We start from the raw sequence: 272,945 nt of genomic DNA on the forward strand, positions 1-272,945 counted from the left end.
CATCAGTTCCACCGAGGATAGACAACGGAAGAAATATCCGTGGAGTCAAGGAGCCGATGATAGTAGTTAAGACCAACCGATGTGACACAGACTCCAACAATGAGAGAAAATGCATTGCAGAAACCTGTAAAGAGCACCATAAAGGACTGACTTGCAGAGGTCTCAGGTTCGAATTTCCAGAGATGCATTTTGAACAAATTCTTTGAGATCAACTGGGGGCAATACTAGGGCTTTGAGAAGTTGTTAGGTAGAAATCAAGTCATCTAAGAACAAATTGTACCTGTTATTACTTGTAGACATTTGACTTCACATTCATAAATTGGAGGGAATGGGTTCTCAAAAATTTGTTTTAATTCCACATATGTGAATAGAAATCCTCTCTTTACAATTCTCATTTGGATGTGACATGAAAGCTAAGCAAGCTAACAAAAATTACAGTGATCAAAGTGAGATGTTAACATATTTAGTCAAACATAATCAAGCTTAATTAAATTTCTTCACGGATTCTTTGCAGTGCAGGGCACCATGAACTCTGGCTCTTGTGCTTGGCCACCAAACTGGCTCTCAGAAGATGCTTCTTTCTCAAAACACTTAGCCCCTGCTCCACACACAAAGATGATGGCCTAACAACTGATGCTTGGTTGTTAATTCCGCAATTCATGAGCTCAAGAACTTGCTTTAAATCTTGCCTTCTTACCAAATCTTCATTCTCACAACCCCATTTACTTTTGCAACGGCCTCCGTTAATGCATTGCTTGTGATCAGATTGCTCTTTTGATTCATCCGAGTTCTGCCATGCTGAAATAGTACTGTCTTGATCAGACCCATTTTTCTCAATTCTGCTTGCTCTGTTCCAGATTGTATAATCAGTGATGAAAGCGACAGTAACGAAATTGGTATGTCATGGTATCTTGTAGATGTGCACCGCAACATATCATGTAGTCTTGTCCTCAACTTCTTGGCTACTGATGATATTCTTCTCAAAGATTATGAAAAATAAAAAATAAAAGATAATTATCTATGATTAAAATAGAAAATGTATGTAATGAATATTATGGAAGTGCTACTGGACAAATATTAATGGTTAAGTACTACTTCCAAAAATGATACCATCCTTGGAAGCATTTTGATGAGCCATATATAAAGAAGCCATAACTTCAGTATTTTTTAAATAAATCCAATTTTTTTATTTTTTATGAAATAATTCATGAGAGTTTAGATTTAAGCGTTTATTATGATTAGAGATGATTTTATATTATAGTCCATGAGGGGAGTATCGTAAAGTTGACTGTCATAGGAATGAGCCCAAAAGCTACTTTCTGACCTCCTAATTCCTAAGCATATAAGTAAATTAGTGTAATGTTTAGTGAGTTACATTTGTGTTGTTAGAGTAGTATAATGTTTAAGGACATAGAACTTAGGATTTTATTTTTTATTTTTTTAAAGAAGAAGTTTATAAAAAAAAAATTAAAAAAAGTTAATAATTTGTACTCAATAAGAACCATCAAGACCACAGGGGAATAAAATGGCTTAAAATTGTGGGGAAAACACTCAAAGCAAGCTTGCGGGGTGAGTTGATCAGATTTCAAATTCAAAGGGGCATGTAAAAGTAGGGTTTGGGAAATAAAAAAGATGAGAAGAAGGAAGAGCCAATGTGTTGGTGGTTGTGTTTTGGAGGTGCCGTTTGGTAACATTGGGAAAGTGTCTGGTAAGGGCATCTCACAGTTTTCTCCATTGAAATATACCCTTCTTGGAAAAGCCCATCCATTTTTGAATGTGAATGATTCTGAGTCCTTTTCCAAAAGTATCTCTGTTGACACTGAACCCACTCCATCCTTATCAGTAGCAATCAGCTCTTCATTAACAAAGGCTATACCCCAGAAGAGGGCAACTGCATCTGCAACAGTTTCCAATGTTTGAGAAACTAGAACTTATTTAATCACAGTGGTAATAGAATAAAGGGTATTGTTCCATTTCAGACTTGTACTGTTGCTAGACTACCCGGACACATGTGTTTATGTTGTAAGACTGTGAATCACGATCACATATACAATTAACCTAATGGAACATACAAATTCACGAGCTTATGTGGCCAGACAGTCTAGTTTCGAACCCAACTCTTTTCCCAACTTTCTCACACGAGATTTTTAGGTTCGGATAGGCCCTTCACCATTTGAGAGAGTTGAAAAGAGTTGTAAGGGTTTATTGGGTCACTTCATTGGATTGTAACAGTTAAAGTTACATTATCCTTTCTACTAAAGATTAATCTACACAAGCAAGTGATTATGTTCAACATTTCTTCTATGTACTTCCCACGTTATTGAACAACAGATATGAAATAGAGTAAGTACCTCTAAAGCCAGGCTGAAGCAATGTGCTGTTGAAACTATATGTTATTGGATTCATGGAGAGACCAGGGTGCTGGACCAGTACATTCCAGTTTGAGAAGTTCCTCTGATAGTTGTAGTTAGTAATTGTAAGTTTAATTCTCCAGTGATCCACATAGCTGGTCTTGACATGCCAATGAACTCGAATAGGGCACATATGATCTGTGCATTTCACCCGGTCTTGAGCACCCATAAAATTAGCTCCTGAATTATCCCCTGTTGGTGACTTTGCCGTGAAGGGGTAAGCTGGCCTGTTATCACAAAGAGGAAGAGACAGAGAAAGAAAGAGAGGATCAGCTGAGTTCAAATTAACTTGCATAAGTAGCAGCTCTCACTGTTATGGATGCACCAAAAAAAAAAAAAAAAAAAAAAGTAAAGCAGCCCAACCTTAGACATGTACCGAAGTTTTTGTCTGTTACTTCTCTGCATCCACAGCTACACTTGGGGCATGATGTGATCTCAGGATTGTAAAATGAAGAGAGTGAAACGCAACAGACTGGAGTCTCACTAGCTAAAAAACTGGAATAAGTGCATATTGCTTTCCATGTTCCTGCAAACAAGTAATTGATGAAATGTTAACATCAAAGGTTTTCCAAAGTAAGAAAAAGAATCCTGAAGTAGCATACGTTTAACTGTATGTCAGAACTGTGAATCTGAACCACTTTCATACATAACTGTATATAATCAACGGTTATGATTCACATACTGTCAGGAGAAAATCTCAATTTTATACGTAGGGTAATGTTTTGTTAACAGACTTTTGTTGCTTGTGGTCTAAAAGAATGGTTTTACGTTTCCAAACGGTATAACAAGAGAACATTTCCATATATATGTATTGGTTAAAGTGCTTACTGAAAACTTCAAAATACTAAAATTTATGTATTTACCTTCAATATACTAAAATTTATGTATAGACTTTTGTTGCTTTTGAGATTTATGAATTTTTCTTTATATTTGTCCATATCCAGTAAACTATTTTTTCAATTTCCAATAGGAACAAAACACAGAGAGACCCACCCATACTTTACACACTCCCGCACACACCCATAGAAGCAAACAACAAACTCTTTCCTTGGCCTCTAATGGTTGCTGGAACGTTGGTTTGTAAATTTGTAATTTCCTTCATGATATTAAACATCTAATCCGATTTATTTTTTTATTTTTTATTTTTTATGTCCTCCCATATGCATATTACCTTGTTTATTCACGCGCGCTACGAGCGATGTAAAATCATTTTATTTGTTTTTTTTCTTTTTGCAATTGTATATTAAGAGAATGGACCTCATTTAGTCTATCACCTAGAGTCACCTAAAAGTCGGAATCCGCCCTGTATGTATTCGACCCAAATATGCAACTCTCACTTAATCCCATATTTTTTTTTAATTATATAAAAAATCTTTAGAAGTGCACCCGTCAATTATAAAGATGGGTATCAAATTGTTGCGGATAGCATGATTTTTCACAGTATGTTCCTTGCATACCTTTCATATGTCTGGATGTTTACAGAGATGCATTTTGAACAAATTCTTTGAGATCAACTAGGGGCAATACTAGGGCTTCGAGAAGTTGTTATGTAGAAATCAAGTCAACATTTACTAAAAACAAAATTGTACGTGTTATTACTTGTAGACATTTGACTTCACATTCATAAATTGGAGGGAATGTGCAGATTGGGCCCTTTTGCACTTCTTGGTAAATTGGATGGATCTTTTGTTTATGAGTGCGTGCTATTCTTCCTATTTTCAAGTTGTGGAAGTATTCTCACTAGAAATGTTTAAGAATCTTTTGATCTAGTGAAGATGTCAAGTATTCAACTAATCAAATGGATCTTAAAAGAATTAAGGTGTAGGAAGTTGCATGGATCTAGGAGGGAGGAGGGGGTGGGGTGTTGGGGGGAGGGACTGATGAGTAGGGGTTAGGCATTGAGAGCGGAAAATCAGAACACCAAATTGCATCGGACGGAAAAAATCGTACTGATTGAAAAGGCCAACAAACCTACACCAAATTGGATCGGACTGGTTCAAATTGATTTCGGTGTCAATTTCACACCTTACAAAATCAAACTAGACTAGACTATATCGGATTTTTTCTTAAATCTTTAAAAAATAAATTATTTATGTCTAATGGTAAATTTCTAATCCTATAATTAATATTTCCTTAAGCCCAACTTCAAAGCACCTATCTTTTCTAGGCTCAATCATCTATCTTTACATGAAATTGGGTCATTTGGGATTTTTTTAAGCACAAGAAATTAAATTTAGGTTGGAATTTGTAAAAAAAAAAATTGAAATATATATAATATAAAAAATCCGATCCAAAACCCGAACTCTAGTTTCATAAGTTTTATAACCAAAACTTTACCGAATTGCACCGGTTGAACAATATCGATTTCGATTCCAGTGTGAGGTGAAAACCGGACCAAATGGATCGTGCCTACCCCTATTGATGAGTAACAGATGGTTCGCAAGATAGCAGAAAATCAAACAAAGGAGAGGGAGAAGATATGTGATAATTAAGACAACTGAGGCCATCTCCAACAATGGACTATACCCTCACATTTAGCCATTTCACACTCAAAACTCATCTCCAGCAAATGGGCTATATGTGTCGTGTAAGTGGGCCAAATCCAGTCAGCAAGTTGAAAGGGCCAAATGTGTAATTCAATCTCAACTTCTAAACTCTCGAATGCGGCAAGACTAGGCACAACAATTACATAAAGGGAATGAGTGGGGAAATGATCATCTGCACCCCATAAATAAAGAAATTCCATTTCCGTTTGGATGAAGGAATTGCCAATTACATAGAATTCTAAAATGACGGAATTTAGATTTTCTTCATTTGAATTTATGGCAATGGAAGATTTCTGTGTTTGGATTTATGTATGTCGGATTTTGTAAATGACAGAAATTGAAAATTTCAATGTTTGGATAGCTCATGTAAATTATAAATGACAGAAATTAAATATTTCGAAAGAACAAAAAAATTGATAACCGACATAAAAGGTATTCCTCAAAGTATAAAATAGCATATCGTTTGGTGAACTAAATAACTCAACTTAAACAAACAGAGCATATTAGCAAACCAAATCACTCCCCACGTGCAATAAACATCAGCAACATACTCTCTTTTTTTCTCAATTGGGAGTGCCTTCAGCATATGAAATTATTTGTGACCTAAGCCGCGCTCCTCCCGAAGTATATAAGCTAATTCACGTTCCATAGCTATATTCCACCGAAAATAGTTTTTGTCTTCTCCTTCAGGCTCAACTCCTTGTTGGTCTTTCCTTTTCCTTGACTTTCCCTTGCAAGCCTCTTTTCTTCCAAATCCATTCATGATTTTAGCCCCTGTTCACTTTTGCACGTTTAAAATACAATTAGAAAGGAAATTAGGTAGAGAATTCCAACATTGGACATCAGTAAGCATGACAACATGTGATAGAATAGTCAAGTGCTCATAGAAACAAATAACATAAGAAGTAATGATCATTATGTGCACCAATGCTTGGCATCAGTTGTATAAATAGTCATGTGATCGAAATTGACGTTGTTAGTCTTTTAGGCATCAGTTGTATAAATAATAGGAGAGATCAGATGCGGACCTACAGAGGCGCAAGGAGGTGCAGTTGCACCTCCCCTTGCCGGAAATCCTGTGAAGAGGCTGGATTATGCACCTCTGCTGGTCCCAAGGTTCTGCATCTGAGGTGTGTTGCAAGGGGTTTCAAAACGAGGAAGATGACTTGGGTTTTCTGGTTTTCAATTTGTTGCAGCACAAACGACGTCGTCTTTGTTATCCTCCAGCTCAAAAGGCATTTAATGAAACGGGGAGTATTGATTGATGCAATTCTGACTTTCAGCAAATTACCACTTTAACCATCTTATTATCCTCTAGCTCAAAAAAACCTTTTAATTATCCCATAATCAATTAACCATGTGAGAATATTAGGATTCCCTTCCATCTAGAAAACCCACAACCCAAAATTACTTCCCATCTCGAAGATTTCTTCAGTGCAAATTTAAGTGCTGATGGGTTAGTCTTGAAGATATATTTTATGAGGTAATATTTCTTGTGGTTTTTACAAGTTATTATTTCTCACTTTTATTTCTCATTATTATTTCTCACTTTTATATTTTAGGATTCCTTTTTCTGCTTAGATGAATAAGTATGTAAATTTAATTACATTACACAATTGATGTCTCAAAAATCATACTCCTCACTGTTTAAAATTTTGGCTAGTATTTGACTAAATGTCTCAAAGAGGTTTCCATGTTTTTTTTGTACTGTTATTTTTTTCATCAATTATGAATGACACTAGTATTGTTTAAATTATAAGGATATTTAGTTTTTTTTAAGTTTTTTTTTTGTTTTTTTTATAGCTTTTAGCTTTTAAGAATTGCACCTCCACTGAAACATTCCTAGGTCCGCCACTGGGAGAGATCCGATATCCATATCCATATTTGAACGTTAATATTGTCCCTAGTCCCATAGATTTTGTTCGGTCAATTAAATCTTGTGCGGAAAATGGGTCCAATTAGTCATCCATCTCCAGGCATGAAAAGGACGATCAGTTTTAAACAAGGGAATGGGGGTTGGTCGGGGGAAGAAGAAATTTCCTCTGGGAAGAATGGGGAAAGAAGAAATTGGAGAGAGAGAAAGAGAGAGGAGATTTATTTTTTAAATTTTTTGCCCATGCCAAGTCATCATTTTTAATGGAAAAGTTGACTGAAATAACGGAAATGACGATTTCTGAAAGTGGAGGCATAATTAAAGTACCCTCGTAACAATTTAGCAATATGAGGGGCGAAAAGTAAAGTTTGGTCTTAGTCCAGGGACCATTGCTACAATTTTGCCTTTTTTTTTTCTTTTCCGTCTTCTTCCTCTCTCCCTGTCTTCTCTCTCTCTCTCTCTCTCTCTCTCTCTCTCACTCATTTTTCCTTCTTATTCTTCTCTCCCTCTCACTTTCTTTCAAGAATCCAATTCAAAGTAGGTGTTGTCTTCTTCCCCAAGTGCACAACACCTTCTTTGCAACACAGATGCACAAATATGAAAATCCATTCTAACACCGCCTCCCTCCCCTTCCTCATCCGCAGGTAACAAAATTCAGCAAAATAAATTGATGGCAAAACCAAATCAATGGACACTTAGCCAACAGCCACGGTCAAATAAAACAAGACCCACAGTGGCTGAGACAAATCAAACACCAAATGAAGTTCATTGCAATAGAAGAAATATATAGAGCACTTCGTCATCTCTAAATTTGCAAGTGATTTCATCAATTCTATGAACAATATGAAGACAGCAAAAAGTTATTATAGAAGGACATTCGAAATAGTCAAGTGTGTGAAAACACTTCAAGCCAAAATAGTTATTAGCGTTAATTGCAGTTTAGTACCCTGTAGTGACATCTTTAAGACATATTAGTCCTTATCTTTTCAACTTTTACAATCACATATTCTGATCTTTTAAATTTATTACAATGTGGTTCTGCCTTTAGGGTTTCAGTCAGATCTCTCTGTTAGTTGCCTATGTGGCATTTATGGGTCCCACATTTTTTTATTTTATATTTAGGTGTAATAAAATATTCATATAATTTTTAAAAATCAATTAAAAAAATTAGGGCAAAAAACCCACACTACCCATTTTCTTCATCGTCCAATGGAAAAAGAAAGAAACATGTGTTTATCTTCATCGCCAACACCACACCACCCATTTTCTCCTCAGATCTGAACCCTATTCTTCTTCTCTGCCAGTTGCAACCTTTTTATCAAGACCTGATTTTCTAGAGACCCTTTTTTATTTCCCCTATTTTCAAGCAATGGAGAAGCAAAAACTAAACCTAGAAATTAGAGAATTTTGGGAAGGGAACCAGAAACTTGTGACATAAAGCTCTTCATTTGTGACACAAAATCAAAACTTGAAAATTTTCAGAACTTGGAAGTTGATTGCAAAAAATTTCAAAAAGGTAGGTCAAACTCTTCATCCTCCCTTGCGAACTTAAACTCCAGATCCCATGGTCGTTGACTCGTTGGGTTTGTGGTTGAGGGTTGCGAAGAAGAAATTCGGAGGTTGGGGGGTGGAGAAGGGCGGAGGGATGGGTCTGGGTTTGTGATGGGGGAGAAAAAATCACAAGAAAGTTGGGAGGGGGGGGGGGGGGGGGAGAGATGGGGAAGGTCTTCATGGTTGGTATAGTGATGGATGGAGGCTGGTCGGGATAGGAAGGGAGAAGGAAGGGGGGAGGAGGGTGTGGTGGTCATGGGGAAAGGAGGAGAATAACTAAGATAATATTTTTAAAATTTTGGTCTTCTGTATAAACTAAGATTTTTTTTTTCTCTTTTTCCTCCATTTTTCCAAAAAAATAATATTTTATTCATACATTAATCAATTTAAAATTAAAAAAAGAAAAATATGGGACCCATAAATGCCTTGTAAGCAACTAACAGAGAGATATGACGGAAGCCCTAATGGCGGAATCACATTGTAACAAATTAAAAAGATCGGGGTATGTGATTGTAAAAATTAAAAAGATATGGACTAACATGTCTTAAGGGTGTAATTACAGGGTATTAAACTGTAATTAACCCTAGTTATTATGTATAACACCAACTAGACAATACCACTTACAAGAGGCCCTCACGTGGCCTCCCAACCAAAAAGTAACAAAAAAAAACAACTTATATTAAGGGAGCTGATTATCCCACTCATTTTTTGTCTACTTACAATTAGGGGTGGGCACTTAAACCGGCGAACCGGAAATTCGAGCCGAATCGCACCTAACCAAATTGAAAAAAAATCAAGTAGACCAAATAGTCAACAACCGGTCAAAAATCGAACCGGATCGATTTTGGATTCGGTTCCATGTCTTCAAACATCGAACTGGGTTGAACCGAACCGATCAAATTGAAAAATATATAATTTCAATATATATTTATATTTAATGCTATATTTTTAATTTCACAACAACAAAAAAACTAATATTTTTCCAAGTTCAATTTCAAAATATCTCTTTTTTCTAACTATAATATTTATTTTTATATGAAATTGAATAATTTGTTAATTTTCAAGTAATAATAATAATATTTCAATTGAGAATTCTATTAAAAATTAATTTTTATAATCCGGTTCCAAATCAAATTGAACCGGATAGTTTTTGAATTTTTTTTATTAAAATCAAACCGAACCAAACCGAATGAATAGTAATAGATTGATTTTAATTTGGGGCAAAAACCTGTCCAAATTGGACCCATTTTCCTCACAAGATTTAATTGACCGAACAAAATCTATGGGACTAGGGACAATATTAATGTTCAAATATGGATATCGGATCTCTCCTCCCCCACACCCAGAATTGTTCTTCCCCCTCCAGCTTGATAACACACATCAGACCCCACACCCAGATTTGTTCCCTTCCCAACCCGATTTCTCTCCCCCACACACACATCAGACCCCAAATCCTCCAACAAAACCAAATAACAAAATAACAAAATAAAAGCCTCAGAAAGAAAGAAAGAAAAAATGGAAAGAGAAAAAAAAAATTGCCAGTGGCGTCTCTATTCAATCCAGCACAAGAAAAGACAAATATGCCCTCATTTTTAACGGAAAAGTTGACTAAGATGACGGAAATGATGATTTCTGAAAGTGAAGGCATAATTAAAGTACAGCCATAACAATTTAGCAATATAAGGGACGAAAAGTAAAGTTTGGTCTTAGTCTAGAGACTATTGCTACAATTGACCCAAAAAAAAAAAAAAAACAAAGAAGGAGAAAGAGAGAATAAATCATGATTTTACATTTTCTTTATTATTTTTTGGTATTGTCCTTGTAAAATGACATATTTACCCTTATAAATAACAAAAAATTGGATGGAAGTCTAAAATCTTGACGACAGGTTCTAAATTGACCATTTAAAATAGTCTGAGGGTTAAATTGGCTGAAAAAATAATTTAAGGTGGAGGTTTCGACAAGCGTAATAGTTCAGGAGGGTATTTGACAGTTTACCCGTGTTATAAAAAACAACTCTCAGTCACTTCTCTCAATTTTGTATTGTTCGTTGTTTTTTTATTACTTTTTCCTTCACTTTTTCTTTAAGTGGTTCGCATCCAGATCTGCAAGTGCAACAAAGCTTTAGTTTTTATGCCTCTGTTTAAATTTTTTATAATATGCTACTGCTACGAATTGAACTTTTGTTTGTGTTTTTTCTTCCCACAGTTTCAGTTTCTAATTCCCACTTGGTTCTCACTGTATCAATTAGCATACCAAAAAAAAAGGTTCTCATTGTTTATCTCCCATACTATAAAAAAAAAACCAAAAACAAAATTTAGCACACCTTCAGAAAAATTCATGGTTCCGCCATTGATTCTGCCCTTTCTTTCGTCTTTTCAATCTATATTTTCTTCTCCTCGATCTCTTATGTTCTTCTCTATTCTATTGTTTTAAGTGTTTAATCTAATACCTGCTGACTGTACTACTACAGTTATTTTAATAAAAATAGTGTTTTCATCTTGTTTCCCTTTGTAGCAGCTCAAGTATGTTATATGAAAAACAAATAAGACATTTTTTAATAGCGGTTTTGCTAAATCCAGAACAGTTAAGTTGATGAATAATAGGCAATTTGAAATCGACCAACAGAGATCACGATTCAAATCAAATGCACATAATTTTTAGATCAACACAATTCCATGCAGTGCAAAATAATCGAAATACAACATTCTAATTATAGTATGAACAGTAAAAAAAAACTTCGGGGAACAAAAAAACGACTATGGTTTAAGCCTTGCACAATCTCGATATAATTTATAGATATTTATAAAAATACCCAATCCTAGACATGTATTTATAAAAATACCCAAGCACTATTTAAACATAGAAACATACCCAAAATGGGTTTTGGATATGTGTGTAATGATGAGTTTTGGGTATGTTTATAAAAGGGTTTTGAGTGTGTGTAATGATAAGTTGTGGGTATGTTTATAAAGTGTTTTGGGTGTTGGGTATTTTTATAATTTCAGCCCCCATTTTGGGTATTTTAGTGAAACTCCCTATAATTTAAGCCTTGCACGATCTCGATATAATTTAAGCACTGTACTAACTACAGGCATACAAATTCAACAGTTGAAGGCAGTTTTGTTTTAATGAGTTGCACAGCGTGCTCTCTTGCCTCTGCCACATCAGAGAGTTCTTCACTACCCGGTTCATAGGGATACGCCCAACGTCGGAGAGGATCAATAACAATTTTCTCTAATGCAGTAGCACTCTTTATTAAGAACAAGATATGATCAACAGCAGATGCACGCGCACGATACCCGACTATTTCTACTACCTTGAGGTAATGATGGGGGCATTTCGCAGCTTTCTTTATTTTTTCTATGTCCTCCAGGGATACAATGAAATCCAACTGCGCCAAGAAAAGAAAAAAAGTGTTAAGACAAAACAAGAACCAGAAGGAATGAAGTCTATTAGCATGTTTCATCACACAGCATAATTTAACCTTTTTTGTTTTTGTTGTACTTTTCATTCTTCAGAATTGTTAATGGAACCAAAAGAAGATGAACAAAATCAACAAAAGTGCCCATACAAAGACTTACATATAGTTTTACTACGAGTAATCTGCATGAACTATTAATTCCAAATGCTTGAGATTTGCCAGCATAGGAAACACATGTTTCGGATTATAATCCTGAAAACCAAACAAGGAACAATGAGCTACATAATCCATAAAAGAAGAAAAGAAAACCAACACATCATAATTACATATACTAACCGCTCTAGTGATTTTCAGCATGAGAATCTCCAGTTGCGAAAGGCAGCATGAAAGTTTGCTAGAGAAAAGCTCTATGAATGCACGGGGGTTGGAAATATAGGAAATGGACACCTCTACAAGCAATGGTACATTAGTGAGAAGCAGGTTTATCACACTTCCGTCATATTTAAATGAAACAAGGTTTGCCTCACAAATCTCTATGCCTTGAAGGCCAAGACAAGCTCCTATAGCTAAATGCTTCAATGCAGCCGATGGACGAACAACTCTTAAATTAACCAAACTTTTTGTTCCGTACACAGTTACCCGTTCAAGAACTGCACAGTTGGACAAGAAGTATTCAAGAACTTCATCAGTAACATCAACCCATTGGAAATGAAGAACTTTGAGGGACTGAAATCCAACTTTGTATCCACAGGGGCGTAGACTTGGAATGTAAGAATACAAGCACTTCTTTTCGAGACCTAATAGTTTGTGGGGAAACGCATAGAAATTTAATGAAGCACTGTCCAATTGTGAAAAAAACTTCAACACGAGTGTTGTAACTCCCTTTTCAATTGCAAACTGAATCCATTTGTCAATGGAACTTGTAAACCGATCATTTAGTTGAAAGCAAACACTGAATTCCTCAATGTTTGGGCCTCTATGTTGTTCCACCACACGATTCACCCAATTGACATATCTACCACTTTCCAGGTCTCTTAATTTTCGTTTGAGGGCTCCGAAGCGGCAGATATTGCTACCAACATCAAAGTTAGCATCAAAGTTGAGAACCATAGTGGACATCCACACATACTGCCAACGTCTAGAAAGGATACTAGTAGCTGCGGCTTCCTTTAGTGGCAAGAGAGACAATATACTGACAAGAATTTCATCTGGCATCGCACTAATTCTGTCCAACGAGTTGTACACACCTTTTTTTCCCTCATTCTTTCCTTCACAACATCTGCGTCGCTTTCCCAAGTTGCACTCAAACTTCTAATTTCATGATTCAATCACATTGTTATATTCAATTTACATAAAGAATAATAAACAAAACAATAATAATAACAATAATACCGACCAAAACACACCTATATACAAGAGAAAGAACAACGCATTAAAATTTTCTACAAGTTAGATATGGAAAAATAAAAAAGGACGCTACTTCTAAACCATTTAGATACCAGCGTAACTGAAAAAAAAAATACAAGGGTTCCAATTTATACAAGTTTAATATCTGGGAAATGAAAAGGATCCAACTTTCAAACCAATTAGATATTCCAGATGTAGAGAATGTGCAAGGATTGGATTAGTTCAGACAACAGCTCAACCGATTACATTACAACGGATTGGTTTGGTTCGGTTTTGACTAACATCTCAGGGGTAACCAAACCAAACAAAACCATTGGTGGTCGGTTTGATTTTGCAGGTTCGGGCCTAACCCAAATCCATTTTTACAGACCTGCTACTGACTTTCAAAACATAAAATGTCCAGTCAAACCCAACCTGCTTACAAGTACTAAGCATTCTATCAATTTAAAATTTTCAAAACATCAACATTTCATCAAACAATCCTAATTTCCAGCATATCAAACCTTCAATAACTCATCTAAGTTCACTAATTTCATGGTTTCATCACATTATTAAATTTAACTTACATATAGAATAATCAAAATAAAACAATCATAACTACAATAAAACCGACCAGAACGCACCTATATACAAGAGAAAGAACAAAGGATGAAAATTTTCTACAAGTTAGATATGGAGAAATAAAAAGGATGTAAATTTTAAACCATTTAGAAATCTGGGTAATTAAAAAAAAAAGGTGCCAACTTAATACCGGTTTAATATCTGGGAAATCAAAAGGATTTCAAACCAATTAGCAATTTTAAGAGACTAAATGCTAACAAATACCCAAGTTATCAGAACTCACCACCATTGGGACTGAGTCAGATTGATCCATAATCACCACGAAAGCAGCAAGCACACCACCCGTTAGCAATTCGAGGCCTCGTTATATCCATATATAAATTTTAAAACAAATTATGTGAAGAAAGATAAAAATTAATTTAAAAATTGTTGAACAGGCTTACCAAATCTCTGAGACTGAGACACTGATCAATTAGAGTGTGAGGGAGGGGATTGAGAAGATCGGCTGACTTGGTTCGGAAGGGTTAGGCGAGGGACTGAAAGTGAGGCATCGCGGCGGAGAGAGAGAGAGAGAGAGAGAGAGAGCCTGAGATGCTTGACTGAGGAAGAGGATTCTGTTGAGTTATGTTAGACCGAAAAACAAAAACAAAAACAAAAAGATTCGAACGTGAGAGAGACATGAGTTGAGTCCGAGTCCGACTCGGACTTGTTTTGGGTTTACAATCAAAAGCGGAAAGTACGGTAGAATTATGGCTTAAAATAGGGAACCTACGGGATAACTGAGGTGTGCTTCCCTCCTAAAATAATTTTTTTTTTTTTTTTTTTTCAGGTGTTGACATATTAGGACAAATATGAGCCCTTCGCTGCTAGAGACAATTAAAATGTAGCATGATATTATATTTTATAAAATTATTTATTAGATGGCTAAATATAGACCTCACCACCTGCAAATAACCTAAACATAATCCACCTATAAAATTTAGCCCACCATTTATAGTTTTTTAAGGAATAGTGTTGGGTTATATTTCTACCGTCGCCGAGTAGTGGAGGGCTAAATCATAACCCCCTTAATATTTTATTAATCTTTAGAATATTCTTTAAATATATTGAATAATTTAATTAAAATACTATCTTAGACCTTATTTACAAATTATTTTAGAAGAGAAAAATATTTTTGGATAGAATTTTAAAAAAGGAAAATATTTTCAAATATGATATCATTAATTTAAAAGCAACAACAGCCCACCCAAAAAATCAAAACATTAATTTTAAAACAACAACACAATAATTTTAAAAATAATAAAATAACCCACCCAGGAACCGGGCCATCGCCCAACCTTGAAATCAAGACGACGTTGGCGGATCCCTGAACTAGCTATGCTATAGTAGAGGAATATGAAGTGACGTCCCTGTGCCATATGTACTCGATTGTTGGAGAGGGAGGCATGGGTCAACTTTGTTACCAACTAAGATTTTGCCTCTTTCGGGCTTCCCTCTTTCTTCATGATGTTTTTTTTGGTTTCAACACCTGTTTAAAAACATGGAAAAAACATAACTTTTTTCCTCTTCCTTTCTAGATGGCAGAGGGAGCTACTTTAATGGAATTTCTTTATTTATGGGGTGCAGATGATCATTTCCCCACTCATTCCCTTTGTGTGATTGTTGTGCCTAGTCTTGCCGCATTCGAGAGTTTAGAAGTTGAGATTGAATTACACATTTGGCCCTTTAGGCTTGCTGACTGGATTTGGCCCACTTATACGACACATATAGCCCATTTGCTGGAGATGAGTTTTGAGTGTGAAATGGCTAAATGTGAGGGTATAGCCCATTGTTGGAGATGGCCTCAGTCGTCTTATCACATATCTTCTCCCTCTCCGTTGTTTGATTTTCTGCTACCTTGCGAACCATCTGTTACTCATCAATAGGGGTAGGCGCGATCCATTTGGTCCGGTTTTCACCTCACATTGGAACCGAAATCGATATTGTTCAACCGGTGCAATTCGGTAAAGTTTTGGTGAAAAAAATTATGAAACTGGAGTTCCGATTTGGATAGGATTTTTTATATTATATATATTTCAATTTTTTTTACAAATTCCAACTTAAATTTAATTTCTTGTGCTTAAAAAAATCCCAAATGACCCAATTTCATGTAACGATAGATGATTGGGCCTAGAAAAGATAGGTGCTTTGAAGTTGGGCTTAAGGAAATATTAATTATAGGATTAGAAATTTACCATTAGACATAAATAATTTATTTTTTAAAGATTTTAAAAAAATCCGATATAGTCTAGTCTAGTATGATTTTGTAAGGTGTGAAATTGACACCGAAATCAGTTTGAACCGGTCCGATCCAATTTGGTGTAGGTTTGTTGGCCTTTTCAATCAATACGATTTTTTCCATCCGATGCAATTTGGTGTTCTGATTTTCCGCTCTCAATGCCTAACCCCTACTCATCAGTCCCTCCCCCCAACACCCCACCCCCCTCCTCCCTCCTAGATCCATGCAACTTCCTACACCTTAATTCTTTTAAGATCCATTTGATTAGTTGAATACTTGACATCTTCACTAGATCAAAAGATTCTTAAACATTTCTAGTGAGAATACTTCCACAACTTGAAAATAGGAAGAATCGCACGCACTCATAGACAAAAGATCCATCCAATTTACCAAGAAGTGCAAAAAGGTCCAATCTGCACATTCCCTCTAATTTATGAATGTGAAGTCAAATGTCTACAAGTAATAACACGTACAATTTTGTTTTTAGTAAATGTTGACTTGATTTCTACATAACAACTTCTCGAAGCCCTAGTATTGCCCCTAGTTGATCTCAAAGAATTTGTTCAAAATGCATCTCTGTAAACATCCAGACATATGAAAGGTATGCAAGGAACATCCTGAGAAAAATCATGCTATCCCCAACAATTTGATACCCATCTTTATAATTGACGGTTGCACTTCTAAAGAATTTCTCTTTTTATACTATAAAACCAATTTTTTTTTAAGGGGAAAAAAAATCGATGATGGTTCCTCTCCCTATCAATCCGATTAGGTCTTCTTTGCGTAAATCATCAGCACAAGTGCAACCTAATTACAAGAATAGGTTTTTTAACTTTTGTTATCCAGTAAAATTGATCACCTGCCTTGGAGATAATATTAAGCTAAGGACAATTCCATCTCTCAAGATCATAAGAAATTCTCACAGTCGATTTGGGGAAGTAATTCAAAGCTTAATCAAACACTTGGAGAGCTGGTGACAAAATGGAGGGAAGGATCGGGGGTTAATTGGCTAATTTAGTGGTCATGTGCAAGGCATGTGATCACTTTTAATTATGATTATAACATATGTGGATATGTCCTTACTAAAACACACCACTTGTAACAATGGTCAAAGTTCATGGACCATCGGCATAAATTTTTTCAAAATTAAAAGACTATTTTTCTGAAGGAAGCTAAGATTGAGGCTTTTTTTTAATTTTATCCCATGTAGGCTGAAGCATAAGTTCGAGCTGTCCCTTGAATAACGATATTAAATGGGAATTTGAATGTGACAATGTGTTCTGTAGCATAGGATAAATGTGTCAGCATTGGATCTTCTGTTTTCATCTCCGAAGAACCAGGTAAAATGGATTTGTCTGCTCATATCCAGTTGATATTTCCAATGTTTCTTGTTTGATTCGAGCAACCAAAAGATTGAATGAGCAGAAATTTGGGTTTTTTGCCTTTTTTTTCTAGATTGATTCAGAGCATTTCTTTCTTGTTTATAAAGTCAAGTTTGGGGAACAGGTTTGTCTCATTGCACTATAACAAGCTCTATCCATCTATGCCTTGCTTCTCATTCCCAAACCCTAAAACGACATGCATCCATTCTTGTTTGTGGCCTTTTGTACTGGTGTCCATGTTGTTAGTTGCTATGTGCAGTTTCTCAGGCATGAACATGAGCCATCATCATATTGATAGTCATATGTTGCTTCTTGTTTCAGGTTTTGGGAGAGTGTTTCTTGCTAAATTGGATGCTGCTTTCTTTGCTTTGCAGATTGCTATGATCCTTTGGACCCAAATGGAAACTTTACGATTACTTTCGACACTTATGATTGGACAGATGATGGCTATTTGGTTAGCATGCTGTGATTCTGCTCAAACCTTGATGTTGTTTGGTTCAATTATATCATCAGGAACAGATTTTTAAAAACTACTAGAAAATTTGTTGAAGCTGCACTTTAACATCCACAACTTTATGACTGCCAAGTATTCTGAGGCAATTGGAATCCTGTTAAGCTCATACTTTCGTCATATCAGTGTACATTTGTGTAAACTGTGTCTCCAAAACACCAATTTTCTTAGTACAAAGCCTTTATAAACTCTGTTTTTTTTATTACAGAACACAATTTTTTTGGGACTTCTAAAAAACTTGCACCTTCAACATCCCATTGAAGATTTCATCATTTTAATCTTCTTAGTTAGACTTTGTTTGCACACTCCTGCCTGTCCAACGACATTTATAGTTGTTCTGCACAAGGCTGAATATGTGAACAAACTTTGGAGTGTCACTTGTATGTTTTTTATTATGAAGTCTTGAAATATTTGTGAGCAAGCCTATACACAATATACAACTACTAACAGAAACTTTTGCAGGCAAAAGCAACCATCCAAAATTTCTTTCAGTATCGTCACGTGGACAAGCCTGGTTGGCAGATTGGGTGGATATGGCAGCAGAATGAAGTCATTTGGTCAATGAATGGTGCCTTTGCCACAGAACAAGGAAACTGCTCAAACTACAAGACTGATATACCACACTCCTGCAAGAATGATCCTGAAATACTTGATCTCATGCCTGATGCTTCCTCAGATAACAAATCCGAAGACTGCTGCCGCGGCGGTGTTCTTGATGCCCTGGCTATCAACCCCTCCAAGTCTTTCTCTTCCTTTGGAATTAAAGTTGGCAATTTGGGAGGAGCTCCTTTTTCAGGAGATCCACCTCTGAATCTTACTCTGAAGGCACCAGGTCCTGGTTACACTTGTGGGCCACTTAAGAGTGTTGATCCCACAGTTTCTTTGGATTTTGGAGGTAGAAGACAGCGCCAAGTTTTCAGTAAGCACTTTAACCAATACATATATATGGAAATGTTCTCTTGTTATACCGTTTGGAAACGTAAAACCATTCTTTCAGACCACAAGTAACAAAAGTCTGTTAACAAAACATTACCCTACGTATAAAATTGAGATTTTCTCCTGACAGTATGTGAATCATAACCGTTGATTATATACAGTTATGTATGAAAGTGGTTCAGATTCACAGTTCTGACATACAGTTAAACGTATGCTACTTCAGGATTCTTTTTCTTACTTTGGAAAACCTTTGATGTTAACATTTCATCAATTACTTGTTTGCAGGAACATGGAAAGCAATATGCACTTATTCCAGTTTTTTAGCTAGTGAGACTCCAGTCTGTTGCGTTTCACTCTCTTCATTTTACAATCCTGAGATCACATCATGCCCCAAGTGTAGCTGTGGATGCAGAGAAGTAACAGACAAAAACTTCGGTACATGTCTAAGGTTGGGCTGCTTTGTTTTTTTTTTTTTTTTTTTTTTTGCTGCATCCATAACAGTGAGAACTGCTACTTATGCAAGTTAATTTGAACTCAGCTGATCCTCTCTTTCTTTCTCTGTCTCTTCCTCTTTGTGATAACAGGCCAGCTTACCCCTTCACAGCAATGTCATCAACAGGGGATAATTCAGGAGCTAATTTTATGGGTGCTCTAGACCGGGTGAAATGCACAGATCATATGTGCCCTATTCGAGTTCATTGGCATGTCAAGACCAGCTATGTAGATCACTGGAGAATTAAACTTACAATTACTAACTACAACTATCAGAGGAACTTCTCAAACTGGAATGCACTGGTCCAGCACCCTGGTCTCTCCATGAATCCAATAACATATAGTTTCAACAGCACATTGCTTCAGCCTGGCTTTAGAGGTACTTGCTCTATTTCATATATGTTGTTCAATAACGTGGGAAGTACATAGAAGAAATGTTGAACATAATCAACTTGGTTGTGTAGATTAATCTTTAGTAGAAAGGATAATGTAACTTTAACTGTTACAATCCAATGAAGTGACCCAATAAACCCTTACAACTCTTTTCAACTCTCTCAAATGGTGCAAGGCCTATCCGAACCTTAAAATCTCATGTGAGAAAGTTGGGAAAAGAGTTGGGTCCGAAACTAGACTGTCTGGCGACATAAGCTCGTGAATTTGTACGTACCATTAGGTTAATTGTATATGTGATCGTGATTCACAGTCTTACAACACAAACACATGTGTCCAGGTAGTCTAGCAACACAAGTCTGAAATGGAACAATACCCTCTATTCTATTACGACTGTGATTAAATAAGTTCTAGTTTCTCAAACATTGGAAACTGTTGCAGATGCAGTTGCCCTCTTCTGGGGTATAGCCTTTGTTAATGAAGAGCTGATTGCTACTGATGAGGATGGAGTGGGTTCAGTGTCAACAGAGATACTTTTGGAAAAAGACTCAGAATCGTTCACATTCAAAAATGGATGGGCTTTCCCTAGAAGGGTATATTTCAATGGAGAAAACTGTGAGATGCCCTTACCAGACACTTTCCCAATGTTACCAAATGGCACCTCCAAAACACAACCACCAACACATTGGCTCTTCCTTCTTCTCATCTTTTTTATTTCCCAAACCCTACTTTTACATGCCCCTTTGAATTTGAAATCTGATCAACTCACCCCACAAGCTTGCTTTGAGTGTTTTCCCCACAATTTTTAAGCCATTTTATTCCCCTGTGGTCTTGATGGTTCTTATTGAGTACTAATTATTAACTTTCTAAATACAATGTTTGCACAGGATATACATGAATTGCCAAAAAAAAAAAAATCTTTTTTTTTGGGCAGATGTACAATAATTATGTAACTGTTTGATGCGAATTGATGTTGATAATTACAATGTTGATCATACTTATTTGTCATCATCTGTTGAAAACTTGGTCTTTATTTTACTCCATATGATCTAATTAGTGTCTACCTCAGCTAGTCTTTTTCCCTTCATTATCAAAGACCTGTACCATATCAAATTTGCTTATGTGTGTAAATTATCATAATATCACTTTGGGAACTTCTCATACAAAAATTTCGTCACACCGACACTCTCGTTAAAGATCATTTGCCACTCAAATTATAAGCTCCCGCAATTTAGATTGCCACTCAAACTATATATGATATTATGGTTGACTTGTAAATCGAATGTTCTACATTTGTAAAGCAGTATTTGATCCCATCATGAAACATGGCTTGTTGTCTTAATTTGTTTGATCAACAAACCAAGCAGCCCACAAAGAAACATCCCTGAAAAGTTGAAACCGTGCGGATTAGAACACGTGGACCAATGCCCTCTAATCATAGATCAGCGTCAGCAATCCACGGTCAGCGATCCAATTCGATGCATCGGCATCTACCTCATTAATTACGGAATTGTCCTCACCCTCTACCTCGTCTTCTCGAGTCTCTCAGCCGTAAAACAAAGTCACACTCTTTGATTCGGAACTTAAATTCTGTTTGGTTGGCAAGAAAAAGAATCGGAGAGAAAACTAAGGAAAATAATCCAGAAAGAAAAAATTATGTCTCCTCACGGCGACAAATCGGACGCTGCAGAGGAAGCTTTGGTTGCTGAAACTGAGAAGCGCCCCATTTCCACCATCCTCATCGTGATCGGTACTTTTTCTCTTTTTATTTTCCAATTTTGATATTTCCACTCTCTCTTTTTCAGATATTATTACGATGTTTTTGAATAAAAATAGTGATATTTCCAAGTAACTTCACAGCTATGCAGACTGAAGCTCTTCCTGTGGTGAACAAGTTCAACCTCACAGAGGACCCTGACTCCGTGTGAGTTCATCTTCTTCTTTCATCCTCAAGCTTGAATCTTTTTATGTGCTACTTTCAATTTTTGGAAAATGGTTCTCTTTTTTTTTTTTTTTTTTGTTTGTGAAATTGCCCCCATTACCAAACACGACCTTGGTTCAAAGTTCTTGCTTTGCAAACTATATTCTACGTCTTAGCTGTGGCTGGACATGGCCTTGTTGTGCCCAATACACATGTTTTGTTGTGGCATGCTCTTCGTGATTGTTACATTTTTTTTTTGTTTCCTTCCATAGGCTATCATCCTGTGTGCAAATATGGTTTATTTCTTTGAAATGTGGAGATCATCGTTTAGAATTTTGAGCATTATATATCGGTTCAAAGATTTTAATTACTCAGTTGGTTTCAATTTTTTGATCTGTCAATGTATGAATGATGCAGGTTCCCAAAAGGGGTCCCTTGGGTCCGGTATCATGGGTTTTACAAAGATCTTCATATTAATTTAGTTTGGCCTGGAAAAGATTCATCTTTAGGTGAGTCTTTGACTTTCATGGGTTTTGATTTCTCTTGTCAGGAGATACAGAAATAATTGTTATTATACTTCCCTTCATCGTCTATGACCTTGTCATATCTCACCAGGACATTATTGAAAGGGTTTACATGGTTATCAGACTTAAATGTGATATAGGATCTTTAAGATTCTAGAACTAGGCTGCATGAACTTAAGTATATTTGTGGCTGGTTTAGTGTAAAAGGTTTGAACTTTTCTGTTTCAATGGGTATAAAAAAGAATAGGCTTTCAGTATGCTAGGGATGGAAAACCTTGTGTTTGAATTGCCACTCCTCCTTCAAAAGTCTCATATGTTATGGTTGTTTCTTCCATTTGGTCACTATTGTTTAATTAGAGCACAAAAAAAGTGGTTTTTGTTCCATTGTCGTGTACCTCATCCTCAAATTTTCTTTCAGGAGTTGATTGTGTAGGCACAGTTTCTGCGTCTCTTGTGACCTATGCTGCCATTCAAGCGTTACAGCCAGACCTAATTATCAATGCAGGCACTGCCGGTGGCTTTAAGGTATTACCAACTTTTCTCTTGTTCTTGTACAAGAAGAGTTCAGCTCCGTTTTCATTATTCTCTCTCATTTGAATATTAATTGGAGAAGTTGTTAGTATAAGGAAAATGTGGAATCCTCTTCTTACAAAGGACATTGAAAAGTTTGAGGATTGAACTATTGCGTTGCAGGGACCATGATATTAATAAGGAACTATTTATGTACACATATGAACTACTATTTATGTATGCGTTCTTGTGCACGCACACACACACATGAACTAATTGAGTATGAAGTATATGGACGTGCAGATGTGTGAAGCATCTTGACATATTGCGTATAACTAATAAATGTATATTTTCAGGCCAAAGGAGCGGGCATCGGTGATGTGTATCTCGCATGTGATGTTGCTTACCATGATAGAAGGATACCTATTCCTGTGAGTGTTCCTTTGTCTTTCCATTGAAGTACGTTTCATGCTTGGTCTACAATTTATTGGAAGATCTTAACAGTTTAGCCATACCCCTTCTGATACTACAAACATAGAATTGAAAGTTGACGCCACTAGAAGCCCTAATCAAACTTTATATCCTAAACCAATAATAATATCTCTCAACACTGTTACGACTCAGTTGAAGATACAATATATTTTGCTAGCTGATGGAAATAATGTTTCTTTAAGAACCACTTTCCTGCTCCCTGCTTCCTGCTTCTGCTTAGAAAATTTCTAATCAATTATTCTCTATCTTGTATGTCTTCTACAGGTGTTTGATCTATATGGAGTTGGTTTACGACAAGCCTGTGTATCACCCAATCTTCAAAAGGAACTTAACCTAAAGGTAATTATCATGCAGCAAAATGCTTGGACTTATTTAAACACTGAAACCCTTCTTAAATTGAATAGCGTCCGAACCATTTGATATATTGTTGGTCACTTTTAAATTTTAAAATTGGAGTTCTCCATTATCTAGACCAATGCACTTAGGCATGAGTGTGTAACCTATGATACGGATGTGCATTACTATGAGACTTGGGTTTCCTTTTCTTTGTATTTGATAGCTTCGCAAGTATTGGCAATGTCAGTCATTTATGGTTTCCCTCATGCTTCAGATTGGTAAACTGTCTACCGGCAACTCTCTAGATATGTCCCCGCAGGATGAAGCATCGATCGTTGCAAATGATGCTACAATTAAAGACATGGAGGTAACCTTAGCATTTTGATCAGAGTATCCCTGCTTTTTCCTGCAAAGAGTATTGAACCTATTTGCATCTCTTAGACCTAATATTGGATAGCTGCAAATTTGGTCCTCTTTATACACTGCCCAACAGTCATTTTTACTTTTTACTTTTGCTGAATTTTTTTGGCTTTCAGGGTGCTGCTGTTGCCTATGTGGCAGATCTGTTGAAAGTCCCAATCATATTTGTTAAAGCTGTGACTGATGTAGTAGATGGTGAAAAACCAACTGCAGAAGAATTCTTGCAAAATTTGTCAGCAGTAACTGCTGCTCTTGAAGAGAAGGTCACCCAAGTTATCGAGTTTATTAACGGAAAGTGCCTCTCTGACCTTTGAAGCATTGCATCCAAACTTAATGAAACATTTATGTGATATTAGCATGTACCTGGACCGCGGTTGATTAGATATCTACAGATTTTGGTAATACCTTATTTGAAAGGTCCAACAGCAACAGTTCATGGTTTGTGTAACTATATTTAAACAGTATCTGGTGGTTTAATCACATGCTCTCTTTTGTAATTTAAAATGTTTTGTGATAATGTGTCGATAACATTCTCGTCAATCAAATATACCTACATGTTATCAATACATTTTCGACGATGCGCATTCACTCTTTAAAGAACACACGTCTCGCACAGAGAATTTCTAGTTTGTTCCCTTTCAAAAACTCAATGCAAGGAAAAACGGAATAATTCTCATATGCTTTTTCAGTATCCTAGCGGCTTGCTATTATACAGTTATATTTAGAGAGTATAAGTAGAATATTCCTATGGATCGTATTGAAAGACATCATGTCAACCTTGGAGCATACTCCATACTCCGTAGTCGTACTCAATGACCCTACTGAGCATGTGAGTGTGACCCCAAGGAGAGCAAAGAGAATAGACCAAAAATAAAGATTAAAATTAATTTTAAATATTATAGTTTTTAGTTTTCAAAGAAAAGTTTTAAAAGTGAGTGAGGACAGTATGAATTGATATATGAAATTTTCAGCAGAAATAACTTGTTAAACATACAAAAATAAAAACTATAACTGTTCAATTTTTATTTATTTTTTAAATAAATATATATACTAGACTCTCCGCACGGGCTTCCACACCTGTGAGAGATTTTTTAAAAAAAAATTTAAATTTATTTTAGAATTAAAAAAGATAGGGTAATGCTATGCTTACTACACAAATCTACCACGTTTTAATACCATCTTACATGGCAGCTGATGTGGACAACCACCTCATTAAAATTATATTAGTGGTTTTTTAAGGAGATAATATTTTCTATATTTTTCTTTATTAGTTAAATTTTAAAAAAAGAAAACTAAACCCTACTGAATTAGAGACCAGTTTTCACTGCCTCCCTCAATTCCATCTCTCCCTCCTTCCTCTCCTCCCCATCGCAGGTGCTTCATCGGACTTCTGCCACAGCTCCGCCAGAATTAGAGACCAGTTGTTACATAAAGAAGCCACACGCCCCAATTGATGACAAAAAAACAAATTGCCGCCCCAATTGATGACCAAAAAAAAATTACCCCCAAGAACCAATTTGCTGACGAGATGACTGTTCTTTATCAAATAAACCATAATAATGTTGTGAGATTCGTAGGTTGTTGTTTAACGACCAAAACACCAATATTGATTTATGAGTTCATCAACAATGGCAGTCTTGATTAGCATATTCATGTAAAAGAAGGCGAAAAACCACTACTTTCATTGGAAAAGCGGTTGAAGATAGCAACCAATACGGCAAAAGTGTCTGACATTGGAGCATCAAGTCTGGCGGACCGATGGCAGAAGTCCGGCGAAGCACCTGCGATTGGGAGGAGAGGAAGGAGGGAGAAAGGGAATTGGGGGAGGCAGAGAGACGTACGTGAAAAGTGGTCTCTAATTCAGTAGGGTTTAGTTTTCTTTTTTAAAATTTAACTAAAGAAAAATATAGAAAATATTATCTCCTTAAGAAAGAACTAATGTAATTTTAATGAGGTGGTTGTCCACATCAGCTGCCATGTAAGATGGTATTAAAATATGGTAGATTTATGTGGTAAGCATAGCATTATCCAAAAAGATATGAGTAGTTATGTTCCATAAAAATAGGATGATTTTTGTTTATTTTTTTAATATAAAAAAGTTTGAATTTACTATATTATCCTCATTTAATTAATAATTTCAATTTTTAATATTTGTATTAACTAAGAGTATTTTTTGGTATTTTGAATGTTTCACCATTCTCTTCTCTGCCTTTTGCTATATATATATATATACACATGAATCAAACTCTTATTTATTTACAAGGAGCTTAATATAAACAAAAATGATTGGCACCAAACAATATGATGTGGCATTTGGCTGGTGTGTTGTACTACGGACTTGCCATGTGGCACTGAAGAGTTCAATGAAGGACACGTGGAAAGGGTAGAGTAAGAATAGATTGACACATAAGCTCCAAGTACACTTGGCTGCTTGGCACCAAATTAAAGGCCTCTTCTTCTCTCTCTAGCCTCTCAGCAGTAAAACCAAGTCACAGACTCCCACGCTTCTCTCTTGGTTTGATTGCGAGGGAGAGCATAACATTTTGTGTTTGGTTGGAAAGAAAACAGAAAACCCAGAGAGAAATCAAAAGGAAAACAATAAAATAAAATGGCTCCTCATGGCGACAAATCGGACGCTGCAGAGGAAACCATGGTTGCTGAAGCTGAGAAGCGCCCCATTTCCACCATCCTCATCGTAATGGGTACGTTTTTTTTTCTTCCCATTTTGATATTTCCACTCTCACTAGTTTATAAATTCCATTCTTCTTCAGCTACTATGACTAGTTTTCTTGTATAAAGTAGTGATCTTTGCAAGTGACTTAACAGCTATGCAGAGTGAAGCTCTTCCTGTGGTGAACAAGCTTAACCTCTCAGAGGATCTTGAGTCTGTGTGAGTTCATCTTTATTCATTTTCAGTTTATAATCACTTTATCTGACTTTGATTAGCAAAGTAACACATCAAATAGGAAATGCCCTCATTAATTACCAAACACAGTCTTTATCTGAAAGTACTTGCATTGCAAACTATACACCACATGTTTAATTTAATTTTTAGAATTATAAGAGCATTGTAGGATCTGCTTAAAAAGTTTAATTACTTGGGTGGTTTTACTTTGTTTGATATGTCAATGTGTTAACAATGCAGATTCCCAAAAGGGGTGCCTTGGGTCCGGTATCGCGGTTTTTACAAGGATCTTAACATTAATCTAGTTTGGCCTGGAAAAGATTCATCTTTAGGTGAGTTTTTGAGTCTTCTGAGTTTGGATATTTCTTATCAGTTCAGTATATTTTGAAATAATTGATTATTTGTTTCGGCTATTGCAAAATCACTCCCTCAAAAGCATAAATATGTTATGGCTGTTTTTTTCCCTTTTGATCTATTTTAATCAGACATAAAAAAAAATGCAGTTGCTTTGTTTTAATGTTACCAATTTTTCTTTCAGGGGTTGATTGTGTAGGCACGGTTCCTGCATCTCTTGTGACCTATGCTTCCATTCAAGCATTGCAGCCAGACCTAATTATCAATGCAGGCACTGCTGGTGGCTTAAAGGTATTTTGTATTTCTACCAACTTTGCTCTTCTTCTTATAATAGAATTTCATTTCTGTCCCTCTGTGAGATGTTAATTGGAGAATCTGCATTACTGAAAAATTAGGATCCTCTTCTTGGAATGGATATTGAAAAGATTGAAGATTCAAATAGTGAATTGTATATAAATTAAACAAATGCACATGTGGACTTGCACACAAAACATTTATGTGTAAAGTATGTTGAGATGTAAAGATATTGTGTGAAGCATCTGGCATTAATTATTATGTATGACTGATTAATCGATGTTTTCAGGCCAAAGGAGCATGCATTGGTGATGCGTATGTCGCATCTGATGTTGCTTTCTGTGATAGAAGGATACCTATTCCTGTGAGTGCTCCGTAGGTTCTTCATTCAAGCACTTGTCAATGTTTTCATGCTTGATTGATTGGATATATAGCCTACGGAACTTGTTTTCTTAATTGGATAATAGGAATTCCTGTTCGCAATATTTGCTGATAATGACCAATCCTTTATCAAATATGCTGCGGCAGAGGTTCCAAAACAATTGCATCTTTCTCCAGTGTCTTTAGTCATTGTTGAATGTAAATACCATGAACTTTGCTAGATCTGGTAGGGAGAATTGAACGTTTGTTGCTATTACGTGGCCTAGAATGGTTAAGAACATCAGACGTTGGAATGGAATGGATTAAAATACTCATTATTCATTAGAAGATAAACACTTGCCAATACCCCTTCATTCTTTTGATATCTACATTTCTGATACTCCAAACATATGTGATTACTTGGAAATTTTTTACTCAATATTTATCTGTGGCGTGTCTGTCTTCTACAGGTTTTTGATCTATATGGACTTGGCTTGCGACAAGCCTTCTCGACACCCAATCTTCAAAAGGAACTTAACCTAAAGGTAATTACCGTGCAGCAAAATTCTTGGACTCGGAAGCTTCCAAATCATTTGATAAATTCTGATCAGTAAAATTTTTTAATTTGGAGTTGTCCGTTATCTAGAGCAAATGCAGTTAGGCATCTGTCTGTAATTTATGGTTGAGATTTGCATTATCATGATTCATGATACTTGGCTTTCATTTTCTTTCTATTTGATAGCGTCACAGTTATCCACAACGGTATTTATAGTTTCCCGCATGCTACAGGTTGGCAAACTGTCTACTGGTGACTCTCTACATATGTCCACACAGGATGAAGCATCAATGGTTGCGAATGACGCTGTAGTTAAAGACATGGAGGTAACCTTGTAACTAAATCATAGCTTTCTTCGTAGCATATAAGATAAGGGTATCCCTACTTAGTGCTGTTGTATTCTACAGTCATTTTTAAATTGCATTAAAGCTTTTTTTTTTTCCTTCTTAAAAACAAAAATTGGATTTCAGGCTGCAGCTGTTGCCTACGTGGCAGATCTGTTGAAAGTACCCTCAGTATTTCTTAAAGTTGTAATTGATATAAAAGATGGTGAGGAAACAACTGCAGAAGAATCTTTGCAAAGCTTCGCAGCTCTTGAACGTGCGGTCACCCAAGTTATTGATTTTATTAATGGAAAGTGCCTTTCAGATCTTTGATGCATTTCATTGAAACCTATTATAGTGATGAAATTTGACATGAAAAAAATGTCCCCTGGACTGCAATTATTAGATATCTGCAGATTTTGGTAAGTTGTTATTCAACAGAAACAGTTCGTAGTTGTGTCACTATATATTATAAACTCTATTCTGCTGACTTAATAACAAGTTCTCTTCTGCTCTTTTATAAGTTAGGCGTATTCTTGGTGAACCGTCTGTTACCTGCTCGGAAGCAGTTTGAAGGTTTAATCCTTGTTTAGATAGTCATTTTCTGAGTTCTGGTTGTCTGAGGCTGTTCTTCCACAGTACAATGTGACTTGAATAAGCTCTGTTGTCTTAACAATTCCTGGCTTCTGAAAATTAAAAATCAAAACTAACTTCAAATGGATTTTTAGTTTTAAGAACAAAAGTATCAAAATTTAACAGCAAATATTGACCTGAAATATTCTGCTTAACCAAATTGGTCATTGGTCCTTGAGGCTAGTCGATGTTTTTCAGCTTCACACTATGCTACATGTGTGGTGACCAAAAACAAAATGTTACATGTGTAGCTTTTGTATTTGTAACATGTATTGCAGACATTCAGACATGGAGGGGTCATGCAGATTCAATTTTAATTACTTCTCTCAGCCAAAAGGAGATGCCAAACCAGTGGGTTTTAGTTTTATGATTCTGTGAACAGAATATAAGTGATCTCGGGACCAAAAGTATAGATAGAGAAAATAAATATTTGATTTCAAATGAAAAACACCACCAGTGCAACAAATCTACATGAACAGCTTGGTTCTCAACCCCAGACCAACCCTTTATCTGCATCCTTAAACGTAGTCTACATGAACGCCTTACTTCTCAACTAAACCACTAACCTATGCATAAGAATTGCACACCGCATGATGTTTCTCCCTATATGAATATGTTTAACACCATATGTCCCTTGAGTTTAATATAATGTCATAAGTATGCCGTGGAACTGTATATATATTAGCAGCCCAATAGTTGTTTTACTGCAAGGTTCAGAAGTTACAAGACCTCTTATGCTAGAGACATATCACCAAGTGTTTTGAAAGAGAGACCAGAGAACTACTAGACATGGGGAGTGAGCATGTTGGGCGGGGAGGTTCCATAATGAAGGCCAACGGTGGCAAAGCGACGATTTTGGCTCTTGGCAAGGCCTTCCCTCATCAGCTTGTCATGCAGGATTTTCTGGTTGATGGGTATTTCAGAGATACCAACTGTGATGATCCTGAACTTAAGCAGAAGCTGGCTCGACTCTGTAAGTCCATCAACTAAAGTTCTTTTTTATTTTTCTATTTACAACATTGACACACCAATAATTGCGCAAAGCCATTAACCAAAATATGATCATGCATTGTAAAATCAAGCTACTACACATATAGCCTGCGCATGTGGATCTTGTGAAGGGAAATATTCTCTTGCCAAACCTTTTATCTGTATCATTAATCAGGTGAATTTTTTTTGGAACGTATGATCTATAGTAACAGTCTAACAACATAACATACTAGATATCTTGATAGAGCATAGTGTCCTATGTAATTTAAAGGCAACATTATATGGTTTTAGAAATTCTTATATGGCAATTCACAGGCAAGACAACAACAGTCAAAACTAGGTATGTTGTCATGTCAGATGAGATTCTAGAGAAGTACCCAGAGCTTACAACTGAAGGCACACCCACTATAAAGCAAAGACTGCATATTTGTAACGAAGCTGTAACACAGATGGCAATTGAAGCTTCACGAGCTTGCATCAAGAACTGGGGGAGACCTACTTCAGATATAACCCACTTAGTCTATGTCTCATCCAGTGAAGCTCGATTACCCGGTGGTGACGTTTACCTAGCAAAAGGACTTGGCCTCCGTCCCGAGACTCAAAGGGTCTTGCTTTACTTCTCAGGCTGCTCTGGTGGTGTGGCTGGCCTTCGTGTTGCCAAGGACATTGCTGAGAACAATCCAGGAAGCAGAGTTCTACTTGCTACTTCTGAAACCACTATTATTGGCTACAAACCACCAAGTGCAAATAGACCGTATGATCTCGTTGGTGTTGCACTATTTGGGGATGGTGCTGGAGCCATGTTGATTGGCTCAGACCCTGACTTAATCTCTGAAAAGCCTCTGTTTGAGCTTCACACTGCCATACAAGAGTTCCTGCCAGACACCGAGAAGACCATTGATGGAAGGGTCACAGAAGAGGGGATTAGTTTCAAGCTAGCAAGAGAGCTTCCTCAGATAATTGAAGATCACATTGAAGGGTTCTGTGGGAGGTTGATGGGAGTTCTTGGATATGATAACAAGGAGTACAATAAGATGTTTTGGGCTGTTCATCCAGGAGGTCCTGCAATCTTGAACCGGTTGGAGAAGCGTCTTGATTTGTTCCCAGAGAAGTTAAATGCCAGCCGACGAGCTCTGACGGATTATGGCAATGCTAGCAGTAATACCATAGTGTATGTGCTGGAGTACATGATAGAAGAGAGCAAGAAGATCAAGAAGGAACAGCAAGGAGATGGTGAATGGGGATTGATACTGGCTTTTGGACCTGGAATTACTTTTGAGGGAATTCTAGCAAGGAACCTTGCTGTCTAAGTATAAAGCCAAATCTTAGATAGCTCACTAGAACTTTTACATCTGCTGTCATTAGGCCACATTAGGTGCGCTTATGTTTATGTAATTGTCTTTCCATTGATTTCAATTGAATATATAAGACTGAAGTTCTTAAAGTCTAACAATCCTTAAAATCAGTCCAAGTTTATTATTTTGTTTTCGTTCCAACCAAATACCCAAAATCAATTTGTGATGATTGTTGTTAACCCTCTAATCTAGAAATTCTTGCTTACAGCAGGGTTGTACACATGTGAGGTTAGATGCGAGTGTGTTGTATTCAAACCGTCCTATGCAGGAATTTTTCCCTACAATCCTTTATAGATACGAATTTTCTTGGGATTATTAGCTAAAGTGTCACAGGACAAGTGGGATTAGTAACCTTAATTTAAGGTAGGACCAAGAAAAAAGACCCAAAAGTCGGACACAAAAAATGAAACAAAGACCTAAAAATTGTGGTGGGGCCGGTGATGTAGGCACTTGGTAGAAACAGGAAAGCAGTTTGTTGTTTGATAGTGCTGTAGGAAATTGAATATTGAACCAAAGAAAAGAAGCAATGTGAATCCACTCAAGTTGGTGGGCAGATGGCAGACAAGTGCTTTACACAGTCCTGCATCCATTGTTAAATATATGCTTGAGCAAATTAACTGGATGTATAAATAAACGATTCTGTGGTAGTAAACTTTAGCAAATGTTAGCATCTAGTAAGAAAAGATGAAGCAATTCAGAAAAGTCATGTCTAAATTATAAATATAAATTAAATTCACTCCATCTCCAACTTTACAAACAACCCACTTCATTCCCAGTCATGATTTTTTTTTTTCATTAAAAGAGAGAACTAGAACCTTGTGGAGAGCAAAAAGGGGAACTTAAACAACAGTGACCAGCCACATGCCTAGCTAAGTCTTGTCTTGATGGCAGTGCGCTTGCAGATCACAGCAGAACTGGAGTGAACTCATACAACTCCAGAAGGGAGACGGAGGACTAGCTGCCCTCCAAAAACACTGCCAAACAAAAACATCCATAATAGGTAAAGGTTGAATGAAATAAAATATACATTTGGGGGAAAATAATTGTGATTCAAGTAAACTTGGCAAAAAATATAATGGATTGAGGCCCAACCTTTTGACAAAGTAGTAACAGAAGTCTGCTAATATGAAAGTCTGAACAATTTCTGAAATAAGAACCATAGAAGGCCATAACCCATAGCCCAAGGCTACAAGCAAGTGTCCGCGAGTATCTAATACCTGTTGGAGCAATAGATAAAAAATTTATTAGCGGCAGAATGCAAAGAACTCATACCCTTTAACAAAACTAAAATAATCGCAGCAACATAACTTGTCTAAGACTTTGATCATTTAAGCGCCCATGTAAAGTACGACATAATTAGTACAAGTGCCAAAGCATGGACAGATGGACTACAAAAATCAAAATATGAAAAATTGTTCTATACTGTTCATCTCATCATCAAGATGCCACTTCCAAATATGACACTAAAGCAACTCATCTTGAAACATGCAGAATGACCATTTTTTAAAATGCCACAAATAAATCAATCTAAAACAAAAGCAAACATTTACAAAAATCAAACCTGGAGAACCCAATGGGCACAGCTGAGGAACCTTGCGACACCCAGTGCAAACACATAATGAGCTGTGAATGGCTCAACAATCTGAAAAGTACAAAAAGAAGATGAATCATAGGGGAAACTAGTAGTATGCAGTCAAATTCGTCAAACCCATAAAAATATAAGTTTTTCATTCTATGAAATTAGACCTTTGTGTTCTGCATGACGCGCAACTGGGGCAGTACGGAAACAGCTTCCAGATACACACAAAATGCCCAGGAAATCCTGTTCAATAAATGATGAGACGTTGATGGATGAATGAACAAAGCTAATAGAGCACATGGTACCACCTGCATCAAAAAAAAAAAGTAAGGATATTACTACTAGAAAGAAAGCAACTTCATTAATAGCAATAGCAAGCAACAATATAACTTCGGTCCAGAATAAACTTCACAATGCATCATGACTGAAAGAGGAAGTCAATCAATTTGCCCCCAATAATTGTCCAGGATGTAATAATGCAAACTGACAAGATCGCACACCCCAATAAGCATTATTTTTCTTTATCACTTTGATCAGAGACTCGAGCAACGAAAAAAGATCATCCTTTTATAATCTGTGAGAATTCTCCTTCACATACACACTCTTATTTGAAAAGAAAACAGTGATGAAGAGAGAAACTCACGACATAGTATATTGCAAAATTGTCTTTGTCCTCCATGTAACTAGACTTTAAGTTGAAGCGGATCATATAAATAACCCAGAGGGTCGTCACCAGCGTAGCTAAATCAAGCAGGGTGTGTATATCATATTCCATCACAAAACTGCAATACAATCTCACAGCTAAAAACATAGCTGTTAACTCCTGGGACTTGAGTGATAACCCTGCAAACAATTCCAATATTTCCCAATCAAAACATGAGTTTCATAGCATAAAACATATTCAACAGGTTGGTGATAAAAAATAAAAAAAAATAAAAAAAAAAGGAGGACAATTTAAAACAGAAAAGAAAAACATACCGGAGGTAAAACTTGTAAAAAATAAAAATAAAACTATAACTTTAGCCTTATTAATCTTCTTCTTTTGAAGGATAAGCTTATGAATTTCTGTTCTAACAATTATATCATCAAGCCAATAAATCCCATATTTTTCCACCGTTCATAACGATTTATCATCAACCAAACAAAACCCAATAAAGGATTTGCATGTGAAATTCCAGTCATCCTAACATTGAAGAACCCCCATTCGCCACAATAGAAAAGTTTGTACCAAAATCGAATCAACGCTTTCCAGCATTCCTAAAAATTGCTCGGAAAGCCAAACAAAACCAACAAAGGGAAAACAAACTAAAAAACCCTAAAAAGTTCAATACTTTACCAGCACAAGTCTTCTCCTTCGTGAGCTTGTAGATTAGGACCATGATTCCAATTGAGTGCACAGCCTCAGCTGCAACAAAGAGGTTATCGTGATCGTGAACGATAAATCGGAGCACGACCAGAGCCGCCATGCCCGTTACGACGGCCAGAAATGCCTTCACTTTCGGCGGCTGGCGTCGAACCCATGTCGATACGGTGTGGATCGGCCTCTTCGGAGCCCTCATGAGGTTTTCCGTCGTTTTTCTTTCCCTTTTTTTCCTTCTCTGATTTTCTCGGGCTCTTGATTTTCCCGGAAAGTGTGATGAGGGGTAGAGAAAGTAAGGTAACTTATTAATGCGAGTAGGTAAGGAACAGCCTCTGTTAAGAGAGAGAGAGAGAGATTAGGACTGTTTTTGCAAGGAAAAACACTATTTTTACAAAGGCAAACATTTTCTTCTGTGATTTCGGGTGGGTTATCCAGGCACCCGAATTAGATATCCGGACCTGATTTTAATAAAAGAAGACGTACTACACCCTTTGCATGTCGTTTTTAGCACGCTTTTGAACTCTGATGTGTCGTTTTCACTGAACGTGAGAATGCGGCGTGTGGATTGGATGACAAGGCACCGTTCTTTTTCTTTTTCTTTTTCTTTTTTCATTTTTTTAATTTTTTTTAGAAACAACTTTTACGTTTCGTTGCTTACCACAGACCATTGCATACGTATATACGTAATATAGTAAATAATTATAAAACTATAAGTCAAAAAAATTTCGGTATCCAACACAAGTTGGAATTTGGAAATTCTATTTCTTGTTTTGTTTTGTCCAGAATCATGTTTCAAAAAGAATTCCGCATGTCCAATAATAAATAAATAAAAACATGCATGTACAACATTTTATCACAGACGTAATTGGTTTAACCCAATAATGATTGGGAAAGTATCAACATTCTCGCCCACTCATATTATAATACGTTTATAATATATCTGATAAATACATGTATTATAAATATATTATTAATGAATAAATAAATGTATCATAAGGGGACTGTAACACCACCTAGAGGAGTATTTTTAGTTTTTTTTTTATAATTATAATGAGGATTTCTAGATTGACAACCAGAATTACCAAATAGGCAACAACCGATGATATATCACACACCAGTCAGAATACGACACCTTGACCTTGTGGAAGGTTATCTTCCCAAAATTTGGTGAACAAAATTCCTACTTTCCCAGCAGTTCTGAATGAAGGCTTTTTGGGGCTGACTTGTGCTCAAAAGACTTCCAATGAACAATAACAACTCCAACACAAAAGCAGGCAGCAAACAAATTGCTCTTTTTCATTTGTGTTTTAACCAAAATATGACTTTGGGCTTAAGTCTTTGTTAAGGGAAGGTCCCTGCATCAATCTCATCTCTTCAAGGTGGCATGACATAATATGGTTTTCATCACAAACACGCATAGATGGGGAGAGAGAGAGAGAGAGAGCTAAAAAAAAGGGTTGTGTACTAGGAAAAGACATATTACAAGCATACTACATACAAGTAGCTTATTTAAAATGAAGAAGCAAGAAGCTAATACTTCATTGTAGTTGGTCCCCTTCAACCCCACCTAACCCCTAAACCGACAACCCTTGTGCTGAGTAGGTCATAGGTTGACCAATTGAATTAGCAAGTCCACGAATTTGATCTCTTCATTGCCGGCTTCATCTGTTTGTCTTCCTCGAGCGCTATCATACCCAAATGAGACGGGTCTTCCAACAACATCTTTGCTACCAAGTACCCCGCTACTGACCAGGTCTGGAATTTACGGGCCTGCTTCCCAATGTAACGGCCAAGTTTCCCATCATAGTATTCAGGCCAATTGTCTTTCAGCAATCTGCTCTCAGCAAGTTCAATGGCACGTCGGGCAATCTGGGGCCGCCCAGTCTTGATGCATGCAGCAGTGAGAAGCCATAACAGCACTGTATCAACCACAATGACAACATGTAATTGGCAGGAAAATGAAGGAACACACTAAAAATAATTTATCATAACCGCATAATTTAATTATCATGGCGCGAAGTATAGGCAGGTAAATATGTAGAGTAATCAAGCTTTAGGCAGAGTAAAAAGACTACACTTTTTATCTCAATCCATCGCTAATAACTCATGATCAAAACCTTTCTAGTGAGAAAAATGATAACTTCTCAAAAAATTTATGGAGTAAAATAGTTATGAAACTTCCTACTGTACTTGCATCTGTTGCTCTGTCCTATAAAACCCCCATATTCTCTCATCTCGTCTGCAATTAATTTGCAGACATTCAGTCCATGCCAAGATAGCGTTGATGCTGTCTTGAAAATTTTCAAGCACTGAATTATAGGGAAAAAGAAATTTGCACCATGGATAGAGAAATGTGGACAAAGGAGAGTGAAAGGGAAATCTACAAAGTAGTGTATAATAAGGGTAGGTTGAGTAAGGCTTCAATATGCTTTTATGGACTTGCAGAATGGCCATGGCACTGGCCTAGGCCAAAGGAGGGGTGGAGGAGGCGGCATGGGAGGAGAATGGGGAGGGGGGAGGCATTCTCCTTTTCCAATCTTTTTCTACTGATCTATTGTGCAGTTTCCATAACGCCATCAGTAGTTACGGTATAATTTTGTGCAGAGAAGGCTATAGTGAGCAAGCATACCTGGCCAAGACCCTCCGTTGTGGTAGCTCCATCTCGTATTTTTCGGGTCGCAGCCTGTTACAATCCTCCATTCATGACTTTCTATAGCTGGATAACAAACCTTTAGTGGCATTTCTCCTGCCAATTCCTCCCATCGTGATTCTATGAGATCCATTATTGCCATGGATTGTTCGGGGGTTGCCAAGGATGAAAGAATGGCTATACAATTACCCAAGCAAAACCAACGGAAATCCATTCTGGCAGGACTGATATTCCCAATAAAGTAACCACCACGAGTTGGCATAAAATCAAAGACCCATTCTGGAAGAGAATCTGGTATCACATTGAACTTGTTGACTGCTGTATGTGAATACTCTTCAGTTTTATATCGATATATGTCATTTAACTGCTTAAAGTCTAGCCAAAAGTAACTTCTCATGTGATAGCTCAAGGCATGAAGGCGTTTTACTATGCGCTCTACAAACTCCTTCCCCTCATCATCATGCTTAAGCAAAAGCAAAGCACATCTTAAAGCCATGAAGAAAAGAGCCTGAATTTCGATGGGGTACCCATAGACACCCTAAAAACACAAAACCAATACAAAAGTGAGCTTAAGGTACTGAAAAGATAGGCAACACATAACCAAAATATAAAAAAGCAGGGAGATTCTTGGGGTTAACATGGCAAGTAAGTGACTTAGCTCATAAGCCTTTACAACAAACCAGAGTTACAATATAATTTCGAATGCTGCACTCAGATCATGAGGAAGAAGGCACTAACTGGGAGATTCTTTTGTTTTGGCAGGCAAGGCAAGAAAATATCGACTCAAATTAGAATATGTTAGATCCAAGTTCCATCCTCTTTGATAATTAAACAAATGAGAAGGCTGACCAGGTTGACAAGAAATTCAATATTAGAGTTACTCACAGAAGGATGATTTGATTTTTCTGAATGTCGTAGACTTAAATTACTAGCTTCAAAACTAACAACTTATGCATATGCTAGTATTTCAAGGGCTTTGACCGTGGATTCGTGATATCAGGCATATATGGCCTGCTTCATACCAGGTGATAAAAAAAAAAACAGAAGTCAACATAATTATGAAAAGCTTACCATTCTACGATCAATCATGCAGCATCCATCAGCACAAAGAAGGGTTGGAAATGTGTCGAACCCCTCCGATAGGCATAAACTTAGAATAAGCCGCATACCCTTCTGGCATTCAGGAAGTTCCGCCAATGAAGAGTCTCCAGTGGATTTTGTGTATGCCCGAAGCAATATGATCCACCAAAATCCAGAATCAACAGGAGCAACTCTTCCTATTGCACTCTCGCCAAAATCTGCTATTAAAGTCTCACTGTTCCTGACTGGATCATGGAGTACCTTGAAACTAGCTGGCATTACTCCTTCTCCAAGCTGGAACCTATCAATCTTTTTCTCCCATGACTGAAGACGAAGAGTCTTCAAGATAAAATTTTTAACTATTTCAGGTTCACCATTCATCAGAAAAGCCAATCCACTGGGCACAAAGTCTCTGACAAACACCTTCACAGATTCATAAGAAGAAAAAATAAGAATAAAATTTGTGATTGCCAACTTCATGGAACAGAAACTCTGTATAGTTTGTTCAACATATAAAAAAATATGTCCTGCATAAAGAATATTCAAGGCAGAGCAGCACTTTAGACAGCACATATCCCACAGATTGAAACATAGTAATGGAACATTAAATTAGCAACTTAATTATAAGGCTTGGAAACTCGGGTACCCAGCCTCCCCCTGCCCCCGGGCAGACAATGTGCCAAAGCCTGTTTGTATGCATGTATCAAAAGTCCTAAGACATGTATGCATATAAACATGGTGGTCATCAGAAACGGAACATGTGGCTCCCCAATACGACTAAGGGATTGATAAGAAGGATAACACAATGCCTTTCAAATTTGTTTACTATATGGATGTGTCACAGTACATCTTGCCTTCGTCGCAAAAGCATCATAAATGTTCCTCATGTGTGTGAGTATTTGTAGGGTGATACTATAACCAAAAGATTGAAAACATAAACAAAATGGAGATGCACAAACAATGAAGTCTTAGGTTCTCTCTATTATTACAGATGCAAAATTCCAAGAATATGTACATCTAATAGGGCGAACAAGTACAGAAGGTCTCTACCTGATCATAGTTAAGTTTTTCTTCAGAGGTATCTGTTGCAGCAATTGTCCCAACTGGCTGACCACGGAAAAACACCAATGATCGCCTCAAAGTTTCCCAAGCTTCAGCAACCATTGGATGTGGCTCAAAGCCAGTCAGTGACCTAGGGGTGCCAATGAGTGACCTTCTACTGGGCGAAAATACATATTCAGGATGGTCAAAAAATCTGGAAGAGATATCAGCATTTCTTGATGAGTGACGTGGGGACAATGCAACAGATAGTTCACTGAGTGACCTCTCATCAAATGATCGTTTTCTCTCCATATTCAGAAGGCTTGGTCTGTCTAATAACTTTGAAAAATCAATTTCTTCAATTTCTGCCACACTACATAAGGAATCAATATGCCTTATATTTCCATTCTGAGACATGTCTGAATTGGGTATTGACATTTCCACAGATTTCAGCACTTGACACTGACCCAGTGGTTAGTATAGTGCTCAACACCCTGCAATTCAACCACCAGATTTGAACCATTCATCATCTGCAAAAAGGCAGTAATCATCTATTTCCACCTCTCCCAGGTGACCAATAACAGATAAGAAGAACCCATTTACTTTACTACTCTATCCAATGAAACCAAATAGAAATATTCCAACCACCCAAATAAAGAACTGTAAATGAGGTCAATTTACAGAATGATAATTGACAATTAAGAAGTGGTTTAAAAATCAAGTTTGTTGTATACAGTTTCCCAATTACAATTAATAATACATATCATTATAACAATGCTCCAAAAGAATATAGGAAACCAAATATATTACTGTGTTTCCAATCCTTCAAAATTCAGCAGTTGGTTATCTCAATAATTTACCAAACAAAATGAAAGGTGGGTTTTCGATTTCTGAAAAGACAAATAAAAAGTGATATTCAATGGATTCAATTTGATTCTCATTTCCACTTGTTTCTTCAGCAACCAAACAGATATGAGACTAGCATGTAAGAAAATACTAGAATCTGTTCGCCGCAAGAAGAGCAATTCCCGGAAAACAAATCCAAGAACTGACGGAGAATGCTTCAAGATCCAATCAAGTTGAATTATTTGATAATCCAAACCCATCAAAACATGCATGCATTATGGAATGGACATTAATTAATTGGTTTTCAAGAACAGAGAACTAACCTCAAAGGAGTCTCCAAAGGCCAAGCTTGAGATATAAAATCAATTGAAAGAAAGAAAGAAAGAAAGAAAGAACCAAGCTCACTACTGAGAGTGTATTATTATAAAATCTTTGTTGGGTACCATGAGGCGGTGGTGGGCCATGCAGTACTCAACCGGGCAAGCCGGTGAAGGCTTCCTGTGAAACGGTAGAGATGACTGGCAGATGGGTTTGGGGTTGGAATGCCTGAAACATCACTGCTACATCATATACATGAGATGAGACCTCTTCAGCTTAGAGGCTCTGTGATGTACGGAAAGATGTTGACACCTTGGTGCAACGTGGATGATTTTGATTGGCTGTGATGGACAACTTGGTTGCGTTACATGCCGAAATGGTGTTACCAATGCGTATTAATATTATACCATAAACGTATAAATCAGTTGCATATCAAGATGATTTTTAATCAAATGCGTCTCATTTACCAAAGTTCGAATTTTTTCCCTATTAATAAAAATTTATTATATTTAAACATGTCACGATATGTTTCTATAAGAAGCATGATATGGTTTCTTTGTGGAGTGAATGTTTGAGAACATGATTGCATGGCATGAAATGTGAATGTGTTGATATTATGATGTGGGGGGGCCTTGGGACTTGGACCCTATAAAACAACAAGAACATGCCAACTGGGTCTTGGCCTGTGCAGCAATTGAAAATAATGCAGTGGCAAATGCAGAGAAGATGTCTTTCAGTCTTTGTCTTCGAGCAGTAGATCCAAAGTGGCTGGTGAATGCTTAAACGGTGATCCTTTATTGATCCTGTTCCTCCTTTTGGCATCAAGTCAAAAAGTGGGAACTTTACCAACGACAAAGAGAAGAACACACTTTCGACCAAAAAAGAGAGAGAGAGAGAGAGAAAAGCATACTCACAAAGTCACATGAGGAACCCTGGACATCTCGTGATTGTGTACAATCAAAACAAAATTGCAAAAACTCAGCCGAACTTTTGACATTTCTAAGATTAATCAGAAAATTGGCGTCGTAAAACCTTGTGTGACGTTGACCTAATTGTTGTACGTGTGTGGATTGATCATCACGTGCAAGCTACTTGGCATGGTTAAGTAGTGCATGCCTACCTCATGCACAAATGCTTTATGTGTAACTTCAAAAAAGATGAAAGCATGGATACCTAAGGCTAGTGTGTGTGTCGGCCGAAGATCTTCCGATATATGTATTGTTATCGGTTTGGTGGGATATTTATAGTAGTATGTCCTTTGTTTTTCTGCTCGCATTTGGTGAGGTCATGTGATGTGAGTTTGGACTAGAAAGGTGGTCTCCAGTGCAACTACCCACAATTCTATATTTGAGTCAAAGTAAAAAGTATAGGCCTTGCAAAGGAAAATTTAAATCCAAAACTACACCTATAAATTATAATTGAGTTTGGTGTAACTCAAAACTCAAATTGTGGGCCTCGAAGGGAAGAGAAGAAAGACAGAATGTGAGTTGCTATATGAAAATAGTGTTAAACCCATATTTGAGTTTGGGTCCAACCATATTTGATTAGGGATCTAGACTCAAAACTAAAACTAAATTACTTATATTTGGGGTAAGAATTCGGGTTTAGGGTTGGAGAATAAAAAACGATTATAAGAATTCGAATCTCACATTTGGACTCAAATATAAGAAATTGAATATATAATTAGGATCTTTCCGTTTAAAGATGTATGAGAAATATATATATATACATACAGTGTCCTTCTAATGAGTGATTCATCAAATAATTTTATTTGAGGGACACCCTTTAGGGTACTCTACAATTTTTTTTTTAACGATCGAAACCATCTATTTTTTAGGTCTTCATTCATAGATCATCTTTGCAAAAAATTAGACAAATCGGAAACCCTTTAGACATCTAATTGTGTCTTACAAAATCAATGAACACGGTGGTTCAAGAAATTACTAAAATTTTAATAATTTAATTGAGTGGTCAAATGATATCGGATTCAAGTGTATTTTATAGAGATGATCTTTAAATGAATATATATAAAATAGACAGTTTGGATTTGTGAGATATAATGTGAAGTAGGCCTTACAAGGATGTCCCTCAATGGAAGCTGTGTGTGTGTATATTTATATAAAATATAAGTGATGGTCTTAATTACAATGGGAATGAGGGTTTCTCACACACATATACTAATAAGGTGTCATAGAGTTTCGAACATGAAACCATTAACTTGCAAGTCAAAGGGCTCTAAATTACAATGAAAATGAGAAGGAGGATTTCTCATACACACACATTAATAAGGTACCCTGGAGTTTCGAAATAAATGTTAATAAATTAAAATAATAATAATAATAATAATAATAATAATAATAATAATATGTAGAGGCATCGGGTAGTTGAGGTAGGCAGAAGTGCTATTCTGATGCACTAGCCTCTCTGCATGCGCTTCCGCGCCTGTGAGAGGCTTTTTAAAAGAAAAAATTAAATTTATTTTAAAATTAAAAAAGATAATGGTTAGTTGTGTTCCATAAAAAGAGGATCCATTATCTAATTTTTCTTTTAATTTTAACTTTTTTTAATATGAAAAAGTGTAAATTTACCATATTATCCTCACTTAATCAATAATTTCAATTCTTAATGTTTGCATTAACCAAGGACATTTTCTAGTATTTTGAATGTTTCACCATTCTCTGCCTTTTGCTTTATATATATAGATTAAGGAGGGTTCATCGTATTGATTTATTGCACTGAGCTTTGCCCAACGCTTTTGGAGGTAGGGCCCAGCAGTGCCTTTAGGGCTTCGCCCCATGAATGAAACACAAAGTCAAAATTATTTGGCCTACGTCATTTTTGTGAGCCCTAAAATAAAACGTTAATACGATGACGTTCCACCCTTTCTTCATCCCTCCGTCCAGCATTGCATTGCATCTACTAAACCATACAATTTACAATAAAATATTTAAGAGGGGCGGATCCGTTTTCCCCAAATTGTGTGTCCCTCATGTACCCCAATAGTTTTTTTTAATTGCTAAATAAAATGTTAACAGTGTTAACCCTTTGTTAAGTTAGTTGACATGTATTAATAAAACTAAGTATAGACTATAGTCGATCTGTTATATATATATATATTGGGATCCTTTTTATCTTTTATTTTTTATTTTTCAATTTGTATTTATCAATAAGAGTAGTTTAGAGCATTACCCATTACTATTAGGCCATTACCCGAGTCTCTATTGTCCCATTTTCATTTTTTACTTCTCTAGAGTTATTACCTGTATAAAGAATTTATCACTTTCATATTTAATACACGTATTTTATATATAAAATTTTCAATAATACACACAAAATTCATGTATTATACACAAAATTTTCACATATTATTCAACAAAAATAATATATATTAAAATATTATATAATGGCCGAACTTTTCAGTTGTAACTTGCCAAAATTGATAATGATTACTAAACAATTTATTATGCAACTAAGTTTTACTAGTTTGTAGAGTTGAAATAGCAAATTAATATCCATAAAGTATAAACTAATGCAACTAGGAGGTCTTTTTTTCTTAATCTTTTTTTATTAAATAGTCTTGCTGTGTGGCGATACTTATTTTGACACGTGGGCGCCTAATCGATGGGGTCCTCTCTTTTTTTGTTCATAAATAGTATCGCCGTACGGCTATACTTGGTTTTTAATTTATTGATTTGGACACGTGGATGTCTAACTGAAAGGTGGTCCTCTTTTTTTAAAAATATAAACATTATATCCGGGCGATTATACTTTAATTTTTATTTTTATTTTAAAAAAAAAACCGTACAACTGGTCAGCTACACTGATTTTGACACGTCAACGCCAAATCATTGGGGTCCTCCCTTTTTTTTATAAATAGTATAGCCGTGCGGCTATACTCGGGTTTTTTTATTGTATAAATAGTATAACCGCGCGGCTATACTTTGTTATTCTCTATTTTTCCTTTTTTAATTTTTAAAAAAATAGTATAGCCGGTCGGCTATACCTATATGGACACATAGGCCCCTAATCGAAAGGCGGGTCCTCTTTTTTTAATATAAATAGCATTGCCGGCGGTTATACTCGGTTTTTAATTTTTTTTTTATAAACAGTATAGCCGAACGGCTATACTGATTTTGACACATGGGCACCAAGTCGTTGGGGGACTATCCTTTTTTATAAATAGTATAGCCGTGGGGCTATACTCGGTTTTTAATGTCTTTTAAAAATAGTGTAGCCGCGCGGCGATACTATTTTTTAATTTAAAAGAAATAGATTATCCGCGCGGCTATACGTATTTTGACACGTCGTCGCCTGCGTACGCAAGAGAAGAGAGCGTAGCTGCGCCTTCTCCCTTTCTCCACCCTTCCTCAAACTCAAAAACCCTTGCAAAACCCAGAAATACAACTACAAGAACTCCAAATCCCAGAAACCATTTTTCCCAAACAAAAACGAGACAGGGACTGAAGGAGTTCAACAATGGCCGGCTCCGAAGCTACGCCTCAAGAGAAGTGGACGAAGAAGAACAAAAAGAGAAAGCAAAGGAGCCTTGGAGAATCTGAAAGGCCTTCCAAAACGCACCGGATTAGGGTCTCGGAGAAAGAGAGTGAACCACAAGAAGTGGAAGTAAAACGAGCTGAAAAGGCCCAGCTCAGAGAACCCAATCAGGAGCTCGAACAAGGTGGTCCATGGAGGAACCTGGAGTTAGTTTTGTCCATTCAGAACAAAGAACTTGATCTTCAGAAGTGAGTGCCTTCCTCTTCTTTCTCCCTGTTTTCTACTTTTTCGTTGTTTTCATTTGCTTAAGTTTGTTTGGCTTCCGAGAAAGTTATTCAATCAATTGATTATTCCGAAGGAAGATTAGAGAGCTCAAAAGGCTTGAAAGCGCAAAAACTTTATTACATTGAGCTTGATAAATTTGGTATTTTTTTTTCCATTCATGTTTCTCAGAAGCCAAAATGGAGCATTTAGTTTTAAAATTTTATAAATGAAGTGAGTTTAATTCAAAGTGTTGTGATCAAAGGCTGGTTCCCGGCTAAAATATTTCGATTTTTACAAGTTGATAACAAAAATAATGAAATGGAAAGGTGACAAAGATAGAGTCTTTGTCTTACAAAGGAAACCAAGGGACTATAACCCCATTTAAGCCAAATTGGTTGAGTTAGACTCAATGTATTAGATTTTCTTTTGTACTTGAGTTCTTGTGTGTCTGTATGTGTAAAAACAAAGATTCAAAGTTTCATCTTGTCTTCATTTCCTCATTAAGTGATCAAAAAGAGGGTTAAGCTTTAATTCTGATGAATGTAATTTCTAATCTAAAAGAAGATTTAATTCTGATGAACGAGGGAATGCAAATGCAGGAAGGTGGAACTAGCTTATGGCTTTGTCATATCGAGAGTGAAAGAAGAAGGCAGCAAGAGTGATCAGGATAATCAAGCAGTGAATATGTCACGTTTAATAATTTTTGTTAATGATTGGATCCAGTCATTGTTGATTTCTTCGGGAAAGAAAATTCAGAGTGGCGGAGAGATGCATCAAGCTGAAGTGATTGAGACATATTTGGATTTTAGATGCTGGGAGATTTTCAAATTCTGTTTGGAGGAGTCGTTGAAATTGAATGTTTCTCTAAGTTTCTCCCGGAACCTTTTACGCTCTATTTGTTTGATTGCAAGAAATGCACTGTCCTTATTGAACAAAACACCTTCACATCAAACAGATTTATTTTCCATTGGCGAAGGGTTACAATTGTACAATACTGTGCTTGATTGCATTTCTTTGGTATTTTCATCCCATGGAGGCTTGTCGAATGAAAATTTAGACCTGTGGGTTTCAACTGTAGGTGCAGTGCTTGATCTTGTACACACATTTTACATGGAAAATCTTGTTAGTGGCAATGAGGGTGACTTTGTTTTCCGGTTTTTGTGCTTGGTTCTTGAGCCATTTGCCAAGTTTTTCAGGGCCCACCCAGCTCGGAAGAATGGATTTCGTGATTTCATCGATAAACTCCTTGAGCCTCTGTTGCATCTCTTAGGTCTCTTGCATCTTCAGATTGGTGTAAGTAATCCTGGTAGGGCAAGAAACTTACTGAAGCTAGTTGAAGAAGTACTATCTCATGGGCTGTATCACCCAGTCCACATTGATGGATTTTTGAACTTATGCAGCAGTGAAAGATATTCCACCTCCAATTATGGGAAGTCAAAAGACTCAAAAACAATGCTGAAGAGTTATCACAGACATTTATTTGATAAGCTGGAAAAAATTTTGGCTGCAAAGAATGCTTTGGCAGTGGAAAGCATGGGAGAACTTTTTCGCTTGCTTATTGATCAAGTTCAAAAGCTAAAAAGGGCTTCAGTGCCGGCTGAAAATACAAAAATGATGGGGAAGACTGAAGCTTCAAAGCAAATAGAACATAATTTAATGGGTCATACTTCTAAGATGTCTTCTGGGAGTAGTACTGCACTAGTTGAAAAGAATTACTGCTCAACTAGTTTCAATGCAGACACACGAAAGTCACTTCTTGATTTTTTTGTACTGATTATGGAGCCTCTTCTGCTTGAGATTAATGGCTATCTTGAAACTAAGCCAGAAGTGGGACCCATATTGTCGGATGTTCATTGCACACTTAAATCTATTAATAATTTACTTTCTGGCTTTATGCATGAAAAGGTTTATGTGAGAACAGAGGACACGTCAGAGGGCGCTTGCCTTAATTTCTTGAAGAAGGTCTATAATATGATTATATCATTGTCCTCCAATTTAATTCAGTCGTCAAAATATGGTGTAGTTAACGGGACACACATGGATACGTTAACTTTAATAGCCAATGAGGTACTTTCTGCTGTAGGGTATCTTTTGGAAATTGAATATGAGGTTATAGAGAATGATTTGGTAACCTTGTGGCTTCTGATGCTTTCTTACTTAGCCATTGGTCTTTCTCTGATGGAAGTTCCGGATCGGTGCTCATTATCTTTCAAGATAACAGATATTGGATGCCAATTAGTTATTCTCTATAGTCAACTTCGCCAGGTTAGCATAATGCTCTTTGATCAAGCATTTGGCTGCGTTTTAACTTCTGCATGCATATAAATGTGCATGATTATATATGTGTAAGCTGTTTCCAAAATCAACTCTTTTCTAATTCCACTCATGAGTTTTAGGGTGCAGTTAGTGAAAAGCATCATTCTAGAAATGATATTCTGCTTTGTTCTTTACTTGTGGTTTTAATCCCATCGTTTTTACTATTGCACAAATGCAGGTGAATAATACTATTTTTGCATTGTGTAAAGCAATAAGGCTTCTAAATTCATGTAATGGTGATGGTGAACTGAAATATACTAGATTTGTGATTTCTTTACATGGTGAAGCTTATGCAAAATCAGTGGAAATGCTATTATGTGCACAAGAGTTTAAGATTGCAATACAACAAGCTATTAAGTCCATACCAGAAGGACAAGCAAGTGGGTGTATTGGGCAGTTAACATTGGATGTATCAGAATCTCTAGATTGGATGAAAATTAGTTGTTTGAAAGCTGATGAAAAAGAATTTGGCAAACGGGATGGACAAAGTAGCTTGCTGAACTTTAATCTAGAAGCTGAACTTTTGGGGAGAGGGTTGTCTGAAGTGTATGCACTAGTGCTAGACTCGTTGTTTGTTACACCTGGAAACTGTAACCTCCTTGGAGTTTCTGTAAAGGATCTTATAGCAGTTATTTGTCCTTGCATGAGTAGTCTGGTAGGACTACAGCCAGATGCTTTAAATGAGTTCCTCTTTACTGTCACAGGAAAAGGTTTTGACAATGAGACAGCCGAAAACAAAAATAATCTTCAGATATTTGGATTGTCCACTCATTGGGTGTTTGTGTTCTTCTTTCGATTGTATATGTCCTGCCGAAGCTTATCTAGGTCAGCAATGAGCCTTATGCCTCCAGATTTATCAAGAAAGATGTCAGCAGCAATGGGAGATTCATTCACATCATACTCTGGTAGCGATTGGATTGATATGACTGACTGGATCAATGGGGAATATTTTTCTTGGATCATTCAACCTTCAGCTTCTCTTCCTGTTGTTATTCAATCCATTTCAAACATCTATTGTAAGGACAGTGCAGCCGATTCTTCTCCTTTGACTTATGTGATGCATGCTATGGCTGTTAGACGGCTTGTCGATTTGAATAGGCATATAAAGTCTTTTGAATATTTGATGCAAAATAATGAAAATCTGGTGCAAGTCAGGTTGCTTGATGATGCTGGCTTGTCAATGTGTCGTAAAAGAAGCAAAAAGTTGGAAAGGCACATCTCTGTTTTGAGGGAAGAGGCTTCAGGTCTTGCTGGTTTTATGATGGAGCACCTATCATTAGTGCCCGAAGATCAACAGCCAATGTCCACTTCTGATGATACAACTTGTAATAAGATGATTTCCCATGAAAGTGATGAATGGGATTTCAGTGTTTCTGATTTGAACAAGAAGTCATTGCCAACTGCAATATGGTGGATTCTTTGCCAGAATATTGATACTTGGTGCACTCATGCCTCTAAAAAGAATTTGAAGAAATTCCTTTCTCTTTTAATCCATACTTCCCTTTCCTGTGTAAGAAGCAGCTTTGGGGTGGTTAGAGAGTACAATAACCATGCAGCTGACAGGCTGAAGAAAGTAACCTTGCATCAAATCTCATCACAATGCTTCATTGACTCCATTCTGTATGAGCAAAGAGTAAGCTGCTATCAAACATAAAATGGTGCTCCCCCCATCCTCACATGCACGCACAACACACAGACACAACTCATACCCCTGCTCACTATTTGACTTTGTCTGAGTGGTTGTGTTAGTTCTTGTTCGTTTACAATTTTTCTGCTCTTATTGATGTCAATAAACTGTTGTTTGAGCCTTTATAAAGACTGTTTCAACCCAGGTATTTATTCTATCTCTTCTATTAGTTTTTCTGCAGGTATTTTGCATCAACGTTTTGCCGTGCATTGGAGAAATCTACATTACCATTGATCAGTGACTTTTCATCTGGCAATTTTGATTTCCAATCATCACCTGATTGGCCGAAGGTTTTAAATTCCCTGGAGAGCTCATCAGTGGTTGTTTCATGTAAGAATCACTACATATTTGATTGTTCCTCAGCAGCAAGCCCGGTCACTCATTCTTCTGATGAGCTGTGTAAAGGAAGTTTCAAGGAACAAAAAGATCTACAATTGACCATCATGAAATTTATAGCTTGCCAGAGTTTACTTAATCTTTTGTGTTGTATGCCAAAAAGTCATTTCAACTCAAGAGCATTTTCACTTTATGTCACTTCTATTCTCAACCTTGAAAGGTACGAGCTTTGTTCTATCAACATTTGATTTTATGGTGTTATGCGGTACCATGGTTCCATACGCAAAATAGTTCTTGTTGCTTTCTATTTTTTCAATAAAAAAAAAAATAGAACATACAAATTCTTCGGGTGAGCAATTAGGTTCACAAATTTGAATATTCAATAAGACGAGATTAATTGAGTTGAGCTCTAAGGTGAAAAGCTATCTCAGATATTATATTATGGTTGTTGTCCTGTTATTTCTTGTACATAATTCCATTGAATACATGTAATTTAGAGTAAAGTGTCTGAAGTCTTGTTTGTTGTAGAATTGTTTCAGAAAGTGTTGTGCGCAGAACTACTTATCATTGACAAACTAGTTTTGCTTCAGAACTTTCTTTCTGTAATTACCTGGCTGACAATAATAGTATCTCATTACTTCTGTGTGCACTTGGCTGACAAAAATTATTTTGTGCATAATAATTGAAGTTCTCTGATTATGCGTAATCTTTGAAGCCATTCAATCAAGTTTATTAATATTACCCGTTCTGCGTTTTTCAGGCTTGTTGTTGGCGGCTTATTAGATTATCAGAATGCATTATACTCGCATCACTATCATGAGCTCTTCAGATTATTTGTGTCTTGTCGGAAGGCCTTGAAATATATAATTCTGGCTTGTGAGGAGAAGACAGCAGATAGTCAAACCTCACATACTTTAGTGTTCTTTGAGGATTCGTTTCCTATTTTATGGCTTTACAAGTCGGTGTATGCGGTTGTTGGGCTTGAAGAGTCATTGCCAAAAGATAATTTCCGTCCAGTTAGTGATATGATCTTGTCCTTGATGGATCACACATTTTATGTGTTTCTCACATTAAGTAAATATCAGTCTAATCATGCTGTTCATTTCTCTAAAGTTGCTGAACTGAATGCTGGACTTGTCCATGAACATAGTAGTTTAAGTGAATCTGATACGTGCTTGGATTCTTCTGACTATATTGAAGCTTGGAAAAGTGTAACCATTATTGCTAAGAGTTTGAAGGAACAGATGCAAAGCTTACTGGTAAATTTGAAGGATGCCCTTGGAAATGGAAAAGTGGGGATTGGTGTTGATGGTTTAAATTTGAACAAGTTCTCATCCTTAATTTCTTGCATTAGTGGGTTTTTATGGGGCCTAGCATGTTTTGTGAACCATACAGATTCGAGAAGTAGTGATCATAAAGTAAACTCATCAAGGCAGAAACTTGAACCCATCTCTGAACTTCACCTCTGTATAGATGTTTTTGCAGAATTCTGTAGTCTGCTCTTACCAATGTTAGTTTGTGACAGTAGTCAACAGTCCAGAACTTTATGTGACGCTCAAAATCTTCAAAAGTCAGACTTAAATGTAGATTTGTTGGGTGTGCCTGAAGGCACTGATGTTGAGACTGATATTGCACGTGTTGAACTGCATGATGAATCTGGTGCTGCAATGACAGCATCATCTGACATCCATGATTACTCTGGGTCTGGTAGTGTTCATAGAAGAAGGTTGCACGTGGAAGGTGCAAATTGTGTTGCCAGTGCACTGAATGATGTTGATTCATTTATATTGCAGTCTTTGAATAGGCCTTTGTTGAGACGCCTGCTAAATGGTGATTACCCTGACGCAGCATTTTTGCTCAGGCAGTTGTTAATTGCATCTTCAGCTATTTTGAGGCTAAGTTTGCATATGAATAGTCCTCCCCTGTCTTCAAGCTTGGCGCATACTCTTACTGGCATTACACAAGTCTTGTTATTGGAATCAACGTACATGAATCATGTGCCATGCTTTTCTTATTTTGTGTGTTTAGATGGTGTTCTGAAGTATTTGGAAGAAATAGCGAATCGTTTTCCTCTGACTAATCCTACCTTATCCAGAAGTTTGTATGACAAGATGGTTCAGCTACAGTTAAGGGCTTTAGGAAAATGCATAACTTTACAGGGGAAACGAGCCACCCTAGTATCTCATGAGACAGAGTCAAGCAGCAAAATGCTCCATTCTCCTATGGAATTTTCTGAAGCATCTCTGTCTGGCCGGCCATACTTATTGGATGAACTTAAAGCTAGGTTGAGGTCATCGTTCACGGTGTTTATAAAGAAACCATCAGAGTTGCATCTTTTATCTGCTGTACAAGCTATAGAGAGAGCACTGGTTGGTGTGCGGGATGGGTGCACCATGAGTTATGACATACATACTGGAAGCGTAGATGGGGGAAAAGTTTCTTCAGTTGTTGCAGCTGGCATTGATTGCTTGGATTTGATTCTAGAACATGTTTCAGGTAATATTTTGATAATTTTGGATGAAATGGTTCTACTGCATTCTTGATGGTGTCTATAGTGATTGAAAACTTCACCAGCATTTAGAAACTTTTTTCTTTTGAGCAATAGGAAGATTCTTCTCTCAAAAGGTTCAGCTACTGCATGCATACTGTATGTTTTTAGGAATTTTTTCACATATTTATCGATGTTATCCTACTTGTCTTATAAAGTATTATTATCCACTTCAGCTATTACATGGATTCAAGTGCATATGATTGAAGTTTGTTAGAACTTGCTTTTCTGACCATTTATTTGCCTTTCAGGACGCAAACGTTTGAATGTGGTTAAAAGACACATTCAGAGCTTCATTTCTAGCTTGTTCAATGTTATTCTAAACTTGCAGAGTCCAGTAATATTTTATGAGAGATCGATCCAGAATAAAGGGGATACTGATCCAGATCCAGGAACAATCATTCTTATGTGTGTTGACGTACTGGCAAGAATTTCTGGCAAGCATGCTCTGTACCAAATGGAGGCCTGGCATGTGGCACAATCTTTACGTATACCGTCAGCACTTTTTCAAGACTTCCATCTTTTAAAACTTTCTGAAGCTCCTGTTCCCAATGATTCTTCAACAGTTCCAAATAACCAAATCTCTAATTCAGTAGCAAGTAAACATTTCTCTGGCGTAGATAGGAAATACTCAATCGACCTATTTGCTGCTTGCTGCCGGTTATTGCATAATGTTCTGAAGCATCACAAAACGTAAGTGTATTCTTTTTGTATGAAAATCCTCATAATAAGTATTTGTAAGGTGTTTCAACGGAAAAAAAGAAGAAAAGATTTGTAGTGTGCACTTAACCTTGGGCCAAAGTTGAAAACATAACAGTAAAAAGGTATAGATATGGTATGAAGAGGAGGTTTAATCTTTTTATATTCAGTTTTTACGAAATTGATTGAAAAGGCTTCAGATGCTTACATTCCTCTGAAGTTATTTTTCATTTTTCAGCTTTCCTTCCTCATTAATTAGACTCCACATATGATTGCAACTTCTTTTTTTCATAATTCTAGTGAATGTGAACGGTGCATTGCCATACTTCAAGCTTCTGTTGGTGTTCTTCTTCATTGTTTGGAGACAGTGGATGCTAATGCAGCCGTCAGGAAAGGTTTCTTTTCATGGGAAGTGGAAGAGGGAGTCAAGTGTGCAGGTTGTCTCCGAAGAATTTATGAAGAGGTAGGTGACTTTTCGTAAATATGCCTCGTTAAAATATCATTATTATCTTAGATTTTGGGTATCTTCCATTATATCCAAAGTCTTATATTTTAATTTTCTGTAGCATAAGTCAATACTGCCTTTTTTTTTACTGGTAGGACCAAAGGCCCCCAACTATTTCTCCTCCTTAAACAATCAAGTTTCAGCATGATATGTATGATATATAAATGTATTCCTATGACAATGATAGAGCTCACCCGAACCCAGTTACCATAGAGAACATATTGTGTGTATATATATATATATATATATATATATATATATATATGTACTTCATGTTTATTTTTTTCTCTTGGCCAAGGAACTGGTTTTAAATATCTTCTTGGGAGGGGGAGTTATTTAAGGCTTCTTTTCAAATTTCATGAGGGGTTGGTGCTTAGTGCATGGGCACCTTTTGGCTCACCAGATCAGCTTTCATGTTAAAGAAAATCATTGCATTTAGAAAACGTATTTGTAGGATAATTGATACATTATTTGCATACAATCTTTGGCTTGTCCATTGCTGAAAACCAAAAGGAGAAAAAAAAGAGATCTTTCTCACCTGGTTTTATCATATCTATTTTGCAGATAAGACATCAAAAAGATGTCTTTGGTCCGCACTGTTCCCAATTTTTATCCAATTACATATGGGTTTATTCAGGACATGGGCCCCGTAAAACAGGCATCAAAAGGTAATTTCTGGTACCTTGGACTATTTGTTGTTATGGTGTTCATGAGTTTCCTAGTGAACTCGAATAGGCATAACAGATTAATTATATTATGACAACAGTGGTGTATCAATTGTATTTGTTAGAAATAATACAATCCAAATTACTTTTTTACATCAATTCCCGCTGGCCTTTAGTTAAGATGGAAAAAGGGCGAGGTTGGTGTAGATCCTATGTTCATAAGTCACTTTCTCCTTCCCATTTTCTCCCCTTAAAAAGTTTTCTGGAAACCTTGAATTTGTAATTATGCTATCACCTTCCAATTTTTATACAATAAGAGGGTAATAATACATTAAAAAAAAGTACCTATTACAATCTCCAAAAGCGTTACCTCTTGGCGTGGACAATCTTGGGGTGAGAGAAATGCATTGGTTAGCTGAACTATTGTATGTTTAATTTTCAGGGAAATAGACGAAGCTCTAAGACCAGGTGTATATGCTTTAATAGATACTTGCTCAGCAGATGATCTTCAACGCCTTCATACCTTATTTGGAGGTAAATAATATTTGACTTTTGTCAGGGCTACAAGGTGTGGCTGGAAGGAATTTCGACTCGGTCTCACATTTTCTTCTTGTTTGTGCAGAGGGTCCTTGCAGAAACACTCTGGCCACCTTGAAACATGATTACGAACTCAATTTCCAATACCAGGGAAAAGTCTAAGGGAAGCTTATTCCTATGTGGGCTATACTGGCATCGTCATTTTGATGCGACTTATACAACTCTTCTAACATGTAAGTTGTAACAAATATTACATGCAATGTATGTGATAATAAATTTTGTAGTCATATCTTTCTCATTTTCGAAGCTACAATGGGTAGCATCCTCATGGAAATGGAAGTAACAAAGCTGTCTGTTAGTAATAGGGACTCGGGTCTAACAGAACAGATGGGAAGGCGGGTACTTTTTGTGTAGCTCTATTTTGAGGGACTTGAGCCTAACATATGTACCTTCCTTGGTTTTGCATTGTTCCGTGTTAATTTATACATTCAAGTGTAAATGGATTTACCTTACTTATAAAGTGCAAGTTCTAATGTTTCTTATCAAACAGGTTAATTCTGTTTTTTTCTTTTTAATGTGCATTATATCTAATTGTGGGTTATTAAATAAGGTCTCCATAGATGACCATGATGGATTTTCAAGTTAAATGCCCTATACACCCACCACCCCATTCGGCTGGTCCCATGCCATTTGGACCATTTTCTGGTGTTATATTTCCTAAATGGAATAATTAGGCTGGTATGACAACGATTGATAGAACAACTACCAAAAGCCGAGTCCAAAAGCAAACACCAATACTTGTGTGGTTGAGATTAGACTAGGATATATAGAAGTCTTTGTTTATACGTCAACTGGGTTTTCAGTTTCCATCTACATTTTTTCCCTGTAAAACAACAACTCCCATTGACAAAGCCCCTTGAATCGTGATGGGCTGTCACTGTTGTAGAAGAGAAGCCCCCTCATCATACCCAGTTCTGCTTTTCTTGGCAGTGGTCGCAATACTTCTTCTTCTGTCATCTTTGATCTCTTTCGAGGTCGAAGCCCCCAGTTTGCAGATAAATTGGGGGCTTATTGCAGCGCCGTTGCTTTTGCTAGCGGTTGTGCATTGGTTGTCATCAATGGAACCTCCCAAGAAGCCCTGTATGATGCCTCGGCGGTGTTGCAAGTGTCCGTATGCTTGCAAGTGTGCCTACTTCTGAACTGATTGTGCTGGTGTTATTCACCATGGTTGGTGCTGTTATATTATCAGATTGAAAAGCTGGTTTGTCTGTCTAACACCTATTTCAGATACCAGGATCAGTGTGTTTCTTGGTTTATTTGTTGTATGTAATGTGTTGAAGTTGTTCTTACAACATCAAATATGGGCAATCAAATAAATAATATGATTGTTGTAACATGATCGAAAATATCATTGTAAATATTGTGTGTTTTTGTTTCTTGTATTCTTCTCTATCCTTAGTAGCACAACCCAATCAAAACACCAAATTTTTCTGTCTTTATGCGAGCCGAGGAGAGTTCAGAACCTCATAAAAACTAGCCTGTGATTTTCTAATGAACACACATTATTTTTAGTTAGGGATTTAGGTGGGATGACTCTGATTAAATATCAAATTGATAAGAAGGAAAGAAAGATTGCTCAAAGTTGCAGAGCTTCAATGCAGAAAAGTATTATCGGCTGCAAACTTTCCATTCGATTTCTAAAAAGGATTACTAATCCTTAACTTTTTGAGGAATCTTTCATCTCCACTAAAGATTTATTTAAATTTTTTTTTTTCTTGTACAGAGCGATATAAGGGAGGGAAAATTTGAACACAAGACCTCGGTGCATCGATAACTGCTCTTAAACTAGCTCCTCACTTCTGCACTGAAGTTTAATAAAACATTGTTAAACTTTTATATTAGAGACAAATAGTTGAAGCCAAATTATTTCCAATTGGGAATTTTTTATCTTCTATTACCGACAAATCACACAGGCTCAGTTAATGTCGACACCACACCACATTGTTTTTCAATATTAAAATTTCATGTCGGGTGGAGGGTTGGGATTGCAATTATCATCTGGGCTGAGTGGATGATGCTTTAAAGTTGCACTAGCGACTGTTGTTAAGGCTATAAAGTGTACGGACCGCCCACCTCTGATGTGGATTGCATGCCCCAATAGAAAAGTGACCATTCGCGCTTTGGTCGACATACAAAACTAAAGGGATGTCGATACAAATATCTTTAACATAAAACGAATGTTTTTCTACTTAGCCTTAATTACACTAGTGCATCCGAAAATTCTGGTCAAATATCAAATGATATATCACCCTTAAACACGGCATAGATTGAGTGGATTAGGTGGATTGCTTTGAATCTTCAACATCCCTACGTGGCATACATTTCAACAAACTAGTTTATACCGTTCGGGCCACATCAACGATTTTAACAAAACAACAAACTTGATGAGGGACGAAAAAAAGTCAATTAAAGGGGCAATATAATTTAGGTGACACTAAATAATAGTTAAATTATTTAAAAAGGATTTTTACCAAATCTATTCTTATTGATTCACTATTGTTTTAAAATATGCAAAGTTTTATAGATGTATTTGTTTCTTTTCTTATTTTTGATTGTCATAGAAAATTCGTAGTCTAGATAATATATACCAAAGTATATGGATCTCTTTTGAAGTGAGTGAAACTACAAATCCTCTTTTCTATAACAATTAAAAACTATACTAACATTAGTGTTGAACATGAGGTTTCGATTCTATTTTAAAACTTTAAATAAAATCTTCAGTATTGAAAATACCACGTAGTTTTCATAGATGGATCCATTAAACAAAGTTATTTAAAGGGACGGTTCACTCTACATTATAGTTCAATGATTCCAACACTATAATTTTGTTTAAAAAAAGCTATTAAGAAATAACAATTCAAATGGTCAAAGGTTATTTTTCCCCTCTTTTGCAGAAAAGATGGTAAAAGCTTAAAGTACGTAAATACATGGTATATTTCTTATCAATCATTGAGTTTTTATATTAGAATATTACAAGTATTTTTTTTATTTTTAAATATAAGCGATAATCTAAACTACAAGGAGAATGAGATTTCTCACACATACATTACCAAGATGTCATAGAAAACCTGAGACCACTTAGTGGACTAGACGCATAAATATCCTTGTTTTTGGATAATTACAAGTACAATTCTTTTTGGCCGGTTTAGATATCTCATTAAAGTACCTGAACACAAACAGTACATGCATAAGTTAAGAGCTCTTCTTCTTATCTTATGTGCCTTGTTTTTTTCTTGTGGCCGCATGCATCACCCTTCATTGCATAAATGAAACTCCACAAAGCAGACACTTACCTGTTTCTTGGCTATAAAACACAAGCCCTTCAATTCCGAACAACCTCTTGAACTTGTCCATTTGAACACTAAAACTTCTCTTCATAATCAAGAAAAACCATCCAACCAATATCCATGGCCTATGGACGAAGTCCAACCAGCTCTTTCATAGAAGGGTTCTCTCTAAGTCCTCTGCCATATCCAGTTCTGCTCATTCTTGCTGTAATCTCAATCTTTTTTGGCATATCCTGGTACTCATCCTATGACTCAGCTGTGGAAGAAGCTGAAACGCATTTCAGTTGGCTGCTTTTGTTTACAGCAATAGCACTTCTGCTTCTTGTTAAGCTGCTGTCTTTTCTGGATCCTGATTGGTTCTTCTCCTTGTGTCCATGGGGAAGCAACAGGATAACCTATCATGAACCTTCAGAGGGAAGCTCACCATGGGGTGTTGTTGCTGTCATTGTGCTCATGCTAGTTTTGCTGCAATACCAGTCTATTTTCCGGGACAGCTGGCACGTTAAAAAATAAAAAATAAAAAAAAAGTTGTGTGTATATGTAGTAGTTGTTGTATATAATGGAATATGATCTTCTACTTATAATTTCTGTACTGATATTGTGAAATATATTTTACTCATGTTTATTTTCACATCAAGAGCCATATGTTGAGTTGAAATTGAATCTTCAATGATTTTCCATGTGGGTTTTGAATCCTCTATGTGATGTTTCTTTTTTCCTAGTGGTTTCATTAGGCTAATTTGATTGCTTGGAAGTAATAATTCAATGTCCAAAGCTACAAGTTACACAAACTTGAGATTCAAGCTAAGTGGTCATTGACTTCTAGATATATAAATTCTTTAAAAATGCTTTTATTACCAAAGCTATTCTTATTGATTCACTATTGTTTTAACATTTGCAAAGTCTTAAAGATATATTTGTTTCTTTTCTTACTTCTGATTGCCAAAGAAAATTTGTAGTCTCCGATCGAAAGTAATATATGCCGAAGTATATCGATCTCTCTTTTTTTATTTTTTATTTATTTATAATTTGGCTAGATAAATCGATCTCTTTTGAAGTGAGTGTAACTGCAAAATGCTAAAATTATGAGAGATTTCTTGTTGAATTTTATGTGTATTCTTCTTCCGCTAGGAGGCCATATTTATAAATAAAGCTTTGGAGCCCAAGTAAAGCAATAACTCCTAATTCTATTTTATATAACACTTAAAAACTATAACTTTAGAGGTCTAAGAAGAAAAAGATAACTCTTCATAAATCCTAGCATCTCTCTTCTCTCTCAACCCTTTTTGTGATGTGTGTTCCTGGAGGGAGAAAGGAGGACACTCCTCCTCCTCACTCCCTCTCTCTTCCTTATAGAGCATTTCCACTCATTTGCCATGTCAAAGGGCAAGGGGAGGCAAGGGCTATTACTATTCATGTGAATAGTGGCAGCCCTTGCAAAAGGCTATGGCAACCACCATTCACATGAGATATGAAGAGAGGAATTTGTATAGAGTTTTGGTGTGGGAAGTGAAAAATATGACTAAGTATTTATTTTTCAAAAAAAATTCTGAAATTTTTATTTTTATTTTTATAGATTTTCTTTGGTTGCTAACGTCAGCAAACCCAGGCTAGAGCAAGAGCTGATTTGCCTGAGGGCCAACTCAGTCACGTGAAATCCGCACCTTACTCTGGCTGTCTTGGCTTGCTGGAAGGACTCGCCTGGGCTTGGGCTCTGTCCTGCCCAGGCTGGAGTTTATTGGTGGAGTTGCTCTTAGAGCATCACTAAGAGCATCACTAAGAGCATCCACAGTGGGGTGGTGTATTTTCGGGGGTGTAAAGCCACTTTTACATCCTCTTTACACCTCCGGGGGGTGTAAATACGCTTTGTGCTCCAATGAGAGGGTGTATTTTCGGGGGTGTAAAGTCACTTTTCTCCATTTTCCCTCACCTTTTTGCAGTTGGGTCCCACCTGCAAGAGATGTAAAAAAAGATGTACAATTGCATCTAAATATACATCTCCAAGGTGGTGATGTAATTATACATTCATATACACCCCCCCATTGCGGGTGATTCCGATCACAATGGGTGTATATTTAACATACACCCCCTTATACACCCCCACTGTGGATGCTCTAATGATTGGGTGTATAACGGATTTTAAAGCTCATTTACACCTCATTTGTCCGGAGTCGACTGCAATGCAAGGGTGTATCATGCTGCAAATATGGCAAGCCACCGTGAGATGGGAAAATAGATGGAAATGTCCATCTTTTTTAAACATCCAGCTAAGTGGGCCCCGTTGTTGAAAAATCATGAGAGAGAATCAGCTTTCAGCGTGGAAAAATGGGAGAAGCAGAAGAAAATGTGATGTGACGTCAAAGCACTAATGGGGTTGTATGATCCAACGGTGCTAATGCTTCCATATTTGATTCCAATGGTGCTAATGCTTTCGTACAAGAAAATAAAAAATTACATCTTCTAATTTACATCTTCACCCATTTGAGCAAAAAACGTATTTACACCTTAGATAACTTCCACCCATTTGCCATGGCAAAGGGTAAGGGCTGTTACTATTTATGTGAATAGTGACAGCCCTTGCAAAAGGCTTGTGGTGTTTCCACCCATTGCCATGACAACCACTATTCACATGAGATATGAATGAGAGGAATTTGTATAGAGTTTTGGTGTGGGAAGTGAAAAATATGACCAAGTATTTATTAAAAAAAATTCTGAAATTTTTAGTTTTTTATTATAAAAAAAATTTCGTTGCTGACGTCAGCAAACCCAGACAACAGCCTAGGCTATTCTTGCCTTTGGGCCAGCCCTGGCTTGTGGAGCCCACCAACTGCCCTGGCTACATTTGCCCGCTGGAAACACTTTTTGGGCCTAGGCCCTCCTTGCCCGAGCAAGGGGTTGCCCACTGAAAGAGCTCTTATGGAGGTGTAAATGGGATGTAAAGGTGGCTTTACACCCCCTGAAAATACACCATCTCATTGGTGATGCTCTTATCTCCCTATTATTTTTCCCCTTCCCCATATAATGGATTTGGGGTTTTAATTGTGGGGAGATTATTTATGCCTAGATCTGTTTTGGATCTTGGTTTTTTACCTAGATCTACTTGGATTTGTAGTTTTGTTGGTTGATTTTTTATTGTACGGTGAGTGACTGCAATCTAGGTGGTGTTCTCTGTCTCAAAGGAGGCAATGGCAGCTATGGTGACGGAGGTAGCAACTGTGGTGGTGGCTCAATTGGTTTTTGGTTATTGTTTGTTTGTACTTTTCTTATTTTGTAATAATTGCATAAACTCTTTGTGAGTTGGGTGTTTGATTGTTTTCTAGTCTCTACTTGTGTTTTGTACTTGTGAGAATTTAAAGTTGTATTAAAAGATTTGGGCGATGTAATTCATGTCTGGTTTGTTTAGGCATGCGGCTTTTAAATGCCGAAATTTCTTTGTCATTTTGTGGTATGTATCCGGATTAACCATGTGTTATTTATATCATCCCTTTATGCGTATTTGCCCTTATAGTTGATGATATTTGTGCTTAATTTATTAATATAATTATCATTTTTCTCTATAAAAAAAAACTATAACCTTAGCTCCCATAGATGGATCCATTAAACAAAGTTATTTAAAGGGACGTTTCACTCTATATTATAGAGTCCAATGATTCAAACACTTTTGTTAAATAAAAAGCTACTAAGAAATTCCTAGTTATGAAAAAAAAAACAAAAAACAATTTTAAATGGTCAAAAGTTTTTGTTTTTCCTCTTTTACAGAAAAAAAATGGTAAAACTTAAAATATTTTTTGTCAATCACTGGATTTTTATCTTAGAATCTTAGAAGTATCCTTCTTCTTTTGTGTTTTTTTTTTTTTTTTGAGAACTACAGGTCCTATCCTTCTTTTTTGGTAAGTTACATTTCTTTTCGGCCGGTGTAGATATCTTAGAGCTCTTCTTCTTATCTTCTGTGCCTTCTTTTTCTTGTGGCCCCACCCACGCATCACACCTTCTCCATTCCATTGCATAAATGAAACCCCACAAAGACTTTATTAAGCAATAAAAACCCAAGCAAATAAGATTAATTTATTAGTTGGCTGTAAAAATTAAAGCAGTCACTTCCCTGTTTTTTGGCTATAAAAACACAGGCCCTTCAATTCCTAACAACCTCTTGAGCTTGTCCATTTGAACACTAAAACCTCTCTTCATGGCCTATGGAAGAAGCCAAACCAGCTCTTTCCTAGAAGGGTTCTCTCTAAGTCCCCTGCCATATCCAGTTCTGCTAATTCTTGCAGTAATCTCAATCTTTCTTGGCATATCCTGGTACTCATCCCTTGAGTCAGCTGCGGAAGAAGCTGAAACGCAATTCAATTGGTTGCTTTTTGTTACACCAATAGCACTTCTGCTTCTTGTTAAGTTGCTGTCTTCCATGGATCCTGATTGGCTCTTCTCCATGTCTCCACTGGGAAACCGCACGAGAACCTACCATCAACCTTCAGAGGGAAGCTCACCATGGGGTGTTGCTGCTTTCATTGTGCTCCTGCTAGTTTTGCTGCAATTCCAGTCTAGTTTCCGGGACAGCTGGCTCATATAGTATGTTCAGTATTCTGTTTAAAAATTTAAAAAAATTATATAAAAAAAAAAGTTGTGTGTATATGCAGTAGTTGTTGTATGCCATGGAATATGATCTTCTACTCATATTGTGAAAATAGATTATGCTCTGTTTATGTTGAGTTGAAACTGAATCTTCAATGGTTTTCCATATGATTTTTGTTTTTGTTTTTATGTCTAATGGTTTCATTAGGCTAATTTGATTGCTGTTGTAACTTGTAAGTGAACATATTTAGCGAAATTAATATGAAGTAGGTAAGCATGAATTGCTCTGATCAGAAGTAACTCCTTCCTTGAAGGTTTACTTTTAGAGTTTCAAATATATAAAAGTTATTTTATATGAGAGTTATATTATATATGAAAAGGTGGAGCCGCCCAGTCAAAGCAATATATTTGTACTTCATACATATAGACAGCAACATCCCGGTAATCAGGGGATTTACAATCTCCAAATTGTCTATTTTAGCTGATTGTCCGTGTCTGGTTTCTTGCGCAACTTGTAATCAAAATTTGACAATAGCCCTCACCATATCCAAACCTACCACCGGCCCTTGTGGCCCAGTGCTAACCAAGCATGTCAAGCAAGTTCGATAGGGCTCGTTTGGTGCGTATGATATCTTACCATTTTGTGGGGATTAGATGGGATAAGTTTTTTTCATGAGTAATCCATCTTCTACCTTCAACGTAGTCAATAAAATTTCATTTCTTCATTTAACGTGCTAATATAGGGAGTTATCGTATTCAATCCAATCCTAGACACCAAACGAGCTCATAATTTGTTTTAGATTGAGATTACAAGAATTCAAGTTGCATTATTTTCATGGTAGGCCCTACCAATGGAAACTTCATGGTGTGAAGTCAATGACAATTTTCATGCGTTTCTTGTTGAGGAGTACGGTTAGGTTATATGACATCCAATGTCTACCATTGAATTGTTCAAATGGCTCAATTCTCAGCCATACAACTTTCATTTCTCCCAACTTTTGAAAGCACTTAATGGAACAATAGAGAAACTACTAGGTCTTTTGTGGGGCAGGAAAAGTTCAACATGTCATCACTAGTTTTGGTAGCATCTGCAGTGACAGTAAAACTGCAAATGAGCATCTCTGGTGGTAGGTAGTCTTTATTGATCAGATGAGGAAAAAAATAATTTAAAAATCACTGTTTCCCTGAAATCAGGGTAAAAATTCTACTGTCAATTTCATTCATGTTTAAATCCATAATTTCTGTCATTTCCGTAAACCATGTAAATTTAGCATGAATTTTGGAAACATTATGAAGAAAAAGAGATTGAAAAAAAATAAAAGATATCAAAACCAACAAGTCATATAAGTCTGGAGAGCCACACAAGTGGACCAATCAGAAGAATGAATACAAGTGGATCAACTACAGAGAAGCATCGATTATAGCTCTCCACCAATTATTTAATCAAATGACGACCTACCAAGATGAAAAACACACTTGAAGATAATTATAACTTATTGACAGTAAGTCTTGCCACAATAAAACCTATTGTCTAAAACGTCACAATGCTTCCTTTTATTTTGTATCTAATAAACATAATATTTCTCTGCACAGCCTACTCCATTTGCATCCAGACAAGGAAGAAGAGGAAGAGGAAAGAACCAACTCCTCTTCTTCTTCCTTCTTATTAACAATGGGTTCCTGTTTCCCTAAACAGATAGAACGCCGTAAGGCGATCTCAACGGAGAGGAAATCGATGCGTGATCTTCATCAAAGCTGTGGTGAGGACTTTCCAGCTTGTGCCCTTAGGCCTACAGATAGAAAAAATTGGATGGCAGGCCTCAACCCTGAGAAGCTTCACATACACAATATTTTATGGCCAGGAACACATGACTCTGCAACCAACAAGATTGGATTTCCATGCATAACTAGGCCTTTTGCACAATGCCAAACTCTGTCCATCTACCAACAGCTTGTCATAGGCACCAGAGTGTTTGACATTCGGGTTCAAAAGGATCGTCGCGTCTGCCATGGAATTCTTGTCACATACAGCATTGATATTGTGATCAGAGACATCAAGAAGTTTCTATCTGAAACAAAGTCAGAGATCATACTCCTTGAAATCAGGACGGAACATGGTCATGATGACCCTCCTGATTTTGAGCAGTATTTGGTGCATCAATTTGGGGAGGTTCTCATCCACCAGGATGACAATGTGTTCAACAAGACCATTGCAGAATTGTTTCCGAAGCGAATAATATGCGTGTGGAAGCCAAGGAATTCACCTCAGCCTAAGGCAGGGGGCCTTCTATGGAGTTCTGAGCACTTGAAGGATGACTGGATCAACACGGATTTGCCATCGACAAAATTCGAAAGCAACTTGAAGTATTTGAGTGAGCAGCCTCCAATTTCAACAAGGACATTCTTTTACAGGGTGGAGAACACAGTGACACCTCAGCCTGATTACCCTATTGTGTGTGTGAAACCGGTGACCGGTCGGATTCATGAGTATGCAAGGCTGTTTATAACTCAGTGCTTCTCTAGAGGTATTGAAGATAGGTTGCAAATCTTCTCTACTGATTTTATAGATGAGGATTTTGTTGATGCATGTGTAGCTGTTACATATTCAAGAATTGAACGGAAAGCCTGAATTTCCATTTTTGAGTAATGTCTTGTTCGTCTTCTTGGTTCTCTTGTGGATTTGCTAAAGAAACATAATGCAACAGAAACAAAATATTGGGATGAATTTGAATTAAAAACTTACAAAAAATGGTTTTCATACTAAATATGTGATAAAAAAAAATTATAATTAATAGCAACGAAACCCTGCACACTTCGTTAAACACTATTAGTATGATGTTCCATATCACAAAAACAAATTCAAGACATTTGCATGATTTCAGAATTTAAATGCGCCTCACTTTTCTTATTTTCATGATTATTCATTGAAACTTAAGCTTCTCTGAGTTTTTTTAAGCTTTTTTTCTCTCTTTTTGTTTGATAAAAACACACAAATAATTAGTGGTTACAACTTTAATAAAATGATTGAACTTTCAGATGTGATTCTCATGAAAAGAAAAAAAAAACTTTCACATTTTATAGACAAAATAACGAGATATTGGAGGAAACTTGTGTATGTCCTATTAGAAAAGTTCAAGGATTTGTGTTTGGATCTTCTGGAGGAATCCGATTATGTTTTGGATGTGAAATTTGGAAAAATTTCGCCAATGATGTGAGAGTAATCATTGAGATTGGGTTTATCTGCGGACCAAAAAAATTCAAAAGTTGGGAAAGTTTGAATAGAATTAGAATTATTGGATTTGATGGGAAAGTGACGGGGGGACGAGTCAATTCCGAAGAAGGCGCAATCGGATGCGTCAACAATGGCTGCAACCATGTCGAATTCTTCATTATGGCTCATTGATTGTCTTCAAATATGTGTAGGGAGTATTAGCAATCACACAGTACTTGCAGCCTATGATTTCTCTAACTCAAATGGGGATAATTTTAATGTAAGCATATGGTACAATTCAACCTTTTAAGAATGACACGGGCAGTGGTCCTATTGCTTTGCTGCGGCTTCCGAGTTTAGTGAATCTGGCATCCAATGTCTACCTTGAGTTTTTACAAGGATCTGTCAGGATGATTTCCTATACTTATTTTCTTACAGTATCTTCAATCTACATCCTATGTTTTGTTATATTTGGCTCACTTATAGGTTAAAATTCTTCACAAAGAGGGATCTAAAGTTTCTATTGAGATGGAGAAACCTGATGTTGGTCAAGAGAGGGAGAAGGTTGAAAAATTGCTACTGGATTCAGATACAACTCATGCAGTCATCTGTGACAACCTCAAAAAGGTGTATTCTGGAAGAGATGGAAACCCTGAGAAATTTGCAGTGAGAGGGTTGTCTCTTGCTTTGTCTCGGGGAGAGTGTTTTGGCATGCTTGGCCCTAATGGTGCTGGGAAGACCTCTTTTATCAATATGATGATTGGTCTCACAAAGTCAACCTCTGGGCACTGCTTATGTTCAAGGTCTGCACATTCAGACTCAGATGGATGAAATATATATCAGCATGGGTGTTTGTCCACAGCATGACCTGCTATGGGAAACCCTCATTGGAAGGGTGCGTTTACTATTTTATGGAAGACTTAAAAACCTCAAGGGTTCTGCATTAATACAAGCAGTGGAAGAATCTCTGAAAAGTGTCAATCTATTTTATGGTGGGGTTGCAGACGAACAAGCCGGAAAGTATAGTGGAGGTATGAAGAGAGGGCTTAGCGTTGCCATTTCACTTATGGGGATCCCAAAGTTGTTTACATGGATGAACCCAGTATTATCCAGCTTCAAGAAACAACTTATGGAATGTTGTGAGTGTATGTACCATGTGATTGCCAATACTCCCTAAACATATTTGAAATGGAAGCTGGACTTTATATTTATCTTCATCTTTTTTTGAAATAGAATATATATGTGCAGGGTGTGATAAAACAAATATGCATGTGAATTAATAACCAAAACACACAAGAATCATGAGTTTATTTACAAATAATTAAGCCGGTCGGAACTTAGATCTAAAATAATTAACCCAGCTCGAGCTTGATACTAAGCACAATCATCAGAGTTGGCTCAATCTTGTAGTAGCAAGTCTACGGTGATTGATGACATTGCATGGTTAAAGCCAAATGGAGAGATTCGTTTATCCAACCCAATACATCTTCACAAAGCACAATTCTCTCAACAACAAAAAAAAACCAAAGCACAATTAATCTGACATCCCAAGAGGTCCAAGCCACTTGGAATGAAAGGATGATTGGTAAGATAGCAAGACCAAAATCAGCACCAACAAGATGGCAACACCCCACGGTGAGCCTGAGCCACCACTGCCCCCGGCCCGGTGAGCTGGCTCACGCTGTGGATGTTGGGACCGAAAGCTGAACCATCCACTAGAAGGGACTGAAGAACATGAAGCTACCACAAATATCAACAAAACAGGCAACACCATTAGGAAGAGCTGGAAATTAAAGGCTGTGTGTTGCATTTGGGCCTTGTACTCTGTGTATTGAGAAAGCCACAGCAAGCCAATGACAATGGCAAAGATGGTGAGCAAATGCAGAGGTGGTGCAGAGATGGAGGACAAGGTCTGGCAAGTCCACCCTTGTTTCCACTCTGGACCCCTCCTCCTCTTAGGGTAGAACCACTCCATCTTTGTCCTCTTTTCACTCTTAAGTCTCCTTACAACAAGGTTTATATAAATAAGAATGAAAGGTGATTAGGGTTTGGCTTGCTCTTCACAGTAGGTTGGCTTTGGCATATATGCTTTGAGTGTAGACTTTGCCTGCCTCACAAACTTTTTACTTTGTACTAATATGCTCCGATTCACGTGAATGATACCGAATTACCTTCTTAATTAAGGATGAGTCCATGGAATTCTCTTTTCTCTTCCTTTATTCTTCAATTTTAGTTTTTAGCTTTCCATTTGCCAAAAATATTATTCATTTATTCATTTATTTTCGAGTATTACGGCGAAGGCAGTTATTTTCAATTACCAAATTCACCATGGGATATGAGAATTGAGAAAATGAGAGGACCCCTTGATGTTGATTGCATTATGAGAGAGGACCCTTTGGTTCAAAATGTTTTAAGCTTAAAATGACTTGTATTGCTCTAGTGTCCACCAGACAATAAGTGGCCCATGGAAAATGGATAGAAGATATTTCCTATCTTTATGGAGGAAAACTTAAAAAATGACCACACAAAAAGAAGGAAAAATAAAGAAGAAGAAAAAATCCGTATGATAGACTGGCTCATACATTTGTTACAACAAAGCTTCAAACTCAAAGTGTACCTTCGCATGGCCCTTTATTTGATCCTGGTGCCAAAACAACCATAATCAAGCTGCAACTTTCTTGGCTGTTACGGAATTGATTATGGTAGCGAATTCAGGACCCTAGATGATGAAAACTCAACTTGTTAGTGTCATTTGCAAAAAAATTACAAACCGAAAACAAAAAGGTTCTAAACTATATAGTACTCTCAAGGCAAATAATTGCGGTAGTATACCTTTAAGGAAGCACCACCAACGAGAAAACCATCAATATCTTCCTTCTTTGCAAGCTCAGCAGAATTGCCTCCATTTACAGACCCTAAAATTGGATCCCAATTTAGTTACAATACTACCGGAAGTCGGATATTCACTCAGAGCTAAGACTAGAATATCCCAACTAGCTGAGCACTGAGCAGAATCATTATGTTCAAATGATTCTACGACAAGGGTCCAGGTTGGATGTTTCTAAAGTTATTTACATCTTACAGTTAAAATTCATAGATGATGCCATTATTGCCAATATATTAACATGAATTGGCCTCCCTTGACCTATTTTAAGAACATGCATAAGTGCTTTCTGTTGCTTAATCACAGAGGTGAAATTTGTAAGAAACTGACGACCAACCAAAAAAAGTTGCAGGAAACAAGCTACCTCCATAAATAATTCTTGTTTTGGATGCAACTTCTGGTGACACGTTCTTCTTGAGCCAATCACGGACAGCTACATGTACTTCCTGAGCTTGTTCTGGACTGGCCACCTTACCAGTTCCAATGGCCCAAACAGGCTCATAAGCAATAACTATATTATCCCAGCTGGGTACCGCATCTGCACATAATAGACAAATTAGTGTTATACACAAGGGACAAGCTATTCATCTTGAAATGGGACTCCAAAATTGGCTGCACAATCGTGAAAAAGAAAAAGCATTTAGAAGTTACCTGCAAAAGCCTTCAGTTGCTGAAAGCAGATGTCAAAAGTTTTCCCTGCTTCCCTTTCTTCTAGCTTCTCACCAATGCAAGCAATAACTCCAAGACCCTCGTTCAAGGCATAGGCAGCTTTCTTTCCTATAAACTGCAATTAATAAATTTCAGTTACATTTTGAATACTTATCATAGATCAGAATATACACTAATCATTTTCTCTAGAGACCTTCATAAAAATTTAAAGAAATATTTGGAACATTCACCTGATCATCTTCCCCAATTACATGCCTCCGTTCTGAGTGTCCAAGAATAACCCATGTGGCCCCAATATCCTTCAATTGTTCAACGCTGCAAAATGGACATGGTAATTATAGTAATTATATGAGTTCATTAAACTGAAAATGCAACCATAACAGAACTATGAGAGGCATATGTCAACTCAGAGCTTATATATACTACTATTACAAGATCTGTTTCGGATTTTTAAGCCAGAATCTTGAAAGGACCGCTCATTGTCCTTGCAATACAATGAACAAATAACCTTTTTGAAATTGATGTCAAATTCAAACAGGATTCTTACAATGTTTGAGAAACAGTTTTCGAGATATAATTCTAGAGGAGCTTCGAAAGGGAGGGGGGAGCGCAGAAATATAAACTATGAACCTACCACCCAGCAAGTTTAAGATAAGTCGTAAAGAGAATAGTCTCTAATCAAGACAACCAAAGATAAATTTGTAATAGCAAGATGAAAATGTATGTATCTGTGAAGGACAAACTACTAAGAAATTTAACAAGGCAGAGTAACCTAACCTGATTTCTCCCGTGAAAGCGCCACCTTTTCCAACCCACGAATTTTGACCAGATATTTCAATACGATCTGTTAACGAGTTCTTCACCTGATCGATGTAAAGAAATGGTGGTGCAACAACAACATCTGTACATATCATAAGAAAATCAAAATTTAAAAACACTATAAATTCATATTCTTAAATGATATATAAATGAGATCAATAGAAACTGACTTTTACACAAATGACTCCATTCTGTACCTACAAAGTAACATAGTGGACTTGCCACCCTTAACCACCTATGCCCAACACCTATTCGCACGTTGCATACACTTCCAAGTTTCTTCCCTAGCTACAATTATATTACTGCCTACTTTTCTAAATAAGTCATATACACTCAAACTTATTGATCAATTCCAGTCACGCAGAGTTTCCTTCCCACCAGATTTTGGTCATTCATCATGTATAATGTATTGGCAAGACTAAAGCAATCTAGTAAACCTACTGCAAATTGAAACAGGTATATACTGAAGATCAAACATAACAATATCTCACCAACATCTGCTTCCAATTTGGCACTGTTCAAGTCAGAGACTAGCTTGCTGATAGAGTCTTTTGTGCCATTCTGAATGAAACAGCAAAGATGAAAAGGTCACAAGAAGAACTGAGCCATCTTAAGAGTTTGAATGTGTATATGTCTTCAATATCCAACAAAAGCAGGCTAAGAAAATACATTAGAGAAAACAGATTCTACAGAGTTTAAAATACTTACTTGTAAAATATATACCATTGGAAGTAACACTAGATTAACAACAAATTTAAAATTTAAAATAGAATTGAAATTTCAAGCGCTGGATTTATGTTTGAAAAAAAACATGGTTGAAAGGTGGTAGCTTTCGAAAGATGATATAATGAAACTTCAAAATTGAGAATGTGTTTGAGTGGAAATGTTCTGAGCATTTCAGCCCCTTTGCTCTATGAAGGAAGCATAAAAATTCTTTTAACACAAAGAGAACAATTCACTAGAGGTAGTGCAAACAGACATTGCAGTCAAAAGAGTACTTACACACTTCCAGTTTCCACCAACAAAGAACTGCAAACACAACAAAAGATACAATTAATTACAAAAAATATATATATCCAAAGAGGAGAGAATCCAAAAATATCCAGGCATTTGTAGTGAAGGACAATCGCATTCTGAAACTAAGGATAATTTCACCATTTTCTTAATACCTTTAATCAATTGAGATCCAAGATTTTTCCTTTCATTTCCACATTTTCTAGGAAACCAAACAAAACACAAAGAGAGATAAAAACAAGGAAGTTCAAATAAATAACAGACCTTTCCAGTGCCGGCCATGGCGACGACGCCTCTGGAGGCTTTGCGGGAGGAGGAAGAGAGGCGGAGCTGGGAGTGAAGGTGTTGGAAGAGGGAGAGAGACTGGGTGTGGTCCAACTTGGAGCACGATCGTCGCAGACCGGAGTACGAGGAGACGGATTTAGGGCCAGAGAGTTGAGAAGCGAGAGATGTGGAGGCCACCGCCATGACTGACTCAGTGATTTGGAGCTTCCGAGTTTGGGTTTGCTTGCTCTGTGTTTTTACTTGTATTTCACGAGTGCGAGAGTGAGTCACTGAGAGAAAGAGGGTGGTTGGGTTTTATGGTAACCAGAAGGATTGTTAGGATAGGTAGGAGGGATGGATGGTTCACGCTGTTATTTAGAACGTCAAATGCACGCGATTTTTTTCCCTTTTTTTTACTTTTTTTTTAAAAAAATTTTTACCAACCAACAATCTAGGGTTTGGTTTTTTTAATGGTTGTTTGTTTGTCAGGTACCAACCAAACCATCACCTACCCTATTCCTACCAAAAATTTGCCAACGGCTAGGATTCCCTCATTGTTGGTTGCCCTCGTGGCTTTTCCTTGTAATTTTTGCTTCAATACAAAAAATATATATATAATTCTATTTAAATTTACTTGATACATGAGGTTTATAAACCGAAAAGTACTTAGGGTTCGTTTGGGAGTGTGCTTCTAGAAGGGTTAAAAGCGCTTTCTGACAACTAGGGTTTAGGGTTTTAACAACGTTTAATAGAAAATTTTAAAAGTGCTTTCTGGAAAAACACATGCCATGTGCTTCTTTAAGAAGCACTCCCAAGTGCTTTTCCATGAAGCACTTCAATTTTTTACAAAATTTTCAGCAACTTTATAATAAAAGTGTTTTTGTTAAAAGTGCTTATAAGCAGAAGTGTTTCCTAAATAAGCAGGCCCAAACGAGCGCTAAAACTAATCTCAAAACATTCTACTCAAAAAAATTTCCTCAACAAGTGAGTGAGACATGATATTTTCCTTCGTTGCCAATAAATAAATAATTTTATTCTTGTGTAAAAACCAAGAATTAACATAGGTTTCATCTGAAAAGAACATAGGTCTCATCTTTGGCTATTCAAACCTATATAGGAACACTCCACCATTAGTGAATTATTATAATAATAAGTAGAACAACTGTTGCCCATTCATTTTCTATGTTTTTACTTCAGAAATGATGAGACAAAATAATAAGATAATATTATATTAAGGGTCGATGAAAATTGATTTCTGACTTTATGCACCACCACCAAGTATGTAGAATTGGGGTGAATCTTTGGCTCACTAGAACACAAGGACAAACGTTTATTTTGATTTGAAAGTGGTTTAAAACCTAGAAAGAAAGGGCTGGGAGAGTCTTGAGGTTTCAGTACAAACTAAGAAACAGTTAAGAAAACAGTTGAGATAATGAGGTCAAGTTAGCCGCTTTTTTTTGTCTTTCATTAAGCATTTGTTGGTCAAGCATGCCAAAGAGACAAAAAGGCATATTCATTTTGGATAAATTTCGGTATGGTTGCATCATATTATGCACCCTATACACATATACATGCACTCAAAATACACATACATGTATATATACGAGCTTCGGTTCAATAGCAAACAACATACGGTCTCCACTCTTTCGAAGTCCATCTTGAGTTCAAATCTCATAGACGAGAACGATGGTAGTTGAATCAGTAAGGATTCCGCTTAATGAAGCAACTGCAATTATATTGAGAAATCTACGGCATAGAAGGCTCTCTGGCCAATTTTCACCATTCACTCCTAGTCTTGGGTTGGATGCTAATCATTTTATCCGTTTATCTAATTTGTGGCTTTCATTGGACATTTCCTTTCTATTCATGCCCATGAAATGAAAGCACCCCACTCAACATCCCTTTCAGCAATTGAGTCCTTCAAATGTTTTCACCAATCACAGCCCGTGCCATCACGTATTGGCCTTTTTGGACCTCAACCTCAAAGATTCAGGATTATGACATAGTTCGTTTTTATACAAAAAGATCTTCAGATTCGTCTGGAGAAAATGCAACACTTTTAACTACAGCCGCTCATCTGGCTTCTATGCCAAGAGATCTCACAGGCTCTCACTTTACTAAGACGTGATAAGTCTTAATCTCTTACACTATACAGTCTACAATTTCATGCTTAAAAATTACGTCCGAAATCATATCCATGTACAGTCGGACGTATTTTTATACTCAGATCAGATGCACTTTCAGTGAAAAATTGATTGGTGAGAAGGAACAGAAATGAACATTGTATATTTCATCTCAGTCATCTCCATGACTCATGAGTAGCCCAACATTTCCCCTAATTCACCTTCACCCTCAATACAAAAGAATCCCTAAAAATCCCTGCAGCAGCTTCTATCCACTACAGCTAGATGCAAAAGCCACAAGAAACCACATACACTGTTGTTTTCACATTTTCACTGAATAAAATAATCTCTTTCTTGAATATCAAGACTGCTATTTACAACAACAAATACATATTCCTGTGGAATAGATAACCCTATCTTGTACATTTCCCAGCTGCAATATCAGTGTCTAAACATGCTACAAAGAGAATATGGAAATCCACTTAACGCCCCATACCTTGCTAATGAAAACCAACCAACATCCTTTGCCACCTTCGTGCAAGAAGACACCTGCAGAAAACAAAATCTTTATATTTAGTACCAACACCATAAGCATTCTGCCACAATTATACAGTAGTTTAGTTCAGACCTATGTCGCATGTTCAAGCAACCTTAAAAAACAGTTCACTAAAATCAAACAAATGGAGCACTTTGTTGACGTTATTAAAGAACAAAATGACCCTGCCTTGTTCTGTTCTTTGTTACCTTTTCTCTTTTTCAGTCATCAGCCTTTGTGCCACCAACTACGCTATTAGATGAGCTATCCTGTACACTACGAGAAGAAGAACATCTGCTTGAAGAACTCCCTTCTGTAACCTTGATTTCCTTCCTCGCTGACTTCTGAGATTTTCTTCGTACTGATGATAAATCCTACAAAACAATCAAATTACGTCAATGAGGACTCAAAAGGTAAGATAAAGCCAATAAGCTCCATTATAATTTACTTAAACATGGTTGAAAAGCTTTATATCATTCTTTAAACAACTTAGAAGGCTACAACTGACCTGATCAGTCATAGATCCAGGAGTTTTCAATTCTAGTTCTGTCGTAACATCATTTGAATCTTCACTTCTGTCAATTTTACTCTCTCCGGATAATTTGTTTCGTGAATCTTGTTTGCCTGAAACATGAGACCGACTTCCTGGATGCACTACTGGCGATACATATTGGGTGGACTGCTGTTCAACCAGAGTATTAGGGGTAACATATGGAACAAAAGTTGAACAGGGGTTAGGAATGATCCCAGGATTCTGATTTGGGAAATAATGGTATGGCTGCATATGTGGATGCATGGGAATTGGACCTGGAGGCATTGGCATTGGCATTGGATATGGATATGAAGGTGGGGCCATTACAACTGAGTGATCCATAGCACCCCAAGGGAACATAGCCCTGAGTCTCTGCTGATACTGAGCATTAAGGTTCTCAATGTCAGATTTAAGAGATGCCTTCTCTTCTCTGAGATCATTTTTCTCATGCGTCAACTGTTTATAAACAAAATAGTGATTAGATGCCCTATAAAAGAATCCAGCATTGGGCATTGTTCACCAGGATATAAAAATAAATAAAACACTAAATCACCTCACGAGACTCTTCGGTTAGTGAAGCACAATCAGCTTTAAGTTTGTCTACTTCCGATGTCAAATCCTTCAGCACTTGAATTGTATCAGCTAAAATGGTTGCTTTGTCATTTTTGGGTCTGTCTGGATCTGCGTTTTACAGTAACAAATGTAAATCAATACAAAAGTGTGGGATATTCATGTATCCAGCAGGTATACAGGAAAATCCATAAACGTGCACCATAATGAAAGTTGCAAGCAGTTATACAGGAAGAATACTACACATTAGTAAGTTGAAGGTAAGTCCCATAAACCAAAAGAAGGAACTTGTGCAAATATGCAGTGGCACAAAGAATTTTCAAATGCAACTCTATATAACGTAGTGGCAGATAAATCGTGTCATATGGCACTCAGCTCCATAAGGACATTCAAACATAAACAATCTACTCATGCACAGTACTATAATGAAATGATACAAACATAAGACAATAAGATTTGACAATAGAAATAGTTGTAGATGCCAAAATCTCTATCTATGATATCTATGCCAAAGAGGTAGCTAAAGCCCGTATGATAAATGGAGTACCTAAAAGATATAAAATCCAAAAACAATAGAGTATGAACAATTCAATTGTACCTAAAACATTCCCCAACTCAAGAAACTGATCATTCAGTCGATCCCTCCTCAACTTCTCCCGGTCAGCCTTCTGAATCTTTCTAGCAGTTAGACAATCCTTAGTTTCCCCTTCAGGCCTTTGGCTGCAAACAGTAATCCATCACAGATTGACTAGAGGGTAACCCACCAATTCTAGTGTGCAAGAAAGTCAACTATTGAAAAGGCATTGTGCACACATTGATTTGATAACTGGGTTCACAAACTTCACATCATAGAATTTGCACACAACAAAACATACAATGTCTCATTAAACCATTCTCTAAATTAAACTTTAAATGTGTTTAGCCACAGTTCTCAATTTGATTGTAAGCCTATTTACACTGAAAAATGCATATGAACCTTGAGACAAAACAAAAATGATTCATAATTAGCTCAATCAGAAACAAACGTTTACACTTAAAAATGCATACGAACCTTGAGACAACACAAAAATTATTCATAATTAGCTCGATCAGAAAAAAACCCAGAAAAGATAACACCATAAATCCAAGACTCAATCGTTTTAATTGGACCCCCTGGTGATAAAATGCCAAAATATACAAAATTTAACAACAACAAAAAACCAGAGATAGAAAGAGCACGACGAACCTTGAATTGGGTTGGGAGCGGCCGGAGGGAACGCGGGAATCGGGAGGGGGCTGAGGAAATTCTATGGCGGAAGGAAATGGAGGTGGCGCGGATTGGATGAAGCCTTCGTGTTTGAGCTGCTGATCCATGAGAGCCTATACGAATTATCTGGTGGAAGAAGATGAACATGTAGCCATCTACGACTTGCGAATTGCACCAGCGAATGGGTTTCTCTAAAGTGTCGTAGAAGTGGTTACGAAGCGCGAATCTTATCTGCGCTTACAACCAGAGGGAGTCGTTTTGTGCTTCCTTGGTGACGGACTCGCTGTCGTTCGGAGTTAGAGTTACCGGTATTTTATTTTGACTGATGTATAGGATGATGGTAGGTATTTTATTTTGACTGATTTATAGGTATTTTTATATACAATCATCCTTCTTTTTTTTTTCTTTTTTTTTCCAAAAAACAACTTTATTTCAGTGATTTTTTACTTTTTGTTTCTTTTTAGGGTTAATCGTTTTATTAGTCCCCCAATTTGGACCGAATTTGCATTTGAGTACCTCAATTTCCAAAATGATACTCAGGGTCCTTTAACTTTAGTTTCGTTTGGACAACTAGTCCCACCATGACTTCTGTCAATTTTTTCGTTAAAATTAGGAATAGATGGGTCTTTTCCGGTTGGTTTTGAGGGACAAAAACGACTTTCACTCTTTTAGATGCTCTGATACGAGTTATAGTACATCAGAACATTGACCAAATGTACGAACCAAAGAAGAAACGAAAAGGCTGAAGAGTCAACAAGAAGAGCTTTCAGACAAAAGGGTTTCTGTTGAAGCTTTCCAACTCTGTTTTTCTGCTTCATTATTATCAAGTTCTTCATTAGTACAAAATCTGAACATAATACCAATTTTGTGCATAAATCCAAAAATCAAAAATTGTTTACTGATCGGTTCATAATTGTATATCATTTTGTACCCTTCTAGCTTATGATTTGGTTATGTTTTTGAGTTAAACTTGTGCTTTTAATCCTTTTTGTGTTTATCTTTCAGTTCATTGAGCTTTAGGTAATAATGATGGCTTTGGATAGTAAATGATGCAATCCATGCATGTTAGGGCCTAATTTGGATGAATGGATGAAGAGCTTAAAGACAAACTCAATTTTGGCTACAGCCCCCTGCCAGTCCAGTTCCGTAGGTCATATTGCAAGCATTGTTTCAACAACCTACATAGCTCGAATGAGGCCACATTCTTCATGAAAGTTGTTCCAATTGGTGTGTACTATAACATATCCAAAATTCAGCCCCATTGGATAAATCTGGAGTCCGTTACCTAGCAAACACAGAACCATGCTCAGGATGGATCTTATCAGCGCGGAAAATGAGTTAGCAATTTGTTTCGGCCTTAACTTCTTCCTCCGACCTTGGATTGGCCCAAATAACATATGGCTGGAAAGAAGACATTCTGAACTTCAATTTCGAGTGCTTAAAGTCCTAATTTGATTAAGAGAAGCCCAAGTTGTAAGCCCTTGAAGTTGTTGGTCATGCTGATCTCAGCATGTGCTGGTTGGATGCTTGGTCATGGTGAGCTAGGTATGAGCTATCATTTCTGGTTGGAAGCTTGGTCATGGTGACATGAAGATGAGCTAGGGCTGCTGGTGGGATTTATTAGTGAAGTGCATCAACCATTTCAGATTTTATAATGGAAGTGTTGTATGCATTAGTGAAGTGCATCAACCATTTCAGATTTTATAAAACAAGTGTTGTATGCATTAGCCATACTTAAATCAGATTTTCAGCTTCCTTAGGCCTATATATAGTGAGGTTTCCTAAGCTTGTAAACACACCCCAAGGGGGGGAGCTCTCAAACACTTCTCTAGAGCTCCCTTCCCTTCTCTCCCTCAAATTCTCTTAATTTTGCTTTCTAGTTCTCAATTCTAGCTTTCCTTTTGCTTCTTAGTTGTAGTTTATTTTTCTTTGTAATGTAAATTCTTTTCTTAAGTTTTCAAGTTGAATTAGTTTCCAAGTTTCAATTATGGTTTTTGTTCTTATTCATTATGCTTATAAGTTAATATGCTAGTTTGAATGATTGATCACCATTTAGGCTTGCATGTTAGCTATCTTGGTTTGAATTAAGAGTATACACCATGCTTTAATTCGAATTGAACTATGAATAGGAAGAGTATGTATGGACATTCGACAACAGGGATTAGATACATGCTTGGTTGTTTAAATTGTTCTTCTATGCTTAATGGGTTCCTAATGCTTAATTTTAGGTTAGACAACAAATGATCAAATTAGGGAATTAGGAACACAAGGTTATGACCACACACCATGGCTTAATCATACTTTAGCTAGAATCAATCCGTTAATCTAATTGAACTTGGGAACTTATTTGCTTGAGGTATTTCCTTTTTCTTGTTTTATTTATTTCTTTTTTTTCATTTCTATTTTGTGTAGGAGAAATGAATGGGATCATTCAATCACCAATCCTCGTGGGATCGACCTCGCACTTACATACGCTATACTACCGAACGGCTCGTGCACTTGCGAGTATCACAAGTTGAGGATGCAACTGAATCCATTTTGGTGCAGCTGTATCTACGCAACAAGTTTTTGGCGCCGTTGCCGGGGATTGGCAACATAGTTTGGTTCTATTTCTTTTCCCTACTTGTTTTATTTTTATTTTTCATTTTCATGTTTTTCTAGACAATTTCAAGTTTTAAAGTTAATGACGTTAATGGACAAGTTGTGTTTGTAGTCCAACAGAAAAGGACAATTGCCCAACAAGCAAGAGAACTGGGTTTAAGTCCCAGCTTACACAACCCATTGGTGCTTGTTGCTTTGAAGCATGGAATTGGATGTGTGTTGATTTTCCTTTTCATTTTAGTTTTTATTTCCTAATCCTTTTAATTCCATTTCAAGTTTGTGTGTTTGTTTTAGCAATTTATGATAGCTTAATAAAAATGGAGAGAGATGGCAACCTCAATCATAAGAATGGGAAGTGTGGAGCAATGAGAGAAGTCGCGACCTCCAAGTGCATCACATTCGACCTAATCGCTTCAAGGGGGAGCATTTCAATCCTTTCTCTTCTTTGAATTATGTTTATTTCCGTCATTGTTTTTACCTTTTGGTCCGCGTTGAGTTCTTTGTTTTTCTGTGCTGAATCCAACCATATAAAGAACGTGAAATTTGGACTTACGGTTGGAAAGTTATAGCCTAAAAACTGAACACAGGTCGAAGCTGAAAAACAGAGAAACGAATCTGTCCAAATGGTGATAAACGGGTGATAGAAAGTGCTGTTTGTTTTTTTTTTCTTTGGTTTCTTGGTTTGTTTCTTTTAGTACAACAATTTATGTTGTTTGTTTGAATTTGTTTACAGTACTTAGTTCATTTTTCTTTATGGTTTGTTGTTTCATTTTATCTTAATTTGTTTTTATTTCTTATCTTAAAAATCTTAAAATAAAAAAAAAAAAAAATTTCATATGAGCCGACTTATGGTAACCCCAGTGAGCACTTCCGTTAATACAGTGTCTAGGAGTTCTTTAGGCGACACCTTCGGTGTCTAAGAAGTTTGGGTTTTAAGCGGGACCATTGTGACCCCTCCAACCTTCCCGGATCCCCTGGCTGTGTTTTCTGAGGCCCTTAACTGGTCATCCGTGAGTTGCTTGTATATTGTGTGTTTTTAAATTAAGTTTTTTTTATTTTCTTTGTTTTCTTTTCTGTTGAGTCTTTGTTTTTGTTTTGTTTCTGTTTTTGTGTTGTTATGTTAGTTTATTTATTTATTTACGTGGTATGGTTAGTTAGTTTATTTCTGAGTGTTAAAACACTTTTTTATTTCAAACATTGCATAAAAAAAAAACAAAACAAAACAAAACAAAACAAAAAAAACAAAATAAAAAACAAAATTAAAAAAACAAAAAAAAAAACAATTATAAAAAAAAAAAAAAAACATCATCATCATCATCTTCATCATCATCTTCTTCATCTTCTTCATCTCCATCATCATCATGGCTTGCCTCTATTTTCTCGCACTTGTAGAATCTGCAGCAGCTCCACATGGTCCTCATTTTTTCTCTGCAGTGCTTCCACGTGCTGATTGGCACAGTAGAGCCGCTTCTGCAAGTCCGCCACCATAGCCTTCAAGGAAGCTATTTCCTCGCTCATCGCGGCACACTCCCTTGTCCTCGCCAGTAATCGCATGCCCAAATTGGTAGCCGAGACCGCGTGGAGCACAGTTAAATTGTGGGACTCCTCCACCGCTGCCTTGTCAGACCTCTGTGCCACATGCAGATGATCTGTCGGTGTGAGCTTGCTGCCAATCATGCCTCCCAGCAGCGCTGCTCTGTTCGGCATTGCCTCAGAAAAGTTTGGTATTATCTCAGCAAAGTTTGAGGCCGTGCCGTGATGATATGTGGAGTTTGGGAAGACAGGAGTTGGAGGAGCCCTTGTCTGGGCATTCGGTGGTGCAAGTGAGAGCTCAAGGTTGAGATCATCATGGTGAGTGCATGAGGATGCCATTTGTTTTGCTTCTGAATTTTTTTATGTTTTTCCTTGAGTTGCAGGAAGAAATGCTGGGTATCATCCGCTTGCAGAGGTGTGGTTTAAATAGACATATGCTGATGAGAGAGAGCCAACACCATTTCGGATTTCCCGGGCATGCTCGACCTAATCGCTTCAAGGGGGAGCACCTTTACTTTACTTTTCTTTTTTTTTTTTCTCCGTGTTTTCTGGTGTTTAATGTTTTTGCCCGTTACTTTTATTTTCTAGAGCTTTGTGTTTTTGCTTTTCCCTTTCGGCTATCATCTTTAGTTTATTTTAGTTAGGGAAATGTGTTTTCTTTTCCGTTTGTCGTCTTTGTTTTATTTTAGTTGGGAAGTGTGTTTTCTTTTTCTTTTCTTTTTTTTCTTTCTGCAACCTTACTCTTTTATTTCCGAAACAAAATAACGAAAATACAAAAACAACAAAATAAAATAAAAACAACAATAATGCAGTAGGAAATCATTTCTTCTCGGTGCTTGGTGTCTCGACCATTGGAGCTTTGAGTTTGGCCCTCTGGCTGTCCTCTTCCGGGGCTTCACGCACAGCTTCTTGGGGCTCATCACTTGAGCTCCCAAAGATCGCAATCTTAGCTTGAGCGTAACTACTCTCGCGATCTGCTTGTTTGCGTTTACCCGATCTGTCTAGGTCTTCCAGCTGTTTTCGCATGTCGCGAGAGTACAACTCTACCATCTTTGATAGGTTTTTATTCTCGTCCCGCAATACTTCTAGCTGGTGTCGATTCACCTCCACTATCCTTGACCTCTCCCTTTTCAAGCTTTTTATAGCACTCTGACACTCCTCAACCATACTTCGCTCCGCCGCCAACTGACCTTTCAGTACCTCTACCTCATGGGACTTCGCAAGTAGGCGATGACCCAAACTTGCGACTGTTGCCGTACTCTGCACGCTCAGTGCCAGGGCATCACTCACGACCCGGTTGTCATCCCTTGTCCCCAGCACACGTATATCTTTAGGAGTCACTAAATTTCTAGCCACTCCAATGGCAACATCGTTGTCCAGGAGTATTGAGTCAGTTACTGTCACAGGCCCCCGTGCAGAAGCAAAGTAGGGCATCCATACTGGTGCCGCTGCTTGGCCTCGTGTCTGAGTCGGTGGAGCTAGGTTGAGATCCAACGAAAATGGGTAGTTAGAGGCCATTTGATTTCTCACTCTCTTTTCTTCTTTCTTTCTTTTCTCTTTTGTGTGTTTCTGAGTTTGCGTTTTTTTCACCCTTTCTTATAGACTTAGTCTTTGACAAACCCTAGCCATTACAGCATCTGAGCATTTTCTGAATCTCCAGCATTCCTTGAGTCCCACAACCTTCTCGCCTTCCAACCATACCCAACTCATTTATCACGACGTGTCTTTTCTGAACGAACGCGTTCAGTAAAGTCTTCGCGCCTTTCCATGAGCCCGTAATTTTTGCTTGTGGAGTCTGCGGCGCCTCTATGCGTCGACACGTGTCTCGCCCTGTCTGTTGGTCCCTTACACTGAACCGAGACATCATGACCCATGTTAAAATCCCGCTCTTTGTGTTGCTAATCACGGTTCGATAGTTTGTTTTTACAAAACTAAATAATAATAAAAAGCCGGAAATGAAAACAAATTGTGGGTCGGGTTTCACTTTAGTTTGGGTTTCAAAGTGGGTTAAATTCACCGTGGTTTGTGTTTCGAAATTGTGGGCTTTGGGCTTCAAAATTTTTTTGGGTTTCAGAATTGTGTGATTAGGGTTTACTGTTTTTTTTTTTTTTTTTTTTTTTTGTTTGTTTGTGTTGTAATTTTTATTTTATAATTATTTTGTTTTTGTTTTCTTTTGTGATTTTGTGATTTTTTTTTTATTTGCTTTAATACCTTTCATTTGTTGTTATGACATTGTTTGTGGCTAATTTTTAAACATTGAGGACAATGCTCATTTCTAGGTTTGGGGGTATTGGAGTTTAGCAAGTAAACTTGGTTTTTCTTAAAAAATTTTTAAATAAAAAATAAAAAATTTAAATTTCTTTCTTGTTTTGAATCTTGTTTAGTCACTTTCCGAACACATTTGATGAGATTGTGATAAATGTTGCATGACTTAAATGAAAATTGAATTTTATTTATTTATTTATTTATTATTATTATTATTTTTTTGTTCCTTGTAAATTCTTCTTGTAAAATAAATAAAATAAAATAATTCATTAATTAATTAATTTGGCATCGTTCTAGCATGATATGTTCGAAACCTTCTTTGCACTTGCCATTTGTTTCATAATTTTCCAATTAAAGGATTTGCATGACCCAAAGAATTGTATCAAGCATAAATTAGACTTATATAACCATATAATGTGAGCTTTTGAGCCTTGTGCTTCATTTCATGAGTGTTATACACATACTCTTATTTTCTTGTCATCAAAGTTGTTGTTTGATCTCATTATTCATTGATTTGGTTGAACACTTAAAAGTCATTCATTCTTATGCAATTTGATTTCATGACATTTAAAGAAATGATATTAAGGCCTTCTTTGGATCGTTTGTGCCTTTCAAGCTAACCTTATGCATGCTTAAGCATGATTTTCCATTGTTAACCATTTTGAGCCTACATGTAAACCTTTTCTTTCATTTTACCAATTATATTTGCTCGCCTTAGCCCGAAAAACAAATATTTACCTTTCTAAGGAACTCATGAGCTCTAATTCGGATGTGTTTTTCATGCTAAGTTTGGGAAGGGATATTACATAGAAGAAAAAAAGAAAAAAAAAGAAAATCACACAATTGGTGAAAGAAAAGAAAAGAAAAAAGTTATGATTAAATGGTAGTTGAATGAAATTTTGTTTTTGGGTTTCATTGGTGTTTGGAAAGGAGTTTAAATCATTGTAAATGAAGGTATAAGGAGTTTTGATCATGTAAAAGAAAAAAAATCTAATCGTGATGATCCCAAGTCTTGTAAACAATTTTTTTTATGCTCTTACATTGTGAGTTCCTTGGACTTTGTATTATCCATACCTTTCATTTCTCACTCACCTTACACCCTTGACCCCATTACAACCTATAATAAAGACCTAAATTGATCTTAAATGTCATGTGCTTGAATTGCATTCATTTTTCTACTTTTAAGTGTTTGGCCTCCTTCTTGAGATCATATTAATGCAAGTTCTTCATCTTCCTATTTTTGAGTTAAGTACCTTATGATTTAACTCTAATCCCATGTCTATAACTGAGTGTTGCATTGTAGCCCTCTTCTGAGTGATTCATTTGTGAGAGGACAACTTTGGTGAGATTTGAAGTTGCATTTGTGCTTGGTATGATTTTTGAAATTGTGTGGAAACTAAGATTGGGGAATTTGTTGCATTTGGCTATCACACTACTACACTTTGAGCATATTATGTTTTGAACTTTGCCGCTTTGTGAATAATGTCTAAAATTGAGCTTTTATTGTCAAAACGTTTAAGTCATGTGCATGAGTCATTTCTCTTCACAAAATGTTCGGAAAGATTGTTTTGAGTTTTTATTTTGATTTTGTTTTTTTTGTGTTTTGTGTTTTGTTTTTATTTTTATGTTTGTTTTTGGTTTTGGTTTTGCTTAAGAACTAACAAATCTAATAAGTTTTCTAACCATTTTGTTTTGTAGAGTTAGAAAAACGTTTGTGGGTATCGTAACTGTTAAACCCTCAGGAGACACAACTCCTCCTACTAGGGATGCCTAGAGGTTTAAAGGCTTGTTGCATTCGCTCAATGCAATCGAGTTACCTACGAAAGTGGTCTAGTTAACTTCTTGTTTTGTTTTTAACTTTGTTTTGTGTTGTTTTGCTCGAGGACTAGCAAAATCTAGGTTTGGGGGTATTTGATCGGTTCATAATTGTATATCATTTTGTACCCTTCTAGCTTATGATTTGGTTATGTTTTTGAGTTAAACTTGTGCTTTTAATCCTTTTTGTGTTTATCTTTCAGTTCATTGAGCTTTAGGTAATAATGATGGCTTTGGATAGTAAATGATGCAATCCATGCATGTTAGGGCCTAATTTGGATGAATGGATGAAGAGCTTAAAGACAAACTCAATTTTGGCTACAGCCCCCTGCCAGTCCAGTTCCGTAGGTCATATTGCAAGCATTGTTTCAACAACCTACATAGCTCGAATGAGGCCACATTCTTCATGAAAGTTGTTCCAATTGGTGTGTACTATAACATATCCAAAATTCAGCCCCATTGGATAAATCTGGAGTCCGTTACCTAGCAAACACAGAACCATGCTCAGGATGGATCTTATCAGCGCGGAAAATGAGTTAGCAATTTGTTTCGGCCTTAACTTCTTCCTCCGACCTTGGATTGGCCCAAATAACATATGGCTGGAAAGAAGACATTCTGAACTTCAATTTCGAGTGCTTAAAGTCCTAATTTGATTAAGAGAAGCCCAAGTTGTAAGCCCTTGAAGTTGTTGGTCATGCTGATCTCAGCATGTGCTGGTTGGATGCTTGGTCATGGTGAGCTAGGTATGAGCTATCATTTCTGGTTGGAAGCTTGGTCATGGTGACATGAAGATGAGCTAGGGCTGCTGGTGGGATTTATTAGTGAAGTGCATCAACCATTTCAGATTTTATAATGGAAGTGTTGTATGCATTAGTGAAGTGCATCAACCATTTCAGATTTTATAAAACAAGTGTTGTATGCATTAGCCATACTTAAATCAGATTTTCAGCTTCCTTAGGCCTATATATAGTGAGGTTTCCTAAGCTTGTAAACACACCCCAAGGGGGGGAGCTCTCAAACACTTCTCTAGAGCTCCCTTCCCTTCTCTCCCTCAAATTCTCTTAATTTTGCTTTCTAGTTCTCAATTCTAGCTTTCCTTTTGCTTCTTAGTTGTAGTTTATTTTTCTTTGTAATGTAAATTCTTTTCTTAAGTTTTCAAGTTGAATTAGTTTCCAAGTTTCAATTATGGTTTTTGTTCTTATTCATTATGCTTATAAGTTAATATGCTAGTTTGAATGATTGATCACCATTTAGGCTTGCATGTTAGCTATCTTGGTTTGAATTAAGAGTATACACCATGCTTTAATTCGAATTGAACTATGAATAGGAAGAGTATGTATGGACATTCGACAACAGGGATTAGATACATGCTTGGTTGTTTAAATTGTTCTTCTATGCTTAATGGGTTCCTAATGCTTAATTTTAGGTTAGACAACAAATGATCAAATTAGGGAATTAGGAACACAAGGTTATGACCACACACCATGGCTTAATCATACTTTAGCTAGAATCAATCCGTTAATCTAATTGAACTTGGGAACTTATTTGCTTGAGGTATTTCCTTTTTCTTGTTTTATTTATTTCTTTTTTTTCATTTCTATTTTGTGTAGGAGAAATGAATGGGATCATTCAATCACCAATCCTCGTGGGATCGACCTCGCACTTACATACGCTATACTACCGAACGGCTCGTGCACTTGCGAGTATCACAAGTTGAGGATGCAACTGAATCCATTTTGGTGCAGCTGTATCTACGCAACATTTACCTGGTTGTTGTCACAAGCCTCAAAGCGTCTTCCTGGATTCATGTCTGTCCATGAAGTCCTCGATTTGATCAAACTCCCACAATGACAATACTTCACCAATTTAGGGCTTTGGTTAGATTCCATTGATGATGTTTGAGACATATCACTTGCCATCCTTCAAACTAATTTGCTCTCCAAGCTTCCAAACTTGACGATTCCAACTTTTACTCAACCAATATAAGAGGGAAGGCGAGTTGCAGAAGCGGATTGGAATTTTTGGTTCTTTAGGTTTTTGGCGGCTCTGCGAGGTCCATTTAAGAGAGAAGGTGAGTTACAGAAGGGGGATAATAAAACCAACCTGAAAAGACCCATCTACCCTTAATTTTAAAGAAAAAATTGACAAAAGTCACGGTAGGACTAGCTGTCCAAACGAAACTAAAGTTAAAGGACCCCGGGTAATGCAAATTTGGTCCAAGTTGGGGGACTAATAAAACGATTAACCCTTCTTTTTATAAGCACCTTTCATTTTATGAATTGTAATGCAGACAGTATAATGTCAAATATAGGGTTATTCGTAGCAATGGTACCTCAACTATACTCGAAGTTACATTTTGGTCACTCAACTCAAATATTAGTTGCAGAGGTCACTCAATTGGGTGTTGTGTCGCACTATTAGTCCCTACCGTCAAGTCTGTGACTTTTTCTGTTTAAAATGATGACGTGACAAGTATCTATTAGATTATTGATGGGCAAATGTGACTTTTTAGTTAGGATTATTTGTAGCAATGATCCCTCAACTATACTTGGAGTTACATTTTGGTCACTCAACTCCAAAAATAGTTATAGAGGTCACTCAATTAGGTGTTGTGTTGCACCATTAGTCCCTACCGTTAGAGAGACTTGACGGTAGGGACTAATAGTACAACACAAGACCCAATTAAGTGACCTCTGCAACTAATATTTGAGTTGAGTGACCAAAATGTACCTCCGAGTATAGTTGAGGGACCATTGCTACAAATAACCAAATTTGATACCATAAACGTATTTAATTAGTATTTAACATGAGTCATTTTTTCTGTAGCTAATATGGATGGAAGTACGCTCAAAAGTAGGGATTCTTGATTTGTCGATTGCTTAATATAAAAACACTTAAAATAATTATAAAAAATGTTTATTTCTGGAAATAACTAGGTATGTTTGGGATTGCTTCCAAAATGTTAAATTTCACTTTCTAACAACCAAAAGTGTTTTTAAAAAGTATAGTCGCGCAGCTATACTCTTTAAATAAATTTTCATGTATTATACACTTAATTTTTTTAATAAATAGTAAATATAATATACTTAAAGAGTATACCCGCATGACTATACTATAGTGGTTTTTTAATTAATAATATAGCCGCGCAGATATACTCTTAAAAAAAAAAAATCAACCACGTAGTGCTAGTCGGGTCTTTTTAAAATTAAAAAAAAAATAGTATAGCCGCACAGCTATTTTGGGGTCCTCTTTTCTTTTTTATTTTTTTAAATAAATAGTATAGCCTTGCATGCGCCTATAATCTTTAGAAAAAATTAAATAAAAAAAATAATATGTCATCTATACGCTATTAGGCTGGTCCCTTTTTTTAATAAATAGAACAGTTGGACGGCTATCGGGGTTTTTTTTTCTTAATTTTTTTCATAAAATATAATATATTTAATTAATATACTCTTCATGTAAAGTGTTGTTTGAAAAGTGAAGCAGTTACCAAAATCACTCCAAAATATGCAATTATGTACGACAAATAATGTGTGCACCAATAACATCTATAATAATGTTGTTTGGCTATTCAAACCTATATAGGTCTCATAGACTTTCTAACAACCAAAAGTGTTTTCATGAAGCACCTGGTACCTTAATAAAAATTTGAATACATTTGATACTTGTTTTGTTCATGAATTGACTTTCTCGTATAGTTAGATAAATAGTTTGTTTAAGTATTTAATTTATTAATATATTTTTATTATATTAGCTTTCTTTTTCATATTTGTTAATATTTTAAAAGTTTCAATAAGTCTTTTTTATTCGAGCGATAATTTATAATATATTAAACTAATCCAATTTACAAATGATTGGAATTCAAACTTGAGTGCAAGAAGTTTACTCAGGGCTCTAATCAATTGGCTTAATCCACTTATGCTATCTCTAATATTCTATTTTGGGATAGGTAGATAGATTAAAAGGGTTAATTACTGTAGACGTCCGTGAACTATGGCCCCATTTGCAATTGGGTCCGCAAACTAATTTCTGTGGCAAAGACATCCTTTAATTAGAAATCCGTTGCAATTAGGTCCTGCCGTAACAGAATCCGTCGAGTTTGACCATGTGAATGGCACGTGCTCTTGTTGTGAGGGGTATATTGGAGTTTTCACATGCTCTGTGTCTTTCGTTCATATGCAAAGCTGAATTCCTTCTCCTCCGTGAGAGTTCCCTCACCGGATCTGGTGATCTCCCTAAGCTCTGTCTTAGCAGGTTTGTCTAATCTTTGTTTTCGTAACTTATTTTAGCCGTTTCAACCTTTGTACATTTGAAAGATCCCAATTTTAGGAATCCTGAAATTAGATCTAACCACCCAATATCACCTTCTTTCCCTTCTATCGCCTCCACCCTCAGCAGCCCACCCTCCCACAACCACATCTCTCTCTCTCTCTCTCTCTCTCTCTCTCCCCCCTAACCACATGCCCAGATCTGATTCCCACCCCTCCGAGCTCTGCTAAAATTGAGAATACCTCTCTTCCATCCTTCTGGTTTCAAAGACTCCTTCCTCTGACGTTAAGAGTGATGTTTATTGGATGTTGGAATGTTCGAGGGGCAGGTAGCAGGAAATCACTGCTGGATATGCAAGATTTTAAAAAAGGCAATAAGCTGGATATTATGGTTATTTGTGAACCACGAATTAGTTCTGATAGAGCTCGAAAGGTAATCTCTCAACTGGGGTTCTCCAATGCTGTAGGATTTTCTGGTGGAATTTGGGTTTTATGGGATGAGCATAAATGCAATATCAAGGTGATAAAGTGTCTAGACCAATCTGTGACTATATTTATTGAAAATAGAGAGGGGTTCGCCTGGCTATTCACTGCAGTATATGGAAATCCTTGTCCATCTAGAAGGGAGAATCTATGGAAATCCTTGTCCAAACCCCCGACAGAGTGACAAAGATAAGCAGTCCCAGCCCCAGGCGCAAATGGAAGCTTTTCCACAAGTCCTCATCGGCCATTCCATCAAAAATTGCAAAGGCCCAAGCTCCAAAAGACCCAGTTATCGTCTCCTTAGGCCACACCTTAGAGCGTGCCTGCGTCCAAGTCTGCAAAGCCCTCAACTTCACACCCACTCTCGTGGACTCTCCCCCACCCGATTTCTCCTCTGTAATCTCCAACCTCGCTCTCAAATCCGCCATTCTCAACTGGTGCCACAAGTCCTCCATAGACCCTTCCAAGCCCCTCGATTTCAGCTCTGCGTTCAGCTTGTCCGTGCATTCATGGCGTCCCAGAACCAAACCCAGCTCCAGAAGCTCGTAATTTTGGAGAACGAGTTGTTGATCCAAGGCGTCAACGAAACCCCTAAAGTGAATTTCAATCACGCCGCTACCGAGGTGACTCCGCCTTTGCCCTTCTCGACGCAGCCGAGTTGCTACTCTTCCCCTTCGTCTTCCTCCTCCGAAATTGAAACCCTAAACCCGGGCAACCGCAATTCATCCTTCCGCTCTGTAGAAGACGACGAAATCTTGATCAAGCTCAGAAGCCCACACTTGAGAGGGGTGGGATAAGGAGGGGGGAATGGGTTGTGAGAAAGAGGGAGAGATAGAGCGAAAGATAGAGGGACCTTTTTTTCTTTTTTTTTTCTCTCTCTTTTTTTTTTCAGGTTTTTTCTTCATACTTGAAATGACATTTTTACCCCTCATTTTGACGGACAAATTGACAGAGTTGGACAGCATGACCTAATTGCAACGGATTTTTAATTAAAGGATGTCTTTGCCACAAAAATTAGTTCGCGGACCCAATTGCAACTGGGGCCATAGTTCACGGACGTCTACAGTAATTAACCCTAGATTAAAATGTTATGTCTCAAACCTAAATAATTCAGATCTAGTTACCTCACACAATTAATTAAGATATTTATATAAAATAATAAAAAAACAATTGAGCATATCAAATTTAATTTAATTATTTTTTTGTCAAATAATTTAATTAGTATTCAATAAATAAATAAAACCAATTAACACGATCCGAAACTCTGAATACATGTCGCAGACAATTCCATACTTTGGGTTATTCGCAGCAATGGTCCCTCAACTATACCCGTAGTTACACTTTGGTCCATCAATTCAATTATTAGTTGTCGGAGTCACTCAACTAGGTGCTTTGTTGCACCAATAGTCTTTCCGTCAAGTCTGTTAAATTTTCTGTAAAAAATGAGGGTAAATTCGGAAATTCATGATAAGAAAATATTTTAAAACCTAAAAAAGACATGGCCCTGGAACTCCTCAACGTCGTCGTTTCGGGGAATGGGTCTGTGGCGTATTCGTCTTCATCATCTTCGCACTATGCATCAGGGTACATCGTGCACCCCGGCACAACACAAAAAGGGCTTTGCCGCATACCCACTTCCTTCCTCTCTCTCGCTCTCTATACTCGCGCTTAGGCTTGGCTACTCTCTCTCTCTCTCTCTCTCTCTCTCTCTCTCTCTTCGAACCTCCGTTTCTCTTTGTATTTGTTTGATCTTGTGCTCTCTTCTGATTCAATCTCTCTGTAATTGCGCGTGCGTGTTTGTAAATGGCTGCCGCGAGGATCGAGCATGGTGATCTGTGGAAGAACAAGGCCCTGTCCATACAGCTCCGGCTCAGGGAGCGGTTTAGAGTGGAGGTGGACCGCCGGCTCAAGCTCCACCCTATTTTTACAGACAACGGTTACTTCTCAAATCAAAGCTTTGGTCATCAAGGCTTTGAAGGACCCCGAGCGCGACCTCAAGAAGACTAAGAACATCAAGCACAGTGGAAACATCTCTCTAGAAGATCATGAAGCACATATCCATGGCCAAGGAGCTTGCCGGCACGGTGAAGGAGATTCTCGGCACCTGCGTATCCGTCGGGTGCACGGTCGACGGCAAAGACCCTAAGGATTTGCAACAGGAGATTGCCGATGGTGATGTTGAGATCCCTCTCGACTGGGCTGTTGCTGTGAGGCTCTTTCTTTTTCTTTTGTTGAATTAAATTTTTGTTTAAGGGTATGTCGTTTTGGATAATTTGTGGATTAATTTGGAGTACGTTATTAAGATCATTAATCACTCTTTTTATGGCAATTTAGATGAGTTGGAGGGTTTTTGTAACCCAGTTTCTTAGTTGTGTTCATTTGATTGTTGCTATTGTTTGCTTTGTGTGTCGATTTTAGTATGAATGGTCATCTGTTGAATGCAAAATGCGGTAGCTTTGGTAAAGGGTTTTGATTTGAGCTTCCAATAATGGAAAACCAAAGCTTTCTTGAGTTTTAATAACAATTTCAAGCTTGAAATTTGAGGATACCCAACCAGGCAACTCCTACAGCCTGTTGCTCCCCATTTGAGTTCAAGGAGCTGAAGAAGGCTAACTGAAAAGTCAGATTTGCCCCTCACGAATCTATGAGATTCTCAAAGATGCTTGCCACGTCATCATTTTAAACGGAAAAAACTAACGAACTTGACGGAAGGACTACTGATGCAACAAAGCACCTAGTTGAGTGACTCTGGCAACTAATAATTGAATTGATGGATCAAAATGTAACTACGGGTATAGTTGAGGGACCATTACTGCGAATAACCCTCATACTTTTTGTACGAGACTTGTTGTCCTAAGATTAACGGGAAAGAAAACCAAAACGATGACGTCACGTCAATTTGTGTCCTAAACACAATTTCCAGTATTTTTATTTATTTATTATTCCTATTAATTAATTTAGAACCGCGATAAATTCTGAATATCGTCGTCATTTTTGACCCATAAACGGAAGCTTAATAAGTCCCTGCTTTGGCACTGTGTCGAAACCCACGCGTTCCTCACTACAAACAATCCACACCAACTCCACCTAAAATAACCAAAGCTCGCACCTATGGAGACCAAGGCGATTAGGGTTTTTCTCTTCGCTCTCCTCCTCATCGCAGCCCCTTTCCTCCAAGGTCTCTTTCTCAATTCCCAGATCTAGATCTATTTTCTTTTTGTATTGTCTCATTCATTTCGTCTGCTGAAATATGATTTTATGCATCGAAACAATTTACTGGCTAGTCTATGGTGGTTGCATGCTGGGTTTGACTTTGTTGATCCTTGCAAATGAGATCTGATTCGATTGCCTTTCGTTTTGACCGATCATGCGCTTTCAATTCGATGTTACATTGTTTTATTGGTTTGTGCTCGAATTTAAAATTTATTATTGATATGTAGCTTTGGGATGGCTTAGTTGAGTTTGTTGTTGACAATTTAATTAGTTGAAAGCGAAAATGCACCTTAAAAGTCGCCTTTTCAGCTAACATGCAATCGCTTTCGTGAGTTTTCTGAAAGCAACTTTATATTTGTTAATGAACTTTTTTTTCCCATGCCTTTTCTGCCAAAACATATGTAATGCTTGCATGCTGGGTTAGATAAGCATAAGTTGGGTCTTGAGTTCAATTGGTAGTTTTGAAGTGTGATCTACGTGTTTGATGAGGCTTTGCTGATTTAGATTAAGGATATTGGTAATGGTGGAATGCATGATGGTATTTACATGGATTTGATGTGAATTCGAAGCCGGTTGTACTGAATTTATGGTTTTTCCTCTTTATAGTCGCCAGGGGTGAGTCTGATTCGGAAGTGGATACTTCTGAAACCGTAGAAGAAAGCAGTGATCTCGGGATTGTTGGCGAGGATGTACAAGATTTTGGAGATGGAAATTTTAGCCCAGCTCCCGGTGTTGATACGATCTGTGTCTTCCCCAAAAACAGCGCTAAATGTGAGAATCTCATCAATATTGTACATAGAAAATTTGTCCCTTTTGTTTGGTTTTGAGAAGTGTGTTTTTACTGTGATCTTGTTTTTGCAGCGGTGACAGCAGGGGAAGAGACTGAACTATTGGTTGGACTGAAAAATGATGGTAATAAACATAAATTTTCTTATGTGATCGGACTCCCTCTTTCTCTGAGTGCAATGCAATGCTATGTTCAAAATGTTTTTGTCACCTTTATGGTGGTTCTGTGTTGCTGCATCCCTTTGAAAGAGCCAATTCTTGTTATGTGGTTGTGTTAGTGTACTTTTTTACTTAATTTTTCACAAATGTTTAGAGCATAGCTTAGTTGCTGTTTTGATGAAAAACCAGGGGAGTCAAGCTTGAATGTGATTGCAATCAAAGCCAGTGTCCATCTCCCTTTTGATCACAATCTATTGGTTCAGAATCTTACTGCACAGGTAATTTTTATTTTTTAAACATGTTTTTAGAATGTAACAACATTTCATGACGATTTGTCTTTTCTATTAACGATTGAAGATATTTGATTTCCATATTGCAGTATCTTTTTATTGGCGTGCTTCTTGAAATATTGCTCTGTAGTTACATGTAATTTATTTTACAAGCGAAGGATATGTATGTTTAGCAAATAATAGTTTGTTAGTATCACTATTTTCAACATTGGCTAGATATCCATGTGCAGCATAAGTTTGTTATATGAATATCTTATCGATAAGTTTGTTATATGAATATCTTATCGATAAGTTTGTTATATGAATATCTTATCGATCTTAATGAGAGATCTTTTCATAACTGACCTGATAAAGATCATACCCTTCAATGCCTATTTTTTAGCACCTGACATGGGGCCTGAGAAATGGCGTCCATTCATCTAATTTTGTAAAAATTCCTATCCTCCATTTGAATCTTAAGCGGATGAGGGCTGATGATCACATTGAATAGATGTTCAATGTTGCAAATATATTTCGAAGTTCAATCAAGAACATTGTGAGTGATGAGAGGGCAGTTTTGGTCTTCAAGTAGAAGATTCACGTTTTGCCCTATAGGTGGCGTTGAACTGATTCATTTGAAAGTATGGGTGCTTCATTACTTTGTGTGGTTTTGACATGTTTCATAACCAAAAGCTTATTCCTTCATTTGTTTGTAAAGGGCATTACCATTGGGTTGGTTTTATATTTTTCCTGCACCATTCGATGCTTTCTAGGTTGTAAACCCTGTCTCTTTGGTTTCATCTTGTGAATTTTGTGTTATGCTTTGCATTAAAATTGCTTCAGGCTATTTTTTTGTTGTTGTTATTTTGCCAGTTGTATTTAACAGTGTTGGTTTAATTGTAGGCTTTTAACAATGGGTCAGTTCCAGCTTCGGCTCAGGCTACTTTCCCATACATATTTGCTGTCAGCAAGTTCTTGCAGGTACTTGCGTTCCTATGGAAGTTCTATGCATTGCTATTAATTAACATCTGAAATTGCTCGCATTTGCAGTCATCTTTACTTTCAAACGCATTTACATATATGGAGAGGTTAAAAAGTTATGGTTGGCCTGAAGCGATTTATTTGTATTGTGCAGCCTGGAACTTTTGATCTTGTGGGTACCGTATATTATGAGATAGACCAGCAACCATACCAGAGCACCTTCTACAATGGTACCATTGAAGTTGTTGAGGCTGGTGCTTTCCTGAGCATTGAGTCTGTTTTTCTTGTCACACTTGGATGTGCCCTTCTTGTCCTCCTAGGTCTATGGATTCATGGCCAAATACAACACCTGTCCAAGGTATTGAAACTTATTTGTAAGATTGTTTTATTGCTAACACACTCTTGAGATAACTATAAGAATATACGTATAATATCCCATGGTTATATATGCAATGATGAGAAAAGACAGGAAAGCTCGTCAAATTTTATCCTTTCATCTCCTCAAGGCTCTTAGTTCTCATAGTTATGTGTTTATTATCAACTTTGTTCGTTTTTCTCATAGTTCTGTTTTTTGTGGTTTTATGGTTAGAAAACCAAGAGGGCTCCCAAGGTGGAAGTTGGAACCAGGGCTACAGATGCCTCAATGGATGAATGGCTTCAGGTATGCAGTTGATGCTGAATCATTGTACTAAAAGTTTCCCACAATTTCTTATCTGTTCACTTGTTTCATTAATTTTCGGATTTTGTTTTTCCAACTGTTCAAATGTGGGCTCTTACAATTCAAAACATTTTTTTTTATAGATTTAGATCTATCGTTGACCAAGTAGTGCCCTCATATAAATTTTAAAACTTGCTGTTCAAAACCACATTATGTGTGTTTTAAATGAGTTGCTTCTTGTATAGCTTCAAACATGTGTTTATAACCTTAGTCTATATTTTGTGAATAGGGGGATTCGGCTAAATTTTTTCATGTTGAGCTACAATCATCTGTTCTTGTAATTTAGGATATGTCTAGAATCAATCCTGATATGTTTCTCTTTGCCGCTTTTGATGGTCAGGGAACTGCATATACTCAGTCACTCAACAAATCATCAAAGAAGAAGAAATAGATTACAGAATTTGGCGCAGTTCATCTGCACAGGACATTACAGTGAAGTGCAGACTCTTGTAACTCACGCTAGGGATGTGGAGATATTTAAGAGAGGGGGAAAACTCCAGCTAGTTATGGAAATTAGACCAGAAAAAACGGAGAAAAAAAACCTTGCCTTGGTGTTGTAGACTTGAAAGAATTTTTTACATTTCATTTTTAGAGATGAAGTTGAGAAGTAAAACTAACGCAGATTTTATGTTAGGAATCATACAATTTTGTTGAAGCTATACAATTTTCCTTGAGATCTCTCATTTTGTTCCAAAATTTGCATGGATTTGGCTTACTTGTGGGTGAAATTAAAATTGGTTTTTTGCTTCATGTATCTTTGATGATATGTAAAGACCGAATGAGGTTTTCTGGTGAGACTGCTGCAGCATGGAAGCTGAAATACTTGCAGCTACTTTCTGTTTTTCAACCATGGAATTTATGCAATAGTGGCAATACTTTGTTGTGAGAAATTTTATTTAATTTTTCTTTTTACAAAGCTGTATTCTAAACATGATCGAGATTTTATAGATGATTTTTATAAAATTAGCGTCAGATTATGTCTACTTTGGTTTAAGACAATATCCGATACATTGTCTCAAGTGGTGGTAAATTAGATCAATTAACGTTAGTTGGCCTGCCAAATATTAGGAACAATTGAGTTGAGTTGTCCTCACTGATGTATCAGTATCATGATTTTAATGTTGCTCACCAATCTTGTCCTGACTGAACTGAATGAACATTTTATTGCAATAGTACTGAGGACTGTAAAAAAATTTCACGTTCAAACTTCGGGGGCATAAAATGATGTAGGTTTACTTGATACGTGTGGTTTATGAATGATCATGGGCGAATAGGGTTCAACAGTCTTGTCACCTATTAAATTGTTGGGAGATTCACTATTATACCCAATATAAGAGCCCAAATTATAAAAAAATCATATATAAACGGACTTTACAAACATACTCAAAGCCCATTTACAACATAACAAAAAGGCTTTTAACTTCTTTTAAATTACAAAACTGCCATTGCTTTCTTAAAACAAACCCAACCTCAAAATCTCATTAAAAAAAAAAGCCCAAAACACTTAATAGGGCATCAAAGTAATTTAATAATCAAAATTCAATTCAATGGGGCCAGCTGTCATTTTTTGGATTTTTTTATAGTTTGTTTATAGAAATTAAATGGTATATGGTTTATCTATATTATTAGTGCTAAGAATGGGTATATGACTAAATATCTCTAAATTGTTCTAGCAACCAATTTGTTGTTTTTTTTGGGCCTTTAAAAAATTAGGCTTTTGTTCACACATGATCCTATAGGTTTACAAAATTGTCACGAATGGTCCTTGAGGTTTTTTGTGTGACAAATAGTCCTTAATGTTAGGGCTTTTCATCATAAATGGTCCATGCCGTTAGAAATTATGTTAAAAGTGATGTGGAAGATAAGTAGAGCCCATATATCTAATCACATTGTAACATGAGGATGAAAAAAATAAATAAATAAATTTTAAACTGAAAATTCCTTCTTTTTTTTTGCAACTTTTCATCCCCCTCCCTCTACTCCGTCTCGCTCCCCCTTTGCCCTTGCTCTCCACCCTCTCCCCCTCTACTCTCCATCTCTCCTCCCTGTCCTCTTGTTCTCCCTATGTTTTTTTCTTGCATGCTGCCACCCGCAAGAAAAAATATAAGATAACAGTGGTATAGAGAACGTATAGTTATAAAACTATATCTTTGTGGTAGAGAAAGGAATGTATAGTTGTATATCATATAAAATAATATAATCCATTTTCAATTAAAAAAAATATAACCCATATATCTCTGTACATCTTTGCATAGTTGTATATCATAACCCACAACCTGGGAATCTCCCTCTGTTTTTTTCTTGCCCACTGCCACCCGCAAGAAAAAATAGTCTCTATTTTTTTAAAAGTGCCATCGGCAACCCACGCCCAACTCCCCTACCATCTCCCTCTGTATTTTCTCTCATCCTCTACTCTCCCCCTCTCTTTTTAATTATTTTAAGTTGTTTGAATAAATGTTTTTGTGAAAGGAAATGTGAAACTGCCTTGTGCAAGTGATTATTTTGCAAAATATACGGAGGGAAAGGGGTAGGGTTGGGCGTGGGTTGCGGGTAGGGATGGGGTGATCTAGTTGTAGAGGCAAGAAAAAAACAGTGGGGAGAGGGAGAGCATAGGGAGGAGAGAGGGCAGAGGGAAAGAGAGAAAGGCTAAATGGTATTCTTTAAAAAAAATATTTATTTAATTCACTTGTCACGATGTGATTGGACATGTGGACTCCACTTATCTTCCACGTCAAACATTTAATATAATTTCTAATTGCTGGGACCATTTGTGATAAAAAAGCCTTTACGTTAAGGGCTATTAATGTCACAAAAAAACCCTTAAGGACTATTCGTGACAATTTCATAAACCTCAAGGATCATTTGTGATAAAAAGCCAAAAAATTAAGGTGGGGACGTTCCTTTGAGAACTTCTTACATCTTGTTTTCACAAAGCAAAATTTATGAATCTGCCACTGCCCGATAATTGTAGGAATTCAAATTTGATCTTCAAAGCTGTGTTTGTGTAAAACATTGTTATATCAGTTATAATATAACTTTTTTTTGGCAAGTTTTCTGGTGGTGGTCCTTTACCTTCTGTAACCTCATAATTGGCAAGTTTTCTGTTTTTGGCCTTCGAAGTTAATAACTTAATATTGTAAGATACCCATCAACTTACCTTTCCCACTGGTCTGATTGCTCTACTTTGAGCAGCCCCCTACTTTTTTACCCATCTGCCCTATGCTTCCACAGTTTTGGAACCCCACCATCATGCACCGTGCACGTATGCAGTAAGTAACCAAATTATAAAAAAAAAACAAAATACAAGCGACATTGGGGATGGGAAATCGACTCTACGACCTCGGGTGCAAGGGTAAATGCTCTTAACACTTGAGCTACAAATCCCTCTATAATAACCAATTTTAAATTCGACATAGAGAAAAATGGGGTAGGCTGCAGGCTTCAATTCTAATTTCCAACTGCACCAGTCTCCCATTTTAATTCTTTTTAATAGGGATATGATGAACGTGTACACATTTAATAAACATGGACTTGGACCTGTGATATGATGAACTTGGCTGGTTTTTGTAGTGTGAAATGATCACGTGAAGTAGATATGTGCCTCAGATCAATTATGCAAATGCTACAATTTTTTTCTCCTTTTAGGCTTCCCAACTGTGAGAAATTAAAGCAACCCAATGAAACAAAATATGGGAGCAACAATCATATACAGAAAATACTTGTCTTTCTTCTTTCGAAAATAGAAACTCATACTTTCTTATCAATTATAGTTAGACGCGTGTGCCAAAATTTTTTTGATGTATTTTTTATGAACTGCTTTTGCATATATGTGACTTGTATTACTGTAGCCAAATTATCAGAGGCAAGTAAAGGGTATGGATTATTTTGGTAATTTAAACATGGGTTTGTGTAAAAAGGAAGGTATTAATGTGCGCTGAATGAGTAGGTTTAGACAGATAAGAACACAAAACTCATTAAGCTTTGCAGTTGGGCGGTCATTGAATGAAAGATAATGGCATATGGGGGGGTGAAGCCGCTCTGCACGTTACTGTCATTTTCTTCTCCCCTAAACGTAAGGTCATCTCTAAAAGGGAGGGTCCCTAACCTCATGTGAAGCCCTTAACTTCAGTGTCGGTGTGCCTTTAAATCAAAACCTTAAGGACACTATATATAATAATGCTTGTAAGCTCTGTAATACCATAAGCTTATAGAATTAAGCTGTTTTCTTTTCCTTCCTATTCTTTGTTGGGGTGTGGTTCCCAATGAAGATTTTTCCTCTCTGTCAAGAAGCACTTTTGCAGAAGTGCTTCTTGTTGTCTTTGCTTTTTGTGAGCTTTTGTTATGCTGAACATAAGACAGTTGAGGTAGTTGGGGTTGGAGAGTGTACTGACTGTGCTAAGAATAGCATTAAGACTAGCCAGGCCTTTTCAGGTAGTATAATTTCTGGTTGCATTTCGCTGTCTAAGTTGCTTAATACTCTGATGAATTCTTCATTTGCCATGCATTTCTAAATTTGATAGTGTTAAAAATTACCATGTATTAAATTGCTGTGTCTGTGTGAAACTTGAAAAAGGGTCAAACAAAGTGACTGGTCCAGCTGGTTTGATACTGGGGAACAATTTTCCTTTTTATTTGGGATTTCTTGGGGTTACTTATTTGGCTCAGATGGTCCCTGATCATCAAGAGTTTGATCCCAAGTAACCCAATTCTTGTAGCATCAAGGTTTTATTTCTGCGGGACATGTCATGTGGTAGAACACTTACACTAAACTCTCGCCCTCTCTCTTGAATAAAGAAAACAATACAGGCTTAATCAAAATTAGCATTGTTATTAACTTATTTATAATCAAAAGCACCTCTTTCAAAAGTCTTCTGATGAAGAAATACAATAAGTGACCTTTGTTAATTTCTTTTGCAGGTCTTCATGTGACAATTGACTGCAAGCCAGCAAATGGGCACTTCAAAACAAGAGGGTTTGGGGAGCTCAATGAAGAGGGAAAGTTCAAAGTGTCCCTTCCCGAGGAGATTGTGAAAGAAGGAGATGATGAACTAAAAGAGGAATGTTATGCCCAACTTCACAGTGCATTGGCTGCACCTTGTGCTGCCCATGATGGCCTAGAATCTTCCAAGATAGTCTTCAAGTCCAAGACCAGTGAAGGAAAACAAACCTTTGGAGTGGCTGGTGGCAAACTTAAATTCTCACCAGTAACATGCACTTCTGCCTTCCTTTGGCCTCACCCACACCCACTCTTTGGACACCCATTACCTCCATTCCCACCCAAGGTCTTCCCTCCTTTCCCACCTAAAGTCTTCCCTCCAAAAGTACCAATCTTTAAGAAGCCTCTTCCCCCACCAGTCCCAATTTACAAGCCTCTTCCTCCACCAGTTCCAATTTACAAGAAGCCTCTTCCTCCACCAGTTCCAGTCTACAAGAAGCCTCTTCCTCCACCAGTTCCAGTTTACAAGAAGCCTTTGCCTCCTCCAGTGCCAATCTACAAGAAACCACTTCCACCAAAAGCACCAAAACCACCAAAGAAAGTTTGTCCACCAGTTCCTGTGTTCAAAAAGCCACTTCCACCACCAGTCCCAGTATACAAGAAGCCACTTCCACCACCAGTCCCCATATACAAAAAGCCACTTCCACCACCAGTCCCCGTATACAAAAAGCCACTTCCACCACCAGTCCCCATATACAAGAAGCCACTTCCACCACCAGTCCCCACATACAAAAAGCCACTTCCACCACCAGTCCCCATATACAAAAAGCCACTTCCACCACCAGTCCCCATATACAAGCCACTTCCCCCACCAGTCCCAACTTTCCAAAAGCCACTTCCACCTCCCATCCCATTTTACAAGCCAAAGCCACATCCATTCTTTAAGCCTCACCCTCCATTGCCAAAGATTCCTCCATTCTTCAAGAAACCACCACTCCCACCACTCATTCCTAAACACCCTCTTCTTCCCAAGCTTCCTCCTATCCCCAAAATCCACCCAAAATATTACTTCCCCCACCCAAAGATTGGCAAGTTGCCACCCCAGCCACCTTTGGCTCCTCAATATCCTTAGGCTGTTGCAGACTTGCAGTACTATTTTTTCCAGTTGTAAGTAGGATCATGGATGTTGTGTGGTGAAACAAAGTGGAAGTTCAAGTATGGAATTTAATTATCAAAATAAGTTAAACCTTCAAGCCTTATAGAGAAGTCAAGATCAGAGAGAGAACTCAGAGAGTGGAACTGAAACGTTGTTTCCCTTACTCTATTTATTTATGAAATCAACTTGTGTGGTAATCCCAGTGTTTATAAATTTTCAGATGCTAATTAATCGTGTCATTTCGGGTTCATATTGAATGCTAGTTAATCATGAGGCGACATGATTAATCACTCATAATTAACAATAAATCGAAGTTTGTTTACTAATCGGGGTCCCATAAATTAGAAACTTCATACTCAAATTGTGTCAAGTAAGATGAATTCTAGTCTCATGTTATTGCACGTGCCTTCTAACTAATCACCATGCACCTACATAAACAAACACATAATTATATAAGTGATTTTGCATCTCAATTATAGCTTGTGCTAGTAACTGGTAACCAAGAACCCTCATGTGCATGTATAGTTAAGAAACCAACAACCTCAAAAGGATCTCTCTCTCTCTGACAAAATAAAGCTCAGTTCTCATTTATTGAACTCCCTTTCCTACGAAGGAAGTACATTTATTTTCAAAGAAACCCTTCAAAACCAAAAACCCCTCAAAGCAATTGTGAAATTTTTTATGATATGTCGGCATATGCGATATGTCGGCATGGTATTACAAATTCACTCAAATTACAATACGGATATAACTGTTACAACCCCGAAACTATAAATTCTATAATAAAAACATCCTGTATATGCAAATTAATCTACCTTTCATTTTCATTTGAGTTTCTTCTCCATTGACGAACAAAGCACAAGATCCAAATATCGGATATTGTTGTCGTTTTCAAAGGGGCTCATTTCGCCGAGCTATATTTGTAGTCGACATGTTGCGTGTCTCAACTCAAACCAATTATTTATGGGTCGTTTTCCGTACTCCATAAAGAAGTAGCTAGATGGGATGGTGACCATGCAACATAATTTATATTCGTAGACTTATCAATTATGGAACCATCGAATGACATAAGTTAACCGTCTCTTGCCATAGCACATGGGTGGCGCCACAGTGGAAAAATGGGCAAAACTCTCTTCCTACCCCTAAAATGCATCCGGTTCGATTCACGTAAGAGACAATCTTAAGGCAACCCCATATAATACTCCCTCCCTCCCCCTTCCTAATGAATGACACAAAAAAAAAAAAAAACATCTTTTGCCATATTTTTTTCCCTCAATGAGAATACATATATAGACAATTAATCAGCGTTGTTATTGGCAATTCAAAAATGTTTACTCCTCTCACGAAAAAAAATTAGTTAACATTGATTACAACGAAATTTTTTATTTTAAAGAGTTATTTACACAAACACCCCCTCAAGTTTTCGGCTTTTTCACAAAACCCTAGAGATTTTGAAAATTACACGAACACCCCCGAGGTTTTAAATTGTTTCCACAAAACCCCTTTTCATTGATTTTTCGTCCAAAGATGGATGATTTTATATATAAAAAAATTATCCAAAAGACAGAATTAACCTTTGAGATTAGATTGCACATACATTCACTAAGGTTGCTTTTGTCATTTGCACACATTTAAAAAAATATATATAAAATCATCAAGTTTTGGAGGAACAATCAACGAAAAGGGGTTTTGTGAAAACAATTTGAAACCTTAGGAATTTGACCCTTTTACTTGCTAATTTACAGATACAGCAGGCTTTGTGCTTATGCACAATCCAAACTTGCTAACATCCTACATGCTAACGAGCTTTCGCGGTGTCTGAAGGTATTGAACATTTTAATGACATCCCATCATTTATGCCTAATTTCTATGGAAATATATTGCATGTATCTATATCTTCTTGGTTGACTTGGTAACTTATTTTTGAAACATCAACTATACAGGAAGAAGAGGTGTTCATGTAATTTATGAAACCTTAAAAGGATTTTGTAAAAAATAAAAAACTTGAAGGGGTGTTAGTGCAAATAACTCTCTTTTAAAATGTTTTGGAATAAATTTTGTGCATCGTGTATGACTGTCCTTTTACACATGATAATAAAAGGATTTTATAGTAAAACTACAAATGATAACATTTTTACACACCCACACAAAGAAACACGAATATAAAAAATTTATTTCTATAATACTTCAATCAAAAAAAATTTATTATTAAAGATCATTCTCCTAAAAATTGACATGGTTGTCAAGAAAAAAAAAGACATATATATTTCTTGATATGTTAAAAAAAATACAGTTATTGAACATTATCAATTAGCTATTAGTCTGTATTTCTCTTCCAAATATTATAAAATGTCTCAAATTCGAATTATCTTCTCACTTTGATTTGAAAAAAAAAAACTCAACACTTTCCAAATTATATTAAAAAGTTCAAAAAGCAACGAAAATCATTAGAAAATTATAATTTAACTCGGGCTAGTTAGACTAACCCAAACTCAACCCAACAGAGCCCAACAGACTTGGACTGAACCGAAGGCTACCATAGTCAAGTTCGAGCCCAATTGAAAATCTGCGTTCTTCTTCTTCTGACCCCAAAAAAATAAAGTCCAAATTATTGCCAAATTCAGGTGTATTTTTATTTTTATTTCTTCAATCGCAGGAAGCGCGAAAAGAATCAAAATTCGTAAAGTAAAAGCCCCATAATTTCTGTGTTTCTGCTTCTGAAACTAAAAAACTGAAAAACCCTCTTCTAGGGTTTAAGTTCAACGGTCAGAGCTTTCAGGCTCTTCAATGGCCAGCCCTAAGTCCGTCGACGCCTCTCTGTGGTGGGACCCTTTCTCTGTTTTACTCACTGAGCTCGAAAATGCGTCTCTCTCGTCCGACCTCCCTCCCAATTTGGTAATCTCTCCTTTTCTCTCTCTCTCTCTCTCTCTCTCTCTCTCTCTCTCTCTCTCTCTCTCTCTCTATATATATATATATATATATATATATATATGTACAGTTATCTCTATCCCTCTATTCATGCATGCATTTGTGCGAAAGTAAGTAAGTGTTTTGAATTTGGTTGGTGTTTTGTTTAGGTAAAGAAATTGAAGGACAATCATGCTTGGTTTGTGGACACATTGTCTCACTTCAAGCCGCCCAATGAGAATTCAAGAGAGGCTTTGAATTCACAGCAAGTGAAAATCGGGTCTCACCAGTTGGATATAAAACCTGAATTGAAAGATAATGCTTTGAAAATCAGCTCATATTTGGTGAGTTTGTACTACTGCTTTCATGCCATTTTCACAATTGAAATATGTATGCGTGTAGTGTTTATATATGTACGGATGTTGGATTTTTTATATTATAAATATTATTTTCAGAAATTGCGTTAATCTATAAATTTGTGGCAATTTTTGTTTCTTGCTTTTGGGTTCTCTGTTAACTTTCATTTGGTTTTGGATTCTCAATTAGTGACTCGTAAAACTAATCATATGAATTATAAAGTTGATTCAGAAGAAACTTATTATGGGTTTGGCAAGTTCCACGTGCAAATTTTCAACCAAAGTTACTGCTTGGTTGATTTAATAGTATGTTATTTTCTTCATGTTATGGGAAACAGATAGATAATGATGTTCTCCATAACATAAAGCAGATGCTACTGATGGTCTTATTGATTGCCCTAGATAATGATGTTCTCTATAACATAAAGCAGATGCTACGATGGTCTTATTGATTGCTCATTTACTACAAAACTTACTTTTTTGTTTGTTTTAGTGTCTAGATGAGGTGCAATCGTACATTCTTGTTGAGAGGTCTTTCAAGAACAACAACGTAGCTCTTGACTCTATAGTTCACGAGTATTTTCATGCGGTTAGTATCTCACTCATATTGTCTGACTGATACATATGTTGAATGCTATAGTTCTTATGTTCAATGTACCTGGTGTAAGGGGTGGATGAGTTGAGTGTAAATGTCAAATTTTTGCTGCTTGCAGAAAGTGGATATTTTTTGATCAAACAGAAAAAGAAATTGGACATTTACTTTGTTGCATTTAGTGTTAGTGTATCATTCTCAGTTTTTTCTTCTGTTTTTCCCACTTCCCTTCTCTCTTATGCAGGTATGTATTGACTATTACATTGAGCGACAGTACCTGCTGAAATGTACCAGGAGAATTCTCGCACATGCTTGTAAGTCAATCATTAGTCCCTCCCTCCTTCTGTTGGCATCATGTTTTTTTCGCTAAGGCTGAACTTCAACAACGTTTGAGAATTGATCATTAATGCAGTGTCTTTAGGAAGTGTCTCTGGAGAAGGTAATGCTATGAAGGAGGAGGCGCTAAAGTTGATTTCTGATGGATTGGAGAGGAAGCTGTTATCCGTGCTGCAAGACCTTTTATCCTCTAATCACCCTGAACAAATGGTATGTTCAAATGCCAATTAGGTGTAATAATTACCCCTTTAAGTTTATAGATCTTTGCTCCGTAGTAGACCAATTAGGTTGTTTTTGTCCTCTTCAGGCGTGCTTTTTCATTCTTATGGGTTGTGCTGTGCTAAATTATGAAGTTAATTGAAGTTGAAATTACATCTCACTGCATGCTTGACCATCTTCGGCTACAATGTGGATACTGGGGTATTGGAAGCTGACGAAAAACTCTTTAGTATATTATCATTTACCAGGTTGCGTATTTATATTTGATAGCATGTTGAAGGAGGTTATGTTAAGCAAAATTGAGGTAGTAGTGGCCTAGTGAGAGTGGTTGCTATAACAACTGCTGGAGGAAGTTTTAAACCAGTTATTGACAAATAACAAGTCCCTGTGGCTGTGCGATGTGAAATAGCCTAAGAAACATGTATTTGGGTGTGGAATATCTATTTGGTCGTCCCTGTATTACATTCATATGATGCTTTAGGACAGAATAGGTGAAATTATCCTCGTTTATTCTGCTGAATTGCAATCTTATGTTTCCTTAATTACGTTTGAGATTGTATGTCGATGCCCATGTAAAGGGATGTTATTGACATAGGTGTATGCATCTCCATGCATGCTTTTATTTGAAGAATATAGAATTGAATCATTTTGTATTTGTTTACAAAGCCCTAATGTTAACTTGTCTGGGTGCTTTATTAGGATATTGACCTTTTCACTTTGTGGGCTGAGGAGACACTAGTTGAAGACAATTTAGTTTTGGACATTCTTTTCCTTGTTTATAATGAGTCAGTATGTACTTGTAATGGTGAAAGGTGGAAAACATTGTGCTGGCTATATAAGGTATTTTGTTATCTTTCTTGCTGAATTCGTTTGTAAAGTACTATCTTATCCTAGTCCAAGCTCAAAAGCTTTCTCCTGCAGGGAATTCTATCTGGGTCTTATAACTTTGGAAAGCTGGCAGTATCAACTGAAGCACTATGTTCTGCTTATCAAGCCAAAGTTCAGCTGCTTCTAATCCTTATAGAAACCTTGGACCTGGAAAATATTCTCCAAATGGTTCATGATGAAATCCCTTTCAGGTTTTTATCTAGTTAGGATGCATCTACATATTTATTCTGCAATTCATAAACTATCAAGAGCAAAACATCTTAGGCCATATCAATGATTTATACATTTAAATATCCAGATCATGAAGATCACATTTGTTGCGCAATACAGTGCAGCATTTCTTATGTCATTACTCAATGAAGATGCCTTTTGGTGTATGCTAAGGGGCGAACTGCCTTTAGGTGGAATCCACTTGTGAGGCTGATATGGCGTGCCTTTAGTTAGCACATGTGTTGTAAATTAGACAAGACAAAACTAAAATAACAAAATTGAACTTAAGTATTGGTTTCTATTGGATCAGAAAATTCTACTAACTATAAAAAGCAAGAGAAACTGTGATTGCTTTTTTTCTTTCTTCTTATTTATTATTATTTAATTAATGTGAATGCAATACGATCAATACTCTTATATAAATGCAAACCACTCAGACTCATAACAAGCAGGCCTAGAGATCTTTGAAACAATATGGGCGTTTAGGTCTAACATTTTCACACCCAAAAAACTGCAGATTCCCAATTCGCTTGAAGCTTGAGTACTATCTCTATGCATGCTGTTAGCCAAGCTATTTATCTGCGAATTTAGGACCTTAAGATAATTTGATTTGCAATTTTAAAATGCTGTGATTGCAACTATGGATATAATATGCTTGTTAATGCTATGGTAACTTCCCTTATATATATTTGAATGAAAAGTGTTAAGCTTCATCAGTATAATTCTAATCAATGATTGATTCCTTAAGGTTAATATGGTATTGTTGGTTCTGTTATTTGTGTCCATTGTTAAAAAATTTCATGGTTATATATCCTTACCTCCATCATCTTTATTTGCCTTTTTCTGCTATTCCTTAGGGAAGGCAAATCCGTTTTTACTTTGGCTGATGTCCAAGAGATGGAAGCAATAATTTCAACTTTCAATGTTTTTGAAACAAAAGAAGCAGGGCCATTAATTCTAGCATGGGCTGTGTTTCTTTGTCTGATTTCATCACTTCCAGGCAAAGAAGAAAACAATGTAGTAATGGTAGGTGGTTCCGTGCAGATGTTGTCTCCCATCCAGGCTGTATGAATGATACGAATGATTATTGTGCTTAGTTTTTCTCTTATTTTCCAGGAAATTGATCATGATGGTTATGTTCGTCAAGCCTTTGAGGCTGCATCTTTGACTTATCTTGTAGAATTCCTTCAAAGTGATGTATTGAAGGAATCTGATGTAAGTTATTCACAGTTTATAAGTGTGTGTTTAGAGAAATTAGTTTCTCGTGTTGCTCAATATGCTCAAATTTGCCGATTGGTTTTCCCCCTTTACCCATTAGAAGGCTTGGGGTCCATCCCGAGGTTTTAACAAGTGTTTATTTACATTGCTTTGGCCATTTAAAGTCTTTTTTTGGGTCTTTTTTCCCCAAATTATTTTCATTTTCAAACGAGTGACCTTTTTTTCTTTCTTTTTCTTTAGGGGCCTGTTGCTGGTTATCGAAGTGTGTTGAGAACCTTTATTTCTACATTTATTGCATCCTATGAGATTGGTCCTCAGGTAAATGCATAATGGATCTCCGCAAATTCCTTATTGGCATTTGTTGGATGCATTTCTCATTTCTTCTGCTCCTTATACTGTGCAGCTGGAAGATAGTGCTCTTAAGTTAATACTGGATATTCTTTGCAAAATTTATCAGGGAGAGGTTTGGACACTGTTATTATCTTTCAGCATCCGTTGCTATGAGAAAAATATTTTGTAATTTTGCTATTATCATTTTTATTATTGTATTTGTAACTCATTTTTAAAGGGAAGGTCCGCTGAATTTTGCAGGAGTCACTTTGTATCCAGTTTTGGGATCGTGAAAGTTTTATTGATGAGCCTATCCGGTGTCTTCTTCGCAGCTTAGAGGGTGAATTTCCTTTCAGGACTGTGGAATTAGTTCGCCTTTTATCATCTCTTTGTGAAGGAACTTGGCCTGCAGAATGTGTGTGAGTATACTTATTTGGCAAGGCTGTTTCTTATTCTGGTTTTTGATAAGCCGAATGAGTTGTAGACCTGATCAGTATATGGGCGTTGGGTTAAACTTTAATTTGGTTATGGAAATTCTCAGGCCAGACTTGTTTGCTGTATTAGTTGATAATAAGAAGAGTCTTTGTAAAATTGTATTTATAAGCGGGTAGAAAGCCTAACAACAATTAATCATAAAAGCTTATCTAAACTTTGTCTCAGTTATCCTTTTCAATTTGTGCAACATAACTGTCCTCAAAATCCTATATTAAAAGGGCTACAGTACTTTTACAGTTTTTATACAGTAAGCCAAAACTTTGTATTTTTATTTTCGCCTGGTCCTCTGCATCAAATACTTACAGTATTGGTGCTGTGATTAAAGCTAATGTATATATTTGTGGTAAATAAGTAAAGCAAAGTTTGTTCTAAGTAAATGTGTGTGAAAAGATATGATCAACTCCATCTAATTGATTAAACATGTTTATATCTAGTTGTAAACGTGTGTGAATTTTCTTATATATATGTATATAGTTAGTGTAGCTATTGGTTGTAATTTTTGTATATTTTATGGTGTTTCTCAAGCTTCTTTTTGTAAGATGATATTGATTCATTATCTTTTCTATATTCCCACTGCCCAAGGGAATGCTCAAAATAAGTTATATTATCTTTTAATTGGTTCCCATGCAAAACATGCTGCTTATTCAATTATTATGCTGTTCTCTCATTTCTCGTGCGTTCATCCTGTCAACAGGTTTAACTTTCTAGATAAGTCTGTTAAGATATCATCCTTCGTTGAGATTAATAATAGTTCCTCTATGGATGACATCTCTACAATTGTTGAGACGCACCTCCCATTGCATGTTCCCGGATTTGAAGGTTTAGTCATTCCCAGTAGAACTTGTGGACATGTTTTAAGATCAGTTGGTGGAAATGCTGCTCTTGTCCAATGGGAGGTAAGTGCATTACTTTTAACTATGTTGGTAATTGGTTTGTATTGATGACTTTTATATATTCCTGACAAAGATCACTAGAGTTTCAACTGCTTATAAGGGCACAGGTATTTGGTGATACTTTAAAGAGCATGTTCCAATGTTACTGCATTTGTCTGTCTGTGCTGTTTGTGAATACTCTATCTTTCTCGTGTATTTTGAAATTTGAATACGCATTTTTAGGGATTACCATGTGACAAATTATTACCTCTCGTCAAAGGCTTATCTTTTGTCGAAATTTTTTAATATCTCAATTATACGTGCTACTTATGAGGCATTAAAATGCAAAAACATGTATTATTTAATATTATCTTGTCTTACTTTCCTTTTTGATGCCATCTTCCTTTACGCTCTACATTATTAACAAAGCCTTGATTTTTTCTGCTATAATTCAAGTGACATGTCTAGTTTTATTTAGTGCATTGTGAACAATATATTCGAGGAGAGTAATATAAGATATCCAATTTAATATTCAATTAAAATTTTTATTGGTTGCTGTTTTGTGCTAATTCATGCTTCTTTTGTACAGTATACACAATCTGAGGTGCTAGTATTGCTCATGCGCCTGGCTGAGGAGCTGTATTTTGAGAGAAATGATGAAGTTCTTCTTATCCTTGATCTGATTAGCCGGATGGTTACCTTTAACACGGTATTTTTTTTCATCATTCATTGCTGGAGTCTTTATGGATTTGGAAAAGTATTGGCTACATCAATTAGTGTCTTTTACAATCTATTGTAGTCGTTGGGTTGTTGCTAAGAAACTTGGTGGCAGGCCTTCATGCTCTATTTTGAATAATCTCGATTAAGCTGTTAAATGCTTGTGGGTGCAATTCATGATTTCTTACCATTTCTGTAACTATCTCTTTTTTACCAACCTTTTCGTACTGGTGTTTTATGTTTAGGCTGTATGTTTTGCTTTGATGGACATTGGAAGCTCATTGCATTTCCAATCAACTGGCATGAGTTGGCAGATTGGAAGTAATATGTGGTATATAGCAACCCTTTGTTCGTGCTTATGTGATTTGTTTCCTCTTTCTCGCCTGTCTTAGTATGTCTTGTAATTTGCACTTTTGTTATTCGTTCAGGTTGGTTGAGATCATTTGCAATTTAATCAGGAAATCATCTCCTACTTCCAATGGTGCCGCTCTGATGTCATTGGGTATAAATATTTTGGCAAAAATGTTAATATGGTAACTTCATCCTTTATCCTCTTGAGTTCTCTATGTCTTGCGTACATATCTTTGTCTTTTCAATTGTGGGTGTTCTAATATTCTTATTATTTGGTACATTCCCTTCCCCATCTTATGCTGTGGTTTTGTGCTACACCGAAATTGAATCAAATTAAGTATTCTGAAAGTTTGCATTAAGTCTTTGTGCTATTGATTTAAGAAATTACGCCATCATTTTTTTTACAACCCTTGTAATAAGTGAAACTGAAAGATTTTTTTTTTTTTTTGGGGGGTGGGGTTGTAGCTCCAGAGGTAGAGAGCCATTAACCCCACACCCAAGGAACAAAAAACACAAAGATAAATAATTAATTATATGGTATAAATATAGCTACGCGCATAGTAACAAGTTATTAATCAACAGCATGTGAAAATACTAAAAGTTAACTATGTAAGTTAGTTTCCATTTAAATTTGTAGCCTTGTCGCATGCAATTGATTACATGTAAAGATGATGTCAATTGGAAAGCTGTTCTTTGCCAGGGATTCGGTCTGAGTTTCGTTCGCTTTATTGTGGAATTGTTATTACGATCTGATGTTTGGTGGCGCATTGTTGTAGGTTTGTTTTGCTTTGGCAGATACTTGTCTGCTGTGTTTGTAGTTTGCCTTTATATCAATATAGTTCTGTTTCCCCATTAAAAAATATGGCGTCAATGAGAATGACTTCTCTCACAATGACAGCAGTCGTAGTTGTACATGATATAATTCTTTAAATTAATAGTGCAGTCCTGAATGTGATGTATCTTGAACTTCAGAGTGTTATATTAGCCTATAATTTTTACTTTAAATTGATTTCGGCATATGCCAGACCTGAGCAAAACCTCTGTGTTTAACATGCATTTATTGTGGCAGTTACCCTTCTCATGTTGCTGAGGTGGCTTTAAAGGCAAATATATTTGATTTCAGCAATGGTCACGATGATTCATCAAGGTGAATCCTTTGAGAAAAGACTTATTTTCTTCTTCGTTCTGCTGTTATTGTGCATGCATATAAATGTGCGGTTTATATTCTTACCTGAAGTTAATTGAACTATATCTGAAGTGGAGCTGTATTTCACTTCCTCTTTTTTGTTTTTCTTTCTCGGGCTTATGTCTGGATCCTTTCTTTATAAGTCCCATTTTTCCCCACTGTATATTGTTGGCCACATTAATTTCCTGTTATTCTTGTTCATCTCATACATATTTCCTCCTGAGGGTGCTCTACTTGTTACACAGTTGTCTTGTAGAAGATTATTTTCTCTTTATGGCTTTTGTTCTCCTCTTTCTTCGGTTTTGCAATTTCCTTAACTTCTTGTTAAAATGAATTAGTTACTGATTAAGTGAAGCATTGGTTGGGTGGAAGAGTGCATTATGAGTATGTGGGAGGTTGTGGGTTCAACCCCCCACAACAACATTTCATTTCCCTTTTTTTTCGTTGGAAAAAAGAAATGAAATTGTTACTGACCCCAGAAAGGCCTTGTGTTGAAATTGATGAGGGTAGAAATAAAACATGTTCATCAACATGCCTCAATGCTACATTTCTAGACAGAAAAGAAGTTCTACATACCGCGATGCTCCACTGAAGTCCTTTCTTGTATTGTGCTGCACGTGAGGCAAGCCTTATACTATCTTTTTTTTTTGGGGGGGGCACAGTGGAAGTTGGTTATAAATAATAATCTAACATTTATCTTGGCTTTGTTGTTTGTGTTGGCAATGTTGATGCCTCAAGTGAGGCTGGGGAAGTTTTTGTTCTAGTCCTTGATATTACTTTTTGGCTTTTTTTTTTCTTTTTCTAGTGGATCATGGTTGCTTTCTGGAAAATTGGCAAAGATGCTATTAATTGACTGTGAGCAGAATGATGGTGACTGCTCATTGACCATATCAGGTATATTTTGTTGTATGATTCTTTTTGCTTTCTTATGTTCTCTTTGTAATTTTTTTTTTTTAAAGTCTTACAATTTGTTAATGTGCTTTTGCTGGTATAACATCATCTAGTTTGTCGTGCTTTGTTTACTTTGTACTAAATTATGTCTATATACACAATAACATAGGAAACACTGATGTTTCGTTGTTTTTCATTTATTTATTTTTTATCTTAGTTTTCTGCCTAGTTGTGTTTCAAAATTTCAAAATTTCTGTGATCTATTCCATGACATGGATGGTTTTAAAACCTTGCAGTGCTGGACTTCACTGTACATCTCTTGGACACAGGACTGAAAAATGATGCTGTCTTGGCTTTAATTGTTTTCTCTATTCAGTATGTTCTTGTTAACCATGAATACTGGAAATACAAGGTGAAACATACTCGTTGGAGAGTAACATTGAAGGTACATCCTTTGGTTTCTCTTGTGCTGCTATTGTGACAAAAGTGGGTTCTATTTTTGTTTTACTTTAAGTTTACAACAAACTTGATTCCTGTTGGGGGGGTGAGCTTTTTGTTTTTTGTATAACTAGCTTAAATTCTGAGCTGGTCCTAATTAATAGGATTGCCCTATAAACCATCAGAAACAGAGAAAAGTTGATAGTTCCATACAAGGTACATACAGGAGAGTAACTTTATATTTTCTTAGCGATTATTATACTACCATATGAGGTCAAGTCCTTTTGCTCTGCATGCAGTTGCTGTCTTATGTGCTGTGTCCTATTGGGATGACGAGTCTGGATATGAGTCATCAGTCTTTTAAATATCTTTCTAAAAATTATGAATGAGAGCACAGTTAAATAGGAACTCGATTTTGTTAGGGAAGTTGTTGTGTAGCTTTCCTTTGGAAAGAGAATCTCTATGGCATGTTGTCATTCAAGTTATATTTGGCATTGATGCCAATGTGTGAGGCTTTAATGTGGTGGCTGGAGGTTCCAATCGAAGTCCTTGGAATGACATTTCATTGGGAATTAGGTATTTTCTTCATAATCTTCAGTTATTTGTGGGAAAGGGAGAAAATTAGTTCTTAGGGAGATAATTAGGTTGGGGTTCTTCCTTTGTTCTTTTTATATCTGTCTCTAATACATGATGTGCAAATTGCCAATCTTCGGCCTCCTATATTCCAATGAGCTGGAATTTCAATTTCTGGAGAAATTTGAATGATTTTCAAATGGGTAAGCTTCCTTCATTAGTATCTGCTGTAGAGAATATCTCCTTGTGTCCATTCTGATAAAAGGTCTAGGCCAATTGAATCTTCCAGAACTGTTGAGTAGATAGCAGACTGATATAGAATTTTTGTACCTTCAGTGAATTACTTGTTTGCTGTAACTGTAGTACTAGTTTCACGTCATTTTAATAGTGTTATTCTGTTTCTTATCAAAGAAAGGAAAAGAAAAGAAGTTTAGTTGAAAGCATCATTTTCAAGACAATTTCTAGGATGATACAACAAATGAGCCCAAATAGGCAAGCTTGTAAAGAATTCATATCCAAAATTTTGTCTGCATCAATGCTTGGTAGGGAATCACAATGTGTGCATGTTTGGCTTCTTGTGGCTAGTTAATCTTCTCTATTAATTGGTTGTCTAATTTATTATATACTTGGCCCAACTGGTATTGTAAATGTAGATTATGCTGGGAAGGTGAATTTTAATATCCTTTACTGTGTCAGGTGCTTGAAGTGATGAAAAAATGTATTACATCAATATCATGCTCTGAAAAGTTGGATGAAGTCATCTTGGATAAGTTACTGTCTGATTCTTCCATCCATAGTACTCTCTTTCGGATTGTTTGTACAACTACAGAAGCATTAGAGGTGGGCTATGCTGTGTATCTTATGATCGTGTTTAGTCACAACCTGTTGTGATTTTGTTCTAATCACTAATTTGGGGACATTTTTCTGCAGAGACTTTATATCAGCCAGCATCCGACAGAGATTGAAGGTTTTGAGATGGCTATATGTTCTGTTTTAGATATTCTTTTCATAATCCTCTCCAAATTTTCTAAGGTATGCTTGGAAGTATGCATGTGGAATTTGCATTTTGATTGGCATGGTATATGTTACAATTTTTTTGTATAATGCTAAATGTAGTGATCTACTTCTGTTCAAAAGTGAGTTTTCTGGAGTGTCTGTGTAGAGACCAACTATATGTATCTGTGATTGATATTTTCCTTTATTTATAATATGGTGGTTGGGTTTAAGCATTGTATTTTTATTTAATACAAAAGTTGATGTTCAGCTTCGTGTATTTCCAGGATATATCTTCCAGCCCTCCATTTTTTCACCAAGCAGTCTTCTCATCTGCAACAAAACCAATTCCTGTAGTTGCAGCGCTTGTCTCCTTGATATCTTACTTTCGCAATCCTGTATGGCCTTTCTCCATTCTCAATTGTTATTGACTCTATTCTTTGCTTTACATTTGTAAACAGTACAGTTACAGGGTTCTCCCTTTTTGGTTATTGTGTATCTACATGTATATCATCAAAGTATTATCGGGATAGTTCCTCATTGCTTGCCTCTATTGTCTATATAATTATTGTTTTTTGGTGAATTGCAATGTCAATTTGTTTCTTTTTTTACACTTATTACAACACTTTGATTCATAAGAAACATATAGTTGCATTCAATGGTTTTTAAGCCTTACTCTAAGCTTTGGGCATGATAGGCGTAATGTTATTTTGTTTAACCGTCGAACTAGCATGCCCTACAGGATAGAATATGGCATTGTGCACAACTTATATACATTTAATTACACAGAATTGTATAGACCCTAAATAAGTCGGGAATGTTAATCCTTTGTCACTACCAAACAATTCTAAGTGGTATTCTTTTTGTCTTGGTTTTATTGACGGTATGTCGGATAATATTTCCATATTTGTTGAGTATCTTTATTAAGGTTCTTGAGTTTTCTGTGCAGGGAATACAAGTTGGTGCTGCTAGGGTTTTATCAGCGTTCTTGATGATGGCAGATTTAATGCAACCATATTTGTTTGGTAGCAGCTTCGGTCTGGATGATAAGCAGGTTTGGTGTGTTTACATTTATTTTTTAGTTCCGTGTTAATTTCTTGTAATTTCAGTTGAATAAATCAACTGCTTCTAAATCTGTTTGTTGCTGCTACACTGTTGTAGATTGGAGATCTGAGGCAGTGTGTTAGTTACATATTACTTGAGCAGTCGGAATGGAATGAAGATCTCTTTGTTGCTGTATTCAATCTCCTCACTTCTGCTGCTCGTTATCAGGTTTGTTATTGTATGGTATCAAGTTCTGTATTTTATTGTTTGAGTTTCACTCACAAAGTTAGGAAGTAAGGTTTGAATGATAGTGGTGTTTAGGTCCAAAAAAATAATAGAAAAGAAAGAATGCTAATGGTCCATTTCTTCCGATTTTAATTTAAGCTATCTTGACAATTGTTTGATTAACGGCTCCAAATTTTGCTCCTTTTTCATTTTTTTGGAAAAAAAACACTTTTAAATTCTGTGATTAGGTGCTTATATTTCACAGATATTTGGTTAGATTGGCGAGCACAAAGTATTTGTTGTGTTTTCTGTTGGGTCTGTTTTAGCACGAGATTGTCCACATATTTTTGTTCTGTTTCTTTGAAGTGAATGTCTTGTCCATTATACTTGTACTTTTGTCGTTTAATCCTTAAAAAATCTCTCTTTGAAAAGAAGAAAACATTGTATGTGTGTGTGTGTACATATGGTGGCAATTTTAGTGCCTTTCATCCTCAAGGCAAACTTTGTGTGGTTATATTGCTAGCCTTTCATTGGAGTTTTGTGATCTATACAGATAACATTTTCCTCCACTTACTAAAGCGTTTGACTTCAAAGTAGTAGAACTAGTAGCGTTATTAGCTGTTGAAAAAGCCAAGTTTAGCTGGGTACTTCCACAGACCTGTTACTCATTGTTAAGCGAAGGGTTAGGTTTTGGTCTTCTACGTAGGCATCTGTGTCATCTGAGTTCAGGGGTATTTCTCTGTCTGATATTCTTCTAGATAGAAGGGCAGTTGTTAATAACTCAGCAGTTAGAGTTGTCTGGATCAGTGGTACTGTAGTTTCTTATGTTGTTTGAGGTGGACACCTTCTTCACAGTAATGTGTTGTTGATTCTGATGAGTCGAAGTATCTTCTTAAAAATTAGCAGTTTGGGCATCTAGTACAAATATACTTTTTGATGCAGTCAAGGCAACTGAGCCTAAGCTACTCCTTAATGAAAACAGGAACAAAGGTCTGGCATTCAAGCCAAAGTTGTCTGGTTTACTAGATCTTAGGTCATAAGTGACCTGGTTATTGCCTTTTTGAAAATGATTTGGTTTAACTTTTTTTGATTGATTGTTTATTCATGTACAGCCTGCTTTTCTTGTTGCTGTATTATCCACCGAAGTGAAAAAGGATGTTCAACAGAGTAATGCTGGTCATGTGAAGCTACCAACAAATGATGTTACCTTCAGGTCATCTGAGTCTGAAAAAACAAGTATTGTGGATGCAGTTCTGTATCAAATTGAAAGATCTAATGATCTTATCAACAGGTATTTCGTGCTCAATGGATCCTTAATTTGGTTTCTTTGTTAGTTCTTTCATCATTATCCTGCAGTCTTGAAATTTATGCCTTTTTCTCTCATTTTCTTACTTCCTTTTGTTAAATCTGCAGCAATCCCCGAATACTGCTGAATGTTCTTAACTTTCTAAGGGCACTGTGGCAAGGTGCTGCTCAGTACACTAATATTTTGGAATGCCTGAAAAGCTCCGAAAATTTCTGGAAAAAATTGTCCAGTTTTATTTCAGTAATTTCTAGTGTAGAAGCTCCTTCACCTGAAAATATAACTGAGACAGAAGCTCAAGATTTGGCTTTCAGATATCAGTGTCAATCTGCCATATTGGAAATAATGGCACATGACATGTTTCTGCACAAAAAGCTATTACATTTGGAGTCACTTGCAAAACAAGTGCCTGAATCACAAGACAGGATACAAAATACAGTAAGATTAGAAAAATCAAAAGCTTCAGATCTGGTGGATATTTTATCAGCCTGGTGTGGGAGCTCTGTTTTGGATAATCTTACCAAGTCACTTTCTTATTGTGAATATGACCTCAAGTTGTATTTACGGGCAAAGGTGACTTCTATTCTGGAATTTTTTACTTCCTCTTACGTGTGAATTATGTCTGTTGTTTTGGTCCCTGGTTTTGTCTTCAATTTGGTTGGTTAGTTATCACATATCATCTCATCTTCACTCATTCTCGGATTTTTGTTGGTTGTTTAATGTTATGTAAGTTCACTGTTCAATTTGGTTGGTTAGTTATCACTTATCATCTCATTTAGTTTCTGCTTAAGTTCACTGTTCAAAGAAACAATCATCCTCTGTATAAGAACGTTTCTCACCTATACATTACTCTGTTCAATCTGTGCTTTATGACATACATTAGTATCAAACTATTAATAAAGCGGTTCCTTGATAGGATGTGTACTGTAGACCTTTCCCAATAGTTTTCTTAATTTTTAGAATGCAATAATGGTAGCTGTAACTTCACAGGTTGCTGCGAGTGTAATCACTGCCCATGTGATGGTGAACTTAGCAAATGGTGATGCAGGAAGTTTGTCTGTGTCATTACTTGAGAAGTCCAGCATCCTGTCAAATAAGGTTTGATCCTTTCTTGATTGTATTACTTAATTCGTAACTAAATATGATTGTATGCTGATAAACCCATTAAGAGCTCAGTTTAATTTCTAGTTTCATCAATTCTCAAATTTAATACTTCCCTTATAGTATTGAGACTGTAAAGTTTGCATCATATCTGATTGTTATCTTTTTTCTTTCCCTTCATTGGCAGTTCAGAAGTCATCCTGCTTTTTCTGAGTTGTTAGGTCAATACTCACAGCATGGTTACAGGTAATATGTGTGTTATTGTTAATTTCTGTTGGAATTTCTATGTTTAACTGTGCACTTCTTGTGTGAAGCATTTGTATGTCTGGAAACTGATATTATACCCTCCCCTGAAGATTCTGGATTTTTATGAGTGCTCCTTCCAGTAAATGTATTCTTACAGTGAGAAAACAGTTCTTCCTGTGATATGATTGATATGTGAAACATAAGTTTCGAGTCCTGGAAGTTACCAGAGTATAAAGTAAGGATTTAAATACAGAACCTTGGAAGAGTTATCTGATGCTTTGGTCAAGCAGTACTCTATTATCTCTTGCCTGTGTTCGTATTCCCTGTATGTCGGTTGACTACTGATTACCAGTCCATTTTCTGGTTTCAAGAGTCATGTTTGGCTCTTTTTGTGTGTGTGTGGTCACCTCCGTCCATGTGCATGTAAGTTGTAACAGTGATTCTTCATGTTGTAATCACCTTATATGATGGGCTTCCCCCATGACGTGATGTTGCTTGCCTTATTACCATTGACCTTGAAGTCGATCTGATTTCTAGCCTTTGACAGACCATCTAAGTGGTGACATGTAACCATAAGTTTGGGTGGATTCAATTTGCATAGGGTTCAACAGATAATTTGATCTGTCGTATATTCTGTTTCACATATTGATCTTTTAATTACATATGTTATCTCTCATAAGAATTTGTTGAGAGTATTATCCCACATCCGGAACACATGTTGTGCATTTGGCTGCATATGAAGAATTTATTATCTTTTTCCAGTGCAGGGAAGGAGCCAAACTATTTGATTCTCAGTGATCTTTATTATCATCTACAAGGAGAGCTTGAAGGCCGTGAAGTCAGTGCTGGACCTTTCAAAGAACTTTCTCGGTTCCTTATAGAATCAAATGTTTTTCAGATTTACCAACATAAATATGATGCTGATCTTTTTGTAACCGGAAAAGATGCATACTTGTTTGATCTTAAACGTGTACGAGCTGATTTGGGGTTAGATCTTTGGGATTATTCAAAGTGGAAGGCATCAAAGGCAACTGCAGAAACAATGTTGAATCACATGAAGGCTGCAAACTCAATGGCGTTGCTTACAAGTTCGAAGCTTTCTGCACTAAGGGCATTAAGAAGTGTCTTAACTGTGTACACGGATGATGTGAGTTCTCTCTTAGACTTTGTAATTGCTTACAGTTGCGTTCTCATAGTTAGAAATTCGATATCTGTAGCTACTTTTTATGGTTCAAGATATTTTAAGGATCATGTAGATGTCTGTAGCTGCTTTTTATGGTTCAAGATATTTTAAGGATCATGTAGATGTATATAATGGTTTAAAATACTTTAAATCTAATGTTAGTTATAAATAAAAAAAGTTGATGTCTAATATTTCAAATATCTGATTTCTCATTTCAAAGTTTTTGAAAGTTAAGCAGTGTTAGTGATAGCTCAGTTGATGAACACTGTGCTGCACCTATGCCATGTCTAATTAGGGTGCCGAAGAATGAAGTGAAAACACTAGGACCTAGAGCTAGAGGTTCAACCCTCATGATATATCAAGTTTCCTATCGTCAAAACTGGGTATGAATGGTAAAAGAATTTAATTGTACCTGATGAATACTGATTTTATTTTGAAATACTCCGGTAACTTCTATCCATTTTCTAATGAGAGCGACAAAGTCATTGCATTCCATCTAATCATGAATACGATACGAAAAACTGAGTTGTTGAGGTTTTAACATATAGTGAAGGCCCCAATATTGTGTTGGAAGAAATCACATGATCTAAGCATCCTGCTTTCAGCAGTGGGCATCTAAATGCTGATTAGTGCGGTTTGTGGGCTGTTGTATGGCTTTATTTATCATGGTTTGGTTTTTTTTATTTTTGCTTTAGAAAATGCCTAATTCTTTTTTGAAATTAATTCACGTGTACCTGCTACTGCAGTCACTGGAGATGAAAAGTACAGCGAAAGAGATGTCTGATCAACTTGTTTTCTCATGCATCAATCACATATGCCAGAGCTTCCATGACACAGTAGAATCATTAGCTTCATTACCTGGAGCTCCTGAAGATATCTTTCACTTCCTTTCAGCTCAAGCAGAGTTGCTTCTCTATCTTATGATGTATGCACATAAAAGCCTGCCTTTGTCTGTTTGCATTCTTATACTAAAAACATCAGGTTCTGGCCTTAAAGTATTGAGTGATTTCAGAGCATTAGTTACCGGGCCAGCAGTTATGGGGGTTAACACTACAGTAAAGCTCTTGCTTATGTTGCTTCTCTCAGCGGTGGAGTTTAGTTGTCATAAGTCACATTTAGTTGGGGCAAGAGATATAGCATCTGTTGAAGACCTGGCTAAAATATCTAATGCAAGTCTTGGTCTACTACCAATTCTCTGTAACTGTATGGCTATTGTTGAGCATGGCACCCTCTCCCTAACTACTATGGACTTGATACTGAGAAATTTCTTAACTCCCAACACTTGGTTCCCCATTATACAAAATCACCTCCAGCTTCAGCATCTTATTCTGAAGCTTCAAGATAAGAACTCACTTGACTCTGTGCCCATTATAATGAAGTTCTTTTTGACTGTTGCCCGTGTGAGGCAGGGTGCAGAAATGCTAATTAATTATGGGTTTCTTTCGTCTCTGAGACTTTTGTTTGCTGAGTACTTGGAAGGTAGGTCTTCTTCCGTTAATACTACTAAGAGAAATCCCAACTCAACTGAAAAAACTGAGAAGCCTCAGCAAATTTGGGGACTTGGTTTGGCAGTCATCACAGCTATGGTTCAGTCTTTAGGAGACAGTTCTGCTTGTTCTGATGTTGTGGAGAATGTAATACCTTACTTCTTTTCGGAGAAAGCCTATATGATTTCTTACTATCTCAGTGCTCCAGATTTCCCATCTGATGGTCATGACAAGAAAAGACCTCGGTCTCAGCAGAGACAAACTTCTCTTACTGATCTTAAAGAAACTGAGCATACTCTCATGCTGATGTGCGTGCTAGCAAAACATTGGAATTCATGGGTTAAAGCCATGAAAGAAATGGACTCCCAGCTGAGAGAGAAAAGTATCCATCTTTTGGCCTTTATCAGCCGGGGAACTCAACGCCTTGGAGAATCTTCGAGTCTTAATGCTCCTCTCGTATGCCCTCCTATCCTTAAAGAGGAATTCGATGGCTGCAAGAAACCCTCATTTGTTAACAGTAGAAGTGGATGGTTTGCTCTTTCACCGCTCAGTTGTGTGTCAAAACCAAAATTCTCGGCCATCTCTACCACAACTGCGCTGGCTATTAAAACTCAATCAACTGAAAATAGTGATCACGTATCTCAGTCATACTTCTCCGACACTGTTGCCCTTCAGATATACAGAATTACTTTTCTTCTCTTGAAGTTCCTCTGTTTACAAGCTGAGGGTGCTGCTAGAAGGGCAGAGGAGGTGGGGTTTGTTGATCTTGACCATTTTCCTGAGCTTCCAATGCCTGAAATCCTGCATGGCTTACAAGTAAGATGACAATTTTTTATTCTTTAATTAGTTTTTATTTTGCTAATCTTTTAAGATCTTGAGATGTCTCAAGGTGTGGCTTTGATTTGTTTAATTATGCAAAAAATATCTGGTCTTCCAAATACTTAAAATTAAGTTTCGAGGCGACTTTTGTTTTGAGTTGGATATGTTATCTCTGATGTAGGATCAAGCAATTACCATTGTTACGGAGCTGTGTGGGGATAAAAGATCAAATGAGATTCAAATTGAAGTGCAGAGTATCTGTTGCTTATTGCTACAAATAATGGAGATGGCCTTGCACTTGGAACTTTGTGTTCTACAAATATGCGGCATAAGACCTGTGTTAGGGCGAGTGGAAGATTTTTCAAAGGAAGTTAAACTTTTAATAAAAGGTGAACTCCATTCACTCTGCATACATGTTTTATCACTTTTTTTAATGGTAGTTCTTCAACATTTAACGAATGGTTTTTTCCTTGTAATATATTTTGTAGCGATGGAGAGACATGCGTTCCTCAAATCATCTGTGAAGTCCTTGAAACAAATAACGTCGGTTATCTATCCCGGATTGTTACAGGCTGAAGAGTTTTTGTGAGATAAATTCTTGTGCATATAGGTGAAATCTGAAAACTGTAGGCTTTGGAAGAAAAATGTAAAAACTAGTGTGTATTGCTTACATCAATGGCTTTAGAAATATTCCGCAGGCTTATAAAATTGTGCCATTTCTTTCAGCCATTCCTTTTGTATATATTTTCTTTTGAGAAAGGTTGTGGCTCTATGATGGAGAAGATTTCTAAAATCCGTGGCCATTCATGATTGTCGCGTGAGAATTTCCTTTCCTTCACTTTCCCAAACAAAAGGTCCCCTATAGGTATCTATCATTTGCTTTTATGCATTAGTGGGACCTATGATTTCTTCATAGTGAAATGCATCTAATTTTCAGATCCAATTCGAATTTAATAAATTACAGCAGTGTTTAGGGCAGTCGCTCTCGTGGGTGACTCTCGATTGTTGATGCATGTACATTAGCAGGGTGTGATCACCTGCACGTTCGTAAGCAACTGTCCGTAGCATTTCGTAAGTCTACTTTCTCTCCATGTTGTCGTATCCCAATTCTCGACCCAAAGAAGAAGAAAAAATATTGACGGCACCAACGAAAAGAATTTTTCTGGTCCCTACAAAAAATGGCATATGATCACAAGTTCTGAGCTCCATAAGCCATATACCCATTGTTTTGCTTATGAATGATGATCTGTCAATTGGAAGATAATCAGCAGGTGAATCCCCACAACTTTACTAAAGAAAGTGTGCTTCCTCTTTTAGAGAATAATGATCCTCCAAGAATATATGATTTCATTGATTTGTTTATTTTTATTTCATAATTAAGAAAATTTTATATTATTTTCCGCATGGAATAAATAGCAAATTAAATTAATTAATCCAATGGTTGTCATTCGTCCTTCAATCTACATTTCCTAGGTTGGACCAAGTGAACGGGTCCAATTCATGGATCGATGGACCGGGCATCCATGCATGATCCATGGATACATATATTTATTTATTAATTTATTTTTCATTCAGAAAAATAAATAATATAAAAATTAGTCCTCATGATCCGTAATTTCAGATCCTTTTGGCTTTATGTGTATGTCGGCATCTGCATCCTTGCGAAATCCAGACCGTCGGATCTGCCTCAGAGGGTCAGTAAAAATCAGTAAAATTGTCAGTGTTTCACCTTTTATTTAATACCATGTGTGCCATCCAAGTGTTTACCAAATTCACAACACAACGTGGTCCAAACGGTGTCGTTTCTTTCTCCCGAAAGTCCACGAACCCTAATACCCTATCCGAATAATGACAAAGGCATATACCAGTACACAACCACTTCACTCAGCCTCGGATCCCAAAACCCAACCCTGGTTAAAACCCGACCCAACCACGGTTAGCCCATATCCCGTCAGATTCAATGCACGTGTCTTCATCCAACGGCTGAAAACAACTTGCCATAGATATTCACCTCAGAGGCCCTTTTATAAACCCCTCGTCCTCGTGACCTCGTCCACGCATCGCAAACCCTAAGCATCATCGCTCTCGTTTTCCCCAAATCTCTTCGCGAACGATCCAAACAAACCCTTGAAATTCGCATCAATGGCTTCAAACCCTAAGGTCTTCTTCGACATGACGATCGGAGGCCAGCCTGCCGGCCGTATCGTCATGGAGCTCTACGCCGACACCACCCCCCGCACCGCCGAGAACTTCAGGGCTCTTTGCACCGGAGAGAAGGGAGTTGGCCGCAGCGGTAAGCCCCTGCACTACAAGGGTTCCTCCTTCCACCGAGTGATCCCAGGGTTCATGTGCCAGGGAGGTGACTTCACAGCCGGAAACGGCACCGGAGGTGAATCGATCTACGGCGCCAAGTTCGCCGATGAGAACTTCGTCAAGAAGCACACCGGACCTGGAATCCTGTCCATGGCCAACGCCGGCCCCGGTACCAACGGATCTCAGTTCTTCGTCTGCACGGCCAAGACCGAGTGGCTCGACGGCAAGCACGTCGTGTTCGGTCAAGTGATCGAGGGGCTTGATGTTGTGAAAAACATCGAGAAGGTTGGGTCGAGCTCCGGCAGGACCTCCAAGCCAGTGGTGGTTGCTGACTGCGGCCAGCTCTCCTAGACGACTCCGTTTACTCGGTGCTCTGGCGATGATGGAAACGTCGTCGTTTATCTCTCTGTTATTATGAGTCGGTCTGTCTTTACTTTTTCGAATTTCGGTTTTTAGTAGGCTGGGGTCTGATTAGGGTTTGTTTTATGGACCTTATTATTATCTCTATGGTCGTCTTCCTTTTTTTTTTTTTTTTTTTTTGGTGGGATGTCTAATTGCTCTGCTGTTTCTGATCTGAGACTTGTTTTGTGATAAACTGAGCTATTATCCTTAAATAAAATAGGTTTTATTCTCCAATTGTTTATCTTATTTTCTTTATGTTTCCTTTCAATTTTTTATTCTATAATTGCCTAATATTATTGTGCTCGTGTTTCATCCCAAGTGATTAAAAGCATTTATTTATCCAGGATTCGATTTATTATTGTGCCCGTCTTTAATCTCAAGTGAATAAGAGCGTTTATTCGATTTCTTAAGTTGGATTAAAAAGTATATAAATATTAAATGTAAAAGAAAAAGTCAATAAATGAGAATGGTCAAAGCTTACCTATTTATACGAATTTCTCCTGCCAAGTTGTTTTGGTATCTTTTGGGCCACTTGAGATTTAGGCCCCATTGACGCAGTCGTGGGTTTGGACTGATCGGCTTGTTGGTACTTTTTGTAAACGTGTAATTTGTGAATTTGAAAGAGAAGAAGTAAAAGGAACAAAGCAAATGGATGGATAAGAATTTCGTTGTCTTTTGGATGACTCAGACCCTATAGTCTTGTTGTTCTCATATAAATGAATATTGTCAACTGTTTTTGTGGTCAATCAGATTCCCAAGTTCTCAAAAATTTAATTTCATATTTCAAGAGAAATAAAATTTGGATTTGTATAGTGACGGATAAAGGGAATTTTGAGCCACAACCACTACTTGCCGTGTATGTGGCTTTGTACAAGGGAATTTTGTGCGTATGTGTTTTCTGTTTTCTTTGCCTGAGGATATGCTATTCTCATTCCAAAATTTTAGATTTTTGTGGTTCTTGAAAGAAAAGAATTTTGTTTAGTCATCGTATGTGTTTTGCGTTCCTATAAATCTTTGGTCACGCAGCCTCATCATCTAGTTTGTTTGATGCCCGGCCTGGCTAGCCTCACAAAAGTTTTATCTTTGGTTATGTCGCCTGATCGGTTCGTCCGGCACCCTCCGTAATCGAAGAATCTCTTCTATATTTTGTGTGAAACGGAGATATCATTGTTTTGCTATATCCAGTTAATCACATATTGCCATGTGAAAAAATTATTACTCGTGACATTTCGTGATAGGTTAGGAATAGCAAAACAGTTATATCCTATGAAGTAGTGACTTAAGAAGTATTTAACTTAGGTTTGAGTAACAAACTCCCTTAACATTAGAACCATTTACTCAAAATCACAGCCAAATTATCTAAGAGGCAAAATTTTCTAACTATCTCCATGATTCATAAACAAAGTATTTCCTACATTATAGGTTCGCTTAACGCAGTCCCCAAGGCCCAACGGGATGATCTTCATCTTTAGGTTGCAATTCAGCTCTGCATTCCACAACTTGATAAGGTTTTTTCATTTGCCGGGTGTACACATTTATGTGCGTAATTAATTATTCTAGGAGAACTGCTCTTTCCTAAATCGAAAGAAAAAAGGTTGAGCAAACCTAGCAAGAAAACAACTAACTACGAAACTCATTTGCCTTGGCAGGCTAAGAGAGACGAAGATATTGGGTATGAGGTAGTAGAAGAATTTGTCACGTGAAGATATAGATTATTGTATAAGCAACGTTGTATCGGCAAAACCTATGTTTTAGGATGCATCTTAATGAACCTTCCTCTAACATTGTACAATTGGGAAGCTTCCTTCTCCTTGGCTTTGCCCCCCCTTAGCTTTCTGCCGATGATTTACACTTGTGATTCATTGTCTTATTGTCCTTAATGGAATTCTTCATAAGGTTAAAATTGTCAAACAAAATAGCAAAACTGGATAGTAAAGTACATCTACAAATTATATGGATAGTTTCCATTCAATACATCCTACAAATTTTTTCTTTTTGTAATAAATGAAGTAGGGGAAAAAACCAAATAATTTTGGGATGATGCGCATATATCTAAACTTTTTTTTTTCTTTTCAACTTTTCATAAAATCAAATATATATGATTTGTGCTATTTGTTTTACTTTTCCAAAAATAATAGAGCATGAGTATGAGTAACGCTTTTTTTTTTTTTTTTTTTTTTTTTTCATTTTGGTTTAGGGATGAAATCTATCATATCTAATTCATTAGTATATAAACCAAATTACTATCCATAGCAGAGTATATTCGCAAATCCCATAATACTAATTTCTTACATTTGAAGCAGATAAGGTCATCTATCATTCCATTTTTTTCGGGTGAAATTGGCTAAAATAATCGTTTTTCATAAATTCTATTCTAAAATAGCCCCCTTGTATTAAAGAGGTACTATAGGGACAACAAAGAGGGAATTATACGAATAACAAAGAAACATTATATGAGTCATGGGCTATTATAGAATAAAAGTTGTGAAAAATGGCTATTTTAGCGCAAACGCCTTGACGTGGTGCCAATTTTATATTTTATATTTTGTTTTAACTTTCCCACTTTCAATTTTCCTAGCGTCCAAACAGCACCAGAAAAAGTTACAGAGAAAAGTAAAAGTCCAAACTCCAGGGGCAAATCTTTGGCCCATAAGCTGTCATCCAACTGATTCCACGTGAACTCAACTGTAACAACAGCAACAGAGGATCTAATCTACCCCGTTGCCCACGTAGCACCCTCCAGATGAGCTAAGGGTACTATCGTCATTTCAAAAAAAGTAGAAAATCATAGCCAATAGAATCAGATCCCGCACATTGGTGTGGCGAGCGCGCGAAGCACTGTATTGTTACCTCCGTCCGTACTGCCACGGGAAGCTTCCGACTAGACGACGGGCTCAAGCGTGTTTCTTCGCGTTGAGAGAGAGATCTCTCTCTCTGAAAGCTTCAGAGGGTGTATTGCAATTTACACAGAGAGAGAGGTACAACTTGTTCAACTCTGGTTGGCGGGAATTCGAAATTCTAGAGAGAGAGTGAGCGAGAGAGAGAGAGAGAGATGGGGGTGTCAGAGAATACGAAGGGGCTGATACTAGCGATGGCTTCGAGCGCCTTCATAGGCGCGAGCTTCATCTTGAAGAAGAAGGGTCTCAAGCGCGCTGGAGCTGCCGGTACTCGAGCAGGTCATTTTTACTCTTACACGAATTCTGGGTTCCATTCTTTTAGTTTATTTTCAATGTCGATGCCATTGGCACATTAGCATTTCCCTTTTTTGGATGGTTGAGGTTGGAAATTGGAGTAAATTACAAAGATTTAACCAAAAGATTCAATTTTTGAAAGTTAATTATGTGTTTGATGATTGATAGGTTCCAGAATCCGAACTGTTAATTCATGGTTTTGATTGTTTTTTGATTATTTCATAAGTTGCGATGTGATTGATTTGTTGTACATCTTTGATTTGGGTAATTGAAAATCTGTGTCTTTTGAGTTGTGCAGGAGTTGGTGGTTATACTTACTTACTAGAGCCACTTTGGTGGGCGGGCATGATCACCAGTAAGTACAGCTCTCTCTCTCTCTACAGAAAATGTGTGTGACTGAAATGATAAGTACATGTGAGTTATTGATCTTTGGTTTTGAATTTTTTCAACTGGGTAGTGATTGGTGGAGAGGTTGCCAATTTTGTGGCTTATGTATATGCTCCAGCAGTTCTTGTAACCCCACTTGGTGCACTGAGTATAATAGTCAGGTAAATGCACTTCTGTCTGAGTTCATTTCATTGCTGATTTCTGATAAAAAGAAGGTATTGTTTAAAAGCTTTTGTTACCAACTTTTGCGTGTTTGTTGGATTTGTCTAGTGCTGTTTTGGCTCACTTCTTGTTGAAGGAACGAATACAGAAAATGGGTATTGTGGGATGTGTTACCTGCATCGTGGGATCAGTGGTAATCGTGATCCATGCACCTCAAGAGCATACTCTAAATTCTGTACAGGAAATCTGGGTTCTGGCGACCCAACCAGGTTCATGACTTTAAACCTCATATTTCTTTTTCTTCAATGCTACTCGTCATAGAACCTTCATTGTTTTGTCCTGAAAATTTTACTTTTGTTTTTGTTTTTGTTTTCTATACACAGCCTTTCTGGTTTACGTTGCTGCTACACTTTCCCTAGTGTTAACTTTGGTTTTGCATTTTGAACCTCACTATGGGCAAACAAATATACTGGTCTACTTGGGAATCTGTTCCTTGATGGGTTCACTTACGGTAACTATGCTTTTCTAGTCTGCCAAGTACAAATAGGCACTTTGTTCCTCTGTCTTATGTGTTCAAATTGTTAGGTGTTTAGCTGTATACCTCTGCTGTGCTACTTCAGGTTGTAAGCATAAAGGCCATTGGAATTGCAATAAAGCTAACTCTTGAGGGAGTAAGTCAGATAGCCTATCCTCAGACTTGGTTTTTTCTGACTGTTGCAGTAATCTGCGTAGTTACACAGTTGAATTACCTCAACAAGGTCAGTATTGCGCTATTAATTTTGGTCTCTTCCTCCGAGACTATCATCATTGGTGTTTTATGTGCTGACTAGCCATTTTGTGCTAAAAATCTGTGCTCCACCTGCAATGCCTATTCAGCATTTGGTTTCTCAGATCCTGATTTGCCCATTTGTTACATATTGACTCCAATGTGTTCCTGGCCTATAAAGGAGGGGACAGTAATGCATTCTGCCTCTGTCATATAACTTGTAAATATAATAACACTATATCAAATCTCAAGCAAACAGGATTTCCATCGTAATAAGTTTGGAAATTTCTCAAAATCTGAAAATTTAGTTATTGAAATTGGAAAGTAAGTTTAAGTTGGTCTACTTTATTAAAAAATTGAACTTTAAGTATCACGTGCTGCTTGGACAGTAATCTTGTTAGTACTTCAATTTAGCCATCTTTTAACTCAGACTTTCATGGACTTCAAATTATAATAATTACCTGCTGAATCTCACATCATTCAAGTTCATGGCCACTTTGTTTCAGGCTTTGGATACATTCGATGCAGCAATTGTTGCCCCAGTATATTATGTGATGTTCACAACTCTGACCATTATTGCTAGTGTAATAATGTTCAAGGTAGATTGCTTGATCTATATACTGTGGGTTTCTTCTGATGCCTTTATTGGTTGTTTTCCATGCAATTACAAAGACATGGGATTCTGAATTTCACGTTGTTTTCTATGTTCAATACAGGATTGGTCTGGTCAGGATGTAAGCAGCATAGCCTCTGAAATATGTGGATTCATCACTGTTCTGTCAGGAACTATCATACTCCATGCAACCAAAAATGAAGAATCATCTACACAAGGTATACATGGACTTTGCATCCTTCTATTATCCGGGATTTGGGGTTTGGGGTTTTTATTATCTCCTTTAAATTCAGATCAACATGACAATTGAAAATTCTTATCTAATAAGATGATTGAGAATAAAACAGATGCATGTTAAATTTGATCCCAATGATCTGAGACATTCATTTTCCTCTTGATCAGGATACTAATTTACAATGTTCCATGCCTACTCAGTTGCAATCCCATCATTAATTATTGGTTAGACTGAGGGGCATACTTACACTTACAGTTGGCTGTAACATTTACAATCTTTGCTTATGGATGCTTACAGTAGTTTTTCTTTTCATAGCAGGAACTGTAACATGGTACATTAGAGATTCAATGAAGGGTTCTGAAGATGAACGTTTGCTCACCTTACACAATTCAGATTATCCTGAACCGTAACCCTGCAACAATCATCTTGGAGAATGAAATCCCCAGCAATGAAGCTGCACTGCAACAATCATTTTGAGTAGGGGTGAGTCTATGGGCATCTAGCACATTGCTCATTACACCTTCCCATTGCTCATTACACCTTCCAAATACCCGTTTACTCTTATTCATTTAAAAAAAAAAATTGGCCTCCCCTCCCCTCCCCTAGTTGGACATTTCCGTGGCCTAAGACCAGCCATAGCTAGTCTTTTATTTATTTATTTATTTTATTTATTAAATAAATTCTTTCTTCTTTTTGGATATGAAATGATTTGGGATATAATGAAAAAGTAAATGAATTTTTTTAGGGACAGGTTGTAGCAGTGTGTTGGGTGCCAATAGCCTTCCTTTGAGTTAGTGTTTGTAGTGTTGGGAGCTCCCGGTTTCTTCTGGACAGACCTTGGGGCTATTAGCAGATTGCAAAAGTACTTTTTATGTGCCTTTCTTCACCAGCCAGCGGATGCAACCCTCAACCGGACGCTCAAATTAAATTGTAGTGTGAGGTGTGGCACCACTCTCAATGCTAAGTTCTGAATCACCCTCAGCTCAGGAATGGGGCTGCAGTTCTGTATCAATACCAGTGCATAGAGATATTTGTTGTGATATTGGCAATGCTCAATCTCTCCATGGCTGCTGATGGCATCTGTACATATCGACACTCGGCTTCTCGTTCACTAGTTTCATGTATGATTCTTCTTAATATCTGATTCAGTTTGATTCTTTCTTTTTCTTTCTAGTTTGTATATATTTTTTCTTATAGATGTCTTTCTAGTTTGTATTAGTCCTTTTTTCCTTGGTTAAGAAAATCTTCAGTTCATATTGTCATTGATAGATCATAGAACACACACAGCTGAGAGGTATATTTGCCAATTAAATGGGCAAATACTGCTTGGGAATTGTATATCTTTGTATTTAACTCTTGAGTTTTTGCTTTTGCTGTCAATGAATTCGGTTGGTATAATGGCAAATAAACTGCATACTTTACTACACAGTAAACCATAAATTATATGATTCATGTCATCCCTCAAATTATCAAAATTTAACCTTTTTACTTTTTGCCAGGATGTTCAAAATTTAACTCGAATGTGCAGATAGTGCAATATTTTACTATTTAAGCAATGAAATCTTCCAAATTGCTTTGCCAGAAAAGAAATAATAAATAGTTTAATTACAAGATAATTTCAAAATTAAAGAACGTGAAATTCCTTTAATTGGGAAAATAAGATTCTAGTCAAGAGTTTATAGCGTAATATGATCTGATGATGCTATAAAGTAAAGCCGTTTTAAGATTGAGAGATTTATTAATAATTTGGTTTGGATGGATAATTACTGAAAGCTAACCTTTTTCTTGTAAATTTTTTTTTATGGATATAAAGTCGTCTAAAAGGTGAAAATGAAAATTCCTTTCATTTTTCTTCAAAAGCTATTTTGTATCATAATTCTAACTCATTTCTTAAGCTCTCTTATCACTCAACTAATTCGAAGTTACATCGACATTCCCTAGCTTAATTCTAACTCATTTTTTACCATTCGAAATTGCCTAGCTTAATTCTAACTCATTTCTTACTGCAATTATTACTGATTTACTATTGGTAATTAGTAAGGTTTTCGAGTTCCTCAAAATCATTATTGAAAAAAAAACAAAGTCAGATTCCCTCTCCGGATCAAAAAAGAAAAAAAGAAAAAAGAGAGAGAGATTCTCTCTCTGATAAGGAAAATCATAAACTTCAATCTCCACCGTCGGATCAAATTCTCTTCCCTACCCTATATATTCGTAACCCCCTCTTCGCTTCCCAACAACGCAACGCTTCGCCAAAAAATCCATCCTTTGCGCAAAAACAAAGGAGAGACCTTTTCATCGCAGCACACAGCAACCACAACCATGGCGGCAACAGTGTCTCCTTGGGCCAAACCTGGCGCTTGGGCCCTCGCCGCCGAAGAGCAGGACGCCGAGCTCGAACAAGAAACCCAAAACGCACGACACGTCGTTGAGCCGCCCTCCGCCGACTACCCATCTTTGTCTGTAGCCGCCACCGCCAAGCCTAAGAAGAAGAACAAGGGCCAGAAAATCTCCCTCGCCGAGTTCACGGCCTTCGGCGCACCCAAACCCGTGGCCCAGCCCGAGGGCCTCACCCACCAGGACCGCATGCATCTCCCGACCGGTCCGCGCGAGCGAACCGCCGAGGAGCTCGACAGGAATCGGCTCGGCGGCGGGTTCAGGTCCTATGGGTCTGATCGGGGAAACAGCAGGTTTTCCAACGGCGAAGAGTCGTCGGATTCGAAGTGGGGTTCGGGACAGAGGAGGGAAGGTGGATTTGGGAAGGAATCGAACCGCGATGGGCCTTCCAGGGCCGACGAGATTGATGATTGGGGCGCTGCGAAGAAATCGACGGTGGGAAATGGGTTTGAGAGGAGGGAGAGAGGAGCAGGAGGTAGTTTCTTTGGTGGTTCACAGTCGAAGGCTGATGAATCGGACAGTTGGGTATCCAATAAGAGCTCTGTGTCGTCTGAGGGACGGAGATTCGGTGCTTCCGGTGGTGGGTTCGATCGGGAGAGGAAAGTGGGGTTCACATCTGATGGGGGTGCTGATTCTGATAATTGGGGGAGGAAGAAGGAGGAGAGTAATGGTGGGTCTGGTTTTGATCGAGAAAGAAGAGTTGGGTTCGTGTCCAATGGTGGTGGTGCGGATTCTGAGGTTTGGGGGAAGAAGAAGGAGGAGAGTAATGGTGGTCTGAGTGAGAGTACTGGAAGGCCGAGGCTCAATTTGCAGCCGAGGACACTGCCTGTGAGCAACGAGACCTCACCTGGGTCGACGGCAATACCGAAGCCCAAGGGCTCAAACCCGTTTGGTGAGGCGAGGCCAAGAGAGGAGGTGTTGGCAGAGAAGGGGAAGGACTGGAAGAAGATTGATGAGGAGCTCGAGTCGGTGAAGATTAAGGAGGTGGCTGAGAGAGACCACTCGCCCTCGTTTGGGAAGAGGAGTTTTGGGATAGGAAATGGGCGTGCTGGAGATCGAACTGAGAGAGCTTGGAGGAAGCCTGATGTGGCAGATGCTCGTCCCCAGAGGTTTGTTGTTTCAGTCATATGATTGATTGATTGGGTATATCAATCGCTAGTAATTAGAATGCTTAGTTGTAAAGTCTGATGCTTTTGATATTTCTATGTTGAACTTGATTGCATGGATTTTCTTAGCTATGTTAATTGGAAAGATGCATTGTTGATAGAATTGGTTTCAGCTAGTTATAGGAAAATTTGCTTGATGGAACAGTGAATTAGCATATTGGTTGTATGCATGTAAGTGTGTGTCTTTTAGTTTAACCTTTTCATAAGGGGTTTGTCAACCTTGTGGGGGAGATGCTGAGTATTGATGGTTTACATTTGTGTCCAAAAGGAAGCTTCTTGAACTCTGGTTTCTGTAATAAAAAGAAATTCACTTTGCCGAGCATTACTTGTTATCTTATTGATAGGTCGAGTTTTACAAAATACTTGGTGCTCCAATGAATTGCAATTCACTTTTGAGGATTTTTTATGCTCTTGTCTTTGTTTTGCCCTCTTATCTTCTCATGTGCACACATAGACAAGTTTAAATTGGTGGCACTACTATCTCTTTATTTTTGCCCTTGGGTAATGTATTTCTAATTTGTTTGATAAAACACCCTCCTTTTTCAATTTCAACCCTAACTTGTGATATTCTGAAGGCTGCCCATTCATCTTTATATGTTTATTGCAATTTTCCCTTCTGCTGTTTGACACATACTACTATCCCTAACCCTGGCTGCTGCACAAGGAAAAAAAGTTGTTTTATGTAAGTATGTGTTAAATATGAATATTGGACTAGAAGGATCTACCTGACTTGAATGGAGCCATTTAAAGTTAAAGGTTCATGTAACCATGGATTTCTCTTTTAGTTTTTAGGGGGTTAGTAACTTGTAATGTGTGTGATTAGACGTGCTTTCAACTATTTGTTGCTATTTTCAGGGTTCGTTAGAACTCTAAAAGTAATATTTTTCTTTCGGTGCAGTGCTGAGGAAAATGAGAGTAGGAGCAGTTCTGTGGAACCAGAGAATGGCCATGTTGATGAGCATGTTGACAGTCATGTTGACGGGCATGCTGATGAGAATTGAAGAGGCGTTTTACAAGTTCGGTGTAAGCCATGGGAAAAGATTTTAAGTTGAGCTGTTGGATCCATGAGGCTGTTGAATTTTCAGTTTCAATGATTTGTGTTCTCTTCTGCGACTGTAATACATTGAACTTGAGACAATTTTTGTAGGATTTTAAATAGCTATACTAGTTTTGCCCGTAGGGCTTTGTTTGTATGTTGTATTTAAGATTGAGAAATACTTTAACTCTAATTATTATTTTTGATCCTTAAATTCTGGTTCACACATTTCATGGTTGAAGATTTTGGTATGTTGTGCATTTGATGCTTCATGGTTCTGCCTATGTTCTCTGGATAATTTATTTTGTGTTTTAACAAGAAATGCTGCATAAATTTATGTATTTCTGGTCATGTGATTGATGGAATTTTGCTGAATGTGTAGATTTTTCGGTTATTTACAGTACAGGGTTTGCAGATGTTTAACTTTTTATGCCTTAGGGTAAGGGTCAGAATTGGCTGAACTGGAATTGGAGTTGCCTATAGTTTCAAGTTACTGATTTATAGAATGAATCATATTTGTAAGCAAGTAGACTTTTGATTGAATCATTTTTAGCATTCATTATTCTGCTGTAGGTTCAAAATTTTGTTGCGAGTAATTGATGTTGTAATTGTTTTGGCCAAAAAAAAAGACGAGAAAACATATTGCAAAGGGTGAGTTTTCAGTATTATGAGCAAGGAATAATACAGAAGTTGCAATTCTGATGGCTCATGAGAGATTCTTGAATGTCTTCAGTCGTATAATAGTAATAGGGTAGATTTTCCCCCACAAAATAACGAAAATGGCACAGTTGACTGATTAGATGTCACCAGTTGTACAGATTTTATACACAAAATGACGGCAAGGGCAACCAACCAAAACTAGGGTAGTTTGGGAGTGCTTTTGTAACTGCTAAAGCGCTACTGGCATAAATGCTTCCAGTGCCAACTGGGCACTCACTGCTACAGTTGCTCTGCCATGCTACAACAACAATGCAGGTCCATTTTTACACTGGTACGGAGTTTGGTTCATCATAATGGGCCAATATTTTAAGTCCACTCTCTTACTTCGAGTTTGAATCTTCCTCTCTTAATTAGTTTAAATTAGAGTACTGATTTGTTAAAAAGAAAAAAAAAACTAGTCTCAAGGCTGGCCTTAGGTCATGTTCAAAGAGGTTATTATCAAATTACACTAGAGAAAACAAAAGTTCTTCTTCTGCGCGTGCCTAGCCTGGCAATATGTCATTAGACAAATACATCAATTTTTGAGTAAGTGCGGGCACGAGAAAGAGGTTTGCAGACATGTGTGAGGTGTAGTTGAAGAGCATTAAAGAGAAGTCATTACTTATTTCTCTGTCTTTGCATATCATGAAGCTCTATCTCCTTATAGGCCTTCCTCATCAATGCCTTTGCTACTTTGACGGCCAACTAATACCCTCCACCAGCAAAACCTTGAAGCCTTGAAGTCATGTTTTTTGGCCAAAAACCGACCCACGTCTCCAATAATGGCAACATATGGACTTCTTGCCTTCAAAATCTTGGGATAGGTACTGCTCATGTCCACAGTCTCTGTTTGCGTGGCAAAATTATTCTAAAACTAAAAACTCCTGCCCTGCAGTTATATCTATGGCCGTGGACAAAATAACATGTTACGGTGTATACACTATTGTGTTTATCTCTCTAATCGCATGATGCGCAGTGCGTATGCATCAACTTCAGACAATTAATTGTTGGATCATGACACTTGTGATTTCAACATTAGTTCTAATGAAACCAAGAATATTTGGCTATTAGCACCAGCCTTAAATGCACCTCTGGTTTGAAAATGGTGTTTTCCACACACCATAAAAGCAGGCAGTTGAGAGTTGAATGTAAGCATTACTTTACCATACTCTCTATTAATTTGCTTCTTCTAGGTGCTCATCACATTCTTATTTTTACACCAAACCTTCTTCTTTATTCTTTACTCTCTCTTTCTTTGCATTTTCATTTAGTCCAATGCTCATGGATTGGCTAGAAAAGTTCATTTTGGCAGCACTTCTCATTTTGGCTGCTGCCATTGATGGAGCTCAGGCAGATACCATGGTCAGTGGCACAGTCTTCTGTGACCAATGCAAAGATGGTGAAAGATCCCTCTTTGATTATCCCATCAATGGTGAGATCCATAATCTCTAATTAATTAGTACTAATCACATTCTCAATTAACACTCTTAATTGTAAATTCATATGCTTTTGCTTTTTGCAGGTGTTAAAGTACAAGTGGCTTGCAGTGACAGCAATGGGCAAATCACAATGTCAAGGGAAGAAACAACAAATTGGTTTGGAAACTATGCTGTCAAGTTTGATGGCACGCCAGATTTGAGTGGCTGTTTTGCTCAGGTTTCAAGCACAGGGCAAGGCTCAAATGGCTGTGGGGTTAGTGCTGGCCCTGCTCAAAGCCTTAGGCTTATGTTTAGGATGTTTGATACGGCGATGTATGCTGTGGACTCTTTGCTCACTCAGCCTGCTCAGCCTATGTCATTTTGCCCAAGGTCAGCTAATCCGGTAGCTCCTACACCGCCGACACCGGCTAGGCCTCTGCCTAACCCGGTAACGCCGGCCAGCCCTCCGCCTTTCAGGCTTCCCCCTCTTCCAAAATTGCCACCATTGCCTCCATTGCCTCCACTGCCCTCATTGCCTCCAATGCCACCAGTGCCCTTCTTGGAAGCTACAGCATGCCCTCATCAGTAAGTTATTTACTGTGGTTCGCTTTGTAGTGTCTTAAGTTGTTGGTTACCTACTTTGAGTAAAAATTGTTTTCTCCATAAAACTACCATAGAGTCTAGTATGATCTATTATGGTGTACCCCAAACTGTTTTTCTACTTACCAACTCACTCTTGCTTTAGCGATATTTCTCTTTTCGGTGTTAAAAGAGTTTCCAAGTTTGAATTCAACGATTTTTTTTTTCCTTTCTGACCATTTGATGGGGTTGTGTTTTTTCAGGCAGTGGACATTGCCAGAGCACAAATGCTACTGGAGGGCAGTGAGCCCGGACACAAAGGTAGCCGTTGTTTTCGGATTGGCGGCAGCTAGGAGATACGGGACTGACCTGACATTATTGCAAGGCCTACAAGGAAGAGGAGAACCTTACAGGACTCTCCTGAGGGAAGGGATCACTGCATTTCTCAACTCCTACAACAGTCTTCAATTTCCTTACAATTCAATTGCTGTGGTCCAGCATTTGAATTATGGCTTGATGGGCTCCAACAGAAACGTCCTCTTTACAGCCTTGCGCTTCATCAGGGCCAATTCAGGTTATGGGAGAGTCCCTTGCAAATTTACTGCTTGCAAGTGATTTGTCTATTTTAAATCTAAATTGTATTAGACTGTGTTAAGTTTGCTTCTATGTTTAGCTTAAACTATGATTATGTATTTTTTATTCTAAAGAGAGAGGGAGGTCTAGAGTCGAACTTTAGTTATGAGTGCGTGATTATATATAAGTGCTATACTAGCGCTATAAGGTCTTGCGAGTTACGATATTTAAATAGTTACATTCTTGTATTTCTTATATGAATTTGTAGTTTATTTATATTTTTCTTTTTTATTTAACTAATTAACTTAATTTATGATTTATTATAAGGTTTGTTCGTCATCAATCAAATCTTCAATTGGTTAAGGTTTGTTTGTCATCATTCAAATCTTCAATTGATTAAGGTTTGTTCGTCATCAATATCAAATCTTCAATTGAGTATCATATCTGCCGACAGAAACCAGATTTCGTCTGGTAAGGTTATATATGAATGGTCACACAAATCCCACAAGTAAAAAACAGTTCGGCAGAGAAACGATGACCATAAACCATGTCATCCCTAAAATGGAGAAAAATAAACCATGTCATCTACTCATATTATAATACGTGTACAAGATGTATTAGGTGACTATACTACTGTAGTATTTTATAATTTCTCCATCTTATGAACATCTGTTGAGAATTGATTGAGCTTTTGTCCATTTCAATCAAATCATATCAAATAATTTTTTGAGTCGTGACACATGCATTGACCAGAAACCACACAACTCATGAATCTGTAGTTAGGAAACCACACATCATCAAGTTGTGTGGCCAACACCAACCACATATTTTTATTTTTATTTTTGAGATACACCAACCACATATTTTTGAGTAATAATAATCCTAGAAGTACTAAATTTTTTCAATCTCAACTGATGTGGTAATGTTGTTTCATTTATTTATATTTCAATTCACCGTGAACATCATTTATTTAGATTGCCATATTATGTATCGCCCAAAAAAAAAACTAATCTTGCACCATATTAATTGATATTATAGAAAGTTGCGATAGTAGAAGTTGGTTTAACAAGGTGGCCTTTGAGTGAGGGTAGATCATATAGAAGAACAAAAATTTCATTGAATGGGACTTTACTTTTGGACCTTAGGGTTAGGTTTACATCACGAGATTCTTGTTTTAAAATAAGGTGGTCCAATCATAAGTTGTCATAAACATTGCCTTGTTCTAGAAATAGTGGTCCAACCTTTGTGATCATAGTATTAATACTTAATATCAATATATGTAGTAAATTGTCGTACAAACTTCTATTCTTTAAAACAAGACTTGCGTGACAAGATACTTGGCTTTTAGTCATGACTCGTTGCATAATATCAACTCATATTTAGACCAATTGTCCATGATGTTTTTTTGATGAAAAACTGTCCATGATAATGTTGAGGCAAGTAGACGTGGGTTTTGTTTTCTATTGTTGTTCCTTTTATAGGAAGGAACCACTGCTAAATCAGGCTTTGGGCACCAATACCTTTTGTGCTCTTTGCACAGTTACTCGTATTCTATGTTAATAGTCGCAGTGCAATCACAATAAATTGGTCGGTTTGCTCTGTAGGAGCTTCCATTGATCGTAAGGCGCGATTATTTTTTTTCGTGCTCTAAACTCATAACTTTTGGGCACAAATGTGACATTGATCTGACTACATCGGTTGTTAGTTGCTTCTGATTTGACTTCTGTAAATGCACATCAATTATTAATTTGTGTCCAAAATGTTTATTTATGAAAAAAAAAATGATTGTTAAAAATAAAAAAAAATCTAAATCACCTATTCTCTCCCTCCACCGCCACCTATTGTCTCACTCTCTTTCTCAAAAACCACCACCACCACCTTGTATCTGTCCACCATCTAAACCACCGTCACTTCCTCTCTCTCCACCATCTCCACCTCATCTCTCTCTCTCTCTCTCTCTCTCTCTCTCTCTCTCTCTCTCTCTCCTCCAAAATCTGCTCTCTCACCCAACCTCAGCCCAGGCCCAATTTTAAGATCCCAGCCTTAAAACCCACCCTGGCGCTACCACCACCGGCTCCGCTTAGTTCCTTCTCTCCCTCTATCTCCCTCCAAATCTTCTCTAGACACCCATCATCAATGTTCAAATTGCAACCTCTAACACCCCAAATTCAAGGCCTGCCACTCATGATCTCACAGTTGTGAATCTGAAACGTGGGTTGGGTGGGTGGGGTCCGACTACAGGTGCATAAAGGTGGAGATGGCTGGGTTAGGTGCGGATACAGATGGCTGGGGTTGGGTGGGGGTGGGGAAAATTGGTGGGTTGTGGGCTGCTGGGGTTGGGGAGGACGGTGGGGAGTCTAAGGAAGATGGGGGAGCAGAGAGACAAATGAAAATCAAAGTAGAATGAGAATAAAGGAGGCTGGTTTTCAGTTTCTAAAAATATGGTTATGGAGAAAACAAAGGGTGGAGAAGGATTTTTAATAGCATATAAACCTTAAAGGCACAAAAATACTCTTCGTGCCCTATGAAAAGCACAATTAATCGTGCTTTCAAATTATAATAATAATTTCATAGCCTCACTTATTACTCACAGTGAAGTGACATAATTAAAGGTGATCTTGACATGGACATTAGGCACAAATCTACTAGTGTCCAAATTTCAATGGGCACAAATAGATTCTTTTTGTACTCGTCTTAGACACAAACGTAGAGTGTTTTTTGTGTAAAAGACATGTTTAAGACATTTTTGTGCTACATGAAGTTGAAAAAGACATGATCCTTCTTTTATGCTCTGTAAAATGTGTCTTTAGAGCAGTTTTGTAGTAGTGAAATAAACTGTACATGCCTAATTATGTAGCATGCAATAATGTTGTTATACTAGAATTGCTTAAAACTTCTATGTGGACATGAAATGACAAGAATCGTAGGAGAAAGTTGCTCCAACCAATAATCAATTACTCATAACAAGGAAAAATCGCAGCCTCCTAACAAAGAGAAAGAGTATATCATCCATCTATTATCCTTGAATCTGGTTCTTTGTATTTCAATCCTCTATAAAGAGTATTAACCTAAAATAGTGTACATAATATTAGAATCATTACCATGTTGGGTATGTGACAATAATACTTGAAACTTCATACAGTCCATGGTTTTGTTGGGAACTAAAAAAGAGATTATAAAGCTTTAAATCATAGATAACCGTCCACAAATTGGATAATTTTTGGTTGCAAAGATAGAAGGCCAAAAGTAAGAGTTCATCACAATATCATCTCCAAGAGTGTTAAATTTAGATTTGATGACCTATATAGCAATTTGACACCTTATAAATTTTTAATTTTCACCCAGAATGTCATATAACGTATTATTTTATTACATTTAAAAAAAAAATGGGGGTCATATTAAAAGAATAAACGATAGTAGGGCTCAACATATAAAAAGACTTTAAAATAACTTATCAAAAGAGCTTCGAGTGTGAATTGCATTGCTCGATCCACCATGTGACACACGTTGGTAGGTTGTTGAAGGAAAATGTACCCTTGATTTGGGACCAGACCAGCTATCATCAACTTTGAAGGAAAATGTGCGCCTCATGCAAGTATGAAAAAAGATAAAAAAGAAAGAAACAATAATTTCAATCCCACTTCAGGCTGCAAAGGTTTTCATTCACACAACCTGAAATATGGGAAGGTTCTGTATGCATATATATATTCTCTCTATTTCTAAAGCAAGCATAAAAGAATGATAAAATCAACTTTCCAAGTGTCAGCTGGCAGATTGCAATTGGTGCTAGCTGGTTCTTCTTGTGGTCACAGACTCACCATACAACACTAATTTTATCTTCTCTTATGGTGGGAAACATTAGCTAGCCTTGAATTGTGCCCTTTATTCATAAATTATTATTTTTTAATCAAATAATTAATTGACTGCTGCTATTTTCATCATCTTGTCCTATTTTTTCACCCACCATATCTTTAAAATTTTAAAGACAAGTTTATCTTTTTGTAAAATAACTTATAAGGACTTATGTAACTCATCTTAAGTGTAAATCCAGCATGGATGTTAACAATTTTAAAAAATTATTTTAGAATATTAAACAAACTTGAAAAACTTAATCACTTCCTTCCCAGGCTGCACCAAACAAGCCACCACCCAAACACCACCAGCCACCTAGCAACCACCATCTACCACAAGCCGAATAGCACCCACCCACCCAGCTAGCTCTTAAGACACCTAATCCCCATCAAACCAAATTATCCATAACCCATTCTAAATATTTACCGACCCAATTTGACAAAACTCATTAACTAGTGTATTGCAATTTGCAAGTATGAGAATCGATTGAAATAGCCTTCCTCACCATTTGAGACAAAAACCAAAAGCCTGATAAGAAAATCCTTGTTTAGAGAAACCTAGGGAGGAGATGCGTGCTTTGGGTGAGAGAGAGAGAGAGAGAATTCTTATGCCTGCCACCATTGGCGGAACCATAATTTTTTTAGCGGAGGTGCAATATTGACTAAGTATGAAAAATGGTTTTTCGGAATAATCATTTTCTCAAGATAATTTTTGGCGGCTTTTATTCCTTACACATCAAATAAGAAAACTTGATTTTATGGAATTTTAGTATGAAGTATATATTGACTTAATGAGCCATCATTTTTAGCATAAATCGTATTTTGCACTAAAACCGATTTTTCATATTTTTATTGTAAACTATAATGACTACACATGATAGAACACACATCAAGAATATACAAGAGCACATCTCCTCAATCCGATCCCTTCATACACTCATTCTAGATGGGATGAATTCTTTTGTGTGGGTTGGCATGATCGGTTGAGCAGGGGCACATGTATTTATATGCATCTACCTAAGAGTCTTGCCCATCAAGAAACTCTTAAGAAGTCCTTATTGCATTAGGTTTATAACTTCTAATCCACAATTAAATAGGAATCCTTTTAGCTCTTATATTAGCCTTAAAACACTAACTTAAATAGAGCTGCCGGTTTAGTTGCACTTGAACTCCTAATTGATATCAAGTCTTTAGAATCCTTTGATGATTATAAGACCACACTTTAATGGGTTAGACATCTAAACGTCTAACATTCTCCCACTTGGTCTAATGATCATCAAGAACTCAATATCAATTACTGTAAGGCCTATGGAATTCATGTAAACTATAATTCCTAATCAAGTCGCTGTCAATCAAAAGAACAAGCATGGAACTATCAAGACTTATTGAACATTTCAGTATTTCAAAGTCTTTATAATTACACATACGAGCTCTCAAGATCACATGAGACTTCCGTCAAGATTAGAATGCTGAATGATTATGACCAAACTTAATTTGTGTTTACAAAGGTCACTTTCATTCATACGCCCTCCCTTAAGAGATTACCAAGATCTCTCCTTAATGACTCTGGTATGAATTCATGTCTTATGCAGTGACTGTAGCTAGCTATACTGCATTATGACATGTAACTGGATTCATTTATCAAGAATAATAAACATAAAACTGAAGTCACATAATTTATTAAAAGAATTGAACCAAACAGTAGTAAACAAAATAACTGAACTGTCTCCAAGAAAATAATGAAATTAAGTGGAATAAAACTCGGCTCCCACTGATTTTGCATATAGAAAATGAATGGCATAACCAAAATCGAATCAAATTTCCCATTAATACTTTTGGGAATAACCTCATACAGAAAATCAAACAACCAATGAAATTTCCTTTCATTTACCTTCCACCTTACAAGCTTGAAACAAAAACCTTAATGCTTATTAGTAATCATAAATTCAATGAAAGGTAAAAGTCATTGATTAACCACTGTTAACTGAAAATATGAATTAACAATAACAATTAACACATCCAAACAATCTTTGTTCGTATTAGCCTTAAAACCCTTAATGAAGAACTGGAACATTAAGTGATTAATCATAAACAGTCAAAACTAAATGTATGCAACAAAGAGGATCATTGAATGCTCCCACTCATCAAACATTTTGCACCAAAAATGTATCAAGAAATGAGCATAGAACAAATCATATTATTTTCACTGAAATTGTTTCCTCAGGATTAGGCCTCAACTTTAATTCCTTCAATTTATTTCTCAAAATAGCACTTTACTAACACATTTCTTGAAAAACATATAACATGTCATGCATATTGGACTTAGTTTGAGAAATAACCAAACTATAATGAATGCATTAAACTTTATTCACTTTGTACTTTAAATATCAATTAAATTTTCTTTAACCAAAGCATAATAAAAAGTGTAAGCAAGGTAAGAACTTTAGTAGCCAAAAACGAAACAGCCAGGTATCCAAAAAATTGGTAATGAAAATATTTTGATGCATAAAACCAACACTTAAGATGTAAAACTTCAATGTGTAACAACCAGAAAACAGTTCCAAGTATGTTCCAAAAACTTTATGAGCTTTATCAAAATACAAGATATAAGGTCTTGAGTGTGAAGCCCAAAACTTTACATCACTTCTCCCACTTGGGCAAACACTCACTACTTTGCTACTTCAATATATAGTGCAACAATAACCTTATGATTAGAAAAACTGTGACAAAATGGTGTAAAAGAACTTTCAAGGCGTGCTCCTAATGTACTTCACAGTATAAGCATAAATGCACAAACTGTCAAGAAATTTCCAGCAATGACATGTGATTACTTGAGAATTTACCACAATTAATTTATAAGTCGGATTAGCATCAAATTTCATGGAAACAAACTAGCGACATTAATCTTCATACTTAAAAAATATAGAGTCATTTATAGCTAATTAGAAGGACTAGAATTGATCTACAAAGTTACTCAGAAAATCTGTCAGCACATACTTTTCCTGAACACAGATCACTAATAAAATTATCACAAATAAAATATACATCCAATAATCACGAAACTTTGCAGAATTCATGAGGACACGTATATGCTTAACATATCAAAAATTCAGGTTATTTCAAGATCTTTAGGTGAGTCATATTCAACAATCTTTATACATAATGCAGAAACTGTCAGGAAAATTCCTGTGGATCTGTTTCAACTTTATAAATTCACAAAAAATTCAATTCTCAACATATTTTCACGAACTCAGCGTCTACAGAAACCTTAGAAAATCATCCTTCTCGCCTAATTTTTTCATTAGTTAATTCGAATTATAACTTCACTTTAACAGACGACATGTTAGCGTAGTTCAAAACTGAAAAATTGTCAACTATAAATTTATGAATGCTAACAATATACACCTCAAAATTTAGTTATCCTTATGCATTCTAAAACATTCAACATTGAGTTCCATGTAGGTGCAAAACAATTAATACATATCACAAAGGTAAAATATAAAATATCACTTTATCAAGTTTAAACACTTTGAGCAATCAAAAGATCGTTCGTACGTACCTTGAGTATCTTATATATTGCAATGTGCCACTTTTTATTCAAAACAAAATCAGTGAGCCTTAATCAAAAGTGCAGTTTGATCCATGCAACTCAATCAATCAAGAAATATCAGTAATACAATATCCTTAAACATGATCTAAGCTTCATATTGCATGACCTTACAGAACAGCCAATTTATTTTATGATGAACACAACCTTATGGATTAATCCAACTTTACATGATTCAATCCATCAAATACAAATTAATACTTTTAGACATGTGGATCAGTTCAACTATACATGGTTTAATCCAAATCACCTACATGTCAATCCTTTTACATGTGAAGTTGCATTGATGCTACAAAACATTCACTTAAATGCATACAAAAGGCAACCAAGTCTCAAACATGTCCATACATAAACAAACAATTTAGCCAAGCAAGAAAGTTCCAAAATAGCTCATGTTTCCCTTTATGTGATCAACCAAAATTATCTTTCCTTGAGTCATGAAAACAACTTTTATGACTATTTAAGATCACTATTAACAAATTATCATTAGCAACTTAAGCACGTGAGATTTATCAAAACCAATAAATAGGACACGTATCATGTTACAATCCATATAACAAAACAAAACCGTATATGCACCTAATGGAGTTAAGGTTCATTGTGACATTCCGAAAAGTTTTTAAAACACAAACATATCTGAATAAGCTGTCTCATAGTGCTTAAATATCTGTACATTATTGATTCACACCCGTGGGTTGAGAATCAAACATGTTTTTAGTGATCACCAAAAGAGTTGATATATGAATTTCTTTCGTATGTTAAATCCCTACATATGTGGATAGAGAGAAATTCCTATATTAATTCACATATGTTATCTTCTGGGTCACTCTCCACCATTAATGTACGTGGATAAACTTTCCCCAGGAAGCTTTACTTAAACATTATTAACTCACACCTGTGGGTCATAAGTTAAACATGTTCCAAAACACTAGACGAATTAGGTATGAGTAAACTTCTTGTACAGGAAAATTTCTCATCTGTGGATCAAGAAATTTCCTGTTAGTTTACACAAACCCTTTCTCTATGTTGTTCCATCACATCTGTCATCAATTTGTATTCCTTTCATCTATGGATGAAAATAGCACAAAAGGCTAGCTGTGATGCAATTATTGATCAATCTTTAGATTGGAAACTGAATCTGCAATAGTTAAGCTGTTGTGGCTCGCTTAACTAATGCAATATTTGAGATCTTCAGTCCTTGATCAATAGACTTTCAAGCATGAATAATGATAAAGAACTTTATATCATGACATGCTTAATAGAATATGTTAATGCCACATAAAATATAAGAAATAACATGTACTTTAAAGGTTTTACTTTTTAGATTTTTATCTTTCTGGTTTAGTGCTTTAAACCTTTATGCATATATGTACACTTGCTATGCTTACTTGAAAACCTAGAAATCAGCTTGATTAAAACTACCCAACATAAGCAGCGTTTATTAGACTAAAAGGCCTTTGTAAAATATGCAATTGTTCTATCTCTCTCTAGCCAGATTGCAAGCCAAGCACAAGTACTCTTGATTATGATTCCATGTTTTTCGACATTAGCCTTAGTGAAAACATGTCAAACTTGAATGAGATCTAATGCATTTAGCTTAGTGCTGGAATAAAATTACTTATATTAATTCATAAGAAAGTGAGCATGCATCCAATGTGTCAATTCTTTTAATAAGATCTGATATGCCATATATGAAATTATGCATGCCAACTATATCCATGATTGATTGACTCTCCCAAAGCAAGATGCAAGCAGCCTTTATGCTAATTTGTCCCCTTATGTTTCGTTTTCTAATTTCTAGGGATATTTGGCCAAAAGTTTAGGATCTAATAATCTTTAGAGCTGAACCAAAATAAATAGGCGACTTTACCTTTTAACGGGTCTGAATGCGGTGTTAAGCTTCATGCTAGTGTTGCCTATTATTCAGAACTTGAATTTCTGGATCAAACTCAATACCTCCCATGAAATCTGATAACTAAATCACTGGTTTCAGCTCAACATGCCTGCTTGTTGTCTTCTCCTCCCCAACGGAGCCATCTCTGTCGGTGCCTTTATGGGTGTTGTCAATCCATTCTCCGACAGCCACGGCTTTTGGATATCGGGTCTGAGAGCAAGCTTCTTGCTGTTGTCATTTGAATTACCATTATCGATAGCAGTCTAGTGATTTTGGGAGAGTTTTGAGAATCAGAAGCTAGGGTTTCAGAGGGAGGTGGTGCAGACGGGTCCTTGTAATCTAAGACTAGATTTTCTGGAGGGGAAGGGTGTACACCATTCACTATCGGTTACTTTCATGAATTAATCAAAATATCCAACGCCTTTGGCAGAAAAAGATTGGAGAAAACTTTTGGTTCTAAGATATGCAGCCTAGGCTCTGATACCACATGTAAACTATAATGACTACACATGATAGAACACACATCAAGAATATACAAGAGCACATTTATTTCGTGGGAATTTGATTTTCTAGTATTTTTATTTGAATCCAAATGGGGGGTACTTCCTTATTTACATTGTAAACTTAAGTAAATGGAGTAATATAAAAATAAATGAAAGTAAATGAAAGTAAAGTGAAAGTAAAAACTTGCACCATATTAATTGATATTAGAAAGTTGCGATAGTAGAACTTGGTTTAACAAGGTGGCCTTTGAGTGAGGTTAGATCATATAGAAGAACAAAAATTTCATTGAATGGGACTTCACTTTTGGACCTTAGGGTTAGGTTACATCCTAGGTGTATTCGTATGACTACTAGAAACAATCACGAGATTCTTGTTTTAAAATAAGGTGGTCCAATCTTAAGTTGTCATAAACATTGACTTGTTCCAGAAATAGTGGTCCAATCTTTGTGATCATAATATTAGTGCTTACTATCAATATATGTAGTAAATTGTCTTACAAACTTCTATTCTTTAAAACAAGACTTGCGCGACAAGGTACTTGGCTTTTAGTCATGACTCGTTACATAATATCAACTCATATTTAGACCAATTGTCCATGATGTTTTTCATATCCTATGTTAATAGTCACAGTGTAATCACAATAAATTGGTCGGTTTGCACTGTAGGAGCTTTCATTGCTCATAAGGCACGATTTTTCTTTTTCGTGTTCTAAACTCATTACTTTTGAGCACAAATGTGACATTGATCTGACTACATTGGTTGTTGCTTCTGATTTGACTTTTGTAAACGCACATCAATTATTAATTTGTGTCCAAAATATTTGTTTATGAAAAAAAAAATTGATTGTTAAAAATAAAAAAAATTTAAATCACCTATTCTCTCTCTCCACCGCCACCTATTGTCTCACTCTCTCTTTCTCAAAAACCACCACCACCACCTTGTATTTGTCGACCATCTAAACCACCGTCACTTCCTCTCTCTCCACCATCTCCACCTCACCTCCCTCTACCATCTCCACCTCATCTCTCTCTCTCCTCCAAAATCTGCTCTCTCACCCAACCTCAGCCCAGGCCCAATTTTTCCCAGCCTTAAAACCCAAACTGGCCCTACCACCACCGGCTCCACTTAGTTCCTTCTCTCCCTCTATCTCCCTCCAAATCTTCTCTAGACACCCATCATCAATGTTCAAACTGCAACCTCTAACACCCCAAATTCGAGGCCTGCCACTCACGATCTCACAGTTGTGAATCTGAAACGTGGGTTGGATGGGTGGGGTCCGACTACAGGTGCATAAAGGTGGAGATGGCTGGGTTAGGTGCGGCTACAGATGGCTGGGGTTGGGGAAAATTGGTGGGTAGTGGGCTGCTGGGGTTGGGGAGGACGGTGGGGAGTGTAAGGAAGATGGGAAAGCAGAGAGACAAATGAAAATCAAAGTAGAATGAGAATAAAGGAGGCTGGTTTTCAGTTTCTAAAAATATGGTTATGGAGAAAACGAAGGGTGGAGAAGGATTTTTAATAGCATATAAACCATTAAACCTTAGGCACAAAAATATTCTTCGTGCCCTATGAAAAGCACAATTAATCGTGCTTTCAAATTATAATAATAATTTCATAGCCTCACTTATTATTACTCACGGTGAAGTGACATAGTAAAAGGTGATATTGACATGGATATTAGGCACAAATCTCGTGTCCAAATTTCAAGTGATATTGACATGGATATTAGGCACAAATCTCTTGTCCAAATTTCAATGGGCACAAATAGATTCTTTTTGTCCTCATCTTAGACACAAACCTACAGTGTTTTATGTGTAAAAGACGTGTTTAAGACATTTTTGTGCTAAATGAAGTTGAAAAAGACACGATCCTTCTTTTGTGCTCTATAAAATGTGTCTTTAGAGTAGTTTTGTAGTAGTGAAATAAACTGTACATGCCTAATTATGTAGCATGCGATCATTTTGTATTGCTAGAATTGCTTAAAACTTCCATGTGGACATGAAATGACAAGAATCGTAGGAGAAAGTTGCTCCAATCAATAATCAAATACTCAGAACAAGGAAAAATTGCAATCTCCTAACAAAGAGAGAGTATATCATCATAAAGAGTATTAACCTAGAATAGTGTACATAATATTAGAATCATTACCATGCTGGGTATGTGATAATAATGCTCGAGATTTCATACCATCCATGATGTTGTTGGGAACTAAAAAAGAGATTATAAAGCTTTAAATCATAGATAACCGTCCACAAATTGGATAATTTTTTGGTTGCATAGATAGAAAGCCAAAAGTAATAGTTCATCACAATATCATCTCCAAGAGTGAGGTCAAACGCAAAATGTTAAATTCGGATTTGATGACCTATATGACAATTTGAGACTTTATAAATTTTCAATTTTCACCCAAAATATCATGTAACATATTATTTTATTACATCTTTTTAGAAAAATGGGGGTCATATTAAAAGAATAGATAGTAGGGCTCAACATAAAAAAAGAGCTTTGAGTGTGAATTGCATTGCTCGATCCACCATGTGACACACGTTGGTAATTCGTTTCTGATAATCTGAACAGACATATGTACCCTTGATTTGGGACCAGACCAGCTATTATCAACTTTGAAGGAAAATGTGCGCCGCATGCAAGTACGGAAAAAGACAATATATATCTATATTCTCTCTATTTCTGAAGTAAGCAAAAAAGAATGATAAAATCAACTTTCCAAGTGTGTCAGCTGGCAGATTGCAATTGGTGCTAGCTGGTTCTTTTTTTTTTTGTGGTCAAACTAGCTGGTTCTTCTTGTGGTCCCAAACTCACCATGCAACACTAATTTTCTATCTTGAGTGAGTGGTTCACGGTAGTGGCCAATGGGACAAGAGAATTTCTCATTCCAAACAACCAAAAACACATAAAATGATCATGAAGTCAGTCAAATTGCAAATTATTAAGAAGTGAATTGTGGGGTACTTTTCACTTTTGGGATCCTATATCCACGGCACAATTTCTAAGTTTGAAGTTGTAAATTAAGTTCAAGTTTTCACTGCTCCAATGGCAAAAGCAAGCCTCTCTCACTTCTCATCCTTCCTTCTGATTCTTCTTCTCTTTGCATTGTCACTTGGGCAACAAACAACTGCAGGACATGGACTCTCAATCAAGGAAGCCACCATAGACGATCTCCAACTAGCTTTCAAGCACAACAAGCTCACCTCAAGGCAACTAGTCCAGTTTTACCTTGGGGAAATCAGCAGGCTCAACCCTTTCCTCAAAGGGATCATAGAAGTGAACCCGGATGCGCTTTATCTTGCGGACAAGGCTGACTACGAGCGCAAGACTAAAGCACCATCTGTGTCACTCTCTAAGTTACATGGCATTCCCATTCTGGTCAAGGACAACATTGCAACCAAGGACAAGTTGAACACCACAGCTGGCTCTTATGCTCTGCTTGGCTCTGTTGTGCCCCGGGACGCCGGTGTGGTGACCAAGTTGAGGAGGGCTGGGGCTATCATACTGGGAAAGGCCAGCTTGAGTGAGTGGTCCTATTGGAGGTCCGATGATGCACCTTCTGGTTGGAGTGCCAGAGGTGGCCAAGGGGTGGTATGTTATGTTGTGAAACTGTTAATTTAAAACATACCTTCAACAAAAAATTCACATAACTAATGTTCGAGATTGACTGACAGTCTGATAATATAACATAACAGACATTCTGAGATATAGTTCGGTTGAGTGCAGAACCCTTACAATTTCAAAGCGACGCCAAGCGGCTCAAGTAGCGGGTCGGCAATATCAGCGGCAGCAAATCTGGCAGCAGTGACACTGGGGACTGAAACAGACGGGTCAATTTTAAGTCCATCCAGTCGCAACTCAGTGGTGGGCATCAAACCAACAATTGGCCTTACAAGTCGAGCAGGGGTTGTTCCAATCTCTCCAAGACAGGACACAGTCGGGTAAGTGGTGATCAATCAATGTAAATTATTTTCACATTAATTTAGATGGCTAGCTTTTTCTGTCTCATTGTTTGTTGGGGGGTGTTGGATTGAACAGGCCAATTGCTAGGACAGTATCAGATGCCGCATATGTTCTTGATGTCATTGCAGGCATTGACAGCAATGACCTTGCAACAAGTGAGGCATCGAGGTACATTCCCAAGGGCGGCTATGCACAATTTCTCAGACCTGATGGACTTAGAGGTAAGAGAATAGGGATAGTGAGAGCATTGTTCAACTTCGGCGGTGATGCTTCATTGACTCAAACTTTTGAACAGCATTTCAACACTCTGAGGTAACAAAACCATGTATTAGTCTCTCCAATTCGAGACATACGTTCTGTTTTGATGACATAATAAGTTGTTGGAATTTGGAAATTTAATGTAGGAAAAGAGGTGCTGTTTTGGTAGACAATTTGGAAATAGCACATTTTGATGAAATCAACAATGCAAGTAGTGAATTCATTGCATTGTCTGCTGAGTTCAAAATTTACTTGAACACATACCTCAAGAACTTGGTGGCTTCGCCGGTTCGATCCTTGGCAGACGTGATAGCCTTCAACAATAAAAACTCAAAACTGGTGAGTAAATAGGAGCAAGGGTTTATGTTACTGTCAAATTATATGCTCAGAATTTGTCCTAAGTAATTGGTTGAGCTACCGGCAATGCAGGAGAAAGTGAAGGAGTATGGCCAAGGCCGACTCTTGAAATCTGAAGCAACAAATGGGATTGGCAATGCAGAGAAGGCAGCGCTGGTAAACTTGGCAAAGCTATCGAAAAATGGTTTCGAAAAGCTCGTGACGAAGAAGAGGCTAGATGCTGTGGTGGCTCCATCTTCAGCCGTGTCGACGTTGCTGGCCATAGCAGGCTCCCCAGGTGTGGTTGTCCCAGCAGGATATTATAAAGGTGGGGTACCATTTGGCATCTCCTTTGGCGGGCTGAGGGGTTCGGAGCCAAAGCTAATTGAGATAGCATACGGCTTTGAGCAAGCCACTAAGATTAGGAAGCCTCCTTCACTTAAAAACTTCAAGATTTAGAGTCCCATTTTATTGGTATTGAAGATAATGGTGTACTAGTCTATGTGCAACAAAATGCTAAGAATAATAATGACAGGTCTTGATCATTTAGATTTTAGGGTTATTCGCAGCAATGGTCCCTCAACTATACCCATAGTTACACTTTGGTCCATCAATTCAATTATTAGTTGCGGGGGTCACTCAACTCTGTGTTCCGTTGCACCAGTAGTCCTTCCGTCAAGTCTGTTAGTTTTTTCCGTTTAAAATGATGATGTGGCAAGCATCTATGAGAATCTCATAGATTCTTGAGGGGCAAATCTGACTTTTCAGTTAGCCTTTATCACCTCTTCCACACCTAGTTCTCACCAAATCATCTCCATGGTAGAATTAGCAAAGCTAATCTCCCAACACCAACCCAACTTGCCCATAACAATTCTACTCACAACTTCCACACCTTCTGAAACCTCCGCCACATCCTCCTCTTACATCAACCTCATCTCATCTGATCCAAACCAAACCAACCCCAATCTCCCAATCTCCTTCTTCAATCTCTCAATCCAAAATGGCCATAACTGAATTCACTGTAAAGTGGGTTCCGTCTGGAAAGACTAGATATTGGGCTGAATTTAGAGTTGGTTTGCAACAAAGGCAAGTACTTGGATAACTTCAGGGTCTTCGAAGCACTTCTAAGAAAACCCATTTGAGGGTTTAACGAGCTGTTGAGCAAAGACGAGTATGCACTGCAGCGAAGCTAAAATTCAGAATTTTCGGTAACAGAAGCTGTTCGTCTTCCAAAATCACAGGGAATTATAACAAATACCTTCCAAGCACTCGAGCCATCTGCAATCAAAGCCATAAGCGATGGTTCTTGCGTTCCAAATCATCAAACCCCACCAATATTCCACATCGGGCCGTTTTCTATGGGGACTTTTGCAGAGCAACACGCCTTCCATTTCCCTTGCATAGCTGCTCATGTGCGCAGCCACAGGGACGGAGCCAGCTAAGGCTCACTGGGTGCAGATGCCCCCATTCATCCGCTTGAAACCATGAACCCAAACCCATCAAATTGATAACAAAATTCATTCACACTCCCCAAACCATATCTCTGCCAAACCCACTCAAATTGTTTTCTTTAGTTGCCCCCACTCATCCGCTCGAAACCATGAACCCAAACCCATCAAATTGATAACAAAATTCATTCACACTACCCAAACCATATCTCTGCCAAACCCACTCAAATTGTTTTCTTTAGTTTCCCTTGTTATTATGGTACCAGACCAGAGCCAGAGGCTGCTAGGACGATACCTCATGATTCTTGCTCACCCAGAGCCCAGGGAAGTGGAGAAGAAGATAATAGTGGAGGCCTTCTCACCCAGAGCCTCATTGAAGCCATTGTACGACTACGAGTCTCTTTTCTCTCCCACATCTCGGATCATCCCTATACCAGAAGCCGACGATGAAGACGAAGACGAAGACGCCACAAACCCATTCCCCGAAACGACGACGTCGAGGAGTTCTAGGCCCGTGTCTTTTTTAGGTTTTAAAATGTTTTTAGGAAAGCATCATGAATTTCCGAATTTACCCTCACTTTTGACAGAAAAAGTCACAGACTTGACGGAAGGACTACTGGTGCAACGGAACACAGAGTTGAGTGACCCCCGCAACTAATAATTGAATTGATGGACCAAAGTGTAACTATGGGTATAGTTGAGGGACCATTGCTGCGAATAACCCTAGATTTTATTACAATTGATACTATTTCTCTTTCAAATGGTGCAAGAGATTCAAGTTCAAATGGCTCTCCCAAATAATAATAAAAAAAAACAGAAATTCTATTAAAATTGAAAACTATTAATTACTTGTTTTCTATGATAACCTTTTCATGTGTTTAATAGCTGGAATGCATCATGCTCAACTTCACTATATATGACTTTTTACTATAATTCCAAGACCAAAAATTGGTATTAAATTTTCCAAAACTTGCCTATATATTTTAAAATTTCCAAAATGTGAAAGCTCAACTTCCCTAATGCAAATTGCCAAACAGTCACTAAGTAATTGCAAACAAAACATGCAATTGCAATCACAATTTGCAAAAACCAAATGTCTGTTTGCAAACACAACATGCGGTTAGCCACATGACCTCTACCCTTTTATTCTTCTTTTCTTTGTTCAAACATGGTGGTGAGACAAGCACCAAACCATCCCAACATCATATAAAGCAAAAGTCATACAATATTTATAGATGCAAAAGTTAGATATTTTATATATATCATCCACATGGTTTGAAATTACAAATTCACGTTCACATATTACTTTCCACAAGCGCACAGACTAACAATAATAATAATCAACCAAAAACCCACTAAATAACATATATAAATAAATATCCACAATTCCAAACTGAGACTAATAAAGCAGCAAAAACAAACGCTATAGCAGCTACTTGTGGTGTTTCTAAGGTTGGAGATGCACTTCTGGTGTTTCCAATATATCAGCTGTGTTTCTTTCATCTGATCCAAGACTTTTCTGCAAAAGGCCGATGTCAGAATTAGTTATTTGATTTCACAAGACTCTGCCAGAATTTGACTCCGCAACAACCAATTTCTAACCCATGTGGCTTTAGGCCAATAAATAAGACAAAGTAGGCCCTTCTAAAGATATTCAACTTTTGTGAATTGCTTAACTTTGAGCAAATTGATGGTGGATGGAAGAAATTTGATTCCCTTTTTTTCTTCTTCTCACTTGCTAATATCTAGTCATTCTGTTGCAAACGGCAATGACTTTCATTAAATTTGTTCAAAGCTCCAATTCCACCCATCAATTTATTCATATCTTCTTATTCCAAACAAAAACCTCATAATCAAAACAATTCAAAAATACCCAATTATAATCCATGAAACAGAAACGACAAATTGTCTAGAACATTTCCAAAATGTGAAAGCTCAACTTCCCTAATGCAAATTGTCAAACCGTCACTAAGTAATTGCAAACACAACATGCAATTGCAATCACAGTTTGCAAAAACCAAATGTCTGTTTTCAAACACAACATGCAATTAGCCACATGACATCTACCCTTTTATTCTTCTCATTCCAAACAAAAACCCCATAATCAAAACAATTCAAAATTGAAAACCCTAGAAAAATACCCAATTATAATCCAATGAAAATTAACCAATACAAATGTTAATTCTCATCAAATTAAACTAACTACAAACAACCACATAATCAAAACTTAAAAATCAAACTAAGAAATAGCAAATTGAACCCATCAAATATCACCAAGGAGAGAGACAAACAGAGAAGAAGAGTGGAAAGAGAAGAAGAGAGTTGAACAACTAACCTTGAGTGAGTGAGAGTAGAGCACAATAGAAGATGAAAACAAAGCAACGTGGAAGAGGAGAGCCAGAGCAACGTCGAAGAGAAGAGGAGAGCAGAGCAACGTTGGATAATGGCGGACTCAATAGCGACTTAAAGATGGGCCAACGAGTTCAGAGTTCTCTATTTTGTGCCAACGAGTGAAGTGTTTTTTGTAGGCCAGGATTGTATAGTCTCATTTAACTTAAAGATGGGCTGCACCAAACATGGGCTTGGGGTGTTATTTAAGTTAGTCCAATCCAAGCCAATCCAAGGAGGTGTACCAAATAGGGCCTTGTAGTCTTATGATCAAGAAAATGCTAAGAATAATAATGACGGGTCTTGATCATTTAGATTTTATTACAACTGTTATCTTGGTCTAATACTATTTCTCTTTCAAATGGTGCAAGAGACTCAAGTTCAAATGGCTCTCCCAAATAATAAGAATAATTAAAAAAAACAGAAATTCTATTAAAATAGAAAACCATTAATGACTTGTTTTCTATGATAACCTTTTCATGTGTTTAATAACTGGAATGCATCATGATTTGACCACAATATCAATACATTTAGCATTAAGAGTACAAGTGATATTCTGAACTACAAGAGAGTTGATGAAATGTATGAAAGAATTTTTTTTATAAAATGTTTACAAGTCAGGGTCTTTTTCACCATGCTAGACCCAGTTGGCAAAAAATATGTATGATTTAGACATTAGAAACATGATCCATAACCATAGGAAACATAATATAACTAAGTAAATAATAAGCCAAAGTGAAACTCCTATCCTGTGATAATTAACCAATTAAATATCATCTAATCAAATTGCTCTCACTATCAAGGGCGGACGCACAGAAGGACAAGAGGGGTCATGTGACCTTATGGCAACTGGAAAGGTAGCTGTAAAGGTCTCAGATGACCCTATGGCTGGCTGGTGTGCGACCCCGAAGGTCGCACACCAACTGTTTGATGAAAGGTTTGAAAGACCTTGTGATGTTGTTGCGCGCAGCACACTTGAGGTCTTCTTCTTCTTTTTTTAAATTGCCTGGGCAAAACGACGTTGTTTTGGTCAAGGTATTAAATATCGATAATATCCCCGATATTATCCCGATAATATCTTATTTTTGGGGGTCCGATATTTTAACAACTAACCATAGTGTTATCGTCAATATATCGATATTATCCCGATAATATCGGGAAGATATTTTCAACATTTTTATGAATGTTTTGGGCAATATATCGAGATATTATCGATAATATCCCGATACGAAACCCAAAAATATTTATATACATGGTATTTGTGAAAACCATTTTACTCCTTCAACACCTTAACCACCATATCACTTATGTTTTTGTGAAAATATTAAAATATTTATATATATACATGGTTTTGTTTTGAATTCTTTTTGCAAGAAACAAATTTTCACATGAGATGAGTAGTAACTATGGTTATACTCATAACCAACCATTTCCCTACCCTTCATATCCCATTCATGTTGGGATGGAATCAAGCGACTCATGGAAAGAATCCGAGACTCAATCTTCAAATGATTTTGCTTATGGACAACGTCAACCAATCTCGGATCCATATGGGTGACATGTTAACAATTACATGCAAAACTATTTTGGGGATTTATCATTTGATGACTACTCTTCAAAATATACTTACTCTACACATAGAGATGATGAAGATAGTGAAAATTTTGAACCTCATAGGAACTCTATGTGGTACTAAGTCACTCATGTATCTTACCATGCAATGTATAAAGTGTAAAATATTGTAGTAATTCATTATATATAAATGATTATGGTGTGTTTAATCTTCTTTCATTAATTACTACATATTTTCTACACTTACGGTGTTTGCCAGCTCGCTATATAATCAACTTAAATCAGTTAAATCCATCATGCAATGCATTTCCTTCCAATTTTTTGTGATAAACTAATAGATAATTGACTAAATAAACATCCTGCAAAGTTTCAATAAAAATTTCCAAGTTTTTCTTACCATTTTCCGTGGTTTTTATTCAATTTTTTCCGATACCGATAATATCCCGATACTTCCTGCGATATTTCCGTGTTTTTTGACTTCCGATATTTCCGATACCTCCGATATTTAAGACCTTGGTTTTGGTCCAGGCGTATTCAAATTTTTTTTTAATGACCTGGCTTCAAAACGACGTAGTTTTGAGCCAGCTTTTAAAAAACAGAAAAAGAATATAACCCACCCCTTTTTTCCACATTCAAACCAGGTCTTAAATATGCTGATCTTTAGAGCACTTCCAACGCACGTCTCCAACCTGAGGGGGCCCAAAGGCCACAATCCAACTCCATCACGCCAAGTCCAGCCAGGGCAAGGGTTGGGTCCCACGAGCCCAGCAAGCCCATGGGCAAATTCAGCCTGAGCTGCTGCCTGGGCAAAATGATACAATGCTGATGTCATAATGACGTCATCAACCAAAAAAGATTGAAAAAAAAAACCAAAAAATCCAGAATTATATATATAAATACCTAGTCATATTCTTTACTTCCCACATAAAAAACTTCTTTCAAATTCATCTTCTCATATCTCATGTGAATAGTACTTGCCCTTGCCCTAGCCAATAGGGGTGAAAACAAAATTGCAAGGGCTGCCACTATTCACATGAATAGTGATACCCATTGCCTTGCCTTTGCCCATAGGAATGAAAGTGCTCTTATATCAATTTCTTCATATATTACAACTGTACAACCCCCCCCCCCAAATGAATATTTCTTCCTCCTCTCATCAACAATTGGTTAAGGGGTTATTGATAGTGTTTTCATTAATTAATTAATGCTTGTGTTTTGATTAATTGATTAGGGCTTTATGTTTTGATTAGTTTATTAGGGCTTTTTTTAAAATATTTGATTAGGGTCTTGTGCTTAGGTTTTTTTTTACATGTTTTGTGTTTTGATTAGTTGATTAGGAATGAAAATTCTATTGTTTAATTTTTCAATGTTAATTTTGTTTTTAAAAAAAAAAAATTCGAAACCTTTACACTATGACCCCATATTCTAAGAATCATGGATCCGCCACTACTCACTATACCTATTATTTCTCTAACTTCATAACCACAACCCATAAATCACTAATTCTTATGTGAAATAAATCTACCTAAATTATGTGGAAAGAGTTCGACCAAAAAAAAAATTATATGGAAAGACTACAATGTACAAACAACTTGTCATCTGCGATTTACTCTAATAAGGAAAAAGTATGATTTTGTGTGTCTTGGGACACTTAATTAAAACACATTACCTAGTTGGGACTTTTCCTGTTCCCAACTCCCTAACCCAGCTCAAGAGAAGAAGACGTCAAAGCCTAATTTGGATCCCACCATCACATTCATTGATACCAACCTCAAATCAGGAAGCTCCATGTTTTTTTTCTTTCCCCTGCCCTATTTCATATGCTGCTACTTATTGGTCCCACACAGTATTCTTGGAGTTTGGCACACAACAAGGAAATATAAAAATCCATCGTGATAAAACAATTTGTACTCAAGATTTTAATTAGTAAAGCTATTTGGGTTTGAGACAACAATTAATGGCCATTAGTGGCTAATAGTGGCTAAAAAAGAAGAACCATGTTTCAGTAACGTTGTGGAGAAGAATGTCAAATATGTGGTGGGAGAAGAGAGAAGGGAGGATGATAAGGGTATAAATTGAAGGAATATATAAAAAAAATTAAATTGAAAGAAAAAAAAAAGTCAATAAATTTAATAAAAGTAAATTTGGAAAACAAAAATTAACTTGTCTAAAGTATTAATGATATTGTTTGTTTTAAATATAAGAAAGTGACACAAAGGAAAAAGACAAAAGGTGAAAAAAGAAAGTTAGATCGAAGGTTTCTCGCATTCCTATGTATATTCTTTCTATTTCTAAAGTAAGAAAAAAAAATGACAAAATCAACCTTCCAAGTGTGTCAGCCGACAGATTGCAATTGGTGCTAGCTGGTTCTTCTTGTGGTCACAAACTCACCATGCAACACTAATTTTCTATCCTTTTAGGTGGGAGCATTAGCTAGCAACTAGTCTAGTCACCACAATCAAACTCAAGTGCGTGAGTGAGTGGTTCACGGCAGTGGCCAATAGGAATAGGACCAGAGAATTTCTCATTCCAATGATCATGAAGTCAGTCAAATTGCAAATTATTAAGAAGTGAATTGAGGGGTACTTTTCACTTTTGGGATCCTATATCCATGGCACAATTTCTAAGTTGAAGTTGTAAATCAAGTTCTAGTGTTCACTGATCCAATGGCACAAGCAAGCCTCTCTCACTTCTCATCCTTCTTTCTGATTCTTCTTCTCTTTGCACTGTCACTTGGGCAACAAACAACTGCAGGACATGGACTCTCAATCAAGGAAGCCACCATAGACGATATCCAACTAGCTTTCAAGCACAAGCAGCTCACATCAAGGCAACTGGTCCAGTTTTACCTTGGGGAAATCAGCAGGCTCAACCCTTTCCTCAAAGGGGTCATAGAAGTGAACCCGGATGCGCTTTATCTTGCGGACAAGGCTGACTACGAGCGCAAGACTAAGGCACCATCTGTGTCACTCTCTAAGTTACATGGCATTCCCATTCTGGTCAAGGACAACATTGCAACCAAGGACAAGTTAAACAACACAGCTGGCTCTTATGCTCTGCTTGGCTCTGTTGTGCCCCGGGACGCCGGTGTGGTGACCAAATTGAGGAAGGCTGGGGCTATCATACTGGGAAAGGCCAGCTTGAGTGAGTGGGTCTATGGGAGGTCCAATCATACACCTCCTGGTTGGAGTGGCAGAGGTGGCCAAGGGGTGGTGAGTTGAGGATCATTAATTGCCTCCTGTATACCTTGTTTGATTAATTTAAACGGTTAAGTTCTCTTGATAGATCCTTGGTATGGTATGTTGTGAAACTTTCAATTTAAAACATACATTCAACTAAAAGTTCACATAACTAATGTTCGAGATTGACTGACAGTCTGATAATATAACATAACAGACATTCAGAGATTTAACCCACTGTGATATAGTTCGGTTGAGTGCAGAACCCTTACAACTTCAAAGCGACGCCAAGCGGCTCAAGTAGCGGGTCGGCAATATCAGCGGCAGCAAATCTGGCAGCAGTGACACTGGGGACTGAAACAGACGGGTCAATTTTAAGTCCATCCAGTTGGAACTCAGTGGTGGGCATCAAACCAACAATTGGCCTTACAAGTCGAGCAGGGGTTGTCCCAATCTCTCCAAGACAGGACACGGTCGGGTAAGTGGTGATCAATCAATGTAAATTATTTTTACATTAATTTAGATGGCAACCTTTTTCAGTCTCATTGTTTGTTGGGGGGTGTTGGATTGAACAGGCCAATTGCTAGGACAGTATCAGATGCCGCATATGTTCTTGATGTCATTGCAGGCATTGACAGCAATGACCTTGCAACAATTGTGGCATCGAGGTACATTCCCAAGGGCGGCTATGCACAATTTCTCAGACCTGATGGACTTAGAGGTAAGAGAATAGGGATAGTGACAGCCTTGTTCAACTTCGGCAGTGACGCTTTGTTGACTCGAACTTTTGAACAGCATTTCAACACTCTGAGGTAACAAAACCATGTATTAGTCTCTCCAATTCGAGACATACGTTCTGTTTTGATGACATAATAAGTTGTTGGAATTTGGAAATTTAATGTAGGAAAAGAGGTGCTGTTTTGGTAGACAAATTGGAAATAGCACATTTTGATGAAATCTACAATGCAAGTAGTGAAAGCATTGCATTGTCTGCGGAGTTCAAAATTTACTTGAACACATACCTCAAGAACTTGGTGGCTTCGCCAGTTCGATCCTTGGCAGACGTGATAGCCTTCAACAATAAAAACTCAAAACTGGTGAGTAAATAGGAGCAAAGGTTTATGTTACTTCCAAATTATGCTCAGAATCTGTCCTAAGTAATTGGTTGAGCTACCGGCAATGCAGGAGAAAGTGAAGGAGTATGGCCAAGGCCGACTCTTGGAAGCTGAAGCAACAAATGGGATTGGCAATGCAGAGAAGGCAGCGCTGGTAAACTTGGCAAAGCTATCGAAAAATGGTTTCGAGAAGCTTGTGACGAAGGAGAGGCTAGACGCAGTGGTGGCTCCATCTGCAGCCGTGTCGACGTTGCTCGCCATAGCAGGTTCCCCAGGTGTGGTTGTCCCAGCAGGATATACTAAAGATGGGGTACCGTTTGGCATCTCCTTTGGCGGGCTGAGGGGTTCGGAGCCAAAGCTAATTGAGATAGCATACGGCTTTGAGCAAGCCACTAAGATTAGGAAGCCTCCTTCACTTAAAAAACATCAAGATTTTAGAGCCCCTTTTTATTGGGGTATTGAAGCTAATGGGGGTACTATTGTAGTCTTATGATCAAGAAAATGCTAAGAATAATAATGACGGGTCTTGATCATTTAGATTTTATTACAACTGTTCTCTTGGTCTAATACAATAATACTATTTCTCTTTCAAATGGTGCAAGAGATTCAAGTTCAAATGGCTCTCCTAAATAATAAAAAAAAAACAGAAATTCTATTAAAATTGAAAACTATTAATTACTTGTTTTCTATGATAACCTTTTCATGTGTTTAATAGTTGGAATGCATCATGATTTTTAATAGCATATAAACCTTAGGCACAAAATTACTTTTCGTTTCCTATGAAAAGCACAATTAATCGTGCTCTCAAATTATAATAATAATTTCATAGCCTCACTTATTATTACTTACTGTGAAGTGACATAGTAAAAGGTGATATTGACATGGATATTAGGCACAAATCTTGTGTCCAAATTGCAATGGACACAAACCTACAGTGTTTTATGTGTAAAAGACATGTTTAAGACATTTTTGTGCTAAATGAAGTTGAAAAAGACATGATCCTTCTTTTGTGCACTATAAAATGTGTCTTTAGAGCAGTTTTGTAGTAGTGAAATAAACTATACATTCCAAATTATGTAGCATGCGATCATGTTGTTATACTAGAATTGCTTAAAACTTCCATGTGGACATGAAATGACAAGAACCGTAGGAGAAAGTTGTTCCAACCAATAATCAAATACTCAGAACAAGGAAAAATTGCAGTCTCCTAATAAAGAGAAAGAGTATATCATCCAGCTATTATCCATGAATCTGGTTCTTTGTATCTCAATCCTCCATAAAGAGTATTAACCTAGAATAGTGTACATAACATTAGAATCATTACCATGTTGGGTATGTGATAATAATACTCGAAACTTCATACAGTCCATGATTTTGTTGGAGGGATTATAAAGCTTTAAATCATAGATAACCGTCCACAAATTGGATAATTTTTTGGTTGCATAGATAGAAGGCCAAAAGTAAGAGTTTATCACAATATCATCTCCGAGAGTTAGCTCAAATGCAAAATGTTAAATTCGGATTTTTAATTTTCACTCGAAATATCATATAACATATTATTTTATTACATCTTTCTAGAAAAATGGGGGTCATATTAAAAGAATTGATAGTAGGGCTCAACATATAAAAAGAGCTTTGAGTGTGAATTGCATTGCTCGATCCACCATGTGACACACGTTGGTAATTCGTTTCTGATAATCTGAACAGACATATGTACCCTTGATTTGGGACCAGACCAGCTATTATCAACTTTGAAGGAAAATGTGTGCCGCATGCAAGTACGGAAAAAGATAAAAACGAAAGAAACAATATAGTTTCAATCCCACTTCAGGCTGCAAAGGTTTTCATTCACACAACCTGAAATATGGGAAGGTTCTGTTTGCATATATATATTATCTCTATTCTAAAGCAAGCATAAAAGAAAGATAAAATCAACTTTCCAATTGTCAGCTGGCAGATTGCAATTGGTGCTAGCTGGTTCTTTTTGTCGTCACAGTCTCACCATACAACACTAATTTTATCTTATCCTCTGGTGGGAAACATTAGCTAGCTTTAAATTGTCACCTCAATCAAATTCAAATCAAACTCAAGCGCTTGAGTGAGTGTTCATGGTGGCCGGCAATGTAGATATTTATTATCAAACGTGGGACCACGGAAACTTTTGGTTTCCTATATCCATGGCACAACTTCTAAGTTTGAAGTTGTAAATTAAGTTATAGTGATCACTGCTCCAATGGCACATCCAAGCCTCTCTCACTTTTCATCCTTCCTTCTGATTCTTCTTCTCTTTGCATTGTCACTTGGGCAACAAACAGCTGCCGGACATGGACTCTCAATCAAGGAAGCCACCATAGACGATCTCCAACTAGCTTTCAAGCACAACAAGCTCACCTCAAGGCAACTAGTCCAGTTTTACCTCGGGGAAATCAGCAGGCTCAACCCTTTCCTCAAAGGGGTCATAGAAGTGAACCCGGATGCGCTTTATCTTGCGGACAAGGCTGACTACGAGCGCAAGACTAAGGCACCATCTGTGTCACTCTCTAAGTTACATGGCATTCCCATTCTGGTCAAGGACAACATTGCAACCAAGGACAAGTTGAACACCACAGCTGGCTCTTATGCTCTGCTTGGCTCTGTTGTGCCCCGGGACGCCGGCGTGGTGACCAAGTTGAGGAAGGCTGGGGCTATCATACTGGGAAAGGCCAGCTTGAGTGAGTGGTCCTATTGGAGGTCCAATGACGCACCTTCTGGTTGGAGTGGCAGAGGTGGCCAAGGGGTGGTGAGTTGAGGGTCATTAATTGCCTCATGTATGTTATGTTGTGAAATTGTTAATTTAAAACATACATTCAACCAAAAGTTCACATAACTAATGTTCCAGATTGACTGACAACAATATAACATAACAGACATTCTGAGATTTAACCCACTGAGATATAGTTACGTTGAGTGCAGAACCCTTACAATTTCAACGTTACGCCTAGCGGCTCAAGCAGCGGGTCGGCAATATCAGCGGCAGCAAATCTGGCAGCAGTGACACTGGGGAGTGAAACAGACGGGTCAATTTTAAGTCCATCCAGTTGGAACTCAGTGGTTGGCATCAAACCAACAATTGGCCTTACAAGTCGAGCAGGGGTTGTCCCAATCTCTCCAAGACAGGACACAGTCGGGTAAGTGGTGATCAATCAATGTAAATTATTTTCACATTAATTTAGATGGCTAGCTTTTTCTGTCTCATTGTTTGTTGGGGGGTGTTGGATTGAACAGGCCAATTTCTAGGACAGTATCAGATGCCGCATATGTTCTTGATGTCATTGCAGGCATTGACAGCAATGACCTTGCAACAATTGAGGCATCGAGGTACATTCCCAAGGGCGGCTATGCACAATTTCTCAGACCTGATGGACTTAGAGGTAAGAGAATAGGGATAGTGACAGCCTTGTTCAACTTCGTCGGTGACGCTTCGCAGACTCAAACTTTTGAACAGCATTTCAACACTCTGAGGTAACAAAACCATGTATTAGTCTCTCCAATTCGAGACATGCGTTCTGTTTTGATGACATAATAAGTTGTTGGAATTTGGAAATTTAATGTAGGAAAAGAGGTGCTGTTTTGGTAGACAATTTGGAAATAGCACATTTTGATGAAATCTACAATGCAAGTAGTGAAATCATTGCATTGTCTGCTGAGTTCAAAATTTACTTGAACACATACCTCAAGAACTTGGTGGCTTCGCCAGTCCGATCCTTGGCAGACGTGATAGCCTTCAACAATAAAAACTCAAAACTGGTGAGTAAATAGGAGCAAGGGTTTATGCTACTTTCAAATTATATGCTCAGAATTTGTCCAAAGTAATTGGTTGAGCTACCGGCAATGCAGGAGAAAGTGAAGGAGTATGGCCAAGGCCTACTCTTGGAAGCTGGAGCAACAAATGGGATTGGCAATGCAGAGAAAGCAGCGCTGGTAAACTTGGCAAAGCTATCGAAAAATGGTTTCGAGAAGCTCGTGACGAAGAAGAGGCTAGACGCAGTGGTGGCTCCATCTGAAGCCGTGTCGACGTTGCTCGCCATAGCAGGTTCCCCAGGTGTGGTTGTCCCAGCAGGATATACTAAAGATGGGGTACCGTTTGGCATCTCCTTTGGCGGGCTGAGGGGTTCGGAGCCAAAGCTAATTGAGATAGCATACGGCTTTGAGCAAGCCACTAAGATTAGGAAGCCTCCTTCACTTAAAAACTTCAAGATTTAGAGCCCCATTTTATTGTTATTGAAGCTAATGAGTGCACTATTGTAGTCTCATGATCAACAAAATGCTAAGAATAATAATGACGGGTCTTTGATCATATAGATTTTATTACAACTGTTCTTTTGGTCTAATACTATTTCTCTTTCAACTGGTGCAAGAGATTCAAGTTCAAATGGCTCTCCCAAATAATTTAAAAAAAAACAGAAATTCTATTAAAATTGAAAACTATTAATTACTTGTTTTCTATGATAACCTTTTCACGTGTTTAATAATTGAAATGCATCATGATTTGACCGCAATATCAATACATTTAGCATTAAGAGTACAAGTGATAGTCTAAATTACAAGAGAGTTGATGAAAGGTATGAAAGATTTTTTTTTTTAGTGTTTACAAGTCAAGGTTTTTTTTCTCCGGGCTAGACCCGGTTGGCAAAAAATATGTATGATTTAAACATTATAAACATGATCCATAACATAACCATAAGAAACGTAATATAACTAACTAAATAATAAGCCTAAGGGAAACTCCTATCCCGTGAGAATTAACCAATTGAATATCATCTAATCAAATTGCTCTTTGATTAATAGCAGCATAAATATGCTGCATTAAAAATATTTGAAAGAAAAAAAAGAATCTATTACATATTCCCTTAGGAATCGCACCAGACAGAAAAATGAGAGAGATGAGAGGTAGCTGGGCTTCTTTCTTTTTTTTTAATTTGTTCGAAACACACTTTCATTAAAAAACGAAAGGGAAAGGAAGGAAATAACACAACCAGACAAAAGGGAAACCAGACTAACAACCGAAACACCCCTGGGCAACACAACAAGAAGTCCAAACAAACAAAGCACACCAAACAAAACAACTAAAGACAACAACAAAAACACCAGCTAGGACAAGAACAACCTAGGACGCCGCCCCTGAAGGCATGCGTCAGAGCCTAACTGGACGAAAAACCTTACACCTGTGGAGGACAGGGAAGCCCATCACTTTGGAGAAGGAACACCAGGGAGGATGGGGGTAGCTGGGCTTTAGTGTGTAAATGGCAACTGGTGGTGGTGGTGACTCTCCGTTGATGGATAAAGGTAAGTCAGATTTTGTAGGTTTGATTCGATTTAAATTAATTGAATTTTTGCTTGATTGGTACATGGGTACTCAATTAGGGCTTAATTAGTTTGGGAGAAGAAATGGCTTCCCCAGTTTCAGTTTCGGTACTCTGAGAAAGGGATTTATCGGCCGATATCTCAGACCTCAGCCCAGTTGTGTTTCAAAGTTTGAAGTTATGAACTCTGTGAGTCTGCAGCTAGTCCACTGCTTACTTGTGATTCTTCTGTTTACATTGTCATCTGGGCCACAAACAATTACAGGCCAAGGGTTCTCAATCAGGGAAGCCACCATAGATGATATCCAACTTGCTTTCAAGCTCAACCAGCTCACCTCAAAGCAACTTGTCCAATTTTACCTTGGAGAAATCACCAGACTTAACCCTTTCCTCAAGGGGGTCATAGAAGTGAACCCGGATGCGCTTGACCTTGCCGAAAAGGCAGACTACGAGCGCAAGACCAAGCCACCATCTGTGCCACTCTCTAAGTTGCATGGCATTCCCATTCTGGTCAAGGACAACACTGCAACCAAGGACAAGTTGAACACCACAGCTGGCTCTTATGCTCTGCTTGGCTCTGTTGTGCCCCGGGACGCCGGCGTGGTGACCAAGTTGAGGGAGGCTGGGGCCATCATACTGGGAAAGGCCAGCTTGAGTGAGTGGTCCAATTGGAGGTCCAATAGTGCACCTTCTGGTTGGAGTGCCAGAGGTGGCCAGGGGGTGGTGAGTTGATATATATCATAAATTATCACTTGTTTGATTAATTTAAAGGGTTAAGTTCTCTCATGATATTTGGTATGGTTATGTTGTGAAACTGTCAATCTCAAACATACAGTCAAACAAGAGTCCGCCTGGTGATCTGTATGGTATGAGACCATTTTTATAATTTAAACTGTACAAGGAAAAAAAGATCAGTAGACTTAGCCAGTTTGGTGGAGTGCAGAACCCGTACAATTTTGAGGAGACGCCTAGCGGCTCAAGCAGCGGGTCAGCAATATCAGTGGCAGCAAGTCTGGTAGCAGTGGCACTGGGGACTGAGACAGATGGATCAATTTTAAGTCCATGCAGTTATAACTCAGTAGTTGGCATCAAACCAACAGTTGGTCTTACTAGTCGAGCAGGAGTTGTCCCGATCTCCCCGAGACAGGACACAGTTGGGTATGTAGCATTAATTTTGGATACCTTTTATAGTCAGATGACTAGTTTTTTCTCACTGTTTTTTGGTGTTGGATTGAGCAGGCCCATCTGTAGGACAGTATCAGATGCTGCTTATGTTCTTGATGTCATTGCAGGCTCCGACAACAATGATATTGCAACAATTGAGACATCGAAGTACATTCCCGAGGGTGGCTATGCACAATTTCTCAAATGCGATGGACTTGGAGGAAAGAGATTAGGGATATTGAGAGCCTTCTATGACTTGGAGGATGACCCTTTCTTGACTCAAATTTTTGAACAACATCTCAACACACTGAGGTAAGCAGGTTTCCATCCTCTAGTATTAGTCTCAACTGGAGACATATATCCTCCATCAATTCTCATTACGTAATAAGTTCTGGTATGTTTAATTTAGGAATGGAAATGCTATTTTGGTAGACCATTTGGAAATAGCCAATTTGATCGATATCGTTATTGGAAGTGATGAACGGACTGCATTGTCTGCTGAGTTCAAAATATCCTTAAACACATACCTTAAGGATTTGGTGGCTTCCCCAGTGCGATCCTTGGCAGATGTGATAGCCTACAACAATAAAAACTCGAAAGTGGTGAGTAAATAGGATCAATTTGATGTACTTGTCAATTTATGGCCTGTTACTTTCTGTTCTCAAAGACTTGATTTACATGCTTGAGTAGTTGAGTGTGTGTGTGTGTGTGTGTGTGTGTGTGTGTGTGTGTGTGTGTGTGTGTATATAAATATCTGGGCTAATGCATTAATACACATACATTTTGCACATATTTGATAATCCCTAGATAAGTTCATGTACTAAAAGATCATGCTTATTGATCATTCACAGGAAAAGATCAATGAATATGGACAAGATCTCTTAGAAGAGTCTGAGAAGACTAATGGAATAGGACCTAAAGAGCTGGAAGTGTTGTCAAATTTAGAAAGACTGTCTAGAGATGGATTTGAGAAGCTAATGACAGATAAGAGCCTAGATGCCTTGGTGACTTATTCTAGCACTGCTTCTTCTATCCTTGCAATTGGTGGGTTTCCGGGCATTATTGTGCCGGCAGGATTCCATGACACTAAAAAGTACCCTTTTGGAATCTGCTTTGGGGGGCTAAAGGGTTCAGAGCCAAAGCTGATTGAGATCGCGTACGCATTTGAGCAAGCAACTAAGATCAGGAAGCCTCCACCTGTTGGTTCTTAAGACCAACTTATCTCTAGCACAGCCACTCTCACTCCTGAAGTTTAGTCCTCAATCCCCACCATAGCTCCAGCCACTGAAAGACCCAGCCTAGCCACTCAAGAGCACCTCCAAGGAAATCACTAGCATTTCCATTGAGTTAAAAGAGTGAAGTTCAATTATGCTGCTAATGGCCCATGATGGGCTCCATCTCAAGTCAATTGACACTGTGGGTTCATATCATGTTGTATTTCAAACAAAACAAAAATCATACTGCTCATGAATAATCAGTGTGCCATTTGTTTTGATGTGGGTTAAATGTCCAAGGTTATGTAATAATAAGTCACTAATTCCACCTACTTACTATGGCTGATGTATTAAAACTCTGATAAGCATTTTCCCAAATCCAAATAGACAAGACGAGATCGATTAAATCCCAAATACAAGCAATTACGCAGTAGAAGCTATATTTACTAGAAGTGAGACGGCCAAGGCTATGAATTGGTCATGGCAAGGCAATTTTTTATAACCAAATAAAATGCTAAAAATCGTTTCTGCATGTATCTGGACTATCTTCTTCTCGAATATTCGTAAAATGCTGCAGAGTTTAGCCGATTATCGATTCATTGCCATATGCTCTTAGCCTTGTTATTGTTGTATTTTATTGCACAATGGCATGCATTTAACTAAAGCATCTTGTAAAAACTTGAACTAGGCTACAAAGAGACCATGCCCGATTGAGATTAAGAAACTGTAAGTGGTCCAAAGACTCTGTTTATATAATTTGTAGCTGGTAGAACTCCTCTGAGCAAATCAAATCAGCCACTACATTACTTTAATGGCTGCAAAATCACCATCATGCTTTCCTCTCTTCCCATCTTTGCTTCTCATTCTTCTATCCTTAGCTTCATTTGGGTCCCAAACTTTTTCTGTCCATGGGCTCTATATTAGAGAAGCTACAATCTCTGATCTCCAACAAGCTTTCAAACAGAACCAACTGACTTCAAGAAAACTTGTTGAGTTCTACCTTCAAGAAATCCGCAGGCTCAACCCGGTCCTTAATGCAGTCATAGAGGTGAACCCAGATGCCCTTTACCAAGCTGATAAGGCGGACTATCAGCGAAAGGCAAAGGGCCCCGGTTACTATTCTGGGTTACATGGCATTCCTATCTTGCTCAAGGACAACATTGGAACCAAAGATAAGCTTAACACCACTGCTGGCTCGTTGGCTCTGCTTGGCTCAGTTGTGCCTCGTGATGCCGGTGTGGTGAGCAAGTTGAGGAGTGCGGGAGCCATCATATTGGGGAAGGCTAGCTTAAGTGAGTGGGCTCAGTTCAGGTCTCTTACAGCACCCGCTGGCTGGAGTGCCAGAGGTGGCCAAGGAAAGGTGAGCTTTGAAGTTCTTGTCAAATTCTTGTGAATTAGTATGGATTTTTCGCATAACTTGTAATTACAATTTCAATGCTCTATGGTGGTGTGCAGAACCCTTATGTGCTATCAGCAACTCCCTGTGGATCAAGCAGTGGACCAGCAATTTCAGCTGCAGCAAATTTGGTAGCAGTATCTCTGGGGACTGAGACTGATGGCTCCATATTATGTCCAGCAAGTTTCAACTCAGTTGTGGGCATCAAACTAACAGTTGGCCTCACCAGCCGTGCAGGGGTGATTCCGATAACTCCCAGACAGGACACCGTTGGGTACGTTCTCTTAATCGAAACCAAACATTTCATTGTCTGGATTTTTCTACTCTGTTCCTCCATCTCAGTTAGCAAACTTAGCCCAAGAAAATACCATTTGTGTTATGATGTTCATTGCTTGTTTCAACAACAATATATACTTCTGCAACCTTAGCTAATGTAGTATTATACTGTGTTGAATGTAATAGGCCCATCACCAGGACAGTTTCAGATGCCGTTCATGTTCTTGATGCCATTGTAGGCTATGATTACAATGATCAAGCAACCAGAGAAGCCTCCAAGTACATTCCAAGCAGTGGCTACAAACAATTTCTTCAGGCGTACGGGCTCAAAGGAAAGAGACTAGGAATAGTGAGGGATCCCTTCTTCACTTCCGGCAGCGGATCTCTCCAGCTTCAAGCGTTTGAGAAACATTTCCAGACTCTTAGGTAGCACTATATGCACTTTCGACCTCGCTACTAGTCCAATTGAACCAATTAAATGTAGTGTTTAACATGATACAATGTTCTTTCTGCAAATTGCAGGCAAGGAGGTGCTGTTTTGGTAGACCATTTAGAAATAGCCAACATTGATGTTATCTTGAACTTCAATTTGAGTGGGGAAGCAACAGCATCACTGGCTGAGTTCAAGCTAGCCTTGAATGCATATCTAAAAGACCTGGTGTTATCTCCAGTTCGATCATTGGCAGATGTAATCGCCTTCAACCTCAAGTTCTCGTGTGGTAAGTAAATTATACACATGCACAATAAGTTCCCTATAAACCATGTTCAATGATGACCAATAAACTTGATTTTGCTGTGAAGGAATTGATCAAGGAATTTGGACAAGACATTTTTCTCGCAGCCCAAGCAACAAATGGGATAGGCAACAATGAAAAGGCAGCATTGTTGAATCTAGCAAAGCTGACAAAATATGGGTTTGAGAAATTGTTGACAGACAACAGGCTAGATGCATTGGTGACTCCTGGTTCAGATGTTTCCCCTGTGCTTGCAATTGGGGGTTTCCCAGGAATTAGTGTCCCTGCTGGATATGACAAGAAGGGTGTGCCCTTTGGCATAACCTTTGGGGGACTGAAGGGTTCTGAGCCAAAGCTGATCCAGATTGCCTATGGTTTTGAGCAAGCTACTAAAGTTAGGAAGGCTCCTACATTTTTGCCTTGATAATGATTTAGAATAGCCTTCAACCGAAGTTTACTTCTTTTTTCGCAATCATGAACCAAGTGTGTTGTAATCAGTGGCGGACCTATTAAGGCGCAAGGAGGTGCAGCTGCACCTCCTATCGTCGGAAAAACCATTGTAGGTGCTTCAAATTGCCCCTTTACTCAACTAGTGTATAGATTACCTTATTTCCATTTTCAACATTTAAGTAAATGTCTTTGTCCTTTTACTTAAGTTTACAATGTAAATAAGGAAGTACCCCCCATTTGGATTTTTAAAAAAAATACTAGAAAATCAAATTCCCACCAAATCAAAATATGAAAAATCGGTTTTAGTGCAAAATACGATTTAGGCTAATAATGATGGCTCATTAAGTCAATATATACTTCATACTAAAATCCTATAAAATCAAGTTTTTTTATTTGAAGTGTAAGGAATAAAAGCCGCCAAAAATTATCTTGAGAAAATGATTATTCCGAAAAACCATTTTTCATACTTAGTCAATATTGCACCTCCGCTAACAAATTTCTGGGTCCGCCAGTGGTTGTAATGTCATCTATAAATTACATGATACATTTTAGTTGGGACAAAATTTTGATAATTTCATGTTTACTTGAATTAGAGTGGGAGAAGTCATCAAGAACCGGAGAAGTTGGTAGAGAATGAATAGTAACTCATCTAAATCCTGATTTTCCACGTATTACGGATTTTAATGTATAACCCCGTATATAATTTTTGATTCATGAATCGAAATAGTTCTAATCTCCAATCCGGATTCCACCAAGGTAAAGAAAAATATGCAAAATATCATATCTCGTCATTCATTTATGGTAACCTGAATTAAACAACAAAGAAAATATCCATCTTTGGACTAATTAAGAAGAAAATAAGTTGGTAAAGAGTTTGTGCCCCTAGCAATACCACTTTTTTATTCCTTATATGTAACTAAATATCGAAGAATTTATTAATCGAAATAGTTCTTAATCTCCATTCCAGACAAGTACAGAAAATTAAGCAAAATATATGTGACACTCGTTGGTAGTTCGTTTCTGATAATCTGAACCCTTGATTTGGGACCAGACCAGCTATCATGAACTTTGAAGGAAAATGTGCGGAAAAAGATAAAAAAGAAAGAAACAATATAATTTTTTTTTTTTTTTTTTAGGTGAGACCCAAGGGTATCCACCGCCGACAGCAGTGACTAATCCCTTTCGCCGCGGGAGCTCTCCCAATAGAGGTAAACGGCTGGCCATGAAATGCGCTCCATTTCCATGGGTGGGGATCGAACCCCCAACCTCATGATTAAGGAATGAGGTAAGCTACCACCACACCACATCTCATGGTTAGAAACAATATAATTTCAATCCCACTTCAGGCTGCAAAGGTTTTCATTCACACAACCTGAAATATGGGAAGGTTCTGTTTGCATATGCATATATTCTCTCTATTTCTAAAGCAAGCATAAAAGAATGATAAAATCAACTTTCCAAGTGTCAGCTGGCAAATTGCAATTGGTGCTAGCTGGTTAGGACAAATGGTCCTGCCGCCAATTTTGTTAACTTTTTCCGTTAAATGCAAGAGCAAAATAGTATTTTTAAATTTAAACCAAAAAAATAATAAAAAATAATTTCTTTAAAATAATAATAAAAAAAATCAAATAAAAAACCAACCCAAAAAAAAATAAACTTTAGGGGGAGTATAAATCGGGATAGAAGGGGAGAGAGAGAGTTTAATTTTAATTTTTTATTCATATTTTAATCAATTTTGATATAAAAATACAATTTTGCCCCTGCATTTAACAGAAAAATTGACAGAAGTAACCATGTTACCATTTTGAAAATTGAGGTACTCAAATGAAAAATAAAGTTAGGTTTCATCGTCTTCTTCTCCGCTCTGCAACGCCTCTGCAATTTCACGCGTACGCTTTTGGAATTTGGCGTACGCCTCCGTAACTTGGCGTATGCCTTTAACAACAATCGCTAAACAGAGGTACGCCTGAGGCGTTTTACCATCGCCTCGCCTCGCCTCACGCTCTCAGGCGCGCTTAGGCATGCCTTTCAAAACATTGGTCCAAACAGACAAAGCACACCAAACAAAACAACTAAGGACGCCGCCCCTGAAGGCGTGCGTCAGAGCCTAACTGGACGAAAAACCTTACACCTGTGGAGGACAGGGAAGCCCATCACTTTGGAGAACGAACACCAGGGAGGATGGGGGTAGCTGGGCTTTAATATGTAAATGGCAACTGGTGGTGGTGGTGACTCTCCGTTGATGGATAAAGGTTAGTCAGATTTTGTAGGTTTGATTGGGATTAAGAAACTGTCAGTGGTCCAAAATTTTTGTTTATATAAATTGTAGTTGGTAGAACTCCTCTGAGCAATTCAAAACAGCCACTACATTACTTCAATGGCTGCAAAGTCACCATCATGCTTTCCTCTCTTCCCATCATTGCTTCTCATTCTTCTATCCTTAGATTCATTTGGGTCCCAAACTTTTTCTGTCCATGGGTTCCATATTAGAGAAGCTACAATCTCTGATCTCCAACAAGCTTTCAAACAGAACCAACTGACTTCAAGAAAACTTGTTGAGTTCTACCTTCAAGAAATCCGCAGGCTCCACCCGGTCCTTCATGCAGTCATAGAGGTGAACCCAGATGCCCTTTACCAAGCTGATAAGGCGGACTATCAGCGAAAGGCAAAGGGCCCCGGTTACTATTCTGGGTTACATGGCATTCCTATCTTGCTCAAGGACAACATTGGAACCAAAGATAAGCTTAACACCACTGCTGGCTCGTTTGCTCTGCTTGGCTCAGTCGTGCCTCGTGATGCCGGTGTGGTGAGCAAGTTGAGGAGCGCGGGAGCCATCATATTGGGGAAGGCTAGCTTAAGTGAGTGGGCTCAGTTCAGGTCTCTTACAGCACCCGCTGGCTGGAGTGCCAGAGGTGGCCAAGGAAAGGTGAGCTTTGAAGTTCTTGTCAAATTCTTGTGAATTAGTATGGATCTTTCGCATAACTTGTAATTACAATTTCATTGCTCTATGGTGGTGTGCAGAACCCTTATGTGCTATCAGCAACTCCCTGTGAATCAAGCAGTGGATCAGCAATTTCAGCTGCAGCAAATTTGGTAGCAGTATCTCTGGGGACTGAGACTGATGGCTCCATATTATGTCCAGCAAGTTTCAACTCAGTTGTGGGCATCAAACCAACAGTTGGCCTCACCAGCCGTGCAGGGGTGATTCCGATAACTCCCAGACAGGACACCGTTGGGTACGTGCTCCTAATCGAAACCAAACATTTGATTGTCTAGATTGTTCTACTCTGTTCCTCCATCTCAATTAGAAAACTTAGCCCAAGAAAATTCTCTTTGTGTTATGATGTTCATTACTTGTTTATACTTCCGCAACCTTAGCTAATGTAGTATTATACTGTGTTGAATGTAATAGGCCCATCACCAGGACAGTTTCAGATGCCGTCCATGTTCTTGATGCCATTGTAGGCTATGATTACAATGATCAAGCAACCAGAGAAGCCTCCAAGTACATTCCAAGCGGTGGCTACAAACAATTTCTTCAGGCGTACGGGCTCAAAGGAAAGAGACTAGGAATAGTGAGGGATCCCTTCTTCACTTCAGGCAGCGGATCTCCCCAGCTTCAAGCGTTTGAGAAATATTTCCAGACTCTAAGGTAGCACTGTATGCACTTTCGAGCTCGTTACTAGTCCAATTGAACCAATTAAATGTAGTGTTTAACATGATACAATGTTCTTTCTGCAAATTGCAGGCAAGGAGGTGCTGTTTTGGTAGACCATTTAGAAATAGCCAACATTGATGTTATCTTGAACTTCAATTTGAGTGGGGAAGCAACAGCATCACTGGCTGAGTTCAAGCTAGCCTTGAATGCATATCTAAAAGACCTGGTGGTATCTCCAGTTCGATCATTGGCAGATGTAATCGCCTTCAACCTCAAGTTCTCGGGTGTGGTAAGTAAATTATACACATGCACAATAAGTTCCCTATAAACCATGTTCAATGATGACCAATAAACTTGATTTTTCTGTGAAGGAATTGATCAAGGAATTTGGACAAGACATTTTTCTCGCAGCCCAAGCAACAAATGGGATAGGCAACAATGAAAAGGCTGCATTGTTGAATCTAGCAAAGCTGACAAAATATGGGTTTGAGAAATTGTTGACAGACAACAGGCTAGATGCATTGGTGACTCCTGGTTCAGATGTTTCCCCTGTGCTTGCAATTGGGGGTTTCCCAGGAATTAGTGTCCCTGCTGGATATGACAAGAAGGGTGTGCCCTTTGGCATAACCTTTGGGGGACTGAAGGGTTCTGAGCCAAAGCTGATCCAGATTGCCTATGGTTTTGAGCAAGCTACTAAAGTTAGGAAGGCTCCTACATTTTTGCCTTGATAATGATTTAGAATAAGCCTTCAACCGAAGTTTACTTCTTTTTTCGCAATCATGAACCAAGTGTGTTGTAATGTCATCTATAAATTACATGATACATCTTAGTTGGGACAAAATTTTGATAATTTCATATTTACTTGAATTAGAGTGGGAGAAGTCAAGAACTGGAGAAGTTGGGAATATGGTAATGAATAGTAACTCATCTAAATCCTGATTTTCAATGTGTAACATATATAATTTTTGATTCATGAATCGGAATAGTTCTAATCTCCAATCCGGATTCCACCAAGGTAAAGAAAAATAAGCAAAATATCATATCTTGTCATTCATTTATGGTAACCTGAATTAAACAACAAAGAAAACAAAGAAAATATCCATCTTTGGACTAATTAAGAAGAAAATAAGTTGGTAAAGAGTTTGTGCCCCTAGCAATACCGCTTTTTTATTCCTTATATATAACTAAATATCGGAGAATTTATGAATCGAAATAGTTCTTAATCTCCATTCCAGACAAGTACAGAAAATTAAGCAAAATATATGTCATATCTGATGTCCCCATTCATATATGGTAACTGAAATTATAAAACAACAGAGAGAAATCTTCATCTTTAGGACTGATTAAGCAGAAAATATAGTTTTGCCCTAATAGATATTATTATCATATAAGACTAATTACCACAAAATGAATCACAATGTAACGGCTAGGATCATCCAACTCCAAACCGATCACAAATGTTGATCTGCTATATAAGACAACACCTCAACCCCAACTGTCCCCACACACAAACAAACAAATACCGACAAACCAAAAAAAAAGAGATGGAAGGCAGTCGATTCGTCCTCGTTTTGGGTTTGACTCTCCTAACCACCGCGATCACACCAACACTCTCTACCTACCACTCTGCCACGCTGCCCAACGTCCGCCACAGACAAAAAGTCACGCGCCTCCACTTCTACCTCTTCGACATCATCAGCGGCACCAAGCCCTCCGCCGTAGAAGTCGCACGTCCGAAAGGCACGAAATACGACAAGTCGGCGACGCCATTCGGCAGCGTCTGGGCCATCGACGACGCGCTCCGTGAGGGCCCCGAGTTCACTTCAAAAGTGGTCGGGAATGCGCAGGGGCTCTACGTGTCATCCGTCCAGGACGAGAACAGCTTAGGGCTAGTGATGTACGCGGATTTCGGTTTTACGACGGGTAAGTTTAACGGGAGCTCCTTCAGCGTGTTCTCGAGGAACCCGATTATGGAGCCGGGGGAGCGTGAGCTGGCAGTCGTGGGAGGGAGAGGGAGGTTTAGAATGGCGAAAGGTTTTGTCAAGGTGAAAACACAATTTTTGAATGCTACCAACGGTGACGCCATTCTTGAGTTCAAGGTTACTCTAGTTCATTATTGAATTGAGCAATGTTGATCATGGAAATAATTTGTGGTTTACTGGGATAATTAAATTAAATAAACCAGCCATTATAATATGAACTTTGTGTTAATTACTAATTCCCACGAATTATAATTGGTGATTGGATTTATATGAAAGAAAAATATAACAAATGTTGTTAATTAACCGATCGAAAGAAATACTTGAGACAGTCGCCCATGCTCGCGTACTGTATACTTAAAACAGTCGTTCATGCTCGCATGCATACTTGAGACAGTTGCTAAAAATAAAAACTTAGGTAAACAAACATGCATATATAGATAGCATCCCATTTGAATTTCGGGTTCCTTAATTACGCAACAGCCATGCATATATGTTTTTATTCCAACCAAAGTACAAAAAGAAAAAAGAACTTCTGGATTTGTTCGGGTCGGCAAGAAATAATATAGGCCAACCAACTTTTTCGTGCAATTATGAAATTTTGATTTATATGATGGTGACCAGGCCACCGCCACTCCTTCCTTACCCATTAATTATTTGAAAGGCATAAAAAATTTCATTTTGCATTGCTTTTCTATAGTTTCAATTTAAGGTTTAAACCCTGTTTAGTAATTGTAGAAAGTTTTGTTTCTCTTCAATTCTTGATAGGAAAAACTATGACATCATCCATGTATCTTAAACTACGGACCCATTTTCTCAAAAAAATTTTAAGGACCTTTCCTATATATTGAGAGGGGCAATAATATACTAAACTCACATACACTACACGGATGATAAGACTCTAACCTAGAAGCATTTGTTCCAAATCACTACACTAGAAGGTCCTTTACGACCCATTTTCTCTTTTAGTTTCTGTTTTTGTTTTGCTTGCTTCACATTTGTAATTATAATTTTAGGAACAAAATTTATGGGTCCCCCACTAAAAAACATGCCCTAATCTGTCTTACTTTTATTCTTTTCGCTAATGAAATATTAAAAGTAGTTTTTTTTTTTTTAAATATCGAAAATATTAAAAGAAATTTAGACACTCTAAATTGAAAACCCTAGCTGTGTTTTTGACTTGTTTTTTCTTTGTGGAAAGTTGAGACAAAATCCTGGTGAAAGAAGAGAGTTGGCCACTTATAACTAGTGGCCCCCAATGAAAATCTTCTTCTAGTTGATGGGTAGCTTAACGGCGTTTGAACTCTCGCCCATTATTTAACCCAGTTTGCAAACCCAAACCCAGCAAACACCCTCCAAAACTACACCCAATGGCAAACCCAGCAACCCCTCTGATTTTGCTCATGCTCATCTCTCTACTGGCAGCCACTGAAGGAGCTCAAAACTCCACGGAGCTGAAGTGGGCCAAGAAGCTCAAGACGAGAAAGAAGACGACGTCGGAGACAGTGACCAACCTCCAGTTCTACTTCCACGACACAGTCAGCGGGAAGACCCCAAGCGCCGTGCGTGTAGCCCAAGCCACAGACACCAATAAGTCCCCCACCCTTTTCGGAGCTTTGCTTATGGCGGATGACCCGCTTACTGAAACAGCCGACCCGAACTCCAAGCTCGTGGGTCGGGCCCAAGGACTGTACGGGTCATCTTGCCAGCAAGAGCTTGGGCTGATTATGGCCATGAACTTTGGGTTCACGGATGGCATGTACAACGGTAGCTCGATTAGTATTCTGGGTAAGAACCAGGCTATGAACCTTGTTCGGGAGATGCCGGTCGTGGCTGGAACCGGGGTTTTCCGGTTGGGCCGGGGGTATGCGATTGCCAAGACACATTGGATTGATTTTACCACGGGTGATGCAATTGTTGGGTACAATGTTACTGTAATTCACTAGAGTGAGTTACTTTTTCTTTTGATGTTTCATCCGTCTACTACTTGTTTTATATACTTTTATAGTCGAATAATAATGTCATTTATGTCATCTACCATTTCTTGATGAGTCTTACCTTTATTAGAAATAGTCGGTGATGAATTTATATTCGATTGATATGGTGCAAATAGTTAGGAATTTGTCGGTTCAATTTGCTATTTGCTTAATGTTGAGCCGTGATACCTATTTTCTTAGAGTCCCTATTCTCTCACATAGGCCGTAAAATATGAATCAACGGTCAAAAATCACCAATGCAACGCTTAATGTCTGTTCAAAGGAAAATTGCTATTTTTTATACTCATCATCTTATTTTCTTTAGGTTGGTGACCTAAATTCTAGATTATAAAATTGACATAAAAATCATATTGAAATAGCTTTTTGATGACTGGTCAATATAAAGCTTTTCTATGCCTTGATAATTATATGTGATCCAAGAATTTGGTAGCGTAAAAGGTCTATCAAATTATGGAACGATTTTCTGTCGACAAATTTTCCTAGTATTTCAGCCCTGCCGTTTTGATTCCTATCAATTCTCTTCCACATATTTTTCATGTAACATAGGGAATAAAAACCCACCACTTGCACTGTGACTCTTCCTAGCCACCGTTCTGGTCCTTTGGAGATTCGACACCTGTCCAAACATCTCAAACCTTCTTCTTGTGACATGTTTATATTAAAATAAAGGAAATTGCATCTGAAAAAAGTAATTTGATGCAAAGAATCATTTTTGATAATAAATCATAGGCGGGTAGATATAATTGCTTAGCTTTATTGTCTGATTTGCCATCACAAAAAATAAAGGAAATGAAAGTGATTTGGCCATGCAAAAGTAAACACCTTTTTTGGCCTCGATTTTCCATGACACTGAGTGATTCTTCTCCACGATTTGTCATCCTTGTCATGACAATTTAATTTCACTTCAATAAATTTGTCTAAGGTAAATCATGCCGGGTCCGCCACTATGCATTGTGATGATGAATTTGTTTGGACTTTACACTACTTTTGATTCTTTTAAATTTGAAGATATTTGTAGGGTAATTTTCACTTTATTACGGTAAAATTTATTGACTTTTAGAATTCGATACATCAAATTTTTTACGTCTTAATCGCATACACAAAGTTGATTTTCTTATCAATTTCATGCACGCCGTTAATTTTTCTGTTAACAAGTCTATTAACTCCTAACATGGCAACAAATGTGCCACGAAGCCCAATGCCATCATACAACCACCCTCATCTACACCAGAGATTCACTCCTAATGTGCGGACATTCGGATGAGAGAATAACTATATGTATATTAACAAGTGTCGTAGATGAGATTTGAACTTAGATCTTCTTCAACAAGGTGCATCATTAGACCAAAAAATCATTAGCACCCATGCTTAGTTTAGATCAAAGGAACTTACCTACAACTCCTTTAATGATAATCCAATGCCCTACCAAGACCCACAAAAGTGTCTTTGGTTTGGTGTTGAACTTTGTTTGTCATGTAAAACGTTGGATTATGATAAGCTAAAGTGTTGCATCCACCATCATTGTTTCCTCCAGTCCAACTGCTTTTTCTCCTCTCTTTTTTTTTTCTTGAATTTTTATGACTTTTCTTCCCGCCATGAAATAAGGACCACATGAGTGCATTTGATTATGCAAATCGAAATTAAAATTCACGTTAAGGAGAGATTAAAAAATGTAGCTTATTTGTTCTAAATTAATCATGCAACAAGGTGCCAATTTATGCAGGATTATGGGCTAGTGGGCCACCAATTGAAGAAAAACAATTAAAATACAGAGAATAAGGTTGGATGCTTCCACAGTTCCACTATAAAATCCCTCCTCGCCCTTCAAAGTTTTCTCAATTGAGAGATACGTACACAGAGACACAAAAATGGGAAAGGTTGGTCTAATATTTCTAAACCTTTTGATCTCACTATGCCTAGCCATGCCAATGGTACAAAGCACCATTGAAGGATCTGAGACTGAGCAGTGGTTTCAAAACCTTCATCTAGCAAAACAGAAGCTGACCCGTCTGCGCTTCTACTTCCACGACGTCGTTTTGGGCCCAAACCAGACCTCAGTGGGGGTAGCCCGAGCACCCAACACCTTCAAATCGCCCACCGTGTTCGGGCTAGTCAACGTCTTTGACAACGCACTAACCAAGGGATCCGAACCCACGTCTGAGCTCTTGGGTCGAGCCCAAGGGCTCTATGGATTCGCCTCCCAAGAGGAAGTGAGTCTTCTTATGGCTATGAACTTTGTTTTCACAAGCGGCAAGCACAATGGGAGCAGCCTCACCGTTTTGGGTCGTAACCCAGTTGTGCATTCAGTCAGAGAGTTGCCAATAATCGGTGGAACTGGTGTTTTCCGATTGGCACGTGGGTTTGCGTTGGCCAAGACTTATTTTATTAATACTACTCTTGCCATTGTCGAATACAATGCTGTAGCTCTGCATTATTGACTGAGAAGAGTGGTGGAAATCGTGGGTTTGTTTTACTATTTGTTTAACAGTTTTTTTGTGCTTTGCTGCCTTTTAATATGTTATACAAAGTTGGGACTTGCTGGAGATATTTGTATTTTCTATTGGATTTGGTGAGCAAATTTTGGGTTTCTTTATGTCACCACACCGCATGGTATGAAAATAATAATATTAAAGACGCAAAAGAATTTCTCGTATTTCAGTCACCAAATAATATGGCGAATGACATAAACAAGTATAACATTAGCACATAAGTTTAAAACCCTAACTTTTGAGATAGGTTTTGAAGCCCCTAAAAATTACTCGTTTGAAATATTCTCATGCAAGGATGAAGTATGAAGCCAACCCACCTTACAAGTCCTTTTACTGGTTTCTTTTTTCTTTTCTACAATAGAATTATTCACCCACAACAAAGTTACGTGACGTGACAACAATGAACTAGCCACAACTATATATCAAATTTGCCACAAGCATATTCATCCAATCAAGCGGAGACAATGAGTAGCAGACGACCATAGACTAGTTAGTATTTTTATGCAGTTTCTTTGATCAACGATAATTGCAGTAGGGGAACGAAACGAGGTAAATACCATTTAAACCCACCAACTGCTCCAAACCCCACCTTGTCTTCAATGATTTATACAAAACAGCATCAATACCCTCAACTAAAACATCACTTGAAAGGATATGCGACTTTCATGGGCTTGTTAAACCTTGGCACCTTGCTGGCAGAATGTTAGCAATTGCCCCTTTCTAAAGACCCCATTGTGAAGTGATGACACATATGACTTATAAATTATGCACTTTCTTTTTCTCTTTTTCTATCGGTTGGTATACGGGCATTTTTGGACTAGATATACTGACCACATTGTTGACCACATCTATAAGACCCACTTCCGTAGGTAGGTCTCAAAAGAAAATATATCTCAGCCCAAGTAGAGTTTAATTCTTATTAAACATCTGTTCTACCACTGTTTCTTAGAGGATCTAGCTGTTGGCATGATGAAAATTATGATCTTCAACTAACAGATAACAGAAATGAAAACTAAGTCATGACTTGTCACTCAGATCTCGGCAGATTCCAAGACCAGAGTTGGAAAAGTCTAATTGATGCACAATTCATAAATCTGCATCAAAAAGGCACATGCTGTCAAGAATAAGACTGCGTTCCAAATACACCGAAGAGGAAAACAGCAAACACCATCTCTCAAGCAAAAGATGACCTCCGCATTTGTCAATTGTCATCCTGGTGATGGCTCACCCTATACTAGACAAAGAAACTGGGGGAACCTATTGGTGCTGCTCTACCTTTCCCAAAAAAGACTTAAAAGTTGATTGTTTACAGAGCCCTCTGCCATGCACAAAGAACATCAAGTAAAGAAAGTAAAACACTCAATTTTATATTCAAAGCCCTTAACCATGCACAACCAATACCAAATGACTGGAGAGAATGGAAGAGAGGCCAAGCAATCAACCACTTTGGCAATATAAATGAATTTCCACACACAATTAAGACAAAGGCCTGACTGAAAAAGAAGCAACTGTGAGTCCAGTACCTTAAGAGAACAAAATTCACCAACTGCCATTATCTAGTTAAGAAGCTAAAATCACTATGATCAATGAAATACTAGATTGAAATGAGTTGAAACAAGCAGCTTAGAATCACTCACTAGTGATGATCACCATCACAAGATGACCTCCTCACCCACTCTTGATGATGACCTATACCACAAGGCTGCTGCAGCACAAATATTACTCTAATTTTCATCATTGTCCATACTGCAACTGTTGAGGATACGTGAAGAACTTTCTGAGCAGAGGAATGAGGCCGAACAAAGCTATTTGAAGCTGTTCTGAGCTATTCAAGCGCACACTGATTTGTCCAGCCCCCCTATTATTTACATTGGCACGAGCAATCAGGTTTGTATGTCGTCCAACTGGAATCTGAGACTGTATATTGCCTCCAATGGCAAGATCTCCATGCCAATCCATTACGGACAGCGAAAGAGTTGATAGCGAACGACCCAAAGGATAATCTTTGTCTCTCAACTGGGCCTCCAAAGTACAACCATAAGCAATATCACCACGAGCAGTCATTGCACCACCAGTCATAACCATCTGGCACCGTTTATTAGCAATAAATTTGTCTTCGACTTTCATCCCAGCTGATAAAGCATCACCCAAGAGAGTAACTGAGAGACCAGCCGTTGCCTTATTCTTCTTAAAATTACTGAACCTTGTGTCACTTCGCAGAGTATAAGCCAAGTCCTTCCCAACAGTCTGCATATCAAATCCTAATGAAGTTGCTTTCCCTTCCCCATACTTTATTGAACTAGCTACTTCCATTTGGACATTGGCATCCTTTTTATCCTTGGTAACCTGGCCAGAAAAAGACAAGGGTATTTTGTCTTTAACAACAAACAATCTTTCTGCATTTATGCCCTCATAACCAACATCATGATCCCAACCATGAGTTTCTAGAACAGGTCTTACGATCCACTGGTTGGAGGAATCTAGATATCGATAACGGTGACTTGGATTATCAGAATCAAAGGAAGCAGGTAAGGCCAAATCTGGCATGGGAACAGGAACAGATGCTGCCCCAGAACTTTCCTCTTCAACATTTTCACCATAATCATTTGGCAGTTCCATTGCTGAAGCTGCCAACTTTTTCATCAACTTCCGTCGCTTTTTCTCTTCCTTCAACTGTTTCTTCATGAAAAGCTTTTCCCTATACTCTAACTCATCAAAATATGCCTTCTTCTGAGCTTTAGAGAGTTTCTCCACCTGGGCCTTTGCCAAACGTCTAAATGGTGGCAATTCATCATATTCTGATTCATCATCAGAATCTGAAGATTCATCCAGTTCATCATCTAGACTGTCATCATCACCAAACTGCTCCTCAGGCAGCTTCAATTGTGGTCTTGATTGAAGGAGGGATGAGAGAAGGAAAGGTAAAGGAGGTGCCCTAGACCGAGTTGCAAAAGGTTTTCCGGGTGGACTATCTTGCAACTTCAATAGGGCGTTTGCTTCAGCCAGAATCTTGGATGCAAATGAGAGCAATAACAGATGAGGCTTCCAAACCTGACCATTTGGCAAAACTCTCTGCCCAGCCCTATTAGTTCTGCAAGCAGAGTGGTTCTCTACTAATGAAACAGGATTCATGAGCCGCATATCCCCGGCAGCCTGACGAATGGCTTGCTGGACAACATGAGATCGTTGAGTGACAAACATGTCATAACTAGAAGCTGTGCCATTTGGGCCATCAGGTGGAGCTGACGCAGCATGAGTCAGAACCACAATCGCATTGAACCATATAGATGCCCCAAAAATGTCTGTGATGGTGCGCAAGAGTGGCATATCACTGAAATCCCTGCTCTGCATGTCCAACCTATCAAGATACAACACAATATCTGGAGGAGTTTTCTTGATAAAGCGGTTCACAGCCAGGAGAATCTTCTCATTCTGACGCTGGTCAGACCAGGAAGGTAAAAGGCCAGGTGTGTCAATGACTCGTACTCTAATCCCTTGCACGGTCCCCACAACATCCTGTACTTTCTTAGTCCCCATCTGAAAAGCATCAGTGTTGAACTTCACTTCATCGAATATAGAATTGATGGTTGCACTTTTACCAACTCCTGTCTTTCCAAGAACCATAATTGTGCAAGCAAAATCAAGGGGTTCATTCCCTGATGCCTCAAGCTGCTCTGCCATGGCACTTGCACGGTCAAAACTAAAAGCACCAACACGGCCCCCATTTCTACCACGCAGCTGCTCAGCTAGTCCCAGTCTGTACAAAACCTGAGCCACAACAACATTATGTGGAGTCTGCCCAAGCCTATGTGCAAGACGCAAAAATTTCACTCTTATCATTTGAAGCTTTTCACGAGTCTCATCAGACTCCTCTGCCTCTACATTAGCGGGGTCCTCAATTTGCTGGTTTTGCACATGAGATACTGTACCATTTACTCGAGGATGCTGTACCACCCTAGGTGCAGGTTCCAATAGTGGGGCAGCACGTCCAAGGCCAGCTGGACGAGTAGGAGGGGTAGTGGGGTTTGTAGAATTTCCAGATGAAGAAGAATGCACTGATGCTGGCTGAATCTCTTGTTCTCTGTTCACTTTATTGATTCCCTTCGCTGCCTGAATGCTTTCTTTCTTTTCAGGCTCTTCAGGGGCAGCAACATTGTTGCAAACTTCACGAGCAATTTCATCAGCTTGCAGAGGTTGATCACCTTTGTTACTCTCTGCTCTCAAATCAGCATCACCATCCTGAATCTTCTCTGTCTGCTCAGTTGCAGATGTTTCAGGAAAAGCTGAGCTCTCTAATGTCACAGCCCTTTCCTTCCCATCCTCCCCAGACATTTGTTTATCAGATGAAATGCCTTTTAGTTCAGATTCTTCCCCATGATGCCCTGAACCCAGCAAAGTGGAAGAGTCTTTCACTTCTCCATTCCTGTAATCTTGATGTTCTGCATCTGTACAAGTCAAAGTGTCTCTTAGTTCTTCAAATTTATTATCCTCTTGTCTTGCTTCAATGCAGGGCATAGCATCTTTTGATTCAGTATTATCACCTTCTTTATGTACTGTATTTTGTGACTCCGCAGCATTATCATCTTGAACCTTCAAAGGATGGCCATCTAACGCACTTAGCAGTCCCACATCTTTTTCAAGCTGAATCTTTAAGCTCGAGGAATTCTCCTCTAATTCCTGACCATTACCAGCTTCCTTCAAAATCTCCTTGTTAAATTCAGTTACTTGAGGAGAATCAAGATCAGCAGCTTCATTATCTAACTTTTCATCTGTAGGCACTGTCTCTGAAATTGAATTATCAAAATTGTCCTTCTCAGGTTTCTTATTTTCAACAACTACATCGGGCTTTACATCAACATCATCCCCATCTGTCAAAACTGCTGTACCAGCACCAATCTCAGAAACCTCTTCCACCCCAACTTCTTGGCTACCCACCAATCCATCGGGCTTTAGATCAACCTCATCTGCATCCGTCAAAACTGCTTTTTCCCCACCAGCACCAATCTCAGAAACCTCTTTCACCCCAACTTCTTGGCTACCCACCAATCCATCATCCGTCAATCCATTTGATTCAACATTGTCTGTTTCAGACTTCACATTCTCAGGAGCTACAGACTTTACATGAACCTCATCCCCACCTGTCAAACCTGCTATTTCTTCACCGGCCCCAATCTGAGAAACCTCTTTTACTCCATCTTCTCTGCTACCCACCAACCCATCGTCTGTCAATCCATTTGTTTCATCGGTCACTGCTTCCTTTACAGGTTGTCCATCATCAATTGCGCCTGCCACTGCAGCCTCATCAACACTGTTCCCACCCACAAAACTTCCCATCTTCTCTTCACCATTCACGATTGCCTCCTCCTCCTCCTCCTCATCATCATCAGGAACCCCAATTGCCTCTTCAAAATCCTCTATACTAGGACTCTTAACAAGAACGGCCAAACCCAAACCACCAACTGTCTCAGCCTTTCTTTCTCCATCAACAGCAGCAGCATCCCCCAGATCACCTTTGGTCCCCTGCTCCTGCAAGTGTTCTTGTATCTCTATTGCCTCCTCAAAAACATCATCTTCTAAATCATCCTTGAGTCCATTAGACCCCTCTGCAACCCTCTCCTCAAAAACCTCAACTTCAACACTCTGGTTTTCTCCCACGTTAGACCCGCCAGCAATCTTATCACCATTTTCCATCCCAAATCCTCAAAATGCAGCTACAAAACCCTAGATTCACCAAAACACAGAAAACCCCAATACTCAATAAGCACGATGATGAACAGATAATAACCATCTCAGGATCATATTATTCACCGCAAACCCCAAAGAAACCAATCATAACAAAACTCCATTGACAATTCAATTTTCACTACAAAATTCTAAATTTCCGAAACAAACAACACCATTAACATTTCCACTGTGTATATATCAATGATTAACCAATACAACAATTTAAACGAAACCCCCCAGATCCTACCATGGATTGTTATTAGGGTTTTGTGCGGAAAACAAAACACAAAAACTAAAACCAATACAAGAGAAACGAACTGAGATAAAATAAACCCAAAAAAGTAGAAATAAATAACAAATAAAAGAAAAGGCTTACCAGGTTTTCTGGGTCACAGAGATAAAGGCTCTGCCTTTGGTCTCGCTTCGATTGAGAGACAGAGAGAGTGAGTGAGGTGCGAGGATTTTCTTCTTTTAAGCGAACTTCGTGTTTTCGATATTTCTACACACTCAGTACTGGCTTAACCAGCAGAGTAATTAAGGATAAGAGTCCAATCAACGGTACAGAATGATCCTAAGTTTTTAATCCGACGGTCCAGAGTTTTGCATCAATATCATCGTGAAAGACGCCAATCAGGATGACGTGGACTGAAACTGGAAAAAGGGTTTCCTGTTTGCCTTTTGGCTTTTCACACGTGTGGATCGGCGGGTTTGGTGGCTCTCCAAAAGTCACGTGACCTGTACCGACCGTCCGATTTTGATGGTGACGAATGTGGGAGGGTGTTTGTTTGCTTTGCCTGTACATATTTGGTAAATGATGTTCACGTGACTATCACGTGATGAATATAGGGCACCATTTCCAAGCATGTTGCACGAGTCTCACTCTCTCACCTTCATTTTCTTGGTGAAAAGTATTTGCTTGGGTTGTTGGATCTTTTCAATTAAAAAAAACGTGCTCGAGGGGGAAATGATTTCTCCACTTACCAAAGAAATATAAAAGTCTTTTCATCTTCAAGTTGAATGTATATATTTTTAAAGAATTTTGCATTGAAGTTTGGGCAATCCACTCTTGCAAATAATCTTAGTATGGGGAGTTGTAAATGCATGATCATGATCAATTCCATTTTATCATGCAATTGTGATGTTACAATGTCACATATAAATTGTCTACACATCAATAGTATGTATAGTAAATGTTTTGGTTGGTATGAGTATACAGTTTTTATACTATATATGGATATCTACATGACAAAAAAAAAATTAAGAAGTTTACCCAATATGAATGCTATAAAACCATTATATATATATATATATATATATATATATATATATTGATTGCTTGAGATATTGGGGAAAATTAAACTATTTTGATAAAATTTCGCTTCATGATACTGCCAACAACTTTGTAGTCAAGCATCCAATAGAAATGATGAAATAAAGAAATTGGTTATTGTACTTGGTAAAATTGTTACATTGTAAATTGAATTATTGTATGTTAGTGCTAATTTGAGGAGGATGAGGAGAAAGAAAATACACTTTTATAGTTTTTATTTTTCTAAGCCATGATATGAATTATTTTGGTCAATATATATATATATATATATATATATATATATATATATGTGTGTGTAAAATAGATGGAGAGTCGGAGAATTCTAGCCTCCGCTTTAAGGTCCCGTTCGTTAATGTTTTCGGGAGCCATTTTCCATTTTCGCAAAACAAAAATGATTAAATATGGGTTCGGAGAGTAAGAATTGAAAAGGCGGAAAACAAAACCTTGAAAATGAAAACAAAATTTGTAAGTTTTCCACATATCTATTTAATAATATAGAAACAGGGGCGCCACATCAAGCCACGGGTTATACAGTCTTGCATATTAAATATTTGTGAAAATGCTTTAATTATTGAAGTGCTTCAAATAATACATGATCAAGCTATTCTATAAACGTCGGGTTTTACTGAAATTTGCAGAGCACTTGATGATGACTGAGAGAGGGAGAGAGGTGAGTTGATGGGGTTATTGCGATGGTAATGGGTGGGTGCGATGGTAGTGGGTGAGTTTTAATTTTGGAGAGAGATAGAGAGAGAGAGAGGTGTCAAGAGTAATTGTACTACCAAACACATTTTAAATGTTTTCCAATTAAGTTACTAGACGCATTCTCGAACCTTGAACATGTAAATTCGTTTTCTCGTTTTCATTTTCTGAAAATATTATTTGAAAACATTCTCCAAAAACGTTACCAAATGGACCAAAAAGTTCACTTTGGGTCCCATAAATTTAGGGTCGAACGTGAATAAGACAAAATTGGATTATTGCCCATTATTTTATATGAAATAAATAAATAAATAAATAAATAAGTAATTATTATCAAAATAATACAATTGATACTGTAAATTAATCTAATATACAGGGTGGAGAATTTGAACTTGGGTGTAAGGGTCATTTAAAATGTATGAAAGAAAGTGAGAGGTATATTTTTTAGTCAACTCTATGAATGTCATTTTATTAATTTGGTCATGCTAATGGCTAATTAGGGCATCTTCATAAATTTAAATAAAACACATTCGTTCTCATCTACTAGCTATACATGATGACTAATGAACCATTGGCTTTTGGAGGTTAAAATTGTCATTTGGTCGATGCAACATCATGACATGATAAATTAAGATTACATAAACCAGTTGCTATGTATTGATTGAGTCATTGACATGTGGGAAGGTTGTAAGAGTTGTGACTCATCATTCACGACTCATTTTATTGCATATTTTGTACAAACACGAAATTGCAAGCATAATATGATGGATAATAGTTTTTTATTTTTTTTATTTTTTTTATTTTTTATTTACCTGAAAAGTCAAAATCAATATTCTAGGGCAACGGGCATGATGAAATGATAATAAGTAATATGTTAATAAAATGGATGTCAATTGTTAATACTTAATTCAGTTATTAATATGGGATTTGGTACAAGAAGTCATATGCCTCGATTAAAAATTGAGACATGATCTAAACTTCTATTCAACGGTTAAAACGTTAATTGTTTTGGAATATATAAGTAAATGAGTAATTGAAAGCCTACACGAGTGGTGAGGTAGGTAACCAGATGATCAGTTTGGAATGAAAATGCGAGTGAGATCCACGCAAAGAATTCAATTCTTGATTTGGGAGGAATTGAATTTTTTGGTAGAGGTGGTATTCTAATTCCTGAATAACTAACCTATTATGAATTCATATTTTTTACCCATTATATCCTTACACACTTTTAAAATTTCAAATTTGTCATATACTTTAACCCAACAACGATGACATTTTAGTAATCAATTTGGTTTTCCAATTTATGAGAATTTAGTAAACAACCCAATTCCATATGTTTTAGAAAAAACTTTAATATGAAGTAAATACAATGTAATAAGTTTCGTACTAAATATGAGTACCCAAATTAATCCTCAATATAGTAGTCACTTCTATATACCATAAACCTAAGGAAGTAAAGTTATAATGAAACAAAGCGGTCCACCTCACTTGATGACCGAGAGCTATATGACAAGTAATTAAAAGTATTTACCCCTACATTCGAGGTCCTAGGCTTAGGGCTCGTTTGGGAATGCTTCTCTAGGAAGTACTTCTGCTCATAAGCGCTTCTAACAAAAGCGCTTTTATTATAAAAATCTTGAATTTTCATAAAAAATTAAAGTGCTTCGTGGAAAAGCACTTGGGAGTGCTTCCTGAAGAAGCACATAGCAGGTGCTTCTCCAAGAAGTGCTTCTATGACCCAAAAGCGCTTCTAAATTTTTCTGCCAAACGCTGTCAGAAGCGCTTTTAGTTATTAGAAAGAGCTTTTGGCCCTTTCAGAAGCACTCCCAAACAGACCCTTAATTTCTCCCTTCTTCAATATCGTTGATATCCAAATAATAAATAAAAAACATATATATTATTGAGATAAACAAAGCGGGTTAAGGCCCACCCGAGTTACATGGTACGCATCAAAACATCGGATTAGTATGTGTACGAGCCCGCATTGTCACTGTCAATTCAATCATTACTACCGGCAATGCTCGACGTCGCCGGAGCTAAACCCTCAAGGCCCATAACCACCGCCATCACCAACCCACCGTAGATGAAGAGACTTCAGCACAAACCTCTCATGGTTTCACTCTGCAATGCCCTCTCTCTCTTCCCCAACTCTCACTCTCACCAAGCCTAACAAACGCCTCACCGCCAAGCCTCCCTGCGTCGTCCAATCTCTCCTCAAACTCTGCTCTCAAGGCCACCTCTCGCAAGCCCTCTCGTCCCTCGACCTATTAGTTCAAAAGGGCATCCGCTTACCCACCAAGACTCTCGCTTTCCTCATTCAACAGTGTGGAGCCACTGGGTCTCTCAGAGAAGGCAAATGGGTTCACATCCATTTAAGGCTCACTGGTTTCAAACACCCCCCAACGTTTCTAGCCAACCATTTGATTAATATGTACTTTAAATGCGCAGATGACGTTGAGGCCCGCAGGGTGTTCGATAAAATGTCTGTTAGGAATTTGTATTCTTGGAACAATATGCTTTCTGGGTATGCTAAAATGAGGAATCTGAAGGAGGCGAGGAGTTTGTTTGATAAAATGCCGGAGAAGGACGTGGTGTCGTGGAACACCATGGTGATTGGTTATGCCCAGAGTGGAGTTTGTGATGAGGCTTTGAGGTATTATAGAGAGTTAAGGAGATTGTCAATTGGTTACAATGAGTTTAGTTTTGCTGGTGTTTTGACTGTATGTGTGAAATTGAAGGAATTGGGGCTTACCAGGCAAGTTCATGGGCAGGTTTTGTTTGCTGGATTTTTGTCAAATGTTGTGCTTTCTAGTTCGCTTGTTGATGCTTATACCAAGTGTGGGGAGATGGGAGATGCTAGGAGATTGTTCGATAACATGCCAGTGAGGGATGTTCTTGCTTGGACCACACTAGTTTCGGGGTATGCCAAATGGGGTGATATGGAATCAGCTAGTGAATTGTTCAGTCAGATGCCCGAGAAGAACCCTGTATCATGGACAGCTTTGATTTCCGGCTATGCTAGAAATGGTCTGGGGCATGAAGCCCTTGCATTGTTTACGGAGATGATGTTGTATCAAGTTAGACCTGATCAGTTTACCTTTAGTAGTTGCCTTTGTGCTTCTGCTAGTATAGCTTCACTTAAGCATGGTAAACAAGTACATGCGTCTTTAATCCGAAGTAATTTTAGACCCAACACAATTGTTGTGAGCTCTCTTATAGATATGTATTCAAAATGTGGGGATTTAGGGGCTGGAAGGAGAGTTTTCAAGCTCATGGGTGATAAGCAAGATACTGTATTATGGAACACATTGATATCTGCCTTAGCACAGCATGGTAACGGTATAGAGGCAATGCAGATGTTTGAGGACATGATCAGATCAGGAGTCAAACCGGATAGGACAACTGTTGTCGTCATTCTCAATGCATGTAGTCATTCTGGTCTAGTGCAGGAAGGGCTTAGTTTTTTCAAGTCCATGACTGGTGATCATGGCATTGTTCCTGATCAAGAACATTATGCATGCTTGATTGATCTCTTGGGTCGAGCTGGATGTTTTGATGAATTAATCAACCAGCTCAAGAATATGCCATGTAAAGCTGGCGATCAAGTTTGGAATGCGTTACTTGGTGTCTGTAGAATTCACAGAAACACAGAGCTGGGAAGAAAAGTGGCCGAACACCTTATTGAATTGGAGCCTCAATCTTCTGCTGCTTATGTACTACTTTCAAGTATATATGCTGAACATGGTAAATGGGAGTTGGTAGAGAAGGTGAGACAACTTATGGATGAGAGACATGTGAGGAAAGAGCGAGCCCTTAGTTGGATAGAAGTAGAAAATAGAGTAAATGCTTTCACCGTATCAGATCGGTTGCATCCTCTGAAGGAAGAAATATACTCGGTTTTGGAACAGTTAGCTGGCCAGATGGAAGAAGATGTTTCAGTACCTAATGCTGTGAGGTAAAAATTTGATGTTTTGTTACTCTGTGGGGCGGTAAGAGGGAGAAGAAGTGATACAACATATCCATTCAATTTTTTTTTTTATAATTTGTAACATGTTTTGAAGCTACTGTTTTTAGATCCTTAGATTTAAATCTCCACAATGACATACATGCGAGATTTTTCAATAAAAATCTAAGTTTCTGATCCCGTGGAGGGTATTATGCTTTGTTTTGCATAGTTCATTTCTCTCATTATCTGTAAAAGACAAGCTTTATCCTCAGGCCTGTTATACTACACTTGAGTGACTTTTCCACTTAAGCTACATGGAGTTTTCAACTTTCAATAGGTATGCATATAACTGCGAAGTATGCTCATTTCTCATTTAGACCACAACAAGCTCAGGCTGTAAGTTTGGGTGTGCTGTACATACTTGACCCAACTTGAATGTTGAAACTTATATTAGGCATGGGCTTCCATTTGGAGGTAGTTTGGTTGGAACTTGGATTGAACTATGTCTGAATTTTGTGCAAAGCCTCTGTAGAAAGTTTCATAATCTTTTTAACCATTTGCTCATTAATTCTGCACTGTTGCCAGGTGATCTTATCCTGAACTATAAACTTACTCTGTAGGGTACAGATTCTGTGGGGCAATATTTGCACATGGTAGACCCCATGAAACTTCATGGTGTGAGCTTCTTGACAATTTTCTTGCTTGTCTAATTAAGGAGCGTGGGTTTTTTTCAGGATTGTGACCCTTATCAACCATAAAGAATTTTTATTTCTCAGAAGTTTTCATATAGTCTATTGAAACAGTAGAGAAAACCATTTCATCACTTGACATTTGGACAGGAAGACAAAGCTTTAGGGATGAATAAACATGTCATCACAAATTGTGTTATTTTTTTAAAAAACTTTTATACAAATTCTACTTTAATTTAATCTAAACTATGGAGAGGGGGATTCAAACTCGAGTGCAGAATGGGGAGCACATCCGCTCTAACCAACTTGGCTAAGCCCATGTCTGCATCACAATTAGTGTTATGGTCTGCTATTGATAGTAAATGTTTCTGTAATGAGCATCTGGTAAATTCAATTGACCAGATGAAGAGACAGTAATGCTACACCAAGGTTAAAACTTAAAAAAGAGTGAGGAACAAAATTACTCTTCTAGATACTACGGTTTCTTGTTATGGGAAGCAACATAGAAAACATAATCAAAACCAACAGCCAACAGCTCACATAGCTTTGGACAACCATACAAGTGGACCAACCAAAGAAGTTAAATAAAATCGATGAATACAATTGGACCAGCAAGACCAGATTATCAATTATGACTCTCCACCAATAATTCAATCAAATGGGCGACCCACCAAGATAAAGATGATACATCTAGATCCAGTCCTAATCATAATCTTGTCAATAATTATAAAAAAAAATTATGCACTAATGAACAATAATCAGTTTTTGTACGCATCAATAGGTGCTGCCACAATTAAAATCTGTTGTCTGACGTTACAATGCTTCCTATTATAACCCAAAAAAAACCTTTTATTTTTCTCTGCACAGCTTGCTCTATTTACAGCCAGAAAAAAGGCAGAAGAGGAGGAAGAAGAAGAAGAAGATAGAATCCATTCTGCTTCTTCGTCTTTCATATTGGAGATGGGTTCTCAGGTCTCTAAGCAGGTAGAACGGCGAAAGGCGATTTCGACGGAGAAGAAAACTCTATGTGATCTTCACCAAAACTGTGGTGAGGAGTTTCCAGGCTGTGACTACAAGCCTTCAGACAGGAAAAACTGGATGGCTGGCATCAACCCTGAGAAAGTTCATATAAACAAGATCGTATGGCCAGGAACTCATGACTCTGCAACCAACAAGATTGGATTTCGAGCCATCACTAGGCCTTTTGCTCAATGCCAATCTTTGTCCATCTACCAGCAGCTTGTGAAGGGCACCAGAGTTCTAGATATTCGAATTCAGGAGGATCGCCGCGTCTGCCATGGGATCCTTCTCACTTACAGCATAGATGTTGTGATCAATGATGTCAAGAAGTTTCTATCCGAAACACAGTCTGAGATCATAATCCTTGAAATCAGGACTGAGTTTGGACATGAAGACCCTCCGGACTTTGACAAGTACTTGGTGGATCAACTTGGCGAGTTTTTGATCCATCAGGATGAGCATGTCTTTAACAAGACAATTGCGGAGTTGCTGCCAAGGAGAGTGATATGTGTGTGGAAGCCGAGGAAGTCACCTCAGGCCAAGGCAGGGAGCCCTCTGTGGAATGCAGGGCACTTGAAGGATAACTGGATCGACACGGATTTGCCATCGACGAAGTTCGAAAGCAATCTGAAGTATTTGAGTGAGCAGCCACCAGTTTCAACAAGGAAATTCTTTTACAGGGTGGAGAACACAGTGACACCTCAGGCTGATAACCCGGTTTTATGTGTGAAACCTGTGACCCGTCGGATTCATGGATTCGCAAGGTTGTTCATAACTCAGTGCTTCTCTAAAGGTGTTGCAGACAGACTGCAAATCTTCTCCACGGATTTTATAGACGAAGATTTCGTCGATGCATGTGTTGCAGCTACATATGCAAGAGTTGAAGGGAAAGCCTGAAGAAGCTGAACTTGTTCCTTGTGTTGTGTGCAGTGTGTAGTTTTTTGTTCTCTTGTTGATAAAATCTTCCTTCCCACTGTGTAATTTGATTGAATCCATTTTTTCTTGTTATTGTTTCTGCATCCATGGAATTTGTACTGTTATTGCAGATTGATATGGAAAACAAACATTTTCTACGACCAAAAGACCTTGAAGGTTAGAATTTCAAAAACCTTAAAGAATCATAGGATTTGGTTTGAAACATGAAGAAGTGGCTGGGTGGATAATTGGCCTTTGGGTGTGTATTGCTCCACTGCTTTTCGGTTTTTCAGTACCAGACGTATTTTCTTGGTTAAGGCCGAAATTCTTTTTGTCGGCAGGAAGAAAGAATAGGAAAACTAGTGTGTCATTTTTCCGACAAGGAAAGAATTATATGCAAGGTACAATTTTTAACTGATTATTTTCCAGTTCTCTATAGCAATGAGTTAAATATAATATATTTAACGAGTTTCGCCGTGCGGCTCTACTATTTTTAAAAAGAATTAAAAAAGACTCAGTATGGCCGCGCGGCTTTACTATTTATTAAAAAAGAATTTCTAGAGGCCCCAGTATAGCTGCGCGGCTATACTATTTATATAAAAAGAATTAATTAAAAAAGACCCACGTATAGCCGCGCGGCTACTATTTATTGAAAAAGAATCAGGTATAGCCGTGCGGCTATACTATTTAGTAAAAAATTAAATAAAAAACTCAAGTAAAGCCGCGCGGCTATGGTATTTATTTAAAAAGACAAAAAGGCCCAGTTATAGCCGCGCGGCTATACTATTTATTTTTAACAATTAAATAAAAAAGGGCCAAGTATAGCCGCCCGGCGATACGATTTATTAAGAAATAAATAAATTACATATATCAGAACCCAGAACACCATTCCTGATTAGTTCAACAATTCACAACCACAGAACCCAGACACCGCCATTTTCATTCAAAAGTCGCACTACCACTCATTTCGGCGAGCAAAACACGTTTCGGGAGTCGTTTGGCCTCCTCGACGAAGCTTTCCTGGCCGGCATCAATTTCTTCGACTTTGCAGAAATGTATCCAGTGGTTCAGCGAGCCCAGACTCAGGGGAGGAGCGAGGAGCGTCGTTTTGGCCACCAAGGTTGTAAAGTAGCTCTGAGAGTATCAGTTCATGCTAATAATGATGTGCCAGCTTGCTTTTCACTTCTGATGTGTGAAAATTTGTTCTGATATTAGAGGTTACGGGACCGTCTGGGCAGATGAAAACACTTGGATACGAGATGGCCCCAAGTGTTTGAATGCTAAGAATATCACCGAGGCCATTGACGGCAGGTTTGCTCAAGCAAACAGTTTGTAATTTTGCTTCTGTTCAAACGCTTCGTGTATGAGTTATGTAATTTTTAAATGCAGCTTAAGGCGATTGCAGACAGATTACATTGGCCTGATCGGTTTTTATGTAGTGTTTTCGGATTTTGCTTTCACATTACTCTAAATTTGCAGATTGACATGAATTTGACAATGGGTGTATGCTTGCTTGATTTAAATTTAAAGTTCATTGCTTTCACATTATTTTTTCCCCAACTATTTATGTTTACAACAGCTCCATCATTTGCTTGCCTTCACCCAGGCTTGTCTTGCTTTTTCCACTTTGTGCCTACACAATCCCTGTTAGTAAGACTTGAACTGATTAATGGCTGTTACTATCAAGGTGTCATGAAGTTCGAACGTGAGACCACTAAAATGCAAGTCAAAATCCTTTTCCATGACTCAATGGTTGGCTAGCTAGTGGGAACTTAAAAGTGCAGGGTTTGCAGGCTTTCCAACAAGAAACAACACTAATAACAACCTGTCTTTTGTTTTGTTTTGTTTTGGTTTTTTCGTTTCCCTCCGTAGGGTCTTCATAATAAGTACTTGTTGTACTACCAGGAAACTTCGAATTGCTGCTGGTCAAAGCCGTGTAAATTGAGAGTTTACTGTATTCAACCAACTTTTGACAACTTTTGAGTTGTTCTTGATTTGGAAAAACGGCGCAGCTACACAGCTTCCTTTCATATCTTGATTTGAACCCACAACTTTTGAGGTGAAACACTCATTGTTCATTGGGACTCAAGTTCAAAGAACTTTAAGGCACTTGGAGATGGTTTTAATGCAATGTGTTTTATTAAATTTGTAAGATCATATAGTATTTTATCTACCTACCATAACAGCTTCTACTTATGAATTCAATTCAGGCACTAATTGGTGATATTGGGATTTTGATTAGGATTTTTTTTTTTCGTGTTTACGGTCATATATGTTGGTTAGGGGCGGAGCCACAGCAAGGCATGTGCCATGGCTTGGTTAGGGGTGGTAAGAATCCTAACTCCACCGCTAATGGTGATACTAACTCACTTGTTAAAATATGAATGGACGACATAGTAATGTCATAGACTTGTAAATTGTAATCAGTTGCTTCACACACTTTAGCTACTTAATGTTTGTTTAACTTGATAAGCCAAATAATGAGTAATAGTAATTCCACTTAACTGGCTGCTCTGCCTTTTACGCTTTAAAATATGTAAGCCAAAGCTTGCAACTAAAATACTGTAATTTTATTTAGGAAGTGGCCATCATTCTACTTTCCCAGTGGCTTCTTTTATGCTAATAATTTTTTGGACGGTGACCTTTTCAAAGCCAAACATGTGATGGTGAAAAATGAATATCACTTCATAGACACCGAGTCCAAAAATGATTTTCACATGTGAAATCCAGTCCCAAATGGGTCATAAGCCGAAATTGTGCGTGTGAAACAAATTAATGGGAGAGTCCAAGTGAGATGTGTAACTCGTGCTTCTTCAATATATAAGGAAGCATGCAAGCATCTAAGAAATGAACCATCCACGACAACAATTCCCAAACTTTATGTCACAAGTTGACAAACTCAAATCAGATCCAACACTAAAGCAAATGCAAGTCCAAACCATGCCAATGATTCAGAAACCTCTTTCCCTCCTCTTTCATATTTTCCTGTTTTCCTCATTGCCACTGATCACAACCACATCATCATCTCCAAAACCAAGAGCACAGGCAGAGGCCCTGATCAAATGGAAGAGAAGCTTTTTTTCTTCTTCTTCTTCTCCACCACCTTCACTTCTCCATTCATGGTCCCTCACTAACATCAACAACCTTTGCAACTGGACCGGTGTTGCGTGCGGCGATCACACCACCAAAACCGGAACAGTCTCCAAAATAGACCTCTCCAACATGAACATCACTGGAACATTAACCCGATTCGACTTCATCCAGTTTCCCAATCTCACTCACTTCAACCTCTTCAGCAACAATTTCAGTGGACAAATTCCATCTGCCATTGGCAACCTCACCAGCCTCACATTCTTGGACTTGGGCAACAACTTTTTTGATCAAGAAATACCATCTGAGATAGGCAGGCTAGCAGAGCTGCAGTACTTGAGTTTCCACAACAACAGTCTCTATGGTGCCATCCCTTATCAACTAAGCCATCTCCAAAAGGTATGGTACTTGGACCTTGCATCAAACATATTTATGTCTCCTGATTGGTCCAAGTTTTCAGGCATGCCTTCATTGACCTACCTTGATATTCATGATAATACTCATCTAAATTCAGATTTCCCAGATTTCATATCCCATTGTTGGAACTTGACATTCCTTGACTTGTCTCAGACTAATATGACTGGCCAAATGCCAGAAGCAGTATGTAACAATCTGGCCAAACTTGAATATCTCAATCTCACTAACAACCTGTTTCAAGGACCCTTTCCAAAAAACTTTTCCAAACTTTCCAAGCTCAAACACCTTCATGCACAAGTGAACAAGTTCAGTGGCCCAATTCCTGAAGATATCGGTTCAATATCTGGTCTTCAGCGTATCGACCTGCATCAAAATTCCCTTGACGGGAAAATTCCATCTTCTATAGGCCAACTCAGAGAGCTGTGGTACTTTGATCTTCAAAACAATTCCTTAAACTCTTCAATCCCTTCTGAACTTGGTTTTTGTACCAACCTCACCCACTTGGACCTAAATGCCAATCACCTTGAAGGGAAAATTTCATCTTCTATCGGCCAACTCAGAGAGCTGCGGTACCTTGATCTTCGAAACAATTTCTTAAACTCTTCAATCCCTTCTGAACTTGGTTTTTGTACCAATCTCACCTACTTGGCCCTGGCTTCCAATAAACTCAATGGGGAATTGCCTCTGTCCTTGTCCAATCTGAACAAAATCAATGAATTGGGTTTATCTGAAAATCATCTTACGGGTCCCATCCTGCCTTCCCTTATCTCCAATTGGACTGAAGTGGAATCTTTGCAACTTCAAAACAATAAGTTCAGTGGAAATATTCCAGCAGAAATTGGCCTGTTGACAAAGCTCAACTACCTTTTTCTAAACAACAATAACTTCTCTGGATCAATTCCCTCAGAGATTGGTAACCTGAAAGATTTGAAAAAATTGGCTCTTTCAGGAAACCAACTCTCAGGGCCAATTCCTATGACACTGTGGAACCTCACAAATATTAAGACAGTCTACCTTTTCTTCAACAATCTCACTGGGATGATTCCACCAGAGATTGAAAATATGGTGTCGCTGGAGGAATTTGATGCAGACACTAACCACCTGTATGGAGAGTTGCCAGGCACCATTTCTCGGCTTACTAAATTGAAGTCATTCTCTGTGTTCACCAATAATTTTTCGGGAAGCATTCCAAGGGATTTTGGCAGGTACAGTCCTAATTTGAGCATTCTGCGCCTTTCGAACAACAGCTTTACAGGAGAGCTGCCACCAGTATTGTGTAGCGGTTCTGCTCTGGAAGAATTGTCTGTAGGTGATAACAACTTCTCTGGGTCATTGCCAAAGTGCTTGAGAAATTGTTCAAAACTACAAAAAGTTGATGTTGGTCACAACCAATTCACGGGAAGCATTACAAATTCATTTGGTATTCATCCTAATCTTAACTCTGTTTTTCTCAGCAATAATCAATTTGTTGGTGAAATCTCACCAGAATTGGGAGAATGTGAAAGTCTCAATCGCTTATTGATGGATAGAAATAAAATTTCTGGTCAAACCCCACCTGAGCTTGGGAAGTTGAGCAAATTGGCAGAACTAATCCTGGACTCTAATGACTTGAGTGGATATATTCCGGCTCAGTTGGGAAACTTAGGCCTACTGTACAAGCTCAATCTGAGCAAGAATCATTTGACAGGAGACATCCCCAAGAGTCTAAGCGATTTGACTAAGCTCGAGTTGCTTGATTTATCCGAAAACAATTTGATAGGAAACATCCCCATAGAGCTTGGTAAGTTTGAGAAGTTGTCAACTTTAAACCTGAGCCACAACAATTTATTTGGTCAAATACCACCAGACCTTGGTAATTTGCCCTTGCAGTACTTATTAGACCTCAGTAGCAATTCACTTTCAGAACCGCTTCCTGCAGACCTGGCTAAGCTTATACGGCTGGAGATTCTTAATGTCTCACATAACCATCTCTCAGGGAGCATCCCAGAAACATTTTCCAAAATGGTTAGTCTAGTTAGCATTGATTTCTCTTACAATAACTTAACTGGTCCAATCCCAACTGGTGCCATTTTTCGAAAAGTGCCTGCAAATGCCTTTCTTGGAAATGATGGTTTATGTGGAGATACCGAGGGACTAACTCCATGCAACTCAAATCACAGAAAGTCCAACAAGATTAGCAAGGTTCTACTTGCTCTCCTGGTTTCCAGTTGTGTTATATTAGTGGTTGCAACTACAAGTACTGCTGCAGTGCTAAAGTTCAGCCGGAAATCGAAGCTTAAGGAAACCGAAAGTCCTAGGATGTCTGAGAGTTTTGATTTAGGGATATGGGGAAGATATGGAAAATTCACATTTGGTGCAATTGTGAATGCGACGGAGAACTTTGATGAGAAGTACCTCATTGGAAAAGGAGGATTTGGGAGTGTCTACAAGGCTATGTTGGGCAGGGGAAAAGTGGTTGCAGTTAAGAAGCTGAACATTTCAGACTCTAGTGACATTCCAAAAATAAATCGCCAAAGTTTTGAGAATGAGATACGAATCTTGACAGAAGTGAGGCACAGAAACATAATAAATCTCTATGGGTTCTGTTCATGGAGGGACTGCTTGTACTTGGTGTATGAATATGCAGAGAGAGGTAGCTTGAGAAAAGTATTGTATGGGACAGAGGAAAGGGAAGCAGAACTTGGATGGAGCACAAGGGTGAAAATTGTGCAAGGGCTAGCTCATGCAATTGCTTACTTGCACAATGATTGCTCTCCTCCAATTGTTCACAGGGACGTAACTTTGAACAACATATTACTTGAGAAGGATTTCGTGCCACGGTTATCGGATTTTGGAACTGCAAGGTTGTTGAGCACAGATTCATCCAATTGGACTTCTGTAGCTGGATCTTACGGCTACATGGCTCCAGGTAAAATCCAATAAACTAATATTCAATTTATACATGACTTATATTGACACATTGTTTATGATAGAATTTTGTTGTTTTGATGTGCATGTAGAGCTGGCTTTCACAATGCGTGTGACGGATAAGTGTGATGTGTATAGCTTTGGAGTGGTGGCATTAGAAATAATGATGGGAAGGCATCCTGGGGAGCTTTTATCTTCTCTATCAGTCTCATTAACAGAAAATGCAGAATTGCTTTTGAAGGATTTGTTAGACCAACGGCTAAGGCCTCCTCCTGGTCAGTCAGCAGCGGCAGTGGCTTCGGTGGTAACCATGGCTTTGGCCTGTACTCGCACTAATGCAGAGTCAAGACCGACCATGGATTTTGTGGCAAAAGAGCTGTCATCAGCCAGGACCCAGGCTAAACTCTCTGCACCATTTGGCATGATCACCATCAACAAGTTGGCAAGTTTTCAAAACCAGAAGAATTTTTGAACATAAGAGGTCCCCACATATATGAATACTAATCGTTTATGTACCGATGCAATGTTAAGGGTTGTAGCTATCCTGTCAATGTGAACGGTTGTAAACATTGATTTATAACAATTATTTGTGTATGTGACAACTCGTGTTACTAATATTCACGAATCGATTATTCGTGTAATCCAACCAGATTATGTTAAAACTTCTATGTTATGCATTTGATTAAGTTTTCAACTACCAACAAAAGTAACACTTCCGACCTACTAACAACCAATGTGTTGTCCAGAAAGAAAAGAACCAAAAACTAGTTAGCAACCACCAAACTGTTGGGGCCTAAAAAGAAACTGGCCCCTTAAAATGCATGAAAGAATGTTAAAAATTTCCAACAAGGTGATAGATTGCTGAAAAAAGTGTAGGGTAGGGTCCAATATCTGTCTGTGTAGACAAACGTGAAATTGAAAGTGAAGTTTGAAGATAAGCAAAGTCTGTATGTATTGTTCTGTGAGACTCAAAAGGAATTCATCTTCATGATCACCCCATCTTTCAAAATTAGCCTTACCTACTATAAACAGAAAAATATTACAATTTCGATTAAAATTAGCCATTGGCAAACTCTCCAAGCTCACAACTTTGGACTTGGGCACCAACTTATTCAGTCAAGAAATACCTGTGCAGATAGGCATGTTGACTGAGCTTCAGTATTTGAGTTTCTTCAACAACAATCTCACTGGTGTAATTCCCTATCAGCTCAGCAATCTCCAAAAGGTACAGTTTTTGATTCTTGGAGCAAACTACTTAGAAACTCCTAACTGGTCTAAATTTTCAGGCATGCCTTCTTTGACATACCTTGATTTTTATCTAAACAGTCTTGATTCAGAATTCCCAGAATTTATATCTAAATGTTTGAACTTGACATTCCTGGACTTGTCTCAAAATGCTTTCACTGGTCAAATACAAGAAAGGTATTTACTAGTCTGGGCAAGCTTGAGTTTCTCTATCTCACCAATAACCAATTGCAAGGACCATTGACAACAAGCTTTCCTAAGCTTAAACACCTTAATTTAGCACTGAACCACTTCAGTGGTCCAATTCCTGAAGATATTGGTTTGATATCTGGCCTTGAAAAAATTGACCTGCTTACCAATTCCCACAGTGGGGAACTGACACTGTCCTTGTCCAAGCTTACCAACATTGAACTCTTCAATCCCTTCTGAGCTTGGTCTTTGTACCAACCTCTCCTACTTGGCCCTGGCTTCCAATTTCCTCAGTGGGGAACTGCCACTGTCCTTGTCCAAGCTTACCAACATTGTTGAATTGGGTTTATCTGGGAATTCATTTACTGGTCCTCTCTTGCCTTCTCTGCTCTCCAATTGGACTGAAATGGTCTCTTTGCAGCTTCATTGGGAATATTCCGGCAGAAATTGGGCTTTTGACAAAACTCAAAGTCCTTTTTCTGTTCCAAAACAAGTTCACTGCCTCCATTCCCTCCGAGATTGGAAACTTGAAAGATTTGACAGAAATAGAGTTTGATCCAACCCAACAGTTTTGTTCGATTCCTATAGAGTATAGAAAAACAACTTGATGCTCTTGGAAGTTTGTTCAGGTAGCTGAAAGGGGCACTCGCTATCCAAAGATTGTCTCTGTGCAGGTTGTCTACTTGATCGTTGCATTCTCAGTCAAATGCTTACTGTATTGTTGCTGATTTTTGGACTAATGCAACTTATTGTCTATTTGATAGAACTCATACAACTTGCTCTGTCGAACTTTTGACTCTGGGTTGGCTGAATGCTGTCATCATGAGAGGTATTCAAAGTGTTGGTTTTCAGAAAAAGTGAATAGCTGAACAATTAATTATTTCATCCGGTATGAAATGATAGTGAAAGCTTGCTTGATTTGTGCATGCTAATTTCTTGATGAAGTTGAAGTTATGTTGCTTTTCCTATCCTGTCCTGAGAAGTTCTTGAAGAAATTCAATTGAATATTCTTGCTAATTAGTGGCTTGAATAATATAAAATTAGCTTGAAAAATAGATATATTATATTTAAATAGTTTAGCCGCGCAGCTATACTATTTTTTGAAAAAAACCCCAAGTATAGGCTATACTATTTAATTATATTATATTAGTCCAGCCGCGCGGCTGTACTATTTATTTAAAAAAATTAAAAAAGACCCAGGTATAGCCAAGCGGCTATACAATTTAATTATATGTTGGGTTAATTACTGTAGACGTCCGTGAACTATAGCGCTAGTTGCAATTGGGGCCGTGAACTAAATTTCATGGCAATTTAGTCCTTTAATTAGACAATAAGGTGCAATTAGGTCCTGCCGTAACAGAATCCGTAGAAATTGACCATGTGAGTGTCACGTGCTCTTGTTGTTTAGGATATTTTCGAATTTTCGTCATTTTGTCCAAATCCACCTCATGCTTTCCCTCACCATCCCTTTGACTAATAAGTTTTTAAGTTAAAGAAAATTAAAAAGTTTTTTTTATATTAAAAAAAAAAAAACAAAAAAAAACAACCCAGCCACCATCCCGTTTCTCCCACCCCCATTCACCATCCCTATCCCCAAAGAATGCCCTCATCTTCCTCCTTTCTTTCTCCTCTCTCTGCAACCAACCACCGCACCATCATCCATAACCACCCATACCCACCTACACCCCCAACTACAAACGTCTACAGTAATTAACCCAATAAATAAATAAACTTACAAATAAAAAATAAAAATAAAAATCCCTCTTTGTTTCACTCTGTCTCTCCCTCTCTCTCGCAACCCATTCCGCCCTCCTTATCCCACCCCCTCAAAACACAGAGGAAGACCAACAACAACAGCAACAGAAATTGCAGATCATTATATGTACAAGTGTAGTGAGAAATCAATCAGTCAAAGAGAGAGCTTGACGCCCGAGCGAATCGGATCGAATCGTATCTTTCTTCTTCTTTGATGGCTGTTTGTTTTCTCTTGACCCTTGTGTTTTCTAGATTTATTTTGTTTCTGGGTTTTCTTTGTGGCTTGAAATTATGGTTATTTGAGATCTGAAATTGTAGCCATGCTGGGTGTATTTGATTTGGTTGAAAGTATAAAGTTTCAGCTATTTGGGGCAGAGATTTGATGTGGGTATTGAAATTTCAAGTTTGATATTTGTTGGGTAATTGATTTTCTGGACTTTATAAATGAAGATTGAGATGGGTTTAGGAGGTGGGGGTTGGGATATTAAACAGCTCAGCGAATTTTTTTGCTTCTCAAATCCTCCTCCGTTTCCCCTTCAAGTCTTTTGACATCAGCAACTCCGGCGGCAAAAAGTACTCCAGGGATTTCTTCAATCTGGTTTTGCTGGTCGTTGGGTGATAGTAGGCTGAACCCAAAACTCGAGAGCTTCCAGAGTACTTCAGTAGTATCAGTAATATTGGGCTCAGCAGGGCTTACATACTCTGGATAGTGGTAGAAATCCCCAAATGGCATGGTGCCCAGGTTTCTGCCCATTATCATCTCAGTTCTTCAGTTCTTCATTTGGGGGTCGAAGCAAAGAGTTTAAGGCGAGTGTTCAGATTCGAAGGAGATTCTTCAGACTTGAAAGGACGTTTTTACCCTCATTTTGACGGACAAATTGACAGAGTTGGACGGTAGGACCTAATTGCAACTGATTGTCTAATTAAAGTATGTATTTGCCACAAAAATTAGTTCGCGGACCCAATTGCAACTGGGGCCATAATTCACGGACGTCTACAGTAATTAACCCTTATATATTTAAGGGTTATTCGCAGCAATGGTCCCTCAACAATACCCCAAGTTACACGTTAACTCAACTCAAATATTAGTTGCAAAGGTCACTTAATTAGGTGTTTTGTTGCATCGTTAGTCCTACCGTCAAGTCTGTTACTTTTTCTGTTTAGAATGATGACGTGGCAAACATCTCTTAGATTATTGATGGGCAAATGTGACTTTTTAGTTAAGATTATTTGTAGCAATGATCCCTCAACTATACTCGGAGTTACATTTTGGTCACTCAATTAGGTGTTGTGTTGCACCATTAGTCTCTACCGTTAGAGAGACTTGACAGTAGGACTAATAGTGCAACAAAACACATAATTGAGTGGCCTCTACAACTAATATTTGAGTTGAGTGATTAAAGTGTAACTTGGGATATAATTGAAGGACTATTGCTGTGAATAATCCTATATTTAAATAGTATAGCCGCGCGGCTGTACTATTTACAAAGAAAATTTATAAAAAGGGTTATTCGCAGCAATGGTCCCTCAACTATACCCGTAGTTACACTTTGGTCCCTCAATTCAATTATTAGTTGCAGGGGTCACTCAACTAGGTGCTATGTTGCATCAGTAGTCCTTCCGTCAAGTCTGTGCCTTTTTCCGTTAAAAATGAGGGTAAATTCGGAAATTCGGCTACAACACTCCCTTTCCTCCACAATCCTCCATTGCCACAACCTAATGAATGGAGGAAGGATTATGAAGAGTTGGCCAAATAAATCGGTGTGGCTAATCCCAATCAAATGTATTTGAGGTTTCTGTTTTCTTTCTAAACGAATCTAAACTTTTTTCATCAAAACCAAGGGCAGTAACCTTCTTCCCTTTCTTCCCCTTCACTGTCTGGATCTCACCCATCATGATGCGGTTACTCACCACATTAAATCCCAAGACAGCAGGGCTAACCTTCTTCCCTTTCTTCCCCTTCTTCTTGCCACCCCCCTTGGAGGACCCATCTTGGTCAACATCCCAGCCTCTGCACCATACGAATTCACATCTCCACCACCAAACCCGATGAGCTTTTGATCATTCTGACTTTGAAACGCAATTTCAAGGACATTAGCCGATAGCAACTCCTTGTAGTCGGCAAAACTCAAGGAAACTCGTATCTAGCAAAAATTTTAATTTAAATCAGTGATACAATTAATTATGACAATTAATATCGCAAGAAGAATGCATTTGGACCAATAAAAAATGAAGCCTATATTAGTATTACACCTCTGATCAAGGAAGCCACATGCCTCAATTGTGTGTGTTGTGTGCCGGTTTTCATGTCCCTAAATCATTTGCTGGGGTTCGATCAAAGGATTTGGAGTCGGCATACGCTCAGCCCAGAAGAGATTGGAGTTATCTTCGAAGGCGGAGACCCACTCCTTCTTGCTCCAGACGCCGGAGCCTTAGGGCCAGGTGGTCTTGTCGACGCGGGAGTCGAAGAGGTCGCGCTAGTACTTGCCGTCGTATTTCTTGAGGGTGGCCATGTCGTGCTGGACATCGAGGAGGCCGTCGGAGTCGGATCGGTAGACGATCTCATCGAGGGAGTAGGACTCGGAGTCGACGGCGGCAGCAGAGGAAGGGTCGCCGTTGAAGGGGACGAAGTGGGTAGAGAAATGGTGGGTGTGGGTTGTGTTGTGGTAGCGAGCTTCGTCGATTGTTGCAACAATGGAGGATTGTGGAGGAAGGGAGGGTTGTAGATGAATATCCGAATTTACCCTCATTTTTGAAAGAAAACTTAACAGAGTTTGACGGAAGGACTACTGGTGCAACATAGCACCTAGTTGAGTGACCCCTGCAACTAATAATTGAATTGAAGGACCAAAGTGTAACTACGGGTATAGTTGAGAGACCATTGCTGCGATTAACCCTTATAAAAAAGACACAAGTATAGCCGCCCGGCTAGACCCAAAAACCCAAGTATAGCCGAGCGGCTATACTATATTATTATATTATATTTAAATAGTATAGCCTAGTATAGCCGTGCGGCTATACTATTTATTTAAAAAATTAAATTAAAAAGGTAATATCAACAATAAATTACGAGTATAGCAGGCAAATCAACAAAGCTAAAGCTGTGTGCAATTCAGTACATTCAACCAATGGGGATTAGGATATCAACAAAGAGAAAGTTCCTCAAGAGTTGAGAAAACTGGATCCATGATTGCAAGGAAGAAAATCAGGGCATACAGAAGAAAGCATTTCCTACTTAATGTCTTCTAATTGATTTCTACCCACTTCATGGTAAAAGGTACTTCAGATGTACCTATATCATATGAGAGAATTTCTGTTATATTGCTGGAATTATATTAGACAAGGAAACATCTACTACGGTCTACTTCCTTCTACAGAATTTCTGTTTCAGATCTTCCTCCAAGCGTTGGAATATCGATGAGAACGATCCTGCAATTAACATAAGGAAGGTTATATTGAATCAATGTTGCCTACAACATGTCACAATGTTACTAGAGTGTCAGCAATGCCAAAACCATGCAAAGCATATTTATAGTTTTGAAGCTGAAATATTAATATTGAAAGCAATATAACAAAGTATTAGAACTTAAAAAATAGGCGGGTGAAAACCTGAAACTTGACTCTCTCTCTGCTGTAGAGAGCCTTTCACCAGAAGTGTGCCTGGGATTTGCTGAAAAACCTATAAAGAAAAATTTATAAAAATCAAGCGCAAATTTAAAGACAATGACACCAAATACAAGCCCAGCAATGACATAATCGTACCGAAACACGGAAACTTAGGTTATTGGGAGGCAAGTTCAAACAGCTTGAGCTTATAGTTGCCTCTTGCACATCTTCACAACTAGCAACTCTACCACAATGTTGTGACTCACTCTTCAAGACTGCATCTAAGTGATCTTTTGTTGTAGTGACCTATTAAAATTAAATACTGCTGCATGTAAGTACACACCATATCACTTGATAAATAAACAGAATAACAAATTAACAGATAAGCATACATCAACTGTAAATGAGGATGTGTTCAGGTTACACAATGCACCACTACTGCAGAAAAAGGATTCGACTGATTGCAATACATTTATGGCACTGAATTTTCGGTCGAGGCCCTACAAAGTAGACAAGGTGTGGGATTAGACATCACATTAGTAGGAACAAGACAATAACAAAATGTGAGAGATGATGAGAATTATGACGTGTAGCGATGTAACTGGATAATCATTGATACCTATTGTATGCCCACATAAACACATATTTGCTTATTACAGAAACAAAAGATATCTGCTAGTGCACACTTTGACATAAAAAATGGAAGGAAAAATAAAACCTTTTCAGCTCACTGTTCTTGGCATTCAAATTTAAGGAAGCCATAATGCTATACGAACTATTCAGCAAGTTACATGCACAGGGAATGACTAAGAACTATTCATCTTTCAATAATTTGACATGCTCATAAAAAGCTCAATAAAATCAATCCATTAGAATAATGGTATAATTGCTACCAGCCCTCATACCAAGCTAGTTCCTCCTCTTCTCTAAAAGCAGGTTGGTCATTCAAACAATCAAATGGGTGGGTGTTTGTTGGGTCATGGGGTTTGGGGGAATCCTTAACCTCATTTTAAGAACTCATAGCTTCAGATTTGCAACATTCAGAATATCAGGTAGATGCATTTCTGAAATTGGAAAAAATTGAAACAATAGAAAAGTAGGACAAAGAAACCTCAAGCATGAAAGAGAGGTTGTTCTTCACAGCCACATGAGATGATGCAATCTTCTTGGCAGGGGGCAAAAAGGACCAGGCCAGCCCCCATCGACAAGTTTGGCCTTGAACAAATTCAGTTGTCTTTACCATGGTGGCTCCAACTTCCCAAAGCTTTGATGTTAGGATTTTGAGGTTGAATTTCCTCCCAACCATTGATGTGTACCACCTGCAAGTCAAGGGTGAGACATAAGCGCTGAGTTTCTAAGAAAACTACTTTGGCACAGAGGAGATTTGGGAAGAGCATAATGCATAAAAAATAATTTTACCGAAAAGTATGCTTCAAAGTGACACTATCTTCAATAATGCGAGTGATGAAAGCCCTTTCTCCACCAGGACAAATCATCTCCATTGGGGTCCCACCACATGAAGTTTTTGGATTTAGTCCTGCTTCCTCCATGGTCTCAAAAAATGGAGGGTTACACATGCAGAAGTCAAACTCCTCACCCTCCCTAACCACACCGAGAAGAATAGGTGGCCCACAATACCTCTTATTTGCATTAGGATGCAGATTGGAGGAATTGGATGAAGAGGAAGGTGAAAGAGCTGTTTCCCTTCCCATATTTTCAGTCAAATCTATTTTGCTTGCAGTACTAATCAACATCTCATTGTGTGATCCTTCCAGTGGAAGGGTCTCTTTGCCATTTTCAACCCTTCTAATTTCAATCAGTTCCAAGATATGTGGATTATCTCTAACATTTTTCTCTGCCCACTCGAGTGCTACATCAGTCACATCTGCAACCAAAGTCCGTTAATATGAATTTTTGTTAGGTTCTAAGCAGACATTAATATATTCAAAAATCCAAGTCTGTACTAACTAAAACAACTAAAGAACAACCTGACCCAACAAAACTCCACCCCAGAAGAGATGCACCAAGAAGTGGATAGATGCAGTTTGCTCCAGTTCCGATATCAAATCCCCTCACTTTATCACCACCATTGCTTGTAGTCTTCACAATGATATCAGACGAGAGAAGATCTTCAATCCAATGAATGTAATTCGATCTATTGGGCACTGTAGGGCATAGCTGCCCATCAGGAATCCACCTGGGAAATCAAATGCACATTCAACGTACTACATATACGGACCGCCATGACAATTCAACTTCATTAACTGAATAGACTTCAAGAATTCAACCTGGGTTTGTAAAATGAGTTAGGAGTTATTACAAGTTGGGACTTAGAGATATTAAAAGCTAAAGCCTCCTGAACTTTATCAAATTACTTGGCTAAGTATAATTGTGTCCTTTAATTTAACATTGAACTTAAAGCTTCTTTTTTTTCTTTTGCTTTTCTTCGCTATTCTCCATAACTAAGATGATACTACAACCGGGGTATCTTTAAGTTGATCAAACAAGTAAAACTCAAAGGCTGCAATACTTCATGTCTAACTTTTGAACCTAAATAAGGTGGCAATGGTTTTGAATTCAGTGATGGAACTAAAAGCATTGGATACACCAGACACACAAAATCTGTAGAACGAAAGCGTATTCAGCTAAAAGAGGAAATTGGGCAGCCTCAAAGTCAAAACAATTAAGAAAACGAAAAAGATACAAGCTTTCAAATAAAAAAAACAGAAACAAACCAGAGCACCCACATTCAGAACTCTGTATTCTAAATTCCAACAACTACCCAAGTAACCAAACTAAGATTTTGAATAAGAGAAGTTACCAATTGAGGCGGTGGTCGTGGAGGAGCAGAACCCGGGTGAGTTCCCGGGTGGCATTGAAGTCGGTCCAGTCGATTCTGGGTCGACCATCTCGGGAAAAGAAGACGAAGGGCTTGAAAGAGGGGTAGAGAGAAGCCAAGTGAGCGAAGTCGGGTGGGTTCTCGGAGTATTTGTTTCTCGGGTGGGTCGTGGGTCGTTCCTCCCTTCTCTTCCTCTTCTTCTTCTTATTCTTGTTCGTCAGCATTTCACATTTGGCTCTGTGAGACTTAGCCCATGAGCTAAATAAGCCAACCATCAATTTATGGCCTTCTATGTCTGAGTCGCTATCATCATCCCCACGCAAAATGGCATCATTGAAGTCCTTCACTTGTTCATCCAGCTTTTCCACCTGTTCGTCCAGCTTATCCAGTTCACTGTTTTTCATGGGGTTTAAGAGATGAAAAGCAAATTGAGATTGAATGAGAAGTATGCTGAGAAGGTTGTTACTTGGGGTCTTGCAGATGGCTTGGGACAAAAGGGTATTTGATTACCTGCTGAAGGAGGGAGTAGGAGAATTCTGGTGTTTATAGTTGGCAATTTCATCTTTCCCTCCCCACATTCATGAAGAACACAATGTGGCCGTTAATGGGCTAGCTAGCCAGCTTCAATTTGGGCTTAGCTCTTTCTAAAGTAAATAATGGGCATCTTTTTGGGCTTACACAAGTTGGATCTCATCTCTCCCCAAATTTCTTTTGTGAAGGTTAGTTAAGGGTGATCCATTTTGTATGGATACAAATACGATATATGAAATACGATGCCGCACAATACGAGTATACATTAAAGTTTGAGTCAATGAACGGGTATTTTTTGGCTCAGCCTCATAGGGTACATGTATATTTGTAAGATCCACCTGCGTAGACAACTGACAACTATTTGAAGCCGAGCTAATGAACCTTTTTCTTCTTCTCCCAAATATGGATAGATTCAGGATTTCAAAATGAGGTGGGCTACATTTACTTTACAGGTGAGCTGTTAGATTTTAGGCAGGGTTCAACTTTATAGTAAATTTGGCTTACCCACCTTCAAATTCAATTTTTCTTACCTACAATTCGTCACTTTTTGTTCTTATAAATAATACCCAATTTTTATAAGTAAAAACCCATGACTAGGATCCAGCTCATCAAGTTCCCTTATCAAGCTCAAGATTTGATTTATTATAATTTTTAAACTCTCAAAATACCCCTATTTGAAATTCAACGTTTTATGTGGTGGTGATTCCCTCCAAAATTTTGATCTTTAAATCAATCATCATTAATTATCTGTTTATTATGGGGTTGATTTGCATATTTAATTGTTTTGTTTTATTATAGATTTTGATTATGGGTTTAACCATTTGGGTCATGCTGGAGAAAAAAAAAATAACGTTTTGATCATATTCTTATGTTTATATTCAATGTACCTATTTTTTAATATAGAAATAATGAAAAATAGGTATGTTATTTTGTAAATATGTTTTTAATTTATCAAAAGTGTAACAAAATTTCTATTACAAAGTAACATACCTATTTTTGTATGAAAATAATGTACCTATTTTCTTACATAATAGGTACAAAAAATTCATTTATTCGAGCTATATATTGCTTTACCTTTTTTTTACATAGTATCATCTAATTAACGTACCTATTTTTTCTACGAGTATTGTACCTAATTAACTTACCATTTTTTCTATGAGTATTGTACCTAATATTAGAATACATATTATACATCTATATTATTGGAGGATATTAGGTACTGTTTAAATATAATTGGAGAATGTATAATAAAATTCATTTATTTGATATATTGGAGGTTAGGAGGGAACATTTAAAGTAATTTGATTGTAGCCCATTATTTAGAGTGCTACTAAACAAACTCTAAAATTAACTAAGTACATCTTACTATCAAACTATTGAACTACTAATTTAACATAATATAAAATGACCAAAAAAAAATATATTGAATTGTGAAACAAATATAATTTTAACAAGTACACCCTCCTCAATACTCGTAGAAAACTGATGAAAACTGATGGGTCTTGGTTTGTGCCAATCGATTTAAAGCCCCACTACTTCTTAAAAGAGGAGATCACTGCAGTGCCAATGCCAATGCCTTTGTGCAGTTTTTGATCCTTGATTTTTGTGGGGGCCTTCTGTTTTTGTGCCCTAACATTGGATTGGATTGCGGAGAAGATTAAAGCAGGGGGCTTTCTTAGTGGTGCACAATCAAGCATATACTTGATGAGATGAAATTGTTGAAAGAACTTCAGGATCAGTAGGGTTTGTTGTTCCCCACCTAAAAACTCTGCCTTCTTTGATTTGATTTTAAAAGTTTGAATCTTCAACGTCTAGCAAAAATCCAAGTGAATTTTTCTGCAAAACATTTTCTGCATGTGATGTGATACAAGCACACATGGAGGCTTCTCTGTGCTGGGCAGACCAGCAGAAAAACTTTTCCTTAGTCTGGTGAGGTTTTCTTGATTTCTTGTCTCTTTGGTGTTTGGGAAACTCTTCATGCTATATTTGAACAGGATGATGTGGATTCACATTGTTCTTGCCATGTATTGCAGGATTTCACAATAACCACAAGCCAAGAACTTGTATCAGCACTACTAGATTTTTCTATTTGCGCGACGAAGGAATTTTGGTCGCGCAAAGTACATTTGTGTCGCACAAATAGTAATGCGACAGCATATTCGTCGCGCAAAATTTGTCGCGCAAAGATCGTAAAGATACACTTTGCGCGACGAAAATATTCAAATTGTCGCGCAAAATGAGCGACGGTAATCCTTCGTTGCACGTTATTTCGCGGGACGATGAGATATTTCGTCGGTTAAAGTTTTGCGCGACGAATATACATTCGTTGCATTAACATAGCGCGAGGAATCATAAGCGTCGCACTAAAAGTACAGGGACGAGAGCATATTCGTGTCGAAAAGATTTGCGCGACGAAATATAGTCGTTGTAAGGACACTGCGCGACGACTACCATGCGTGGCGCAGGTACTGTGCGACGAGTGTGTTCGTGATTAAAATATTTGCGCAACGAAATAGTTTGGTCGCGCAAAATAAAATAAATTCTTTAAAATTTATTTTTACGGTTGTGTATGTTCAAAAACAATTTGCGCGACGGAAACTGTCGTCGCGCTAAAGCAGAGGGACGAGAGTATATCCGTGTCTAAAATATTTGCGCGACGAGTAACATTCGTGGCGCATGTATTTTGCGACGAGTAGATTCGTGTTTAAAATATTTGCGCGACGATATATTTTTGTCGCATTGACTTAGAGAGACAAATTATTTCGTCGCGCAAAAAAAATAAATTCTTTAAAATGTAATTTTACGGTTGTGTATTTTTTTTTAAAATTTTGCGCGACGGAAACTATCGTCGCGTAAAAAATAAATATATTATTTTTAATTTAAAATTAAATTGAATTATTTTGGTAAAAAAAATAAATTTGGTTTTTTTTTTTAATGAAATGAAATTGCAATTAGAAAAAGGTAATAAAGAGAAATATGTAAAATGTGATAACATAATGTATTTAGTACAATAGAAATATTTAAAATATAATTAAGAATGTTAAAATCTAATCAAACAACCCTCCAAGATCTACATTGTCGTCTGGCAAATGCAGCTCGGAGGTCTGGACATTGTTGACAGGGGGAGAGGTGTGGTTGCCATGCTCGGAGGTCGACGGGGGAGTAAAAGGCGGGATTGAAATGCCGGAGTGAGCGAGGGACTGTAGAATATGAGACAAATGACTATTGAGGTTCGCCACCTCTGTCTTCAAAGCAGTCACCTCTTCATTTGACTCTGATGATTCACGGGGTCTAGGTGGCCGCTGCCTGGCATTCCCCATCCCTCGACAATATGTCCCTGAGCGCCTCCCGAGACTCTGATCCAAGGTTTCAGTCAGGATTTGAAACCCTGCATCCGATGGAGGAACCACGGACTCGAGCGGCGTATCGGGAGGAAGCTGGGAGGCGGACTCCTGAAGAACCAACTGGCTCCTCTCAATCATAGTTGTCTGTTGAACATAACATAAAATATGAATTAAAACATTCATATAATAACTATAAAAACTTGAACGCTTACATAATAATTTAAATTAAAGGCTACTTACATGAAGGGACTCCGCCAACTCATTCCCAGGTCGAACATAAACGTCGCCAAATACGTCAATCTCTGGGAATTTGGACCCCCCCTTAAATTGAGCAGAAAAAAAAAATGTTAGGACGAAAAAAAACAAATTAATATTAATGACATATTAAAAAATAAATAAAAACGACTGTATTATTACCTGGCGCCGCGCCTCCATCCTATAAGAGAAGGGCCTGGAACCTGAATGGTGGAGAAGAGTCTTCCTCTGCCTATTGCCCTTATTTGCTTTGGCCTTCTTCTGTTATACAAAAAATAAAAAGTATTAGTTGAAAGTGAATTTATAAAAAATTAAATACACATTAGTAAGAAACATGTAATAAGTTTCAATTTAATATATAAAAATACCACATAATCGGCCTCTTGAAAATGACCGCAGAGCCACTGCCAACTATCCTCCCGGCCCTCAAGCTCCTTCGGGCAACCCTCTTGAAGAGCAACCTGCGTATCATCATATGCCTGAAAATGGTGATGCAGGTCGCTCTTCCACTGCTTGTACCTGTCAGCAAAGAGTCTGTTGATGTAGGCTAACAACTCTTCGCCGACGTTCTCCAAATTGTAGTTTGTCTAAAATAAATTCATTACATACATTAAATATTAGAAATAAAATTTGAAGGGAAAAACAATGAAAATGTATAAAATACATATCGATAGGTGTCCTAACATCTCCATCCGCACCTGATCAGGCATGACCCTCCAGGACTTCCATTTGATCGGGCAATAAGTCCGAACGACGGATCCAATGTCATGGGCCAACGAGCTGTGCTGGTCAGCCGTTGGTGCAGCCCGATGTCGCGCGTCGTATGCGATGTTGATACGACTGTTGTTCACCCGGGTGACTTTGGCCGTCATCAACTGGCGACAGGGTCCTCGGGTGTTCTTCTTGGCTGCAAAGAAATATAAAATTAACATTAAATAACCAATCCTACTAACATTCTTGGTCTGAAACAAATAGAGTTGAAGGAAAATCTTTACCTGGTTGTGACCCCGACGCACTAGCAGTAGATGGCAACGTGGTGTCGGTCGTGCTGGGAGGCCGGTGACGCCGCCTGGCACTAACTGGTTGCGCCACTGATGACTCTGATGACACCGAGGCCCGGGAGACGTGGGGAGAAACTGGCATGTCCTGCGACTGTGCTACACCAGTGGGAGCTGACACCGCAGTCGGGGGAGCTGAACTAGGTGAAGTCATCACCGTCTTACGACGTCTGATAAGTTGTGACATCTGATAAGGTCTTACAATTAAAAAAACATCCTTGGGTAAAATTATTATTTTGTAAAAAAAAAAAAACCTCAAAGCCTAAAGAACAACAAATTCAATATTTAAAAAACAAACAGAAACATGTATTCTTTATATGGCAAAAAACAGAAGCACATTTTTTAAAGCAAACAAAATAGAAACATGTATGATATTACAAAAATCAGAAGCACATAATAAAGAAATATCAAATTGCTGCCCAATTTTGAAATAGTTTGGTTAGTAGCACATAGTTTAAAGCCCCCGAAAATTAATAAAAATACAAAAAACAGCAGCAAATGCTCCAATCAAATCTGAAATCTAACAACAATACACCTACAAATTCACAAATCGTACACCACAATGCAATTTCAATACAAAAACAAATCTGAAAAAAAAAATACAAATCCAATAAAAAAACAAAATTGAAACAGCAATTTAAACACTCACATCCTAACCAACCATCAGACTCACATGCCGCAATACAAATCCAATACAAATCCTAACCAACCATCAGACTAAGCAGCAATTTAAACAATTACAAAATAAATATACAAATTGAAACAGCAAAATAATTCCAAACTTAATCCGAAAATTTCTGAAATAAAACTTAAAAATTGAAAATATATATATCGGGGAGCGTTGGGAAATTTACCAACTGGGTTTCGAGGGAGACCGGAGAGCACGGCAGTTCGGCGGTGGCGAGCGAGACAGAGAGTGGGGGGCCGCCGTCTAACAGGGATGAGCGGAGACGGAGGAGGCGACGGACTGACAGGGGACGGAGGAGAGAGGGACTGAGAGGGATGCGAGGGGACGGAGAAGAGAGGGACTGAGAGGGATAAGTGGGGACGGAGGAGACTGAGAGGGATGAGTGGGGACGGAGGAGAGAGAGCGGGCCGGAGGAGCCACGAAATGCGAGGGATGAGAGGGGTCCGGGGAGAGAGGGACTGAGAGGGATAAGTGGGGACGGAGGAGAGAGGGATAGAGAGGGCTGAGATAGAGGGAAAGGAGAGAGAGCGGCTGCGAGTTAGGGTTCGAATCGGAAATGGAGGGTGCGATTTTGATGTCGAGACTGAGAGAGTGAGAGAGGTTGAAGACAGACCAAAACTGCGCGTTTCTTTCCCTAAATGTTTGCGTCTTTGCGCGACGAAACTACATCGGTCGCACAATGTTAAATTTCTTACTTTGCGCAACGGATAACTAAATGGCGTCGCGCAAGCATTTTTTAATACGCGGGATTACAACCGCCAAAATTTGAGAACTTGCGCGACGACATTAACAAAATCGTCGCGCACTATAAACCCTAAACCCTAAACCCTTTCAGAACCCTAAATCCTGAGAAGTACATTGAGTGACGGCAATTTCATTACGTCGCGCTATCACTTATTGCGCGACGAAACATACATATTCGTCGCGCAAAGTACAAACAGTAAACAATATAAAATGTTAGTGAATATGTTGTTTTAATGGGGCTACGCATTGTACGATGGGTGTTTCACCGATCCAACCGTCAAACTTGTTTGTTTATACTTAGAGATCGTGCACACCAAAAATTGAAAAAATGCAAGATTCATAGATGATGTTACGGGATCAAAATTTTCGACGGTTATAAACTAAAAATCACGATTTAACGGTTTTTTTAACTCCGATTTTGATGATTTTGTACGGGTGCACATCCTTTACTGTATATGAATACAATGATTGAATTGGATCGTCATTTAAAGATATTTACAATAGTGGATACCACAAAATTGTATGTTTTATTTAACAAACATATACAAAATGTATTCATTTTTTTTTAATATAGTGTTTTCATGACACACGGATTCTAGGAAAGTAGTTTCAACGATCCAACCGGTAGAGTTGTTGGTTTATACTCAGAGATCGTACACGCCAAAATTTAGGAAAAATATACACTCACACATGATGTAACGGGACCAACATTTTCGACGGTTACAAAAGAAAAATGAAATTTGAACGATTAATTTAACTCCAAATTTGATGATTTTTTACGTCTACAAACCTTGACCCCGTATGAATATAGTAACTGAATTTGATGTTCATTTAAAAATATTTACAGTTTAATTTCGACTTTTTTTTTTAAACAAACGTTGCGCGACGATTATATACGTCGCGCAAAGTGAAACAGAAAATAATAAATAATTTTTAAACGATTATTGCGACGAGTTCGTATACATGGTCGCGCAGTTATCTGCGCGACGACAGTATTCGTCGCACAACGTTCTTTCTGTTATTTCGCACTAAGTTGAGATTTTTAGGGACATGTCTTTTGCGCGACGTGTAAAGTTTGTCGTCGCGCAAGATTATTTTCTATTATTTCAAAAATTTGTTGCATATTTGTTAACTGCCGCGACGAAATCCGTCGTCCCGCAAAACCTCCTCTTACGACGGGTAAATATTTTCGTCGCGCAGGATTATTTTCTATTAATCAAAGATTATTGCATATTTGTTAACTTTAGCGACGAAAGTTTTCGTCCCGCAAAACCCTCTTGCGCGACGCTATAATAGTATTCGTCGCGCAAAAATGAGACCGGTCAGAGACGACCGGTCGTTTTTAAACAGATTCTTTGGCCCTTTTTTGCAATTCCGACCTCTGTTCAGTTTTTAATCTATAACTTTCTGACCGTATGTTCAAATTTCGATTTCTGTATACGGTTGGATTCAGCACAAAAAAACAAACAACACTAAGCGGACCAAAAGTCAAAAACAGTTACGGATGAAGATTTCCGTCCCGCAAAAATGACGACCGGTCGTTTTAGACAAAAGTTTTTTTTTTTTAGTAGAACTCAAGTACATGAGCATTGAGATTCTTTCTCAATTTGAGATGTCGCTGACCAATTGGGAAGACGTGCAACTTTTCAGACACGAGATTCATTTCGTAACCGTAATAATTTGCATTTACGCCATAATTATATGTAAAATAATTTAATTACAAAAGTATGAATGACTTGAGTTCATTGCTTTTTACATTAATCTTCTCAATAAGTATATCCAAATTTTTTAAACTTCGTTTTATTTTTCCACATACATATATAATTGGAAATTAGATATAACAAGTACATATATTCAACAAAAGTAGAGTTGCCAATATATTTACACTAACGTAATTACATTACAAGAAATTACCAATACTAAAACATATGAAGCAACAAATAAATTGCATTATTCATCATCCGAACTATAATAACCTTCGTTGTCTTCGCTATCATCACTTTCAGTCTCCCAATCATCCTCATCCTCATCCTCCTCCTCCATAACTACATCGTATCTAGGAAGATCACCGAGGTCAATTGTAATGGATTGAATTGGTATTTCTCTTGAAGACACTCCTTCGAGCTGAAATGGTTCCTGAACAACATTTGTATCGCGAAGCATTTCCGCATCATTTTCCATGCCAGATTCTGACCGTTGGTCAGCTACATCGACGTCAGATGGGTCTAGTTCTGGTATAGCATATACGTTCCTGTGATCCATTTGCTGAACAACTTTCCACCCGCTCCCTGCTTTAGGGTCATCTACATAGACAATTTGTTTTGCCATGTTTGCCAAAATGTATGGGTCGTCATCGTACCAAGTTCTGTTCATGTTCACAGATAGTAACCCTTGATCGATTTTAACACTTCCCTGCCTATTTGGGTTTGTATCAAACCATCGACACTTAAACATGATGACTTGGTATCGGTCTTTGTAAAGCAATTGCACGACAGTTGTGAGTTTGCCATAGAAATCAATGTCTGTACTTTCCCCTCCACCTGGAACATGGACACCGCTGTTTTGCGTACACAACTTGTCATCTCGTGCAGTTCCTAAAAACTTGACGCCATTAACATGACAACCCGAGAATAATTCAGCTCGAATTGGGCCGAATGCCAAGTTATACAACTCTTCACTGTAAGTGGGGGAATTATCTGATTTCAACTTATTCACCTAATATTATACAACAACATTCACATGTTAGTTTGAGAAAATGAAATACTACAATATATATGTCAATTACAAAACACTTAAAACTTACATATTCCAAAAACCATTTTGGAAACAATTCACGGTGTTTCTTGGAATACAAATGCGATGGATGTTCTCGCTTCATCATCTCTTCATGCTCATCTAAATATGGCATTATCTCATCACAATTGTTCAATACGAACCAATGCGCCACCTCCATGTCATTTTTGGAAAACGACTCTCCTCGTACAGGATCTCCAAAGGGTCGTGCACTTTGGGCAAAAACAGAAAGTTGCTCATTTCTCACACCTCTTTTAAATACGTGTCCACAAAAAGCCGTGTCCACGTCTTTTAAATACATTCCACGTCTTTTAAATACATTCCACAAAAAGTAAGCGCCTCATATTGAACCCAAGCCTCTACAATTGATCCTTCGGGCTTCGCTCTATTGCGTACGCTTTTTTTCAGCTCTCCGAGTAGCCTGCCAAAATAAAATGAAAAGATGCAAATTAGCAAGTAGGAAGCATGAGATAATGATGCTTACACGAATGATGATGATTATATACCTTTCTATTGGATACATCCAGCGATAGTTGACTGGACCAGCAAGCAATGCCTCTTCTGGTAAGTGAACCATCACATGAATCATACTCGTGAAGAAAGCCGGAGGAAATATCATCTCAAACTTACATAAGACTTGGACAATGTCATGGCGCAACTGATCAATGTCTGTCTTTCGCAACGTTTTTGCCGTCAGTTGGGAAAAAAATCTGGACAACAATATGATTGGCTTCACTACATCTTCCGGCAATAGGTGTCGAATCCCCACAGGAAGTAGGCGTTGCATAAACACATGACAGTCATGGCTCTTGAGTCCAGTAAATTTACCCCTGTCAACATTCACGCAACGTGCGATATTTGAAGCATATCCGTCAGGAAACTTAACAGACGAGACAAACTGTAGAAACTCTTTTCTGTCATTCGGTTTCATTGAAAAAAATGCAAGATCTCTTATAGCTTTATCAGTGCCCCTTTTCAGCCATAAACCCCTTCGTATGCCCATTCTTTCCAAATCAAGACGAGCTTTTATCGTGTCCTTTGTCTTCTCCTTGATATCTAGAATAGTTCCTATCAATGTGTCAAACACATTTTTCTCAACATGCATAACGTCGAGATTGTGCCTCAATTTTAGTTCCGACCAATATGGAAGCTCAAAAAGCATAGACTTGTGCGTCCAGTTCATATGTGTAGCAGGTCTTGTCCGACTAACTGTTTTCCCAAACGGAGCAAAATCCAAACCATTAAGCTGTTCCAAGATTTGATCACCGGACGATTCTCTAGGTCTTGCGCGACGCTCTTTGTTCCCGTCGAACTCTTTATCCTTTTCCCGCCACTCGTGGTCCCATGGCAACCATCTTCGATGCCCAAGGTAACACACTTTTCCAGCGTGCCAACCAGAAGTTACATCTTCCTTGCATACAGGGCATGCCATATAACCCTTTGTGCTCCACCCCGACACCATTGCATATGCGGGAAAATCATTCACAGTCCACATAACTGCCGCCCGCAAAGTGAACATCTTCCCAGTGGATTTATCGTACGTACGCACACTGTTGGTCCATAAATCCTTGAGCTCATCAACCAACGGCCTTAAGTACACATCAATTGACCTGCCAGGATCCTCAGTTATCAAAACAGTCATCATCATGTACTCTTTTTTCATGCATTTCCAAGGCGGCAAATTATATGGGAATACGAAAATTGGCCAAGTGCTGTGGTGTTGGTTTAGAACCCCGTACGGATTGAATCCATCAGTGGCAAGTCCCAACCTAACATTTCGGGGATCAGCAGCAAACTCGGGGAACGTTCGATTGAACTCTTTCCATGCCTCCCCATCTGCAGGATGCCGCATCACATCGTCGTCTACCCGTTTTTCCTTATGCCATCTCATGTCTGTGGCAGTATGCGTCGACATATACAATCGCTGCAATCTTGGCTTCATGGGCAAATAACGCATCACTTTTTGTGGAACCTTAGTCATTCTATTCTGAGACGTCTGTTTGAACCTCGACTCATTGCATATAGGGCATGTATCCAATGTTTCATACTCTTTGTAGAATAACATGCAATTGTTTTTGCAAGCGTGGATTTTTTCATAACCCAATCCAAGACCACTCAACATCTTCTGTGCATGTCTGTGGTCTTTCGACAAACAATTGTCCGTCGGAAGCATTCTCTTGAAAACCCCCAAAAAGTAATCGAAACACAGGTTCGACATACGATACTTTATTTTTCCGTGCATTAGCTCCACAATCGCCGTAAGAACGGAAAAGCTCTCGCACCCCGGATATAACTCTTGGTTGGCATTTCTTAACAGTTCTTCATACTGTTCAAACTCTGCACTATCCATTGGTGTAGGCACGTCATCTTCCCCTTCCTGATTGCTGCTGGTTGATGCAAATGGAAAAGCATCATGTATAATATCCATGACTTGTTCATTAGCATCCACAATAGGTTCAACATTGTCCACTCTTGTGGCCCTTGAAGACGAACCAATGTCTAATTGTTCCCCGTGATGGTTCCACCTGCTGTATGTCTCAATCATTCCATTCCTTACTAAATGAAATTGAACATTTTCAATTGTATCCCACAACATGTTGTTACACCTCCTACAAGGACATCTGATTCTAGTTGCACCCGGGTTGTGTGACCGTGCAAAGTGAATAAATTCCTCGATTCCATCCAAGTATTCGTCTGTGCACCTGTTAGGGTTCTGTATCCACCTTCTGCTCATAATTCCTGGAACCACAATCACAATACAACAATTATGTTGTATTCTTAGAAAATCACAACGTCACCTTATGCCTCCGGTAAGGGCCCTATCCCATTCGGAAATGCATAGTCATGCCACGTAATTTACAGCTACATGAGATTAGATTTCGACGTGGATGAATTTCGGCAGCATCTCGCTACAGTTCTTGAGGTGTACCGTAGATATCAAATCCCTACGTACCACCCGAAGAACGTACCGAGATGACACCGAAATCTCCACAATCGAAACCTAATCCTGTAGCTGTAAACTACGTGACACGACTATACATTTCCAAACTGTCCAAAATATGGGACAATTCAAGAATTAATTGGACCGTAGTCGTGGTTTACCCACCCATGCGCGGTCCAACTAACCTCGAACGGGAACTAAGCTTTACAATAAAAAATGTATGAAGTTAATTTCAATTAACTTCGTACATTGCCGTGCATAATTTAACAACAGAATACAAATATAATTTCACAAAAACAATATATAAATAAATTAAATTGATATTTTAAATAAATACAAAACAAATAAAATACCTTCTTCAATATGTCCTGAACTGATTTGCACCTGAGAAAATGGAGAGAACGGAGAGAGAGAGGGGCAGAAGCAGAGGCAAACTGATTTTTTCAGTTTGCCTCTGCAATGGCTGAAATGAATCTGTTATAGAAGACGGCTTTGCGCGACGAAGGCTTAATTCGTCGCGCAAATTCCATTTCAGCGACGTGCAAAGTCCTGCCGACATCACATCTTTGCGCGACGAATATATTATTCGTCGCACAAGCCAAATTCCGTCGCGCAACATCGACATGCTTGGCGCGCAAAGACCTGCCGACATCACACCTTTGTGCGACGCCAAAATCGTTTCGTCGCACAAGAATTTAGTCGCGCAATAGAGAATTTCCGTCGCGCAAAAGTTCAGTTTTACACGCACGCAGCCACGCTAGCCTCCTTGCGCGACTACTTTATTTTCGTCGCGCAAAGTTGTGGCGCGAAACACCTGGAACACTGTTTGTTTTCCCGCAATTTATTTTGCGCGACGTATGGATTTTTGGGTCACGCAAAACATCATATGGCGACGAATAACTTATCGTCGCGCAAAAGTTCCTAGCGCGACTAATACGTCCTCGTCGCGCAATCAGTTGTCGCGCAAACGTGTTAATTTATAACATTTGAATATTTTGTCCCATTTCTAGATCTCTGAATATTTGTTATTTGCGATTTTTGGGGTATACAATCTCACAGTATATACAAACACGTTTAACGGTTGGATCGTTGAAATTAGTTTTCTAGAGTTGAATGAACACTTTTTAGTTTCAAAACATATTTCGCGCTGTTCTCTTTGTAGGGAAATTGATAACCCTGAAATTTATTCGTATGGAGGTTAATAACCATAAAAAAAGATTCTCCTCTACCATTCCCATAATTAAAAGGGTATGAATGATGATCTTCACTAAAATCAATGAAAAATATATGATTTAGATGGCAAAATTAAAATTAAGGCTTAGGATTAATGGTTTTGTATATCGTACTTTGCGCGACGGATAGTGTTTTGTCGCGCAAAGATGTCATTTGCGACAAGTTCAGTCGTCGCGCAAGAATTAGGCGCCAGAATGTTTGTTCGCGGTTTTTTCCCCTTGTTTTACGCGACGGTCGTTTGTTCTGTCGCGCAAAGTTGTTTGGCGCGACAAAATTTATTGGTCGCTCTATTTTTTGCGCTACGCATATGATTGTCCGTCGCGCGATGATCTTTTATACGACGAAATTGCTTCGTCGCGCTTGTTTGCGCTACGCATATGATTGTCCGTCGCGCGATGATCTTTTATGCGACGAAAGTTCTTCGTCGCTCTACTTTGCGCTACGCAGATGATTATCCGTCGCGCGATGATCTTTTATGCGACGATTTTGTCTTCGTCGCGCAAACTATCGTCGCGCAAATAGAAAAATGTAGTAGTGCAGGGCATATCAAAAGTATTTTTGGTAGTTAAATAAGATGTACTTTTTTAATTTTAGGGTTTATTTAGCAACACTCATTATTTATGGGAGTGGAAACATAAATGTGCAATGATGAATTATTCATTTGACTTAATTAGGTAATTGGAAAACGGTTAGCAACCAAATAAAGATCTAGTGACATGATTTGTAAATAAATCAATCTACATGGACACATTTTATCCTAATTTAAAATTAAGTTTTACTTAAACATTGCATTATTGTTAGGTTATTGTCTAAATTTTAAACCCTATATACTAACTCGTATGGTCCGTCCCTTCTCCAATGCATTCCTCACCACCGTCCGTCATGCACATGAAGCAATGTCATTTCTAGCCACCGTCATGCTCATGCACATGAAGCAAGGATCTAGACAACTGTTGAACATCCGTTTCTACTAGATTACAAGACTTCGTTCTCAATCTAAACCCAAAAAAATTCAAAGATCAAGGGGGGGAAAAATCAAATGCAAAAACATATGAATTCAAATTACACTGAAACTATGAAACCCTTCAAAAAAATTCTCAACCCCACTACTAGAACAAGGAAAACTCTTAGTGCAGTTCCTAAAGATAAACAAGAACACAATCATCAATTAAATTTAGCCACCGAATACCATGCCCATATAGGGGACATGCCTTTATTATATATTTTACTTTTCCTTTTCATTTTCTGTTCTCCCACCTAGGTAGGCACACAAGTTGTGGACCCAAAAAGACTCCTAATTTCTCGGTTCTTTTTAAATAAAGTGGGCTCCTCCTGTTAAAAATGAATGATATATTTTTACTCGCAACTTTAATTTAAGGTGTTCATTTACCATCCTTTTCAGCGCTTGATATCTGTCTATGAGCCTAATTATAATGAACTTTTTAATTTATATTTGTGAAATCATGATTATGCTCATAAACCTGTGTCAAATACTAAAAAAAAAATGTTAAGAGTATACCATAGATTAAAGTGATATAAGTGAAAATGCTCACATAAAAGAATGCCCTAAGTCCTAGAGACCAAATGGCAGGTGAGGTGGGGCCAATGAAAAATACCTCGGCCAAGGAACAACTCATAAGTGGATAGTCATATCATTACAATGCCAAAAAGAGTGGGCCCAGCTTTATCTGTATATACAGTTTTGGGCAAGTGGGACCCGTGAAGAAAGGAGATGCCTATCCATACAAGGAATCACCTGAGTCAGCACAGTGCAGCATCCTATATGGATAAGCCCTTTGCATAGTTGTAACTTACAAGAACAACACAATTTTGTGTACAATCCGATTCCGTGTTATTAATTATCTTTGCATCTAAGAAAAATGCAGATCATATGAGAAAAAAGGAAATGATATTTAATAATGCAGATAGAAGTTAGTTTTGTGGACCATTTATATGCAGAACTATGATTCGGAAAATTATAAGTAAATCTTGAATACGTGTAATCATCGACAACAACAGATATCAATATTGCATTATAGGACTCAATTTATTTCAACTAGGTTTTCCAGCTCTATATAAACCAACACATACCTCTCTCATATTCAATTCCTCAAGCACTACCTTAACATTTGCCTCAATCCTCTCACCGCAATTTCCTGCCTCAAAACCCAGCACTTAACCAACAAGGTTTCAAAACTCCATCCATGGCTGCAGTTAGTTCAACTTCCACACTGTACGAGGTTCTTGGCCTCACAATGGGTGCAAGTGGGCATGAGATCAAGGCAGCCTACAGGAGGCTAGCCAGAAGCTGCCACCCAGATGTTGTGGCCATGAACCAAAAACAAACGTCCGCTAATGAGTTCATGAAAATCCATGCAGCTTATGCAACCCTATCAGACCCTGATAAAAGAGCAGAATATGATAGGGATCTCTACATGTGTCCACAGCCTTTTCGCTCTTCTTCGTATTCGTCGGCGAGCATGGCGGCTGCCGCCTCGGCAATGGCGGGGTCTTCGAGACGGACTTACCGGAATTGGGAGACCGATCAGTGTTGGTAGCTCAAAACAGAGAAAACAAGGGAACCCCCTCTTTTACTTATATATTTTATGTTACAATATTGCTGCTTCTTTTCTTTATGATTTTTTTGGTGGACAAATGTTGTCTGAAATGAACAGAACATCAAACATGACACATCAAAACCAACTAACCAACTAATAATTAACAGATCCCTCTAGCATTATTTATTTGTTTTATGGATTTTTTCAGATTAAACTAAGGGGAGACACATGCAGCAACAGCACCAAGAACAATTAATAATGGTGAAAAACAAAAGAAAAAAGAAAAAAGAAAACCAAGAGAAAAGAAACAAGTTACTCATCTGTGGCCACAAATGAGTCTGTTTTCAACTATATAAGTCACCATCAGGCATGAATTCACATGGAGCACCTCCCTTTTGGTGTCATTGTTTCATTTTTCTTTAGTTGCGTGGACCAGAACAATCCAAATTCAACCTTATCTGGTTTCAATCTAAGTGCTTTTATTTTATGCACCTCCCTCTCAGAATTTGATCTTTCTATTCTTTGATGGATAATTTGATTGGTAATTTCAAGTCAAACAATTAGATGGAGACATTGGGGGTTTCTTTTACTACTTTATTCAATATCCAATCCAACAAGTTAAACTATTAGATGGACAAGTCCAAATTAGTATTTGAAGCTCTTGAGATCTCTGTCTTTTGAATATTTTTAGAGTTATCTAATCTTAAATTATGGAGTCATTCTATATAGTGAGAGTCTTATCTAAGTTCCTTAGATAAGGTTATATCTCTTAAACGTTGAATCAAACTAACCAATATGATTTAATAACTAACCGATCTCATCTAACGACCTTATAGAAATCTGCTAAATTATGTCTAAACCTATTTTCATTTTGGGCCTGTTATCAAATTAGGACCAGCTTCAGTCATGGGCTTATATTGTCTCCAGGCCCCTCTTGTGACTAGAGAATCAATGAAGGCCTCCCCTCATCAAGCCTTTTTCATGGAGAATGGCCATATGGTAAGTGACCCTGCCACAATTGGTCTATTTAGAGCACCTCCACCCCAAAGGGTAAGGGCAAGGCAAAGGCAAGGCAAGGTTTGATACTATTTATGTGAATAGTATCAGCCTCGCCTTTTTTGGTTCCACCTCAAATGGCAAGGATAAGGGCAATTACTATTCATTTTAATTTGTTTTATATTTTTTATACTTAAACCATTAATTTTGGCATGAGAAGTGAAAAATAGGACCAAGTATTTATATATAAAAAAATTCTGAAAATTTTGGTATTTTTTTCAATTTTTTTTTAATATTTCTTAGTTGTTGACATCATCAATGATGTTAGCAAACCCAAACAAGATTTGACTTTGGGCCTACCCTGGCTTGTGGCCCCTATTAACTGCCTAATCTTGCCTTTGTGTGCTGGAGCCAAAGGCTGGGCCTAGGCCCCCTCCTACCCAGGCAAACTAGCAGCGCTGGAAGTGCTCTTACGAGAGGGACACCACTTCACTTGGCACTCAAAAAATGAAAAGACAAAAAGGAACCCTTTAGTCAATGGATGAAAAGAGTCAGTTCGATGATGATGGAGAATCAAAGTTACAGTAGCAGCAATCATGTCTCTTTAATGGTAGAAAAATTTAGAGTTTTTAACATACAAGAGAGTCCAAAAGAAAAGTTATGTTTTAGGTTTGTTATGGATCAAGTATGTATGATGTATGTTATGCTTGTTAAATTTCCATGTCGAGGTATTGTGAAAATCAAGAAATTCTAACTTCTAAGTTTTTAGATTATGGCTTGTGTCTAATTATGAACCTACTCAATATACTTTTCACCCTCCATTTGAATGAGAGAAAATAACTCGGAATTTAGTTAAAAGTATGGAATTGAAAAGGAGAAATTAACAATTTCCTTGTTTTGTAACTTAAACGCAAAATTTATTAAATGATGCGTGGAAAAAATCGTGGAAATTGGGGCATCAAATTCCCGAGTTTAATTTCCACCAAAATATATGTCATTTTACAATTTTCATAGTACCATTTACAAAATTCGACATACATAAATCCAAACACTGAAATCTTCAATTGCCAGAAATTGAAATTATGGAAATCTAAATTCTGTCATTTTAGAATTATATGTCATTCATTCATCCAAACGGAGGGTTGGGGATGATAATTCCTCCCTCATTACTCCTAGAGCAATTTCTAAATTGGTGTACACCAAGAAGGAAAGAAGGCGCATTCAGCTAAGCGTCATGTACTGGAAAAAGTACGTAGAATTAGAACTCTCGAGAGTCATCTATAGGAAATTAAAAGAAAACCATCTTCTGTCATATTCATAATGAAGTACATTGCGAAATATCCACACACACACATATTATTAAACTGGTTGGAGAAGAAGAAGGACAACATTAATTAACTCAAAATTAGCAAGTGACCTAGGTTTCTAATGTCCCTATCTAGCTAGCAACTAATTAGCATATGTAAATTGGATTGATTGAACATTTACCCTAGTATATGCCACGTACCCTAATCAACCATCTTATCCCAGTTCATGAAGCAAGCCAGTAAAAAAATTTGGTTTCTTGTAAATTCCACAGAAAAGCATCCAATGTTTTCATCACCCCGATTGGTTCAGTAGTTTTCAAACAACCCGACAAGCAAGAATGAAGAGGAAAGTTCCAAGTCTGTAAAAATTTCAGGCACTCATTTTTGTCATGTGTCCTTCTTAGAAGGCAGTTTATTAATTATTTTCCCTCTGAAAAATATATTCATGCATTGTCAGCTTCACTCATTTAATTTCTATTTTACAGTACGAATTAACTTGTGTGGTTAGTTTGTTGGTGTAAGAATTTCCTTGAGCCTTTGCATTTAGTCCTCTCCACCTTTATCCGTCGGTCCATGAATTTGCTTGAACATGCATATCAATGGCTCAACTTTGAATCAAAGGTGTTGTAGCGGAACTTGGGTCGGATACCAATTATTGTACAAACGAGCTCAATATGAGTCTATAATTTGTGTAAACTATGCACCGATATAGGCTCCACGTTAACCACCTAGATTCAATATGCGGGTTGAGTTAAGCCCAATGAACCTCTAAATGTGTGGTTTCAACTTAAAAGGTCATGAACCACCTATATTTGAACTGTATATTATTGTTGTATTCCATAGTTCTATAATATATTTTTGTTATTGAATTAAACAAAGAAAAATGATGATGATGGTGACCGAATTCAATCCTAATTTATCTTAGGGATTCGACAGAAAAGCCAACTCTAGATTCATTGTTAACATATTTTTGGACATTATTAGATAATAAAATTGACAAGTCTGGTGAGTACATGTAAATTGTGTATACGGGGGTCCCCTTACCCCACTGGACAACTTCGTGAAGAACGGAGGAAAATCCAGAGCATTCCATGAGAGGCATCAACCTCGCCTTGGCTTGGTCTTTCTGGAATCTTCACTGCGCTTTCCATGGACACAGCGCTGATTGATTGCCTCGTCAAATCTCCCATCATACATGGCGGAGCCAGAAGCTAATATGTGGGGGGGGGCCAGTACTATAATTTCGAGATGATATAAAGTTATATTTTAACTAATATCGCAAATGATGCTTAAGAAATAATGGAATTTTGATGGAGTTTTGGGGCCACAGCCATAGGTAGGCCTGCATGTGGCTCCGCCCTATGCCCATTTTCAACTGGTGCTAGTGCTACCCTGTAGCCTGCCCCCACACAGCCATATAAACTTGCTTGCTGATATGGATGGTTTAAAAAAGGTTTCTTGAGAGTTTGGCTTTGCCTGTGATTCCTATATATGTTTTGCCTCAATATGAGATTGTGCTAAGACTACATCTACATGGGGTTCTTTCGAAGTTTTTAACCGGTTGGAGAAAATGACTATAAAATTAAAGCTATGAGTATTCTTAAGTTAGACGCCATGTCGATTACTGATTATTGATGTACGTGAGACTCACAATAGACGCCATGTCGATTACTAATTATTAATGTACGTGAGACTCACAATGCATTTACGTTTAAATTTAGTCTTTGTATGATTACGACCCACCTTTGCATTATTCTTAAAGCTATACATATATCTAATCCTATGTTGTTTTAAGGCTATATATCAGTTTAGTTAGGGTTCTTATTAAGGGCATGGCAGCTATAAATTAATTAAAAATCCTAAGAGTTATTTACACTAATACTCTTGAGGTTTTCGAATTTTTCACAAAACTCCTTAAGGTTTTAGAAATTACACAAACACCTCTTGGGTTTATAAATTGTTTTCACAAAACTCTTTTTCATTGATTTTTCATCCATAGATGGATGATTTTATACTAAAAAAAAATCTATAAATGACAAAGTTGGCCTTTGAGATTAGATTGCATATACTTCATTGAGGTTAATTTTGTCATTTGCATAAGTTTTTTTTATTAAATAAATTCATCAATTTTTGGACAAACAATCATCGAAAATGGATTTTGTGAAAACAAACTAAAACCTCAAGAAGTGTTCGTGTAATTTTTGAGACCTGAACGAGTTTTGTGAAAATATAAGAAATCTCAGGAAGTATTAATGTTTACATCCTTCACGCAAACCAAAATGATAAGTAATTCAGCCTTCAAATCACTTGAGAAAGACCAAAAATTTGCCAATGGTAATTTCGGATAATATATGTGCAAAAAAATCACTAGAGCATATGTGAGGTAAAAAAAAATCAATCAAGCAAATGTGTCTTCTTCTCTGACAAGTGTCAACCACCACAAACGTGTAAGAACTATAAATGAGCGAAATTATGTTGTCTGGTTGAAATCGATCCCCAGTGAAAAATCCAAAAGAAGAAAAAGTTTGCTACATGGAGATATGCATGTGACATTAGAAAGGTATAAGTAAGTAAGGATACGTATAGCAAATGTTAAGCATAATTTCATGTTTACGAAAAGGTTAAAAGTTGAATTAGAACTCCCCACTTTGTTGTTGGTCGAGTAGGATTTGATTACTTATAAGAAACCACATTTACTTCACCGACAATATATGTTGGATTGTTTAGTTTTTTAACCAGCGATATTAGGGGTGAGGAAAATCGAACATAATACTTATAATACTTCGAATGCAGAGAGAGAATATATCTATTAAAAATACTTATGATGATAAATGCTTTTGGTAGTAGCGTTTTCATTATAATTATAATTTTTTTTTTTTTATATTTTTTAAAATATATATATATATATATTTTTTTTACAACTGATATTGGAAGAGTGAGATTCGACCCCGCATTGCAAAAGTACAATAATGTCTTCAAACGTAAATAATAACAGAAAATTTGGACCCATCTTCATTAACGTTATTCCCAAATCCATTTGAAACTCCAAGGCAGGTTTTTTTTTTTTGTACAAAAAAAATTCCAAGGGAGAGTTGAACTTGAGACCAATCAATTGGCATGCTATATATAACGTGAAAGAAGAAATGCTAGTTTTTTCACATGAAAGTTGGAGAAAAACCCGTTTCACCATAGCCAATAGCTCCTCTTCCTCCTCCCTCTCCTACCGGCGGCTCCACCCTCCACCTCAACCACACAACCACCGCCATCACTGAAACCCGGATGGGAATGCAGACCCTTCCCTAACCATCGCCAACCCAAAAAACAAAGAAACTCCATCTGCCATAGAAATTCATATGATACCATTGTTACGTTAGAATTGCCTTGATTAAACTTTGCATGAACATGTAACAACAGGGGTCACATTGCATCGTTCACATTATCTGACGAAAAACCCATTTCGAATTTGGGATTTTCCGATGTGGGTTTCTTCTTTTTGAAGGTGTTTGATCTGGTTTTGAAGGTTTTGTATTTCTTGGGGGGCGGCCATGGCGGCAATTGTGAAGGAGATCCTGGCAAGGCCAATCCAATTGGCGGACCAGGTGACCAAGGCCGCCGACGAGGCACACTCTTTCAAGCAAGACTGCGCCGAGATCAAATCCAAAACGGAGAAGCTCGCCGGCCTCCTCCGACAGGCGGCGCGTGCGAGCAACGAGCTCTACGAGCGCCCCACGCGCCGCATCATCGACGAGACGGAGCAAAACCTTGACAAGGCCCTCACCCTCGTCATCAAGTGCCGAGCCAACGGCCTCATGAAGCGCGTCTTCACCATCATCCCCGCCGCCGCGTTCCGCAAGACCGCGCAGCAGCTCGAGAACTCGATCGGCGACATGTCGTGGCTCCTCCGCGTCTCCGCGCCCTCAGGCGACCGCGACGACGTGTACCTCGGCCTCCCTCCGATTGCCTCCAACGAGCCCATCTTGTGTTTGATATGGGAACAGGTCGCGATTCTCTACACTGGGTCTACCGAGGACCGAGCGGATGCGGCAGCTTCTTTGGTGTCCTTGGCCAAAGACAACAATAGGTACGTCAAGCTCATCATCGAAGAAGGTGGCGTGCCTCCGCTGCTGAAGATGGCCAAGGAAGGAGGACAGGAAGGTCAAGAGAACGCCACGAGGGCAATCGGGTTGTTGGGTCAGGACCCGGAAAGCGTCGAACAGATTGTGAACGCTGGTGTGTGCCCGGTGTTTGCGAAAATACTCAAAGAAGGGCACATGAAAGTGCAGGCTGAGGTTGCATTGGCTGTGTCTGAATTTGCCGATAGGCATCCGAAATGCCAAGACCCTTTTGCTCAGAACAATGTGATACGATTGCTCGTCAGCCATCTCGCTTTCGAGACGATCCAGGAGCATAGCAAGTACGTAATCCCCAACAAGCAGCAATTGTCGATACATTCGATTGTGATGGCAAACAACAATCCGAATAGAAATGAGTATGATCATAATAAACACAATACGGCTCAAGTTTCACACCCGATTACGGGGAATCACAACCCAATTAATCAAATGCAGAGCGTTGTTAGTAGCACTCTGGCTTTGAAGAAAAGCCCGAACCCTAGCCCTGGCCACGGCCACGATCAGAGCCCTGGCCACAGCCACGGTCACAGCCCTGGCCCTAGCCATGGCCAGGGGATGAAGCAGCCCGGACTTCATAATCAGAATCAAAACCAGAATCAAAATTACAATTTCAGTCCCCATCATCATCACCCTCATCCTAACCACAACAATGCAAAGCCACACCACCCCAATCATGTGGCGCTATCGGGGGCTAGCATCAAGGGGAGGGAGTATGAGGACCCGGAAACCAAGGCAAAAATGAAGGCTATGGCAGCCAGAGCGCTTTGGAAGCTAGCCAAGGGGAATGTCGCCGTGTGCCGTAGCATCACGGAGTCAAGAGCGCTTTTGTGTTTTGCAGTTTTGCTAGAAAAGGGTTCTGAGACAGTTCAGGAGTATTCTGCCAAAGCGTTGATGGAGATCACGGCGGTGGCCGAGCAAAATGCAGACTTGAGGCGCAATGCCTTCAAGCCCACATCCCCTGCCTGCAAAGCTGTGGTTGAGCAATTGCTGAAAATTATAGAAGAGGGAAACTCACACCTCCTCGAGCCCTGCATCCAAGCTGTTGGCAACTTGGCAAGGACTTTTCGAGCAACGGAAACAAGGCTAATCGGGCCATTGGTGAAGCTGCTCGACGAAAGAGAGACAGACGTTTCCGCGGCGGCTGTGATTGCACTTAACAAATTTGCCTGCACTGAAAATTTTCTCCATCTCAACCACTGCAAAGCCATTATAGATGCAGGCGGTGCCAAGCACCTAATTCAACTGGTTTACTTTGGGGAACAAATGGTTCAGATTCCTTCCCTAATTCTCCTCTGTTACATTGCATTGCATATTCCAGACAGCGAAACACTTGCTCAGGAGGAGGTGCTTATTGTGCTTGAATGGTCATCAAAGCAGGCTCATCTGGTTAATGAACCCTCAGTTGAAACAATATTACCAGAAGCCAAAAGTAGGCTGGAACTTTATCAGTCCAGAGGGACAAGAGGGTTTTACTGATGTAATCTTAAGTTGTACAATATTAATTTCTTTAGGGAAATATAAAACAGAAATTCCAGTGTTAAATGTATGTCTTCTTGTCCTCATTTTTGTTAAGGTGCACATATATATGTTTGATATATATGTGAATTTTAATTTAATTTCTATTTCTTTTTTCTTTTTCCATTGTCCTAATTGCTCAAGCTCAACTTTCAACGTGTTTGTAGTCTTCTTCTTTCTTTTTCTTTTTTTCTGAATTTTTCTGCAGGGATAGCAGGTGTTGCAGCAGCTTTTCATCATTCTGGTGCCAGGGGATTGTGTTACAAAAATTGAGTGGAAATGTGAGAGAAATTGATATGACAGGATTTGGAAATGTGGAAATGTTAAGTTGAGTTAGATGATCTCTGTAAACTTCAGTTGAAAAGCTGTAGTCATTTGTATAACGAGTGCTGCAAAAGAGATGATCATTCAAGTGGTCTCTTCGACCTTCATGCAAAAACAAACTTGTTTGTCTAAGTAAGTACCCACAAAAATGATTAAAATACGAATAAGAACTCAATGGGGCAAGAGGAATGCAGCCCAAGTGATTAAAAGGTTTAACCCTCCACCGAGTTCTTGTGTTCGAATCACTGTCTTTCAATATCTCTTGTTCAACTCATGTTTATATGATCGGTCTCGTCGACCTTCGTGCAAAAACAAATTTGTCTCACATTGCTACTCGCTTATGTTTACGGCATGTGCACTAGTCCAGTAATACACAAAACTATTGTATGTATCGGTTATATATAACGTTAATATGTATGTAAATGTAAATATCATAAAAATCATACAAAACAAATCTCCTTCCTCGTTACTTTCCTTTCTAAATATTAAGCTGGATATGTAGATATACATATGCAAATTTTCTTTAATTCGAAGACATCTTAGTAGGATTGCAATTATTCAAAGTTTGTCCCAAGCTCACTTTGTTCAAGTACTTGATTCGTGCATATCATCACTGTCTTCATGTGCATCCCTTTTGAATGCATGGTGCCCAAATGCCATTAATGTTGGAAAGAAACAGGTCTCTTCTCCTACGCATTTCATGCCTAATACCTCCAAAAGGCATCATTCCTGAACGACAGATTTAACATTTCTTTGGAGCCATAGGGCACAAGTACCTCTGTTCCTGCTGTTCCAGAATTGCCCAGATGTAAGACTAGTCCATACGTCCCATGACAAAACGACACGAGGTACTCTTTTCATTTCGGGTGTATAATTCAAAATATTGTCGCACACACCCTGGCTGCCTGCCTGCCTACCGTGCTCAAGCTGATAACATGCAATGCAACATGCATTCACACACTGCACTCGTATGGTTTTCGTATCTCTCTCCTATTTGTGCTGGATAAAACAAAACTTCATACAAATTGTTATGTTCATATCGCATACATTTCATGTGGCGTATGTGATGCTTGAATTTTTTTTTTTTTTTAAATCTTAGCATTGTTGTGTGTCTTAACTTTTTGAAATTTTGATATGTCATCGTGATTATGTCGTATCGTAAATGTATTGCAGATTAAGTAGAATAAAAGAGGTGTTTCCAAAGGGAAAAACAACGTAGACTAAAAAGATGTAGTCATAAGCGTGTTTAATGTTGTGGTCTAAAGGCACATTTTGTAAGTCGAAGTCGAACTAGGCTGGATTATTTCAATTAAATTAGACAATTGTTATGATAGTTGTTCAATGAACTTATAAATGGTGAGAACATATTTATTATATACGACAACAATCAAACATATTATGTTTTACAAAGCACATCTAAAGAGATGAGACTCACAAGGACATGCTTGAATTTAACTTCAACCTAGTCTAAGTGGAGCCAATAAACGAGCCTTATATTCTATAACTATAACGGGTCATTTTATAGTGAGGGCCTAATTATGGCCCTTAGATGAGGTCCTATCTCTTAACCGTAAAATCATGCTAGTCAATTTAATCCAACGATTAATAAATAAGACCTCACTTAAGGACCATATATTAGACCCTCACTATAAAATTCTTGTAACTAACATCTTGCATCTCTTGTATGGGGCATGACAAAGTCAAACTCTCTCATCAATCTCTATGGGCCTCGGAATATCAGAGTTTGAAGAAGTCAAACCTTTGCTTAAGCCTTGCAAATATATGGGCCTCAAAATCCAGACCAAGACCGAAAAAAAAGGGCTATATAGATCACATGGTTTGATGGGTCCTGTATGTTTTTAATGCGTGGATCCATATATTTTTTTTCTTTTTTCTGATTTAACAAATTGATTTTAAAAAAAAACTCTTTTTTTATTTCTTTTTTTTATATAAATGAAAGACTAAACTACTCTAAATTAACCCAATATAGGAAGAGGAGAATTCGAATTTGGATGCAAGGGAGCGAGCGCATTACCCTAGCCAATTGGTGCTATACAAACTTGTTTTTTTTAAGACTTGTTTCCATCTCATAGTTTTAGCGCAAGTCCATTTGGGGACTTGCTAGCAAAGAACAAAAACCAAATGAGCGGCGTCGGTTGGTTAACCAATTCGTTATTGTCATGTCAAAGAACTAGTTAACTCTGACATACCATGGTTAATTAAGTCAACATTAACACAAAGTAAGAGAATCGGACTACGTGTATAAGGGTTTTATAACTTAAGTGGGTAAAACTAGTTACTATTGTATTTAAGGTTATGTGTTCGAATCCTCTTTTCTCTAATATCGTTTGCATAAAAAAGATGGTGAGGAGGCAAAAAGGCTCGTTCTCAAGAACTAGAAAACTTACATTACACCCAAGTAAAACTGCTCAAATGCAAACTCTCTGTGTTCAAATCTTCACAAGAGTCAAAAATTCTAGTTTACACTAAACACAAGGCTTGCAAGTTACTGTGAGAACAAAAACAATAATAATTAATTACTCTGCAAAATTATTGTTTGCACTATTCTCTATGAGTGCAAGAATCAAGTGAGTGGTAATAAAAAAAAAATTTCAATAATATTTGACTGACAAAGAAAACCAAAAGTAATAAACTTTACTGGAAATTGGTCCAATAATCTCCAGAGAAAAGTTGAAGTTTTCTCTTTGAATCATTTATCATTTCTTTTCCCCTTCTATGATGAAACTTCAAAGATGGAGAAGAAAATCTGACAAAGATGACAGAAAACGCTACCAAGGCAAATAAATTCATGGTGATTGTTTTTCTTTTTAAAAAAAATTATTTATAACTTTATCTTTCTGCAATTTCTTAAAGGGACATGCATCATGCATGGCAGATGCTTCCAAGCTTTTTAAGCTTTTTTAGTACGATCGTATCTCCATCCCTGCACAATATGTTTGACCCCTGGTTATTTTTCCAAAATTGACCCCAAAATTTAATATCAAAGATTTCTACATCTCTCCAAATTGGAAAATAGTGTTTATAAATTTGATCCAAATATTGAAAAATTGCATCTGAATTAAAATGTATTATGTATGAACTTAGAATCAGGTGACTCGTGAGGTTTATCTTAAACATTGATGATTAACTAACTTATTTTACATCTATGTAATCATATGATTTATTAATGAACTCCATAAACTTTATGAGTTGTATGTGTTGTTTTTCTTTCACAATTTTAGAAACTTTGTTGAGTTTTCTCGATTTTGTAGTATATTTAGGAGAGTCGTGCTGGTTAGTTGCCGGTTTTGTCATTGATGTAATTGAACTAGATTCGAGGCAACTATTGTGGTAAATATGAGTTTTATAAAAGTTATTTTTTAGGAGTATCATGTCCACTGTACTACGATTGAGATGACTCCATTTACAATTCTTTTCCTTTGTATTTTTTTTTATACATTTGATCTAATAAACTTCTATCGTTTTATTTTATTTATAAAAAATCATATATTTTATACAAAAAGATTTTGTATTCCTGATAACTTTAGTGGATAATACTCCCACTCACATAATAATTATTTGGTGTATCCACTAGACTTGTAAATGGGTCAGAATCGGATCATATATACCTCAATCCAAATCCAAATCCATTTATAATTGGATTATAGGATTCAGATCATATTCAGATTATTGGAATGCACCTATTAATCCATATTCGTTACGCATCGGATTCGGATCGGTTCGGATTATTATCGTATTTATTTTATAATGTACAAAAAATCAAAGTTTCATTAATAGTCTCATTCTTTTATTGTATAGCATACAAAACTAAAATTACTCATTTACACATATATAATATTAATATAAAGCATAGAAAAACTAAATTATACTTCATACTAAGTCGGGTCAAATTATTATCAAATCATATAAAATTATTATCAAATCATATAAATTATAATCCATATCTGAATCCATTTATAATCGGATTATCAGATTGAGAAGTCCAATCCATCTCCTATTAATTAGGATAGATTAGGATCAAAATCCGCTACACCATTAATATTAAATCATTCCACTTAGGATATGTAACATATCTTTTTATTGAATTTTTTTTATTATTACAAATATTACATATAGACTTGAAAACTCAAGTTGTGCTCTATAAAATTAAAGGACTTTAGACATTAAAATTAAGGAAGATTCACTATTATCCCAATATAGGAGTCTAAATTATAAAATAAAAAAATCTTACACGAAATGGACTTTAGAAACACATTTAGAGCCCATTTACAAGATAACAAATAGACTTTCCAACTTCCTATAAATTAAAAAACTGCCATTGATTTCTTAAAATAAGCCCAATCCGAAAACCTCATATAAAAACCCAATACACTCGATAGGGCATCAAAGCGCTAAGAATGAGTATATAACTAAATATCTCTAAAATTTAGTGCTTATCACCTAATCCCTCTTTAATTTGTCTCATACAATGACGTTTTTCACAGGATATGTAAATATGATTAGAAGTTTTTGGCGAGTTTTTAGTATTTCATAATGAGACCCACACAGAAGCTGATTTTGAGAATAATAATTAAATTTTGGACACATTCATTGTATCCAAATCAATTTCATACTAGATTTAGATTACTGCACTTTTATTTTATCAATTATTCTTTTTTGAGAATAATAATTAAATTAATTTACTGTGACAAGCACAAGCTCCATTCGTTGGAAAGACGAGAGTCACAAGACCCACCGATAAGACTCGACCTGCAGATGCTTTGACCGTCAAATTGACCATTTGACCAGTCCCCTCTCCAAACCTAAAAAAGGAAAGGCTCTTTTTTTCATGTGCGGTCTCGGGGACTAAATAGTAATTTCATCATCTGATTTCCCACCAAAATTACCTTAATTGGATATTCAGCGTCGACATCCTGGCCTCTTTTGTTCCACATTTCCCCAAATACCCTTTTGGGTAAAAAGGTAATAACATGAAGAACCTGGGAAAAAGAGAGAGGGTAGATATTTTGGGGGTACCAATGAAACAGACTACTCGAATTCCATCCTATCCATCTCCAGGGACCAATCCAACGGCCCAAATAAACAAGAAAAAATAACGAATATCCCCAGCCGTCGGTTTGGGTTGTGCAAAGGGAGCCGTCAATTTGGCTCTCGCGGGGCCCATTAAGAGCTAACGTGGCAATCAAGCCCTCTCTCTCGATTTGGATGTATAAGTAGCTGTCAATCGCTCAGCCCCAAAGACCATTTTGTGCTAGAGTGAGAGAGCCGTGTGGGTTTGTTAGGGTTAGGGTTTCCAAGGGTTTGAGAGAGAGATTTCAGTGAGACGAGATGGGTGAGAGACTGAGCGGTACCGTCAAGTGGTTCAATGATCAGAAGGGATTTGGCTTCATCACCCCCAACGATGGCGGAGACGATCTATTTGTCCACCAGTCCTCGATCCGAACGGAGGGGTTTAGGACTCTCGGCGATGGCGAGTCCGTCGAGTTCCAGATCGAATCTGACAGCGACGGCCGCACCAAGGCCGTTGATGTGACTGGACCGGCGGAGGGTCCCGTTCAGGGAAGCCGTGGTGGTGGCGGCGGTGGTGGTGGTAGAGGCCGAGGTGGCGGCGGCGGGGGGTATGGGTTTAATGGTGGAGGTGGAAGAGGCGGAGGGGGTAGAGGTGGGAGAGGAGGCGGTGGCTATGGAGGCGGTGGATACGGCGGTGGTGGCGGTGGATATGGCGGTGGCGGTGGATATGGCGGAGGAGGCGGTGGTGGCGCCTGTTTCAAGTGCGGTGAGTCTGGGCATATGGCTAGGGACTGCGAGCAGGGCGGATCCGGCGGCGGTTATGGCGGTGGAGGCGGTTATTCAGGTGGTGGTCGCGGAGGCGGTGGTGGTTCTTCCGGTGGCTGCTACGGATGCGGTGAGTCTGGCCATTTCGCAAGGGAGTGCCCTAACAGGTCTTAGATCTGTCATTTGACCTTTAGTGTCTCTGCCGCTGCTGTTTCTGGGTTCTTTCGTTTAATTAAGTCGGGTTTTTTTTCTAAGAAATGTTGACTCATTTTCAGTATGAGGATTGTCGGTTTTGTGGGTCATCTGGTTCTTTCATTCCATGGAAACATGAATTGATGGCTTTTGATGTAGTAATTTTTTTTCTTTCTTATTTTTAAGATTTTAGTAGTGAGGATTTGGTATTTTGGCAGAATATGTGGCTTTATGTTTAGTGGTTGGACTATGATTCATACACATTAATATACTCTGCACCTCTGTTTATTGTGTTCTTATTTTTGGCATGGTTTCCATGGCGGTACAGACGGCCCCCATCATAGCATTAGGGTTAGGGTTTATGAATTTGAAGGGCCGCTCTTAATGCATTTCTCATCCAATTTCAGACCAATTGATGCAAAAAGCACAACAATAATGCTTTTCTCACCCAATTATAGAACCCTACTGTTCTGGGTTTGTGGCCCTCTTGTTGTTTCATATCTGCTTTGTCGACTCGTTCATGCCCTTTTCTTCACACTTTTCTTGTAGTTCGTACATTTACTTTAGCTTTTTTGGTTGTTTTGATAACCTAAGTAGGTAGGTGGAAGAGGGGGGATTCTCCGTTAAGAATTTCAAGTTTGGTTACATATGGACCGTTGGATTTGCATCTATGTTAAATATGTAACCAATACTTAAATACTTTTGGGGAAGGAGAGTGATTCTTTGTGAGTTGTTTTTCTTAACCCAACTAAATCGCAAAGAAAGAGGTTATTGGTTAATCTTGGAATTTGAGTTTTTGAATGAGTGATTTGTAAATCCTACACATCAATCAATTGTTAGTCATGTGAGTGATTTCCCTTAAATTTCATCCTGGAATTTACCCTGGCACTTTTTGGTTTGTTAAATTCTTTTGGGGTAAAATGCCAAAGTGTGATGTTGTTGGTTTATAGTTAGGAAGCTTTTTGGGTAAGTTTGTGATTGGGAGATATGTTTGACAAGTCTAAAATATTGATGATATCGACGAAAATATTGAGGATATTATTGTTTTTTCGGATCACGGATATTATTCATACACATATTATATAAATATCGGAAAATATCGATGTTGATAATTTCGCTCACACTTTAGCAATATCGCTACAATATTACTATAATATTGAAGTAATGGAAAAAAGGGAAAGAAAAACATAAAGCACACACGTAAAGGGTATTTGAACCCTTGTCATTTCACTCATCCAACACCTTAACCATCACGTAGCTTATGTGTTTGTGATAATACGCAAAGGGGATGTGGTATTAAGTGTAGAATATTGTAGTAAATCATTATATATAAATAATTATAGTGTGTTTAATCTTCTTTCATTAATTACTATATATTTTCTACACGTGTTTGTCAGTTCGCTATATAATTAACTTAAATTAGTTAAACTCATCATGCAACGCTTTCCTCCCAATTTTTTGTGATAAACTAATAGATAATTAACTAAATAAACATCCTCTAAAGTTTCAATAAAAATTTACAAGTTTTTCTTATAATTTCCGTGGTTTTTATTCAATTTTTATCGATATTAATAATATCCCGATATTTCTATTGAAATTTCCGTGTTTTTGGACTACCGATATTTCCGATATCATCGATATTTTAGACCTTGGTGACAACTAGTGGAAGGTTTTGCTCGTATTTGTCGTATAACTATTGGGATGATTTTCTTTACAGTATTTTTTCTTTGTACTCCTTAATCTAAATAAAATTCTCGCTTTTTCTCAACCAAAAAAGAAAAAAAAGGTAAACGAATAATAGCTAAATTGTGTTTGTACTAAACTGGATAAGGTCGACATTTTCTATTTTTCTAGACAGATTTGGATAGATACGATTGGATTTGTCGTCCGGAAAAAATAATGTACGATTGGATTTGTCAATTCTCATGTGGACCAGGTTGAATTGATGGGCTTGATTGGAAGTGAGGCCTTACTAAGTTGATGGGTTTTCCTTTGTCTTTTTGAGCCATTGTTTCCTTTTTGTAGATTACAACTACAGACCCATTCTAAGAAAAGTTTCTCTTTTTTTTTTTTGGGTTCGGTATACACCGTATTCTCGACTGGAGCAACTTCAGAAGTTGGAGTACGAACGGCTTCACAACTCATGCAACGGTTAAACCAAACATGGCAGCTCTTGAACGTGAATTATCATTTTATTGGGGCTTTACTTTAAATCTCTTTGATAATTATTTCCTTGCTGGACTTGGCTTTGTGGACTGTTTTGAATGGGGATGGCCTTTTCGAAGCTCGTTGGTTTGGTTTCGTACTCCCCTGTCCATTATGCCAATTTCGTAATAACTCCTTCTTCACAGTTGTACAACAAGAATTGATACACGTTCATCATCTGTGATGGGGAAGAATAGACTTCAGTGGTCCTAAAAGAAGAACATGAATTCATGTATATGAAGATGAAAATTTACATCAATGTAACAATGTTGCTAGTATAAAACGAATAACGACTATAAATGGCTTGTAGCTCAAGTGGTCGACCCATGTCGAGGTCCTAGATTTGATTCCCCCATCTCCCAATATCGTTTTTGTGTCATTTGAGGTCTCAAATTTAACCAAATTTTGACTAGCGTTGTTCGAGATGCTAATTAGGTATAAATAACTAATGGAATTGGAGCACATGCATATTATTTATTGGTGAAAGCAGAACCAAAAGCAAAGCAAGAACAGTCATGACATTAGAAAGAAAAAAAAGAGAGGCTATTTCAACATAATTCCACCACTGAAATCACAGGCTTGTCTTCCAAATTGAAATCATTGTCTTGTTCTCTAGCTATCGATTAAAGCAACAACATTATTATATAATATAGCCATGTAAGAGACAAAAATAAAATGGGGCTTTAACTGAAAAGGCACGAGGCTTTTGTTATTTTCTTGGGGTCGCATGCTAAATCTAAAGTGACTTATGGACTATTTTATAATATAAAAAATTAAATTATTATATTTAAATTTTTTATAAAAAAAAGAAGAAAAAAAAGTGAACTGTGAACAACTTTGTGGCTTTTACTCCGACACTTCTGTGATGCGAGATGATAGATTATTAGATTCCCACCCGCATCACCAGAATTTTATCTCCACACCCAACCAAAGCAGACTTTTATCATACACCCCTTACGTCAGGCACACTTGTTTTCCCTTGTTCTTTAATCTTTTTTAGGTTATTTTTCTTGGGGAGCTCTCATAATCATGGAACTCGAGCTGGGGTTTCAGAGAAGGTGTAGAGAAAGAGAGATGCTTTCAGTTTCGGCATATATTCTGTACCTGCTGGATAGCCTGCATGCAATGCCTTTTACTCGATGAATTTTCGTTTTCAAGGTCTGAGTAAAGTGGGAAGCACTCGATACATTACACATCATTGGAAACCAGAAAATTTTAAAATCTAAAAGCGATGTATATCATATATGTGTACTGTCAAAAGAATCCAGTAGGTAAATTTCGTAAGCTCAAGATGGGCAATCTGACATACATAAGTGCTCAAAATGTTGAGTGACCAAAAACATCAAAGGAATTGGGTCAAAGAATGTGTATATCTATCAACCCAACATTTTTTCTAGTGTACAACCTCTTTATATGCTCGGAGAGAAACAGGCACACACATAGGTGCACATTGTTTACTTTGTGCTCACCTACGTTATGGCACATAGTGGCGGAGGTAGAAATTCATCACGACAAGGGTGTGATAATAAGCTTCTGAAATTGAACTTGGAGTCAAATTGTATATTTTGCTCAAAAGTAATGGATGGGAAAAAAAAATTTGGAGTCAAAATGTTCAACAACTAGTAAAATTTGTCTAGTGATTATCTAACATAACAAAGCAATTAAAGTACATATACATCCTTATTAGATAGTTGGAATTATTTGCCTCAATTTATTATGGAATTTTTATAAATGAATTTTATTTATTTATTATAGACTGATCTTCTGTTGAAGTATCAAATCCATTGCTTGCCTAAATATGCATGTAGGGCAGGAGAGTGTATTTCACTTTTATTCTTGCCATCCACCATTTTGTGACATTAAAAATTCAATTCTTGAAACTTTAACAACAAAAAATATACTCATCCAAACCATATGGGATTCAAAATTTTCAAGAGAAATGGAGATACAAAACCCTAGGGGCATGTTATATAGAAAGATTACAAATTTGATTTTCAAATATTTCATACATTTTCTGCCCCCCCCCCCCTTTTTTTTTTGGACTCATGGCAGTGACCCTAAAAGCTAAAACCGATGCGGAAAATTTAAAAGAGAAAAATAGGGTTGTGTACTTTGAAGGGGGTGAAAATGCTCATTTGGGCACCACATACAATATATTTTTTTAATTTTTTTAATTTTATATTGTGCCCATGGCACTAGGCGTGGAATAATCGAAAGTGAGAGTGGACAAATCAAGGCCGGTGAGGGTGAGGGTGGTGGATTGGAGCAGGAGCTGAAGTTGTGTTGAAGACCATGGGTGGTGGTGGTGGAGGGCACTGGTAGCACTTGGTGAAGAGCCCAAATGTGTCAATCTGGTGCACAAAGTTTGTGATGCTCGCCCACCCACCGAATCCAAACCCTACCACGAAAACCCACACCACCACAAACACATTGATTGTATATGAACCAATCCACCCTCCCAGAAATCTTGGTGGCCTCTCCACTGCATTCTGCAATCACAAACCGTTCATCACAACCCATCAGTCAAATTGTAATCAAATTAACAACAAACTCATAGCTAAAGGTAGTAAATTTTAACTCCTTCATGTGTTCGGTACGTGATTGGTTGTCGTGAGAGAAACATTGTATACAGAGGCGATTAAAAAGCGGATATTTCTATGCTTTAACACAAAGGGGACCACACATACAGTGTTTCGGGCATCAGGCTGTGTACGGCACATATAATGCATCAACTATCAATAAAAGGTAAAACCCACAGTTGAAGATTTTAAGAGTGCTCCCCAGATAAAGGAGTATCAGTATGTGTATCACTGTACCAGTACCAACATGTTTGATATTCTGACCCATTGGTGCAGCAAGAATCTCGTGCTTTTTCTGCACTGTTTGATATTGATTGCGTTTTCTTTTTTCATTTATGATGGATTGAAGTGGGAACAAACAGAAAAATGTTCAAGTCCCAGTCATCAAAATGGATCATACATACAGGTTAAAAAAATGAGGAGAGAGATAGCCGGGTCTGGTCTGCTAGACTGTGACCACACGCTACCGCTCTGTTTTATTTTATATGTTCATATATTTATTTAATTTTATATGTTTAATGATGATCAAATTGATTAAAGAATTCAATTTCTGTTTTGTTTGGTCAAATTTATTACTGAAAACACTAAGGCTGACCAAAAAGTACGTGATTCAGAAATTCCCATCTGGCATTGCAGATTTAAAGATATATGCTATGCAGGCTAAAGTGGCAGTTCTGTGAATTCAAGCATGTTTAGGGTTAGAGTGGGTACCTCTCTTGCAGCAGCGGATTTGTACGTGAAGATGTGGGCCAGAGCTGGGATGATGTAGACTGTGAAGCTGACAAGGAGTGATCCTACGGTGGAGTTGATGGGGCCAAAGAATGGGAAGATGATGGCCAGGAACCAGATGGGGATGACCACAGGCAATCTTGCTGCTGCTCTCTTGCACAAGCTCTTGCACTCATGCATGCCAATGGCCTTCTCCCACACAAAGTATAGTGGCGTGCATGCAAACCCAAATGTTATAAACTGCAAATCGAAAAACACATACATTTTAGATCACGGGAAATGTTCTCTTGTCACACAGTCTAGTCTGAGACTACGAGTCTCGATCGATGATTAGGTTAATTTGTATAGTCTAAAGAGTTGTGTATATGCGTGCATGCCTGGTGGATGAGCATTAAAATAACAGCCATGTCTCTGAAGGGAGATTTGGGGAGGAGAGAGAAGGCGTTGGAGTGGTTAAGAAGCATGTCTCCAAATGCCCAATACACTGCCGATGCAGAGGGAAGCGTCAGTGTCAGCACATACAGGGTAGCATATAAATATATGGCCTTGAACTTCTGAGGTTTCCACATCGCATGCATGATCTCCCTGCAAATTCCATTGCCCACGCCAAATTAAATAAACTCATTATCTTTAACAATTAATTAATAAATAACATGGGTTATTATTATTACTGATTTTTTTCATGATAAAAAAAAAACAAAAACAAAACAAAACAAAACAAAACAAAATAAAACAAAAGCAACTTGTAGGAAAGAGTACTGGCTTTCTACATGAAAAAGGAAATGGGTATGTTCCCAAGAAATAAGGCCTTTTTGCTTCCCACGCCTAATAAGGGCATCATGGGAATTTTCTTAAATTTAAAAATAAATAAATAAATAAGAGTTGTAATTTTCTTTAATTTTTGTTGATAAAGATTTGGTCATTTTAGATCGCCTGGTTAGATCATGTCCCCAAGAGGAGAATGTTTAGTCATTTTCAAAATGACGTTGAAGTCCTTGTTCTGTGCTTATTTTTGTCCCATTAACACACTGAAAATTCCTTAAAAAAATTTAGACAAGGACATGGGTTTTTTGTCTGCATTTTAAAAATGTGTTATTTTACCGCATCGATTCAAGTTTGTCCCCATATAGAACATTAATGTTGAACACTAGATTTCATATTCAATGTCTAAAATAATTATATCAAATGCTGTATAAAAAAAATAGCAGAAAAAGAGAATCCAATATTATAAATCTGAGCTGAGGGTTTCATATCTTACACAGTAACAGCATGTCCCCCAAAAGTGTAGAGGATGTTTGTGGCCCCAGTGAAGTATAGCACCAACTTAGTTGGACCAGAGTGCTTCACTCCCTCAACCTATGATCAAAATCAACACACAAATTATCAGCACGATACGAGAAATCAACGTTTTTGGGTTCCGAGGGGAGCATACAAGGCCGAAACTTAAAGAAATTGACGGAAGAGCATTAACAGGACTCAGGAGTGTATAAGTATAATTGAATTAGGTATTAATTAAGTTAAATTAAGAAAAAGAAAAAGAAAACTAAATATATATATATATATATATATACCTGGCCATGAAGGAAGGAGGCAATGGTGAGGTACCAAGCAGTGTAAGTGGTCATAACAAGGCCCAAAAAGGACCAGACTCTGTAGTTGTGAAATGAAGGGATGAAGACAGTGGTTGCACAACATGCTCCAAAGATGTAAGTCCAAGTTCTCTTGTCCAGATTATCATTTATGTAATATATGTTGCTGCAACAAAACATTAGAAATTAGAAAGATACCCAACAAAAAATACATTCTTTTTGTTTATTGGAAAAATTGTAGTTAAATAATGAAGATAGAGTTAAAACTAGGGGTCAGAAGATGCATTGGTACCTTGCACAAGCTATGAGTTGAATGACAGATCCAAACAGAAGAAATGTGCAGTTAAATGCCAAGCCCACGTTCCTCCAGTGTTTTCCAAGCAGCCCATCAAGAACTTCAAACCACTGATTTCCATTTTTTATGAAAAACCCATGTCAGATTTCTAGATAAACAAAGATAATTGAGAGAGAGAGAGAGAGAGAGAGAGAGAGAGAGAATTTGGTTGAAATTAACCACCTGGATGACATGGTTTCTGAAATCAACTTTTTCTCTTTCTTTTCTGGTTCTGTATTCAACATAGAGGGAGCTGATAAGGTAAGCTGTCCAGCTGCCCAGCAAGCCATAGAAGAGCTGGAAGAGAATGCCTGATAACATCCCCAGCTGTGAGAACGAGTATGGCAAAGTAAGCAGAACTTGAGCCACCTGAAAGTTTTTGCAAAAACCCAACACAAATTTATTAACAGAAAACATATTTATGAACAAAAGATCACATCATTGATAGAAGCAGCAAAGTAATTAACCTGATTAGAAGCACAGCTAAACCAAGCATCATAAGCAGAGCCACCATCCCAAAAGAACTTGGAGAGCTTGCTCTTGACGCTCTTGGGCTTCCCTTCAGTCTCCATCTCCACATAACTTCCTACAATCACTGTGTCCGCCACCTTTTCTGCAGAAGCAGCCATGACTTCAATTTCTTCCTTTTACTCAAAACAATGCTTTTGAAGTTCTATGAAGAAACCTGAACAGAACACTATAGCTAGCTAGTATTTGATTGAATGCAGGGGTGAGTGAGGTGGGTTTGATTTGAGGATGGGTGTATATGAAGTGAAGAGAGGGAGGGGTATATATATACAAGACACGAGGTGGGTTCTGGTTCTCGAAGCCTGAGAAAGCCTCTCTCTCTCTCTCTCTCTCTCTCTCTCTCTGTTCTTGAAAGGTATTTTTGAGAGGGGTTTTGGGAAGCGAGTTAATCCCTTTTTGGGCTTTGTGGCTTTGACGAAATCTGCTGGTTCTCGGGCCCTTTTTGGTAATTAAATTTTGTCGTTGTTTAGCTCATAATATTTAATTAGTGCAAAGTAATATAAAATTAGTGTATATAAGATTTTATTTATTAAACTAATTATTTTGTGGAGCGTGAGTGGCCTGTCCGCACGAGTGGGTCTACCCGCTTCCCGAGCCGGCCAGATGATTATTACACTTGTTTGCTTACTTAATCACCTTACTGATTACACTTGTTTACTTACCCTTGGGTATTCGAAAGATGTGTATGTTAAATAGCTATTGATTTAGTTGTATTTTTCTTTTTAATGTTACAAAAGAAAATGTCTCAAGTCCAAATCACACGTCTCTCGTTGATTGTGAATGACAACACTAATTCGACAGAAAGATAAGTCTCAAATGCCTTTTTGTAAAGAAATGTTGATTGCAATTGTCTTGCAATTGAACTTCACATGACAATCCTCATTAGACATGAGGTATTTATTGGATACTCTTTCAATCCACGGCGAGTTGGCATTGTTATTGCGCTCTTAAGTAAACTTCTTGTCATTCTGTAGATGAATAATGCAAATAATACTTTCTATGATGATTTTATTTGCACTTACAAACAAGTCTTTTGAGAGTGTGAATAGTGTTTCTCTTAATAAATACAAGAATTTTCCCCATACAAAACCTATTCCCTTTACATAGCAATAGTTGCATCCAAGTCAAGAATTAGGTACCCTATATCAACATGAAACTATGCATATACCATTCTCTTATGCGTCTAATATGCATGATATATTAGAATTCATTGATGACCTTAAAATTAGGGGCTAGAGTTTGGTAAAGGGTAAGATGGTAAAAACCCAAAAGCCAAGGAATGTTATTAACATTTCATAATGTTGTAGAAGAACAAGGTACTTAGGGAGGGGGGCAATGGGGGCAAGGGGGGATAAAAAAAGAAATAAGCAAGGGAAAGAGTGAGGGGGAAAAAATTATAACATAGTAGACCACATGATTGCAGCCAAACGGGCGTGGTCGCTTTACAAGAAGAAGAAAGCTGCTTTTTTCACATGGCCTCTATCTATGGCTTGCTTGCTATCTCAATGCTTTGTGGACTCGAGAACCTCTCCACCGCTCCAAAGGCCCAAACCCCAATTCCCAAATTTCTCAATTGAAATAAAACTCACTCGAACTTTCTTACTTTTTTTTATACCTAAATTTACCCCACAATCACATTATGGACAATATAAAAACCTATCTCTTTCTACATTCCTATATATCAATCTAAATTACCTAATGCGAAAACAACCCACGATTTCGCGATTTATAATATGTCGCATAATCCTTTTGACCTTAGTTCGGAACTTGGATGTACTTGCTATAAGAACTACCAACTAGGTCTTCTCTACCAGCTAAATCTTTTTTTAATTAGTTATTCTCTTTAATCTATTCATTTATAACAACAAAAACTTGGCATTGCAACCCGTGAGTTATCAAAATAGGGTTGCAGCAAAAGATTTTAGGATATGAAACATACAAGATTCTGATACCCCAGTGTGCTTCTTTGACCGTCCTTTGATTTCCCCATTAACACAAACATGTGAATTGAATTTGAAACAGACAGCCTTCCTAAACCAAACCAGAATAACTCTACAACCCAAAAAGAAAAAAACAATACACAAAGGAACAAGAATAAGGTTGAGTCCGACGTTTTAACTGAGTGAACACATAATTTCCTCCTCCTTTTCTCTTCTTTCGATGCTGCGAAGATTTTTATGCCCAGCTCTTTTAGAATTCGAACAAAGTGATCACCTGGAGAGATTGATTATCTTCCACCTAATGATGATGAACCATAATGAGTTTGTCTTTATTTAAATAATTAGGGCAAACCATTTATGCAGAAGCAGTTCAGGTGATGATATTATTAACATATTACCACGTTATTCAGGTCTAAAAAGAGTTGTGTTTGGGTGCAGGGTGACATATTCATGGGTTTTGTTGGGCCACCCTCACCCAATTCCTTGTTTGGTTATGCTTTCTAGTCTCTAGGACCAGAAACATTCCCTGTGGCTTGTGTCTCCTTGACTGAAAATCTGGTGCAGCCCTGACCAAACTATCATTCTGCATATATGGTTGCTCTTGTAACATCTTATCGTTTGGAGGCTTTGATGGTGTATATTCATCGTATGAATGAGAGAGATCAGATTGACTGAGTTTGAATTTCCTGTCAGATCACCTAGGAGGACCAGTACTAGTTGATAGAACGTTTGAAAGCAACATAAGAGCAAAATGATGTTCTAACAAGGAGAAAAACTATTATAAAATTTTAGGTGTAATAGTTATATATGCAATTATGTGTCTATTTCTCATCGCGTTACTAGTCATGTGATAAGAGAGATGTATATAATCTATTGCTTTAGACAGTTTCAAGCTAACAATCAGAAGATCCAAAGGTTGATCTATATGAGACTTCGTGGAACCCACAAACATAAACAGCTGGCAATTTCTCACTCGAATGTCCTTAATTAGGCATTTCACACCATGTGTAATACCAATTTCTTATATCCATAAGTTGATAATTAATTGGCTCTTAATCACACCAACATTGCAAATGAAGACAGGGGAGTTCTATATTCATAAACTAGTACAATGGCCAAAGTTAAAACCTAGACAAGGGCACAAAGCATGTTTGATGGCTTGAAATTTTGTCTCATAAAATTCTGAAATTTAGAAAGGGATGGCACATGTGTGAAAAATCTAGACAAAGCATGTTAACTGCCATGAATTTTGTTTCCGAACCAAATTTGAAGGCCTATAAGGTAGGGGACCAAAACACAACGGCCATATGATTGAGATTAAACCAAAATCTTTCACAATGTTGAGGAACACCAAAATTAGCAACCAACTAATAATCCTCGGCGTGGTAAAGGTTCTTAGCACGCGAGCTGGTCCATTGGATATAAGTCAGCCTATGATGAACAATAATTTCTTCACCCTCTTTGATCCATACAAGTATGCAAGAAATTGACGTATCAAATGACTCATCATATATATAGCTCATCAATCCTCTTTCAACATTTTCATCATATTTATTAGATTAGTTTTAGTTAACTCAAATGACGAGTTTAGATATGATGCAAGTATATGTATTCAAATACTGTATAACGCTCTCTTGTCAGAATTCTACCAACCACGTGTTTATATTATCTGTGAATGCGAATTACGATCAAAATTAACCCAAGTTCGAAACATTCTTTTTCTTCCTAGATTTAGGGCATATCCTAAACTCTCCTATACAAGGGCTTATCCTTGGTAATGATTAAAGCTGTATAATTGGTCAAACTTTTGCTCTTCTTTTATTCTTGTTAACAGTTTCTAACAGTTGCTGATCGGAGAAGCACCAATTTGGCTTTTTGGAAGCCTACATTGACCTGAAATTCAACTAACACCAAGTGGGTCCTTCGGTTTGTGCTAAGAATTTATTCAACTTCGGTCAACCCCATTATCAAAAAACTGCCTGCCTGCCTTATATTATTGGTGCAAAATAATTGAATCGAAGAAATATATTAGCAAACACAATAATGCTAGATTGCCTTTATGGCCCTCCTTTCTGAGAACAATCTTTTAAGACCAAAAGAATCCTATCTTTAAAGAAAATGTGTACAACTTTAGTGTCCATTGGGCTTTGGGTAACACATTAAAGCTGCACTTTGACACTGCACAACTCACAAAAGGGAATAAAAAGTATAATGGTGTATGTTCGGAATTGGATCTAAATATTTGAAATGAAATCAACTCATTATATTATTTGGGCCATAAGAAAGTAATAAACGTCTACTCACACTATCAATGTGTCATTGGAATTCGAAAATGAGACCACTGATCTACAAGTTAATACCTTTTCAACTAAGCTAAATTCCGTTGGTGGACTGAGATTGTTTTTACTCTGCTTTATGACTGAACAAATTAATGATTCAAATAAAAATACACAAAATTACACTTACACTACAAAGTGATATATTAAAGGCCAAAGTAAAAGGAATTTTCTACACAATCATACATTTGGTATGATGCTGCTTGTGGTTTGACATGGATACAAAAGGTTTATTAAGGGGCCATTATGAACATGGATAAATTTAGCTTGCAGCCTTCAATTTTGAACTCTCCCAAAACATAATTATGAGATCAATAAGAAAAAATTTAAAGGGAAAGACAGGATTAAGGAGGCATAATTAGCATCATAATTGAAATTAAACCAGTTTTAGCACTTTTTAAGTTTTTTTTGCTTCTTAATTTCCTATAATATCTTGCCATGAAATTAAATAACTTAAAAACCATGAACAAAAATAATCTAGTCCGGCCTAAGGCCCAAGTTTACATAGGCCATTCTTTTGTAGCCCAATAAAATTCACCCATAATGGGCTAGCCCATAAAAATGAAATCCTATGGACGGCTGAGATCATCTACTTATTAATAGTCCAAAATATGACGTGGCAACAAATTATTCCAGCCCAATTTATAACGGTACTCGCGCGAAATATTTCGCTCATTGTTCTGCGCACTTACACCAACCCCGCGCACGTTTGCGAATGGAGCTTCGCAATTTTCGAGTGGCCGGAGCTCCGATCTCCGATCAAATCAGCCGTCAGACTCAAAAGCAATCATCTTTAGCTGAAATTTTAGTTTGCGAGGTGAGTAGTGTTCGTCCCTTCTCTGTAAATTCATTGTTGGGGCTACGTTTGGTTGCCAAGAAAATGTGGCAAAGTGATAGAAAATGAGCATTTCAACTGTCAAAGTTTCCAACTTTGTAGGTTAGCAATGAAAAGAAGAGGGCTTAAACCCATTAAGCTTCGATTTTGAACTATCGTTGATGTGAATTTTGTGTAACATCAATGACTTTACCAATTTGGACCAAATTGAAGAACTTGTGTTTTGAATGATTTCAGTTTGATCTTAAATCTCCAATCTTTATTGAAAATTTGTGTTTCTCCACATCATGCCTTTTGAACAAAATCACATAGTCAAATCCAGAGGAGTGAATTTCAGAATGGTTATGAACAAAATCTCATTTTAAGCTTTCAAATTTTAGAACTAGTCCATACAAATCCAAGAGATGGGTTTAGTCAAACCCGTTTCCAAACAGCCTTCATCTTCATGGGCTCCCCAAAAGCTCAACCATTCAATAATATCATTGAATCAAATTGACCTGAAACCACTTCCAGAAAGTGACTCTTATTTATTACTTGGGCAGTGAAGAATGCGGTGGATAATGAGTTCAGAATCTTCTCCTACCATCATACCATGTGCACTTGGCCTTTCCTTTTTTCTGGGTCCCATACAAATTCACCCCTAGCTGCCAAATGTTCACGGGCTTGTTGAAACATATACAACTAAGATTTCAGGTCTCATTAGGATTGCTTTTGTAGAAGCACTTCTATTAAAAGTGCTTTCTGAATTATAACCTGGAAGCATTATTTCTCTACCAAACTGTGTTACAATTGCTTTTAGTTGTTTGTAGTTATTTGAAAACGACTTTTGCCGGTTTAAAAACAGTCCCAATCCCCTCTCAATTTTTCCATGAAAAGATGGTAGACAGATCCTTCTAGTGCTTGGAAAAAGGTCATTAAGAAAAGGATAAATCATAGAACTTCAACATAGACACCAAATTTTCAAGTCATAATCCCATTCTGATTATAAAATTTACTAACCCAAAAAGCAAAAGCAAAAACAAAAATTGAAACACACCCTTCTCTCTTCGCAAGAAAAGTAAAGTTCTTTGGCATCCTCCAACCTCAACTATACAGCTGCACATACTTCTTCTTCTTCAATGGATCGTCTGCTACTCTCTGCCTCTGTACTCACACTTCTCATCCTCTCTTTCTTCTCAGGTAACTCTAAACTAATTTTCCCTCAAACCCAGTTCTTAGTTTTTCATCAAAATCAAAACCCAATTCTTAATTTTTCATCAGAAACAAAACCCAATTCTTAATTTTTCATTAGGAACAAAACCCATTTCTTGATTTCTTTTTTTTTATTTAAATTTTGGTCCATGCAGAAGTGAACTCTGCCTCTTTCAAGCTAGTGAACAAGTGTCGGTACGAAGTATGGCCCGGTGTGCTTTCCGGCGCGAACACGGCTCCGCTCTCCCCAACCGGCTTCGCGCTCAAGCCCGGCAAGTCCCGGACCCTATCCGTGCCCAAAGCCTGGTCGGGTCGGATCTGGGCCCGGACCCTCTGCACCGAGTACTCGCCCACCAACTTCTCCTGCGTAACAGGCGACTGTGGCTCCGGAAAAATCGAGTGTGCCGGCAGCGGCGCGAAGCCCCCGGCTACCTTAGCCGAGTTCACTCTCAACGGCGCCGACGGCTTGGATTTTTATGACGTCAGCCTGGTGGACGGGTACAACCTGCCGATGCTTGTGGTGCCACGTGGAGGTACAAGAGGGGGATGCAGCGCCACGGGGTGTCTTGTGGACTTGAACGGCAAGTGTCCCAGGGCGTTGAGGGTCGCGCGCGAGGGTGGAGGGGGGAGAGTGGCGTGTAGGAGCGCGTGCGAAGCGTTTGGGGATCCGCAGTTTTGTTGTAGTGAGGCGTACGCTACGCCCGACACGTGTCAACCCTCTGTGTTCTCGCTGTTCTTTAAGCATGCTTGCCCACGCGCGTATAGCTACGCGTATGATGACAAGACTAGCACTTACACGTGCGCCTCTGCAGACTACATTATCATCTTCTGCCCTTTGCCTTATACAAGGTACAATTATTATTACATGTTACTCATATGTTGTGATGTGTTATTTAATTTTTCTAGTACAAAATTTTACATGGGATAATATAATAGGTTGTTAATTAATCATGCTATCACATTATAACATAACATGTCAAACTGTCTGTCAGAACAGAACGATTATAATTTATACGATTTGAATCGTGCAAGAAATGGACACGTTGAATTTTTTGTTAGGAATTATTTGAGCTATGAATGTGATGGCCATGTTGTAGGTGTGGGGTACAACTTACAAGCCCCTAATTTGTGGCTTTTCACGATTGCTTACAGCTAATGGCAATGTTTTTCAGCTGCCTAGAAATTCTTACTAGTTTGCTATTTTAGTGGCACAAAGAAAACATAAAATGAGATTAAAGACAAAGAACAAGTTGAATTTTCAAGTGGGGTTGTTTCTGAATGACTAAACTAATTAGTTCATTCAAGGTTCAGCTATAAGTCTTATGATCACAATGTGGTCAATATATAGCAGACAAAATGAGTTGAAGGTTGACGTCTCTGCACATCATACAGTGCATCATTTTGTTTGTTAGTATCTATCTGGTTTGTCACTGGTTGATATAATTTAAATTGGCTTTGGGACATCTGTGCTTAAAGATAATCATATTGTATGCATTTATATATTTACAATATATACGTATTTGTCCCGTCTCTTGTTTACCAGTGATTTGGGAAAGTTGCATTACTTGTTCATGAGGAAGATGTCAAGACCTATCCCCCTTGAACACCAGAATTGTTGAACCTGTACAACAATTCAACTGCACCACTTGTTGTCTGTGATTCAATGTTGTCTCATATTCAATTTCACTTTGTCGCATTATTACCTCAGGATCATGAACAGACCAAATATCTTTCTCTTCTCGTGAAGCCATGTTTGCTCTGGTTTTTGTGGGAATAATCTGGAAGGTTTTGTTCATATGCTTATATTTATTTCCTCTTAAACCTACAACTTGCTGCATTTTACTTCAGGCAGTTAAATGGGCTCTGTTTGTTTGTTTCATCTATTATAATGCATAAAGAATAATGAATATGTTGAGTTCAGCACATTACACAATCGAGTAAAACCTCATGAGCATCATTGGTGCCTTTTATGGAACTTGCAGTCTAAAGGTGCTGGAAATACGAAAAGATGGGGCGGTGCTACCGCTGGTTAACAAGACCATGATGTACTTTTAAGGAGCCATAGTGCTAGCAGTGTTTCCTCCGCTATGGTTCAGATGCCTCTAGTGCAGCAGTACGTTCTGTTTTCCAGTTTCGGTCACTTCTAGTACATGCTTTATATGATTAATATTGGTCCTCACGTTTCCAGGAAGAAAGTATTACAATCCCGGCTGAATAGCAGGTGCCATGGCCGATACTAGCTATCCACCCGTCACTCCTCACTGCATTTGCTATTAGTTCATCGGAAATGGTTGTGGGGAAAAATAAAATCCTTAAGAAATCTTGTAGATAAGTATTTGTTCACTCCTATTCAGTCAAAAATACATAGGACTCTTGGAATTTTGCCTCTGGTGACTTTTTTCTTCAAAAGATCTGTAATATTAGGAGAAACTCCGAATTCCCATCATTTTTGAGAAACTGCATGTGCTTATAAAGTAGTTATGCAGATGCTAGGTTAGTATGGAAGTGTATATGTAAAGATGCATATATGGAATCTTATGTGTTTGTGGATATAAAGTTCATCCCACTAATGTGTTCTTTGTTGCCCCTTTGGTGGGCAAGGGAAGGACCCAAGTTACATGTGTTTGGGCTCACTATTCACAGCTCAAACTGGCTTAGAACATGTGATGGCTTCAAATTTCAACCAAATGACTAATACGAAGTAGAGATTGTTTCTGTTTACATCTATATATCCTTAAAAGAGACATGTCTCAGTCTAAACACCATGTCAATTATTGTATTTAATGGTGGGAAAACCTTTCAAGCGGCTTGTAGTTTAAGTGGTTAATTAAGTGCATTTATCTAGACACTCGAGGACCTGTGTTCAAATTCCTCCTTCCTCAATTTCGCTTGTATCCGAAAGAGAAAAAACAGTGGGAAAAACTTCTCAAATTTAAACATCAGAATGAAAAAGAACACAGACCAACCTTTACAGAATGCAATAGACTTGCTATTGAGTTGTCCATGTAGGGTTTAACATCTAAAAAGCAAACTTTACTATGATCACTGAGATCTCATTTGTCATATAATCAGTTGCAAAATCACTACAGAGTTTACCCTAATCATATAACAAATTAAAATGAAACTAAAGAAAAGAAAGGACCCTCTCTTGGCCTACTTTGTACCGAAAAAAGAAGGAAAAGTTAAAAAGAATAAAGGGAAGAAAAGAAGTTCACTTTTACATTAAGATAGAAATGAGAAACAAGATCACTTTATATATTGGTATATATTCTCCCCCCCTCCTGCACTATAGGCACTATAGGCACTCGAAGACAAATTCTCTCTTGCAGAAAGTGGGTTCAATGGTCTCTGCAATCGTGCGGTTTGGACCCCCAATGATGCTTGCCCTAAAACAATATTATGATAAAACAAAACAATCACATGCAAAACATTTAATTACTTGGATCCATGTGTTGTAAATGAGTCAAATAATTGATGTTACGCTTTCCTTCCTTTGGGAATTATTTATGTATTGGGGTTTATTTGGTATAAGTTGAGGCATCCATATATTTTATATGAGAAAATCACTTAAATCATTTTCAAATTTTCAATATTTACGAAGCATTGCTCTTCTCTTGCAATGTCTTTTGAAGGATGTGGGGTGTTTCGTGTTTTTAGGGAAATCGGATAGATTCGTATGGTATGACTACAAAACACTTACAATCTCTTTTGAATGAAAATAGCTAGACTCAATTTATTGAGGGGTCAATAGTTGAAAAGTTTAAGAATTTACATGTAGCTTTTTAGGTTTCATACAAATTTCAAATCACAGCTACTTCAGATCTATATGGCTCTGTTGTGTTTTGTACCAATTTATTTTTCCTATTCTTTCTCAATCTGCAAGCTACGCAATGTTAAAAATAGGCTTAAATGCAGTTTTGCCCCATGAATTAACCCATAATTGTCAATTTCTCCGTAAGAAATGGATGAAATCATTCAAAATCTAATAGCATGCACCTAATTGGCTATTTTTAACAAATTCGTATTCTTAATTTACCAACAAAATAATCAAGGGTGTAAATTGACAATTATGAGTTAGTTCATGGGGCAAAACCGCATTTAAGTCTTAAAAATATGAAGGAAAAAAAAAGATCTAAAATCGATGCACGAAAATTTCTCCCATTTTTTTTAACATTCAAACATAATCAAAGAGAAAATTTGATAGCATCTATAATAGCGGACAAGTGATGTCATGAGGATTGCTCGATACATGTATCATACAATTTTTATTTCTTTTTTAGATAAAGACTATATGTTGCATTTATAATTTAGGAAATTACAAATATGTGGGAACAAATATTTCGGCTTTCAATAAAAAGGTGCCACATGTATAAGAAGAATATCTCCTAGGTCAATTAATTGAGCCCATTTATTTGGCAAATTAATTAATTACTAAAAATAAGGATATTATCTTTATTTAAAAAAATAATATCATCAATTAAGATATTATCCTAATTTGAAGATATCATCATCAATTAGGAGATTTGATCTCAATCGAATCCCTAATTGACTAAATCTCTATAATTTGGGGAAAAAATATATATTCCTTCCAAATAGGAATTATTTTTTGAAAAACCTTAGATGCTTAGAGCCCTATAAATACATGACTACATTCAACATACAAGGTAATTCAAAATTCCTCTAAAAAACCCTTAACACTCAAAATCCCTCTCTAGCCGCTGGCTCCTCCCAAAATCATCTCTCCCACATGACTCCGGGCACCTGGTTCCCCCTATAGAGAAAACTCTGTACCATTTTTTAGATATTATTTCTCAAGGATTCAATCGAACTAACTTAGACATCGGTAGGTTTTTCGCCAACACCCCCTGGGGTGTGGTTTTTTACTCATGTTTGATTTTATAGGTACCAAAGAAGAGAGAGAAGGAAGTTAAAAGGGCGAATGATCTTCAGGTGAATATTTTCCCGTTAAATATTTGCACAAATAAAATACATATAACCACACAAAGTAATTACAAATACATATAACCACACAAGATGCATCATACAATTTTTTATACACCTGAATACCAGAAAGTGACTAAATTACTATCACCCAATCTTTGTACTAATTACTCATTTTTCTTCAATAAAATACTATTGCTTTTCCCTTTAAAAAAAAAAAACCAGAAAGTGACTAAAAGATGACTTTTGAATATCAATGTAACATTTAAGAGGGATTTAGTTATTGCATGAATATAGAAATTTGATCTAATTTTGAAAGTTTAGTAGGGTCAAAATTTTCAGCCTCAAATTAGGGAAAAACATGAAAAGAAGAGAGGTGTAGGGAATCCAATGCTTCTCCCATAATTTGCACTAGCAACAGAACAAGAACACACCCAACCCCACTGGCCCATGTGGAGCTTATCAACGGTCACCTAATCTGACGTGTCAACAGATTAAATGTTCTCTCATAGACCCCACCTTCCAAACAGTGACGTGGTGATTGAATATCATTATTTTCTTCTCTGTAGACTGTAAATGGGTGATGATGTGACAGCTCAGCCAAGAAAAAAGGCCTTTAGCGGGCCCCATTGTTCCCAAAGCTTCGACTCTTTGTTGACTTTACTGGTGTGAGTAAATCATGCACAGTCCTACCATAAGAACTCGCGTACAGGAACAGCGTAGCTCCCGCGGTAATTTGTGTTTTTTTTTTCGGTGGTAAATAAACATGAGTTAAATCTTTTAATGAAAAAAAACATGTGTTAATTGACCGTTAATCATCATATACAGTTCAAGAAAAAAATAACATGAGTTATAAATTATATATCACACTGAGAAGATAATTTTGAATTACTTGTTAATTGAGTGCGTAATATTTTGTTTTGTAGACTGTAAATTGGTGATGATCGAACACGTAAAGATAACTACTTCTAACCACTTGAGCTTATAAACCCTTTGAATTAACAATATGCATTCCAAATTGTATCCTTTAAAGAATGTTATAGATAAAATTTGTAAATTTTCTCATATTCCTAGTTGCAGATTCGGTCTCCCATTAAAAAAAAAGAGATAAAAAAAAAAGAGAGGGAACCATAATAAAGACGAGAGAGATCATGAGAGAGACTGACAGAGCTATTATTTTATGATTTGTATCTCTCAAGCTCAGTCTCCAAGTGTTCCCACACAAACCAAAATTGTCGTTTTTAGCTTGTAATTGAACCCCCATACCTTCTCTCCCATTCTCCATTCGTCATTCTTCACTGCTCTCCACTGATTCTCTGCCCCTAAACCCCTGCATTGTCCTCACTCCCAACCCTCCCACGCCACCACCACCAACCTCATCTTCATAGGCCAGCTGCTCCACAAAAAGACCCATTTAACCTTATACGCATGGATCCTTTCTCTTCAAGCTCACATAACGTCGTTCTGAGCCTCGTTCTTTTACTATTCTTCACTTTCAGAGGTAAAGCTTCAATCTTTGACTCTCTCTCGCTCAATCTTCCTCATGGGTTTGCATTAATTTCTTCTGGGTCGCTCACAAAACTTACATTTTCACTAACAAGCTACAACTTTCGCTCTCTAGCTTCATTGGTTTGCCTTCATTTCTTTTGGGTCCCTCTCAAAACTTAAAATTTCACTAACAAGTTAACACGTTGGTTCTCTCTCTCTCTCACTCTCTCTGTATTTTCTTGCAGGCGTTTCAGGCACTACGTTCACATTCGTCAACAGATGTGACTACACAGTTTGGCCAGGCATTCTCGCAAATGCCAACAGTCCTAGGCTCGACTCCACCGGATTCGAGCTCCCCAAACAGACCGCCCGCACATTCCAAGCCCCAACCGGCTGGTCGGGCCGTTTCTGGGCCCGAACCGGCTGCAGTTTCGACGGATCCGGGTCCGGGTCCTGCACCACCGGCGACTGCGGCTCCGGCCAAGTTGAGTGCAACGGCGCCGGAGCCGCCCCGCCGGCGACCTTAGCTGAGTTCACTCTCGGCACCGGCGGTCAGGACTTCTATGACGTCAGCCTCGTCGACGGGTACAACTTGCCCGTTTTCGTCGAGGGTACTGGCGGGTCGGGTCAGTGCGCCTCCACCGGATGCTCCACGGATCTGAACCGGATGTGCCCGTCCGAGTTGAGGGTCGGCGACGGTGACGCGTGTAAGAGCGCGTGCGAGGCGTTTGGGACCCCCGAGTACTGCTGTAGCGGTGCGTATGCCACACCCGCCACCTGTAGCCCGTCGGTTTACTCGCAGATGTTTAAGGCGGCGTGCCCCAAGTCGTATAGCTACGCGTACGATGATGCTACGAGTACGTTTACGTGCACCGGTGCCGATTATACGGTGACGTTTTGCCCCTCGTCTCCAAGGTAAACAAAATTAAAGCTATACGAGCGCTTTGGTTTCTTGTTTCAAAAGCTAAAGATTATTCTCTTCTACGAAACAAAAAAAAAGAAAGATAATTTGATTGTATTTTTTTTTTTTTTGTTAAGAAGCCAAAAACTTGATAGATTATATGCTTTGCTTTATTGTTTGACAAGCTTTTCTAGTAGTTGATTAAATTCTCTAGTATTTTTTATTCAGAATATCTGTTTATTTCTTGTTAATTTTATAATTCAGGTTGTTTGTTGGGTTGCTTTCCATGTGAATATGTATTTGATGTTTTGTCACTCTGGACTGTGACACCAAAGTATCTGATTACTTGTTTTTGTATGATTTTTTCTAACATTTGATCATGTGGGTGCATGCAGTCTAAAGTCCACACCAATGACAGCAACACCATCACAAGGGGCTGCTACTGCCGGGTCAAATCCCGGGTTCGCTTATTCGGATTCAGGTGCCGGGACAGTTCCCGGGTCTGGGTCCGGGTCAGCCACGGGCACGGGTACAGGTACGGGGACAGGGACAGTTCCCGGGTCAGGGTCTGGAGCTGGTGAGGCCATGCTGGCAGATGATGGGTCATGGTTAGCTGGTTTGGCCATGGGAGACTCAAATAGGGCAGGGCCCCTCTCCATGACCTCAGCAGCTTTGTGTATCATCTTTTCCTATCTTTTCTTGTAGTCTCCAACTCTGTGTTTCCCTTGGCAGTTTGCTCTTCAATGTGAATTATTCAGAGGTTTGAGTGTTCTAGTGGTCACTCTGAGTTTTGCTCTTGGTAGAAAAAAAGCTGACAGATTAATCAAAGATTGTAAACCCACCCAACCCTTCCAAGATTCCCTCACCTCAAAATCTTTGTAAGATACACGTAAAAAATGTTCATTTTTCCTTTTTGTTTAATTTCTGTATGAGAGTAGTAGTAGATAGTAGGGTTCCTTTTTCTTTTGCACCCAAGCTTTTTGAAGGTTCTGCCGCTATATGTAGTTACTAAAGCAGCAAATGAGGATTCAGAACCCTTCTTTTGATCTTGGGCTGGCTTTTTTGGGTTTTGCTTTTCCTTCGATTCTCGATCTAAAGAAAGAGAATTGTGTGTGCCTTGTGAATGTTTTCTCATAAAAGGGAGTGTATAATGTGAATGTGTGGGCAAAATGGTGGCTTCACTTTGCGGGCAATTCAAGTTTTTGTTCGCTTTTCCTTTATCTGCTGCATGTTTTTTCAGTTCCATGTGGTGTGTCCATTAGGGTTTTTGAATTTAGAATGTATAACCTTACAACTTGTTCCTTAGATAATCCGTGATGTTATCAATTCATAAACCACGTTCATCAGTTAAATTCGGAAGTTTGCATATAGAAGAGTTTAAATTTAGAACGTTTGAGTTTACAATCCGTCTAATATGTTATGAATTCGTTTGGTGAGATATGGGATGGTGTTGAAGTCGTTAGTTGGATTTTCAGAGGGAAATAAATTAATCGTCAGTGGGAGTTGGGGACCAGAGAACAAAATGCAAATCAAATCTTTGCAATTTAAACAAAAAAAAACAGGAATACGGTGGAAAAGTGGTTCATTTGTGCACAAGACATAATTAGCTGCCCTCTACTTGTTGATCTAATGATCAGGCCTTCCAACTTTTCTTCATAAATTTTGCATAAAAGTAACATGATGTTGACATTGTTGTGCTGCGAATATATTTTCTAATGGCCCACCTTGAAAATATGCATACAACAAAACAACCACTTTTTGGACAAATACAGCAAAATTTACGCTCTGATTATGTCAAAATGATGAAGACCATGTAATTTAGCCAAAATACTTAGACTAATAGACGAGTATTCTGTTGTATACACCCTCACGAGGAAAGGAAGACACAATAGGGTGTATACAACAGGTTTCGATGCGAGAAATTCTCTCAATTGCAACGGGTGTGTGTACAAGTTTCTCACGTGTGGGAGAAAAACTGTAGACACCCGTTGCAGGTGAGTTTCTTCTTTTACTTTGCCAGTACAATAATGAATTATGATGGTTTATGCTGATCTGCTATACTGATGCAGATTGTAGCCATCAAATTTAAAAGAGCAGGACTCATAATGCTACAGCATTATGGAGTTGCTCCAATTAATTATCATGTGGGTCCTTCTCACAAGAATCATATCTTGAAATTATAATCAAACTGATTAGAAGAAGAAGATACTAGCAACTTCTTCCAAGTCTCTAATGACCAGTCAATTATTTCCTAACATTTGTTTAAGTAAAATGCAATAATTATTAGATTATTTCATCAAAACAGAGTTGCAAATGTAAGTGAAACACGTGTTAAAAGTTGAGTCTGCTGGATATCATGGCATCATTAAAAAAGAACTCAGGTTGGTGTGGTGGCTTAAATGTGAGATGCAAGCTACATAACCAGGGGACATTTTCTGCAAAATCAAGCAACTTTTGCCAATAGAATTTAAGAGGTGAGCATCAATGGGATATAATTATTGATATCTTTGGCCCAAAAAATAGATCAACTTTTTAAATGAAGAAACTAATTTTCCGTGAACGGTTCTAACTCAATGAAAAAGAGTCTTGAGTTCTGACTTTCCTCATTAAATTTATAAATTATGACCTACTGCTCTATTAAATGCAACAATATTCTAATAATTATGTTGAAATTGTATTACAACTGAATGCTAACATGTCTAGTTTCTTGACCTTGACACAGTGAGAATGTTAAGCTTGAAGTCTTATTGCCATACTTGACACTTACCTTGTATTCACCCAAGAAACCAAAAAAGCTATATGATCCATGGTCATCTGTTTCCCCTTCTATCTCCCCAGTTTGCCATTCTTTCAAGAGCTTGTCCACCACATCTCCAGCTGGTAGGTTTTGAAGATTGTTATCTGTCAGGCACATTTGGTAGCACCCATTAGGATGCAGAGCAGTCCAAAGCATTATCCCTTTCACAGATGGATGTGAGAAGCCTTCCCTTAAAACTTGCTCTAGATAAATGGCCTATACATGAAACAAAAAAATATTTGGTCAGTCAGGGATGAGAAAAACTTATGTGAGGATGTTCGTGTCAGGTGACAATGCAAAATGACAATGTAATTAAGTTTAAAAATGACATATATTAAAAAGTGGTCATTAGATTTGAACATATGTCATCTTCCAATTGGACTACATAATTATTCCACATTCCGTGGAGATCCGATTTAATTTTTTGAACTATATGTAACACTTATTTACCTGTGTTTCTTTGCCTAGAGTGCTGCTAATATCAACTTCTGTGAGCCAAATAGGAAGGCCTAATGTGGCCAACTTGTCAAGGATAGCTCTGATTAGAGGAGGGTTTGGTACTGTAAAATGACCCTCTAGTCCAATTCCATCCATTAATGCTCCACCATGTCTAAGCTCTCTCAACCTTGAAATGTAGGCATCAACGGTTGAATTTACATCACTGCAAGTCTCCACCACATTAAAGTCATTCATGAAAAGGGTTGCCAAAGGGTCAGATTTGTGTGCTGTTTCAAAGAAATGCAATGTGGCATTGGGCCCAAGCTTCTGCTCATAGAAATCAAAGTGAAGCATTTCATTGCTGACATCCCAATGGATGAACTCTTCTCTGTATTTGCTCATTAGGCTTTGGATTCTTGAGTTGACAGCTGATTGCAGCTCGTTGCCTGTAAGGTTCCGAACCCATGGCGGCGTGTACTTGGGATCTTCCCAAAATATATTGTGCCCTCTAGCAGTAATCTGGTTAGCACGAACAAATTGCAGCATCTGATCTGCTATGGTGTAGTTGGTCTTGCCTTGTTCAGGCTCTGTTGCATACCATTTAAGTTCGTTTTCGAAAACCAAGGCATTGAATCGCTTAATAAACCAATTCTGGATTTGAACATGATGCATGTAAGATTAGTTTTTACTTAAAATATTGTTCTAAACCAAGCTCATCAAATTTCCTAACCTGATATGGAAGATTTCCCAGAATGGTCTTTGCTATTGCAGATCCAAATGGGAAATCTTTGGACACTTGCTCTATGTTAATTGTGACTCCTTGCAGCCTCTTTCCTTGCTCATTTGCGACATGGACTGTCACGGCACGCTTCCTTTTCTATTGATAAAGAAAATAAAACAAGGACACAAATTAACAACTTTCATTTTAATCAAGTTCATATTACTGTTAAACAAGTATTTAGCTGGTTAGAGCAAAATTTGGTTAAGCATTTGCTGAGATGCTTACAGTGTTGATTATATATTGCTGATATGTCCTCCATTGCTGAACACTGAATGGCTGCAGAGAAGAGCTTGCAATTTCTATGCTGACATCTCTGTCATCTGTGTTCTATATAACCAGAACAAAAGATTAGTCTACATGAAAGTTGAAACTTTTTTGGGAGGAACAAAAAAAGAGTTGAAATAAATAAAATGTACCAGTGTGTTGGAAAAAGAAAAATTACCTGAAAGAATAGCATAGATAATTGAGATGGTGAGTCTAGCACAAACCCACCCTTGAGAAATGACCAGCATCCATGCTTAGCCAAAACAGTTCCTATGCAGTCATAGGTTTCTTTTTCTGTCTTTAAGCTTGCCCTTATGAGAGCTGAGCCTGCACCCTCTATCTTCACCCAACCTATTGATTAAGCACAATGCAGCCCAATGTAAGATGCAAGTAAATTTTACAGTCACCATAAATCCCTAATAAGAATTCGACTAGTGATAGTTGTACACATGCGTGAGTCACTATTAGTCGTTGATTAATTTGAAATTCACATCAATCAAAGCCTTTGTTAACTAGGTTTTATTTACATGCAATGTTTGAACCCAAGATGTACCTAAGAGCCCAGGTTGATGGCCCATGCATAAAATACAAGGATAAATATTTAAGAGTAGTAAACCATATCAACAATCCGTTGTAGTCTAGTTGGTCAGGATACTCGGCTCTCACCCGAGAGACCCGGGTTCAAGTCCCGGCAACGGAATTTTTTTTGCTTCATGCTGATTTTTAAATGTAATTTTTGTTTTTCCACAAAAAAGAAAAAAGAAAAAAAGAAGTAATTTTACACTAAATTACCACTATCCACCGAAAAAAAAAGAAGATAAGGTAATAGAGAACCCAACTGGAGAAACAGTAAATGGTGCCTTGACTGAGATTGTGGAGTATGAAAGATGGTGAATAAACACCAGTGCTTGTAGTTGCAGAGTTGCCCAAGCTGCCTTCAACCCCTGAAGCTTTATCATTGATGATTCCTCCACCATACAGAGCTGCCTCTGGCTGCATTTTACACTGCCAAAAACAAAACCAATTAATTCAATGAGTTGACAGTCTGAATCAAACGAACAAATTCATCTGGGACATAATAATTTTGACCACATTTCATGTTCACCTTAGTGTAAGCAGTAGAATCATACAGTGGACCATCTGCAATGTGCCAAAAAAATAATATTATAAACTCATAAAATCAGTAAAACAAACTGAACAAATGAGACAGAGAAAAGGGGGAAGAGAGAGAAGAACCGAAGGAAGCAACAGAGGAGCCCATGAAGAGGAGAAAGAGCATGAGCAGGCAAAAGCTGAAAGTGTCATCCATTCTTGCTTACAGTTTGCACCGCTGAAAATGGTGAAAAGGGTTTTTATAATACAATATACTTCTGCATTTGAATGTTGAGGTTATGGGTTGTAAGTTAAATATGAGAAAAGTATGGCCCCTTAATTTTTATCTTTCAAGTAAACTGTATCCCAACAACGAGGTATAGCCCAATGAAAAAGGACATTAACTTGAAAACAAGAGGTAAACCGTACCCAAAATAATGGAGTGGTTAAATAAGAAAGAGCCAATTAGGTGAGAGATCACAAGGGCACAGTGGCAGCAGGCAGCAGGTCTATTGAGAAGCCCGTGGCCTGGTCACGTGCTAGGTGAGTGTGACTGTGCGAGAGCTTTATCATGTGAGCATGAATTGATGAAGGTCAGCAGCAGCAACATTCCAACCGTGAGTTCATTCTTGTCTTTTGTCTCTCTGTGTCTGTGGTTAACTTAAGAGCATGTTTAGGGTCTCCTTAATTCCATACTAATCTCTGCTAAATGTTTGATTTTCATGATTAATTTAACAGCTTATTAAGACGATTAGATTCCTTGGTTCGGATTTTTCGATCTTTACCTAATGCTTAGTCTCTGCAGTGCTTGATTGGAATTAGTAGCAGCTAATTACAATTTAGCAATCAACCAGGGATAATTATAATAAAGGTAATTGTGTTACAACACGAAATTAATGGTGTCCTCTTTTGGAGCTCGGCCTATGTGAAAAATACAAAAGAAGGGTTTGGTTTGATAATTTAACACAGCTGGGTAAATGTTACTTTACACCTGTGTAAGGCAATCTGGAACCTTGGTCAGATTGGGAGGGGATTGGGGGTCCATGGGAAGACATAGTGGTGGTGATCAGAGTTCCATTTATGGCACGACGCTTTGGCAGCAAGTCTTCTAAAAGTCTCTTTCTGTGTTTGCTTTCCAAAGCTTTCATGGCTGATGGGTTTTGAACTTTCACGCGTGCACCATTACAAGGAGCCATGGCATTCATCTACATGCTGTATTGATGGTAAATGATGTCAATAATTTCACCAAGTCACTAAGGTGGTCCTTTTTGGGATAGATTATGGGGTGTCTCTTGTCGTGTGCATTTATATGTCTATCTCTCTCATCACGTGACTAACTAACGAGTAGCAAGAAAATAAGTTAAATCTTGTAGAATTCCCAAGAAAATCATCAATTTCTCCCGAAAACATATGTTGATTCATCTACTTCTCAGGCATAGCCAAAATATTGGAAAATAACCCGAAAGGTAATTAGGGAATCGATCCATCTCTCTTCATTCTATTTGGAGAAAAGAATAATCCAAAAACATGGATTATGTCTTTTAAGAGTTGAATATCTCTTTGATAGCTGAATACAACATATCCACGTAATGAGATATCTGTCTTTGATGTTTTGAATTTCTCTTTTGATTGCTGAATATGGGATATTCACGTAATGAGATAGATAGATTCATATCCTATGATATCTCTCGGGTCTATAGAAAGAAAAAGAATTATCTTTTATGGGCTTTTGAGTTATGGGCTTGCCTACATTTTTGACTCTGTATATTAGTCCGTTGATTGTGAGGACCAAACCCAGTTGGTTAGGCCTTCCTTTTGTTTGTTGGGCCTCT

The 272,945-nt window shown here is 37.7% G+C and overlaps 44 protein-coding genes, 2 long non-coding RNA genes, 1 other non-coding gene and 2 pseudogenes across 59 annotated transcripts; 35 read left to right on the forward strand and 14 right to left on the reverse strand.

Annotated features, from left to right (window-relative positions):
• Nucleotides 1-487: 487 nt before the first annotated feature.
• LOC110773143 (COBRA-like protein 2) lies at nt 488-3,875 on the reverse strand. The gene is made up of 5 exons (XM_088245875.1): nt 3,869-3,875; nt 2,770-2,937; nt 2,352-2,603; nt 1,492-1,897; nt 488-848 (listed from the first exon to the last, which is right to left on the reverse strand). Exons 1-5 carry the CDS (start codon nt 3,873-3,875, stop codon nt 488-490), a joined length of 1,194 nt encoding a protein of 397 aa, XP_088102001.1.
• Nucleotides 3,876-11,012: 7,137 nt separating this feature from the next.
• Nucleotides 11,013-14,511, reverse strand: LOC110757259 (F-box/LRR-repeat protein At3g26922-like). 3 transcript variants are annotated; one of them, XM_088246250.1, is made up of 5 exons: nt 14,217-14,511; nt 14,057-14,133; nt 12,142-13,113; nt 11,966-12,057; nt 11,013-11,775 (listed from the first exon to the last, which is right to left on the reverse strand). In XM_088246250.1, exons 2-4 carry the CDS (start codon nt 14,084-14,086, stop codon nt 11,977-11,979), a joined length of 1,083 nt encoding a protein of 360 aa, XP_088102376.1. In that variant the 5' UTR covers nt 14,087-14,133; nt 14,217-14,511; the 3' UTR covers nt 11,013-11,775; nt 11,966-11,976. The 3 variants fall into 3 exon arrangements, with proteins under 3 accessions (XP_088102376.1, XP_088102374.1, XP_088102375.1); XM_088246248.1 differs by having other exon boundaries at nt 12,142-13,116; nt 14,217-14,510; XM_088246249.1 differs by having other exon boundaries at nt 14,057-14,511.
• A 2,644-nt stretch (nt 14,512-17,155) lies between these two features.
• LOC110757238 (COBRA-like protein 1) lies at nt 17,156-21,113 on the forward strand. The gene is made up of 8 exons (XM_088245876.1): nt 17,156-17,179; nt 17,338-17,391; nt 17,507-17,557; nt 17,780-17,887; nt 18,407-18,863; nt 19,166-19,328; nt 19,465-19,751; nt 20,204-21,113. Exons 1-8 carry the CDS (start codon nt 17,156-17,158, stop codon nt 20,569-20,571), a joined length of 1,512 nt encoding a protein of 503 aa, XP_088102002.1. The 3' UTR covers nt 20,572-21,113.
• A 162-nt stretch (nt 21,114-21,275) lies between these two features.
• LOC110757213 (5'-methylthioadenosine nucleosidase) lies at nt 21,276-24,541 on the forward strand. The gene is made up of 8 exons (XM_021958784.2): nt 21,276-21,512; nt 21,623-21,686; nt 22,101-22,192; nt 22,626-22,732; nt 23,074-23,148; nt 23,474-23,548; nt 23,820-23,912; nt 24,082-24,541. The coding sequence occupies exons 1-8, from the start codon at nt 21,419-21,421 to the stop codon at nt 24,277-24,279; spliced, it is 798 nt and encodes a 265-aa protein (XP_021814476.1). The 5' UTR covers nt 21,276-21,418; the 3' UTR covers nt 24,280-24,541.
• A 1,856-nt stretch (nt 24,542-26,397) lies between these two features.
• LOC110757212 (5'-methylthioadenosine nucleosidase-like) lies at nt 26,398-29,091 on the forward strand. The gene is made up of 8 exons (XM_021958783.2): nt 26,398-26,667; nt 26,792-26,855; nt 27,111-27,202; nt 27,409-27,515; nt 27,808-27,882; nt 28,349-28,423; nt 28,668-28,760; nt 28,905-29,091. Exons 1-8 carry the CDS (start codon nt 26,574-26,576, stop codon nt 29,088-29,090), a joined length of 786 nt encoding a protein of 261 aa, XP_021814475.1. The 5' UTR covers nt 26,398-26,573; the 3' UTR covers nt 29,091.
• Nucleotides 29,092-30,179: 1,088 nt separating this feature from the next.
• LAP5 (Chalcone and stilbene synthase family protein) lies at nt 30,180-31,840 on the forward strand. 2 transcript variants are annotated; one of them, XM_021958780.2, is made up of 2 exons: nt 30,180-30,363; nt 30,696-31,840. In XM_021958780.2, exons 1-2 carry the CDS (start codon nt 30,180-30,182, stop codon nt 31,688-31,690), a joined length of 1,179 nt encoding a protein of 392 aa, XP_021814472.1. In that variant the 3' UTR covers nt 31,691-31,840. The 2 variants fall into 2 exon arrangements, with proteins under 2 accessions (XP_021814472.1, XP_021814473.1); XM_021958781.2 differs by having other exon boundaries at nt 30,738-31,840.
• A 588-nt stretch (nt 31,841-32,428) lies between these two features.
• On the reverse strand, nt 32,429-35,031 carry LOC110757211 (ER lumen protein retaining receptor family protein). Its single transcript, XM_021958782.2, has 6 exons — nt 34,651-35,031; nt 33,958-34,157; nt 33,482-33,622; nt 33,297-33,377; nt 32,828-32,952; nt 32,429-32,709 (listed from the first exon to the last, which is right to left on the reverse strand). Exons 1-6 carry the CDS (start codon nt 34,871-34,873, stop codon nt 32,661-32,663), a joined length of 819 nt encoding a protein of 272 aa, XP_021814474.1. The 5' UTR covers nt 34,874-35,031; the 3' UTR covers nt 32,429-32,660.
• A 1,088-nt stretch (nt 35,032-36,119) lies between these two features.
• On the reverse strand, nt 36,120-40,841 carry LOC110757234 (putative alkaline/neutral invertase B). Of its 2 annotated transcripts, none has more exons than XM_088245673.1 (5): nt 40,615-40,841; nt 39,455-39,939; nt 38,396-38,827; nt 37,304-37,862; nt 36,120-36,593 (listed from the first exon to the last, which is right to left on the reverse strand). In XM_088245673.1, exons 2-5 carry the CDS (start codon nt 39,881-39,883, stop codon nt 36,298-36,300), a joined length of 1,716 nt encoding a protein of 571 aa, XP_088101799.1. In that variant the 5' UTR covers nt 39,884-39,939; nt 40,615-40,841; the 3' UTR covers nt 36,120-36,297. The 2 variants fall into 2 exon arrangements, with proteins under 2 accessions (XP_088101799.1, XP_088101798.1); XM_088245672.1 differs by having other exon boundaries at nt 39,455-39,975.
• Nucleotides 40,842-44,913: 4,072 nt separating this feature from the next.
• LOC110761732 (Urb2/Npa2 family protein) lies at nt 44,914-56,095 on the forward strand. Its single transcript, XM_021964284.2, has 10 exons — nt 44,914-45,351; nt 45,967-47,632; nt 47,862-49,316; nt 49,541-49,926; nt 50,467-52,202; nt 52,506-52,947; nt 53,254-53,416; nt 54,023-54,126; nt 54,566-54,657; nt 54,746-56,095. The coding sequence occupies exons 1-10, from the start codon at nt 45,086-45,088 to the stop codon at nt 54,820-54,822; spliced, it is 6,387 nt and encodes a 2,128-aa protein (XP_021819976.2). The 5' UTR covers nt 44,914-45,085; the 3' UTR covers nt 54,823-56,095.
• A 1,806-nt stretch (nt 56,096-57,901) lies between these two features.
• On the forward strand, nt 57,902-58,638 carry LOC110761734 (uncharacterized). Its single transcript, XM_021964286.2, has one exon. It carries the CDS (start codon nt 58,128-58,130, stop codon nt 58,518-58,520), a length of 393 nt encoding a protein of 130 aa, XP_021819978.1. The 5' UTR covers nt 57,902-58,127; the 3' UTR covers nt 58,521-58,638.
• Nucleotides 58,639-62,132: 3,494 nt separating this feature from the next.
• Nucleotides 62,133-62,726, forward strand: LOC110761736 (uncharacterized). The gene has a single exon (XM_021964288.2). The coding sequence runs from the start codon at nt 62,194-62,196 to the stop codon at nt 62,578-62,580; it is 387 nt and encodes a 128-aa protein (XP_021819980.1). The 5' UTR covers nt 62,133-62,193; the 3' UTR covers nt 62,581-62,726.
• Nucleotides 62,727-63,025: 299 nt separating this feature from the next.
• Nucleotides 63,026-65,229, forward strand: LOC110761735 (uncharacterized). Its single transcript, XM_021964287.2, has one exon. The coding sequence runs from the start codon at nt 64,255-64,257 to the stop codon at nt 65,209-65,211; it is 957 nt and encodes a 318-aa protein (XP_021819979.1). The 5' UTR covers nt 63,026-64,254; the 3' UTR covers nt 65,212-65,229.
• A 700-nt stretch (nt 65,230-65,929) lies between these two features.
• LOC110761737 (ABC transporter A family member 7 pseudogene) lies at nt 65,930-67,004 on the forward strand (annotated as a pseudogene).
• Nucleotides 67,005-67,045: 41 nt separating this feature from the next.
• On the reverse strand, nt 67,046-67,973 carry LOC110761722 (uncharacterized). Its single transcript, XM_021964276.2, has one exon. The coding sequence runs from the start codon at nt 67,766-67,768 to the stop codon at nt 67,328-67,330; it is 441 nt and encodes a 146-aa protein (XP_021819968.1). The 5' UTR covers nt 67,769-67,973; the 3' UTR covers nt 67,046-67,327.
• Nucleotides 67,974-68,135: 162 nt separating this feature from the next.
• TIM (triosephosphate isomerase) lies at nt 68,136-71,764 on the reverse strand. Its single transcript, XM_021964282.2, has 9 exons — nt 71,444-71,764; nt 71,168-71,194; nt 70,657-70,726; nt 70,124-70,247; nt 69,577-69,661; nt 69,329-69,461; nt 69,042-69,215; nt 68,626-68,708; nt 68,136-68,512 (listed from the first exon to the last, which is right to left on the reverse strand). The coding sequence occupies exons 1-9, from the start codon at nt 71,645-71,647 to the stop codon at nt 68,456-68,458; spliced, it is 957 nt and encodes a 318-aa protein (XP_021819974.1). The 5' UTR covers nt 71,648-71,764; the 3' UTR covers nt 68,136-68,455.
• A 1,934-nt stretch (nt 71,765-73,698) lies between these two features.
• Nucleotides 73,699-76,782, reverse strand: LOC110761717 (transcription factor bHLH121). Its single transcript, XM_021964271.2, has 6 exons — nt 76,429-76,782; nt 75,802-75,923; nt 75,187-75,314; nt 74,610-75,089; nt 74,311-74,475; nt 73,699-74,115 (listed from the first exon to the last, which is right to left on the reverse strand). The coding sequence occupies exons 1-5, from the start codon at nt 76,554-76,556 to the stop codon at nt 74,323-74,325; spliced, it is 1,011 nt and encodes a 336-aa protein (XP_021819963.1). The 5' UTR covers nt 76,557-76,782; the 3' UTR covers nt 73,699-74,115; nt 74,311-74,322.
• Nucleotides 76,783-92,416: 15,634 nt separating this feature from the next.
• LOC110761733 (translocon-associated protein subunit alpha) lies at nt 92,417-96,218 on the forward strand. Its single transcript, XM_021964285.2, has 8 exons — nt 92,417-92,592; nt 93,234-93,398; nt 93,489-93,539; nt 93,762-93,850; nt 94,745-94,822; nt 94,977-95,180; nt 95,412-95,483; nt 95,881-96,218. Exons 1-8 carry the CDS (start codon nt 92,526-92,528, stop codon nt 95,929-95,931), a joined length of 777 nt encoding a protein of 258 aa, XP_021819977.1. The 5' UTR covers nt 92,417-92,525; the 3' UTR covers nt 95,932-96,218.
• Nucleotides 96,219-99,738: 3,520 nt separating this feature from the next.
• On the forward strand, nt 99,739-101,829 carry PRP4 (proline-rich protein 4). Its single transcript, XM_021964272.2, has 2 exons — nt 99,739-99,971; nt 100,458-101,829. The coding sequence occupies exons 1-2, from the start codon at nt 99,803-99,805 to the stop codon at nt 101,606-101,608; spliced, it is 1,320 nt and encodes a 439-aa protein (XP_021819964.1). The 5' UTR covers nt 99,739-99,802; the 3' UTR covers nt 101,609-101,829.
• A 2,430-nt stretch (nt 101,830-104,259) lies between these two features.
• LOC110761727 (nucleoporin (DUF3414)) lies at nt 104,260-123,570 on the forward strand. 2 transcript variants are annotated; one of them, XM_021964279.2, is made up of 32 exons: nt 104,260-104,527; nt 104,710-104,883; nt 105,389-105,484; nt 105,732-105,801; nt 105,900-106,033; nt 106,742-106,882; nt 106,964-107,121; nt 107,998-108,166; nt 108,257-108,355; nt 108,599-108,676; nt 108,762-108,821; nt 108,950-109,107; nt 109,878-110,079; nt 110,645-110,764; nt 111,018-111,103; nt 111,201-111,305; nt 112,193-112,270; nt 113,115-113,203; nt 113,497-113,645; nt 114,908-115,051; nt 115,142-115,243; nt 115,492-115,602; nt 116,154-116,258; nt 116,366-116,476; nt 117,586-117,764; nt 117,887-118,349; nt 118,767-118,874; nt 119,065-119,123; nt 119,886-120,270; nt 121,053-122,609; nt 122,794-123,001; nt 123,101-123,570. In XM_021964279.2, exons 1-32 carry the CDS (start codon nt 104,420-104,422, stop codon nt 123,199-123,201), a joined length of 5,907 nt encoding a protein of 1,968 aa, XP_021819971.1. In that variant the 5' UTR covers nt 104,260-104,419; the 3' UTR covers nt 123,202-123,570. The 2 variants fall into 2 exon arrangements, with proteins under 2 accessions (XP_021819971.1, XP_088102299.1); XM_088246173.1 differs by lacking the exons at nt 104,260-104,527; nt 104,710-104,883; nt 105,389-105,484 and having other exon boundaries at nt 105,736-105,801; nt 105,909-106,033.
• A 1,083-nt stretch (nt 123,571-124,653) lies between these two features.
• On the forward strand, nt 124,654-125,561 carry LOC110761729 (peptidyl-prolyl cis-trans isomerase 2). The gene has a single exon (XM_021964281.2). It carries the CDS (start codon nt 124,755-124,757, stop codon nt 125,274-125,276), a length of 522 nt encoding a protein of 173 aa, XP_021819973.1. The 5' UTR covers nt 124,654-124,754; the 3' UTR covers nt 125,277-125,561.
• A 2,581-nt stretch (nt 125,562-128,142) lies between these two features.
• On the forward strand, nt 128,143-132,090 carry LOC110761739 (magnesium transporter, putative (DUF803)). 3 transcript variants are annotated; one of them, XM_021964290.2, is made up of 10 exons: nt 128,143-128,503; nt 128,817-128,873; nt 128,976-129,066; nt 129,176-129,336; nt 129,451-129,578; nt 129,688-129,825; nt 130,340-130,432; nt 130,550-130,664; nt 130,997-131,164; nt 131,433-132,090. In XM_021964290.2, the coding sequence occupies exons 1-9, from the start codon at nt 128,380-128,382 to the stop codon at nt 131,089-131,091; spliced, it is 1,002 nt and encodes a 333-aa protein (XP_021819982.1). In that variant the 5' UTR covers nt 128,143-128,379; the 3' UTR covers nt 131,092-131,164; nt 131,433-132,090. The 3 variants fall into 3 exon arrangements, with proteins under 3 accessions (XP_021819982.1, XP_021819981.1, XP_021819983.1); XM_021964289.2 differs by having other exon boundaries at nt 128,144-128,503; nt 131,427-132,090; XM_021964291.2 differs by having other exon boundaries at nt 128,145-128,503; nt 131,000-131,164; nt 131,427-132,090.
• Nucleotides 132,091-132,895: 805 nt separating this feature from the next.
• On the forward strand, nt 132,896-135,491 carry LOC110761726 (glycine-rich protein). Its single transcript, XM_021964278.2, has 2 exons — nt 132,896-134,184; nt 135,140-135,491. The coding sequence occupies exons 1-2, from the start codon at nt 133,001-133,003 to the stop codon at nt 135,240-135,242; spliced, it is 1,287 nt and encodes a 428-aa protein (XP_021819970.1). The 5' UTR covers nt 132,896-133,000; the 3' UTR covers nt 135,243-135,491.
• Nucleotides 135,492-137,130: 1,639 nt separating this feature from the next.
• On the forward strand, nt 137,131-138,842 carry LOC110761720 (Pollen Ole e 1 allergen and extensin family protein). The gene is made up of 3 exons (XM_021964273.2): nt 137,131-137,408; nt 137,499-137,979; nt 138,237-138,842. Exons 1-3 carry the CDS (start codon nt 137,252-137,254, stop codon nt 138,586-138,588), a joined length of 990 nt encoding a protein of 329 aa, XP_021819965.1. The 5' UTR covers nt 137,131-137,251; the 3' UTR covers nt 138,589-138,842.
• Nucleotides 138,843-151,338: 12,496 nt separating this feature from the next.
• LOC110746278 (putative amidase At4g34880) lies at nt 151,339-153,518 on the forward strand. The gene is made up of 5 exons (XM_088246388.1): nt 151,339-151,996; nt 152,132-152,346; nt 152,444-152,680; nt 152,773-152,965; nt 153,056-153,518. The coding sequence occupies exons 1-5, from the start codon at nt 151,451-151,453 to the stop codon at nt 153,419-153,421; spliced, it is 1,557 nt and encodes a 518-aa protein (XP_088102514.1). The 5' UTR covers nt 151,339-151,450; the 3' UTR covers nt 153,422-153,518.
• A 2,120-nt stretch (nt 153,519-155,638) lies between these two features.
• Nucleotides 155,639-157,058, reverse strand: LOC110753723 (uncharacterized). The gene is made up of 2 exons (XR_002526199.2): nt 156,746-157,058; nt 155,639-155,929 (listed from the first exon to the last, which is right to left on the reverse strand). It is a non-coding gene; the product is annotated as an uncharacterized LOC110753723 (long non-coding RNA).
• A 3,776-nt stretch (nt 157,059-160,834) lies between these two features.
• LOC148292587 (putative amidase At4g34880) lies at nt 160,835-163,257 on the forward strand. The gene is made up of 5 exons (XM_088246254.1): nt 160,835-161,582; nt 161,813-162,027; nt 162,125-162,361; nt 162,454-162,646; nt 162,735-163,257. Exons 1-5 carry the CDS (start codon nt 161,037-161,039, stop codon nt 163,155-163,157), a joined length of 1,614 nt encoding a protein of 537 aa, XP_088102380.1. The 5' UTR covers nt 160,835-161,036; the 3' UTR covers nt 163,158-163,257.
• Nucleotides 163,258-164,835: 1,578 nt separating this feature from the next.
• On the forward strand, nt 164,836-167,017 carry LOC110753786 (putative amidase At4g34880). Its single transcript, XM_088244938.1, has 5 exons — nt 164,836-165,443; nt 165,617-165,831; nt 165,929-166,165; nt 166,258-166,450; nt 166,541-167,017. The coding sequence occupies exons 1-5, from the start codon at nt 164,898-164,900 to the stop codon at nt 166,904-166,906; spliced, it is 1,557 nt and encodes a 518-aa protein (XP_088101064.1). The 5' UTR covers nt 164,836-164,897; the 3' UTR covers nt 166,907-167,017.
• A 564-nt stretch (nt 167,018-167,581) lies between these two features.
• On the forward strand, nt 167,582-170,716 carry LOC110753745 (putative amidase At4g34880). Of its 2 annotated transcripts, none has more exons than XM_088245598.1 (6): nt 167,582-167,989; nt 168,068-168,729; nt 168,950-169,164; nt 169,246-169,482; nt 169,580-169,772; nt 170,022-170,716. In XM_088245598.1, exons 2-6 carry the CDS (start codon nt 168,187-168,189, stop codon nt 170,379-170,381), a joined length of 1,548 nt encoding a protein of 515 aa, XP_088101724.1. In that variant the 5' UTR covers nt 167,582-167,989; nt 168,068-168,186; the 3' UTR covers nt 170,382-170,716. The 2 variants fall into 2 exon arrangements, with proteins under 2 accessions (XP_088101724.1, XP_088101727.1); XM_088245601.1 differs by having other exon boundaries at nt 168,079-168,729.
• Nucleotides 170,717-170,882: 166 nt separating this feature from the next.
• Nucleotides 170,883-173,424, forward strand: LOC110753744 (putative amidase At4g34880). 2 transcript variants are annotated; one of them, XM_021954699.2, is made up of 5 exons: nt 170,883-171,744; nt 171,840-172,054; nt 172,243-172,482; nt 172,579-172,775; nt 172,858-173,069. In XM_021954699.2, the coding sequence occupies exons 1-5, from the start codon at nt 171,196-171,198 to the stop codon at nt 172,926-172,928; spliced, it is 1,272 nt and encodes a 423-aa protein (XP_021810391.2). In that variant the 5' UTR covers nt 170,883-171,195; the 3' UTR covers nt 172,929-173,069. The 2 variants fall into 2 exon arrangements, with proteins under 2 accessions (XP_021810391.2, XP_088101728.1); XM_088245602.1 differs by having other exon boundaries at nt 170,909-171,744; nt 172,579-172,773; nt 172,854-173,424.
• A 1,626-nt stretch (nt 173,425-175,050) lies between these two features.
• Nucleotides 175,051-177,768, forward strand: LOC110753743 (putative amidase At4g34880). The gene is made up of 5 exons (XM_021954696.2): nt 175,051-176,166; nt 176,262-176,476; nt 176,653-176,892; nt 176,989-177,187; nt 177,270-177,768. Exons 1-5 carry the CDS (start codon nt 175,618-175,620, stop codon nt 177,624-177,626), a joined length of 1,560 nt encoding a protein of 519 aa, XP_021810388.1. The 5' UTR covers nt 175,051-175,617; the 3' UTR covers nt 177,627-177,768.
• A 660-nt stretch (nt 177,769-178,428) lies between these two features.
• On the forward strand, nt 178,429-179,074 carry LOC110753817 (dirigent protein 15-like). Its single transcript, XM_021954792.2, has one exon. It carries the CDS (start codon nt 178,443-178,445, stop codon nt 179,016-179,018), a length of 576 nt encoding a protein of 191 aa, XP_021810484.2. The 5' UTR covers nt 178,429-178,442; the 3' UTR covers nt 179,019-179,074.
• Nucleotides 179,075-180,096: 1,022 nt separating this feature from the next.
• On the forward strand, nt 180,097-180,910 carry LOC110753741 (dirigent protein 23-like). The gene has a single exon (XM_021954694.2). The coding sequence runs from the start codon at nt 180,248-180,250 to the stop codon at nt 180,821-180,823; it is 576 nt and encodes a 191-aa protein (XP_021810386.2). The 5' UTR covers nt 180,097-180,247; the 3' UTR covers nt 180,824-180,910.
• Nucleotides 180,911-182,628: 1,718 nt separating this feature from the next.
• Nucleotides 182,629-183,505, forward strand: LOC110753807 (dirigent protein 22 pseudogene; annotated as a pseudogene).
• A 1,200-nt stretch (nt 183,506-184,705) lies between these two features.
• On the reverse strand, nt 184,706-189,622 carry TOC120 (translocon outer complex protein 120). Its single transcript, XM_021954777.2, has 2 exons — nt 189,464-189,622; nt 184,706-189,084 (listed from the first exon to the last, which is right to left on the reverse strand). The coding sequence occupies exon 2, from the start codon at nt 189,052-189,054 to the stop codon at nt 185,098-185,100; it is 3,957 nt and encodes a 1,318-aa protein (XP_021810469.1). The 5' UTR covers nt 189,055-189,084; nt 189,464-189,622; the 3' UTR covers nt 184,706-185,097.
• Nucleotides 189,623-193,043: 3,421 nt separating this feature from the next.
• Nucleotides 193,044-195,277, forward strand: LOC110753727 (Pentatricopeptide repeat (PPR-like) superfamily protein). Its single transcript, XM_021954673.2, has one exon. The coding sequence runs from the start codon at nt 193,246-193,248 to the stop codon at nt 195,076-195,078; it is 1,833 nt and encodes a 610-aa protein (XP_021810365.1). The 5' UTR covers nt 193,044-193,245; the 3' UTR covers nt 195,079-195,277.
• Nucleotides 195,278-196,530: 1,253 nt separating this feature from the next.
• Nucleotides 196,531-197,856, forward strand: LOC110753799 (uncharacterized). Its single transcript, XM_021954774.2, has one exon. The coding sequence runs from the start codon at nt 196,715-196,717 to the stop codon at nt 197,669-197,671; it is 957 nt and encodes a 318-aa protein (XP_021810466.2). The 5' UTR covers nt 196,531-196,714; the 3' UTR covers nt 197,672-197,856.
• Nucleotides 197,857-198,495: 639 nt separating this feature from the next.
• On the forward strand, nt 198,496-199,187 carry LOC148292588 (uncharacterized). Its single transcript, XR_015826296.1, has 2 exons — nt 198,496-198,809; nt 198,905-199,187. It is a non-coding gene; the product is annotated as an uncharacterized LOC148292588 (long non-coding RNA).
• Nucleotides 199,188-200,521: 1,334 nt separating this feature from the next.
• LOC110753748 (uncharacterized) lies at nt 200,522-204,780 on the forward strand. Of its 2 annotated transcripts, XM_088245456.1 has the most exons (3): nt 200,522-201,178; nt 201,350-204,104; nt 204,196-204,780. In XM_088245456.1, the coding sequence occupies exons 1-3, from the start codon at nt 200,537-200,539 to the stop codon at nt 204,573-204,575; spliced, it is 3,777 nt and encodes a 1,258-aa protein (XP_088101582.1). In that variant the 5' UTR covers nt 200,522-200,536; the 3' UTR covers nt 204,576-204,780. The 2 variants fall into 2 exon arrangements, with proteins under 2 accessions (XP_088101582.1, XP_021810396.2); XM_021954704.2 differs by having other exon boundaries at nt 200,524-204,104.
• A 5,623-nt stretch (nt 204,781-210,403) lies between these two features.
• On the reverse strand, nt 210,404-214,320 carry FIO1 (methyltransferase). Its single transcript, XM_021954669.2, has 8 exons — nt 213,720-214,320; nt 212,887-213,095; nt 212,318-212,783; nt 212,010-212,217; nt 211,291-211,398; nt 211,055-211,204; nt 210,902-210,971; nt 210,404-210,721 (listed from the first exon to the last, which is right to left on the reverse strand). The coding sequence occupies exons 1-8, from the start codon at nt 214,139-214,141 to the stop codon at nt 210,654-210,656; spliced, it is 1,701 nt and encodes a 566-aa protein (XP_021810361.1). The 5' UTR covers nt 214,142-214,320; the 3' UTR covers nt 210,404-210,653.
• Nucleotides 214,321-216,532: 2,212 nt separating this feature from the next.
• On the reverse strand, nt 216,533-219,079 carry LOC148292589 (uncharacterized). The gene is made up of 7 exons (XM_088245877.1): nt 218,863-219,079; nt 218,566-218,774; nt 218,236-218,454; nt 218,030-218,128; nt 217,853-217,933; nt 217,343-217,756; nt 216,533-216,631 (listed from the first exon to the last, which is right to left on the reverse strand). Exons 1-7 carry the CDS (start codon nt 219,077-219,079, stop codon nt 216,533-216,535), a joined length of 1,338 nt encoding a protein of 445 aa, XP_088102003.1.
• Nucleotides 219,080-223,193: 4,114 nt separating this feature from the next.
• Nucleotides 223,194-225,211, reverse strand: LOC148292590 (uncharacterized). Its single transcript, XM_088244948.1, has one exon. The coding sequence runs from the start codon at nt 225,129-225,131 to the stop codon at nt 223,536-223,538; it is 1,596 nt and encodes a 531-aa protein (XP_088101074.1). The 5' UTR covers nt 225,132-225,211; the 3' UTR covers nt 223,194-223,535.
• Nucleotides 225,212-229,364: 4,153 nt separating this feature from the next.
• On the forward strand, nt 229,365-229,960 carry LOC110753737 (chaperone protein dnaJ 11, chloroplastic). The gene has a single exon (XM_021954689.2). It carries the CDS (start codon nt 229,529-229,531, stop codon nt 229,880-229,882), a length of 354 nt encoding a protein of 117 aa, XP_021810381.1. The 5' UTR covers nt 229,365-229,528; the 3' UTR covers nt 229,883-229,960.
• Nucleotides 229,961-235,294: 5,334 nt separating this feature from the next.
• ARO1 (armadillo repeat only 1) lies at nt 235,295-237,891 on the forward strand. The gene has a single exon (XM_021954690.2). The coding sequence runs from the start codon at nt 235,731-235,733 to the stop codon at nt 237,792-237,794; it is 2,064 nt and encodes a 687-aa protein (XP_021810382.2). The 5' UTR covers nt 235,295-235,730; the 3' UTR covers nt 237,795-237,891.
• Nucleotides 237,892-243,408: 5,517 nt separating this feature from the next.
• GRP2B (glycine-rich protein 2B) lies at nt 243,409-244,444 on the forward strand. Its single transcript, XM_021954743.2, has one exon. The coding sequence runs from the start codon at nt 243,507-243,509 to the stop codon at nt 244,125-244,127; it is 621 nt and encodes a 206-aa protein (XP_021810435.1). The 5' UTR covers nt 243,409-243,506; the 3' UTR covers nt 244,128-244,444.
• A 3,804-nt stretch (nt 244,445-248,248) lies between these two features.
• On the reverse strand, nt 248,249-252,462 carry LOC110753770 (auxin transporter-like protein 2). The gene is made up of 8 exons (XM_021954729.2): nt 252,049-252,462; nt 251,765-251,950; nt 251,540-251,652; nt 251,230-251,413; nt 250,917-251,014; nt 250,036-250,243; nt 249,641-249,898; nt 248,249-248,839 (listed from the first exon to the last, which is right to left on the reverse strand). The coding sequence occupies exons 1-8, from the start codon at nt 252,208-252,210 to the stop codon at nt 248,582-248,584; spliced, it is 1,467 nt and encodes a 488-aa protein (XP_021810421.1). The 5' UTR covers nt 252,211-252,462; the 3' UTR covers nt 248,249-248,581.
• Nucleotides 252,463-257,997: 5,535 nt separating this feature from the next.
• LOC110753771 (Pathogenesis-related thaumatin superfamily protein) lies at nt 257,998-260,967 on the forward strand. Of its 3 annotated transcripts, XR_002526203.2 has the most exons (4): nt 258,045-258,399; nt 258,567-259,260; nt 260,394-260,524; nt 260,600-260,967. XR_002526203.2 is itself a non-coding variant. In XM_021954731.2 (3 exons), the coding sequence occupies exons 1-3, from the start codon at nt 258,339-258,341 to the stop codon at nt 260,464-260,466; spliced, it is 828 nt and encodes a 275-aa protein (XP_021810423.1). In that variant the 5' UTR covers nt 258,045-258,338; the 3' UTR covers nt 260,467-260,967. The 3 variants fall into 3 exon arrangements, 2 of the variants coding, with proteins under 2 accessions (XP_021810422.1, XP_021810423.1); XM_021954731.2 differs by having other exon boundaries at nt 260,394-260,967; XM_021954730.2 differs by lacking the exons at nt 260,394-260,524; nt 260,600-260,967 and having other exon boundaries at nt 257,998-258,399; nt 258,567-260,357.
• Nucleotides 260,968-264,495: 3,528 nt separating this feature from the next.
• Nucleotides 264,496-266,790, forward strand: LOC110753818 (Pathogenesis-related thaumatin superfamily protein). The gene is made up of 3 exons (XM_021954793.2): nt 264,496-264,853; nt 265,086-265,755; nt 266,137-266,790. The coding sequence occupies exons 1-3, from the start codon at nt 264,781-264,783 to the stop codon at nt 266,444-266,446; spliced, it is 1,053 nt and encodes a 350-aa protein (XP_021810485.1). The 5' UTR covers nt 264,496-264,780; the 3' UTR covers nt 266,447-266,790.
• Nucleotides 266,791-268,243: 1,453 nt separating this feature from the next.
• LOC110753784 (Glycosyl hydrolase family 10 protein) lies at nt 268,244-271,425 on the reverse strand. The gene is made up of 8 exons (XM_021954754.2): nt 271,258-271,425; nt 271,127-271,161; nt 270,861-271,026; nt 270,200-270,372; nt 269,983-270,084; nt 269,707-269,853; nt 268,989-269,627; nt 268,244-268,754 (listed from the first exon to the last, which is right to left on the reverse strand). The coding sequence occupies exons 1-8, from the start codon at nt 271,328-271,330 to the stop codon at nt 268,419-268,421; spliced, it is 1,671 nt and encodes a 556-aa protein (XP_021810446.1). The 5' UTR covers nt 271,331-271,425; the 3' UTR covers nt 268,244-268,418.
• Nucleotides 270,649-270,721, forward strand: TRNAE-CUC (transfer RNA glutamic acid (anticodon CUC)). The gene has a single exon. It is a non-coding gene; the product is annotated as a tRNA-Glu (tRNA).
• Nucleotides 271,426-272,945: the final 1,520 nt, after the last annotated feature.

Source organism: Prunus avium, chromosome 8 (genome assembly GCF_965620075.1).
Source record: "Prunus avium chromosome 8, drPruAviu1.hap1.1, whole genome shotgun sequence".
In the NCBI taxonomy this organism is placed as follows: domain Eukaryota; kingdom Viridiplantae; phylum Streptophyta; class Magnoliopsida; order Rosales; family Rosaceae; genus Prunus; species Prunus avium.

What these genes read in the sequence shown, in the direction of transcription:
- LOC110773143 (XM_088245875.1), bottom strand. An exon ending in CGGTACATGTCTAAGGTTGG is followed by an intron (nt 2,604 to 2,769) that starts GCTGCTTTACTT and finishes AGTCACCAACAG; the next exon opens with GGGATAATTCAGGAGCTAAT. An exon ending in GCTTCAGCCTGGCTTTAGAG is followed by an intron (nt 1,898 to 2,351) that starts GTACTTACTCTA and finishes AAACTGTTGCAG; the next exon opens with ATGCAGTTGCCCTCTTCTGG.
- LOC110757259 (XM_088246248.1), bottom strand. Translation starts at nt 14,086, where the DNA reads ATGGATCAATCTGACTCAGTCCCAATGGTG. An exon ending in CTGACTCAGTCCCAATGGTG is followed by an intron (nt 13,117 to 14,056) that starts GTGAGTTCTGAT and finishes TCATGAAATTAG; the next exon opens with AAGTTTGAGTGCAACTTGGG. An exon ending in TGCTGAAAATCACTAGAGCG is followed by an intron (nt 12,058 to 12,141) that starts GTTAGTATATGT and finishes TTTGGTTTTCAG; the next exon opens with GATTATAATCCGAAACATGT.
- LOC110757238 (XM_088245876.1), top strand. Translation starts at nt 17,156, where the DNA reads ATGGTCAAAGTTCATGGACCATCG. An exon ending in GGACAGATGATGGCTATTTG is followed by an intron (nt 17,888 to 18,406) that starts GTTAGCATGCTG and finishes AAACTTTTGCAG; the next exon opens with GCAAAAGCAACCATCCAAAA. An exon ending in AACTTCGGTACATGTCTAAG is followed by an intron (nt 19,329 to 19,464) that starts GTTGGGCTGCTT and finishes TTGTGATAACAG; the next exon opens with GCCAGCTTACCCCTTCACAG.
- LOC110757213 (XM_021958784.2), top strand. Translation starts at nt 21,419, where the DNA reads ATGTCTCCTCACGGCGACAAATCGGACGCTGCAGAGGAAGCTTTGGTT. An exon ending in ACAGAGGACCCTGACTCCGT is followed by an intron (nt 21,687 to 22,100) that starts GTGAGTTCATCT and finishes TGAATGATGCAG; the next exon opens with GTTCCCAAAAGGGGTCCCTT. An exon ending in CTACAATTAAAGACATGGAG is followed by an intron (nt 23,913 to 24,081) that starts GTAACCTTAGCA and finishes TTTGGCTTTCAG; the next exon opens with GGTGCTGCTGTTGCCTATGT.
- LOC110757212 (XM_021958783.2), top strand. Translation starts at nt 26,574, where the DNA reads ATGGCTCCTCATGGCGACAAATCGGACGCTGCAGAGGAAACCATGGTT. An exon ending in CACCATCCTCATCGTAATGG is followed by an intron (nt 26,668 to 26,791) that starts GTACGTTTTTTT and finishes GTGACTTAACAG; the next exon opens with CTATGCAGAGTGAAGCTCTT. An exon ending in AAAAGGAACTTAACCTAAAG is followed by an intron (nt 28,424 to 28,667) that starts GTAATTACCGTG and finishes CGCATGCTACAG; the next exon opens with GTTGGCAAACTGTCTACTGG.
- LAP5 (XM_021958780.2), top strand. Translation starts at nt 30,180, where the DNA reads ATGGGGAGTGAGCATGTTGGGCGGGGAGGTTCCATAATGAAGGCCAAC. An exon ending in GCAGAAGCTGGCTCGACTCT is followed by an intron (nt 30,364 to 30,695) that starts GTAAGTCCATCA and finishes GGCAATTCACAG; the next exon opens with GCAAGACAACAACAGTCAAA.
- LOC110757211 (XM_021958782.2), bottom strand. Translation starts at nt 34,873, where the DNA reads ATGAGGGCTCCGAAGAGGCCGATCCACACCGTATCGACATGGGTTCGA. An exon ending in ATTTTGCAATATACTATGTC is followed by an intron (nt 33,623 to 33,957) that starts GTGAGTTTCTCT and finishes TTTTTGATGCAG; the next exon opens with GTGGTACCATGTGCTCTATT. An exon ending in GCGTCATGCAGAACACAAAG is followed by an intron (nt 33,378 to 33,481) that starts GTCTAATTTCAT and finishes TGTACTTTTCAG; the next exon opens with ATTGTTGAGCCATTCACAGC.
- LOC110757234 (XM_088245673.1), bottom strand. Translation starts at nt 39,883, where the DNA reads ATGTCAATACCCAATTCAGACATGTCTCAGAATGGAAATATAAGGCAT. An exon ending in AAAAACTTAACTATGATCAG is followed by an intron (nt 38,828 to 39,454) that starts GTAGAGACCTTC and finishes GAATCTGTGAAG; the next exon opens with GTGTTTGTCAGAGACTTTGT. An exon ending in CAACGGAGGGTCTTGGCCAG is followed by an intron (nt 36,594 to 37,303) that starts GTATGCTTGCTC and finishes TGGTTGATACAG; the next exon opens with TGCTGTTATGGCTTCTCACT.
- LOC110761732 (XM_021964284.2), top strand. Translation starts at nt 45,086, where the DNA reads ATGGCCGGCTCCGAAGCTACGCCTCAAGAGAAGTGGACGAAGAAGAAC. An exon ending in TCTATAGTCAACTTCGCCAG is followed by an intron (nt 47,633 to 47,861) that starts GTTAGCATAATG and finishes GCACAAATGCAG; the next exon opens with GTGAATAATACTATTTTTGC. An exon ending in CGTAAAACAGGCATCAAAAG is followed by an intron (nt 54,127 to 54,565) that starts GTAATTTCTGGT and finishes TTTAATTTTCAG; the next exon opens with GGAAATAGACGAAGCTCTAA.
- LOC110761734 (XM_021964286.2), top strand. Translation starts at nt 58,128, where the DNA reads ATGGCCTATGGACGAAGTCCAACCAGCTCTTTCATAGAAGGGTTCTCT.
- LOC110761736 (XM_021964288.2), top strand. Translation starts at nt 62,194, where the DNA reads ATGGCCTATGGAAGAAGCCAAACCAGCTCTTTCCTAGAAGGGTTCTCT.
- LOC110761735 (XM_021964287.2), top strand. Translation starts at nt 64,255, where the DNA reads ATGGGTTCCTGTTTCCCTAAACAGATAGAACGCCGTAAGGCGATCTCA.
- LOC110761722 (XM_021964276.2), bottom strand. Translation starts at nt 67,768, where the DNA reads ATGGAGTGGTTCTACCCTAAGAGGAGGAGGGGTCCAGAGTGGAAACAA.
- TIM (XM_021964282.2), bottom strand. Translation starts at nt 71,647, where the DNA reads ATGGCGGTGGCCTCCACATCTCTCGCTTCTCAACTCTCTGGCCCTAAA. An exon ending in AACAAGAATTATTTATGGAG is followed by an intron (nt 68,709 to 69,041) that starts GTAGCTTGTTTC and finishes ATCCAATTTTAG; the next exon opens with GGTCTGTAAATGGAGGCAAT. An exon ending in TTGGTGGTGCTTCCTTAAAG is followed by an intron (nt 68,513 to 68,625) that starts GTATACTACCGC and finishes TTCATCATCTAG; the next exon opens with GGTCCTGAATTCGCTACCAT.
- LOC110761717 (XM_021964271.2), bottom strand. Translation starts at nt 76,556, where the DNA reads ATGGATCAGCAGCTCAAACACGAAGGCTTCATCCAATCCGCGCCACCT. An exon ending in CGCTCCCAACCCAATTCAAG is followed by an intron (nt 75,924 to 76,428) that starts GTTCGTCGTGCT and finishes TACTGTTTGCAG; the next exon opens with CCAAAGGCCTGAAGGGGAAA. An exon ending in TGAGTTGGGGAATGTTTTAG is followed by an intron (nt 75,315 to 75,801) that starts GTACAATTGAAT and finishes TGTAAAACGCAG; the next exon opens with ATCCAGACAGACCCAAAAAT.
- LOC110761733 (XM_021964285.2), top strand. Translation starts at nt 92,526, where the DNA reads ATGGAGACCAAGGCGATTAGGGTTTTTCTCTTCGCTCTCCTCCTCATC. An exon ending in CTGTCAGCAAGTTCTTGCAG is followed by an intron (nt 94,823 to 94,976) that starts GTACTTGCGTTC and finishes TGTATTGTGCAG; the next exon opens with CCTGGAACTTTTGATCTTGT. An exon ending in CAATGGATGAATGGCTTCAG is followed by an intron (nt 95,484 to 95,880) that starts GTATGCAGTTGA and finishes TTTGATGGTCAG; the next exon opens with GGAACTGCATATACTCAGTC.
- PRP4 (XM_021964272.2), top strand. Translation starts at nt 99,803, where the DNA reads ATGAAGATTTTTCCTCTCTGTCAAGAAGCACTTTTGCAGAAGTGCTTC. An exon ending in GACTAGCCAGGCCTTTTCAG is followed by an intron (nt 99,972 to 100,457) that starts GTAGTATAATTT and finishes TTTCTTTTGCAG; the next exon opens with GTCTTCATGTGACAATTGAC.
- LOC110761727 (XM_021964279.2), top strand. Translation starts at nt 104,420, where the DNA reads ATGGCCAGCCCTAAGTCCGTCGACGCCTCTCTGTGGTGGGACCCTTTC. An exon ending in CTAATCACCCTGAACAAATG is followed by an intron (nt 106,034 to 106,741) that starts GTATGTTCAAAT and finishes GTGCTTTATTAG; the next exon opens with GATATTGACCTTTTCACTTT. An exon ending in CTGCTCATTGACCATATCAG is followed by an intron (nt 113,204 to 113,496) that starts GTATATTTTGTT and finishes AAAACCTTGCAG; the next exon opens with TGCTGGACTTCACTGTACAT.
- LOC110761729 (XM_021964281.2), top strand. Translation starts at nt 124,755, where the DNA reads ATGGCTTCAAACCCTAAGGTCTTCTTCGACATGACGATCGGAGGCCAG.
- LOC110761739 (XM_021964290.2), top strand. Translation starts at nt 128,380, where the DNA reads ATGGGGGTGTCAGAGAATACGAAGGGGCTGATACTAGCGATGGCTTCG. An exon ending in CCTTGATGGGTTCACTTACG is followed by an intron (nt 129,579 to 129,687) that starts GTAACTATGCTT and finishes GTGCTACTTCAG; the next exon opens with GTTGTAAGCATAAAGGCCAT. An exon ending in CTAGTGTAATAATGTTCAAG is followed by an intron (nt 130,433 to 130,549) that starts GTAGATTGCTTG and finishes TGTTCAATACAG; the next exon opens with GATTGGTCTGGTCAGGATGT.
- LOC110761726 (XM_021964278.2), top strand. Translation starts at nt 133,001, where the DNA reads ATGGCGGCAACAGTGTCTCCTTGGGCCAAACCTGGCGCTTGGGCCCTC. An exon ending in GCAGATGCTCGTCCCCAGAG is followed by an intron (nt 134,185 to 135,139) that starts GTTTGTTGTTTC and finishes CTTTCGGTGCAG; the next exon opens with TGCTGAGGAAAATGAGAGTA.
- LOC110761720 (XM_021964273.2), top strand. Translation starts at nt 137,252, where the DNA reads ATGCTCATGGATTGGCTAGAAAAGTTCATTTTGGCAGCACTTCTCATT. An exon ending in CTTTGATTATCCCATCAATG is followed by an intron (nt 137,409 to 137,498) that starts GTGAGATCCATA and finishes TGCTTTTTGCAG; the next exon opens with GTGTTAAAGTACAAGTGGCT. An exon ending in GCTACAGCATGCCCTCATCA is followed by an intron (nt 137,980 to 138,236) that starts GTAAGTTATTTA and finishes GTGTTTTTTCAG; the next exon opens with GCAGTGGACATTGCCAGAGC.
- LOC110746278 (XM_088246388.1), top strand. Translation starts at nt 151,451, where the DNA reads ATGGCAAAAGCAAGCCTCTCTCACTTCTCATCCTTCCTTCTGATTCTT. An exon ending in CAGCATTTCAACACTCTGAG is followed by an intron (nt 152,681 to 152,772) that starts GTAACAAAACCA and finishes AATTTAATGTAG; the next exon opens with GAAAAGAGGTGCTGTTTTGG. An exon ending in ACAATAAAAACTCAAAACTG is followed by an intron (nt 152,966 to 153,055) that starts GTGAGTAAATAG and finishes CCGGCAATGCAG; the next exon opens with GAGAAAGTGAAGGAGTATGG.
- LOC148292587 (XM_088246254.1), top strand. Translation starts at nt 161,037, where the DNA reads ATGGCACAAGCAAGCCTCTCTCACTTCTCATCCTTCTTTCTGATTCTT. An exon ending in CAGCATTTCAACACTCTGAG is followed by an intron (nt 162,362 to 162,453) that starts GTAACAAAACCA and finishes AATTTAATGTAG; the next exon opens with GAAAAGAGGTGCTGTTTTGG. An exon ending in ACAATAAAAACTCAAAACTG is followed by an intron (nt 162,647 to 162,734) that starts GTGAGTAAATAG and finishes CCGGCAATGCAG; the next exon opens with GAGAAAGTGAAGGAGTATGG.
- LOC110753786 (XM_088244938.1), top strand. Translation starts at nt 164,898, where the DNA reads ATGGCACATCCAAGCCTCTCTCACTTTTCATCCTTCCTTCTGATTCTT. An exon ending in GCAGAGGTGGCCAAGGGGTG is followed by an intron (nt 165,444 to 165,616) that starts GTGAGTTGAGGG and finishes CGTTGAGTGCAG; the next exon opens with AACCCTTACAATTTCAACGT. An exon ending in ACAATAAAAACTCAAAACTG is followed by an intron (nt 166,451 to 166,540) that starts GTGAGTAAATAG and finishes CCGGCAATGCAG; the next exon opens with GAGAAAGTGAAGGAGTATGG.
- LOC110753745 (XM_088245598.1), top strand. Translation starts at nt 168,187, where the DNA reads ATGAACTCTGTGAGTCTGCAGCTAGTCCACTGCTTACTTGTGATTCTT. An exon ending in CCAGAGGTGGCCAGGGGGTG is followed by an intron (nt 168,730 to 168,949) that starts GTGAGTTGATAT and finishes GGTGGAGTGCAG; the next exon opens with AACCCGTACAATTTTGAGGA. An exon ending in CCGAGACAGGACACAGTTGG is followed by an intron (nt 169,165 to 169,245) that starts GTATGTAGCATT and finishes TGGATTGAGCAG; the next exon opens with GCCCATCTGTAGGACAGTAT.
- LOC110753744 (XM_088245602.1), top strand. Translation starts at nt 171,196, where the DNA reads ATGGCTGCAAAATCACCATCATGCTTTCCTCTCTTCCCATCTTTGCTT. An exon ending in CCAGAGGTGGCCAAGGAAAG is followed by an intron (nt 171,745 to 171,839) that starts GTGAGCTTTGAA and finishes GGTGGTGTGCAG; the next exon opens with AACCCTTATGTGCTATCAGC. An exon ending in AAACATTTCCAGACTCTTAG is followed by an intron (nt 172,483 to 172,578) that starts GTAGCACTATAT and finishes TGCAAATTGCAG; the next exon opens with GCAAGGAGGTGCTGTTTTGG.
- LOC110753743 (XM_021954696.2), top strand. Translation starts at nt 175,618, where the DNA reads ATGGCTGCAAAGTCACCATCATGCTTTCCTCTCTTCCCATCATTGCTT. An exon ending in CCAGAGGTGGCCAAGGAAAG is followed by an intron (nt 176,167 to 176,261) that starts GTGAGCTTTGAA and finishes GGTGGTGTGCAG; the next exon opens with AACCCTTATGTGCTATCAGC. An exon ending in AAATATTTCCAGACTCTAAG is followed by an intron (nt 176,893 to 176,988) that starts GTAGCACTGTAT and finishes TGCAAATTGCAG; the next exon opens with GCAAGGAGGTGCTGTTTTGG.
- LOC110753817 (XM_021954792.2), top strand. Translation starts at nt 178,443, where the DNA reads ATGGAAGGCAGTCGATTCGTCCTCGTTTTGGGTTTGACTCTCCTAACC.
- LOC110753741 (XM_021954694.2), top strand. Translation starts at nt 180,248, where the DNA reads ATGGCAAACCCAGCAACCCCTCTGATTTTGCTCATGCTCATCTCTCTA.
- TOC120 (XM_021954777.2), bottom strand. Translation starts at nt 189,054, where the DNA reads ATGGAAAATGGTGATAAGATTGCTGGCGGGTCTAACGTGGGAGAAAAC.
- LOC110753727 (XM_021954673.2), top strand. Translation starts at nt 193,246, where the DNA reads ATGCCCTCTCTCTCTTCCCCAACTCTCACTCTCACCAAGCCTAACAAA.
- LOC110753799 (XM_021954774.2), top strand. Translation starts at nt 196,715, where the DNA reads ATGGGTTCTCAGGTCTCTAAGCAGGTAGAACGGCGAAAGGCGATTTCG.
- LOC110753748 (XM_021954704.2), top strand. Translation starts at nt 200,537, where the DNA reads ATGAACCATCCACGACAACAATTCCCAAACTTTATGTCACAAGTTGAC. An exon ending in TTACGGCTACATGGCTCCAG is followed by an intron (nt 204,105 to 204,195) that starts GTAAAATCCAAT and finishes ATGTGCATGTAG; the next exon opens with AGCTGGCTTTCACAATGCGT.
- FIO1 (XM_021954669.2), bottom strand. Translation starts at nt 214,141, where the DNA reads ATGAAAAACAGTGAACTGGATAAGCTGGACGAACAGGTGGAAAAGCTG. An exon ending in GTGGAGTTTTGTTGGGTCAG is followed by an intron (nt 212,784 to 212,886) that starts GTTGTTCTTTAG and finishes CTTTGGTTGCAG; the next exon opens with ATGTGACTGATGTAGCACTC. An exon ending in GAGAGAGAGTCAAGTTTCAG is followed by an intron (nt 210,722 to 210,901) that starts GTTTTCACCCGC and finishes TGTTAATTGCAG; the next exon opens with GATCGTTCTCATCGATATTC.
- LOC148292589 (XM_088245877.1), bottom strand. Translation starts at nt 219,079, where the DNA reads ATGACTTCACCTAGTTCAGCTCCCCCGACTGCGGTGTCAGCTCCCACT. An exon ending in TGCGTCGGGGTCACAACCAG is followed by an intron (nt 218,775 to 218,862) that starts GTAAAGATTTTC and finishes ATTTCTTTGCAG; the next exon opens with CCAAGAAGAACACCCGAGGA. An exon ending in TGCATTTGCCAGACGACAAT is followed by an intron (nt 216,632 to 217,342) that starts GTAGATCTTGGA and finishes CTGTACTTTTAG; the next exon opens with TGCGACGCTTATGATTCCTC.
- LOC148292590 (XM_088244948.1), bottom strand. Translation starts at nt 225,131, where the DNA reads ATGACTAAGGTTCCACAAAAAGTGATGCGTTATTTGCCCATGAAGCCA.
- LOC110753737 (XM_021954689.2), top strand. Translation starts at nt 229,529, where the DNA reads ATGGCTGCAGTTAGTTCAACTTCCACACTGTACGAGGTTCTTGGCCTC.
- ARO1 (XM_021954690.2), top strand. Translation starts at nt 235,731, where the DNA reads ATGGCGGCAATTGTGAAGGAGATCCTGGCAAGGCCAATCCAATTGGCG.
- GRP2B (XM_021954743.2), top strand. Translation starts at nt 243,507, where the DNA reads ATGGGTGAGAGACTGAGCGGTACCGTCAAGTGGTTCAATGATCAGAAG.
- LOC110753770 (XM_021954729.2), bottom strand. Translation starts at nt 252,210, where the DNA reads ATGGCTGCTTCTGCAGAAAAGGTGGCGGACACAGTGATTGTAGGAAGT. An exon ending in TTAGCTGTGCTTCTAATCAG is followed by an intron (nt 251,951 to 252,048) that starts GTTAATTACTTT and finishes AAAAACTTTCAG; the next exon opens with GTGGCTCAAGTTCTGCTTAC. An exon ending in CCTCCTTCCTTCATGGCCAG is followed by an intron (nt 251,015 to 251,229) that starts GTATATATATAT and finishes TTTTGATCATAG; the next exon opens with GTTGAGGGAGTGAAGCACTC.
- LOC110753771 (XM_021954730.2), top strand. Translation starts at nt 258,339, where the DNA reads ATGGATCGTCTGCTACTCTCTGCCTCTGTACTCACACTTCTCATCCTC. An exon ending in CATCCTCTCTTTCTTCTCAG is followed by an intron (nt 258,400 to 258,566) that starts GTAACTCTAAAC and finishes TGGTCCATGCAG; the next exon opens with AAGTGAACTCTGCCTCTTTC.
- LOC110753818 (XM_021954793.2), top strand. Translation starts at nt 264,781, where the DNA reads ATGGATCCTTTCTCTTCAAGCTCACATAACGTCGTTCTGAGCCTCGTT. An exon ending in ACTATTCTTCACTTTCAGAG is followed by an intron (nt 264,854 to 265,085) that starts GTAAAGCTTCAA and finishes ATTTTCTTGCAG; the next exon opens with GCGTTTCAGGCACTACGTTC. An exon ending in TTTTGCCCCTCGTCTCCAAG is followed by an intron (nt 265,756 to 266,136) that starts GTAAACAAAATT and finishes GGGTGCATGCAG; the next exon opens with TCTAAAGTCCACACCAATGA.
- LOC110753784 (XM_021954754.2), bottom strand. Translation starts at nt 271,330, where the DNA reads ATGGATGACACTTTCAGCTTTTGCCTGCTCATGCTCTTTCTCCTCTTC. An exon ending in TGGGAAATCTTCCATATCAG is followed by an intron (nt 269,628 to 269,706) that starts GTTAGGAAATTT and finishes GTTCAAATCCAG; the next exon opens with AATTGGTTTATTAAGCGATT. An exon ending in CTCTAGGCAAAGAAACACAG is followed by an intron (nt 268,755 to 268,988) that starts GTAAATAAGTGT and finishes TTTCATGTATAG; the next exon opens with GCCATTTATCTAGAGCAAGT.